The 227,212-nt window shown below is 39.3% G+C and overlaps 3 protein-coding genes and 1 pseudogene across 10 annotated transcripts; 2 read left to right on the plus strand and 2 right to left on the minus strand.

The window, feature by feature from the left end:
- The first annotated feature begins 51,026 nt into the window (after positions 1-51,026).
- On the plus strand, positions 51,027-72,125 carry TMEM263 (transmembrane protein 263). The gene is made up of 3 exons (XM_065938427.1): positions 51,027-51,405; positions 64,757-64,826; positions 67,752-72,125. Exons 2-3 carry the CDS (start codon positions 64,763-64,765, stop codon positions 68,036-68,038), a joined length of 351 nt encoding a protein of 116 aa, XP_065794499.1. The 5' UTR covers positions 51,027-51,405; positions 64,757-64,762; the 3' UTR covers positions 68,039-72,125.
- On the minus strand, positions 69,614-81,123 carry MTERF2 (mitochondrial transcription termination factor 2). 6 transcript variants are annotated; one of them, XR_010663621.1, is made up of 6 exons: positions 80,171-81,121; positions 78,105-78,210; positions 74,675-76,075; positions 74,064-74,215; positions 73,058-73,164; positions 69,614-70,240 (listed from the first exon to the last, which is right to left on the minus strand). XR_010663621.1 is itself a non-coding variant. In XM_065938425.1 (3 exons), exon 3 carries the CDS (start codon positions 76,015-76,017, stop codon positions 74,860-74,862), a length of 1,158 nt encoding a protein of 385 aa, XP_065794497.1. In that variant the 5' UTR covers positions 76,018-76,075; positions 78,105-78,210; positions 80,171-81,121; the 3' UTR covers positions 74,527-74,859. The 6 variants fall into 6 exon arrangements, 1 of the variants encoding a protein (XP_065794497.1); XR_010663622.1 differs by lacking the exon at positions 73,058-73,164 and having other exon boundaries at positions 78,105-78,200; XR_010663620.1 differs by lacking the exon at positions 73,058-73,164.
- A 1,481-nt stretch (positions 81,124-82,604) lies between these two features.
- Positions 82,605-169,859, minus strand: CRY1 (cryptochrome circadian regulator 1). Of its 3 annotated transcripts, none has more exons than XM_065938443.1 (13): positions 168,819-169,853; positions 112,746-112,854; positions 94,913-95,055; positions 92,409-92,593; positions 92,006-92,094; positions 91,335-91,475; positions 90,942-91,253; positions 89,665-89,816; positions 89,227-89,429; positions 89,028-89,123; positions 84,575-84,646; positions 84,389-84,492; positions 82,605-82,740 (listed from the first exon to the last, which is right to left on the minus strand). In XM_065938443.1, the coding sequence occupies exons 1-12, from the start codon at positions 168,974-168,976 to the stop codon at positions 84,389-84,391; spliced, it is 1,764 nt and encodes a 587-aa protein (XP_065794515.1). In that variant the 5' UTR covers positions 168,977-169,853; the 3' UTR covers positions 82,605-82,740. The 3 variants fall into 3 exon arrangements, with proteins under 3 accessions (XP_065794515.1, XP_065794525.1, XP_065794507.1); XM_065938453.1 differs by lacking the exon at positions 82,605-82,740 and adding an exon at positions 82,793-83,446 and having other exon boundaries at positions 84,389-84,488; positions 168,819-169,859; XM_065938435.1 differs by lacking the exon at positions 82,605-82,740 and adding an exon at positions 83,310-83,446 and having other exon boundaries at positions 168,819-169,850.
- LOC136176561 (small ribosomal subunit protein eS8-like) lies at positions 121,620-125,087 on the plus strand (annotated as a pseudogene).
- Positions 169,860-227,212: the final 57,353 nt, after the last annotated feature.

The following is a 227,212-nucleotide window of genomic DNA, read 5'->3' on the forward strand; positions in this document are numbered from 1 at the left end:
GGTATGTGATGAACACAATATGGAGAAGGAACAAGTGAATGCTGTTCTAGGGACAAGTTATATGCGTGAGGGAGGCAGGAGGGAGAGATTTCTGACAACTTCCCTAAGTGAGAAGATTCAAGGAAACAGGTTTCTAGAGAGGGTGTGACTGACACACTGCTGAGTCCCAGCACCCAGTCTCCAAGAAGACTCAGAACAGCCTTTTCTGCAGGGAGGGAGGGGAGATGAAGCCTCAGTTCCTGAACCATGCATTGTACACAGTGAACCAACATTCCTGTGCATCTAGAATGGCGTTAGCTACATAGCATCCTTGACAGAGAGGAAAAAACTGTCATTCCAGTCCAGAGTTCAGTGGTTCAGAGGAACCCTGGTTGAGAGAGGCTGTCTTAAAAGATCAAAATAATTCTCTGAGGCTTCTGGAGTCCAATTTGTGTTTTCTTTTAATGTAACACAGGGAAGATCCTGGGCACTAATCTCCAGCTCTACTGGATCCAGGTCTCACAGACTTGTACCTTTTCTGCACTGAACACAATTATAGCTGTAATACTTCCTGAATAATCACTGTGCCAGTTCAGTTCAGTCGCTCAGTCATGTCCAACTCTTGGCGACCCCATGAATCGCAGCACACCAGGCCTCCCTGTCCATCACCAACTCCCAGAGTTTACTCAAACTCATATCCATCGAGTGGGTGATGCCATCCAGCCATCTCATCCTCTGTCGTCCCCTTCTCCTCCTGCCCCCAATCCCTCTCAGCATCAGGGTTTTTTCCAATGAGTCGACTCCACATGAGGTGGCCAAAGTTTCAGCTTCAGCATCAATGAACACCCAGGACTGATCTTCAGGATGGACTGGTTGGATCTCCTTGCAGTCCAAGGGACTCTCAAGAGTCTTCTCCAACACCTCAGTTCAAAAGCATCAATTTTTCAGCGCTTAGCTTTTTTCACAGTCCAACTATCACATCCATACATGACCACCGGAAAAACCATAGCCTTGACTATACGGACTGTGCCAGACACTGTGCTAAATACTTTATGTGCACTTCCTAATTTCATCTTCATGACCATCTTGTGAGGTAAGTACTATTAGAATAATTCCCACTTTCTAGGTGAGAATAATAAGGCATAAAGATGTTAGGTACTATGTGCAAGGCACACAGACAATAAGTAGCAAAATTTGAACTCAAACCTACATGATAGCTGTGTAAATACTATGCTATATGTTGCTTCTGCAATCAGAAAAAATGCAATGAAGTCTTATTTGAGAGAAATAAATTTCAGAAGAGATTGAAGTAGGAAAAACAATTGGAAAATAACACATTTTTCCTCACTCCATTTCCAGATCCCCCCACTGCATACAATATCATAGCCCTACTAGTCTCAAAGAAAGGCCCATGCTCAGAAGCACACCAATCCACATCGGTGTGTCCAGTAAACTTTCACTGAGCATTTGCCATGTACCAGGCATGAGTGAAGTGACTTAGCACGCACAGGCACTGTTCAAGGTGCTTGGGGACCCAAACACAACTGAAAGTCCCTGTCCCCAAAGTGCCCGTAGTGTGAGAAGTCCATAAGCAAAGCCTGGACAAAGTGCTCCAGGATGCCAGCAGGAATGTGGGGTTGAGTAACAGTTTCATAAGTGACATGTGAGCTAAGCACAAGTTCGTCATGTGGAGGAGAGAAAAAAACTGTTCCCACCAAAAGAACTGGCCCCAACAAAAGCTCGTGTGTTTGATGTGTTTACAGAACACAAGCAGCTGAGTAGGACTGAAGTAAAGGCGTCCCACATCTCAAGACGGCACACGTGAGTAGCAGCATTTCAGGTGAGGAAAGGACAAATGAGAAGGATCATGCTGGCCTCCGTATGAAAACGAGTGGAGAAGGGACAGGAAGTAAGAAAAGAGACCAGATAGAAGGCTGCTGCGGCTATTCATAACAGGTAAGCAGGGCCTGAACTGGAGTAGTGGCAGGTATGAAAAAGAGGGGATGGAGTCAAGAAATACCTAGACATTGGAATAAACACAATTTGGCACTGTGGAAAGGCAAGAAAGAGCTCATTTAAACTCAGGTGGGAATGACTTTGGGAAAAGAACAGTCTAAAACACTGGCTTGACCAACCTGTGAGCTAAGCAACTTTGGGTTTGGGAACAGGAGGGTGGCACTAAGAAGTATTTCAAGGAATTTGCAGATCTGTAGGGTCTCTGAGCCGGAGAAGCCAATGGCACTCCACTCCAGTACTCTTGCCTGGAAAATCCCATGGGCGGAGTAGCCTGGTAGGCCGCAGTCCATGGGGTCGCTAAGTCAGACACGACTGAGTGACTTCACTTTCACTTTTCACTTTCATGCATTGGAGAAGGACATGGCAACCCACCCCAGTGTTCTTGCCTGGAGAATCCCAGGGACGGGGGAGCCTGGTGGGCTGCCGTCTATGGGGTCACACAGAGTCGGACACGACTGAAGTGACTTAGCAGCAGCAGCAGCAGGGTCTCCGAGCATCATTTACACATTGAATGAAAAATGTTTTGGATATCAAGTACAGCTATTTTACTAATACTATGTTACATGTTGATGTGATAAGAGTTCATTGATAAGCATTACTCAATTTATAACATCCTTTTGACCATCTGTATTTCGGTCAAAATATATTAATGATAAGTAGCTATCATGTGTGGAAAGAAGATCCACAAAGTTCAGGTTTTAAAAAAAGAACAGCAAAAACCTCGAAATTGGAAAGACTTAGCTCTTGGTAACAAGTATCAGAAACTCAAATTGAACTATCCCGGTCACGAAAGCATACCAAGATCTCTCTTGTAAGGGAAGGAGATGAACAACCGAGTTGTGCAAAGATGGAGACATCACGGGGGGCGCAGCTACAACCAAAACCCAAGTCTTGCTGTATTACAGGGGGAAGATAAAGGAACTTATAGAATCCTTTTATCCACAATGAGTTATGACTTTCAAAACTTTTATTTTGTCTTTAAAGTTAAAAAAAAAAACTAAACCATTTTTCTTGCTTTTTTCTTTTCTGCTCTAATGATTCCCTCCTCCTCCACCCTTCTATCTCAAGACAGATGATAAGCTCACCAGAAATAAAGTCATGTACTCAGTAAACAGAAATACATGTTGATAGATGTAGAACACTACTATTTCATTCTACCCAAAACGAACATTCCTGAAACTAAAAATTTTTACTGTTTCAATGTCTGTGGTTTTTAATGTCTGTGGTTATAAGAGTTACTATCATGGTATTAAGTGAATCTATTTTCATACCAAAGGTACATTAAGCAATAGAAATTAATGAAGTAAATTTTATACTAAAATTTTATGTGAACCATAAAAGGTCACCAATAGTAAAAATGAAAAAAAAGGAAAAGGAAAAAAAAGCAACAGAGAAAACCTATATAAGTCATATGGTCATATCATACATTTTCTAGCATGTATATGCAAGAAGAAATTAAAAGTAATTCCAAATAAAGACACTTCTGGTTAAACAAAGCAGTCTGAACACATGCATTTACCTTGACAACCTCCTAAACCTATTAAAATAGCAGTAAATTGGATGTTTTGGAGTAAAGCTTAACCTCAGTAAGACAATGAAAATGAGAAGATGACAGCTGAAAAGAGCCATCAACAAAATTTTGGAAACTAAAAACTTTGGAAATTTTAGATGAGCAAGAAATATTTGATGTAGGAAGAAGATAGATGCGGAAAGATTAAAGCCTACAACAGGCAAGGGAAGCCAAAAGCAAGATGACACAGCTTATACCAGCTGATAAGAGCAGACTGTTAAATGCTTAGGAATTTTTACAAGCTGATTAAAATTGTTCATTATTTAAAATTATATAAATTTTAATTAAATAAGTTATATTAAGAACAAAGTTAATAAATGCTCAGAACTCCAGATACATGGATGGGGTTTGAAACAGGCAACCAGGTTCCTCTCCCCCAGCTGCCTTGGCACACATAACCAGGTGATTCCCGTTTTACCTCCCCAAGATACACCAGGAATTTTCCCTCAGAAGAAGTTATTTCAAAGGGCTCTGCACCTAAGGACTCAAGCACAGAAGATAACTGAGTACCTTACTGAAAACAGAAGGATCAGGTAGAAGATCTCCTTCCCCCAGTCAACTCCAAGAACACTCGAAGCTAGTACCCTTATGGCTGGGAAAATGGCCCAAAAGAAGCATCTGAAGAGAATGAAAGACAGGGATCTTCCAACACAATGGCCAGATACTGGTCTTCTCACACTCAGGGAGGCCACCATTCACTCAGTCATTCACGAGATATGCACTGAATACATGCTAATGTCCCAGGCCTGCTTCAGGTACACATAAGTGAACAAAATAAAGACCCTGATCTTAAGGCGTTTTAATTCTGGATAAAGACAGACAATAAATATAGTGTATCAGTGAACCTAATAAAGCACACAATCCCTGATGCCACGTCAGGTGGCAATAATACCTATGGAAACTGAAGCAGAGTTAGGTCCAGATAGAAGTTTTATTAAAAGGTGTCAGTGAACGCATGTCTGATAAAGTGTTATTTAAGCAGAGACCTGAAAGTAGTGAAGAAATAAGCAATGTGAACATCTAGCAGATATTCTCTCTAGGCATTGGGAACAGCAAGTGCAAAGACCTCAGAGCAATAATACCGATATGACTGGGGAACTACAAGTGCAACTGTAGGAAGAAATGTAAAGAGCAGTCAGAGATTCCTGGGGTCGGGAAGATCCCCTGGAGAGGGAATGGCTTCCCACTCCAGATTATCAATATTTAAAAGATCCACCCCCTAACCAATTTCTACCCTCTTGGGGGCACGCTTACCCGTGTTAAGAATGCACAGGAGACATCATAGCAACTCATTTTTTGAGCCACCTTACATACAGCATCCCAACGTCCAGTGAAATAGTACTAGTCCCTGCTGAAGTACTCTGCTGAAGACTGAACTGAGGCTGGCTTCCCTGATAGCTCAGTTGGTAAAGAATCTGCCTGCAATGCAGGAGACCCCGGTTTGATTCCTGGGTGGGGAAGATCCCCTGGAGAAGGGATAGGCTACCCACTCCAGTATTCTTGGTCTTCCCCTTGTGGCTCAGCTGGTAAAGAATCCACCTGCAAAGTGGGAGACCTGGATTCGATCCCTGGGTTGGGAAAATCCCCTGAAGAAGGGAAAGGCTACCCACTCCAGTATTTGGGCCTGGAGAAGTCAGTCCATGGGATCACAGAGTCAGACACAACTAAGCGACTTTCACTCTCATATGAAAAATAGAGACCTTGGCTCTCTATTCTGTTTCATTAATCTATGGGTCTGTTTTTGTACCAATAACACTGCAGCTTTGTAATATAGTCTGAAGTCTGGGAGGGTTATAGCTCCAGCTTTGTTCTTTTTGTCTCAGGACTACTTTGACAATTTGGGGTCTTTGGCAATTCCATATAAATTTTAGGATTATTTGTTCCAGTTCTGTGGAAAATGGCATGATTATTTTAATAGAAAGTGCATTAAATCTGTATATTGTTTGGGGTAATATGGCCATTTTCATAATTCTTTCAATCTAAGAACACAGGATATCTTTCCATTTCTTTGAATTTCCTTCATCAATCTTTTTATAGTTTTCAGCATATAGGTCTTTAGCCTCCTTGGTTAAGATTACTCCTAGTTTTTTGGTTTGTTTTGTTGCAGCTTTAAACAGGATTGTTTTCTTCCTCTTTTTGATATTTCATTATTAGCATATAGGGCTTCCCTGGTGGCTCAGATGGTAAAGAATATGCTTGCAATGCAGGAGACCTTGGTTTGATCCCTGGGTTAGGAAGATCCCCCGGAGAAAGGAATGGCCACCCATTCCAGTATTCTTACCTGGAGAATTCCATGGACAGAGGAGCCTGGCAGGCGATAGTCCATAGGGTCACAAAGAATCAGACATGACTGAGCCACTAACACTTCCACTTCAGTTTTTCACTTTATTAGTATATAGAAATGCAATACATTTCTGTACATTAATCTTGAATCCTGAAACCTTGCTGAATTTGTTATTAGTTCCAACAGCTTTGGACGGTGACTTTAGGGTCTCTATATACAGTACCATTGTCATCTGCAAAGAGTGACAGTTTTCCCTCTTTCCTTCCAATTTGGATATCTTTTCTTTTTCTTGTTTGATTGCTGTGACTAGGACTTCCAATACTATGTTGAATAGAAATGGTGACGGTGGGCATCCTTGTCTGGTTCCTGAATTTAAAGGGAGGGCTTGGGTTTTCAGGGAAGCCTCGTGACACAGGTGTGATTGATTACTTCATTGGCCATCGGTGATTGATTCAACCTGACCCTCTCCCTGGAGATCAGGGAGTGTGATTCTAAGTTCCACCCCTCTAATCACCTGGTTGATTCCCCCAGCAAACTAGCCCTTATCCATAGGCTGTTTCCAAAAGTCACCTTATTAACGGAACAAAAGACACATTTTTGGCTCTCATCACTGAGGAAATTCCAAGGGTTTTAGGACCCCTAGACCAGGAACCGGAAGAAGACCAAATGCAGATTTCTTGTTATAAATTGGGATATCTCAGCTTGCTTTTATCATCATCATCATCATCATGATCAAGCAAAGTGGTAACAGTAGGACACAAACTGAGAGGACAGTGAAGGTAAAACTCAGGACAGCATTGTAAGTACTTGACAGAAGCTTCTCTCCCCTGGAAAAGCTTTCAGAGTTAAACACTAGAGATCCTCATTTATATATTCTGAAAAGAGTCTCAACTCCATTTTCATTATCCCATATCGATATTCTATTATATTGCACACTCCTGCTCTTTCCAGTGCAAAACAGAAGATAGGCAGACTCTTAGGAAAGAACAGAGGTAAAAATTACATACATTATCTCAGTCAGTATGCACATCAACAAACAAGGATTCCTATACCTTTTAACTGAGGAGAAAACTGAGGCTCAGAAAGATAACTTGTTTGAAGTCACAAAGTTGGAGCTGGCAGAGCAAGAATTTCATGCCTAGCTGTAATGACCCTGAAATTATGTTTTACCTTACTATACCACACCAACTAACAAAATGATGTACTGTCAATTCTGAAAAACCAGTCCTAAATAACTGCTCTCTTCCTTGTAAAGCAGCCAGACAGGCTGAAAGAAAAGGAAAGAAGGGAGGATATCATCAACCAGCCTCTTTTTCCTCACCTCTGAGTTCTCAGGAATAATAAGAGCTAGAGGAACTAAGTAACTAAGACACTAAGGGCTTTGTATGATTAATCTCATTTAGTCCTCACAACAAGCTGAAAGCATAGCCACTGTTGTGTTCCTAACTTACAGATGGAAAAGGCAGGCCAAAAGATTAGATCATTTAACTAGCTAGCAATCAAGCTGGGCTCAAGAAGGAAAAAGGAAATCAAGTATACCTGAGGACAAATGAAAACAAAAATACAGTGATCAAAAAACTATGGGGTACAGCCAAAGCAGCTCTCACAGGGAAGTTTGTAGCAATGCAAACTTACCTCAGGAAACAAGAAAAACTGCTAATAAACAATGTAACCTTACACCTAAAGGAATTAGAGAAAGAAGAACAGAACCCAAAGTTAGTAGAAGGAAAGAAATCATAAAGATCAGAACAGAAACTAATGAAATGGAGATAAAAAAAAATAGAAAAGATCGATGAAATTAAAAGCTGATTCTTTGAAAAGATAAATGAAACTGATAAACCTTTAGCCAGACTCATCAAGAAGAAAAGGACCCAAATCAATAAAATCAGAAATAAAAAATGAGTTACAACTGACACCACAGAAATACAAAGGACTGTAAGAAACTACTATGAACAACTATATGCCAATAAAATGGACAAATTTTTAGAAAGGTAAAATCTCCCAAGACTGAACCAAGAATAAATATAAAACTGAACAGACCAATTATCAGTAACAAAATTGAATCAGTAATTTTAAAACTCCTAATAAACTGAAGTCCAGAACCAGATGGTTCACAGATGAATTCTACCAGACATTTAAAGAAGAGTTAACACCTCTTCTTCTCAAACTATTCTAAAAATTGCAGAGGAAGGAACACTTCTGAACTCATTCTATGAGGCCAGCATCACTCTGATACCAAAACCAGACACATATTACAAAAAAAGAAAATTACAGACTAATACCACTGATGAACATAGATGCAAAAATCCTCAAAATATTAGCAAACCAAATCTAGCAATACATTAAAAGAATCATACACCATGATCAAGGCCGATGTATCCTAGGGATGCAAGTATTTCTCAATATTGGCAAATCAATCAACATGATACATCAACATTACAAATTGAAGAATAAAAACCATATGATCATCTCAACAGAGGCAGAAAAAGCTTCTGACAAAATTCAACATCCATTTATGATTAAAAAAACTCTGCAGGAAGTGGGTATGGGGGAACATATCTCAACATAATAAAGTCCACAGCTAACATCATACTCAATGGTGAAAAGCTGGACGCATTTCCTCCAAGATCAGGAATAAGACCAGGATACCCACTCTCACCACTTTCAATTAACATAGTATTAGAAGTCCTACCACAGTGATCAGAGAAGAAAAAGAAATCAAATGAAACCAAATTGGAAAAGAAGAAGTAAAACTGTCACTATCTGCAGATGACATGATACTATACATAGAAAATCCTAAAGATACCACCAGAAAACTACTAGAGCTCATCAATGAATCTGGTAAGACTGCAGGATAGAAAATTAATACACAAAAATCTTTGCATTTCTACAACAAAATAGCAGGAAGAGAAATATAGGAAATTTACTGTTGCATCAAAAAGAATAAAATACCTAGGAATAAACTTACCTAAGGAGGTAAAAGACCTGTACCTGGGGAATGTAGTCTTAAGGAGTCAGTCTGGACTTTTCTTATCAGCACCAATGAGGTTATCAGACACATAGCCCCCTTCTCTCCCCACAGGTAGGTTACAAGCCTGAAACAATTCAGTCTTTCCCCCTTCTGCCTGTAAGAGCCTTCTATTCTGTTCAACTTCTCAAAGCTCCTTTCTACTTGCCAGATCATCTGTCAAATGAGTCAATTTGATCTTTAAACTTCACTCAGTTGAAGTTTGTTTTTTAACAGCCCTCATTCCAGTGTCATTACAAAACCCGGTCCTATTTCCTATGGTCCAACTGTCAGCCCCAAACCCAAATCATAAGAAAAGGGAGCTTCCTGGGGGTGGATGTCAAGCAGACACGACTTGGCCATCTCCCCTGAAGGCTGTGTGTCTCATTTCTCTACCTCTGGTCTCTCTCGTCGTCATCCTAACACGCTTCCGTCAATATCCCAATTTTACGATTGCAGACTGGGTGCAGCCCTAAGACGAGCAACTACTCCACTGCCTACCCTCCTCTGCACACTCCCCTCCTGCCCCTGTGCTCTCTCCTTCACCTGGGCAGACACACACAGGCAGCCTTTGGGCAGCCCTCCGTCTTTGAAACCCTCCAGCAAACACATTAAGAGTTTCCTCTTCACCAGAGCTGAGAAAATTATCCCATCTTAAAGGACCAGGCCGTAAGCCTCCTGATCTTAATGCTTTCTGCGTGCATGCATGCTAAGTCACTTCTGTCCTGTTCGACTCTTTGCGACCCCATGGACTGTAGCTCGCCAGGCTCCTCTGTCCATGACATTCTCCAGGCAAGAATACTGGAGTGGGTTGCCATGCCCTCCTCCAGGGGATCTTCCCAATCCAGGGATCAAACCCACATCTCCTGCACTGCAGGTAGATTCTCTACCACTGAGCCACCAGGGAAGCCCCAACTCTTTCTGAAACAGAAGCAAAAAGTAAAAAGTCCTGCTGATCTGGAGGTCACCATTCCAGACCCAGTAAACTTATTTTATGTGCTCTTTAAGGAGAAGAGGGAGTTGGAGACAACGGAAGGCCCGGGTTAGCTGGAGATACCTATCCCTGTTTTTCTTGGTGTCAATTAGCATAATTTAAAAGACAAGGGTGGGGGAACTGGGTATCTGTGTGCCTGCTTTCACGCTTTGAACTTTTCTGTCCTTTGGGGCTGATTATGGCCAAGTGACCCATATTTTAAAAGCATTTACAATAAAATGATGCACTTTCTTTTGTGGCACCGGCTTTCCCAAAGAAAGGCAAAAATGTTTTTAAATTGTCCCTTTTTGTCAGCGGTAATGGCTGTGCTATATTTCAGCTCGTCCCCCTTGCGGGCATAGAAAGGGATGGGTAATAAAGGCACAGCTGTAGACACTTTATGGCCTGCTTGGGGGGTAGAGGGGGAGGAGGGGAGTGGAGGCAAGAAACAGATTGAGTGTGTGTCAACAAATGCAGCTGGGGAAAGAGAAAGCTCTAAAGAGCTCTGCAACTTAAAGTCCAAGATAAATGATGTTCCTATTTGGAAAGGGGAAAAAAAAAATGGAGGTGAAATTCAATAAAGCCTGGTTCAAAAGAAAAGGTTTCCAAAGGCTTTTTTTTTTTGCAGCTAGGCAGCTCCCAAGAGAAATGAGCAAGGGTAGCCATAGGCAAGGGGGCTGTGCAGCCCAAAGAGACAACAAAAACCCGTCCAGGCTGATGCATTACGACCCAGGCCTGGCAAAGCTGGGCTCAATGGGGCACCACCAGGCGGGGCAGGCGGGGGCGGCGGGGAGGATCTGCTTCACAGAAATGGCCCCAGGAAGCTGACACAGTCCTGTTTCAGGGCCCGGTCAGGCCTCGAAATGGAGAAAGGGCAGAAAAGAATGAGATGACCCCCTAGGTGGTGAGGCTGAGTCATGTTGTGATAGAGATCATGTGGCATTGGAGGTCAGGAGATCAGATCAAGCCCCCACTCTACACCAGCTGGCTCTGAGAGGACAGCGTGTCTATGAGGGGTGCTGGCCCTGACATCTCTGCAGCCTGTGATGGATTATGAAAACTTTCTCCTTCTGACACCTCATTTGAATCTCACAAACATCCTGTGAGGTCAGTTGAGATCCTTGGCCCCCAAGTAACAGATGAGAAAACTGAGGTTCAAGGAGATGAAGCACTTGTTGAGGGTCACACTCTACACACTGTAGCAAGTGCAAGAGCCAGGACTTGTCTCCCAAAGCACCTGCCTCTGGAGTCATGCTCTTCCTTTTCTATCCCTTGGGCCTCAGTGAACGGAGACAAGGGGCTTTCCTTCACCAGAAGCCCATAGGGAAGACCACCAGGAAGAAGCAGCTGAGTTTTCTTCCCACAGACATTGGTGGGCACCAACTTTAAAGAAAAAGTTGTATCCATTAGGATGCAAGAAACAGAAACCTCAATCTGGTTTAAACAGAAGGGAACAAATTATCTCACAAAAACTAGAAGTCCAAGTCCAAGCTGCTTGATTCAGCAGCTCTTAAGGTTAAAGAGAACACTGCTTCACCCCAAAGCTAGCAGCAAGATGAAAGAAATCCCAATCATGACATCACATCTGGACATGATAATATCTAAGAAGATCACCTTTTCCTGTGGTTCCCTCTTAAGACTAAGGAAATGTTACCCAAATCCTCCCAACAGACTTCCTGAAGATTCTTCAGACAGGGTGGTGTTACCTGCCCATTCTCAAACTGATTATTGCTAAGGAGAGTAGGATTACCCTCAGTTAAATAAAGCCCAGACATGGAAACAAGGCCAATGCCAGCTTCTGCCAAAGCCCATGGAAAGGGATGGAGACAAAAGAAAAGAAAGGTGGATACTGAATTCTGGCAATTCTTAGGCAACCATTAGTGGCCACTAAACCAAAAGCACCCACTGAAGAGGTGTAAGATATACACAGGCTTTGTCTACATACCCACCAGAATGGCGAAAATGAAAAAGATAGAATGTCTCAAAAGATTAAACATGTTGGCAACCCGGATCTCTTAGATACAGCTGATAGGAGTGTGAATAGTACACCCACTTCAGCATCGAATAATGCTGAATATACATGTACTCTATGACCCAGCAATTCTACTCCTAGGATTGACCTAGAAAGAAACCCATCCTTATGTTTACCATAAGATATGTATAGAGTGTTAATATATTCATAAGAGCCTAAAACTGGGAAGTAACCCAAATGTCCATCAGTAGTAGATCAGGTAAATACACTGAGGCAGATTCACATAAGAATGAGAATAAACAATCTACATCACATGCATATGAACAAATTGAAAGATAAAAACCATATGACAATCTCAACAGATGCAGAAAAACTTTTGACAAAATTCAACATCCATTTATGATCAAAAATAGGTCCCAGAAAATAGGTATAGAAGGAACCTACTTCAACATAATAAAGGCCATACACAACAAACCTATACCACGTGCAAACAGTATGCATGAATCTCACAATGTTGAACAAAAGATGCCAGAGAATGTGTTTCCTCACAAAAACTGGAAGTCCAAGGTGGTTTATAGGTAGCTCCATGATGACAAAATAAGTATCCTGTCGCATGCCATTTATACAAAGTAAAAAAACAGGCAAACAATCTAAACAGGTAGAAGTCAGGGGAGAAACTATCCTTGGAAGGTTAGTACCTCGAAGGGAGCAGGAAGAGGGCTTGAGAGGCATCCACACAGTTATGACATGTGACTGTGTATGTATCTCAATATTTTAAAATACAGACTCCAGAGTCATACAAGTTGGATTTGAATCCTTGATGCATCAGTTTTTTTCAGTGTGATTTTGGGCAAGTGACTTCACCTCATTTTTTCATCTATTATATGGTGACAATTATAATATGCAATAGAATATTGTGAGCAAGAAATGAGACAATACATATAAAGTGCTTAACATAATATCAATAGCATAGTAAATAATCAATAAACAGTATCTATTATTTTATTATTACTACTGATAACAACAATAACAGTGCCTTCTCAGGCATTGAGGGTACAGGTTCTGAAAAGCCTCAGGAGTAGTTAGCGATTTTAGGGTCAGTGGAGACAGGAGGCCTCAATGCAATAAGCTAAAGAAGACCAGGAAGAAAGTGGCAGACTCCACAGGCAACCCAGACCAGAGCTTCTCAAACTTTACTGGACATAAAAATGTACCAGGACCTGACCAAAATTCAGATTCTACATTTTTAACAAAGTCCAAGGTGAAGTTGATGATGCTTTGAATAGCACAGACCACACTTTGAATAGCAAGGCTCTAGGTCTTGAAGAACACGAGTCAGAGGAATCTGGAGTGAGGGAGGATAATCTTCCCACTCATGGTGGAGACAGATCTAGAGATATAACCTGTGAAGCTCCCATAATGAATCCTGTCTCCCATAACATGCATGGTGACTCTGCTCTCTGATTCAACCATGACTGCTATACCTGTTATGAGGAAGTGATTTTTTTTTAAATTGAAAATATGAGACAGGTAAATTGTATAAGAAAAAGAAAGTTAATTAAAAACTCCAGGAGATAAAAAGCACTGTCCAAAAGGAAATGTAATAAAAGGCAACAACTTGACTATGCAATGAAAAATAGCTCTTGATTCAAAGTATTTAGAATCAATGAATACACAAAGTAAGGAAGGGTTAAGTATCACTACCCAACCCAACAGAATTTAAAAGTATGAATCCTGACAACACAAAAATAAAAGTTTATAAAGTGAAATCGAGGAGAAAAGAGCTGAAGGGAAAGCAGGGGCACTTAAAAACTCATTACAGGAAATGATGAGCCTAAACAACAGTGCTAAAACTCTCTTACAGTTTATAGAAGGGGGCAGCCCTTTGTCTTGTTTTCCTATTTATTCCCAATGTCTGGAATACTGTCTGGTACAGAGGTGTTCAACAATACTGGTCAAACAAAAGGAAAATGTTAAAGTCCAAAGGCACTTCAGAGGTCATCTCAGTCCACTCCCCTTACTTTACCAATGAGGAACTCAAGGTGCAGAGTACAGGTGAGACAAAAGTCTCACCACTCTTTTGTGGCCAAGTCAGGATTTAAATATAGATTCTCTGGCTCCCAAGTCTTGTGCCCCCTCCTCCATGCTGCCTTCTTTGAGTTCACTCATGGGTGGAAGAGTCATACTGAGGTTTGGCAGCAGACCCTTCCCGTCTCAAGAGTGCATCTAAGTGCTAACACTCTGGTGTCCTTGTGGAGTTCGCAGAGCAGAATGGCCACTGTGGTTGAGCTTCACCAGCAGCTAAGACCAGTGATGGGAATGGAACATCAGTGGGTAGACCAATGTGCCATTCACCCACCGACCAAAGATAATCACGCGCGTGCATGTTCAGTTATGTCCAGCTCTTTGCAACTCCATGGGCTGTAGCCCACCAGGCTCCTCTGTCCATGAAGTTGTCCAGGCAAGAATACTAGACAGGGTTGCCATTTCCTCCTCCCAGAAATCTTCCTCACCCAGAGATCAAACCCAACCCTTTTGCATCTCCTGCATTACAGGTGGATTTTTTATCCCTGTTACCACCTGGGAAGACCAACAGAAAATAGATTTTTAGGTTTTTTTAAAAATATATATTCACGATTGTGATCATATCATATAGAATTTTATAAACTGTTTCATTTGTTACTGTAACACATTTCTCCCTATGAAATTATGTACTGAACCATTTTAGTTTTGTTTGCTTTTTTGTTTTTGACCAAGAAGCTTGCAGGATCTTAGTTCCCTGACCTCAGCAATGAAAGCATGTAGTCCTAACCACTGGATCACCAGGGAATTCCCAGAAACACTTGGTTGTTTTTGTAACTTGAATAGCATTGCTTCACTGGCCATGCTATCCTTAGCTTAAGCAAGTTCCCTACTATTGGCAGATTAGGTTGCTTATTATTTAAGGTTTTTATTATTTTGGGCTTTACCATAATGGCATCAGTCAATAGCTCTGTAAGACTTTTAATCTCATTGCTTGCTTAAGTAGAGACTCCAAGAAGTAGAATAATGGAATAACAAGAAATAAACATTCATAAGGGGCTTCACTGGTGGCAGAGTGGTAAAGAATCTGCCTGCTGATGCAGGAGATGTGGGGTTCGATCACTGGGTTGGAAAGATCCCCTGGAGGAGGAAATGGCTACCGACTCCAGTATTCTTGCCTGGCAAATCCCATGGACAGAGGAGCCTGGCAGGCTACAGACAGGGTCACAAAGAGACGGACACAACTGAGCACGCATGCAACAAAATACCACTGACTAGGTGGCTTATAAACAACAGACATTTACCTCTCACGGTTCTGGAGGCTGGAAGTCAAGATCAGGGTGCCAGCATGGGCAGGTGAGGGTCCTCTTTTTGGTTGCAGACTTATGTCTTCACCTGGAGGAAGAGGCAAGGGAGCTCACTGAGGCTTTTTCTATAAGGGCACTAATTGCATTTGTGAGAGTTCCACCTTTATGATCTTACCCCCAAAGGTCCCACCACCTAATGCCATCACCATCAAATTGCATGAGGATTTCAGTATATGAATTTCTGAGGGGACACAAACATTCAGACCACAGCAGAGGGGACACAGACTGGAGCTGCATAAATAAACAGATGCCAAGCTCCCATCTTTCTAGACTTCCTAGACTTTCTAAAGCCAGCTTACACAAGGCTTTAGAGTCAAGCCTCATTTCTGACCCAAGATTCTATGGCCCAGCTTGACCACCTACTTTGTCCAGGACACCCAGTTTGTAAGTGGCAGTGCCAGGATTCAGGTTTACAACTGACCAAGAAGCTTCCAGAGGGAAGTTTATCCTCGCCCCCAGGAGACTCACAGAGTCCCCTGTATTTTTCTTTCACAACTCTTCTCACAATTTGTAATTACATAATTATACATTTGTGAGTATGTGTTTACTGTCCGTCTCCCCAACTGGACTGTCAGCATTTTGCTTACCACTGTATTTTCAGGGCCAGGCGCTCAGGAAAGGTTCAGCAAATGCTTGCTCTTGGGTTTCCTGGGGCCAGGACACCCCAAACCCAGGCCCGGTCCCTCCACACAACCCCCTCCACCCTCGCGGGGCCCAGCCCTTCCCCCACGTGCCCCAAGCAGCCAGCCAGATGTCACCTCGCCTCAGCGCGGCTCAGCCTTGCCCCCCCAGGCCTGCCTGTCGTCCCTGGCCCCTCTGCCACCTGCCCACCGCTGTCTGGGAAGAGCTGGAGATCCAGAACGCCCGGTACCTCATCACTCCCCGAAACTTCTGACCCCAGGCAGTTCCCCTGGACTCAACCTGCAGGGCTGCAGGAGAACCCCAATCCTAGCCACTGAAAGAAGACGGCCGCCAGAGCGGCTCCCATGCAGAGGGGTCGCAGCAGCGGCAGGAAGGAGGCCTTGGGAGTTGCCGAGGGAGCGAAGGGGAGCGCCGGCGACTGAGCTTAGAGGCTTTCTTAACTACCGGGGTCTCATGACTTCCCCAAAATGCTTCAATTTTGGTGGGCTGAGGCCTACTCAGGAGAGCCTAGCCCTGGCTGAGGCTAGGTGGGGCGGGGCCTGAGGGGGCGGGGCCCTGGGCAAGCAGGCCGGATCTGGAGCAGGAGGGGAGGAGCCTAACGGCAGGAGGGTAGATGGTAGGGGACGGCACCTTGGCCAGGGGGCGGCACCTCAGTTCAGTTCAGTTTGTCAACCCTGTCTGACTCTTTGCGACCTATGGGCTGCAGCAAGCCAGGCCTCCCTGTCCATCACCAACTCCCGGAGCTGGACACAGACTCGTGTCCATTGAGTCGGTGATGCCATCCAACCATCTCATCCTCTGTCGTCCCCTTCTCCTCCTGCCCTCAATCTTTCCCAGCATCGGGTTTTTTCTAAGGAGTCAGTTCTTCCCATCAGGTGGCCACAGTATTGGACCTTCAGCTTCAGCATCAGTCCTTCCAATGAATACTCAGGACTGATTCCCTTTAGGATGGACTGGTTGGATCTCTTTGCAGTCCAAGGGACTCTCAAGAGTTCTTCAACACCACAGTGCAAAACATCAATTCTTTGGCGCTCAGCTTTCGTTATAGTCCTACTCTCACATCCATAAATGACTACTTGAAAAACTATAGCTTAGACTAGACGGACCTTTGTTGGCAAAATAATGTCTCTGCTTTTTAATATGCTGTCTAGGTTGGTCATAGCTTTTCTTCCAAGGAGCAAGCATCTTTTAATTTTATAGCTGTAGGCACCATCTGCAGTGATTTTGGAGCCCAAAATAATAAAGTCTCTCACTGTTTCCATTGTTTCCCATCTATCTGCCATGAAGTGGTAGGACCGGATGCCATGATCTTAGTATTCTGAATGTTGAGCTTTAAGCCAACTTTTTCACTCTCCTCTTTCACTTTCATCAAGAGGCTTTTTAGTTCTTCTTCGCTTTCTGCCATAAGGGTGGTGTCATATGCATGTCTGAAGTTATTGATATTTCTCCCGGCAATCTTGATTCCAGCTTGTGCTTCTGCCAGCCCAGCATTTCTCATGATGTATTCTGCATGTAACTTAAATAAGCAAGGTGAAAATATACAAGCTTGACGTACTCTTTTCCTATTTGGAACCAGTCTGTTGTTCCATATCCAGTTCTAACTGTTGCTTCCTGATCTGCATACAAATTTCTCAGGAGGCAGGTCAGGTGGTCTGGTATTCCCATCTCTTAAAGAATTTTCCACAGTTTATTGTGATCCACACAGTCAAAGGCTTTCGCATAGTCAATAAAGCAGAAATAGATGTTTTTCTGGAATTTGCTTGCTTTTTTGATGATCCAGTGGATGTTGGCAATTTGATCTCTGGTTCCTCTGCCTTTTCTAAAACCAGCTTGAACATCTGGAAGTTCACAGTTCATGTACTGTTGAAGCCTGGCTTGGAGAATTTTAAGCATTACTTTACTAGTGTATGAGATGAGCGTAACTGTGCGGTAGTTTGTGCATTCTTTGGCATTGCCTTTCTCTGGGATTGTAATGAAAACTGACCTTTTCCAGTCCTGTGGCCACTGCTGAGTTTTCCAAATTTGCTGGCATATTGAGTGCAGCACTTTCACAGCATCATCTTTCAGGATTTGAAGTAGCTCAACTGGAATTCCATCACCTCCACTAGCTTTGTTCGTAGTGATGCTTCCTAAGGCCCACTTGACTTCACATTCCAGGATGTTTGCTTCTAGGTGAGTGATCACACCATCATGATTATGTGGGTCATTAAGATCTTTTTTGCACAGTTCTTCTGTGTATTCTTGCCACCTCTTCTTAATATCTTCTGCTTCTGTTAAGTCCACACAGTTTTTGTCCTTTATTGTACCCATCTTTGCATGAAATATTCCCTTGGTATCTCTAATTTTCTTGAAGAGATCTCTAGTCTTTCCCATTCTGTTGTTTTCCTCTATTTCTTTGCACTGATCACTGAGGAAGGCTTTCTTATCTCTCCTTGATATTCTTTGGAATTCTGCATTCAAATGGGAATATCTTTCTTTTTGTCCTTTGCTTTTCACTTCTCTTCTTTTCACAGCTATTTGTAAGGCCTCCTCAGACAGCCATTTTGCTTTTTTGCATTTCTTTTTCTTGGGGATGGTCCTGATCCCTATCTCCTGAACAGTGTCATGAATCTCTGTCCATAGTTCATCAGACACTCTATCAGATTTAGTTCCTTAAATCTATTTCTCACTTCCACTGTATAATTGTAAGGGATATGATTTAGGTCATACCTGAATGGTCTAGTGGTTTTCCCTACTTTCTTCAATTTCAGTCTGAATTTGGCAATAAGGAGTTCATGATCTGAGCCACAGTCAGCTCCCTGTCTTGTTTTTGCTGACTGTATAGAGCTTCTCCATCTGTAGGTGCAAAGAATATATCTGCATATCTGAGGTTATTGATATTTCTCCTGGCAATCTTGATTCCAGCTTGTGCTTCATCCAGTCCTGCATTTCACATGATGTACTCTGCATATAAGTTAAATAAACGGGTGAAAATATACAGACTTGAGGTACTCCTTTCCTACTTTGGAACCAGTCCATTGTTCCATGTCCAGTTCTAACTGTTGCTTCTTGACCTGCACACAGATTTCTCACGAAGCAGGTAAACTGGTCTGATAGTCTCTTCTCTTTAAGAATTTTCCACAGTTTGTGGTGATCCACACAGTCAGAGGCTTTGGCATAGTCAATGAAGCAGATGTTTTTATGGAATTCTCTTTTCTATGATCCAGTGGATGTTGGTTCCTCTGCCTTTTCTAAAACCAGCTTGAACATCTGGAAGTTCTCAGTTCATGTACTATTGAAGCCTTGCTTGGGGAATTTTGGGCATTATTTTGCTAGTGTGTGAGACAAGTGCGATTGTGCGGTAATTTGAGCATTCTTTGGTATTGCCTTTCTTTGGGATTGGAATGAAAACAGACCTTTTCCAGTCCTGTGGCCACTGCTGTGTTTTCCAAATTTGCTGGTATATTGAGTGCAGCACTTTCACAGCATCATCTTTTAGTATTGAAATAGCTCAGCTGGAATTCCATCACCTCCACTAGCTTTTTCATAGTGATGCTTCCTAAGACCCACTTAATTTCACGCTCCATGATGTCTGACTAGGTTAGTGATCACACCATTGTGGTTATATGGGCCATTAAGATCTTTTTTGTATAGTTCTTCTGTGTTTTCTTGCCACCTCTTCTTAATATCTTCTGCTTGTTAGGTCCATACCATTTCTATCCTTTATTGTGCCCATCTTTGCATAAAATGTTCCCTTGGTATCTCTAATTTTCTTGAAAAGATCTGTAGTCTTTCCCATTCTATTGTTTTCCTCTGTTTCTTCGCATTGATCACTTAGGAAGGCTTTCTCATCTCTCCTTGCTATTCTTTGGAACTCTGCAATCAGATGAGTTTATCTTTCCTTTTCTTCTTTGTGTTTTGCTTCTCTTTTCAGCTATTTGCAAGGTCTCCTCAGACAACTAATTCTGCCTTTTTGCATTTCTTTTTCTTGGAAATGGTTTGGATCACTGCCTCTTCTACAGTATTACAAACCTCCATCCATAGTTCTTCAGGCACTCTATCAGATCTACTCCCTTGAATCCTTTTTTTTTTTTTTTCATTTATTTTTATTAGTTGGAGGCTAATTAGTTTACAATATTGTAGTGGTTTTTGCCATACATTGACATGAGTCAGTCATGGATTTACATATGTTCCCCATCCTGATCCCCCCTCCTACTCCCTTGAATCTATTTGTCACTTCCACTCTATAATCGTAAGGGATTTAAGTCATACCTGAATGGCCTAGTGTCTTTCCCTACTTTCTTCAATTTAAGTCTGAATTTGCAGTAAGTAGTTCATGATCTGAGCCACAGTCAGCTGTGGCTCAAATCCAATTGTAAATCACCCCATTTCCACCCTCTATGAAACATAATCACTTTTACCATAATCATTTCCATGTTTTTCTTTATAATTTTATAATCACAGTGTTCATCCCTAAACACATGCTTATTAATGAACTTCATGTAAATGGAAGGCTACAATAGGAAATATTTGGGCTCTGGCTTCTTTCCTTTAACATTGTATTGTGAGACTGATCCGTGTTGTTGCATGTATCTGTGATGTGTTCATTTCCATTACTGTGTAGTATTCCACTCCATGACAACCACAATTCAATGATCTCTTCCATAGTTGGACATTTCAATTGTTTCTATATCGGGGTTATTACAGATAATGCTCTTATGAGCATTCTTGTACATGTTTCCTGTTGGTTTGAGGCTCACTTTGTAGGCTATACACGTTAGTGGAAATGCTGTACCATAGCATATGGAATTTCCAACAGAGCAAATAACGGTAAGTGGTTTTTCAAAGTGAAAGTATCGAATTATACTCTCTACAGCAGTGTGTGCAAGTTCTTGTTGTTCTCATCCTCTCTGTCTCCCTAGTCTGTTTTCCAAAGGCTTCCCATTTTGGTCATTGAGGTACCTGGACCCCGTCCCAGGTGAAACAGAGACCAGAGTTTTTGGGGGCAGTTCTTGGGCTCCTAATGTCACCTGTAGTGCCCACAGGGCAGGAACTCCAGCTCCTAACTCACATTAGACCTTTCCTGAGGACTGACCAGGGGCTTCCCAGATGATGCCTGGGTAAAGAGTCCACCTGCTAATGCAGGAGACACAGCTTCAATCCGTGGGTCGGGAAGATTCCCTGGAGGAGGAAATGGCAACCCACCGCAGCATTCTTGCTGAGACAGTCCTATGGATAGAGGAGCCTGGGGTTGCAGGGGGTCAGACATGACTGAGCAACTGAGCACTGGGACTGAAAGTGAAAGAAAACTCCCTGGACGGCCCAGGCTGACTCACTTGTGGAGGGAGCAAGCACAGGCAAAGTCAGGATTGGCAAACTTGGAAACTGGACCAGCGTTTAGACATCTGTATCTTCTCTCTACATGGCCATTAATTAGCTCTGTTTTGGGCACACCCATTCACCTCTCTGTGCACCATTAGCTGCTTCTGGGAATGAGAAGAACCACTGATACCTGCCTACCTCCTAGGTGGGGCTCATCTGGGCATCACAAGATGACAGATAAGAAGGCCTCCAGAAAAGAATTCTAAAATGTGGGTCACATTGTGGTTTTTGCATTGCTTCCTGATTTTACCAATTAGAGTAATATACAAAACCACTTCTTCCCTTTATTTCCTCCTATCTATAAAATTTGTATGATGGATGCTTTACTTAGTTTTCCCAAAAGCCCAGCCAGAGCCTCTGGGGCTTCAAGCGGAGGAAGATAGCCATTCTGGTGAAGAGAAGACAGTACGGCTTCCTATCCGAGGCAAGTGTTACTTCCCAAAGAGTAGTTCACATCCCAATTCCCAGTGACAGTGGCAATCCCCTAGTTCCAGCTGTGGGGTGCCCTGTCATGCCAGACAGTGAGAACTCCTGGCTGATGATAGCCTCACAGGGGTTTCTATGCCACCTCTATCTCAGGAAGTGACGGGAGGAGGAAGCTAAGTACATTGGACCCCAAGTGGTGGGAACTGTGCTCTTGAAACAGGCTTTCTTATCCTTATTTTCCATTGGGGGAAACTGAGTCTCTGAGCAACAAAGCTCTCCCAAGATAATTTAGCTAATAAGAGCTGCAGAGTCTGCCAACACACCTAAGTCTATCCTGGTTCCAGAAGCCAGAGGCCTTTTGCTCTAGTTCTGTTTTAGAATTTTACTCTCCTGATTCCATATTGTTAGACTAGGAGTCTTTATGAATGGAATATTTCACAAAGTCCCTCAGTCAATAGCAAATTGGAGAATCTCCCCATAAAAGCTCTGAGCATCTATCAATTCAGGGTGAAAGTGGCTCAGTCGTGTCTGACTGTTTGCAACCCCGTGGACTGTAGCCCAACAGGCTCCTCTGACCATGGAATTCTCCAGGCCAGAATACTGGAGTAGGTAGCTGTTCCCTTCTCCAGGAGCTCTTCGCAACCCAGGGAATGAACCCAGGTCTCCCGTATTGCAGGCAGATTCTTTTATCGTACTGAGCCACCAAGGAAGCCCAATGCAGGGTGGGAGAGGGGCTAACAGAGTTTCTATTTCTGCCCTTTTCTGAGGCTTGACCATATCTCCTGTCATTGGAGGCCATGAGATGCCCCCATATTTTCCCACCCCTTTTATTTTTTTTTTAATTATTTTTATTTTTGGCTGTACTGGGTCTTAGTTGCTGCCCGTGGGCTTTCCCTAGTTTCAGCAAGTGGGGGCTTCTCTTTGTGCAGTGGTTTCTCTTGTTATGGAGCATGGGCTCCCGGGTGCACAGGCTTCAGTAGTTGTGGCCCATGGGCTTAGTTGCCAGCGGCATTTGGGATCTTCCCAGACCAGGGATCAAACCCGTGTCCCCTGCATTGGCAGGCAAATTCTCTACCACTGGACCACACAGGAAGACCCCACCCCTCTTTTGACTAAGCAGGGAGACTAGGTTTTTGTTTCTAGCAGTCACATGAACCCTGATTAAGATAGAAATGAACTGATCCAGTTCTTTAATCTCTTACTTTTCCAAACCCTTCCTGGATGCCTCAACGATGACATTTATGAAGTCTCAGACAACAAAAATGTCTCTATGGCTGGTCAAATCGAGGAGCACAAACAAGTTCCCCCAGCCTTGTCTCCTCTCGGCTCTGCTGTATGCATAATCTCTCCCAGCTGCCTCCCAGATTTGCAGGAAGCACAGCCTGGTGGGAGAGGCTTGGGTTTAGGTATGAGAGTGGAGTTTGAATCAGGGATCCACAGACGTGAGCGAGCAGCTTCATGTCATTGAATCTCAGTGTCTCCCCAGTGTACAATGGGAATAATAATATCTCCATCTGTAACAGTTTGTTAGGGCTGTCCTGATAAATACCATACAGTGGGTAGACAAGTCACAAAAATCTGTTTTCTCATAGCTCTGGAGGCTAGAAGTCAAAGATGAAGGTGTTAGCAGGGTTGGTTTCTCCCGAGGCTCTCTCTGACTCATAGATGGCTGTGTCTTCACAAGGCTGTCCCTCTGTCCTTTGTCTATGTCCTAATTGCCTCACCTTATAAGGACACAAGTCATATTGGGTTAGAGCTCATGCTAATGGCCTCATTTTAACTCAGTTACCTCTTCAAGGCCCCTATCTCCAAGCACAATCTCATTCTGAGATATTGGGGATTAGGATTTGTACATAAAATTTGGGGTGGAGGGGACATAATTCAGCCCAAAACACCATTGCAGGTTGTTTTTAAGGCTTTTAGAAGATGAACTAGCACAGAGGAGGTATAAATAAGGATGAAGACCTAGAGGTTCAACCCAGCCTCATTTACCCACCCTGGGAGCCCAGAACCCACTGGGTGGAGCAATTGCCTGGGAGCCAGGGTGGAGGAGATCAAGGCCTCAGGCAGAACTGATTGCAGAAGCCCCGCAAGGGTGCCCTGCTGGTCCAGGTTCCAGGGGAAACTGGCCCCTTCTGGAGCCCACAACTTGGGCTTTGCTCTGAAGATGGTGGGGAAGAATTCACTGAGGAATATGTTCAAGCTCAAAGTGATGAATGACTGTCTCCACAAATTAAAAACAATGCTTTTCTCTAGCCCAGTCACTTTTAGATATTTCAGATCTTTTCTGTGGCCTGGCACTATAGCCAAAATCCTATAGAACTTGATGAATCATTCAAATACAGAACCTGGGTGAAGGAGTAAATTTTTAAATAATCATCACCTGGTGCTTTTGGTGAACTGCCTTATACTTAAGGCAAACCAAATCATTATCATGAAATATATCAAAATACATCTCTTTCATGAGTGAATTACTGGTGTTTGTGTACCTGGAATAACATATATATTTTGCTTATTGAATGTTTACATTATAAGGAAAACATTTTTAAAATATTGAATGTCTGTAATCAGTTACTCCTAAGTTTTTTATACTATATCATAAATTTGTTCTTTTCCTGTGAATTTACAATTTCTAAATGGGGACCAGCAAGTGTAATACCAGGGGAAGAATAGATTTTACTAATCAAATGATGTCTTTGCTTTTGTAAATGAGAAGATTGTCTTATTTTTAACTAAATCTGGCAAATATTTCTTAGAAAACGTGTTCGGAAAGATTAATGCTGTGTTGTATATTAGATTTCCCCATCTGACTTATGAAATAGATTTGATCTTTGTCTCCTTAATTTCCTCTACTTTATGATTGTGGTTGTACTCTTTAAAAATACTGTATTATTTCATGCCTTTAAAAAAATGTTTAAAATAAGACCTGCAAAACATTGCAAATGGTTAAAAAAAGTAATGTGAAAATTTTACCTCAAAGAATTCTTAATGTTACAAGCGTTTAAGTTTGATGATGTCATTTTAACATGCACACTTTTAAAAGGATAGTTTATGTTTATCATAAACGTTGAAGAGCTTAGAAATAAAATTTCTGCTTAATTCATGAAAAAGAGTGGTAAATATTACTTTAATGTGAACCTCAGATTTCCAGAGACAACCTTCATTAAAATAGTATTTATTCACTCCTATTGTTCATGTAAAATGCAGAGTTTTCCTGGACATTCCAATATTTTGGTATCCAATCTCCAAAACTGAAACAGCATGTTCCAGTCTTGGGTGGGAATCTGTGGTCCTTGCCCTCGAGACTTGGGCTCCAGGAGGCGTGGACGGTGGCAGAAGGAACTCACTGGTCTCTAACAGAAGGACTTCACCCCTTCCAGGCTTGAGAATCCTGTTCTGTGCTGACAGCATTGTTCCAGCTGCCCCCACAGAGCCGCAATTCAGGCCCCAGGCTTGGCCCTGCCAAGTTCCCGGAGAGCCCTGGATCCTACGGAGTGGTCACTGGCCCCCAGTGCCAACCATGTGAAAAGAGGCCACTTTACATTTGATACAAAGCATCAGCCGGTCTCATTCACGGTGCCCGGAACATGCTAAGCTCCGGACGTGGAGCTGGAAAGTGGCACTTCAACACAAACTCCCTTTCCTGCCAACCCCACCCGCAAGGATTTCACAGGCGGAGAGGAACACGCGGAGGCTTGTCTTTTCCACCCCTTCTCTCCCCAGATGTCAGGAGAGGTTGTTCTGGGGAACAGCCCAAGAAAAGCCCTATTCTGCTCGCTCCTCCTCACCTGCCAAGCAGCCGTGGCCTGCAGGTGCCTGACCGAACCGCAGAGCTGCCAGGAAGTGTCCGGCCATTCACTCTGATTGAGAAGCCGCCTCCCCTGTGCCAAGTCCCAACTTTGGCAGCTCCATCCGTGGCGCCGGGTTTTCATGAGCAGCACCTGTCTGCCTCGCCTCCAAACCCCAGCTCCCACCCGCCGCTTCACACAAATGCAGGTGACCCCATGGCCGGGAGGGCCTCCCTCGGAGCCATGGTGCCTTCTCTTACAAAGCCCAGGCTTGTTTGAATCACTGCGCCTCAGAGAGGTCTGAGTCCCCGAAATAAGAGAAGCCAGCAGACGGATGATGATATTGCCCCAAATACTCCGTTTTTGTTTTTTTTTTAACAGATGGAGAAATTCAGGTGGAGCAAGAAGAAGAACCTGGGAGAGCATCATCAGGTGTAGGGGTTCTCAACTCTGGATGCAATTAGAATCAGCTGGAGGAACTTTAAAACATGAGATGTAGTCTGGTGTGGAGGAAAGGCATGACCCCTCAGTGGAGCCCATGCTGAGAATCCCTGATCTGGTTCAGCCCACTGGTTTTACAGAGGAGAAAAACTGAGGTCCTGACAGGAGGGACTTTTGAGATCCTTTTGTTGTTGTTCACTTGCTAAGTTGCGTCCGGCTCTTTGACACCCCGTGGACTGCCACACCCCAAGCTCCCCTGTCCTTCACTACCTCCCGAAGTTTGCTTGAACTTATGTCCACTGAGTCTGTGATGCCATCCAACCCTCTCACACTCTGTCACTCAGGCTGTTAATCTTGTCCAATTCCCCGGTTTTACAGGTGGGGAACTGAGGCCCAGAGAAGTTAAGCAGAGTCACCTGAGCCTCCATAGCAAGTGGGATGTATCTTAGTACTTCGGGCAGTTTGACTTCTGTCTTAGAATGGTTCTGCTTCTATCATATCTAGTTTTATTACCATAAAACTCTGCTTTAAACCCATCATGCTTCTCTACTGCTCAAGAAATAAAGTCTACATTCCATAACATGTCAAAGCCCTGTCACAACCTGGCCCCACTTACTTTTCTAAGAAAAGTATTAATACTCCCTTCATACACAGGCGAGTGGGTGGGGTCTATGCCCTGGTCGCCTCACTTTACAGGCTCCACTCTTGCCCTTTTCTATCTGTATCACACCTCACGGGACAGAGTCCACAGGCTTAAGGAGTCATGCTCAATGGTGTACTCTCGACCTTGGAATATCTCAAATTTACCTACAGCGCCTGTTAAGAAGACCTCTTCCTGATAAACGCAATAGTACTGCTAGGCCTGAGGGACAGCCGCACGGCATCTGTCCAGTGAGAGGTGAGAGAGGAGCTTTGGCTCCTCCTGGCCTGATGTTGGAGCTGGGCATGCAGGATGGATGTCGTCAGGTATGTACCCAAGTCTCCTCCCAGTGCAGGCTAGTCTAGAGTGGGAAAAGCAGAGAAGCAGGCTGCAGGCTGGGAGCTGGCTCCTCTATGTTCCAGAGAATCCAAGAATTCTAAATTCAAATGTTACCTTCTTGTCATGAAGGTGTATTTGTCAAGACAGGTGGATAAAACATATCTGACTGTTTTCTTTATAATTTTTATTTATTTTTGGCTGCAATGGGTCTTCATTGTAGCACGCAGGCCTCCTCTAGTTGTGGAAATCAGAGGCGACTCTTCAGTTGCAGTGCATGGGTTTCTGGTTGTGGTAGCTTCTCTCGTTGCAGAGCACAGGCTTGAGGCACATGAGCTTCAGTAATTGAGGCATGAGGGCTCAGTAGGGGTTGGCTGGCTCTAGGATGCATGGGCTTCAGCACTTGCGGTGCAGGGGCTTAGTTGCTCCGAGGCATGTGGAATCTACCCAGACCAGGGATCAAACCCGTGTCCCTTGGATTGGCAAGCACATTCTTATCCACTGTGCCACCAAGGAAGTCCTTCCTTATAAACTTTAAAGATTTACATATGGTATGTAGGCCTGATATTGAAGCTGAAGCTCCAATACTTTGGCCACCTGATGTGAAGAGCTGCTTCATTGGAAAAGACCCTGATGCTGGGGAAGATTGAGGGAAGGAGAAGGGGGTGATGGATGATGAGATGGTTGGATGGCATCATTGACTCAATGGACATGAGTTGGAGCAAACTCTGGGAAGATAGTGAAGAACAGGGAAGCCTGGCATACTGCAGTCCACAGGGTCACAAAGAGTCAGACCCAACTCAGCAGCTGAACAACAGCAAAGGCCTCCATTTGCATACTTGCCTTGACCCTGTGCAGGCTGGGGAGGTGGGTTGACCCTTGAGGGAATCAGGGAGAGAGGGATGGTAGTCAGTCTTGCTGTTGGAAGGTGAGTGGTGCAGCCCTCCAGTATGAATGAGATCTACACTGGCAATTCCTGGAAGGATCACAAGTGTACTTATGGTTAAAAAAAAATAAAATTATATATATATAGTGTTGATGTGATATGAAACCAGGATGTGGTTTCATTCAGGTCCTGGCTGGTGAGCACTTCCTTCCTTTCTCCCTGCAACACAATTCTTACAAACTCATGTTTTTAAATTCTGGTGAGGGCTTTCTTCTGTGTTGCAGATGGCTGTTTTCTCATTGTATCTCCCCATGGTGGAGACAGCAGAAAGCTCTCTGGGGTCCCTTTTATAAGGGCACTAATCCCATTCATGAGGGCTCTATCCTCATGACCTAATTACTTCTCAAAGGACACACCTCTTAATATTATCACACTGGGGATTAAGATTTCAACCTATGAATTTTAGTGTGTTGGGGGGGTGGACATATTCAGTCCATACAATGACTAATGATTTTCAGCAGCTCAAATCTAATTTTTTTTCAAACTGAAATAACTATAATCAGTTCCAGATCCTACTGGCCAGCCCGCCTTTCTCTACTGTTGTCTGCAAGGATAACTCAAGAGACCAGGAATCAGCCTGCAATCTAGATTCACTATGACACTGAATAGTGGAGATACTCAATGATGGTACAGCATTTGCCATTTCTGTTTATTCTCATCTTTTGGGAAATTCATCTCCTGCCTTCTTGCCACCCCTCTAGTCCCTTCTTCTCCAGTTGCACAGGCCATGAACATGCAAAGCCATCCCCACACCCTAGGAACTTTGACTCCCTGTTTCCCCTGCCAGGACCACTGACATTCTAAAGATATGTTCCTTCCCTCGCTTGAGTTTCTGTTCAAATGTTGTCTCATTGGTGATACTTCCTCTTTCCTTTGTAACTAAAGTAGCTCTTTGTCTACTTTCTCCCCTTAAGTTTTCTTCTTAACACCCCTCACTAACTGGCATTTCCACTGTCTGTAATTTACTAGTCTATTTAGTGTCTGTGTCCCAAGTGCCACAATAGCAAAGACTGTATCACTTCTATATCCCAAGTGCATGGAGGGTGCCTGGTAGACACTCAATAATCACTTATTAAATTTAATAAATTCTTATTGGTTACTCCCAGGGCTTCCCAGGCAGCAGTGGTAAAGAATTTGCCTACCAATGCAAGAGATGTGGGTTCGACCTCTGGGTCGAGAAGATCCCCTTTAGCGGAAATGACAACCCACTCCAGTATTCTTGCCTGGGAAATTCCACGGACAGAGGAGCCTGGTGAGCTACAGGCCATGGGGATGCAAAGGGCCAGACACGGCCGAACACATGCACATTGGTTAATCCTATCTAGACACATTGGCACAGCATAATTGCAAACATTTAGACATTTATTAATTTTCACAGGGTAGTTTTTAGATCATTAAATAAATGGTAGTTTTTACATCGTTTAGAGGCATCACAAAATGACACCCCACAAATAGGCGAATAAATCATAGACTGAGTGGATTTCATTATCTCCCCCAGGATCTCTAGTGCCTTCCCCAAACTGACCAAAGATACCTTTTCAGATCTGGCTTTGAAAAAAATCCAGGCTTCTCCTAAATGTGAGATGATTTCCTAAAGTTCACATAGCACACATTATTTTGGTTGTGTTGTATCAGTGAGACGAGTTCAGTTACAAGTGATCAGTTTTTAGCTTGAAATTTTAGTCCAAAACAACGATGAATAATAAGAAAAGCACCTTGTCGAAGTTGCACAAATGCTTTCTAAATAATTCCACTTGCTTTCTCGGAAACTTCGGGGAAAGAAGTGATTAGGAAACACTAGGGCTAGAATTCAGCCACAGCCCTGTCTTTCTTTAAAAAAAAAAGAAAAGTCAGTTGGAGTACCAGCTGTATAGGGCTGTCCATTGTCTGAGAAAAAAAAGTTTTAACCCCGGGGAGGAAAAACTAACACTGTCACTAGGATATGAAGAAACCATGGTGAAGAACTAGCCACAGCCAGGCCCCACAGAATGGCCGGCGGCATCTGCTCCGAGGGCCTTTATCAGCAGCCTTGTATGTTCTATTCAAGACTCTCAGAACGATTGTTGGCATGATGTAGACAAATTGACGCAAATTAGTTTAGCATGGGCTATGCAAAGTTTAAGCTTGTTGGGCGATGCACGTGGACCACATAGCAACAGCTCCCAACACTATGCAAAAGGTGTTGGAGGCAAAGCACTAACTACCCAGACTCTCCTCTTCCAGATTGGAAGCAGGATTTGCAAATCATTGGTAGAGGATGGGGGAGGCATTGGGGAGTCAGGAAGCTGGTAACAGAGAGTGGATCCCCTATACTGACCCTGAAGGCCAGTGAGGGCTGTGAAAAATATCTCCTGAAAGGGCCGCTTTCCCCATCGAAAACCGACTGCCTGTTATTTCATGGCCACAAATCCTCAAAGGATTGGCCCCCAAAGATTAAGGGGATTCCGCCACTTTGCTCTTTACTTTGGCTCAAATATCTCAAGACAATGCCTTTGGGGCTGGTGTCACACAGACCACCTAGAGGGGCCTTCTAATTGTATTTACAGTAATTTAATTACACCAGGGAGAGCTTCAGAAGGCAGGATTTACCACGATCGATACTATAGGTGTCGCTGGCAGTTTTAATCTGTTAAACCAACAGAGAAATGGTAAAAATAAAGCCACTCCAGAGTATAGAAACCACTTCATAAACTTTCTTTTTCTCTTATTTTTTCTTTTTCAAGAAGAATGGGAGGGTGAAGGAGACATTTTCCTGGGGTCCACAGCTTTCCCACTTTTGTTCATATTATTTTGTAGTCCATGCACACATTAAATCCATGTGAACACACACAGGAGTCTGGATATTATAAATGCACCACAGCCACGTACGTGTGTGTCTGCGTGTTTAATCAAATATATCTCGGAGAGTTATTTAAGAACTTGGTGGCAGTGGGGTTTCTGGGGAAGACACCTATGGGAATACTGGGTTGGGATGGGAGACAGACTTGCTTTTAATCTCATTCCCATTTGTTTGTTCTGCTGCTTTAAAAAAGTTTTTTACACCAAATATTTAAAATAGTTTTCAAATGAATCCATAAGGAAGCTTTTGACAAATATTAAATCACAAAATTCAGCAATCTGTATAAAATTTAGATTGTTTGGCTAACTACCTAGCATTGGTTGGTAACTTTCCCTTGGAGCTTTAGCTTTCCTACCGGTAAAGTGTTTGGGAATGAACCAATTACCCCGGAAAGCCTCTTCCCCTCTGTGAGATTAACTGGAGTCTAAAAACAGCATGTGCTGTTACTGCCATCTAGCAGTTCAACTGGGACCATGTGGGTCCAGCTTTTCCTAGGCCTTTAAAAGAAGTCTGGGGCTATTATTCAATACACAAAGACATCATTGGCTATGCAGACATCCTGCAGTCCCTAAGTGCCTTCTGGAGCAGCAGAGATTTTAAACATATAAATAAATCCTTAGATACTTAAAAAATAGTTCTCTATCTAAAAACTGTTAGAACAAATTAATTCAGTAAAGTTGAAGGATATAAAATCAATATACAAAATCAGTTGTTTTCCTTTACACAAATAACTATCGGAGAAATTAAGAAAACAATCCTATTTACAATTGCATTATAAAAAATAAGATACCTGGGATACCAAGGAGGTGAAAGACCTTCATATTGAAAACTACAACACATTAACAAAAGAAATTGAGTGGACACAATTAAGTGGAAAGATAGTGCACTCATGGATTAGAAAATTAATACTGTTAAAATGGCCACACTACCCAACAATCTACAGATGCAGTGCAATCTGTATTCAAATTCCAATGGTATTTTTCACATAAATAGAACAAACTATCCTCAAATTTGTATGGAACCATAAAAGACCCGAAATAGCCAATGCAATCTTGAGAAAGAAAAACAAGCCTGGAGGCATCATGATCCCTGATTTGAAACTAAATAACAAAGCTACAGTAATTTAAAAAGTATGGTATTGGCATAAGAACTAACTCAGAGATAATGGAGCAGAAGAGAGAGCCCAGAAATAAACCCAAGCATATATAGTAAATTAACTTACAGCAAACGAGCTAAGAATATACAATAAGGGAGGGTCTCGTCAATAAATACATTGGGAAAACTGGACAGCTACACACAAAAGAATAAAACAATCCCTGTCTTATATCACACACTGTCTTACATTGTACATAAAAATTAACTCAAAGTGGATTAACAACTTAAATGTAAGATATGAAACCATAAAAATTCCAGAAGGAAACACAGGCTACAAACTCTTGATACAGGTCTTGGAAATAATTTTTTGAATCTGATACCAAAAGCAAAGAAAACAAAAACAAAAATAAACAAGTGGGACTACATCCAACTAAAAAGCTTTTGCATAGCAAAAGAGAAGATCCACAAAATGAAAAAGCAGTTTACTAAATGGAAGAAAATAATTCCAAATCATACATATGATAAGGGGTTAATATCCAAAATACAAAGAACTCAAGCTGCTCAATAGAGAAAACAAAACCCAAGCAATCTGATTTTAAAATGAGCAGAAGATATGAATATACATTTTTCCAAAGATGATCTACAGATAGCCAATGGGCACCTGAAAGACGCTCAACATTATTAATCATTGTTGTTACTGGCCAACTAAGTCATGTCCAACTCTTTTGCAACCCCATGGACTATGGCATACAATGCTTCTCTGTTCATGGGATTTCCCAGGCAAGAATACTGGAGTGGGTTACCATCTCCTTCTCCAGGGAATATTCCTGACCCAGGAATTGAACCCATGTCTCCTGCTTGGCAGGCAGATTCTTTACCACTGATCCACCTATGAAGCTCTATTAATCATTAGGGAAGTGTTAAGTCAAAATACAATGAACTGTCTACTCCACACAAGTTAGAAAGGCTATTATCAAAAAGACAAGGACTGACAAATGTTGGTAAGTGTGTGGAGAAAAGGGAACCCTATGCACTGTTGATGGAAATGTAAATTGGAACAACCACCATGGAAAATGGTAGGAAGTTTCCTCAAAAAATTAAAAACAGAACTACCATACAATCCATTTCTGGGTATTTATCTGAAGAAATTTAAAAACTAATTTGAAAAGATAGATGCATTTCCATGTTCACTGAAGCTTTATTTACAATAGCCAAGATGTGAAAACAACCTAAGTGTCCATGAGTGAATGAATGGTTAAAGAACTTGTGAATATATATACACATGCATGTATGTATATTCATAAAAAGGAAATCTTCCCATCTGTGATAATATGATAATTGAGGGCACTATGCTAAGTGAGATAAGTCAGACAGAGACAGACAAATAACATATGATCTTTCACATGTACAATCTAAAAAACAAAAACAAACCGAGAAACCCCACCAAAACCCAACCATATAGATACAGAGAATAGATTGGTGGCCAGAGGTGGGGAGCTGGAGGAGGAGGGTTGTAGGAGAAATGGGTGAAATGTGGGATTTTTTTTTTTTTTTATAAATTGAATTTAAAAAAAATTTAGATAGTTTTGAGCCTATAATATTTGACTAACTATTAAACCCTCACTGCAATTTACTAGCCTCAAGGGCCTCTGTTAACAAGTATTTGTTGGGTATCAACTATGTGTGGAGGGCAACATACAGATGTGCATGTGGTAAGAAGAGGCAGAAATCTGGTATCCTGGAGCTCAGACACTGCAGCCCTCTAAGGACAGTCTCAGACCTTCTGGAGGTATATTCCCAGTTAGCCCACGCCTCTCCAGAAGCTAGCATGGTACTGGCATAAATCAGGAACTTAACAAATTCTTGTTTCCAGTGAATGAATGAGCTAGATTTGAATTCATATTTTCTGCTTATGAGAGCATTTTTTTCTCTGAGCCTCCATTTCCTGGCCTGCAAAACAGAAGTAATCCTTGCCCCTAATTGTGAAGGTCCAGTGATTAACAAAGGGCAATGCCTCTGTCAAATGGAAAACATTTTTTAAAGGAGATGGGGTAGGGGACTCTCCATAATTTGAGACTCATCGGAACATTTATTTTGCGTGACTATAGACATATATTCTTTACTCCCAAGGCTGGTATTTCCATCTGAGAATTAGAAAATGTTTTCCACCATGTATTCTAAGTTTACTTGATTAGCTAAAGGAGATACTGTGGAAATAGCCCACAGAGGTTGTTCTCACCATCTTTTCCCTTGACTTGCCCTTTAAGCAAATGAATACGTTGTGTTCTTTGTTTATACTGCATCTCCAGGTTTCCATATAGATAAACTGGAGGAGTAAAATTAAACTCAGCAGTCTCTTACTTTTAACACAGATTCTAACAAGTAAAATTGTCCAGCACAGACACAAGGACAGGTCTAATGCGGTGAAGAAACCATGATATGCTGCCACCTGTCGGTGATGCATTAAATTATCTTAAATTTTAAACAAAGCTGAAGTCAAGTATTAAAATAATGTTAACTACAACCTAAAGGACTTGCATACATATTTACAGTTAGAAATTCATTACAGTGCCAAGGGGAAAGAGATCTTTTCTCCCAAAGTAATAACAGTTGACTCTTAAGCATTTATTACCAAATGCTTACATGTATTCTCCAAATTAAATCCTCACATCCAACTTAAGCCAAGCTTCTTTGATGATCCCACGCCTGCCCCCCTTTATAGATGAGGAAACTTATAATCATGGAGGTAATGACCTGGGTCACATGGCTGGGAAGTAACAGAGGCAGAACTCAAGTCCGGTCCTTTCTGACTCCAGGGCCTAAACATTGACAGTGACATGTACCCTCTGCTGGTGTATTCTTTGCTTAATTTCCTTGTTTCTGGTTAGAAAAGTACTTAACACCTTTGTCGAAATTGTTTAAATTTAAAAAAAAAAGAAGTTGTTTAAATTATAATGGAAATAAAAATAACTTGAGACCCTACAACTTAAAATCAATGGTAACATTTTGTACATATCTATCAAGTATTTCTAATGCTTATATTGTATACATATTTGTACTTTTATGTATAAATTTTGTCAAAACAATAGATCTCCTTTCCAGTTATTTATTTTTTTCCTTTACTTTTAAAATTCATTCATCTATTCAATTAAACTTAGCAAATACTTACTTTGTGTCAGGTAGAGATATAGTGGATGAGACTAAAAAACAAAAACGACATGATCACCACGCTTGTGAAGCTAATAAGCTAGAAGAAATATACAAATAATCACAAAGAGATTAAATGCTCTAGAGAAAAACTGTTTCAGGAGACTAGGTGACAAGCGACACTAGCCTACACTGTGCAACCACAGAAGGTTTCCTTGGGGAAGAGATGCTTAGAAAGAAAGGTATGGACAATTCATGCACCTCATTCCCCTACCCCCACAACCAACGTTAAGAGCAATCGGCTTCACGGAGGGGAAAACCTGCCCTCTCCATTCCCCTCCCCGTAGACAAAAGAGTAAGAATTAGATGTTATTTTTTTCTTATTGCCGGCACCTTGATATTTGCGACCATCCTTCTCTCGTCCTTAGGAAAAACGTCTTCCCCATAAACATTGCATTTCCACTCCTACTGCTAAAGGGATCTAGAGGTCTATCCCCAGCTGTTGGGACCTCTACTGGCGGAGATCTAGAATCTACAGTTTTCAGCTGAGGACCTAGCGTCAGTTCCTGGGTGACAGAAAAAGACCTGCCTAACAATTAATTGCATGATTGGTTCTCAATCCTAACAGTATATTCAAATCAGCAGAGCTGTGGCCCTCGGCCTCAGCAGTTGTGATTTAAGCGGTCTGGGAAAGTGCCTGGGTCTCGGGTTTTGTTTTGTTTTGTTTTTAAGCTACCAATGTGAAAAGGAAGCTGACAACACAACTTCATTTTTTATATTTCTGTAGCATTTAAAGCTGTTATCTTCTTCCTTCTCCCACGCTCTTATAACTTCTTTCTTTCCTTGGTTTCTGATGCTTCGTAGAATGTTTAATACTTGAGAGGACTTTAGTTTCCTCTCATTGTTTCCTTTTTCAGTTTTCTTGGCAACTTTTCTTTGTTTTTTATATTAATTTCAGATTCAAGTTGTATAGATTTTTTTTTTAAATGGTTGATATTTTCATTGGAATCAGGTTACGTGAATAGGTGAACAGTTATAATCTTTCTGATGTTCAAATTGTCCTATCTTTTCCATTGAAAATCACTTTAAATTGGTTTGAATTCTTTCTAAATTAAAAGAATGGTTATAAAATATTTCAGACATACACAAAAGTGAAGAGACTACAACAACACATTACTCTCACGTACACGACATCCAACTTTAATGATTCTCAACTAATCATCGCTCTTAATATCAATAAGAAGTGCTGGGGAGGATACAGAGAAAAAAGAACCATCATATACTCTTGGTAGTAATGTAAATTAGTGCAGCCACTGTGGAACACTTTTCAGGTTTCTCAAAAAGCTAAAAATAGAGTTACCATATGATCCAGTAATTCCACTCCTGGGCATATATCCAAAAAACAGAAAATAAAAATTCAAAAAGATATCTGCACTCCCATGTTCAATCAGCATTTACAATAGACAAAACATGGAAACAATTGAAACGTTCACCAATGAATGAAGGATAAAGAAAATGTGGTATTCTAAATGTGAGACCAGGCACTATAAAACACTTAGAGGAAAATACAGGCAGAAAATTCTCTGACATAAATTGCAGCAATATTTTTTTGATTTGTTTCCCAAAATAATGAAAATAAAAACAAAAATAAACAAATGGGACCTACTTAAACTCAAAAGCTTTTGCACAGCAAAGTAAATAGTAAACAAGATGAAAAGACAACCCATAGCTTGGGAGAAAATATTTGCAAGTGATGTGACTGATAATGGATTAGTCTCCAAAATTTATAAACAGTTCATGATGCATCAAAACAAAAAATCCACTCAAAAAATGGGCAGAAGACCTAAATAGACATTTCTCCAAAGAAGACATATAGATGGTCAAAAGGCACATGAAAAGATGTTCAACACTGCTAATTATGAAAGAAATACAAACTAAAACTACAATGAGATATTACTCACACCAGTCAAAATGGCTATCATCAAAACTGTAAGTTCAGTTCAGTTCAGTTCAGTTGCTCAGTTGTGTCTGACTCTTTGCCACCCCATGAACTGCAGCACGCCAGGCCTCCCTGTCCATCACCAGCTCCTGGAGTTTACCCAAACTCATCTCCATTGAGTTGGTGATGCCATCCAACCATCTCATCCTCTGTCGTCCCCTTCTCCTCTTGCCCTCAACCCTTCCCAACATCAGGGTCTTTTCAAATGAATCAGCTCTTTGCATCAGGTGGCCAAAATATTGGAGTTTCAGCTTCAACATCAGTCCTTCCAATGAACACCCAGGATTGATTTCCTTTAGGATGGACTGATTGGATCTCCTTGCAGTCCAAGGGAGTCTCAAGAGTCTTCTCCAACACCACAGTTCAAAAGCATCAATTCTTCAGTGCTCAGCTTTCTTTATAGTCCAACTCTTTCATCCATACATGACTACTGGAAAAACCATAGCCTTGACTAGACAGAACTTTGTTGACAAATAAGGAAAGCTAAGTGCCAAAAAATTGATGCTTTTGAACTGTGGTGTTGGAGAAGACTCTTGAGAGTCCCTTGGACTGTAAGGAGAGCAAATCGGTCAATTGTAAAGGAAATCAGTCCTGAATATTCATTGGAAGGACTGATGCTGAAGCTGAAACTCCAATACTTTGGCCACCTAATGCAAAGAACGGACTCATTGGAAAAGGCCCTGATGCCGGGAAAGATTGAAGGCAGGAGGAGAAGGGGATGATAAAGGATGAGATGGTTGGATGGCATCACTGACTTGATGGACATGAGTTTGAGTAAGCTCTGGGAGTTGGAGATGGACAGGGAAGCCTGGAGTACTGCAGTTCCTGGGGCTCGCAAAGAGTCGGACACAACTGAGTGACTGAACTGGCTGAAAAAATCCTCAAACCGTAAATGCTGGAGAGAGTGTGGAGAGAAGGGAAGTCTCCCACACTTTTGGTGGGAGTGTAAACTGGTATAGTCACTATGGAGAACAGTATGGAGGTTCCTAAAAAAATTAAAACTAGAGCTACCACGTGTCCCTGCAATCCTACTCCTGGGCGTATATCCTTTCAAACCTTTCAACATGGCTTGAACCCCAATGTTCATTGCGGCACTGTTTATAATAGGCAAGACATAGAGGTGACCTAAACATCCACTGACAGAGGAACGGATAAAGAAGGTGTGGTACATATATGCGATGGAATATTTATTACTCAGCCGTTAAAAAGAGTGAAACAATGCCCTTTGCAGCAACATGGATGGGCCTGGATAGTGTCACAGTGAGTGAAGTAAGTCAGACAGAGAAGGAGAAATATCGTATGACATTCCTTATTTATGAAATCTAAAAAGAAATGATACAAATGATCTTACTTACAAAACAGAGACGCACAGACTTAGAGAACAAACTTACGGTTGTCAGGGGGAATGGATAGTTAGGGAGTTTGGGATGGACATGTACACACTGCTATATTTAAAATGGATAACCAACAAGGACCTTCTATATAGCACATGGAACTCTGCTAAAGGTTAGGTGGCAATCTGGAGGGGAGGGAGGTTTGGGAGAGAATGGATATATGTATATATATATAGCTGAGTCCCTTCATTGTTCACCTGAAATGATCACAACATTGTTAATTGACTATACCCCAATACAAAATAAGAAGTTAAAAAAAAAAAAAGAAAATGTGGTATACATATATAATAGAATACTATTCAGTCAGGAAAAAAGCCATTTGCAACAGCATGGACGGACCTTAAGAACATTATGCTTAGTGAAATAGGCCAGAGAGGGAAAGACAAATACTGGATTTCATTTATATGTGCAATCTTAAAAAAAAATCCTGAACTCATAGATATTGAGAATAGATTGGGATGGGTAGATAAAATGGGTGAAGGTGGTCAAAAGGTACAAATTTCCAGTTACAAGATAAACAAGTGCTGAAGATGTAATGCATCATATGACAACTGTAGTTAACAATAGTATGCTGTATATTGAAAAACTGCTAAGAGTAGATCTTAAAAGTTCTAATTATAAGAAAAAAATGTAATTATGTGTAACGAATGTTAACTAAACTTATTGGGGTGATCATTTTGCAATACAATATACATGTCAAATCAATATGTTGTAAATCTAAAACTAATGCAGTACTATATGTCAATTATAAGTGAAAGAAAGTGAAGTCGCTCAGTTGTGTCCGACTCTTTGTGACCCCATGGACTGTAGCCCACCAGGCTCCTCCATCCATGGAATTTTCTAAGCAAGAGTACTGGAGTGGGTTGCTATTCCCTCCTCCAGAGGATCTTCCCAACCCAGGGATCGAACCGGGTCTCCTGCATTGCGGGAAGATGCTTTACTGTCTGAGCCACCAGGGAATCAATTATAAATCAACTTAAAAATATTTGCCTTTTCTGGAAGTTTCACATAAATGAAATCATATGGTATGTAATCTTTTCCATCTGGCTTCTTTCACAGGTGGGAAACATTACTGAAGGATGTCAAAGCATGTCACTAATCATACCTCCTAGATTCACTGGCAGAGGCAAATAGGAAGTATTGACAAAGAATTATCAGAATATTGGAGTAAGGCTGATAACTTTTGAAAATAGGGACATCAGAGTAAACTTGAAAAAGATTTATGAAAAAGACGATATGAGTAAGCTCGATATAACTGACATGAGTTGAAAAATTGCTTCTGTTTATTAACATTTAGATGAGGTGTAACAACTGTATCTTTAATTCTAGACTAAGTAATTTCCAGAATTGAAAATCCATTATAGATATATGGTCACTTTTGAGTAAATTTCATGCATTGTGATATTTTTTTGCTCAATAATAAAATGATATAATTCTATATTTATTAATTAGCATGCTCCTTTGGGTCTCAAGTTCTCATTTCTACACACACAGCAACAATGGAAACAGTGATAGACTTTATTTTTGGGGGTTCCAAAATCACTACAGATGGTGACCACAGCCATGAAATTAAAAGACGTTTGCTCCTTGGAAGAAAAGTTATGACCAGCCTAGACAACATATTAAAAAGCAGAGACATTACTTTGCCCACAAAGGTCCATATAGTTAAAGCTTTGGTTTTTCCAGTCATGTATGGATGTAAGTAGTCATGTGAGAGTTGGACTATAAAGAAAGCTGAGCGCTGAAGAATTGATGCTTCTGAACTGTGGTGTTGGAGAAGACTCTTGAGACTCCCTTGGACAGCAAGGCAATCCAACCAGTCCATCCTAAAGGAGATCAGCCCTGAATATTCATTGGAAGGACTGATGTTGAAGCTGAAACTCCAATACTTTGGCCACCTGATTCGAAGAACTGACTCATTGCAAAAGACCCTGATGCTGAGATTGATTGAAGGCAGGAGGAGAAGGGGATGACAGGGGATAAGATGGTTAGATGGCATCACCAACTCAATGGACGTCAGTTTGAGTAAGCTCCGGGAGTTGGTGATGGACAGGGAGGCCTGGTGTACTGCAGTCCACGGGGTCACAAAGAGTCAGACATGACTGGGCCACTGAACTGAACTGAACTGAAGATATACAGTCTATTCTCATTATTCCTGGTAGTTATGTTCTATAAAGTTGCTTCAAAACACTGAATTAGTGAGTTCTGAATTACTGTCCCTAAAGGAAATATAGGATTAGGTTCTTGCAAAATGTTATTTTCATCAACTAATCAATACATAATCTTGCTTTTTGTGTGTGTGAGTTTGTTTAAAGATGCCTTATTTAAAATATATTGTTGATTCATTAAGACTGAACTCATGGCAAACAGCACTATAATTTATGCCTGAATGAAGCTTATCTAATATATGTATTTTCTCCATAAAGTACATCACAACCTTCTCATGTTTAGGAACAGTAGATAACATCCTAGTCCTATGCTTGATGCTATTTTAAACAAAATCATGAACAAAAAGCACAAAACAGTGAAAACTATGGCAAAAAGGACACTTGTGTACAGCAAAAGTGCTGAAACAAGAAGGCAGAGTGTCGCCTTGTTTGACCTCAGCTGGGAACATGTTTGTTGGGTGACTCAAGTTTTTTGCTTTTCTGCACATGTACATGTCTTTCATGACCAAGGAGTCACTGTCTTGATCTGGAGTTACAAATAAGTTTCAGCAAGTAAGCAAATATGGAAAATGTGGAATCCATGAATAATAAGAATTAACTATACTGTGTTTTATTTATTCATCAACTGATGGACAGCACCTAGACTTTGATTCACCATGTCATATTGTCTGGTCACATCATCTTGAAATTCAGGTTTAATGTACTCAAGGCTCAGAACTCTTGAAGGAAGAGGGGAGGGGTATAATTAAGGTACCCTAACAGAGACCACCTGAGTCAAGAGGATTGGAGGTTGCAATTTTCACAAGTATAGATGCACTGAAAGGGTTATCTTGCTCAATCCTGTCACTGCTATAATCGATTCTCCTAAGAAGCAATGGGCGGTGGGACTAGTGGTCTATTTTGGGACTATTTAAGTAGCACGAAGGCTCTGAAAGGCTAATTAATCTCTTGGCAAATAAATGATTAGACCCTATGTAAGAATGTGCCCTCAAATCAAGGATGGAAAGTAGGTCAAGCAGTTACAAATGAGAAGTTTTTTCTTGGCAGTTTTAGATCTAGGAAGTGATTAATGTTGGCTCCTCTACACTTTGGTGAAAGATGTGTGGCTATTGCTCTCACATTCAAGGTGAGTATAAAGGACAGATTTTTCAGCCCAGGCTGGATGCACAAGACAAGTGCTCGGGCCTGGTGCACTGGGAAGACCCAGAGGAATTGGGTGGAGAGGGAGGTGGGATGGGGGATCGGAATGGGGAATACATGTAAATCCATGGCTGATTCATGTCAATGTATGACAAAAACCACTACAATATTGTAAAGTAATTAGCCTCCAACTAATAAAAATAAATGGAAAAAAAAAAGGACAGATTTTTAAAGTTGCCCTAAAACAGGATTTTCTCTCTGAGAACTCATTTGCCTTTGCATATTGTTTGGTATCAGAATTTTATGTAAAGAGAAATCCACCTACCTGGATTACAGAGAATTTGATTTAGCATGCTACTAATAAATACCCTCAGGCTTTTCATTTACCTCAGTAAAAGGGATCATACACCTTAGAATGCATACAGCACTGCCTAAACCATAGTTGCGCAACTGTTCCCAAAGACCAAAATGAGAGGTTCTCTGATTGTAGTGCACACAAATCCCAGGCAAACTGTACTGTGTTCTGGGGTCACGTGAACAAAGTTGACATGGAAGTCTCCCATCTCATGGTAAATATACATGCTGTTTCATTCTGACTATTCTAGACAATAAAGACCCTATGGTTCAACTTTGGATTCTTTTTGTTTTTTTAAAGCTCCACTTTGCCCATCTCTCTTTATTTTTTGCCCATGCCACACCAAACCAAAGGTTGAACCCAGGTGATGGCAGTGAAAGCACTGAGTCCTAACCACTGGACCACCAGGGAATTTCCCATTAAGTCTTTACCATTGAAAGGCTTATGCTTGGTGAGCTATGCTATCATTCTACGCTTTTTATTAGTCCCTTCCATGGATCTACCACCTATACTAGATATACATGGAAAACAGTAATCATTCTACTCTGCCTATGTATAAGTATCCAACTCAAGTTCTAATAAAAGTAGGTACTTAATAATTATTTAAAAGATAACTTCCTCTCTCTTTCCTGTCCCAAAAGGTTTCTGCAGCCCACTTTCATATTTATCTTTTCTGCATTCATTCAGTACTCATTTTATGGCCACTCATAGGGGCTTCCCAGGGGCTTCCTTGATGGCTCAGAAGGTAAAGAATCTGCCTGCAGTGTGGGAGACCTGGGTACGATTCCTGGGTCGGGAAGATCCCCTGGAGAATGAACTGGCAACCGACTCCAGTATACTCGCCTGGAGAATCCCATGGACAGAGGACCCTGGTGGACCATAGGGTCTCAAAGAGTTGGACACAATTCTCTGGAGAGAATTGAAGAGCTGGGAAACAGAACTAATGCCAAAGAGGAACTTGAGTGACTAGATGACATGATATATACTATCCTTCAATGATAGATAAATGCTTAATGTCCATGTCTTTCTCAATAGTGTAAACCCCTTAAAGAATAAGATTTATATCATCTATCTTCTAGTGTTAGACACATGGAAAGTGTGTGAGAAATGCTCAGTGTTTTGCTTAGATTCTCCTGGCTACAAGGAATAAAGGCTACGTTCCCTCAAGTAGTGCGGGAGACTACTGAAACAGAAGCCAGACAGGCAAATAGCCCACAGGCTGAGCAGGGCCTGTAGCAGAATCAGGCGTTTGGATATTTAGTATTCTACCACTCTAGAATAGAGAACCAGGGGTAGAAGCCAGATTCAAACTGGGCTATTTAGGTTATTCTCCCCAGGCATATAGACTTGAGTCCCAATCATTTTAGCAGGAAAGATGGTACGAAGCTGATCTGGTAAGGGATATGGAAAGATGAGAGTAGGAATGACAGAGAATTCTCAAAAGAGCTAGAAGTGAGACTGAGAAAAACAGAGGGTAGTTTCCTTGATCATGAAACGCCTACCATTTCAAGGTTATAGGCTCTCGTGAGGCCTTATTGCACTGTGCCCTTGTCTTCAGTGAGCTGTCTCTAGTTATCCTCCCAATTTCACCTCTTTTTTGACTCTAGCTTAAATGGGTTGCTCCATTTTACAATAATATCATCCTTTTCTATAAGCCAATTGCCTCCTATAAAATGGTTCCTCATTAAGATCACAAGATAGCAGTAGTCTGTTAAAGCACCCATATTATTCCATGAATAATGGGATTTTCCATTATTCAAATCATGAATTTTATTAAAATTGGTTGTATACCTTTCATAACTGAAGTCCCTCCTTTTGGGAACTACTGGAAAGAGAGAATATCACCCTCAGTGTACACACTGTAGCCTGTACTGTCTCTTTTGACCACTGAGGGCTTAGGGGAGGAAATGCAAAAATGCAGACCATACTGGGCCTGAGAAAACTCTAAGTCACAAGGAGAGATGAACCAGACAAATCTTCAATGGCTGAAAGAAGAAAAGGAGACTTAGCAATTGACAGAAAGGATAAGAGAGAATCTTTCAACAGTTACAGACTCTGTCACAGGTACAGGTTAAAAGACTTGGAAAGAATTGCAGAGTTGGAAGCAGAACTAATGCCAAAGATGAACTTGAACTCAAGGTTAAAAAACGGGGGAGAGGAGGGAAGCCACTGTGGCTGAGCAGGAGAAAGAGATTCTAGGGAAGTCTAGCATCTAGTCTAGATGTTAGCTAAATTAAAGATGGCTGTGTGAAAAATATGGAAGTGCAACTGATTGACCCCAAAGACATTCTATACCCCAAAACTTTACTTCATCAGGGAAAAATTACCTTGGAAAAGTCATAAGAAGTTTCAGGAAAACAAAGACAGCAGTAGCTGCTGATGCTGGAAGAGTTGGTAGATAAACCAACCTGGGTTTATCATTGAGATCCTTTAAGTAGAGAGACACTTCTGTGGTATGTCTGATAAAATTTTGTACTCACCCAGGGAACATGGGTTTGATCCCTGGGTTGGGAAGACTCCTTGCAGTAGGAAATGGCAACCCACCATAGTATTCTTGCCTGGAAAATTCCATAGACAGAGAAGCCTGGTGGGCTACAGTCCATGGGATCGCAGAGTCAGACACGATGGAGCACACACGCAGCAGCAGAGAACAATGAGTAAGATTGAACTCTCTAAGTGAAACTGGAAGGTTTCCAAGTACTATGCAGTCTTCACTAAGGGCCTCTTAGGAGCCTGGAGCACTTAAACAGAATGCAGACTCTGGCCACCACTGCCACTAGAGAAACAGGAAATTAGAAGTTCCATCAAAAGCAGGCCTTCTGAGAACTGATAGGTGAGCCCAGGGTGACTTTGTTTTTACTAGCCAGAGAGAAGTCTCTCTACTACGGCAGAGAGTTTTACAGACCCAGTAATTGAACCAAGATTAGCATGAACTATGAAATTAATCTCAAATTAATCCACCTGTAGCTCTGCTAGATCTCAAAATCACATGATGGGGTTACAAAGTGTATTTGCACATTTTAAATCATTCTAGTTTATTCCCTCTCATTCTCATCCCCCTTTCAGAGGCCTAAAGAAGAGCAGCTATTTATGTTCCTAAAGGGTAGCACTTCATGGTAATTTCAGTAATTATAACCTCAGTTTGAAGATGCTCAATTTGCTGTTACATTTTTGTCTAATTGCTCACCACTATTTACCCCTGTTGGTTACTTCCTGCTCTCAAATGCCCTTGCCTTTACAGTAGAGTACAGGAACCTCATTTGTACAATAAACATGTTCCTGAAAAACTGTAAATCAGAGTTTTTGAAAGGCAATTTTATTTTCCCACAGTCCCAGAGATGCTTTATACTCATCTATGATTGATCATCAGTTGGCAGTGATTTTCAACTTCAGTTTTGTTATTCCACTATAAATCAAGTAGTTCCTCAATTGTAAAAAAAAAAAAAAAAAAAAATCAGTGTACTATGAACTCTGTTACTATACAAAAAAGAACAGTTTTTTAATAAGGTAGATTACCTATTAATAATTTATATTATTTAGAATTTAATATCTGGTGAGATACTCTGTTAGTGTCTTCATATTCATGGTACTGGGCAGCCCTGCCTCATCCCAACTGTTTCTCCCTTTCAACATCTTTCCTTTTTAAAGTCAAGTTTACTGAAATATAATTTACATAGAATAAAACTGCTCTTTTTAGTATATGGTTTTGTGAGTTTTGAAAAATGCACACATTGTGTAACCCACATCACACTTCGAGACATGGAACTGTTCTATCACCCCACAAAATTCCAAGCCCCTCTGCAATCAACCCCTCCCAGCTCACAGGCAATGACAGACATGTTTATCCCCCAATAATTTTGGCTTTTCCAGAATTTCATATAAATGGAAGCAATATGTAGACTTTTTTGAGTTTATATCTCTCACTTAGAATAACACACCTAAGCTCATTTAGGTTGTGTTATCAATAGTTGGTTCCTTTTATTGCTGAGTAGTTTCCATTGTATATATGTACCACAATTTGCTTATCTAGTCACCAACTAAAGGGCACTTAAGATTGTTTCCAGTTTGGGGCTATTATATAGCATGTGTCCAGGTTTTTGTATGAACATGTTTTTATTTCCCTTGGGTAAATATCTAGGCATGGGATTGCTGGGTCACATGGTAATGTATATTTAACTCTGTAAGAAACTGCCAAACTGTTTTCCCAAGTGTCTCTATCACTCTGCATTCCCACCAACAAAGTCTGGGAATTCTAGTTGCTCTACATGCTCAACAGCACTTGGAATTATTTTTAAGTAAGTAGTGATACTTCATTATGGTTTTGATATGCATTTCTCCAATGACTAACAATGTTAAGTATCAATTCTTGTTGATTGTTCAGTTATACTAATATTTTGAAAATTGACTTCTTGCCTTTTACCAAATTGTAGTTCTTCATACAGTCTGAATACAGTCATTTGTCAGATACATGTTTTGCAAATATTTTATCCTGGTTTGCTGCTTGTCCTTGCATTTTATTAAGTGTTGGTGAAAGAACAGAAGCTTTCATAAATTAAAAAATTTTTTTTTCTTTTATGGATTGTGCTTTGGGTGCTGTAGCTGGGAAATTTTTTGCCTAGCCAGAGATGGCAGACTTTCTGTTTTCCTCTAAGAATTTTATAATTTTACACTCAAATTTATAATCTATTTTGAGTTATTTTGCATGTGGTGCAAGGCATAGGTTGACAGGTTGAAATTCCTTTCTTGCAAAATGATGTCCAGTTATCCCAGTACCATTTGTCTCTTTTGACTATCTTTTGATAAGGTTCTATTAGCATAGAATCTCTGTAGAATCTACTAAAAGCAAGATAATCCTCTGGCTTTGGCGTGACAGTCCTATGGCTGGAGATGGGAGGGCAGTTCCCAATTTCTTTGACTGGTGAGAAAGAGCAAGGCAGTATGCCTTCCACTCCATATATTATACATGCATGGTATATGACAATCCAGAAAGAACTGTCAAAGCTCTCTAGCAAAAGATCACCATGAACACACATGTGGCTGAGCAAGCTAAGTTTATTACTCACTGCAACAAGGGAGCACACACACTATGGTAATCATGAGGTATCTCAATAAGAGTGTTAGAAATGACCTATGTTAAGATTTGGGTTTGTTGGGTGATTTGAGGAACTCTTCTCTAAATTGGATGCTGTCAGGAAGCAGGGCTAATTCTATAATTGGGTATCTTAATAAATCTTATGTAGAAAAATGAAGACTAGAATGAGGATAAAGCTGATAAAGAATAGTCACTTATACTAATCTGTTTTCAGTTTGTGTCTTCCATTTGATGGCTTAGATAAGGTTCATGTTTTTGTCTGTGTTCAGACATGATTACGGAGTAGTCTTATTTTTGTCCTGATCCATCACACTCATGAAATGGACTTTTCTGATGTTGATGTTCTCTGAAACAGTTTATGTCCAACAGAATATACCGGAGCCCAGTTGTGCCAGGCCAATTGCTAGCAACTCCAAGACCTAGGTGACAAAATCAGACCAGCTACTTGACATCAGGAACTGTCTTTGTCTTTCATGGTTAAGAACTTAGGTCCTAGAGTCAGAAAAAATCATGTTTGATTCGAGTCTGCCTTTCACTAGCTGTGGGCCCTTAGGTAAATTATCTAACTTCTTTATGCCTCAGTTTCCTAATATGAACATGGGAATAATAATAGTACTTGCCTCATTGGAATGTTGGGGGTGCATGTCAGAAATTACGTTAAATAAGTCTTGAAAGTGAAGTGAAAGTGTTTGTCACTCAGTCACGTCCAACTCTTTGCGACCCCATGGACTGTAGCCCATCCATAGAATTCTCCAGGCAACAATACTAGAACAGATCGTCAGTTCCTCCTCTAGGAGATCTTCCCAACCCAGGGATTGAACCTGGGTCCCCTGCATTGTAGGCAGATTTTTCACCGTCTCAGCCACCATGGAAGCCTAAAATAAGTCTCAGTTGTCATTATTATACCAGAGAAAAGCTTAAGAAGGATTGGGGCAGAAAACCAAGAATAGTCCAGGTTATTGTGCCAGGAAAGTCTGCCTGGCATTCACACTGGAAAGGTCACATATTAAGTGGTTTCTGTCATAACAAGAAAACAGAGTTGCTTTGTATCTTGTCACATGATGGGTAAACACAACAATGCAAAGATCCTGCTAACCATCCAGATCATGTTTTAAAATGGTCAGATTATCTTGTTTCTCCTTTAACATCTGGAAAACTAAAATATCTTGATAGTGTCACAACAATGGTCTAACTGGATCTAAGTCACTGCTTTGAAAAAAAAAAATCAATGATTAGGCTGAAACCATAAGTTATACTCGATCCACTCTTTTCAAAGACATGGCTCAAAGGTAGCTTCTTCCAGGATGCTTTCCTATGTTAGCATGTCCTTTTCTGGGCCTTGTCAATAGCTATCATTCAGTCACACCACCCTGATTATTTTGTATTCGAAAAAACACTTTGTGAGGTTAATCAGTTCAGTTCAGTTGCTCAATAGGGTCTGACTCTTTGCGACCCCATGGACTGCAGCATGCCAGGTCTCTCCATCACCAACTCTTGGAGTCCACCCAACCCACGTCCACTGAGTCGGTGATGCCATCCAACCATCTCATCCTCTGTCGTCCCCTTCTCCTGCCTTCAATCTTTCCCAGTATCAGGGTCTTTTCCAATGAGTCAGCTCTTCGCATCAGGTGGCCAAAGTATTGGAGTTTCAGCTTCAACATTAGTCCTTCCAATGAACACCCAGGACTGATCTCCTTTAGGATGGACTGGTTGGATCTCCTTGCAGTCCAAGGGACTCTTAAGAGTCTTCTCCAACACCACAGTTCAAAAGCATCAATTCTTTGGCATTCAGCTTTCTTTATAGACCAACTCTCACATCCATACATGACCACTGGAAAAACCATAGCCTTGACTAGATGGACCTTTGTTGACAAAGTAATGTCTCTGCTTTTTAATATGCTGCCTAGATTGGTCATAACTCTCCTTCCAAGGAGTAAGTATCTTTTTATTTCCTAACATAGGAAAGCCCAATCCTGGTGATTGGGCTGCAATCACCATCTGCAGTTATTTTGGAGCCCAGAAAAATAAAGTCAGCCACTGTTTTCACTGTTTCCTCATCTATTTGCCATGAAGTGATGGGACCAGATGCCATGATCTTAGTTTTCTGAATGTTGAGTTTTAAGCCAACTTTTTCACTCTCCTCTTTCACTTTCATCAAGAGGCTCTTTAGTTCTTCTTCACTTTCTGCCATAAGGTTGGTGTCATCTGCATATCTGAGGTTATTGATATTTCTCCCAGCAATCTTGATCCCAGCTTGTGCTTCTTCCAGCCCAGCGTTTCTCATGATGTACTCTGCATATAAGTTAAATAAGCAGGGTGACAATACACAGGCTTGACGTACTCCTTTTTCTACTTGGAACCAGTCTGTTATTCCATGTCCAGTTCTAACTTTTGCTTCCTAACCTGCATACAGGTTTCTCAAGAGGCAAGTCAGGTGGTCTGGTATTCCCATATCTTTCAGAATTTTCCACAGCTTATCATTATCCACACAGTCAAAGGCTTTGGCATAGTCAATAAAGCAGAAAAAGATGTTTTCTGGAACTCTCTTGCTTTTTTGATGATCCAGGTGATTATTTTGTATTTGAAAAACACTTTGTGAGGTTATTAGGTATTTCTTAAACACACACATTGATGCTTTCAAATCGTGGTGCTGGAGAAGACTCTTGAGAGCTTGGACTGCAAGGAGATTACACCAGTCAATCCTAAAGGAAATCAATCCTGAATTTCATTGGAAGGACTGATGCTGAAGCTGAAGCTCCAATACTTTGGCGACCTGATGCAAAGAACTGACTCACTGGAAAAGATCCTGATGCTGGGAAAGATTGAAGGTAGGAGAAGTGGACGACAGAGGATGAGATGGTTGGATGGCATCACTCACTCAATGGACATGAGTCTGAGCAAGCTCCGGGAGTTGATGATGGACAGGGAAGCCTGGTGTGCGGCAGTCCACGGGGTCGCAAAGTGTCAGACGCGACTGAGTGACTGAACTGAAAGACACATTAGTGTATTTTTTTGTCTTGCTAACCAAACTGAAAGATTTCATACCTAGACAGGAATTCTAGGTATGAAATGTACCCCTTTTACACCCACCATCTCTTTTCTCTCTCGAAAACCCCCCGATGGACTTACTGTCATCTTTATTTCATAGAGGTGGAAAGAGGCAAGGAAAAGTTAATAGATACCGTTTATCCAGCTCGGTACCCTTTCCTCCTGATAACCACCCTTGCGGTGGATGTCACGACTCTCACTGTGCAGCGCAGAGACGCCTCACCTGACCAGGAGCAGACTGTGTTTTCTCACTGCTACCCTCAACACCTTCCAGAACAGCGAGCAGGGCCTCGGCCAGAGCCGGGAGACCTCAATGGGCGCCGTGCCAGGCGGCAGGTGGCGAGAGAAGAGCGCGAAGCCGGGTGTTCTAATTTTCAACTCACTTCTCTGCTCATTACTGAACACCCACTCTCTCCTGCCAATTTCCAGCTTCTGGCGAGCACTCGGCAATGCGGTAAGCGGTGGATGACCGCGGCGAAGCCGAGTTCTCCCAAGATCAATTCTAGGGGCAGAGGAGATTTCAAATAAAAATAACAAAAACAGTGACAATAATAAATGAGCAATGTCCCTCAACAACAAAAAATAATAAATGAGCAGCGTCTCCGTCGTCACCCCTGTCACCTGGAGAGTGACAGGGAGCCCCAAAGTGAAGGGCTGAGAGCAGGCCCAGCTCATTCACTCTCCTGAGGTAAGGGGACGTCGAGGACTCAGGCGAAGGACTGGAGAAACTGACAACCGTCTCATACTCCTTAGGGCGAAGGTTCGGAATTCAGAGCGACCGTTATCCCGGGCGCAACTGAGGCGTTGGCGCTAGGGCCGCAGGGCAGCGGACTACGCGTTCCTAGGGCTCCGCGCCCTTCGCCCGATCTGATTGGACGGCAGCGGGAAAGGGGGCGGGAGGCCCGGGCGGGGGGAGCGCGCTCAGGCCAGCCAGGGGTTCTCGCGGTAGCACCCAGCGGGCGAAGGGGCTGGAGTAGGCCTGAAGCTGGGGAGCGGCGCGCGTGCGCACGTCGGGAGGCGACCGGCTGGGGGCTGCTGGGAGGGCCGGGCAGTTCGAGAAACGGGTGGGCGTGTGCCCGGTGGGCGCGGGAGAGGCCCCGGGTGCGCGTGCGCATTGGAGCGCGAGCCGTAGGAGGAGGTGGGAGCTGAGGAGGCGGTGGAGGGGGCGGGTCGCGTCCGGCGCCACGTCCGCAGCCAGAGGCCGCCGTCGCAAACCGTGTCTTCTGGCTCCGTAGCCGGAGGAGGCGTCTCCGGAGCCCGCGACTGCCTGAGGCTGTGCCCGCCGCTCAGGCCGCCTCGCCCTTCCTCGGTGCTGGCCGCTCCTCTGCCCGGCCCCGGCGCCGGCCCCCGACCCGGCGGTAAGTCGGTCAGGGAGGGTAGGGGGCGCCGTCCCGGCTTCCTGCCCTCCCCTCTTTTGCGTTTTTCCGTTAGCTTTTCTGCACCTCACTGCCTCCCTGCCCAGGCTTGGCTGCCCGGAGCCTTTTTTGGTGGTGATGGTGGCGGGGGGTTGCTGAACGGGGAAGGGGGAGGGGCGGGATCGTGTTGCGGGCGGGTGGAGGTTAGCTGGCGGGGTTACCCTCCCCCCGCCACCTCTTTACTCGTTTCTGACTCCCCCGCCGGGGTTTGAGATTGGGACCCTCACTGGACGCTTCCTCCTGACTTCTTACCTCCTGGGGTGTCAGGCCGGAAAAATGGGGGTTGGGAGGATGTCAGCAGCCTGGGAGAGGAGAGGGATGCGGCAGAGGGGCTGCTTGCGTCCCCGCCCCACTCACTCCTAACCTGTTGATAAACTGTTCTCTTGGGTTCAGCCACACGAGCCTTGGTCCCCAGTGGACATTCCCGGTGCTCTTCCCAGGTAGCTCTGCCCCCACGCCTAACCTGAGCTTGAAAGTGAAGCGATGGACGGAGGTGTGACGGCCCCGGGGGGTGACTGGGGACCGCTGGAGCACCCCTGAGTGCCGTCAGCGCCTCCTAAGCCTAAATAAAAACCGTGCCTGCTATGCACACGCACCTCAAGACGGATCCCCAAGCTCCCACCTATGATCAGATCCTCTCTCCTAAACAGACCGCCTCTTGTATGTTAGAAGACAGAAATTCTGGAACTCTGTGGGAGTGGGGTTTGCTGGGTATACAACGTGGAGCAGAGGGAGGAGGTGCTGAGCTCAGCCTCAGCCAGTGCTCCTTCAGGGTCATTTTCTGCCTCTCCTGCCACGTCACTCCCTCTGCTAAAGAAAAAAAAAAGGACTTGCTAGTGCCCAAAGGGATGGGGGGTGGGGGGGTGGGCGGGGGAAGGGGCCACTGGGAAAGGTTTAGAAACACCTAGGGAAGGAGGAGAGTTTATTTGATTTATTCTGCCCTTGTGAACACTTATGCTAATTCCAAATGAAAACACTTTATTTACTGTCTGTGATTATTTGCTGATGTTGTTTAACCTTTAAAACGTCCACTGGTGTGGGTGCTCTAAAGAGTTCCCCGGCAATATTGATATAACATGAACAGGTATATGTCTGAGTGTATGTACTCATGTCTGTTTTCTTAAAGCAAGAAGGAAGTAACTTTTAATAAACTTATATGCATCCTGTTTTGATTTTTTTCGCTTTCATTTCTTTAGTCTTTGTTATAATGTACACTAGAAAGCAAGTGCAGTAAAAATATGCCATTATGTAGAGAATATTGTTAGATCTTGTGTGTGGTTCTTTTTTAACTCCAGGAAAATCTTTAGCTTTTTCTTGTTTCAGTCATTGAACTGTTGTTGTTATGCTACTTCCTGAAGGTCCCTTGCTGGATTATATATAAACCCCGTGCAAGGAGGGCCTTGACATGCTTGTTCAGAATGAACCTTCAGTGTCTAACAGTGTCTGACACATAGTAGGGACACAGCTATCTGTTGAACTAATGAAGTATAATTTAGTGAAAATGACTGGTGTGCTGGTTACTTGGTTTGATAGGTTAGTGTAACTCTGGTTAATGTTTCGTTTCAGAGCAACACTTAGAAACTGCCATTTCCATACTGGCGGTTGTTACTTATCACTAGCTCTAAGTTTTACTGGCAGATTACTTTTTCTTTCCTGACACATTCAGTGCATTTCTTGCAGTTCACTTGCTGTTGATTTAATGGGCAGGGACCAATTTTAAAAGGAGCCTCTTGAGGAGAGCTGGTTAACTAGAGAAGCCTAAAAACAGTAAGCTGGTGTTTGAATAATATACACTGTTTGTTGGTGTATGTGGGCTAAAGCTCTGTATAAATATATATTTTAAACTCCTTGTAGTTATTTGGCAAAGAAGCTAAAGCATAGGAATGAGAACGTGGCAAAGTTTCTACATATTTTAAAATATGTAGAATAATTTAGCTAATTGTCTTTTTTAGCTAATAATTTAGCTAGTTGTCTTTTCTTATAGGGAAATTGGCACTTACTGTTTAGTAAGAAATTTTTGAAGTGTCTTTGAAGGTAGCCTGTCGTGCACTGCATTTTGTAGTTATGCTTCATATACAGTGTGTTAGTGCTTTTTAACTTCCCTTGGTACACAGGGGTCTTGAGCCATAGGCACATTTGAGTACTATTTTCAGATTTTCTTTTCATTATTAACAAAAATTTTATATAACAGATATCTGTAAACAACACTGATTCATTTGTTTTCTTTTAAAAAAGGGAGGGGGTTCATAGAGGCATTTGTTTACTTATTTCTATTATTGGAAGAAATTACCCTCTAGAGAATAGTGTTGTTATAAATCCTTGCTCAATATATTTGCCAGCTGTTACATCTATGATATTGTTGTACTGGACACGAATTGTCTCTCCCTGGCCTAAAATGCTTAAAGGAACTGCTGATGAATTGCAGTCTACAGTAAAGAACTCTTTCACATTTCAGAGTTTCTTAAAGAAACATGACCAGTTTTAGTTAGTACTGTAATCGTTTATTCACATGTCAGGACCACATGGTAAAACTGATTATGTCCTTAGAGTTAAGTTAAATTATTTGTCCTGATCTAAAGGCTGTTTTCTGTCTTTATTGCCTTTCTTAGGAAAGTACATTTTTTTTCTCCACAAATGAATTTATTTATTGAGTTCTAAAGTCCCAAGTTAAAAAAAAAAAAGTCCCAATTTGTCTGGACAGTTCTCCAATCGTGTGTGATGTCCCTCCAAATTTAATTTCTTATTTCTTTTTTTTTCTAGCTTTTACTTATTTATTTTTCCTTTATTTTTATTAGTTGGAGGCTAATTACTTTACACTATTGTAGTGGGCTTTGTCATACATTGACATGAATCAGCCATGGAATTACATGTATTCCCCATCCCGATCCCCCCTCCCACTTCCCTCTCCACCCGATTCCTCTGGGTCTTCCCAGTGCACCAGCCCCGAGCACTTGTCTCATGCATCCCACCTGGGCTGGTGATCTGTTTCACCCTTGATAATATACACGTTTCGATGCTGTTCTCTAAACATCTCACCCTCACCTTCTCCCACAGAGTCCAAAAGTCTGTTCTGTACATCTGTGTCTCTTTTTCTGTTTTGCATATAGGGTTATCATTACCATCTTTCTAAATTCCATATATATGTGTTAGTATGCTGTAATGTTCTTTATCTTTCTGGCTTACTTCACTGTGTATAACGGGCTCCAGTTTCATCCATCTCATTAGAACTGATTCAAATGAATTTTTTTTAATGGCTGAGTACTATTCCATTGTGTATATGTACCACAGCTTCCTTATCCATTCATCTGCTGATGGGCATCTAGGTTGCTTCCATGTCCTGGCTATTATAAACAGTGCTGCGATGAACACTGGGGTGCACATGTCTCTCTCAGATCTGGTTTCCTCAGTGTGTATGCCCAGAAGTGGTATTGCTGGGTCATACGGCAGTTCTATTTCCAGTTTTTAAAGGAATCTCCACACTGTTCTCCATAACGGCTGTACCAGTTTGCATTCCCACCAACAGTGTAAGAGGGTTCCCTTTTCTCCACACCCTCTCCAGCATTTATTGCTTGTAGACTTTTGGATAGCAGCCATCCTGACTGGCGTGTAATGGTACCTCATTGTGGTTTTGATTTGCATTTCTCTGATAATGAGTGATGTTGAGCATCTTTTCATGTGTTTGTTAGCCATCTGTATGTCTTCTCTGGAGAAATGTCTGTTTAGTTCTTTGGCCCATTTTTTGATTGGGTCATTTATTTTTCTGGAATTGAGCTGCAGGAGTTGCTTGTATATTTTTGAGATTAAAGTACATTTTTAAAAAAGAAATTTGTGTGCATTGTGAGTTCCTATAGAGCAGCGTTCTTTTGGTTTTTGAATGAAACTAAATGATGGTAAAGTATATAACCACTGGATTGTAAACTCTGACTTATAGTCCTCTATGTGTTTAATCACAGTCACACTGAAACCTGGTTTCTCAATGAAACCAGGGTACCTGGCACATAGCAGGGACCCAAGTATATGTTAAATTTATGCTGATGGTTTGCATAGAATTTAATAATGTTGTTTAAAGGTAACATTTTAAAATGGTCTTTTCGATATTTTCATTGTCAGTTGTTTTTTGTCTTCATGTGTATACTTTAAAATTTTACTAAGTAGATTATTTACCTCTTCCAGTTTTAGAATATTAGGGGTGTATTTGTCTTCACAATTCCATATTTAAGAGATAAAAGTGTAATGATGATAATGACCAGGATGGTAATATAAAAAGTATTTCTCCTAGTGATGAAGTGATAATATCCATGAAGAGGTAATACCACCAGAAGTTTGGCACATATATGTGTGTAGAAGTTGGGAATGGTTTATGTGAGTAAAAAGTAAAGATGGTATTACAGATAGTTAAGGATTATAGCAAAAATACCTTTATAAGTGGTGTCTTGAATTCAGAAAAATATATTCCATATACTTAAAAAGCTTTTACACAATTTTTATTACCCTAAAGTGTTCTGTAGGAATTTTAATACTACATACTTGCTGTTAATATGAGTGACGTACAAGAAATGTAGACATTTAAAATATATATATATATATATATACAAAACAAAAATCAATCTTTATGGCCTCTTAGGGCTTTCAAGATCAAGTTGTTTCAGTCTAGATAGCCAGGTTCTGGCCTGCACAACTCTAGACTTTGTATTATTTATTGGTAATCCTGTTTGTAACTATTGATAATATTAGTAAATGTAAATGTAATTTAAGAATGGGGTAAACTCAGGGGAGGTGGAGTGTGGTTGGGCAGGGAAAAGAGCTGGTAAATCATACTCTGAAATTCCTGATGCTGGGAAAGAGTGAAGGCAAGAGGAGAAGGGGGCAGCAGAGGGTGAGCTGGACATGACTTACTGACTGAACACCATACCCTAAAAGAAGTTACAGGCAAGAAGGACATTTATTGGAAGTCTATTTGTCTTAAAAAATTCCCAAGCACTTTTCATTTAGCATTTTAGTTAGTGTATATTTAAAAATAAAACTATTTTGAATTACTTTGTAGTAGAATTTATGTGTTATGTCTCTCCTATGGTTCTTGAATCCCCTGGCAGACCACTGCCTATTCTTCAAGAGGTACATTTGAAGAGCATGAATCCAGCTGAAAGTTTTTTTTTTTAAACCAGAAATTTGGATCATGTATTGGTTTGCATATTTTCTTGTGATGCTTAAAGGTAGTGTGGATACAAATTATATTTTTATTCCATTTATTCCACAAATACTGTGTTTCAGCTTACAACCAAAATATGTACTATAAAATGGTAAGAATTATAAATAAGATTTTCAAATTGCAAATCAGGGAAAAGAGCTATAAGAGAGGAGGTCTTGGTGTGCTGTCAGGACTGGGGTGGGGGGGGAACATAACCATGAATAAAACTCAGTGATGTCATTTTCTTCAAGTCAGCATTTTGTGATTCAGGAACACTGCTTTTTAGATGATCAACTTGATTTAAGGATAAAAACCCTATTAGTTACAATTACTATATAGATGAACTGTGTCATCTTTAAAAATATCTTTTGTGAATATCACTGATTTCTAAGATTTAAAAATATAATTTTCTTTAATTACAAAATCAATACATGTTTATGGTAAAAAATTAAAATATATGTGGTAAGTATATATATTTCTCTCTATATAGAAATACTATGTATCTCTTCCTCCTCACCATATATATAATTTCTGTCCTGTAGTGGCAATCTTTGTTAGCACTTTGGGGCTTCCCAGGTGGCGCTAGTGGTAAAGAACCCTCCTGTCAATGCACGAGATGCAAGAAATGCAGGTTTGATTGCTGTCAGGAAGCTCCCCTGTAGGAGGAAATGACAACCCCATTCTAGTATTCTTGCCTGGAGAATCCCATGGACAGAAGAAGCTGGCAGGCTACAGTCCATAGGGTTGCAAAGAGTCGGACATGACTGAAGCAACTTAGCGTGCATATTTACCTTCAGTCTTTTATGTGCACTTGAAAAAAATAGTATCATGTGATATATGCCTTTTTTATCCTCTAAACAGAACATTAATGGTTCCCCGTAGTATTTAATCTTCATAAATGATTTTAATGTCTGTGTTGTATGTATCTTTAGGAAGCTTACAAATTCATCTCTTGCTATCCATGAGACTACTCATTTGACTATCTTTAGGTATATTTTGTTTCTGCTGGTTTCTCTTTTGCTCACTTCTTAAATATGAACAGTCCAATTAAGCTTATCAATCTATTCTCTTACTGCACTTTTCCTTGATCATACCACTTACCCCATGCAACTTCAGCTGTCACTTCAGACCATTCTTAGGACCTCAGTTCTAACTCAGACTTCATGCTAAGTTTCAGGCCCTTTAAGTCCAATTGACTGCTAAATGTCTCCTGTGGATGCTCTGAAGGTATCTCAAATAGCTTTTCAGGAACAGGTCATAGTCAACAGTCAGTGTACACTTATTTGTTAAAGGGGAGATCTCGTGGTTAAGTGTTCTTATTGCAATAAAGTAAACATTAAAAAAAAAAGTCCATCTCTCTCAGCATTCGTTTCCTCTCTCCTGCCCCCCGTCTTCATCATTTCTATTTCTCACACTAGAAATTTTATATCCTATATTCTCCTTCTATCTCACATTAATACCCAAGTTATGCTACTTCACACAAAAAATTCAAGTATTTGAGTATCCACTTAATCAGCATTGATTAAGGCTCTGGGAATGAAGGGAATGAAGCAGCGACAAAACCAAGCTTTGTTACAATAGAGCTTTCATTCTAATTGGGAGAGAGAATAAACATGTATATCAAGTGACAGTAAAAGCAATGAAGAAAATAGAGCAGTGTTAGATGAAAATGGTAGGGAAAGGAGTTAGGAAGGTGCTAATCTGTCTTAGGGTAGTCAGGCAAGACCTCTGAGAAGGGGACATTTGCACAGACCTGAAGGAAGTAAGGAATCAAGCCATGTACATGTATTGGGGAAGAGCCTTTCAGGAAAAGATGAGCAAAGAAGCCTATGTTGTCAGGCTGGAGTGAGCAAGAAACAGAATGGTAGAAGATGCTATCAGGGTATTAGATGTTGACCCTCAAAGGCCAAGGAAAGGACTCTGGATTTTATTCTGAGCAAACTAGGAAGCAGCTGGAGGGTTTTAAGCAGAGTATGACATGGCTAGACTGAAGGAAGAGCAAAGATGGAAGCTCAGAGGCTGGTTAAGAGACTTTGTAGCTGTCCAAATTAGAGATGGTGACGGCTTAGTCAAAAGAGGGAGCAGAAGAGGTGATGTGTAGTAGTTGTATCTTGGACTTATTCAGGCAACAGAACTTACCAACGATTTGATGGGAATGTTAAAGGAAATCAAGGGTGACTCCTAGGGTTTTGGTCTAAACATTTATTTAGACAAGAACAATTGACAAGAGTTCAGACTACTGTTCTATCTCATTAAAGTAGCCACTTGCTGTATTTAATCTCTGTCCTTCCACCTGATCTTGCTTTAGTTAGCTTCTTAAAATACAGATCTGACAGTATTAATTGGCTGATGGCTCCTCATTGCCTGTTGGCAGGAGAGTAGCCACTTCATAGTATTTAGATGAATTTGCATATGTCTTTTATGCTATCATAGAATAAAACCGCTCTGATCTTTTAAAATGATGGTCTTTTTCTTTTTTAAACTACAAGGTAGATAAATGTGAAGAAATTACGTTTTGTTTGTTTTTTTAAAAGGAATTCTGTATTAGGAGGAAAAGGCAAGACTTTTGGTAGGAATTTGTGGGATATATACAGAAAAGCAGTTTTAAAATGTATGTAGTTACTACCATGTCTGTTTTATAACTCCAGCTAAAATATGAAAGGTGTATGTGTATATAATATCCCTGTATTTCTGTACAGAATATTGTGACATCTATTAATTACTTGATCACCCAAATAATCTCCTGGTATACAGATACTTGGTTTAGTGCTGAGTAAGGCAAAGTGTCTCTCCTTTTGAATTAACAGTTCAGTGGGGAAGAAAGTAGGTATCCCAGGTACGTCAGTGGTAAAGAATCCACCTGGAATGCAGGAGATATGGGTTCAAGTCCAAGATCCCCGGGAGGAGGAAATGGCAACCCAATCCAGTATTCTTGCCTGGGAAATTCCATGGACAGAGGAGAGCCTGGCGGGCTACAGTCCATGGAGTCACAAAGAGTCGGACAGGACTGAAGCGACTACAACAATGGGGAAGAAAGTGGCTCCAAAATAGTTATCCTCAAGAAGGGGCACACACACTCCTAGCCATTCTGCCAGGAGTTTCTGCATGTTTTTGTTTTCAATTGTTAAGTAGAGTGAGGGCTACTCTACTCAATTGTTCAGAGTGAGGGCTAGAATATCTTTAATTTCTGTTTCCTGAACTGCAAGGATCTGGTGAAGTTATTTGTCCTCAGCCATATAGTTTATATAGTCAAGTTGGGATTCAAATGCAGGGTCTCTGATCTCAAAACTTTAAACACTGTGCTGTATAATTCTCATGATCTTAACGTGACGATAAGTTAAAGAAATATAAAAATGAGAATGAAAATAAATTTAACTTTCTGGCTTAAGAGAGTTTCAAAATTAAAGCAAATCAGGAACTCCTAGTAATGCATCAGCTGGTACTCTTTCAGATATTTAATTGTTGTTGTTGTCAGAAATTACATATCTCCAGTGTTACTTTTAAAATCTTAAGTGTGTATGAAACACATTAAAGTGACAAGGAGACCAGCATAAGATGAGGTGCGCTTGATCTGTGGTCTGAGCCAGGCTTTTCATTAGAGCAACTGAAAATCACTTATTTAAGCACATGGTGTGTGCTGCTGAGTGCTGAGGCTGCAGTCACACACCCTTTAAGTTTTAAAGATAGTTCAAATGAATTCTTTTTAACGGCTGAGTAATATTCCATGGTGTATATGTACCACAGCTTCCTTATCCATTCATCTGTTGATGGGCATCTGGGTTGCTTCCATGTCCTGGCTATTATAAACAGTGCTGCGATGAACATTGGGGTGCACGTGTTTGAATCAGTTCTAATGAGATGGATGAAACTGGAGCCCATTATACAGAGTGAAGTAAGCCAGAAAGATAAAGAACATTACAGTATACTAACACATATATACGGAATTTAGATAGATGGTGGCGATAACCCTATATGCAAAACAGAAAAAGAGACACAGAAGTACAGAACAGACTTTTGAACTCTGGGGGAGAACGTGAGGGTGGGATGTTTTGAAAGAACAGCATGTATACTATCTATGGTGAAACGGACCACCAGCCCAGGTGGGATACATGAGTCAGGTGCTCGGGCCTGGTGCACTGGGAGGACCCTGAGGAGTCGGGTGGGGAGGGAGGTGGGAGGGGGGATCGGGATGGGGAATACGTGTAACTATATGGCTGATTCATGCCAATGTATGACAAAACCCACTGAAATGTTGTAAAGTGATTGGCCTCCAACTAATAAAATAATATTAAAAAAAAAAAAAAAAATAAAGATAGTTCAAGTTGAATTAATGAAGTTAAATTACCTTTGAAGAGTCTCACTTCTCAGACTGCTACCTCTAGCACCCTCATTTGCCACCAGTGTGTTTTGCCTGGCTTACTGACATATAGAAGGAAATGTGAATGACTTTTTATTTGATCAGCTGATGCTTAAAAGCAATAGGAGTCATAAAGGAAAAGGGAACTTCCCTGACCCTCCTCTGATCCCTTAACATTAGTCCTGATAAACACTGCAGTACGTGTAAACCCTGAAAACCCTAGGTTGAGACTAACAGGTTTTTCTGTTCTTGTTTCTGATTGCTTGTTCTCCCCACACAGCCAGAATGATTTTTAAAAAGGGTAACTCAGAACACATGACCCCTCTGGTCAGCGCCTTTCACTGGCTCCCCATCTCAGAGTTACAAGATAATTGCCTCTCTGGCCTGTAAGGGACTGTGTCACCCACACCTCACTCTTTGACCTCCTTTCCTACTGCCCTTTGCTGCAGCCCCCACCACATTTTTCTGGCTGTTCCTTCCTGTTTGTGGTAAGCTCCTACTTCAGGACCTTTGCTTTTATTGTTTTTTTCTGCCTTGAGGGCACTTGACTGAAGTACCTTGTGTCCTTAACTCGTTTGGGATGTCACCACAACGAGGCCTTCAAAGACTCTCCCACTTAAAATATTACATCCTCTCCCCTTCATCTTTTTTTCCCACAGCAGGTAACATTATCTGATACACAATATGAAACTTAAAGTTGCTCAGTCATGTCTGACTCTTTGCCATCCCATGGACTGTAGCCCCTCCAGGCTCCTCTGTCCATGGAATTCTCCAAGCAGGAATACTGGAGTGGGTAGTTACTTCCTTCTCCAGGGGATCTTCCTAATCCAGGGATTCAACCTGGTTCTCCTGCATTGCAGGCAGATTCTTCACCGTTTGAGCCACCAGCGAAGCCCCAGTATACAGTATATTCTTTGCATATTTATTGTCTTTCCCACTAGACAATATGGGGTGTTCATGATGGCGGAGTTTTGGTCTGTACTGATCACAGCTATATCCCATGCATAAAACATGACACATAGTAGGTACTCAATCTGTCAATTAATCAGCATATTAAAGTATACTGTTTTCACAATATTCTTTTTTCCTAGCTTTCTTGAGATATAATTGACATACAGCATTGTGTAAGTCTAAGGTGTATAATGTGATGGTTTGATACACATATATTGTGAAATGTTTACCAGATTAAGGTTAGTTAACACATCCTTAACTCATAATTACCTTTGTTGTTGTTATTATGGTGAGAACTTTAAAAAATCTGTTAGCAACTTTCAAGCATACAATATAGTATTTTTAACTGTAGTTATCATGCTGTACATTAGATCCTCAGAACTTATTCCTCTTATAATGGAAAGTTTGTACCCTTTGACCAGCATTATTTCCCCAACTCTACACCCCCAGCCCCTTGTAACTACCTTATCTTTAGTTTGGCTTTTTTAGATTTCATATGTAATTGAGATTATATACTATTTGTCTTTCTCTGACTTATTTCACTTAAAATACTATCCTCAAGGTTCATCCATGTTGTTTTGCAGATGGCAGGATTTTATAATAATCTTTAAAATCTCTATTGTATATTTACAGATTTAATAATTTAGGCTCTGTGGTTTTATGATTAGTAAATATTTATTTGACTACTGAGGTCACAACCCTAGTTTTCTGGCCAAGCAAGAAAGCTTTTAGACCAGTCTTGACTTTTTGAAATCTTTACTTATTCAAGTGAATATTAAAGCAAATATTTTAAGATAGTAAAGAAAATTGGGCAAAGAAAGTTTATGTTTTTCATCCCAGCATAGCTTATTTTATTTCTTACTTTCTCTTATTACTTGTACTTAGACATAATCATAGTATAATGTATTTTTTAATAGTAGATTTTGTATTAGTTTGCTAGTGAACACTTCTGTTTATAAGAGCTCTGATAACAATACAATCAAAATCCTTCTCTAAGTGATTCAGATTGATGCAGTCATCTCTATAGAAGAATGTTTTTATGAAAATTTTCAGATAGAATTTTTTTCTTTTAGTTCATAGTATAGTTTTTCTTTAAGTCTCTTGTGAAATAAATGATAGTTAACCAGTAGTCTGTAGAGAATACTAGATGTACTTCCAGAGGTATAAGCTGGATTTAGAAAAGGCAGAGGAACCAGAGATCAAATTGCCAACATGTGTTGGATCACAGAGACAGCAAAGGAATTGCAGAAAAACATCTACTTCTGCTTCATTGACTACTTTAAACCTTTGACTGTGTGGATCACTACAAACTGGAAAATTCTTAAAGAGATGGGAATACCAGACCACCTTACCAGTCTCCTGAGAAAACTCTATGTAGGTCAAGAAGCAACAGTTAAAACTCACGTGGAACAACAGACTGGTACAAAATTGGGAAAGGAATCAAGGCTGTATATTGTAACCCTGCTTATTTAACTTATATGCAGAGTATATGATGTGAAATGCCAGGCTGGATGAATCACAGGCTGGAATCAAGAGTGCTGGGAGAAATATAAATAACCCCAGATATGCAGAAAGTGAAGAGGAACTAAAGAGCCTCTTGATGAGGGTGAATGAGGACAGTGAAAAAGCTGGCTTAAAACACAACACTCAAAAAACTAAGATCATGTCATCCGCTCCCATTACTTCATGGCAAACAGATGGGGAAACAATGGAAACAGTGACAGACTTTATTTTCTTGGACTCCAAAATCACTGTAGATAGTGACTGCAGGCATGAAATTAAAAGATACTTGCTCCTTGAAAGAAAAGCTATGACAAACCTAGACAGCATATTGAAAAATAGAGACATCACTTTGTTGACAAATATTTGTCTAGTTAAGGCTATAGTTTTTCTACTAGACATGTATGGATATGAGAATTGAACCATAAAGAAGGCTGAGAGCTGAAGGATGATGGATGCTTTTGAACTGTGGTGTTGGAGGAGACTCTTGAGAGTCCCTTGGACATCAAAGAGACCAAACTAGTCAATCCTAAAAAAATCAACCCTGAATATTCACTGGGACGACTGATGCTGAAGCTGAAGCTCCAATACTTTGGCCCCTTGATGGGAAGAGCTGACTCACTGGAAAAGACTTTGATACTGGGAAAGACTGAGGGCAGGAGGAGTAGGGGGAACCAGAGAATGAGATGATTAGATGGCATCATCAACTCAATGGACATGGGTTTGAGCAAACTCCGGGAGATAGTGAGGAACTGGGAAGCCTGGCATGCGGCAGCCCATGGTGTCGCAGAGTCAGACACAACTTGGCGACTAAACAGGTTTTTCTTTAGGTCTGTTGTGAAATAAAATATTCTGTAGGAGGAAGCACTTAACATTTTTGTCTGCTGACTCCCACCTTTCAACTTTATTTCAGTTAGTAATTTTCAATTTAAGTTGAAGCTGTAGTAACAACATAGAGCCTGTATCATGCCTGCCAGTCTTTGCTTGATTTAAAATTTATGTTTTCAACTAGTAATTTTAAGTATTTCTCAACACCACAAAGTAGGAGACAGACAAGGTGAAGTAGTCTTGTTATGGGTGTTTTAAAATGTTGTTTATCAGGAGTTCCCTGGTTGGTGGTTAGGATTCTGTGCTTTCATTGTCATGGTCTCAGTTTAATGCCTGGCTGCATAGCTTGGCCAAAATAATAATAAATAAGTAAAATGTTGTTTATCAACTTAATAAAGTTGATTAAGTGTTAATAAGCATATGATAAGAGTAGTTTCAGAGGTTGAAATTGAAATGTGTGTGTTTTTTAGGTGATCATGAATCAGACAGATAAAAATCAACAAGAAATCCCATCATACCTTAGCGATGAGCCACCAGAAGGTAAGTACGCATCTGTAACAGTAAGAATGAAAAAACATTCTAGTGAATTAAAGTTCAGATTGTCTTTATTAAAGTAACAACCTGTTTTGTCAGCACATGTGTTCCAAAAATACTTAAACACTTTAGCTTTTAATAAGAAAGCATAGATATTATGAATAGGGACACTATGTAACTGTTTTACTGTTTAAGATCTATTTTTCTGCTACTCTTTTCTTCTTCTAAGACCATTTCACAAGTAGAGCATCCTTTCATATGTAAAGAATTGGGTGGGGTGCAGAGTAAGGAGGGACTGCAAAATCTTAATTCAGGAGGCACTTGAGATTTGTTAAACTCCTGTTATTGACTATGTTATAATAGGTAACTTCCTTTTTTAATATATGGTCTTGGGGTTTGCTTAATTTATTTTTTAGTTTGAAAATCGTGACATCAGGAATCATTTTATTCTCATCTTTCCTTCAGAAATCTGTGGAAACACTAAACGCACACCTGAATGTCTCGACTATACACAGAAACAACTAGCTGTTTTCTTGGCTTTATTTTTTAGGGACTAGAACTCTGTAGTATTGAAGAGAAAAGTTAGGGCTCAATGAGGAAGTAAATAAGGACTTGTGAGAAAGATGTCAGGAAAGAGATAAAGGCTGTCCAGGAGCATGACTGTTAAGGAAGACAACAGCCTCAGCAGTGTCTTTACATTGGCAACCTGTTAAACAAAAGTAGTCTGCAAAGTGAATAATTTATATGGTGGTAATTAAGAGCACAGTGATAACAGTATTAAAATTTGTCTGATTTGACGGAGAAAAATTGTCTTCATTAAATGTACACCAAATTTAGCATAGAAGGATAATACTAATGAGGTATTCAGCATGAGGTTTTTATGTTTTATCCTCAAGTCAAGATCCCCCCACCCCTTTTCCTAGTGTTACTAACCCTGATTACAGAAGAATTACCACTTATGTAATTCTTTCCATCATAATTTTATAATATATTCAAATGTTTATGTGTCTTAAGTCTCTTATTTCAGCTATTTTAAAATTTATATTAACTATGCTTATTACTCAAAGTTTCAATTAAAAAATTGGTTTTATAAATTTAACTATTGCTGTATCTTTATAAGTGAGCTATTTTGACTAAGCAGTGAGGCTTTCTTCCTTGTAAAATGATGTAAACTCTCCAAACAATGAGAAGAAAATGTTACTCAAGGTAAATTTGTGCCTTGTGTATTTAAAGAAACTCTATTTTCAGAATTTTTTCTCTTTTAAATATTGTTGGTTTCCCAGAGTTATCTGATAGCCACGATTTAGTAGCTTTGGTAGTCTTAGTTGAACCTATTTATCCAAGAATTTACCTTTCTTGTGTGAGATTATACCTTTTTAGTGGTTATAGCCTGACTTTATATAGTTACCAAGTATTTTTTCATGAAGTTAAAAAAAAATAAAAACACCATTGCTCATGTGTTTTTGCTGCCTGAGTCACTAGATTATGAAGGAGAAAAGATCTCTGTGTATTTGAGGGTGGCAGAAACAAATTTTTATGATGTCTTCCTGCTAGTCATTTTATGCTGGAGTTTGGGTTACATGCCAGTTTGAGTGCCTCTATTAAACAAACAAAAAACTCATGACAGTAAATCTGAATTTCTCATATTGATGCTCCTTTTCTGGGAGTATATGAAGAGTTTTTACAAACTAGATGCTTAAATCACATATTCTATTCTATAAAAATTACTGAGGCTGTGGAAGTATTAACCATAGCTATGGTTTTCTCATTACAAAAAAGATTTTATGTAGGTGATGAATAATTTTCCTGTTTTTACATATAGTATTAGCTCTTAAAATACATTATGAAGGAGCGCATAGAATAGAAACCCAAATATACTTAAATATACTTAAATAAGTGGTTCTCCAATTATTTCATCTTGGGATGCTTTCTACTTTCAAAACTTGAGGATTCCAAAGAGCTTGTGTCTTTGTTGGTACTTGCCATATTAACAATAAAAACAGAAACTTAAGTATTTTACTATGAAGAGAATTCAACAGGCCCATATAAATATAACACATTTTTTGAAAAATATACAACTATTTTTCAAAAAAAAAAAGAAAAATAACATTGTGAGCAGAGTGACATTTTGTTTGTGGCAGTGCCATGGCTTGCAGGATTTTAGTTCCCCAACGAGGGAATGAACCGAGGCCCTCGGCATTGAAAGGGTGGGGTCCTAACCACTGAACCAGCAGGGAATTCCTCACATTGTTTTAAAATTTTTGCAGATCTCTTTAATATTTGGATTAATAGAAGAGAGCTAGATTCTCATAGTTGCTTCTGTGTTTAGTCTGTTGTGTTACTGCACATCATTAAGCTTTTGGAAAATCCTGTTGTAGACTGGTGACAGAATGAAAGTGAAAAGACATGTTAACATTGATGTGTTAGTATTACTATGAAAGCAGTTTGTAACCCCTTAAATAGTCCTGGGGATACTCAGGGGTTCCAGACCACACCTTGAGAACCAGTGCTTTAAATGAGGAAGCTTTTTTCAATAATGACTGAATTCTATCAAGGAAATAAGGGCTAAATATATTTATCTTTTTTTCATGCTCCTTTTAGGTTATAAAACAAAGCTTTTTAAAAAATGAACAGCAACAAAACTGTAAATCAAGGAAACACTTAAAATAGTTTTCTATTTTATGAAAGTTGTCAAGTCTTTAAAGCATTTCTTCTCATAGATACTAAGACTTAGCCTTGGACCAAGATGTTTTAAAAACATGGACAGTTACACCCTTGAGGGAATAGCTCTTCCTGTCTTGATGAGATTTGTGTTTATTTGGTTGACCTTATCAGTACAATCTCCTGATTGTGAGGAAGTCAGGCTACTCAGTGATTTGTACTGTTTTTATAAAGACTTACATGTGACTGTCTTGTATTTTCTCTCATTAGGTTCAATGAAAGATCACCCACAACAGCAACCAGGCATGCTGTCCCGTGTGACTGGGGGTATCTTCAGTGTTACAAAGGGAGCTGTTGGTGCCACCATTGGTGGCGTGGCTTGGATTGGTGGAAAGAGTCTGGAGGTGACCAAAACAGCTGTTACAACTGTGCCTTCCATGGGAATAGGGCTGGTGAAAGGGGGCGTGTCTGCTGTGGCTGGAGGTGTTACAGCTGTTGGGTCTGCTGTTGTAAACAAAGTGCCCTTAACAGGAAAGAAAAAAGACAAATCTGACTAAAATATGGAGATACAGTTGTTCTCCACAGCATTATGATGCCAGTGGCATTGAATTGCTAAATTATGGACTACAACCGAGTCACCTGTTTTGGACGTTTATCTTCTAACTGCTGTGTTGAAAGTATTGATGACTGACTGACTGGCTTTTGTCTAAAAAGAAGAGACCAATACTAGCACAGTGTATGAAGGTTTCTCATACTTAAATTCCAGCTTTTTATCTGGTAAAATGTTACACTTATTCAGTTGTAACTGAAGATATGGTGTATTTGAATATTTACTATATAAGTCTTTCAGTTTAACTAAAAATGTGAAAGTTGAATTTAGTGGATGATCTTTATAGTTCCATATGTATAATGTGCCAGGTAACTCATCTGCCCCTTAAGAAGGGAACCTTGAACTACATAAACTGTACCTTTGATGTGCCTAATAGTTTCAGATGTTTTAATTAGTTTTTTTAAATAACCATAGTTGATTAGACCAAGAGGCATTCTTTTATTATTTAAGGTGGTAAAAGTAGCAGGAACTAGAGAAGATTAAAAGAAAAGATTCATGGTTTTGTGAGTATTAACCTTCTTGTATTAGACATGCATTATATTAATTTAATCATTGATGCCTTACAAAAGAAAACATCTTTTCTAATACCCTGAATATGTGCAGTTCTTAGGATTATTATTATATATGGATTCTTTAAAAAGTTGTTTGTGAAACTAGTTTTCCCTCAAGAATCTCAGGATTAGTGGGGTAAAGGCATTTCTTGCTCTCAGCAGATATAGTGCTTGTTAACTGTCAGTAGTTATACCAAATTGTACACTTCAACCTGGGTTCATGCTCCGTCATTAATAAACCTTACAGTGCCTAAGGAACATTTCTTTGCTGGTCAGAAGCTATGTTAAAAGAGTTTCATATTAAGGAGGAACACATAAATCATTTTAAGTTCTTAAGAATTATCTGAAGCATTCAAGATATAAAAAGAATTCTTCACATCTATTTTGTCTCACATGCTTACATACTCAGTTGTGCCCGACTCTTTGTGACTCCACGGACTATAACCCATCAAGTTCCTTTGTCCATGGAATTTTTCAGGCAAGAATACTGAAGTGGGCTGTGATCTCCTATTCCAGGGGATCTTCCCCACGCAGGGAGCAAACCCATGTCTCCTGCTTAGCAGATGGATTCTTAACCACTTGTGCCACCTGGCACAAGGATGGCTTAAATTATTAGCAGTACCCCTTTTAAAAAACACAGTAAAAGCAACTATGGATATGTGACCTAAATTGAATGGAATGGGCTCCACAGATTAATGCTGAAGATTAAGTATATTGATAAGTGCTATCAATGTTTGACAGGCTTTTAAAATGTTATCTTACAGTCCTTTAAAGCAGCAGTAGACTTTGTATCATTTTCCACATAAACTTCAGGCAGGGAATTGAATTTTTTGGTTACGGATAATAAGCGTGTCATATCTTAATAACATCTCATCATGCCTCGTTCATTCTAAAAGAGTATGACTTAGCTGGAATTCATCTTTGTTTCATGTTCAGTTCATAAAAATTTTTAAAGTGGAATATATATTCGGCATATCTCTTAACCAAGGCTTTAATCCAAGTTTGAAAAATTTTAATTTTTTTTAAGTTTGGAAATTTGCTACCATTCTGCACTTTTTTTTTTAATGAGCAAGGGGAAGAAAGGAGGTGATACTCTTTAGTCAGTAAGTCAAAATAGCACTCCTGAGAACTTAAATCACTCCAACACCCAAAACTTAAGTGTTGTTTGCAAACCCTTAAAAGTTTTACATTAATAATGTGGATCAACAAACGGATAAGAACAAAACTTAACTTTTAAACGCTTTTATAAATACCAGCAGGGATTTATGCAAATCCAGTTTCCTGAACCTTTCTACCATATACAAATCTTGAACGTCATTAAGGAGTTAATCAGCAATTAAATTGCCATTTATTTCATCCAGTATGATTTATCTGTTGGTATAAAGAAAGAAAGTGAAGTCGCTCAGTCGTGTCCGACTCTTTGTGACCCCATGGACTGTAGCCTACCAGGCTCCTCCGTTGATTTGGGTTTTCCAGGCAAGAATACTGGGAGTGGGTTGCCATTACCTTCTCCAGGAGATCTTCCTGATCCAGGGATTGAACCCAGGTCTCCTGCATTGTAGGCAGATGCTTTACTCTCTGAGCCACCAGGGAAGTATCTGTTGGTATATTGTGATCAAATATAATTAGAAACAGGATTTTAAAAGAACTCTGAAATTAATAAACACTAAATGATCTCAATAATGGTATTGGAGAACTTTTTCCTGTTATTTGAAAGAAATTATTGCTTTGTTGCTAGTTTATATTTCTAAATTATCTTCATAGGCTCTGCTGTGCTTTGTACCTGAATTTCTACATATAGACTTTAGTTTACTGTGTGCTTGAATATTTATTTTCAACTTGGCTTGTCTTTAAAATTGCTTGAGAAAAAATGGTTGTAATTAATTTCTGCTACAGAAAAGCCACCTGGTACATTTTATCTCATCAAGCTTGTTTTAAATTTTAAACTTATAACTTTGTTCAGGAGAGGCTTTGCAATGATAGCAGAGAACTTGTACAAATGAACAGTTAGTTGTAGAGGTTCTTGTTGAAATGAACTTGCCATTTGATATGTAAAGCTGTACACTTCAGTCTTTTCCAGTTTATTTTTGTAGACTAGCAATCTGACCTGTTGAACAGTACTAGCTAACTTCAAGAAATGAGGTTGTTGTATACACCTGGAGGCATCTGTTATTCAGCTTATCTTTTAAGTGGGTATTTGGCACAATGAGAATAAACTTGTGTGACCCACTAGAATGACTGATCTAATAATGTTGACATCATGAATCCTGTACTTAGTGAAATGTCAGATGAAAATTACTGATGATTGAGTAAATTTTTTGTGTTAAAAGAAATGGGAAAAGAATACATGAATATGTTTAATAAAGAACTATGATCTGCAAAAGATGAACTGTTTCATAAAGATCTAAGGAAATAAAGGGAATTTTAAAACAGGGTATTCTTAAAATTTTAGTTATATAGCAAATCAGAAAGCACTGTAGTCAGTTTTTAAATTTTTTGGTACTAATGCACAAACATGACAGAACATCTCCAAATATGAATTATGATGCCAACAATCAAGTCCACATATATTTTAAACAACTCTAATAAATATCAAACATGCAGATTTCTAGGTTTGACAGCAACTTGCTGAATCTCTGCAGGGTGGAATTCAAGACTGCAGTTTAACAACCTCTGCAGGTGGTTCTTGTGCACTCTTAAACTTCGGGAATTGATGGAGGAATTATAAAGTAGGGAGGGCACTTCTGTGTCCTAGGCCGATGTGGAACCAACTTAAGACTGCTTACTGCCCAAAAATGATTCAAAGGGAAGGGAACCAACTGGAAGAAGGAAGAAAATTGATACTTACTGGGCACCTACTTACCTATCGGGCATGGTCCATAAATTCTCTTATTTAATCAGTATGAGGCCCTTAGGAAGAAAGTATCTGTATTCCCTTTGTACAAATATGGAACAAGCTAACCTCCAATGTTAGTTGAGTTTCCCATAATACTTGAATTAGTGTCAGTCACAACCTCTCCAGCGAATGCTTGAATTAGTGTCAGTCACAACCTCTCCGGCCTATGTCCAGAAACAAAGGGGACTACTCAATAATTAGTCCTTCATTCTGCTGCTGTAATGCTGCCTGTATGCTTGATTTACCAAGCTGTGTGATTTGAGCTCACTTCAAGTCTTCGGCGTGATCATATTTATTTGGCAGCTACTTGCATTCTGCCACAGAAATGAGTTTATACATAAATTGTTTAAAGGAAATAATGTAACTTGTTGTTAGAGTCTTTTTTTCCACAGAGGAAATGAAATTTGACTCTACTGTTTTATGTAAGGGTATCTCCCCCTGCTACGTTGTTGATTTTGAGTATCTAAAATTTTACTTGTAGGATGATCTGGGTTAAGAATGCAAGAATGGAAAAAAGCAGAGTTTCATGGGCTAAAAAGTAATGGACTAGGATTTGGTTTAAACGAAAATAAAGCTGGTATACTGCATGTTTGACCATGAATGTGGATTTTTTTAGTTTAAACTTTTCTAGTTAGACTAAGCTACAAATGTATTTCTATAACCACAACTGCCTCTGGTTTGCTAGTGTACTGACAAAAGTTTTTATTTATTTAATTGAAGGATAGTTGTTTTACAATATTGGCTTTTACACAAAGCATTTTACACTAATGGCCACAAAGCACAAATGGCTACTCAACTCTGCTCAACTTCCTTACACACTTTCTTGTTTGTTCCCTTCCCTACTCTTCAAAATTAGTTTCACTGCCCCGCTTCCTACCCCTCTGTTGTACTCCCTTTCTCCCATTCTAAATCTCTCTGTAAAAAGAGGCAACCAGACAGCAACTCTTCTGCCTCTCTCAAGGCGCACTCCTCCAACCTGCCTGCATGTGTTCCCATGCTCTGTGGGCCAGGCATGGGCCAGAACTATTGTCTCTGCTCTTATCCAAAGCAAAGCCCACTTAAACTTCCTCAAGGATTTTAATCCTTAGTATTAATTAGTTTTCCACCTATCACCCATCTCTTTCTCCTTGGATCATACCCACTGGCATATAAACATGTTCCAGTATTTCCTTTCTTTAAAGAAAAATTACTTGATTTCATTACCTCCATTTTATGCTTCCATTTGCAGCAAAATTTCTTGAAAAACAATATAGTCCCTGACTCTTTCTCATCTCCTATTCTCTCAGCCCACTCCAGTTGCCTTCTTACCTGTCTCATTCTACCAGAATCACTCTTGACAGGATCAACCAATGATTCCCTTTTGCCAGATCCACTGGTCATTTCTTATCTTAGCTGACCTCCTCATGGCATTCAATATTATTGAAAATGTCCTTTTCTCTTGGCAGACTTACCCTGGTCACCCCATTCCAGACCTGGTCTGTCGCTACTACAAAGTTATCCTCTTTCTGGGCAGTCTCACCTAGAGCTGTAGCAGATAAGCAGATGATCTCTAGGTATCTTATCTCCAGTCCTGATTTCTCACAACTCCAGGCACTCCAGGCTTCACTGTTTTTCTGTTTGAAAACTCTGCTCAAGTTAGGCATATCAAGATTGACATCAGTAATAGAATTACCAAGGTGACCATATAATGAATAATGCATTTCAAACTGAGACACTTTTGAGGGTGAAAGAGAACACTGCTGGTAATTTTGTCAGGGCAGCAAGCATAAACAAAACTCTGCCAAAGGATTTCCCATCACATCTGGAATGAGATCCTGCTCCTTAGACTTGTGCTGCTCACCTTGTCACTCTTGCCATCACTTAACTCTGCCCTGACTGTACTGACTGCCACGCTCCCCTTGAACAAACATTTCTGTGTGACTTTAAGTGAGTGACTGAGCCTCTCTGTGCTTAAGGGTCCTCATCTGCTAGAACAATAAACAACGGTACTCTCAGCTCTTAGGAGTTGTAAAGCACAACATGCATAGCACTTAGTAGATGCTGCAGAGAGATATACCTATCTCTGCAGAGAGAGAACCCTGCAGAGTCTCCTAACTAAGGAACTGAACAGATATGGACAGTAAGGGTTACTTGCATTTGCTGAAGGAAGGAATAAAGTGAAGATGTGGTCTCCATTTTTCATAAATTTTTCATTACTTAAGGGCCTTGCACATAGTGCACATATGTTTGAGTGTCAAGAGTCAACTGTTTCTATATTTGTTACATAGTTCAAACTCCACTGCTGAAAGTGAGCCAGTCTTTATCTGGGTCTTACTTATCTTGAAACAAAACTTAGAAACTTAAAACTTAACTAAAATCAGTACCAACCATCACACACTTAATCTTTCATATATTACAGTCAGACCTGGATTCTCGGTTTCCTTAAAAACTGTACTTCAAATGAATATGAATTAGATCATTTTAAATTTAAGGAATTTTACAGAGACATTTTCATAAAAACTCCTGAATTTGTAGTTGGTACTCACTCTTTTAGCATGTCAGGTAGGGGTGACTTTTTCTTATGCCAGCTCATAAGCAATCCTTTTTCTGTTCACAAGGTTTGAACAGAAGAGAGATCTCAGTAAATCTGGGCTCTGGCACTTAGCAGCTGGATGGCTCTTTAAGCTTGATTCCTCATCTGTAAAAAAGGGAGAGTAATACATGCACACGGAAGTGTTTTATGAAATAAAGCCGTCAATTTTAAACTGACCACACAAATAAGTTCTAATTATTCCTTATGATGGGTAATACTTGGTTCTCAAAGATACCTATTCCAACCTGGAGATAAAATCAACTTTCTCCACCAAAATGTTTTAGAAATTTGCTAATGTTTCACTGAACACTAACTACAGGATTCAGACCATAGTGGAGTGATGTTTCAGAGCTGGTGGTGAGAAAGAAGGCTGGGTCTGCATCCCAGATGAAATGTGCTGTATCAAAAATGTACCCATAATTTGAATGAAGGGAGTGCACTTGTCAGTTTCTAAAACTATTCACTTACAAAATATCACACTTGTGCCATTTAATAGTAGTTTGTTTGTTTTTTTAATAGCTCAAGGACAAAATTACAAACTTTATTAAAATAAATGCAACTTACATTTTCAAGTATAGCAGCTGACTCACAGATCATCTACTTAGAGGTAATTTAAACACAACTCAGAAGCTAGGTAGGTTCTTAAAATTACTGGTACCCACAGTATTCCTGAATCACTTAAGTTTTTGCTACTTGGTTTCACTCTGCACTGGTTAAAAAAAAAAAAAAAAGCAACATCAGTCAGCAAGTTACTCTTCAACATTTAATGGTGCCACAGGGTTAAATAATGGCCTTCTTTTTTTGGCCTGAATTTTACCAAAGTTAGCCTCAAATTCTTTTTTTGTTCCATTTATATTTGCTAGATGTCCATTCTTTATTGCATAGCCTAAGGAATTCAGTTTCCTTATCCTGTATTGTACTATTTGTGGAGTTAATTCAAGAACCATTGGTGTCTCTCTTATCTGAGCTATGGAAATTCCTTCTTTCAATAATCCCTGAATTCTCTCCTCCAAAACTGAAACAGAGTAATATAAAAGGGCAGGACATTTCAAAACCAACTGCTTCAGGTCATGATCAGTACATTTAAAAGCATTTTTAGAGAAAGTCATACTGTTCTGTATACTTCTTGGGCAAAGTTGAAAAAGAAATCCTTTGAGCTTGGAGAGAAGCTGGAGAATTTCAAAGTTTGCAAAACCCTGCTCCTGGAAAAATTCTAGTGTTTCCTTTATAGCTGCAGAAGAATTTAACAGAATAAATGGGTTTTGGCTTAACAGTTTTAGAAGCCAAACTTTCATGTTGGCCTCGGAGCCACCTAAATTTAGATAACTCTCTTGAATAATCTTTATCATTTGCTTATTCTTCTCAATAGGATTATGAAATATATTAGATGCAGTTGTCAAAAATCTGCTAATGACCACATTTTTGAGTCCCAACTCTTGAAAGAACTGAATATTCAGCTTCCAGTTTTCCTGGTCTTTAACAGTAAAGAAAGATTCTGGAAACTGTTCTATTAACTTGACTAACTCTTCCTCGTTTTTACAGACCAATTGCCAGAGTTCTCTTTGGGTGTTAACAGCAGTTGGACTGCAGATAATTGCTTCTGGGCAGCGTTCCAAGATACTGGCTACAGCAGTCTCATTGGCACCCAGCTGTTGTAGAATATTTGCAATTTCTTCAACATAGGTTTCATCCTCCAGAAGTACCCAGCCTTTTAATCTTCGAATTTTCCTGATGTCAACTGACAATTTAAAGAGCTTTTCTACTGTCTTTTTATTTTCTTTCTTTGACTGACTATCAGTTGTATAGGTGAAGGATGCTAGAAAAGGTCCGTATTTTGGAGCTGATTGCATTTTTCGGAAAGAACAGAGTCTGCAGGGCTGGGATCTCATCAGCAACTTCCACAACATGCCTGCAATCCACTGGCTAATTCCCACCGTCCTGAGACTCAAAATGTACAAATCATACCTGTAAGAAAGAAAATACAGGTTCTCTTAGAATACAAACACAAATCTGAGCTACAAATAGTAAGCATGGAAATAAAATGGACAAATTAGGTAAACTACTCATGTGGAGTAGTAAATAGAGCTGTTTAAATAATTGATGAAGTAACTGTCATATACTGTTTCCCATCTTAAACTTAATAAATACCCTCTTTGAGCTTTGCAACAACTTGTGAAATAGTTAGTTCCATTTAACACATCAGTAGCAAAACCACAGGGAGTTCCAAGATTCACAAACCTCAAATGTTATTTTGACATAAATTTTGTTTCTTACAACTCTGTTTCTGTTTAGGGCATATACATTTATACACATACCCATTTTTTTAAAATGTTTTTTATATTTTAAAGTTGATGTTTAGGTAAAGCAAATACTTTTTAAGGAGGAGAGTCAATTTTAATTTTATATTGTATTTTTTGCTGAATAGCTATTCTCCAAAATAAGCCACTGAATTTGTTTTGTTTAAAAATGAGTTAATAAATTAATACTATTTTATGAGAATTTGTAAAAATCTTCTTTTATAAATCCAGAATTAAAATAAGTCTCAGCCAGGTAAAACAAGAAATGCCATGTGACTGCCTGGTGGAGTCATGGGAAATCATGTTAGCTGTGGAATGTCATGGTGACCATGGCTTATTTCACTTAGTGTAGTATAGCATGTGTTAGGACAAATCAGTTAATTTTAATTGGTCAAAGAATCAGGGAAGTTTCCCTTTCCTTTAGGATTCCTACTGCTTTTATGCATCAGATGAGAAGATAAAAATCCATCCCTATTTCTGTCTATATTGTTTGAATCTTAAAAGCTAGCTCCTTTAATTCATTTGAAATTTCTGGTTGTGAGCGGAGAAGGTAAATAGACTTCATCAATAGTTTAGCTATCTCTAAGCACCATTTTTGAACAATCCTTTCCTCCCCCACGATTTGTGATGTCTCCTTTGTTATGTCATATTAAACGTAGCTTCTGTTTCTAGCTAGCCTCCATCCTTGTGCGTGCGTGCCAAGTCACTTCAGTCGTGTTGACTCTTCGTGACCCCATGGACTGTAGCCCGCCAGGCTCCTCTGTCCATAGGATTCTCCAGGCAAGTATACTGGAGTGGGTTGCCATGCCGTCCTCCAGGGGATCTTCCCCACTCAAGAGATCGAACCTGTGTCTCTTACATCTCCTGCACTGGCAGGTGGGTTCATCACTAGTGCCACTTGGCAAAAATAGTAGGGGAATCCTCACTCCCCTACTATTTTTGCAATTCCCCAAAGGAGCCAGGTGGCTAATTTCCGGCCTTTGCTTCATACTTGGCTCCCTCTGCTAGACCATCCTAAAACAATCTCTGGTCAGCTCATTCTTTCACACCCCTCACAACGATGTCAAATCTCAACTCAGACCTCCAGCTTCCCCCAACACCCATTCTCTCATTCACTCTCAACCCAAATACCCTTGCATCTAACTAGTACAAAGAAAGGAGTGCAATTCACCACACCAAACATAAACCTTCTGCTGTTTCCCCTTCCCTAGAGTTATTCCATTCATCTTCCAGGTAATTTTTGCTCTTGTGCTCATCCCAGCCACTCTAGCCTGAGATCTCTAGAGCCCTTCTTTCTCATGTATTCACTCTTCAGTTGAATCCTCCTCTCTGAGGTTCCCACCCTTCACCTCAATGGCTCCTTTTCTCACTGCCCCTCCAGCTAAAATTATTTTTCTCTCCCCCTGAATTAATTCTTGCACAGCCTCTTTTCTCTCCATTTCCTCTCTTGCCATTTACATAACTTCCCATAAAGACAACTTTCATGTGATTAAAGCCAATGAGTAGTTTTAGTTCCTCTTTTGACATCTGCAGCTTTCAGCACAGGTGACCACTTTCTTTGGGAAATAACTCACACCTGACTTTCAAGACTTCCCACTCCCCTGGTCCTCCTTCCTTCCTCTGCTTCTGACCACCCTTTATCTGTCTCCTCTGCAGGCTCATCTTCAAGGCTTGGTTCTAGGCTCTCCTCTTCTTACCTTAGTGTTTCTCCTCAGAGATCCTGTCTTTATCCAGGGCTTGTTAATCCACGGAAACTTCATTCCAGCTTCTCAAAATGTCATCTTGTCACTTCCCTGCAATAAACTTTTCAATTGCACTTTAGGATAGAGACATAAAGTAAATATCTACTTTACCATGGCCTTTAAGGCTTCTTTGTCTTAGGCCCTGTCATCACCCAAATCTCCTGTCCCCCTCTGCCTACACTTAACTGTACCAACTTCCTTCCAGCCCTTGGCGCTCTACCTGTTCCCATCACAGGGTCTCTAAAGACTGAGGGCTGTTCCCCATGCCCACAATCCTCCTAAGTCTAAGTGTCACTTTCTCAGGGAAGGCTTCCTGCCCTTCGTGAATAGATGAGGCCTCTTGTCCCCCAGACAGGCTGTCTTGGCCTGTTCCTCTGTGTGCTTAGTCACTCAGTTGTGTCCAACTCTTTGCAACTCCATGGACTGTGGCCTGCCAGGGTCCTCTGTACATGGGGATTCTCTAGGCAAGAATACTGGAGTGAGTTGCCATACCCTCCTCCAGTGGATCTTCCCAATCCAGGGATCACATCAAGTTCTCTACATTGCAGGTGGATTCTTTACCATTGGAGCCACCAAGGAATGCCACTTGTCATAGCTGCAGTTGTTCATGTGTGATTTCTGTCTCACTCTCCATGAGAGTAGAGATGGTTTACTGCCCTATTCCTGTGATAAAATGTTTCTCTACCTTTCACCTGACTGGCACTGCTGACTCTAGGAGCTGTGCCTGCGCAGATGACTTTCATGTATGCTCTTCCCCAGCACCCTGCTCTTGACCCTACTGTGGCACTTACACTCCCGTACGTTCTTCATTCTTTCAACCAGTTTTTGGGGGTTTGTTTGTTTAGGTCATTCTCTGTGACAGACATTACACTAGGCACTAGCTCTTCTGCTAAAACATTTCTTCATACCTTTGGATCACAGACCCATCACAGAATATGGTGTGAATCAGAGGCTCTCTTTCAAAAAAAAAAAAAAAACAAAACAAGGGCCTATGCCCACAACCTTTTGGAAACAACTCCAGCAGGATTTGTCAGCACCCTGCAGTCTAACTGTGAATAGCCTGCACCGGGTTGCAAGCACCTGGAAGACAGGGTCTGAGTGCAGCTCTACTGTATCCCCTGTACCCAGCAAAGAACTTGGTCCATAGAGAAACAAAGTATCTGTCAATGGAAATGCAGCCACAAACCAAGTGCACTACAACTTAAAGTAGTGGTTAAAGCTGTGGGCTGCCTCGGCCTAGTTCTGGATCATTAGTTGTGTTATGACTTGGGGAAGTCACTTCTCTGTGCCTCAGTTTGAGCATCAGGAAAGTGGCAACATTCGATGTTTGTCAAGGTTACAAACTGGGTGATTGTGAAGATTAACACCATGAATCAGAATATTCAGAAACTCATTAAGTTATCATAACAACCTATATTAGAGATGAGTTAACAGGTGAAAGTAAAGTACCCCAAGGTTGCTCAGCTAAAAAATGACCAGATATCGCATTCAAACCCAAAAGCTTAGCTCAACCCTGCTCCTGGCCCCGTGCTCTGTCCATAGTAATAATCCAGGTAAATATTTGTTAAATCACAAAGTGGTCTATTTTTGTGATGCTTCATTTTTCTTAAGCATTTTTTGGGGGCGTGAAACCCACTTCTGTAATATGCACAATTTTCATAAAAACGGCCCACTCGACGAACACTAGTAATTCAATTAAGTTCGACTGTGGTAACACATATGATCTGCTCAGTTTCAACCCCAGTGTTTGTAAAAAAGAAAAAACGAGGTCCCAAGGAAGACTGTTGGGGAGAGACCGAAAACCACACGGCCGTCATGTGGGGCATGCGCATTCTAAGAGAAACTTCCGGCCCGCAGCGCCCCGGCGTCCGCCCCGCACCCAGGCCAGCCAGGCGGAGCTGAGGCAGCTGACGGGGAGTTTGTCTTCATGGTGGACAACTCCCAACTCCAGACTGCAGACTCTAGGCCGCTGCATGCCTGGTGACGAACACCCACAGGTGTGCAGGACCCGGACAACTCACCTGTCAGTGTCCGCTCTGTACTCGGCACGAGTTCCGGGTCTCTAGCCGCCGGCCAATTCCCCTCAGCAGCACTGACCCGGCCACTTGTGAACCCGCAGACACGCCCGCCCCCAGCGCAGCCAATCAGGACGCGAGGCGCAGGCTACGTGACCCCTCTGACGCAGCGCGGAGGGGCGGGGCGGCGGAGTTCAACCTGACCGGCTTGGTATCAGCTGTCAACGGAACAGCACCTCTGGCCAGCAATTATTGCCGCTGGCATTCTCACGCCTTTGCCCTCTGTGTATTTTAGAGAACTTGGAGTTTCAGTCTTTTTGTCCCTTGGGGAATGTCACAGCCCGCGAGAAGAAAAAAAAGGCAGAAATAACTCAGAAAACCGCTATATGTTTAAGCGTAGCCATTCAGAATTCCCAAAATAGGCCTACAGATAAAGAACTAATTTATAAAAGAAATTTAGTTAAAAAAAATCCCGAAACTTCTTTGGTACATATCTAGCCTTCCTGTCCCCCGTCCCCTGCCAACCCAGCAGCCAGCTACAGTGCCTGATTCTTCTTTAATGAAGAACTAAAGAACTTTAAAGAATTAAACTGCCTCCTGACACTTTAACCCAAATACTAGCCTTTTCAGATAAATTGCTAGGTGGTGATTATTACCGGTGATTCCAATCTCATAAACAAATCTCTCCCTAAAGCCAGGCTCAACGTCAGTCCCATTTACTCTCATATTTATCCATACACATATTTATGGCATGCCTATTAACTGTCAAGCATTTGCAGCAGCAATGACAATACAGAAGTGCACAAGACAAGGGGGAATGTGGAGTTCACATTCTGGTGGAGGACAAAAATATTAACAACTAATGACAGTATTAATAGCAACTATAATAGGGTTCAATGTAAAGGACAAGGTGCCAGAGCTGGGCCAGCTGTGCTATGCTGGGTGTGGAGCTGGGAGGAGGAGAGCGGCGATCTACCCAGGCTCTAGGTCCCTCATTTTGTATTTCATAGTATGCTGTGCATACTTCTAAAAACAGCCTTAACACAAAGGACTGTATTTCTTCTAGATTACCCTCTCTCCGTGTGGAGTGGACTCATTGTGGACACTGATGAATTGATTATCCTATGAACAATGCTTGGCACATGATGGGAACTTGGGAAATGCTAACCAAATCTTTGAGTCTAGCCTTATTATCCAGTTTGTGCTCAATAGCCTTTGTTGAGAGGGTGACAAGTTGTACTTTAATTCCACAGAGTAGCAGCAAGAATCCTGGCTCCTTGTCTCTAGATCAACTTTGATCTCCAGGATATTCTAGAATTAACTGAATGGCTAACCGTATGTGAGGTGCGGGAGTGTTTGTCCAGTACCTCTTCTCCCTCTGAGTTACCCCACACAAGACCCCCGTTATTTGGGGCCTTATTGCACTCTTTTTCCTGAAATACTAGTATTTGGGGTCCAGACTAATCGAAGTGTGCCACCTGCATCTGGGTCTGACCCCTGGGTCAGGAAGGTCCCCTGGAGAAGGAAATGGCAACCCACTCCAGTATTCTTGCCTGGGAAATCCCATGGACAGAGAAGCCTGGCGGGTTACAGTCCATGGGGTTGCAAGAGTCAGACACAACTTACCAACTAAACTACCACCACAGAAAAGAGAAGGAAGTTAAGGAAGGTAAAGTCGGGCCTTAGAACTGCATGCCACAGTCACTGGTCAGGAGGGAGGGAGCAGGGATGTGTGTTAAGGAGCTGGCAGCTAGTACCAGGGCTCCACATAATTGTATGAGGAATAACAACACAACCTGTACACTGTAATCAACACTTGAAACTGACCAATTTAGCTATGTCAGTTGTCTTAAATAAATGCCACCCGAAGTTTTTTCCATCCTAAATATTTAAAGAATTCACTTCTAGGACCACTTGGATAGCAAAATGGAATTATCAGATTAATAATAGTTATGAGAACAATTATTGGCAGCTAACTAGAGCTGCAGCATGCAGTTATGCAGACTATGCACTGCACATTTCAGGGGGTTACACAGCACGACCACCCTATAGCTAACATTTATTGACCATCTTACCACATGCCAGGCACTCGAGTTGGTGATGGACAGGAAAGCCTGGCATGCTGCAGTCCATGGGGTCGCAAAGAGTCGGACACAACTGAGCGACTGAATTCAATGAACTGATGAAGCAGATACTACGCTCATCCTCATTTTATAGATGAGGAAAAAGAAGGCACAAAAGGTTAATAACTGCCCAAGATCTCACAGCCAATGAATGGCAGAACCAGGCATTTGATTCCAGAGCCCACACTCTTAACTATTACCCCATACTAATTCACAGTTGTAAGCCCAATTATTTGAAGAAAAAATCTCTTTGGTTTTAAATCTTTCTTATAGATACCTTTATTTTTAAAAGTACCAAGTATTTAGAAGATAGTACTCTTACTTAGAATAATTTTGCAAAGTATGTTACTAAATTATAGTAGCTGTTTCTTCTTTCAGAATGGTGACATGTAGTTTACAGAATCTGTTTCTAGTCTGTGATCACATCTCACATACCAAAGCTCTCCTCCTTACCTAAAACAAGCAAAAAAATTTTTTAAAAGAAAAAAAAATCAAGTACACAAGATTCCATATATGCATATACTTTAATAACATAGTCACTTCAGCTGTAATTGAACAAAGAAAAGGAGAACAAAAAGAACTTAACACATGATACTTCCACAACTTTGGGTCAAAATAGGCATACATGAAGCTTTAAAACATATATTGTCTATGTTAACAGAGGCTATAACTACTAATTTTGATTATGCACATTTTAAAAACATTATTATCAAAGAGTGCAAAGTTAGACCAAACAATGATGTCAAGAAAAATTCTGTCTTAAAATTTTAACAAAGTCTTTTAAGAAAGTCTAAAAACCTCCTATTTTCCCACACTGACTCTCAAAACTTTGATTTTTTTATCAGCATATCAGTTAGCCACTTTAATTTTTACCATACATGAAAAATTATCAAAAATATATTGATGGGTCTATACTAATTGTGACTATTTATATTTACATTAAGCAAATTCTTTTACCAAGTTCTTTATATACAAATTACCATTTGTCCTATGTCAAATTTATTTAAAAAGTTAAAAACCACAGAAATGTTATTAGAAATAATGCATTTCAATATGTAACTGCCTTCCATCAATGAGGAACATTTTAAAATAATTTAACTGAAAAAGTATTGAACTCCCCACCAATTTCAGCTGCAACAGTATTCCTTCTGAATGTTTTCTGTGATGTAAGAAAAAAAAAAAACTGCGTAAAGTTTGATTGCAAGGAATGATAAAAATCTGATGAGAGTTTACTAATCATCAAGAAATTTACAGACTAATTAGGTTCACATTAAAAAAAACAGCAATGATTTTAAAAATGTGAACAGTTCAAGATAACTGAAGAAACAGAAGTCTTTCTGGCAAATACACTGTATGAAATCTTTTCATATAAATTTAAATCATAAGACAGTATCCCAAAACCAATTGAATAGAATACAGGCATGGATTTTTGACATTTTTAAAAAGGACCAACATCAAAAAAAACTTAAGCTACCTATCAAACTGGAAATAATTTAGATTTCAGATCTATCACAATAGATAAATTTATAAACACAAGATATGAGGAAAAGTTCATAAAGGGATATTATTAATATCACTAAAAGTTAAAAATCACTTTAATTGTTTTAGACTTTTGGTCACATAGGAGGAAATGAAAAGGATGGTTTTCTCTGAGAAAAAATCTGAGCAGAACACCATAAGCTTTTCAGATTTGAAGATCATCAGTTCAGAGGATGTAAAACAGAGTATAGCACTGTGCCCAGTACAGGTGCATTTCTCCTGTCCCAGAACTGATTTTGTAACAATCACTGAAAAATTTATGCCTGGGACTTCCCTCGTGGTCCAGTGGTTAGAGCTCCACACTCCCAATGCAGGAAGCCCAGGTTTGATCCTTGGCCAGGGATCTAAATCCCACAGCCACAGCTAAGAGTGAGCATGCCACAACTCAAGATCCTGCATGCTGCAACTAAGACCCAGAGCAGTCAAATAAGTATGTTTTAAAAATTTATGCCCCAGATTCTCTGGTTTGAAAATAGAGATAAGCTCCATTTCGGAAATTATCTTAATTTATGTTGATTACACACTCTGGCTTAAGCAAGAAATAAAACTGTAAAATATTTACCTAATTAGTGCTTTGTCGCTGGACTTTAGGACCAATACTCTGCGTGTCCTCTTCCTGACTAGGACGTTTCCCACTGCCAAGACCAGTGCCTGTGGAGCTTCTTCCTACACATTAAAAAAAAAAAAAAAAGTATGTTTAAGATAGGAAAGGTGAAAAGAACAGTATGCTTGAATGCTTCATTCTTACCTTGCTTTAATAGATGAGTTTGCTGACTGTCTCCATGAGCATAATGCAAAATACCACTCCCTTGAGTACAACCTGTTAGTATTTAAAAGACAGTTTTAAAAGACAGTAAAATCATTTAAGTAAATTCCAAGTTGTATATATTAAGATTACAAATCTAATTTTTAGTATTTGTATTATGTTTTTTAGAATTAATCCACAATGCTTCATAAGAACCAAAAATCATATGCCCAAATCAGGAAAACTTAACTTGTCCTTAAATTCAGGGACACAGAAATGCTGACTATTCCAAGGAAAAATCACTGATAATCATTTTCTAAAAAACATTTCTTTGCTGGATAACAATGATTAGACACATGATCATGAAGGCAAAACATAGGGCATCAGTATGATATACATCCTTTCTTCACGTCCCCCTTTCTCAGAACCTATGTAAAACATACGTCCTTGGAGATAAGAGAATAAGCATCTGTCAGATGACAGCTAAACAGTTCACACAAGGAGGAGACACAGACGAAGGGTGCTACCCACCCCACCATCTTCCAAGTAAAGTTTCCTAGTTCCTTTAGCTCTCAATGTTCTTCCCCTTGTTTCCTACTGCATGGGGAGGCAGCATCTTAAAAATTTACCACTTACTTCATTTATTTTTCTCCCTTTCCACACCCCCATTTAGACTCCAAGCTCTTCGTGGCTTTTATATCTTCTGTTTTTTGAAAGCCTCACAGTACCTAGCTACAAAGTATGTTATTGGCAAATATTTACATATTTAGACTACTTTCAAATTTATTAATCCTACCATAAAACATCATGTGTATAAATTTGTGAAGCTAAAACATTCCAATTTAACTTGCTAAAATGATTAGTTTTGCAGATAACTTCAAATATTGAATACAGATCTGAACTAAGAAAGAATATGTACCACCATCCCCCAGTAGCCAGGTAACTGGAGTGTGTTGCTTCCTACCCCTCTGCTGCCTGCCTGTTAGCTCAGCATTTCACAGAACTTCTGTCCCTAAAACTCAAGTGTGGAGACAAAAGGCAGTCTGTGAACTGCATAAGAAATGTGATAGAACTTTTGAAATGATTCCTTCTTAAAGTTTATTTTAAATTGTAGGAGACTTTGAGAAAGAACATTTCTGAAGTACACTACCATCAACAGCAATAATTTGAATGTAGGCCAAACACATAATAAAATCTTTAGTTTTATAAACACCACACTTGGCATTACATTTACAGGGGAGGCCCGGTGATACAGGAAAGAGTATGAACTTTAAGACAAGTTAGACTTGGATCTGAATCTTAGCTCAGCTACTTACTAACTGTGGGATCGTGGTTAAGTTACCTAACTCTTCTAGGCTTATTTCTCCAATCACAAAATGAGAATCCTACCACCACTTCTCCAGGATATTGTGAGTATGTGGCAAAAATTCCTCATACACAAAAGTAGGCAGGTAAGATATGAGTGTTTTCATTCCTTTCACCCTAAGCTAACTGTTGATGCTCTCAAAAGTATGCAAAATATTTCTGAATTCAGAAGAGTTCAATTTGCTAAAAGATTTTATTCTTAATATCAAATTTTGAGTATCTGACATAAAAAAAAAAGACCTGGAGCTGACTGTGACTCAGATCATGAACTCCTTATTGCCAAATTCAGACTGAAATTGAAGAAAGTAGGGAAAACCACTAGACCATTCAGGTATGACCTAAATCAAATTCCTTGTGATTAAATAGTGGAAGTGACAAATAGATTCAAGGGATTAGATCTGATAGACAGAGTGCCTGAAGAACTATGGACAGAGGTTTGTGACATTGTACAGGAGGCAGGGATCAAGACCATCCCCAAGAAAAAGAAATGCAAAAAGGCAAAATGGTTGTCTGAGGAGGCCTTACAAATAGCTGAGAAAAGAAGAGAAGCAAAAGGTAGAGAACAGGAAAGATACATCCATCTGAATGAAGAGTTCCAAAGAACAGCAAGGAGAGATAAGAAAGCTTTCCTCAGTGATCAGTGCAAAGAAATAGAGGAAAACAATAGAATGGGAAAAACTAAAGATCTTTTCAAGAAAATTAGAGATACCAAAGGAACATTTCATGTAAAGATGGGCACAATAAAGGACAGAAATGGTATGGACCCAACAGAAGCAGAAGATAATAGGAAGAGGTAGCAAGAATACACAGAAGAACCATACAAAAAAGATGCTCATGACCCAGATAACCATGATGATGTGCTCACTCACCTAGAGTCACACATCCTGGAATGTGAAGTCAAGTGGGCCTTAGGAAGCAACACTACAAACAAAGCTAGTGGAGGTGATGGAATTTCAGTTGAGCTATTTCAAATCCTAAAGATGATGCTGTTAAAACGTGCTGCACTCAATATGCCAGAAAATCTGGAAAACTCAGCAGTGGCCACAAGACTGGAAAAGGTCTGTTTTCATTCCAATCCCAAAGAAAGGCAATGCCAAAGAATGCTCAAATTACCGCACAATTGAACTCATCTCAATTGCTCAAAATTGAGCAAAGTAATGCTCAAAATTCTCCAAGCCAGGCTTCAACAGTACGTGAACCATGAACTTCCAGATGTTCAAGCTGGTTTTAGAAAAGGCAGAGGAACCAGAGATCAAATTGCTAGTATCCGCTGGATCATTGAAAAAGCAAGAGAATTCCAGACAAACATCTACTTCTGCTTTACTGACTACGCCAAAGCCTTTGACTGTGTGGATCACAACAAACTGTGGAAAATTCTAAAAGAGATGGGAATACCAGACCACCTGTCTTGCCTCCTGAGAAATTTGTATGCAGGTTAAAACTGGACATGGAACAACAGACTGATTCCAAATCAGAAAAGGAGTACGTCAAGGCTGTATATTGTCACTCCACTTATTTAATTTATATGCAGAGTATATCATGAGAAATGTGAGACTGAATGAAGCACAAGCTAGAATCAAGCTGCCAGGAGAAATATCAATAACCTCAGATATGCAGTGATACCACCCTTTATGGCAGAAAACGAAGAAGAAATAAAGAGCCTCTTGATGAAAGTCAAAGAGGAGAGTGAAAAAGTTGGCTTAAAACTCAACATTCAGAAAACTAACATCATGGCATCTGGTCCTGTCACTTCATGGCAAATAGATGGGGAAACAATAGAAACAGTGAGAGACTTTATTTTGGGGGGGCTCCAAAATCACTGCAGATGGTGACTGTAACCATGAAATTAATAGACGTTTGCTCATTGGAAGAAAAGCTATGACCAACCTAGACAGCATATTAAAAGCAGAGACATTACTTTGCAATAAAGACCATCTAGTCGAAGCTATGGTTTATCCAGTGGTCACGTATGGATGTGAGAGCTGGGCCATAAAGAAAGCTGAGCGCTGAAGAATTGATGCTTTTGAACTGTGGTGTTGGAGAAGACTCTTGAGAGTCCCTTGGACAGCAAGGAGATCCAACCAGTCCATCCTAAAGGAAATCAGCCCTGAATATTCACTGGAAGGACTGATGCTGAAGCTGAAACTCCAATATTTGGCCACCTGATGTGAAGAACGGACTCATTTGAAGAGACCCTGATGCTGGAAATGACTGAAGGTGGGAGGAGAAGGGGACGGCAGAGGATGAGATGGTTGGATGGCATCACCGACTCAATGGACAAGAGTTTGAGTAAGCTCTGGGAGTTGGTGGTGGACAGGGAAGCTTGGCATGCTGCAGTCCATGGGGTTGCAAAGAGTCGGACACGACTGAGCGATTGAACTGATATTTGGTTAGAACATTTGAAAATTGAGATGATTCAAATGTCCAATACATTCTGACTTCTTCACATGTATTAAGAACACGTGTGGCAAATAACTATATATATATATATATATCACAAAGAAAACCATTACAGACTAGGCTTTGTAAGGAAAAAACTCATGTGCAAAATGACTAGCGTCACTATGCATGTGTATGATAAATCTTTTGGCCACATTCACAGGGCCTCTGACCCTCTTAATTAATTACCTTATAGTTAATAAATACTTAAAGAGAATAAAAAATAATGGGCACTCTGAAAATATGACATCTGAGTTTCATTTTATCGTTAATATTGCTCTCCTCATTCAGTTTGCAAGAACGTTTACCCAAATTCCACTATACGTAATGATATTTTCCATCTCCATTGTTTTTCAGTCGCTAAGTCACGTCTGACCCTTTTGCAACCCCATGGACTGTAGCCCCCTAGGCTCCTCTGTCCATATGATTTTCAGGGCAAGAATACTGAGTGTGTTGCCATTTCCATCTCTAAAATGTCACTAATGGAGTAAGGGAGTGTGTATGTGTGTACATGTACGCATATATACAAGGAACCTATTACACAAATTTTAGATAGAATTTTTAAAACATATTATAGTGAGGTACAATAAACAATATATTTTATTATTAATCTCTCTATGTTACTAAGTACAGAAATTTCCTTTTTACTTACTTGCATTGCTGCTACAACCTGGGATATTTTCTCCAGGAGAATATCCCATGAGACCTCCATTCCCATTAGGATTAGATGGCACTGAAGCAAGAAGACCTAAAGGGAAAAAATTTCCTATTAAGTTATGATCAAGATGAAATTCAAGGAGGGGGACATAAACAGCTGCCTTAGAAACAATCAAAGGCATTTCCTGACATACCGAGTCCTCTGTATCGTGAAAGCTGCTGATAGATCTGTTTCATCCTCTCAATATTCAAACGGCTTGCCTCAGCATGGTTCACCATTGGTTTAGGATAATTAACTCCTATCAAACATTTGGCTACCTTTTGAATACCTTCTGGTGCATTCCAGGGATCATAGATATATTTTGCAGGGAAGCCTCTTAGAACAGGCAAATAACGCCTTTTAGGAAAAGGAAGAAAAATTATTAATAAAATGAACTGCAAGCAAATTATAATACACTATTTATTAACTATGAATGACCCAAAACAAATCAATACCATTTAAATGATTTGTTACCCTTTTCCTCATCTCTGCTGCCCATCAGGAGTGGGGAATACCTTAAGCGTTGTTTAAGTATGACAAGCTCTTCCTGGATTAGCTATTCCAAACTGAATAATAATCATCCTTGATTTACCTGATATAGTCTCCATTGGGATCTGTTCTCCTACCAAAACCAACAGGGCAATAGCAGTGAAAAAACTGTTGGAAAAAGGAACTACAAGACAGCCACATCCAACTTCCAGCATTTATGCTCCAATCTGCATCAAGCAGTAATTCTTCAAATACCTTCAGAAGTAACGGTAATCAATTAGTTTGCACACACATATTTCTCAAAGCAAGCATTTTCCAGGTCTCTGTAGATCAAAAGTCAAGGTAAAGAAAATCTAGTTCCAAAGTTAGTTTTCTTATCTATGTTCTATCTTATAATGAGTTATTTCAGGGAAAGAAACATATTAGTACTATACAGATTTCTGAATAGAATTTGCCATTGTAAGCTTGGCAGTGTTATTGGAAAGGGGAGGGTAAAAATTATTCAAGTCATTGATTTAAAAGGGTAAGTTATGATATGGGAAGATTTTTTTTAAAAAAGGAAAAAAAAAGTAGTAAACACTTTCAAGAAAGCAAAAATACTACCAAATAAACCACCAAAAAAAACTTGGAAGCTTCGTACATTGGTCTACATAATGGGAACAATCAAATACAAATGACCTTTAAGATTTAATTAGAATTATGGAATCTAAATTTAGGATTCCTTGATCCAAAAGGGAAACCGAATTAAATTATTTTTATAAATTCATTAAGTGTGTGCTATGCATCTATCTCATGTATGACTTGGTGCTAGGAAATGGAGATGTAAAAAAACAGGATCAGAAATGATCTTTGGAAAGGGGAAATTTATGATATAGATAGGAAGGTAAAACATATTTAAGTCCTCTTATATATACCCATAAGATGATGTCACAGAATGTAGTATGCATCACATTACATAATAAGACTAAAAAGCTATGGTGTTGAAGTGAGGCAAAATGATTTACACTTTAAAATTTATAACACAAAGATTGCTATTTCTAAGACTCTTCGGTAAATCCTTTATGTGACGGAAATGATCACCTATAAATATACATCAATCCACTAAGTCCAGAGTATTAAATTTTAGAGTCCCCTTGATAGGTAGGCTGATTTAGCCACTGAAATGACTTCAGGTTAACTGACTTCAGGTTGATGCAGTCTAATTATGCCCAAAAGTTGCCTCTATGGTTAAGAATTAAATGCTTTTCTATTGAAAAAAAGAAACAAGACTATAAACGAATCTATACAACTTTTAGGAACTGTTTATATATATAAGGTATAGAAAAAGTTATAGAGTTCTTCAAAATAAAGCCATGCTACATTAGTTGGAAGAACACTTACCTTCATTCCTTCTTCCCAACTAATCCACAGGTCACCTCGTGTCAGGAAACAAGCAACTGCATGTCTGGCTAAATGATGAATCCAACCCTCCTGACGAAGCTGCGTCATGATGGCATCAATCCATGGAAAGCCCGTCCGTCCTTCTGCCCATTTTGCTAAAGCCTCAGGATTCTTATCCCATGGAATCTGAACACAAATGGGGTTTCCTTCCATTTTGTCAAAGCGTGGATTATTTGTTGCTGCTGTATAGAAAAATTCACGCCATAATAGTTGCCCATAAAGAGAAAGGGGAGGGGAACTGTTCTTCTTCACCTAAGATTAAAAAGCAAAGAAGTATTATCAGCAATTTTTTAAAAGTATTTTTTAAAAATAAGCTCCAGTTCTAGATAATACCTTTTTGTAGAGATCTGTCAGTTTGAAATAAAAGAGTCGACATGACAAACAACCAAATCGGAGATAAGGACTGAGTCCAGTAGGGCTAGCAAGCAGGGAATTTGCATTCATTCGAGGTCTTTCAAAGTTTGCCACCCAAGCCTGAAAAAAACACAGAGAAAATTATGCTAACTGCCTTTTCCATTTTAAAAGACTGTTTGAAATTGAGCTTTTCAAGAACGTTACATAATCCCTGGGGAATAAAACCTCATTTTTTCAGCCACAAATGACAAGTTTTAATAAAAAACAAGATAAAAGTGAGCATTATTTTGTTTTAGTCATCCTCATGCGGCAAATTCCTAACACAAGGTTGAGAGCACCTTCAACCTGTCTTTCTGACACTGAGATAAATGTGAAACAGAAGAACTCTATCCTAGCTTTAAAGCCATCAGATACCAGCTTACACAGAAAGCATAGAGGGGTAGTACTGATAGTAGCTAAAGAGGGAATAATCAGAAGAGGAGGGAGAAGGGTATTTAAATGAAGACAGTTAATCTTCAATTACATTTGTGCTATTTTAATTATTTCTCTTAATCCTTTTTCAACAGCCTATTTTTTTTGTTTTTAAAAAAGAGTGAAGTTATTTTTAAAATGACAGTTTCACAATATAAATATCATCTGTATTATCATACTTTTCTTTCCAAATGCCTTTCCAAACGTGTAAGTGCTTCAGTTTCTCCACCTGGCCACACTGCAGAGGGTAACCCATCTGTATCAAAACCTAAAAAAAAAAAAGGAAATGGAAAAAGATGTGACAGCATAAAAATGAAATGACAGCTCTGGGTAGGTCCTCACAGATAGATGATATATAACATGGTCTCTATCCTTTAAGACATATATCTTAAGGTGATAACAGATAGATCATGAATTAATAGCATACATAAATAATACACAGATTTATCACTTTTTAGTCTAAGCTTTCTTATTTCTCCTTTCTTTTCCTTTTAGTGCAAAATACATATCAAATTAGAAGTGGGATTTTTCTTAATGGTTTATTAACTCTTAAGCTCCACATGTATTATTACTTACACCTACCTAGTTCTTCCAGTGACGGGACTCCGTATTTCTCATCATGGTCATCAGACAGAGGAGTTGTGCACTTTTTTATCACTTCTGAAGTAATTGTCTCTACTGGTATTTCTAGTGGTTCCATTTTGCTGATGAGAGTCTGGAATCTTTTATAGGTAAGAGGTGGTTGACCACCATTTAGTTCTATGATCCTATTACAAAAGTTAGTAAAATCTTGTTAGTATTTTAAAAAGGACAATATAATGTGATAAACTTTGGAAAGTCTTAAAATCAGAAAATTAAATGAAGATAGTAAAAATGTAAACAAAAATGAAAAATCACTTCTATTTTCTATTGTGTATGTTTTTGTTAAATGTCAACATGTATCTTACGTATATCTTTTATATTTAATTCTGATCACTAATTTCTCAATTAAGTAATACTAAAAGGAAAGAGCCTTGCCAATGGTAATCTGAATTAGATACAATTTGGGAGCAACCCATTATTCTTTTTCATGATAGCCATCTGCACTTAAGACTTCGAGGAGAATGTTAGTTTCTTATAGGACCAAGAAACTTGTTAAAACAACTAACAGATCTAAAAATCATTCTCTTCATTTTATAGACATCTATTATTTGTTAAAAATATACAGCATGCAAATATCAAAACTTTTGTGACAAAGAAAATTAAGCATATATGAGTGGAAAAAACAAGTGGGCAATAAGCCTAAAGGCAAAAACAAAAAATAATATATATGGAAATGTAAAAATATTTTGCAACACAGCTCAAAGAACCTTGTAATCATCAATAAAAACTAAACCAGGCCAATATTATATCAAGGAGTAATTAGCAAGTTTTATTAATTAGGATCCTATATTAATTACTATAGTGATAATTACTTGGTATTTTCTATTATGCATGTTTCTGTTAAATGTTAGCATATGTATCTTACATATATATATTTTTTTCTTATGTATATATTTTATATTTAATTCTGATCACTAATTTCTCAATTAAGTAATACTAGAAACAAAAAGCCTTGCCAATGGCATTTATTGCCAAATTAGATACAATTTGGGAATAACCAAATTGTTAACTTAGCCATTTGCATACTAGCATTTAGGCTTCATAAAAAATTATTGGTAAAATTACACTTATCATTTTATGGATCAGAAACTGAAGCCTCAAGAGACTAGTCAAGGTCACGTAACAAATAAATAGCAAATCAAGATTTTCTTAATCCAAATAGAATAAAGTTTTCCCTATAACACATATAATGGTGAACCAATTATATGTATGGAAAGTAACCACCATAAAAACTATGCTCTGCTTTTAGAAATTTTGCTTTGATGTAATTCTTTGAGTTTATACCTAGGATCATAATGAAATCTGTCCACTATAATGATCTACAATCATACTACTGAGGACATTATATAACAGAAGCAAAATAAAAATCTTAGAAAAGATATTTACTATATGCTACATTTTTATATGATAGATTTATATAGTAAATGTTCACATTCAGTCTAACAAACAATCCAATTTTATACATAACACGGAGCTTTCCACTTTAAGCAACTGCCCTTATTTTGTTTTGCCTCCTTGCTATCAGCTCTCTAAGGTTAAGAAATATGGTAAATGAGCAGACAAGTTTATTATCAAAGGATATATGACTTCTGGCTTAATAGGAAGTAAGACACTTGCCTCAGTCAAACCACAATTTTTTGTACAACTGGAAAAGTGAAATAAAATAGCTTGTCATGTTACAGAATCAGCTTTATTATTTTGATAAATGTGAAAATAACTAAAAAAAGTAAAATAAAAGGTACATAAATTATGAGATTTCAGCACTTGTAAGGATGACAGTATGCCAAAGGTTAATGTTAACAAATCTTATGAATCCTCAAATCTTACAGCACATATTAATAAAACTTCCTAAATTTAACCTAGACCACAGAATCTCTGTTGGATAAAGCATCATAAAAGACTGATATTTCATGAAGTATGCTTTGAGAAATAAGATATCATACCATTGTTCAGAGGACTACCTAATGTTACATATAATTTGCATATGAGCTCAAAATTCAAACAGACTAGATATACACACATAAAATAACCTATGACAAGCATGTAAAATATACCAAGGCACTTGATGGCTATGTATCATATAAACTATAAAATTAATATTGCTGAGAGCCCAGAATGGCAAGTTAGTAGGCTGAGCTAGAATAGTCAAAGATAATTTTGTGACTCTTTTAATTAGTTTTGGAACTGAAATTCTGAGTATTTTTATCTTATGCACTTACGTCTGTAATTCTGGCGTCTGTCTTTGGGTAAACAAAAACTACAGAAGTTAAATAAAATGCTACAGGTTTGAATTAATTTAATTCTCCACAATTCTATTATGCATGTTTTTATTTTCACTTTTGAACTTAAGTCCCACAGTACATTGTCTTTGTACTTAATACCACTTAAATGTACACTTCAAAATGGTTAAAATGACAAATACTATGTGTATTAAAAAATCTTACTTGTCTAGATCATATAATGTGTGTGATATTCGTACAATTACTTCTACTCCAGCTTCAGTAGCCAGTTTCTTAATAGCTGCATCTCGTTCCTTTCCAAAGGGCTCAGAATCATATTCAATTGAAAGTTTAGTAATGTTCCATTCCTAAAGTAAGAGAAAGGAGCAAAAACATACATATATTTTAATAATTATTTTTTCTACTATAACAACACAGGCTGGAAAAAAATGAAAAGCGCCAACTCTACATATCAAATGATTATACTACTTTGAATATATAGACAGAAAATGCACAATTTATAAATTCAAAATCATGTAAATCAGAAATATGTACTCACTAAATTTCAGGCATTATGCTAGGCATTATACAAACTAGCAACATGCTTAACCTAAGCTTCCTACATTAAATGTGTTTGCATGGCACTTTACATGTTCAAATAATTTACACTTACATTATCTCATTTGTTACTCAAAATAATCCTCAGAGCTTGGCATTTTGGTTGCTAACTCCATTTTGCAGATAAGATTATGTTGAAAATTCAAGAATTTGTTCAAGTTCAGAGAGAGCCATAATACCTGAATTTATGTCTATTGATTCTAAGACTTGGTTCTTTTTTTTTTTTTAAATTGGAGTATAATTGCTTTACAGTGTTGTGTTATTTTCTGCAGTACAACCACATGAATCAGCTATACTCCCTCCTTCTTGTGTCTCCGTTCCACCCACTCCCTTATCCTTCCAGTCTAGGTCATCACAGAGGACTGAGCAGACCTGCCTGTATGCGGCAGCTTCCCATTAGCTACTTGCTTTACACATGGCAGTGTACACATGTTGATGCTACTCTCACAATTCATTCCACTCTCTCCTCCCCACCTTCTGTCTGAAAGTCCATTCTCCATGTCCGTGTCTCTATTCCTGCCCTGCAAATAGGTTCATCAGTAACATTTTTCTAGATTCCACATATATGGATTAATATACGATATTTGGTTTACTCTTTCTGACTTAACTTCACTCCATGACATTCTAGGTCACCACATATGACCCAATTTTGTTCTTTTCTATGGCTGAGCAATATTCCATTGTATATATGTACCACATTTTCTTTATCCATTTATCTGTTGATGGACATTTAAGTTGCTTCCATGTCCTAACTACTATTAATATAAACCTTTGACAGTTAATGTGGCACAAGCTGCTCTGCTGCGGTATTGTTTAACAATGTTTTACTTCTGATTATCAAGAAGTGTTAACTATGGAAAATACAAACACACTTATAACAAGAGCAGATACTGAGTGCCAGGTGCTGTATTAATAACTGTAAACCTTCTTACAATCACTTTCAGTGAAGAGACTGTGACTTAATGGAATTAAGTGATTTCCCAGGGGGGTAGTAAAGTTTTATTGTTTTTTTTAATTCTAAAATCTACTCTGATATACCTTACAAATAAAAAAAAATTCACCTGTCATTCTACCATTATTTAACTGATTATATAGTTAACAAGTTGTACTTCTTCAAACCTGTATAGATTAGACAAGGGCTATTTCCAATAGTGAGTTTTTTTTTTTTAATTGCTATTATAAACCTTTCAGTATATACCTTTATACATAAATCTTAAACATTTTGGGACATTTGTCTCATTTTTTTCTAGAAATAATTTCTTGAAACACAACTAATGGATACAATAAATTACATTTAAAATTTTGACAGATACTGGCAAATTTTCCACCAGATATCCTGCACCAATTTACACTCTCAGTAGTAGTATACCAGTATTTTAAAAACCACTAATATAAACACACAGCATACACAGGAAAATAATATCTCATTAAAAATTTTTTCATTTCTTGAAAGTCTTGGAGAATGCATACAAAGTTGTCAATAGCTGTTATCTTTGCAGAGTAGAATTTAGGAATATAAATAATTATTTTACACCATATTGTATTGTTCATATTTGTTAAGTACAATCATGTACTGTTTTTGAAATTTAAAAATGAAATTAAAATGAGAATAGGAAAGAAAGCGTTTTATTTCTTTGTTTTATAGTGAGAGGCAGTATAGAGTAGTAGTTAAAAAACAAAGGATCTAAAGTCAAACTTCTCAAGTTCAAAGACTGGTTCAACTACCTGTGCAAATTTCTAAACCTTCCATGCCTGTTTCCTTATCTTAAGATGGGTAGCATGTAAGTAGAGTGCTTAGAGAGTACCTAGTATATAACAAACATTATGTGTTTATTAGAGTAAAATGAAAAAAATAACATTTTTTTTGTTGTTGTGAAAAGATTAAACTGAGAAAAGATTAAATGAGACAATGTATGTAAATTATTTTAAGAGAAAAGACGATGATGCTGGGAAAGACCGAGGGCAGGAGAAGAGGGCACCAAAGGATGAGACGGTTGGATGGCACCACCAGCTCTGTGGACATGAGTTTGAGCAAGCTCTGGGAGGTAAGTCAAAGACGGGGAAGGCTGGCGAGCTGCAGTTCACTGGGTCATACAGTTGGACACGACTTAGCAACTGAACAACAGCAATGTAAGCTGTTGAGTACATAGTTAAGTCCTCAATGAAAGACAGCTGTTATTACTGTTGTTACTAACCATTTGTGTATTTTTTTCTTTATGAATTGCAGCTTATGTTTGCTTAGGTTTCTATTGCAATTAATTCTCTTATGGATTTGTACACTCCTTATTTTTAATGACAAACTTTGTCACATATGTCACTTCCTAAATAGTCTGTAATTCTATGATTTTTTTTTGACAAATAATTTTTTAGTTTTTGGTTAGTAAATGTTGGAGCTTAAAACAAGTCAGTAACAGTCCCTCCCCTTTTCCCTTTTTGAAGAGGAAGGGAAATATAAGTCAGAAAACTAAACGTAAGAATATAACCCACCCAGTCTTCCCAGGCAATTGAAAAAAAAAACAAAAGTAAACCAATGGGACCTAATCAAACTTACAATCTTTTGCACAGCAAAGGAGACCATAAACAAAATGGAGACAGCCTACAGAGCGGGGGAAAATTTTGCAAATGTTACAATCGACAAGGGCATAATTTCCAAAGTATACAAACAGTTCATATAACTCAATATAAGAAAAAACAAACAACGCAATTAAAAAATTGGCAGAAGACCTAAACAGACATTTTTCCAAACAAGTAATACAAATGGCCAATAGGTACATGAAAAGAGGCTCAACATTGTTAATAGAGAAATACAAATCTAAACCTAAACTGCAATGAGGTACCACCTCACACTGATTTTGCTGGTTAAAATGGCCATCATTAAAATGTCTACAAATAAATACCACCAAGGATATGGTTTTTCCAGTAGTCATGTATGGATGTGAGAGTTGGACTATAAAGAAAGCTGAGCGCCGAAGAATTGATGCTCTTGGACTATGGTGACGGAGAAGACACTTGAGAGTCCCTTGGACAGCAAGGAGATCCAACCAATCCATCCTGAAGGAAATCTGTTCTGAATATCCATTGGAAGGACTGATGCTGAAGCTGAAACTCCAATACTTTGACCACCTGATGAGAAGAACTGACTCATTGGAAAAGACGCTAATGCTGAGAAAGACTGAAGGCGGAAGGAGAAGGGGACAACAGAGGATGAGATGGTTGAATGGCATCACCGACCGATGGACATGAGTCTGAGTAAGCTCCAGGAGTTGGTGAAGGACAGGGAAGCCTGGCGTGCTGCAGTCCATGGGGTCGCAAAGTGTCGGACATGACTGAGCAACTGAACTGAACTGAACTGGAGAGAATATGGAGAAAAGGGAACCCTCTTACACTGTTGGTGGGAATGTAATTTGGGATAGCCACTATGGAAAAGAGTATGGAAGTTCCTCAGGAAACTGAAAATAGAATCACCATATGATCCAGTGATGCCTCTCCTGAGCATACATCCAGACAAAACTCTACTGAAAAAGACAGACCCACTGTTCACAGCAGCACTACTGAGAACAGCCAACACACAGAGACAACCTAACCGCCCACCGATAAATGGGTGGGTGAAGATGTGGTGCATATATACAATGGAATACCCCTCAGTCACAAAAACAACAAAATAATGCCATTCGCCCCAGTATGGACACAACTAGAGATTATCACACTAAGTGAAGCAAGTCAGAAAGAGAAAGACAGACACCATACTTATCACTTATGTGTGGAATCTAAAATATGATAAAATGAATCTATCTACAAAGCATAAACATACTCATGAGCACAGAGAACATACTTGTGGTTGCCAAGGGGGACGAGGTTAAGGGAAGGATGGAGTGGGAGACTGGGGTCAGCAGCTGTCAGCTATTATATCAGAATGGATGAACAACCAGGTCCTACTGTATAGCACAGAGAACTATATTCAGTATTCTATGATAAACCATAATGAAAAAGAATATATAAAGAAGAATGTATATAACTGAATCATTTTATGGTATAGCAAAAATTAATACAACACTGTAAATCATATATATATGTATACACACCACATTACTACTAAAGCTGAACTGGAAGAAATATATTAGGTTTAAATACAGGTAAGCTTACAGATTTTTCACCACTGAATTAAACAGATTTAGCTACCCAAGGCTAAACAGCACGTTCCTTTCAGTGTGGGTTGCCCGTATAAAATTTATCACATGGAAGAAAGGAATAGGACAGGACATGTACTCTCTGCAACTGAAGAGGTAAAAAGGTATGATCTGACCAATACTCACCTAACTCCTTCTATTAAACTCATCAGTGAGATCATTCACTTCTTCCCTGGGGATAAATTAGTGGACATCTCCCCACAAGAAAAATGAAAAGCTAGGGAAGAGAAGGCCCCCCAAATATTAAATGTATTCATTCATATTCCAAGTATTTATTAAAATTCTTAGCTCCTATTGTAGGTCCCTCCATCCTAGCACTTACTGAAGATTGGCAACACAGAGAGAAATAAATAATTAAATATATATACTATTGGGAAAAAAAGGATGTTATGACAGATAACATGGGGGTGAGGCTAAGCTAGTAAGTTAGTTATCTACTCTTAATTACACTAGCTAGACTTTCAGTAAAGTGGTGAAAAGTGAATATCCCTGCTTTGTTCTCTATCTCAGGTGTAAAGCGTGTTTCACCATTAAGTATGCCATCAGCTATGTTTCTGTGGATAGCCTTTACCAAGTTGATATCAGCAATTTTCTATTGCTAGTTTGCATAAAGGTTTCTAAAAAATTACAAATGGGTGTTGACTACTGTCAAATGCTTTTCTTTATCACTAAAATAATAACACCTTTTCCTTTACTAATAGGGTATATTAATTTATTATTTTATAATGTTGAACCAACTTTGTATTCCAGAAATAAACTCCACTGGTCATGCTGCTGCTGCTGCTAAGTTGCTTCAGTGTCCGACTCTGTGCGACCCCATAGACGGCAGCCCACCTGGCTCCCCTGTCCCTGGGATTCTCCAGGCAAGAACACTGGAGTGGGTTGCCATTTCCTTCTCCAATGCATGAAAAGTGAAAAGTGAAAGTGAAGTCGCTCAGTCGTGTCCGACTCTTTGCGACCCCATGGACTGCAGCCTACCAGGCTCCTCCGTCCATGGGATTTTCCAGGCAAGAGTACTGGAGTGGGGTGCCAGTGCCTTCGCCATGATGCCGTATTATTTTAAAATATTGTTAAATTCTCTTTGTTAATATATTAAGAATATCTGAGTTTGTGTTTATGGGGGACACCTGGTTATACTTTTCTTCTTTCTTGAAAGTTCTTCATCAGATTTTGGTATCAGAGTTATGCTGCCTTCATAAACAAGTTCAGTGTTCCCAATATTATCCTGTTTCCTTGAAGAGTGTTATAAGACTGGTATTATTTCTTTCTTAAATATGTGATAGAATTAATAAGTAAAGCCATCTGGGACCTGGAGTTTTATTTATTGGAAGGTTTTTTATTATAAATTCAGTTTTATAAAGAGAGGGCTATTCAATTTTTCTTTTTTTTCTTCTGAAATTTTAAGAAGCTGCACTTTTCAAGAGTATTTTCATTTCATCTTAGTTGTATAATATATTGACATTCAGTTCACTTCAGTCGCTCAGTCGTGTCTGACTCTTTGCGACCCCAGGGACTGCAGCATGCCAGGCTTCCCTGTCCATCACCAACTCCTGGAGATTACTCAAACTCATGTCCATAGCTTCAACTAGACAGACCTTTGTTGGCATAATAATGTGTCTGCTTTTTAATATGCTGTCTAGGTTGGTCATAGCTTTTCTTTCAAGGAGCAAGCGTCTTTTAATTTCATGGCTGCAGTCACCACCTGCAGTGATTTTGGAGTCCAAAAAAACAAAGTCTGTCACAGTTTTCTTTGTTTCCCCATCTATTTGCCATGAAATGATGGGACTGGATGCCATGATCTTAGTTTTCTGAATGTTGAGTTTTAAGCCAACTTTTTCTCTCTCCTCTTTCACTTTCATCAAGAGGCTCTTTAGTTCTTTTGTTCATATTGACACTATGTACTTTAGTTTATATTGACATTATGACATTTATAATATCCTTTATGTTTTTAAAGTTTAGAGACAATCTAGTGATGTCCCCTTTTTCATTCTTGTTAAAGGTAATTGGTGTTTTCTCCCTTTTGGGCCCTGATCAGTATTGATAACAGTTTATCAATTTTATTAATCTTTTCAAAAGAAAACTGAACTCTGACTCAGAGTTCAATCAGGTGACAGAAACCACATTAGTAATTTGAACAGGGAAAATTTAATCTGAAGAACTGTCAGCAAGTAAAAGGTGGTTGACAATGGTAAGGAGTAGAAGAGGAGTTAAGGCTATACTGTCCAATACGGTAGATAACTACTAGCCACAGAAGCAGCTTCTGAGCATTTGCAATGTGGTTAGTTGGAATAGAGACATCCTATAAGCATAAAATATACTCTGGATTTCAAAGACTTCATAAAAAAGGTTAAAACAGTATAGTTGTTTTATATTGATTTTATATTGAAAAGATAGTATTTTAGATATACTATGTTAAATAAAATATATCTTAATTAACTTCATGTTTTTCTTCTTACTTTTTAAAATATAGATGTTAGAAAATTTTAAATTACACGTCTGTTGGATAGTACTGTTCTAAGCAGCTATCACCTCTAAATGAAGGGAAAATAATTAAGCAATGGATTAAGAAAGTTTTCTTTCTTCCCTGGCTGAGATTCACACTTCATTATGAACAAGGTGTGCTGCCTCAGGTACAACCATCCCTATAGAGAAGAAGCCTGCCAAGGGGCTAAGACCACCAGGGAAGTCTCTGATAAACTCTTTAAATGAAGAGTTTAATATAGACTATTTACACTTAATATAATTACTGATAGAGCTGTGCTTACTTTTACCATGTTGGTAAGCTGTTCTTTGGTCCATCTTTTCATTTACTCCCCTGAGCTCCCTTGTGCTCGGTCGCCCAGTCAGGTCAGATTCTGTAGCCCTATGGATTATAGTCCTCCAGGTTCCTCTGTCCATGGGGTTTTGTAGCAAGAATACTGGATTGGTGTACCATTTCCTACTCAAGAGGATTTTCCAAACCTAGGGACCGAACCCTTGTCTCCTGAGTCTCCTGCATTGGCAGGCAGATTCTTTACCACTAGCACTACCTGGAAAGCCCTCTGTGCCCCTAGCTACCTTTATTTGAATGAGAGATATTTTTAGAATTCCATCTAAAATTCCTCTATTAACTTTTTAGAAATAGCACTTTGTATACTGTTATTTTAGTCTACCTTCAAATAATATATTACAATTGAATGCTGTTAAGAATTTACATGTACTTTCATTTATCTTTTTCCTACCTTATGTGATCTTGCAATAAATTTTATTTCATATGTGTGTCAAGTCCCAAGATACTGGTATTACTCCCTACAATTTATCAATATTAGTTGGTTTTAATCTGTCAATGGTCTCCCAAAAATAGGACATGTGAATGTACATAACTAAAAATAATGAAAAAAGAGGTCTTTTATATTCACCCATGTATTTAGTGCTCTTTCTTCTTTCCTGAAGATCCTGTCTTTAGCCTAGAATTATTTTCTTTCGCCTAGCAGAATTTCCTTTAATATTAGTATTTTTTATAGTATAGATATGATGGGAAAAATTATTTCTTCTTTTTTGTGCCTAAAAATGCCTTCATTGTGCCTTCTCTTTTTAAAAAAATGAATGTTTTTGCTAAGTAAACAGGGCTATTTCTAGTTTTTTAAAGCTGCCACTCCATTCTGTAAGAAAATACTGAACACTATTATCATGGTTCCCTGAATATATCTTTTATCCTCTAGCTGTTTATAAAATTTTCCATCTTTGGTTTTCAGTTAATCGATTATGATGTGACAAGATGTGATTTCTTTTACATTTATGGTGTTTGGGGTCTGTTGAGCTTCTTGGCACTGTAGGTTGATACCTTCCATCAATTTTGGAAACTCAATTATCTCTTCAAATATTTTTTTTTTCTGTCCCAATCTCTCTTTCCCTCTTTTCTTTAGGTCTATAAGTACAGATATCTTAGGCCATTTACTATTGTTCCAGAGATCTCAAACACCCTATTCCCCTTTTAAAAAAATCTTCCTTCTCTTTGTGCTTCAGTTGGGATACTGACTGTCTTCAAGTTTATTGATCTTTTTTACTGCTCTGTTCAATCCAGATACCCAATTAATGAATCAAATTAATGAATTCTTCATTTTGATAGTATGTTTCAGTTCTAAGATTTTATTTGATCCTTTTAAATATTTTCCATTTCTGCATTAAATTACCATCTCTTCACATCGTTTTCCACCTCTTGACTAGATTCTCTACTATCCTTGTTGTTGTTCAGTAGCTCGGACATGTCCAATTCTTTGCGACCCATGAACTGCAGCATGCCAAGTTTCCCTGTCCTTCACCATGTCCCGGAGTTTGCTCAAACTCATGTCCATTGAGTCAGTTATGCCATCCAAGCAGCTCATCCTCTATCATCCCCTTCTCCTCCTGCCTTCAATCTTTCTTAGTACCAGGGTCTTTTCTAATGAGTCGGTTCTTCATATCAGGTGGCCAAAGTATTGGAACTTCAGCATCAGTCCTTCTAATGAATATTCAGAGTTGATTTCCTTTAGGATTGACTGGTTTGATCTCCTTGCAGTCCAAGGGACTCTCAAAAATCTTCTCCAACACCACAGTTCAAAAGCATCAATTCTTCGGCGCTCAGCCTTCTTTATGGTCCAACTCTCACACCTGTACATGACTACTGGAAAAACCATAGCTTTGACTATACAGACCTTTGTCAGACCTCCACTATCTGTAGAATAACAATTGTAAAATCCTTTTTTATCCTAATCCCAAGATCCGCATGAACTGTGGGACTGTTTCTGTTTCCTTTTACTTGATTGCAAGTTATATATACTTGCTTCTTCATGTGTCTCATAATTTGTGATCATATGACAGACAATGGTATAAAAGATTAGAGACAGTAAACAATATTTATCTCTAGAAAAGTACATAGTCTTTGCTCTGACTGATAGAAGTCAAATTGATGGAGTCTGTAATTAAGCTGGGTCTGGCTGGGCCTTGTTGCTGCTTTACTTAAATTTCATTCACCACTGGCTTCAAATATTTTGAAGGCAGGCAGGATTCAGATTTTCCTTCAACAGGGCTTAAGATCTGAATAGTAACAAGACTCCAGCTGTCTCTCTCTGCTTTACAGCTCGGCACTAGCTTTACAAACTATATGACATTTCTCTTTGCTTTGCTGTCTACCCAGCAGCTTTGCTTGCTGAGGATTTCTCTTTGTTTTCCAACCCTGTCCCCTAATTTTCTGCACCTTTGGAGGCATCTTTCTACACTGATGTCCTGTCGCCAGCTTCAGAGAACAGCTCCTTTGCACTAAGTGAATTCCTAGTGCACTTAAGAGGGATCCCTCTCAACCCTTCTGCTTCACCCCAGGCTTTGGCATGCTGCCACTGGTTCTCCATGAATGCACTTAAGAAAAGTACTGGAAAGTGGGTACAAACTTGCTCTGTGACTAGGGCTTCTTGGAATTCTAATCTGCCACGTCAGCACACATATTACCACAAAGACTTTGGTAAAATTTCGAGTTTCTCTTTACTCTGAACTATGGTAAATTCCCTTCTCTTCTTGCTGTGATGCCAGGGTGCAGCCATGTGTATCTTCTTTCCCATGAAAGGCCCATCCTCTAATGGAACTTAATTTATTAGGTTTATTTGTGTCATCAACTCTCTAATAGGTTAAAAACAAACAAAAACTCTATGATACTATGGCATATTTACTTTCCTCACATTATTAAGACAGGAGTGAATGGTCTACTGCAACTCTGCACATCTTAATCAGAAGTGGAAGCCTCTATCTACTCTTCACAGGTTTTATTTTTTATTATTTATTTATTTATTTGTCTGCACTGTGACTTAGTTATGGCAAGCGGGATCTTTGGATGCAGCATGTGGGATCTAGTTCCATTACCAGGGATTGAACCCAGGCCCCCTGCATTGTGAGTGTGGAGCCTTAGTCCCTGGACCAACAGGTAAGTTCCAGCATAGGTTTTATTTCAAGCAACACATGGTTAACCTTCACGTTTCAGCAGTAAATATAACAATAAGATTGTTGTAGTATTAAAATATTTTCAAGTGAAATAAGTATACATTTCACAATTTTAAGCACAAAGATTCCTATCTGTTTTTATGTATCAAAATTATTTGTTTAACCACTCAGAAGGCATAATATGAACCATTAAATGGATATAAAGTTCTTACACAGTCACAAGTAATATTGTGAAAATAAGAAACATAAAATTTTAAGCAAAACAAAGTTATAAATCACAAACTTCCTTGGAGAAAGCATTTAAAGTAGTATAATTACATTAAAAAATGTTAACTCACAAAATAACCAAAATATAATGAAGGTAAAGGTCTAAAAATTTCTGCCCATCCATCCATTACCCCTTCCTTTATTAAATAAATCTAGTTTCAGGGTTTTAAACAGAATTTATATTTAAGGTTGCTAAATTTACTGCAGACTTCTCCCCTGAGCTCTGGAGTTGAATGACACTCAACAAACACATTCATATGTCTAAAAAGCATCTCAAACTTAAAATGTTAAAAATAATAAACTCCTAATTTTTCCCATGGAAAAGAAATGCAAAAAGGCAAAAGGTTGTCTGAGGAGGCCTTACAAATAGCTGTGAAAACAAGAGAAGCGAAAAGCAAAGGAGAAAAGGAAAGATATACCCATTTGAATGCAGAGTTCCAAAGAATAGCAAGGAGACATAAGAAAGCCTTCCTCAGTGATCAATGCAAAGAAATAGAGGAAAATGACAGAATGGGAAAGACTAGAAATCTCTTCAAGAAAATTAGAGATACCAAGGGAACATTTCATGCAAAGATGGGTTCAATAAAGGACAGAAATGGTATGGACCTAACAGAAGCAGAAGATAATAAGAAGAGGTGGCAAGAATACACGGAAGAATTGTACAAAAAAGATCTTCATGACCCAGATAATCACGATGGTGTGATCACTCACCTAGAGCCAGACATCCTAGAATGTGAAGTCAGGTGGGCCTTAGAAAGCATCACTATGAATAAAGATAGTGGAGGTGATGGAATTCCAGTTGAGCTATTTCAAATCCTAAAAGATGATGCTGTGAAAGTGCTGTACTCAATAAGACAGCAAATTTGGAAAACTCAGCAGTGGCCACAGGACTGGAAAAGGTCAGTTTTCATTCCAATCCCAAAGAAAGGCAATGCCAAAGAATGCTCAAACGACTGCACAATTGCACTCATCTCACATGCTAGTAAAGTAATGCTCAAAATTCTCCAAGCAAGGCTTCAGCAATACGTGAACCGTGAACTTCCAGATGTTCAAGCTGGTTTTAGAAAAGGCAGAGGAACCAGAGACCAAATTGCCAACATCCAATGGATCATTGGAAAGCAACAGAGTTCCAGAAAAACATCTATTTCTGCTTTATTGACAATGCCAAAGCCTTTCACTGTGTGAATCACAATAAACTGTGGAAAATTCTCCAAGAGATGGGAATACCAGACCACCTGACCCACCTCTTGAGAAACCTATATGCAGGTCAGGAAGCAAGAGTTAGAACTGTACATGGACCAACAGACTGGTTCCAAATAGGAAAAGGAGTACGTCAAGGCTGTATATTGTCACCCTGCTTATTCAACTTATAGAGTACATCATGAGAAACGCTGGGCTGGAAGAAGCACAGGCTGGAATCAAGATTGCTGGGAGAAATATCAATAAGCTCAGTTATGCAGATGATACCACCCTTATGGCAGAAAGTGAACAGGAACTAAAAAGCCTCTTGATGAAAGTGAAAGAGGAGAGTGGAAAAGCTGGCTTAAAGCTCAATATTCAGAAAACTAAGATCATGGCATCTGGTCCCATCACTTCATGGGAAATAGATGGGGAAACAGTGGAAGCAGTGTCAGACTTTGCTTTTTGGGGCTCAAAAATCACTGCAGATGGTGTGCAGCCATGAAATTAAAAGACGCTTACTCCTTGGAAGGAAAGTTATGACCAACCTAGATAGCACATTAAAAAGCAGAGACACTACTTTGCTAACAAAGGTCTGTCTAGTCAAGGCTATGGTTTTTCCAGTGGTCATGTATGGATGTGAGAGTTGGACTGTGAAGAAAGCTGAGTGTGAAAAATTGATGCTTTTGAACTGTGGTGTTGGAGAAGACTCTTGAGAGTCCCTTGGACTGCAAGGAGATCCAACCAGTCCATCCTGAAGGAGATCAGTCCTGGGTGTTCATTGGAAGGACTGATGCTGAAGCTGAAACTCCAGTACTTTGGCCACCTCATGGGAAGAGTTGACTCATTGGAAAAGACCCTGATGCTAAGAGAGATTGGGGGCAGGAGGAGAAGGGGATGACAGAGGATGAGATGGCTAGATGGCACCACCGACTCAATGGGCATGAGTTTGAGTAATCTCCGGGAGTTGGTGATGGACAGGGAGGCCTGGTATGCTGCGATTCATGGGGTCGCAAAAAGTCGGACACAACTGAGCAACTGAACCGAACGGAACTGAATTTTTCCCTCAAGTTGTTCCTCGTAGAGTCTTCCTCATCTCACTGAATGGCAAACCACTGGGTCACTTGCCCAGGCTAAAAACCTAGAAGCTATCCTTGACTCTCAAATACCACATATAAATAAACTCTATAGCCTCTATTTAAAAATGTATTTAAAACCCTACCATTTCTCAACACCCCTACTGCTATTCTAGTCCTAGTCACCATCATCATGTTTCTGTATAATTGCCTTGGCCTCCTAATTGACCCTTCTGCTTAACTCTTTACAGCATTTCCATCTAATTTCTATTCTCTACAGCCAGAGTGATTCTTTCAAAATATAAGTGAAATCATGTCATTCCTCTACTCAGTGATCTCCCGTGGCATCCCATTTCACTCAGAGTAAAAGCCATAAAACATGGTAAAACCCTATGATCTGGCTCCTGCAATCTCTCTGACCCCATCTCTTACTTTTGCTCACTGTGCTCCTAGAGCACACTGGCCTCCTTGCTGTTCCTAAACAAGTCATGGGCCACATCTACACCAGGGCCTCTGTAACTGTGGCTCCCTCTGCCTGCGACACTCTTTCCCCGTGTTGCAGTTACTCAGTAGCTTAAAACAACGGATTAATTCTCCAAAACTCTCAGTTAACTAGATGGTTCTTCTGTTGGTCTCACCTAGGCTCACTCATGTGCCTGCAATCAGTGGGCAGCTTGGCTGGTACCAGATGACCTAAATGACCTCTATCATACATTTCAGGCCTTGGGGCTGGCTGCTGGTTGGCCCATTCTCTCTGTAAGTGCGTGCATGCTCAGTTGCTCAGTTGTGCCTGACTCTTTGCAATCCCATGAACTGTAGCTTGCTAGGTTCCTCTCTCCATGGGACTTCCAAGGCAAGAATACTGGAGGAGGTTGTAATTTCCTACTCCAGGATATCTTCCTGACCCAGGGATTGAACCTGCATCTCTTGCATCTCCTGCATTGGCAGGAGGATTCTTTACTACTGAGTCACCTGGGAAGCCCCTCTCTACAGGTGGTCTCCCACAATTTGACATTCTAGCCCAGTCCTTACCCAGTACAAGGAGCATTCCAGTGGGCAAAGGTAGAAGCTGCAAGGTCGCTTGAGGCCTAGGATTTGGACTCCTTTGGCACTTAGTCAAAACAACATGTAAGGTCAACCCAGATTTAAGGGAGTAGGGGGGAAAAGTCTACCCTTTGATGAACAACTTGCAAAATTTTGTGGATTCAATATATCACACCCCAGATACCTGCATGGCTCAGTCTCTTCATATACTTGCTCAAATGTCACCACATCAGTGAGGCCTTCTATGACTCCATATAAATTAATTATCTTCCCCTCACCTTGGGACTTTCTTTCCCACATTTTATTTTAGCATCTACCATCACCTGACATCACATATTTATTTTATCATGGGTCTCTTCCCCAGCACAGTGTAAGCTCTGTGAAGGCAGGACATCCCTCTTCGGCTCACCATCATGCCCCCAGCACCCTGAACACTGTCGTGTACACACAGCAGGCACCAAGCAGTACCTGACAAATGAACTCTCTTATTCAAATGAGCATGTACCACGAAACAATAAAGAATCCAAAGAATCCAAAGTGACTCAAAAAGCATCATATAAATTTAGGCATGTGAAATGTTAGTGGCAGAGGATGAGATGGTTAGATAGCATCACTGACTCAATGGACATGAATTTGAGCAAACTCCAGGAGACAGTGAAGGACAGGAATGCCTAGTGTGCTACCCTAGCCCTAACCCTAATACAGTCCACGGGGTTGCAAACAGTCGGACATGACTTAGTGACTGAACAACATTAGTGGCTTTATATGTTCTTCTTTGATTTATTCTGTGATTTTGAACAAAACATTTTATTATGCTTCAATGTTTCCATCTATAAAGATTTAGACACATGTCTCTTGTTTCTTGGGTATAATGAGAATTTTTTACACCAATACTTTAAACTCTTCATAAAAAAATTCTGCAGGCCCTAGAACATGCACTGCCTTAACAGCTTATCAATCTGGCACCAAATGTAGACAATATAAGATTTAACTGCATAGTAATAATAATTTACATAAGACACCTATGCTTAATAGTGTCATTCAAGTTTTGCCTAGGCTAATATCTGCTAAGTTTATCATTCCCTCAGTAGAACATGAAAAAACTACAAGAAGTTTTAGAAAAGCCATCTTGTCAGCTTACATTAAGTAGAATTTAACAGAAAAATTCTAAGTAGAAAACACATAAGAAAAAACAAGTTTACCAGATACAGGTGTGTGTAAATATATGTTTTTAAAAATGCTCTGGCCCCATTCCTAAATCTATTCAGTACAAACAGAATAAAACAAATGAATGCTATAGAGAGGGTGTACACTAGAGGAGACATCAGTACTAAAATCACTGTCACTATCCCATTAAATTAAAGGCACTGTTATCAGGTCTAAATCAGTTTTATCTCCAATGTGGGAAGAAGTTGAATTACTTACCCATTAAAAGTTCTCATTATTTGCTATACTAGAATAATAAAACCAGAGACAATAATGTAAATGAGTCAGCAAGTTACTGACAAAAGAATCTTCCTCCTCAGAAAAACTGGGGGTGTAAGGGTCAGGGATAAGGAGACCTCCTTTTTATTGTACACACGCTTGGGCTCATTTCTGAAATACATGTATACACTACCTCTAAACAAAAACAGTAAAAATAAAAACAGTATAATAAAAAGAAGAATTAACTCCCTCTATGATTCTGACATATTAAATAAATCTGAAAGTTTTCATAAAATATATTTTATATGGGCTATATCAGAATCAAATAATAAGCACTCTAGGTATAGTAATATATATTCATGTATCTGTATTTTATGGCCTTTGTAGAAACCACTGCCTCTCTGTCAAAGTGACAAGACAGGAAGCGTAGCATCTAAATTCAGAAGATAGTCTGATCCAATAATATGCTATTTCAGACAGAAGCAAGCTCAAAATAAAGAACACAAAAGACTCGCTTACTTAAACCATTTTTTTCAAAGCAGGTAAATAAATGTTTTGTTATTTTAAAGGTACTTAAAAATCCTCAAGATTTAATTTACTTATAATACATGGATTTAGATAGCGATGAAGCAGTTATTCACATATACTTTATACATATGAGCTGCTGATCAACTATTACCATTGTTCCTGATATACTTTCTTCTTAGAGCTCTTGCATGTACCTAAGTTAAATTCTGACTAAGCAGCTATAGTAGTAAGAAAACTTAGTAAAATAAATTTTCACTAGCCACAACTGTTGCATTAGTCATGTCCTAAACGTTAAAAATTTCTTTCATGCTGATGAAAAAAGGCAAGGTAGCGTTAATTGAATACCCAGAATTGGGGATATTTCCACTCAGGTAAAGGAACTGTTCTCTTCTGCATTCGAAATAGAAACAATGCTATTACTAAAATTTGATGAATCAAACTGCTGTAAGAAAAAGACAGATATGCATTAGGAATTCTAACTGCAGTAAATAGGAAGGGATGAACTAAGCCAGGAAACTCAGCCTGAGCACTTCCATGAGCTACTTTTATGACCTTAGTCAGCTCATTTAATCTCCTTAGGACTAAATTTCTCATATGGACAAAAGGAAGGAAAATAAGATTAGGAGATCTTTAAGATTCTACCAAGTTAAAAAAATTACAGTTTTGTAGCATGTCAATTGTTATAGTCCTTTGACTCAGAAAGTCTTACAAGAGTTATCCCACAAATGTATTAGCAAATGTGAGCAAAGACATGTATATCTGAACAAGGACATTCACTGACAGCATAACTTGAATTAGCACAAGGCCTGTGGGAAAACAACTAAGTGTTCACTAGAAAGCTAGTGAAAGAAATGATACCCTCAAAAAATAAAAAATAGAACACAGATCATATGCTAATATAATCCAACAACTCTACTCCCAGTATTTATCTGAAGAAAACAAAGACACTAATTCAAAAAGATGTATGTACCTCAATGTTCACATCAGCATTATTTACAATAGCCAATATATGGAAGCAACCTAAGTGCCTGCCAACAGATGAATAACAATTTACACACACACACACACACACACACACACACAGAAATATTACTCAGCCATAAAAAGAAAGAATGAAATCTTGCCATTTGCAATAGCATTGCAAATGGCAAGATCTTGAGGACATTTATGCTAAGTGATAATAACTTTGCATGGGGTATAATCAATAAAAATATTGAATCACTATGTTGTATACCTGAAATATAAATTACAAGTCAATAATAAATTTTTTAAAAAGAAACTATAGCATATCTACACAATGGAATACTACGAAGCCATTTAAAAGACTGAGAAAGTAACATGGAATAATATCCAAAATATATGATTATGTGAATAAAGCACGGCATAGAACGGTATAACAGCATGTTCTCATCTTGGTTTTAAAAACAGAGGATAGTAACACACACATAAACCACACACATATATGTATATAAATACACATACATATATGCATTCTTCTTTATGCAAGGAATATTTCTAACACATACATAAGAAAGTGGTAGTAGCTGTTGCTTCTGAGAGGGGAACTAGCAGTTTAAAGTAGAAGAAAGATTTAACTTTTCAATGTAAATCATTTTTTCCACAGTCTGATTTCACACTGTCTGTGTAACATTTTCATTTAGAAAAAAATCCATATATATTTTATTTAAAAATTTTACATTTCCCATACTAAAATTTAAATTACCCCCCAAAAAGTGTCTTCTCTGACAAAAGACTTTTCTTCTATGCAAAGATTTTTTCAATTACCTTGAAAAGCCGGGGAAACACATCTGCTGGTTGTCCACGAATCACAAATAGACGAGAGTTTAATTTTCGCAGATTGGCATCAAGGTCTTCAAGACATTGAAGTAAAAATCTAGAGAGGAAAATATTATATAAATTCTTCAAAATATATATTTAGAAGATTTAAAGTAATAAAAAGTCATGTTATTCTAAAATCTGAAATGCCATCTCATCACCTTTTTTACCTCTTTATCATCTTCTAATTTCTAGCTGATATATAAATTACTGCTTCCAGAAATCATTCTTATAAGTTTTAAAAATTATGGGACAAAAAAAAAATTATGGGACAAAAAAAAAAATTATGGGACAAGTTTCTCAGTATTTTTAAATGAAGTTCCTAAATTAAATCACTAACTGCCATTAAATAATAGTGACTGTTAGCAAAGTTTAATTTGTAAACATAAAAATCATATAAAGAAATAAAATAATTAAATGAATCGATCACATTGTTTAAACTTGGTGAAATAAATCCAAGTTAATATAGAAAAGCCACCTTGAAAAACCTAGGACATCTTTGGGAAAAAAAGAACACTTTTAACATCGTATTTAATCACTCTGAACAAGTGAACGAGAATGTGAGCCCCTTATTAGGGGATGTTGCAATCATCTAAGAGAGAGAAGGAGTAAAGTCCATTTTCAAATTTCTAATATAAAGAATCTGATAATAAATAGATGTTAAATTATGTGGCATTAACTCTCCAAGTGTAGAGAATACCAAATTAATTTTTTCATAAAAGGTTTCTGAGGAAGGTGGGGCTGTACATTTTTTCCAATGAAATTAGCATCAATAAGTCCTATGCCTAATAGATATCTCGGGAAATTCTGCGGTGGAGGCAGAAGACTGCTTACTTTGCATCTTCCATTGTGAAGAAATGGGGCAGTCCACAAGAGCAAATCCAAAATAGATGTCACCCCTGGAAGGTTCAACCTCCTTTGCCTCATGTTAATTTTCTCTCTAAGATTTCATGTATATTCTCTTCCTCTCAACTCTGCTTCTTTTATGTTTTTCATTTTAAATATCTATCCATCTTTTCCACAGGCCTTGTGATCTTCCAGAATAATGACTATGCCTTACTTTTGAGCAGGAGTGGTTAAAATGAAAAGAAAGGCATATTTCAGAATCGCACTGATCAACATTGTAGCCACTAGGCATGTGTAGCCATTTAAACTAGTTAAAATTAAAATTTCAGTTCCTCAATCTCACTTGCCATACATCAAGGCCTCTCAATAGCCACATGTGTGACTAGTAGTGACCATATTGGACAGCACACGTGAAGAATGCTTCCATTATTACAGAAATTTCTATTGAACAGCACTGTTCTAGAAGATTATTCAGAATAGATCATTTTGTTCTCTTTGCCCATTCCAATCCCATCATTTCACCAAGAAAGCCTTGTTAATTTTCTACAGATGTAGTGATTAAGTGACATCAATATAACTAATCAAATCTGATATTCTTTCCCCTTACGAGTCATCATCTCTATGGGCTTAAGGAGTCAAGAGTGCTATATTCACAAGGGTGTTAAAGACATCCCATCATTTTACCTTAGGAAGTCTAACAGTTGTCCTTCAAGAAATAGGAAATAAACATTTATATACTCACATTTATATTACACCAAACCTTCTTTTTGTCTTGGTTTACAGTCACCTCCCTAATACACCATCCTTAACGCTCAAACTACCACACAATTGCACTCATCTCACATGCTAGCCAAGTAACGTTCAAAATTCTCCAAGCCAGGCTTCAACAGTACATGAACCATGAACTTCCAGATGTTCAAGCTGGATTTAGAAAAGGCAGAGGAACCAGAGATCAAATTGCCAACATCCACTGGATCATCAAAAAAGCGAGACAGTTCCGAGACAAACATCTACTTCTGTTTTATTGACTACGTCAAAGCCTTTGACTGTGTGGATCACAATAAATTGTGGTAAATTCTTAGAGAGATGAGAATACCAGACCACCTGACCCGCCTCCTGAGAAATCTGTACGCAGGTCAAGAAGCAACAGTTAAAACTGGACATGGACCAACAGACTGGTTCCAAATAGGAAAAGGAGTACGTCAAGGCTGTATATTGTCACCTTGCTTATTTAACTTATATGCAGAGTACATTACGAGAAACACTGAGCTGGATGAAGCACAAGCTGGAATCAAGATTGCTGGGAGAAATATCAATAGCCTCAGATATGCAGATGATACCACTCTTATGGCAGAAAGCGAAGAAGAACTAAAGAGCCTCTTGATGAAAGTGAAAGAGGAGAGTGAAAAAGTTGGCTTAAAGCTCACCATTCAGAAAACTAAGATCATGGCATCTGGTTCTATCACTTCATGGCAAACAGATAGGGAAACAATGGCAACAATGAGAGACTTTACTTTTGGGGGGCTCCAAAATCACTGCAGATGGTGACTGCAGCCATGAAATAAAAAGATGCTGGCTCCTTGGAAGAAAAGTTATGACCAACCTAGACAGCATATTAAAAAGCAGAGACATTACTTTGCCAACAAAGGTTTGTCTAGTTGAAGCTATGGTTTTTCCAGTAGTCATGGATGGATGTGAAATTTGGACTATAAAGAAAGTTGAGTGCCAAAGAATTGATACTTTTGAACTGTAGTGTTGGAGAAGACTCTTGAGAGTCCCTTGGACAGCAAGGAGGTCCAACCAGTCCATCCTGAAGGAAATCAGCCCGGAATATTCATTGGAAGGACTGATGCTGAAACTCCAATACTTTGGCCACCTGATGTGAAGAACTGACTCATTTGAAAAGACCTTGATACCGGGAAAGATTGAAGGCAGGAGGAGAAGGGGACATTAGAGAATGAGATGGTTGGATGGCATCACCGACTCAATGGACATGAGTTTGAGTAAGCTCCCGGAGTTGGTGATGGACAGGGAGACCTGGCGCGCTGCAGTCCATGGGGTCGCAAAGAGTCAGACATGACTGAGCAACTGAACTGAACTGATCCCAACCCACCACTACCAATGCATAAATCCTTTGGGGAGAATATTGTTGCTGACTATTGTTGCTAAAACAATATAAGTGCATCTAACTTTTATAAAATTATCCATAACTATGAATAACATGTTTGGTGATAAATGTTTACTGGGAAGCAGATAATTTTCTGTATTTGCTTGGCAAAATAATTTTTAGACCCTGAGGTACTCAGATCAAAAATTAGTAAGTTGAATGAACTAGCAATTTTAAAGTTTTCTTAAATTCAAACAGTACAAAACTAAAATGTCCTGGAAAGATAATCCATGGAAGAGATAATCCTCAAATCTCTTTTGTAGTGTGAGTTTCAGTATCTTCTCTACCACACCAGATAGTAAGTTTTAGAGTTCTCCACATTCTACATTTTGGGTAGAAAGGTTTTCATGTAGTACAAGTAGGTCAATGACAGATAATAAGATGGGAAAAGGCAAAAAAAAGGACCTGATCAATTTATAAAATGAACCAGTAAGCCTCAATTAGTTAATAATTAGCCCTTTATTTTTCCCTTTCTTGTTCACAGTTGAATAAGCATTCTGAACGCTTTTCAATAAACACTCTATGAACCAAACAAACATTGTACAGGATGATGTGGACTAAAGCAATGGAAAAAGTTTTGCAACCAAAATTAACTTTGTTTTGGCGTTTCATAAAACAAAGGAACAGAAATTGTATTCCAGTATACTGTTTTTCTCCAGTAGGTGTTATTGATGGCTCTTTTCTTCCATAGTATGTTTTCCTTCCATGGCTATTATTGTTTATATCACTGTAATTTAACATAAAAATTGCAGAGATACAGTAGATTCAAATATGTATTTCAGAAAATAATTGTGAAGGAAAGAAAAAGAGCAGTGAGGAGAACACATGGTGCTGCTTTTCTCTGTTATAAGCCTTTCTATGCTATGACTTTTAAAACTACTGCATATATTATTTTGATAAAATAAAATTTACTTTGCATACATCTACTTGTTACATGTGTATAAGAAAATAACTGCAACGATAGTCATCATCCTATTAATTATAGCTACCCTGAGGACCAAAGAATTCATGTTTTCAAACTGTGGTGTTGGAGAAGACTCTTGAGAGTCCCTTGGACTGCAGGAGATCAAACTAGTCAATCCTAAAGGAAATCAACCCTGAATACTCATTGGAAGGACTTATGTTGAAGCTGAAGCTCCAATATTTTGGTCACCTGATGCTAAGAGGCTACTCATTAGAAAACACCCTGATGCTGGGAAAGAGTGAAGGCAGAAGAAGGGTATGACAGAGGATGAGATGGTTGGATGCATCACTGACTCAACGGACATGAGTTTGAGCAAACTTTGGGAGATGGTGAAGGACAGGAAACCCTCAAAAGTTGCATCCATAGGGTCACAAAGAGTCGGACACAATTGAGCAACTGAACAACTATTAGGAAGAGGAAGTTTGGGGTGGGGGTAAAGAGAGAACATACTTTTTTAAACTTCATAAAAGGTATAAAATCGATAATTAGCATATATTCCTTCAAAGTAGAACAAAACTGAAAAATATTATATATGATGGAAACCTGGTTTAACACATAATGCCTGTTCAAAGCAACAGGCATACTTCTATGGCATCAATTTTCACAGTTTATGGTATCTCATTGCATAGATGTCCCATAATTTAATAATTAATAGCAACAAATCACTATCCCTCAACCAATCCTGGAAAGTTCTAATTTCCTCATGTGTTAAACTGGGATGGTAATAGGGCACATATCATAGTATTGTTGTGAGAATTAAATAAGTTAATGTGCGTGAAGCTCTTAAAACAGTGCCTGATCCACGGTAGGCATGATTATATGTCTCATCATTCCTACAATAATTTTAGTCCCCTCCTTCCTACAATAATTCTACTTCTTGTTATCTCATGCTAGTATTATTTGCTCAATGCCTTAACATAGTTCTGCCTACCAATACCAAATTTTCCTGAGGCACACTTTCCTGTAAAAAGGTCTTCAAAGGTTCATTCACCTATAGAATAAAGAACAAATTATTTTGTTTGACTAACTTAGGATTCCAGGTTCATTTTTCTGCCACTCCTCTTTCCCTTCTGCCAAACCAAACTACTTCCCCCCCCACACATTCAATCTCCTGGAATTTGCTCCATGCTCTTCCTTTGGCCTGGAGCACCTTTCTAATTCCCATGTCTATTTTCTGCTAATTTTCAGTCTTCCATATGAAAGTAATTTCTCCATCCCGTATACTGTCAAGGGACATAATGTACCTCATCATAGAGAAACTTTCAGATTGTATGCTACATGATAGCTATCATATAGATCACCTTCTCCTCCTGAAGGATTTCAAATTAAGTATCTGTGTCTCATGCCTAACTACACAGTTAACTTAATCTGTGTTTTGATTTCTGCCTTTGGCAAACAAATTTCAATATGTGCCTTATACAGTTTGCTGAAAAGATCAGAAATAGGAGGAAATGATCTATAGAAATGTCTGTAACATCTGTTGAAAGGATTTGTTCTTGTTCATTTTCTAAGTCACATCCAACTCTGTGACCTCATGGACAGTAGCATGCAAGGCTCTTCAGTCCACTATATCCTGGAGTTTGACCAAATTCATGAAAGGATTAGAAAAAGTATAAAATCACTAATACTTGGTAGATATTCATTAAACAGAAGTTACAATTATTCTCCCTTGGGAAAAATTTATAGTTTTGAAAAAATAACATGTATTTTTATATATAAATAACTGGGCATGACAATAGAAGACAATGAATTAGTTGGATGCCTACAACTATATACATAATCACCTCGACTCTTAACCTTCCCTGAATGTGACTTTGAACAAAGGTTTGATGAAAATCTTTTCCACAAGGCAAGCAAATGTGAATATGAATATATATACATACAGATACAGTGCAATTAAGACCCTGAACCAACTACTCTCTAAGCATATAATTCTTCCTTGATAACACCAAAAAATCTCCAACACACTAAGTTCAAAGTATCAACTCATTGACAGGTAAGATTTCTTTTTAGTACTGAAGGAATAATGTTACTTCAAAGAGTACTATATATATAAAGTCTAATCTTTCATCCTTGACCCTCATCAGGGAAGAGAGTGAGTTCTGCTAGAGTTCAGATTCAATGTGTTCCAGATCCTATCAATTTCAACCTTTATATATTACAAATGTATGTACCTAAGTACAGGAATCCTGCGCTGAATGGACTGATTTAATACACTGAAATTATACACGACTTGTAGGATTTCAGATCCTGGATCAGGGATTGAACTTGGGCCATGATAGTGAAAGCCTGGACTCCTAACCACCAGGCCAACAGGGAACTCCCCATAAGGTACAGTTTAAATAGGAACATATTTTCAGGCCTTATTCAATTTGGCATGTTTACTGTTTTCTTGAAACCATATTCATTTGAAGGCTCAGTTAATAATGCTATTAACTACCGATACAGGCACTGGGTTGATTTTTAAACAGGACAAATGTTAGTAAAACTCACTACACCCTTTTGCATAATTGTACTGCCTAACAGAAGAATAGTTCTGTTGATATTTAATTATTGAATACAATATGAATTGCAGCACTTCACAATAAATTGAAGTGATGTTAGGTTAAGAAAATATATTTCTTCACTTTAAATATTTTAAGGATTTTTTAAAAACCTCCAGTGATCACTACCTTATTGCTATTAGAAAAAATTACATGTGGTGAGTTTCCTTATACCGGTTCCAAAAGATGATTTCAACATGAATCAACAGAAATAGTTTCTTAAAGTAGGTCATTGCTATAGCAACCAGTGGGCAGTTTGGTATACTCCCCATAACAATGACCTACTTTCCAGCCTGTGCTAGAACAGCTTTATATAACTTGAATTTCTAGTTCTGTCTATAAAATAGCCTAAAAAAGGCAATAGTAAGATATAACATAATCCCATTCCTGCTAAAAACAAGGCATTATGAATTAACATGTACCATACCAAAATAAAGCCATCTGGTTCTGTACTTTGGTTTATAAAACATATCTTTTCACATGCTCAACGATGAAAACTACACTTTGAATATCTCAACCAAAACAATTCACTGCTGACCCTAGAGAAATGATTTACAGAATATAAATTAAGATCATTAAAACCACATGCAAAGTATCTTCTCTTTCTACTCTTCCTCCTCATGAAACAACAGTTAGATTTTTAAAAATAAAAAGTCTGGATATGTTAACTATAATAAAAGAAAAAATGGAGAGTCTCAGTCATTAAGCAGTCTATGGTGTTTCATTAGAAATTCAAAAATTATCAATATAAATAGTAATTTGTCTCTCCATAAATTGACTAAAGTTTACATATGCTTTTTTTCTGGTTTGTGACAAAATTTTAGTGTTCTTATCTAACTTAACTCAAATTATCAGAGTATTTGTGATATATACTTTCCCTGAAGAAAATAGTTTAATATTGAAAAAGGATTAAACATATACTTTAAAAGCAAATTTCATATTTTTCCAGGCTGTAATGGTTCGTAAGTCCATGGTCTGATACCATGACACAATGTCACTTTTTATAACAAATATTTTTCACTGCCTCTTTTAAATTCTGAAATTCATAGATAATAACATCCTTATATACAATTTAAAAGCATTAATATACTGCTCCAATGTAACACATGAAGGAAGTTTAAGGAAAGTCATGTATATTTTAAACAGAAGTAACATTTACTTCCCATAAGTACATATCTGGGGATGAAACAAAAAGACAGTGAATTAACTGGATGCCTACATACAGAATCATTTAAAATTCAACAGCTACAAAAACAGAATGACACAGCTGTATTACTGGTGACTAAAATACCATGAATAGTACTGCCTTTGGTAGCATGCTTTTCTGTAATGTTAAGCAAGCTTTAGTAAAGTTCTTGACAAAGTTCAGTCTTCCCTGATTCACATGGGTGATAAATATATTTTAGGAGCACTCAATGTATATTAAAATTGTATAAAAAATAACTAAGGTTTACACATAAAAATGAATTTAGGCTCTAGATTTTGAAGATCATGAATAAGTTTTTCACTTATATGAAACATCTAGTAGACTATTTGAAAGTTATGTGGGACTCAGAACAACTATTTATTTTGAGAGATTGTCCTGAGCATTCCAAGAAGTGTTCCATTCTTGGCCTCTCCTCATTAATTCTACTAGGACCTTGCAAACACTGTGATCCCCCAAAATGCTCCAACAAACTCCTAAAAGATCTTCTAAGCAGTGACATAATTAATTATTCACATAATTTTATTGATTTGAGGAACACATGATAAATGATATGAAATGCCAACACTTATGGGGCTAAAAATCTAGAAAAGAAACCTGAAAATGTACACAATACATATGAATATAACAGAACCTGTTATGGTATAATGCAATATTATGAGAGACACATATGAATATCATTAATTTGCTTTGAAAAATCAGGAGGGAGAAATCACTTCTGGATTTTTTTTTTTTTTTTGAGATGGGGAGAAATTGAGGCAAAAAATTCCAAGGTGATGGTAGAAAGAGGCCTTGCAGTATCAATTTGATTGTAATAGATGAAGACAGGAAGGAAGAATTGGCTACAGAATTGTAACCTTCTTAAAGACCAGGACTAGGCCTTTCTTATCAGTTTTAATTAGTCAGAGAAGGTCCCAAGGCCAAGCCAAACTTCAAGAAGATAGAAGCATAAATTTTCTGTAAGTTAACAATAGTATCTACCACAGCATTCAAACCAACACTGATATATATGTATTCATATTTTTTAATGAAGGGTATATTATAGCCACACAGAAGAAATCAAACTGTGTATGGGGGCAGAGGAAAGGAGACAGGAGACATGAGCAAGAAAACATTCAAAGAGAGTTTGGAATCAATAGGTGTTGATCATGAGGATCAAGTAGCAAAGGGCATTCAAAGCAGAGAAAACAGTATCCTTAAGTCAAGAACTTCAAAAGAGGACTTACCTGGTAGTCCAGTGGCTAAGATTCTATGTTCCCAATGCAAGGAACCTGGGTTACATCTCTGGTTGGGGAACTATATCCCACATGCAGCAACTAAGACCCAGTACAGCCAAATAAATAAATAAATATTAAAAAGAAAGAAAGAAATTCAAAAGAACTGTGTGTGTTTGGGTGAGGGATGGATGGGTAGTGAGCAACTGGGAGAATGTATCATACTTTCTAACACTAAACTATTTCCCCCCAACACAAGTGTTAACATTTCAAAAAATATTCAAAATCAATGTCAAAAGAAACCTACAAATTTCTGTTGTTGACAGGACACTGGATTAAGATACTCACTAACAACAAGTTAACAAAAATAAATAAATAAGTAAAACTTTTAAACATAATTCACTGGACTGCCCCAAAAAGTAAGGAGTCATAAAGAGGATAAGCAGAGTGCTAAGGACAGCTTTAACCTTGAGGATTTCTACAGATTCCTGGAAACCTTGAACATAATCCAGGTTGAGGAGGACAGGAGATAAAGCCCAGGCCCATTCAACTGAAAAAACTAACAAAAGACCCTCAGTATTATGCCTGAGCTTTAAAGAGCTCCATGCACAGCTCAACTATGCATTAGATATAAACCTTAATAAGGCAGACTAGGACAGGGAGGAAACTTGCTGGTCTCTACTCAGTTAGAGTTGAAAGAAAATAAAATCTCCCATTCCTGAATGGAAAGGTTAAACATAGTGACTTTACAGTGGAGAAAACTGGCAAACACTTCCTTAACCATATGATCAGAGCAAACATCACCAGTGATAAGTCAGTCAGGTATTAGGTACATCTTTTTTTTTTTTTTTAGGTACATCTTTTTATTTATTTATTTATTTTTTAGGTACATCTTGACCTAATACGATGAGATATTTTTTTTGTGATATTTTTCACAAAGCAATAATCCCACTCTAAAGAAGAGAAAAAATCAGACAAAACTAAACTGACGCTGGCTATTCTATAAGACAGATGACTAAATCAAAAATGTCATAAAAAGCAAGGGATGCCTGAGGAACTGGCACAGAACAGAGGAGCCTAAGTGCAATGTGGTATTTTGGATGGAATCCTGGAACAGAAAAAGAACATTAGAGGAAATATGAATATAGTCCAGAATTTAGCTAGTGCTATGATTTGTTAGTTTTGACAAAAATGTGGTGTTAATGTTAAGATGTTAATATCGGGGAAAACTGGGTACAGAGTAATCAGGAACTCTCTATATTATATTTTCACATTTTCTACAAACCTAAAATTATTTATTTTGTTTAAAAATTCTAGTGCATCCCCCCCAAAGCATAATCTCAATGCAAATTCATGGAATTTAAATGGTACCAAATACCTCAAGCATATCATTGCATTTAATGTGGTCCCAGGTTGGTTATGATCTGAGATAATTGCTAAAACAAAGTATAAATACTCTTTGGATTCTCAACTTCAACCAACACTTCATTTTCTACAGAAAAAGTTCTACCAAAAATCAATCAACCCACCAACCAACAAATCAATCATAAAATACATAAGGAAACAAGAATTTATTCTACAAGTTGCAGAATGAGAGGCCTAAAATTTACTGAGAATTTTCCAGAACCACCAAAAGATAGCAATTCAAGAAGTTCATGAATCTCATGCAGGGTAAAAAGAGAGGGATGTGGAGCTGGAGATGGGAGGTGTGATGGAAAGAAGGGAAAATAAAAATAGAAAAAAGAACAGATAAAAATGAGCAGAAATACACAGATGTGGAGGTGAGACATGGGGAGAAAGATCCACATCTAGATATATCATATTGAAACTACACAAAACAAAAGAAAAAGACATAAGACATAAGGCAGTCAGAGAACACTATACCCAATAAACAGAGAACATTTATTCAAGTATAAATGGAATACTCATGAAAATTGACCTGTACTAGGTCATAACACTATCAACAAATTTAAAGGAACTGGTATCTAGCATACATTCTGAAATTAAAAAACACTTCTTCAAACAATTTATAGGACAAAGAGCATCACAATGGATTTCAGGAAAAACCTAGAACTGACTGATAATGAGGAAAATATATCGAAAATGTACAGAATACAAAACAATAAAAAAAATGGTATATAAAGGCTTAAATGCTTACATTAGAAAAAGACTTTATTGAGTTAGGAAAACAGCAGAATAAATAAGTCCTAAAAAATATTAACATAAAGAAGGAAATGATCTCTTTCCAGCCAGCACTGAGCAACAGGCATTTTTCTGGACAACTGGCACAAGCGCCACAAGACCAGGAGCAAGAAAGCCCTACCATAGGAAGCAGAAGTATGAGCTGAGAATCCCCGCTGCCAACACTAAGACTGATGCTGGCCTCTAACACACAGTCCATGTTCAGGGAGGCAACAAGAAATACCATATCTTGAGGCTGGACATGGGGAAATTTTACTGAGGCTTGGAGTGTTATATGTGCAAACGAGGATTAAAGATGTTCACAGTGCATCCAACGATGAACACCCCCAAAATCTGATTTCTGGGGATAAGATTTCTCAGGATAGCTCTAAAGAGCCAACACAGCTTGGTAGGGACTGTACTCCAAAACAGGCAGGAGATAAATCTTCTGATCCCTGAACAAGGAAGGACTTGAGCCATCCTGGCAATGGGAATTTCCCTGGTGGCTTGGAGGTTAAAGTGTCTGCCCGCAATGAGGGAGACCTGGGTTTGATCCCGGGTCGGGAAGATCCCTTGGAGAAGGAAATGGCAACCCACTCCAGTATTCTTGGCTGGAGAATCCCATGGATGGAGGGGCGTGATGGGCTACAGTCCATGGAGTCACAAAGAGTCGGACACGACTGAGCACACACACACTTTCACTTTTCACAGTGCATCCAACAATGAGCTGGTCAGTAACAAGACCCTAGTGAAGAACTGCATCTTGCTCACTGACAGCACACTATTCTGACAGAAGTAGGGGTCCCACTATGCACTGCCTCTGGGCTGCAAGAATAGAGCCAAGCTGACTCTCAAGGAAGAAGGGATTTTAAACAACAACAATAAAAAATGATTTAAGAAAATTCAGAAGAAATATGATGAAAAGAAGAATGCCCAAATCAGCAGTCTTCTGGAGGAGCAGTTCCAGGAAGGAAAGCTTCTTGCATGCAGTTTCAAGACCAGGCCAGTGTGGCCAAGCAGATGACTATGTGCTAAACAGCAAGGAGCTGAACTTCCATCTGAGGAAAATCAAGGCCTGGAAAGGCAAACAAATCCTCCTCCCTCATACCTTAGCTCAAGTAATAAAGGTGTTTATTGTTCTAAAACAGAAGAAAAAGGAAAGAAGGAAATGATCAAAGAAAAACGAAAAGCAGGAATTAGTGAAAAGACAATATATATATAACAGAAACAAGCCAAAATTTATTGCTTGAAGAAACAATATTATAAATATCTGACAAGGTAAATGAAGGGAAAAATTGAGAGAAGGCGAAATAAACAATATTAAGAATAAAAAAGAAGAGGGACTTACCTGGTGACCCAGTGGTTAAGACTGCACTCCCAATTCAGGGACCACAGGTTAAAAAAAAATTAAAATGAGGATATAATCTCAAATACTGCAGGGGTTAAGTGGAAAATGAGACAGTATGAACAATTTTAAGGAAATAAATTTGAAAACTTTGATAAGGTGGATAAATTCCTTATCAAAAGTTACTCAGGAAGAAATTTAAAACTCACCAGAACAGACTCAAGAGCAAAAAAAGAACATGAAATGATCTCACAGCTATTAAAGAGATTGAATTCATGGTTAAAAATCTTACATGGAAATCATAAGAGTGAGTCAGTTATACAGATGAATTGTACCAAACATTCATAAAACAGACAGTTTTAATTTTATAGAAGATTCTAACCTCATACTGAGTATAGACAAAAAGGAACACTCCTCAACTGACTTTATGAGATGTTATTACCTGGATGTCAAAATCAGAACAGATGCAGAAAGAGTAACTATTAAAATTCAATTTCCATTTTGCCTCAACAAACCAGGACTAGAAGGCAACCTCCTTAATGGTGAAAAGGGCATTTACAAAAAGTATAGAAAACATTCTATTTAATGGCAAAATGTTTGAAGTATTTCTTTCAGGACTAGGAAGAAGACAAGGATGCCTGCCACTGTTTCTATTTAACTTGGTACTAGCAGGAATAACAAATATAGTAATAAGATCAAGAGATAAAAGAAAATGAAGAAACAAAAGCACAGTTATTTACAGATGGCATGAGAGTTGACACTATCAATATACAGAAAATTATTAAAATTAATACTTAAGAGTTTAAATGGGTCAGGATCACTCAATCTCTGGAATCAATTTATACTAATACAACCTATGTAACTTAAGCCTCCCTGATCTCAAAAATCACACAAAGCTATTTATAATCTAGAACTCTTACTCCTTGTCTATTTTTAGAAACCACAGCATTATGACTCTACCAGGTTAGGCCAAAATCAAGTATAAGATGTACTTCTAGGCTTTAAAGGATTTACATACAACTAAATAAAATCTAACACGTGTTCTAAAGCATGCTTTTCCAGATCTACGTGTAATGCGTCTCAGTAGTCTGTCTTGTTTGAAATTTCTCTCTCTCCGAAAAAGACTAGTTACATGTAAATTATATCTCAATAAAGCTGGGGAAAAAAGATATAATAAGATTTTTATTTTTGTCTGCGGAAAATAAGGTTCGTGGTTACCAGAGAGGACAGAGCACAAAAAAGGCAAACGGGGTCAACTGTATGGTGACTGTTTTAGTGATAAGCATGCTACAGTATACACATAAACTGAATCATAACATACAAATGAAACTTCTGTGTTATAAACCAGTTTACCTCAATAATAATTTTAAAAGATAGGAATCCTTTAAAAGGTTTTGTGCAAAGATTGGGACACAATATGATAACTTCTAGAATAATCTCTTGGACTGATGGGTGGAAAATGAGTATCAGCAAAGGGTAGAAATAGGATAACTACTGAGGAGACTACTATACTATTCTAGAGAAGAGATGATGGTGCCGTGAATAGGAGTGGTAATAGTGAAAATGGTAAGAGCAGCTGGCATCTGGGTAGATATTCAAGAAGTAATGCAAAGGAAGTGGGATTGTTAAATCTGGAATCTAAGACAGAAGTGTGATTGCAAGGTACAATACTGTAATTCATCAGCACATATATGGCAGTCATAAGGAGAAAGAAAAAGAAATGATGGAAGAAAAGGACCTTCACTTTGAATGGACAGAAGGAATGACAGGACAGAAAGAAGGCTGGAGGGACAGAAGAAAAAGAAGAGAAAGGATGGAATGAGGTCTGGATATACAGAAGCAGAGGATAAATATGTGTATTTCTAGAAGGAAATATGGGAAGGAAGACTGATGGAAGAAAGGGAGGGAGAGAAGACAGATAAATGGGATAAAGATGTAATAACATAGAAGAGAAGTAAGGATACATGACAGAAAGAAGCAAGAGTATATGGGACAGAGAAGTAAAGACTGACGGGATAAAGAAGAAAGAATCAACAAAGGAGGATAGAGAAGAGGGTGAGATGGTAAAGGGTTAAAAAAAAGGGAGAAAAGATAACATGGAAATCAAACTGAAATTTGAGAATCCTAAGTCTGATGCAATTCTCAGGAACAAAAGGGGTTACTTTTATGTAATTACTAATAAAAGTGAGTTATGAATCAGTCATAGACCTCAACCACATCCCATTAATTTCATGGTTGAAAATAAGAAACATCTCATCTTTATAGATGTTATATAACTACTTACAGAAGTTGTTCTATGCTTAGAGAGAGAACTATAAGTGAAACTAAATGAACCCAAAGTATTATCCTGTCACTTATTTGGTAAACAGACTCATCTGGGTTCACATTAACTTTTATTCTCTTTAGAGATATTTGAGTCAATTACTATTAGTAATAAATGTGAAGTTGTATTCTGAGGTACTTTCTTTCATTCATACAACCAACATCTGGGTATCTACACAGGAAACAAAAAAATAAATCCAGGATTCCAGTTCTTGGAGCCTCCAAGTTCAATGAGGGAGTATATTCAATAAGATATACACATTTATTATTCTATTAATACATCATATTATTAAATTCCCTAATGTTAAAGGACATATAAAAGAAATGCATTATGCTGAGGAAGATCTTTACAAAGATATAACTGATCTGGATCTACAGTATCTATCACAGTACTCTGTGACAGCAGTTTAACTCAGTCTTTCTTGAAATATATTTTAACTTCTGAGGTTAATTTAAACTAGTATGGTTATGTAATATGTCTCCCTAATCCCCAAATCACAAAGGTACTTGAAATCTAAGACTTTTACTATTCCATGTGTATTTTTAGAAACCAGCGCATTCTAACCCTATGATGATAGGCCAAAACTCATATTGAAAATCTACTTCTAGGCTTTAGAGGATTAAAACAGAACTAAATAAAATTTGTGTAACACATGTACAAAAGCAAATGACAGCATTACATGTATTGGTTTTCTGATATCCCTATCAGAAAATTCTCTTCTAATAATGCTAGTTTCCTCTAGACATTAAGTCAAGATTTTTAGAGGTTTTCATGCTGGTAGTACTATGAAAAAGAAGAGGGAAAAAAGTGCCAGCGAAGAAAAAAACACTATAAAACACGAAACAAGTACCCAATGTTGCTTTCCAAATACCCTTCTCCAATAAGAAGAACCAGGATTCCACAGAGTGGTGCCTGATTTCAGAGCAGAGCAAAAAATATATATATACATATATATAAGATGAGCTGGAGCATCTCATGGTGCCAGAAAGTAAGGAAGTGCTAAAGAGAAATAAGATGAGTGCATATCTAAAAATAAGATGGATATCAAAGGTAGACCAATTTAAACAAAACAAACAGCAATGGTGATAGATTATAACCCAAAGAACAAAACAAACATAAATCCACAAATTTATAAATTATTTAATAATGAAATATGTGGAGGGAGAAGGAACAAGTTTTCAATTACAGAAGAAATCCAACTAATAAATATAGAAGGGATGAAAAAAATCATGATGGGAATAGCACTTAATAATTGCTTCAATCAAGCAAGAGCCACCGATGAATATAAAAATTAGTATCTGAAATTATAAGAAGAAAAAGAATATTAATATAACCTCTGGTGGCTCAGATGATAAAGAAATCTGCCTGCAATGTGGGAGATCTGGGTTTGATCCCTGAGTCAGAAGATCTTCTGGAGAAGGGAATAGTACCCACTCCAGTATTCTTGCCTGGAGAATTCCATGGACAGAGGAGCCTGGCAGGCTATAGTCCACGGGGTCACAAAGAGTTGCACACAACTGAGCAACGAACACTTTCACTTTTCATATAACCTCAAAATATCTCTCCCAAAATATTTATTAATTACAAAGGAAAAAAAATAGTAATCTTACAATGGAGAAACCCAGAAGACACTGTGTTAGCCAATGATCAATGGTAATATCACCAATAATAATGTGTACATTGATACCATGTCTCCCCTTATATGAGAAAGCCACATCACTTGTGGTATTTTTAAAAAATGCAAAGCCTCAAGCACAAGAAAACATCAGATAAGTCCAAATTGAGGGACATCCTACAAAATGCCTAATTAGTACTTTGAAAATTCTTAAGATCATGAAAGACAAGGAAAGACCAAGATATTGTCACCAGCCAGAAGAAAATAAGGAGAAATGCAATGGAAACTTCTAGACTGGATACTGAAACAGAAAAAGATGTTAGTGTAAAAACTGTGAAATTCAAATAAAGTCTGTAGTTTCATTAACAGCACCGTAAAAATGCTAATTTCTTACTTCTGATAACTATACTATGACTATATAAGATATTAACATTAAGAGATGCTAGGTGAAGGGTATACAATAACTATTATTTCTGCAATTCTTCAATAAGCCTAAATTATTTCAAAATAAAACAAAAAAACAGATGACTGAGAGCACTGCACCCTGAAATAAACAGGTTTGGAAAGTTCCTTCCTACATGGATATTACTTTCACATCTCTACCAGTGGTGGTTGGATGGCATCACCAACTGAATGGGCATAAGTTTGAGTAAACTCCAGGAGACAGTGAAGGATAGGGAAGCCTGGCATGCTGCAGTCCATGGGGTCACAAAGAGTTGGACAAGACTTAGCAACTGAACAACAAAAACAGGTAGTAACCACTTACAGTAGGGAATGCCAAGTATGGGGGAAAAGATAGATGTTTTATGGGCTAATTGAGAAGGTTTCATTAATCAGGTGATACTCAGCAAAGTTCTGAAACAAGGCTACACTAAAGCCTTTGACTGTGTGGATCACAACAAACTGTGGAAAATTCAAAGAGATGGGAATACCAGACCACCTCACCTGCCTCCTGAGAAATGTGTATGCAGGTCAACAAGCAACAGTTAGAACCAGACATGGAACAATGGACTGGTTCAAAATTGGGAAAGGAGTTCGTCAAGACTGTATGTTGCCACCTTGCTTATTTAACTTCTATGCAGAGTACATCATGGGAAATGTCAGGCTGGATGAAGCACAAACTGGAATCAAGATTGCCAGGAGAAATATCAATAACCTCAGATACTCAGATGACACCAACCTTATGGCAGAAAGCAAAAAGAAACCAAAGAACTTCTTGATGAAGCTGAAAGAGGAGAGTGAAAAAGCTGGCTTAAAACTCAATATTCAAAAAACAAAGATCATGGCATCTGGTCCCATCACTTCATGGCAAATAGATGGGGAAACAATGGAAACAGTGAGAGACTTATTTTCTTGGGCTCCAAAATCACTGCAGATGGTGACTGCAGCCATGAAATTAAAAGATGCTTGCTCCTTGGAAGAAAAAGTTATGACCAACCTAGACAGCATATTAAAAAGCAGAGACATTACTTTGTCAACAAAGGTCTGTCTAGTCAAGGCTGTAAGTTTTTCCAGTAGTCATGTATGGCTGTGATAGCTGGACCATAAAGAAGGCTGAATGCCGAAGAACTGATGCTTTTGAGCTGTGGTGTTGGAGAAGATGCTTGAGAGTCCCTTGGACTGCAAAGAGATCAAACCAGTTAATCCTAAAGGAAATCAACCCTGAATATTCATTGAAAGGACTGATGCTGAAGCTGAAGCTCCAAAACTTCAGCCACCTGATGCGAAGAGCCAACTCATTAGAAAAGATCCTGATGCTGAGAGAGATTGAAGGAAGGATAAGGGGGTGACAGAGGATGAGATGGTTGGATGGCAACACTGACTCAATGGATATGAGTTTGAGCAAACTCCGGGAGATGGTGAACGACAGGGAAGCCTGGCCTGCTGCAGTCCATGGGGTTGCAAAGAGTTGGACATGACTGAACAACAACAGCAAAGCCAAGAGGGTATTGGGGAAGAGTAACAGCCTAGAGATTCAACAGCATGTTTGAGGAATAGCAAGATGGTCAGTATGGTTGCCGCTCAGGGAGGAATAGGAAGAAGGCAAAGAAGAGATAAGGTGAGCAAACTATTTAAGGTCTCATTGGCCATTGTAAGAGTTTTCTTTGCCTTTTGCACCAAGAGAAATGGAAAGGGACTGGAAAGTTAAGAGAATAATAGCAACACAAAGGTTTTACAGGGTAATTCTGACTATCAGATGGAGACCTGGGCTAAGAGATCAATTAAGAAATTAAAGCAGTTATCCAGGTAAGAGATAATGAGGCCTTAGGTCAAGCTGTAATAATGACGGGAATGAGAAATGACTAGATTCTGGATATATTTTTAAGGTATAACCTATAGGATCACATGAAAAATATAAGATATGAGACAGAGATCAAAGTTGATTTCAAATTCAGGGCACATGACAGGATAAAATTTCTACTTATTAAGATGGGAGAACACAGGACAAAGTGCTTTGGGGATTTTGTTTTATTCTGTTTGTTTAAAAAGTTGGAAATAAACTTTCCAGTTTTAATTTGTGTTCATATTATTTTCTTCCTTTCACCTTCTTGTAGTTTGTTTTATCTGAATTTTTTTTTCAACTTCTTGGAAGGAATGCTTCTGTCTCAGATTTTTAAGTCTTCCTTCTTTTCAACCTTATGTTTTTGGGGACATAAATGTCTTTAGCTGTATTTCACAAATTTTTATATGTCATTGTCATTTAGTTCAAAATATTTTAAAATTTCCACTGTAATTTCTATTTTATTATTTGTAAGAATATTGCTTAACTGTTGGCATTTGGGGATTTTTTTGTTAGTAATTCTGAACTAATGTCATGGTGATTAAAGAACATACCCTCTGTTATTTCAATGTTGTGAAATATTAGACTTGCTTTATGACCCAGGATACAATTAATTTTGTTCATCTCGCAAGTGTAGTCTTGAAAAGAATATGTATACTGCAGGTGTTGGATAAAATGCTCTACTTATGTGAATTAAGTCAAAGTTGTTAATCATATTGTTCCAATCCTTTAAACTACTGATTTCTGGTCTGCCTATTGCACTAGTTACTGAAAGAAGTATGTATTTCTCTCTGTGACTCTAAATTTTTCTATTTCTCCTTTCAGTTCTATCAATATTGGCTTTTTGTATTTTGAAACTATATTATACACATACAAATTTAGAATTGCTGTATCATTCTGAAGGGCTATACATTTTAAAGATTTTGATACTTCCTTCTTTATCTTTAATAATGCTTCTTGCTTTAAACTCAATCTGATATTACTAAAGTGATACTAGCTTTCTATTAGCATTTGCATGGTGTATCTTTTCCCAAAGTTTTACTTCAGCTCATCTTTCAGTTCAGTTCAGTTCAGTCGCTCAGTCATGTCCAACTTTTTGTGATAGCATGGAGTGCAGCATGCCAGGCTTCCCTGTCCATCATCAACTCCCAGAGTTTACTCAAACTCAAGTCCATTGAGTCAGTGATGCCATCCAACCATCTCATCCTCTGTCGTCCCCTTCTCCTCCTGCCCTCAATCCTTCCCAGCATCAGGGTCTTTTCTTTTTTCTTTCTTTTTTTATTTTTTCCCCAATTTTTTTATTAGTTGAAAGCTAATTACTTTACAATATTGTAGTGGTTTTTGCCATACACTGACATGAATCAGCCATGGATTTACATGTGTTCCCCATCCTGAACCCCCCTCCCACGCCCCTCCCCATCCCATCCCTCTGGGTCATCCCAGTGCACCAGCCCTGAGCACTTGTCTCATGCAGCCAACCTGGACTGGTGATCTGTTTCACACTTGATAATATACATGTTTTGATGCTGTTCTGTCAGATCATCCCACCCTCGCCTTCTCCCATAGAGTCCAAAAGTCTGTTCTACACATCTGTGTCTCTTTTTCTGTCTTGCATATAGGGTTATCGCTACCATCTTTCTAAATTCCATATATATGTGTTAGTATACTATATTGGTGTTTTTCTTTCTGGCTTACTTCACTCTGTATAATGGAAAGTTGTGGTACATATATACAATGGAATATTACTCAGCCATTAAAAAGAATTCATTTGAATCAGTTCTAATGAGGTGGATCAGGGTCTTTTCAAATGAGTCAGCTCTTCACATCAGGTGGCCAAAGTATTGCAGTTTCAGCTTCAACATCAGTCCCTCCAATGAACACCCAGGACTGATCTCCTTTAGGGTGGACTGGTTGGATCTCCTTGCTGTCCAAGGGACTCTCAACAGTCTCCTCCAACACCACAGTTCAAAAGCATCAACTCTGGCGCTCAGCTTTCTTTATAGTCCAACTCTCACATCCATACGTGACTACTGGAAAAACCATAGCCTTGACTAGACAGACCTTTGTCGGCAAAGTAATGTTTCTGCTTTTTAATATGCTGTCTAGGTTGGTCATAACTTTCCTTCCAAGGAGTAAGCGTCTTTTAATTTCATGGCTGCAGTCACCATCTGCAGTGATTTTGGAGTCCAAAAAAAAAATAAAGTCTGCCACTTTTTCCACTGTTTCCCCATCTATTTCCCATGAAGTGATGGGACTGGATACCATGAACTTTGTTTTTTGAATGTTGAGCTTTAAGCCAACTTTTTCACTCTCCTCTATCACTTCCATCAAGAGGCTCTTTAGTTCTTCTTCACTTTCTGCCATAAGGTTGGTGTCATCTGCATATCTGAGGTTATTGACATTTCTTCCGGCAGTCTTGATTCCAGCTTGTGCTTTCTCCAGCCCAGCGTTTCTCATGATGTACTCTGCATATAAGTTAAATAAGCAAGGTGACAGTATACAGCCTTGATGTACTCCTTTTCCTATTTGGAACCAGTCTTTTGTTCCATGTACAGTTCTAACTGCTGCTTCCTGACCTGCATACAGGTTTCTCAAGAGGCAGGTCAGGTGGTCTGGTATTCCCATCTCTTTCAGAATTTTCCACAGTTTACTGTGATCCACACAGTCAAAGGCTTTGGCATAGTCAATAAAGCAGAAATAGATGTTTTTCTGGAACTCTTGCCTTTTTGATGATCCGGCGGATACTGGCAATTTGATCTCTGTCTTTTCGAAAACCAGCTTGAACATCTGGAAGTTCACGGTTCACGTATTGTTGAAGCCTGGCTTGGAGAATTTTGAGCATTACTTTACTAGCGTGTGAGATGAGTACAACGGTGCGGTAGTTTGAGCCCTCCTTGGCATTGCCTTTCTTAGGGACTGGAACGAAAACTGCCCTTTTCCAGTCCTGTGGCCACTGCTGAGTTTTCCAAATTTGCTGGCATATTATGTGCAGCACTTGCATAGCCTCATCTTTTAGGATTTGAAATAGCTCCACTGGAAGCTATTTCTTAATCTTAATCAGTTCATCAGCTCATCTTAATCTTGTTTTAAAAATTTATTTTATGAAATTTATAGATTTTTAATATTTTATTTATATTTTGTTTAAATAAATATATAAAATAAACATAATTTTATTTTTTGTTATTATATGTACAACATATAATATTATATATTAATCTGTGTTAATTATATATTAACACAATGGAAAAATGGACAAGAGACCTGAACAAGCACTTTCCCAAAGAAAGTATCCAATGACTACTAACAACATGAAAAAACACTCAACTTCTTTGGTAATCACAAAGTGAAAATTAAAGCTATAATGAAATAACACTACACATCTATCAGAATGATTGAAAAGAAAAAGACTAAGACAACAATAAAAGACAACAATAACAAGTGTCGATAAGAGGATAGGTCATCTCAGACTCCCATGAACTGCCGGCAGGAATGTGAATGATATAACCACTTTGGAAAACTGGCACTGTCTACTGACAGTGAAGGAATGCCTACCCTATGACTCAGCAGTGCCACTCTTATGCATACATCCTCCTAGAATGTGTAGACATATTTACTGGGAGATGTACAAAAATGTTGTCTGTAGCTTTGTTCATAATGGTCCATCTGGAGAAAAATGGATGAGTTATGATGTTCATAAAAGGAACTTGATGGAATTCAAAAACTAATCTATGAAAAAAAACAGTGATTAAAAGAAACAGTTGGATCCTTCATACTTACCTTCCATTATCATATTTTTTAATGGCTAGGAAGCTCTTATTGAAAGTTTAGGGTAGTGGTAGGAAATGACACTACAAGACAGGTAACAACTAAGTTGAATATAGTAAGTCCCCTACATACCAAACAACTTCCATTCTGAGTACATGTTCATAAGTACAAGTTGTTCATCCAATCTGTTCATAAGTTCCACAAAATTAGCCTACGTAACCAACTAATGGGGTTTCCCAGGTGGCACTAGTGGAAAAGAACCTGCCTGCCTTTGCAGGAGATGCAAGAGATGTGGGTTTGATCCCTGGGTTGGGGAAAATCCACTGGAGGAGGACATGACAACCCACTCCAATATTCTTGACTGGAGAATCCCATGGACAGAGGAGCCTGGTGGGCTACAGTCATTATGGATGCAAAGAGTTGGACATGAATGAAGCAACTGAGCACACATGCACCCAACTAATACAATCAGCTATATAGTATTGTAATATAATACTTTTTACATTAATAATGCACTAAAACAAATATAAAAAATAAAATGTTTTTAATTTTATGATACAATATCTTGAAAAGTACAATAGAACCAGCTACATCACTGCTGCTTTTATGCTTGCTTCCAGACATCCTGGGCTTGAAAGAACCATACTGTACTACTGCACTCTATACAGTACTATAAAGTACACAAAAACACAACCACTTGTAGAGGACGCATGCACATGATAATGGGCATCAGACATGTGAACTAACTTACATAACTAGACACACAAATACACATTCACATCTGTGAAAGTCTGCAACTTGAAGGTCTGTATATAAGAGGCTTACTATATTAGACAACTTTACCCTGCATGTCTTCTTTGGAAAAATTTCTATTTGAGTTTTTTACCTACTTTTTGACTGTATTGTTTACTTCTTCAATATTGAGTTGTACAATGTGTTTTTATATTTTAGATGTTAACGACTCACCAGTCATATCATTTGACATATTTTCTCCATCTATAATCTGTCTTCTCATTTTGTCAATGGTTTCCTTTGCTGTGCAAAAGCTTTTAAGTTTGATTAAGCCTCGTTTGTTTATTTTTGCTTTATTTCTTTTACTTTGGGAGACTGATTTTTAAAAATATTTTAATGATTTATGTCAGAAAATGTTTTCCCTATATTCTCTTCTAGGAGTTTTATGGTGTCATATCTTATATTTAGGTCTTTAAACCATTTTGACTTTATTTTTGTATATGGTATGAGGGAATGTTCTAATTTCATTGATTTACACGCAGTTGTCCAGCTTTCCCAATACCATTTACTGAAGAGACTGTCTTTTCTCCATTGAATATCTTGACTCCTTTGTCATAGGTTAATTGACTGTAGGTGTATGGGTTTATTTCGGAGCTCTCTATTCTAGCCTGTTGAACCATATATCTGTTTTTGTACCAATATCATACTGTTTTGATCGCTGCTGTTTTGTAGTGTAGTCAGAACTCTGGGAGGATTATGCCTCCAACTTTGTTCTTTTTCCTCAGGATTGCTTTGACAATTTTAGGTCATTTAGGTTCCATTTAGGTCATTTGTGGTACCATATAAATTTTAGGATCATTTGTTCTAGTTGTGAAAAATGTCATGGGTATTCTGATAGAGCTTGCATTAAATCTATAGATTGCTTTGGGTGGTATGACCATTTTAACAATACTAATTCTTTCAAGAGGATGGGATATCTTTCCATTTCTTTGAATCATCTTCAATTTCCTTTATCAATGTTTTAACAGTTTTCAGTGTATAGATCTTTCGCCTCCTTGGTTAAATTTATTCCTAGGAATTTTAAATTTTTGATGTGATTTTATATCTTTTACATTCTTTTTCTGATATTCATTGCCAGTGTAAAAAGAAATAAAATGGATTTCTGTATATTAATATTATATATTGCTATCTTGGTGAATTCATTTATTAGTTCTAATAGATTCTGTGTGGAGACTTTATGGCTTTCCATATTATGTACCATGTCATCCACAGATGCTGACAGTTTCACCTCTTCCCTTCCAATCTTGAGTATCTTTTATATCTTTTTCTTGTTCACTTGTGGCTAGGATTTCCAATATTACGTGGAGTAAAAGTGGTGAGGGTGGGCATCCTTCATCTTATTCCTAAAGTTAGTGGGAAGTCTTTCAGTTTTTCACCACTGAGAATTATGTTCCATTCAATTCAGTTGCTCAGTCATGTCCGACTCTGTGACCCCATGGACTGCAGCACACCAGGCTTCCCTGTCCATCACCAGCTCCTAGAGCTTACTCAAACTCATGTCCATCAAGTCGGTGATGCCATCCAACCATCTCAACCTTTGTCGTCCCCTTCTCCTCCTGCCTTCAATCTTTCCAGCATCAGGGTCTTTTCCAATGAGTTAGTCCTTCGGATCTGATGGCCAAAGTATTGGAGTTTCAGCTTCAGCATCAGTCCTTCCAATAAATATTCAGGACTGATTTCCTTTACAATTGACTGGTTGGATCTCCTTGCAGTCCAAGAGACTCTCAAGAGTCTTTTCCAACACCACAGTTCAAAAGCATCAATTCTTTGGCACTCAGCTTTTTTTATAGTCCAACTCTCACATCCATACATGACTACTGGAATTATGAATTGAGAATTATGTTAACTATGGATTTGTCATGAATGGCTTTTATCATGTTGAGATAAGTTCCCTCTATAACCACTCTGGTGACAATTTTTATAAGTGGACACTGAACTTGGTCAAATGCTTCTTCTGCACCTATTAAGATGATCATGTGGTTTTTTATCTTTCCTTTTGTTAATGTGGTATATCACACTGATTGATTTGGATATACAGAACTATTCTTGTGCAAATGGAATGAATCCAACTTGACCATATTGTTGGACTCAGTCTGCAAATATTTTGTTGAGAGTTTTCTCATCTGTATTCATCAAAGACATTGATCTGTAATTTTCTCTTTTTTAAAATAATTTTATTTATTTATTTTTGAGTGTGCTGTGTCTTCATTGCTGCATGGGATTTACCTAGTTGCAGTGAGTGGAGGCTACTCTCTAGTTATGATGGGTGGGCTTCTCATTGCAGTGGCTTTTCTTATTGCAGAGCACAGGCTCTAGGGCCACAGACTTCAGCAGTTGTGGCACATGAGGTCAATAGTTGTGGCTTCCAAGCTCTAAGGCACAGGCTCAATAGTTGTGGCTCACGGGTGTAGCTGCTCCGTGGCATGTGGAATCGTCTTAGAACAGGGATTGAACCCATGTCTCCTGCACTGGTAGGTGGATTCTTTACCACTGAGCCACCAAGGAAGCCTCTGTAATTTTCTCTCTTTTTTTGTAGTGCTGTGTCTTGTTTTAGTAGGCTCCTGGTGGCTTTGGGAGTGTTCCCTCCTCCTCAATTTTCTGTAATAATTTGAGCAGGATAGGTCTAAGTTCCTCTTTGTCTGATAAAAGTTCTCCAGTGAAGCTGTCTGGACCTGGACTTTTATTTGGGAGGACTTTTAAAAATTATAGACTCTATTTCACTTTTAATGATTGTCTGTTCAACTCATCTATCTCTTATTGAATCAATTTTGGCAGGCTATATGTTTCTAGAAACTTCTCCATTTCATTTTGGTTGTCCAATTTGTTTGCATGTATCTTTTCATAGTACTCTCCTATGATTTTTTTTCTATTTCTGTGGTATCTGTTATTTCTTTCTTTCATTTCTTATTTTATTTGGGTCTCTCTTCTCCTTGGTGCACATACCTAGAGGTTTGACAATTTTGTTATCTTTCCAAAAAGAGAGCTCTTGACTTTACTGCTATTTTCTACTTTTTAGGTTTATTTTATTTGTTTCTTCTCTGATTCTTCTCTCATCTTTATTTCTTTCCTTCTGCTGACTTTGGGTTTTGTCTGTTCATTTACTTTAGGTGGTAGGTTAGGTTGTTTATTTAAGAATTTCTTGATTCCTGAAGAAGGTCTGTACTGCTATGAACTTCCCTCTTAAAAGAGCTTTTGATGTATCCCATAGATTTTTTTTAAGATTGTATTTTCATTTTCACTTGTCTTAATGTATTTTCTGATTTCTTTTTTGATGACATCATTGACCCATTGGTTTTTTAGTAGCATGTTGTTTAGTCTCCATGTGTTCATTCTTTTCCTGTTTTTATTTCTGTGGTTGCTTTCAAGTTTCATAAAATTGTAGTCAGAAAAGATTCTTGAAATAATTTCTATCCTCTTAAATTTGCTGAAGCTTGTTTTGTGACCTAGTATGCTTCCCTGGAGGCTCAGAGGATAAAGCGTCTGCCTGCAATGCAGGAGACCCGGGTTCGATCCCTGGGTTGGGAAGATCCCCTGGAGAAGGAAATGGCAACCCACTCCAGTATTCTTGCCTGGAGGATCCCATGGACAGAGGAGCCTGGCGGGCTACAGTCCACAGGGTCGCAAAGAGTTGGACACGACTGAGCGACTTCACTCACTTTATGCTGTCTATACTAGAGAACATTCCATGAGTGCTTGAAAAGAATGTGTATTCTGGGTTTTTTTTTGGATGAAGTGTCCTGTAGATATCAATTAAGTCCAAATAATCTATTATCTCATGCAGTTTCCAAAGACAGAGGAAGACAGAAACATTTCTTAAATTCCAAACAAGAGGGCCTGGACCTGTCATGGACCACAAACAAATTCTAATTGCATGTGCTTGCACATGTGAAAAAAAAATGTTCCCTGACCGTCAGATGTTACATAATTATATAAAAAACATAATCTAATTAAAGAAAAAAGCAACAATAGAAGTGTACTTAATGAACTAACTGTGTGAACTACATTATCTTACTTAGGTTAAAAAGTCATATTTAGAACTGGATTAACTTTTACTATCTTTAGGGTCCACCAGTGGAATGGTCCACCAATGGAATGGTCCACACCATTTATATATATATATATATATATATTTTAATATTAATAACCAGTGACACAATGTAGAAAAGTATATCTGAAACATTTCATTCATTCATTCTTTAAATAAACATTTTGGCATTTTCCTGATAGAACTCCCATCTATCAGGCCTCCCTAGTTTAATGAACATAAGCTATAAAAAACTATTACATTTCTTAGTAAGTGGTATTATTAAAATTTATAGTACTAAGAAAACACAGAGGAATTAACTCTGTCAAGGGAGGATCATAAAGTTTCACAAAGATGATGTTTGATATGAGTCTTTAACTATCACAGCATTTCATTTTATGACAGTAGCGGAAAATGATCTTTAATACAAGTATCATATATCTTTTGGAATTGAATTATACTAGTACAACTATATGTTAACTTATGCTGTCCTCATTTCAAAAATCACTTTGAAATACTTGTAATCTAGGCCTCCTACTAATCTTTGTCTATTTTTAGGGAGTATTGCATTGTAACCTCCAAAGGATAGGCAAAATCAGGTAGGAGATCTATTTTGGGGCTCTAGAGGACTTACATGGAATTAAATAAAATTTGTTAAACATTTGTAAAAAGCAAACTGTCTTAGAGAACTATAAATAATGGGTTTTGTTGTCAAATAGCCTAAAAGAAATTTCTTTTCTGAAAATATTTATTCAAAAATGCTGAAAGTTATACTGATTTTGCTTATCCATGACCTAAATTAAACACAAGCAATTCAAGTTTTCCAGCTTTCTCCAATAGTAACCAAGTAAGTACACCAAGACTAACAATAATAATAAGAGAACTCTAGAAGGTCATAGAAGGTGAACCACAGTATTCTAATGTAATATGATTTGTGACTTTCCTAAAATGTCAGTACCTACTCACCATACTGACAATGCCTTGAACAATCCTATGTAACCATTTATTTATTCAATAAGTATTTATTGAGAACCTATTAGGAACTGGGACTATACTAAATATTAGGGACACAACTGTGACATTAAAAAAAAAAGACATTCTTACTATTATATAGCTATAGCTTACCTTCTAGTAGGGGATGGATGGTGACAGAATAATAAAAAAGAATCAGTCAAATGGTAATAAGTGAAGAATAAAAGGTTAAAGGGGGAATAAAGGAATGGAGATTGCTATTTTATGTAAGGCTGACAAGTAAATCCTCAGTGATAATGGAATATTCATGCAGAGATTGGAAGGGAACTGAGAGAACAAGTCACACTAACAGAAAAACATTCTCCACAGAGGGAACAGCAAATGTACAGCCCAGACTGGGAATATGTATAACACTGTAAAAACAACGCTCAAAAGGCTACGATGGCTGCAGCACAGAGACTGAAAGACAAAGTGGTAAGAAATCAGGTTAGAAAGCTATCAAATTCCCATTCACACAGTATCTGATAAACCATTGTAAGGATTATGCCTTTTACTCCTGAGATATAAGTCATCAGAAGATTGATCTTATGTCTACAAAGAATCGTTAATAGGTTGAATTGGAGGAAAGGCAGAGCCAGGGAATTCTAAAAGGGAACTATTGCAATATTCTATGTAGTGGCTTGGGCCAAGGTAGTTAATTTGGGGGTATGAGACATGGTCTGAGTTTGGATACTTCTTGAAAGCAGATCCAATACAATTTAATTATGTTTAAGCAAAAAGGTATAAATAAAAGCAGGCAAACAAGCAAAAAACAAGACAAAAAGTTTAAGAAGAAATGGCACGTTTGAAAAGGGACCAAAGAAAACTTCTACTTAAAAATAACTGAAATGAAATGTAATGATGAAGTTTAAAAGAGAACTCATGAAACGGAAAGCGGACATAAACAAATTTTACAAAACAAAATAATGAGAGACAAAGAGATGGAAAATAAGAAGACCTTAAGAATGCAGTGAAAACATCTAACATGTACAAATAGTGTTCCGAAAGAAGGAAGAGGTGAGGGCAATATTTGAAAAGGAAACAACTGAAAAATTTTCAGAACTCATGAAAGATACCAACTCTCAGATTCAAGGAGCCTTACAAATCTAAGAGGAAGAAATGTAAAGAAACTTACACAACACTCATCACTGAAAAACTGAAGAATATATAAGAGAAAGAGAAGATATAAAATTAGACAAAAAGGAACAACATAATACCCTCAAAAAAGTAACAGTGGGAATGGTAGCTGACTATAACTATTATCTCCAGAATGCTGGGAGAAATACTGTCAATTTAGAATTTTGAACCCAGTGTAAGGACAGAAATACAATACTCAGACAAACAAAACTTGAGAGTCTCCCACTAGCACCATAGACAATGTGATTTCAAGTGGAATATCTGAGATTCTAGGAAGAAAAAAGAATACAGAAGGTAATATATATGTATATAAAGAAACACTGGCTTTATAAAACAATAAAAAAGAATGCATTTTGGCTTTTTAAAAAGCAAATAAACACACAAAAACAAGAAAGACAGATTTAGAATATACAAGTCAGGAGGAGACTAAGTGGAGTTTAAAAGTTTTAGTGTTTTAAGGTATGATCCAATATACGAAGTCACTGATTAACTTTAGACACTCATCAGTATGGCTGCAGTAATTTCTAGGGTAAACACTAGAAGAATAGTTAAAATAATGTATGATTACCAAGCTTGTACAAAGAAATGAACAAAACATAAAATAATTAAGTTTAGAAGAGGACGATAAAAAATAAAACAAGCAGAACAAAAAGTAAACACAAAATAAGATGGCAGACATAAATCCAACACAAAGGCAATTATAACAAACGTAAATAGGCTTCAATTAAAAACTATAAACTGTCAGACCAACTAATCAAAATGCCAAAGATATGCTACTTATAAGAGATATCTAAAACAAAGTTTCCAGAAAAAGTAAAACAAAAGGATACCAAAAGTTCACCATAAAATTATCAAAGAAAGCTGCTATATCAGTTACAAACTAATTAACTAAAAAATACTTAGCACCATTCACGACAAACACTCCAATTAACCAGAAAAATAAATATATTTAAATATAACACATATACCCATCACACTTCATAATGATATAAACCGTAGAATAATCCATTAATCAGGAAGATATGTATTACAATAATCTTACAAAGTAAAAAGATACAGAACTTCAAAGAGAAACTCATGACTAAATTGGGGGAGATTTTAACACTCTTCTGATAACAAGAGATATACAAGCAGACCAAAAATAGTCATAGAAGATTTGGAGAGCACATTAACAACTTTGACCTGATGAGGGAAAAAAAAGTACTTCACACAATCACAGTAGTAGACTATGGCTAGAAGAATAGTATTAATATGAAATTAAAAAAAAAAGAAAAGAAAATTGACTAGGACATTAATAAAGTCTAAACAGATTTCGTGGAATTAAAATACTGCAGAGCATATTCTTTGACCTTTATGTATTTAAGCTAAAAATTAATACCAAAAAGATAATTAGAAAAACTTTATGTTTGAAATATAATAAATATTATAAATAAATTACTATAGTAATACTAAAGTATATTTAACATCTAAATGCCTATATTAGGGGAAAAAAGGCGGCTAAATATTATCAGCCTAAACATGCATCTCAAGAAGTCAGAGTAAGAAAAAGATATCAGAAGGAAAAAATAAAAGTAACAGGAGCTATTAATGAAATTGAAAACAAATCTACAATAGAGAAAGATGATCAGTAAGGACAAAAGTTGGTTCTCTGAAGATAATCAACATCTGACAAACTCATCACAACAGAAAGAGAGGACAAATAAGCAATATCTAAGACTGAAAAGGGAAAATAATAACGTTACTTACATTTGGATCATACACAAAAATAAGTGGGTTTCAATTTCAAGTAATGGCCTAATTATTTAGATCAATATTCCCACTAAAAACAAACAAAAAGTATTTTTTTAACATATAAAAATACATCTTATTAAAGCAGCTAAGATCTGTCAAGACAATAAGGAATTAATAAACTAAAAGCTAAGTAGAACACATAATCAGCTTTTGCCCTAAGAGCATTTGCTAACCCTAAAGCATCTGAAGAGCGGTTTTAATCATCTCATGACACAAGGGAAATAGAAGACAAAGCCTAGGATCTGTCCAAGATAGAAGGTTTAAAAGAAGATACCTCAAAACAGTGGCCAGGATGCCAAAACACTACACAAACTCTCAGGAAACGAGTAAACATATAAAGTCCTCCTTCACACCACACAGTGGTGAGGTTGCCCATGGCATTCAGCAGAAAAAAAGGGAAGAAAATCAACAAAAAGAAATGAACCTTCATAAGCACTGACCAGCCCTGGGGCAGATATGCAGCCCAAATTCAAATCATCAGGGTAGTACAAGAAACTTCAAACCAAAATATTAAAGTGTCCCTCAAGTTGCAGTGATGGATGACACTAAGAAGTAAGTTCAAATTCTCTCCGAAGAAAGGTACCCTCAGGAGTTCCCCACCAATAATTTTCAAAGGCAATGAGAAAAGTCCTCAAAGCAGCTTGAGCATAGGGATAGATGACAGATTACCTTTAAAGGAAAAACAGTTCTCAATAGCAACAGTGGAAACCAGAAAGCAGGAGTATATTTTCAATAAGTTGGAAAAATAAAAACAACCCAAAACACAGCAGTCTAAAATTCTATATGCATGAAAATATTTTTAGCATTGAGATGAACATACAGACATACTATAATAAAAGATTAAAAGATCTGTCTATAAAAGATCTCACTAAATGAAACTCTAAATATATTTCAGACAGAAGTAAAGTGATTTCAGATGACTGCCTACTATGTAAGAAAAATAAAAAAGAAAGTAGTAAATATATGGGTAAATCTAAATGAATTCTGACTTTACAAAATAATTATGCAATAATTACTAAAGGAATTTTTTAAAAAGGACAGAATTAAAACACAGAGCAAATGTTAACATATGGGACAGGGTAAATGAGATTTCAGACTCCCTCTACTATGCAGAAGGAAGTCAAAAGTTCTACTTTCAGTTCAGTTCAGTCGCTCAGTCGTGTCCAACTCTTTGCGACCCCATGAACTGCAGCACACCAGGCCTCCCTATCCATCACCAACTGCCCGAGTCTACCCAAACCCATGTCCACTGAGTCGGTGATGCCATCCAAACATCTCATCCTCTGTCGTCCCCTTCTCCTCCTGCCCTCAATCTTTCCCAGCATCAGGGTCTTTTCAAATGAGTCAGCTCTTCGCATTAGGTAGCCAAAGTACTGCAGTTTCATCTTCAACATCAGACCTTTCAATGAACACCCAGGACTGATCTCCTTAGGATGGACTGGTTGGATCTCCTTGCAGTCCAAGGGACTCTCAAGAGTCTTCGCTAACACCACAGTTCAAAAGCATCAATTCATTGGCACTCAGCTTTCTTTATAGTCCAACTCTCACATCATACGTGACTACTGGAAAAACCACAGCCTTGACTAGACAGACCTTTGTTGGCAAAGTAATGTCTCTACTTTTTAATATGCTGTCTAGATTGGTCACAGCTTTTCTTCCAAGGAGCAAGCATCTTTTTATTTCATGGCTGCAGTCACCATCTGCAGTGATTTTGGAGCCCAGAAAAATAAAATCTCTCACTGCTTCCACTGTTTCCCCATCTACTGCCATGAAGTGATGGGACCAGATGCCATGATCTTAGTTTTCTGAATGTTGAGCTTTAAGCCAACTTTTTCACTCTCCTCTTTCACTTTCATCAAGAGGCTCTTTAGTTCCTCTTCACTTTCTGCCAGAAGGTTGGTGTCACCTGCATATCTGAGGTTATTAATATTTCTCCCAGCAATCTTGATTCCAGCTTGTGCTTCACCCAGTCCAGTGTTTCTCATGATGTACTCTGCATATAAGTTAAACAATCAGGGTGACAATATACAGCCTTGACATACTCCTTTCCTGATTTGGACCCAGTCTGTTGTTCCATGTCCAGCTCTAACTGTTGCTTCCTGACCTGCGTACAGATTTCTCAGGAGGCAGGTCAGGTGGTCTGGTATTCCCATCTCCTTCAGAATTTTCCAGTTTACTGTGATCCACACAATCAAAGGCTTTGGCATAGTCAATAAAGCAGAAATAGATGTTTTTCTGGAACTCTCTTGCTTTCTGATGATCCAGCGGATACTGGGATTTGATCTCTGGTTCGTTTGCCTTTTCTAAAACCAGCTTGAACATCTGGAAGTTCACGGTTCAAGTACTGTTGAAGCCTGGCTTGGAGAATTTTGAGCATTACTGTACTAGCATGTAGGATGAGTGCAATTGTGCCATAGTTTGAGCATTCTTTGGCATTGCCTTTCTTAGGGATTGGAATGAAAACTGAACTTTTCCAGTCCTGTGGCCACTGAGTTTTTCAAATTTGCTGACATATTGAGTGCAGCACTTTCAGAGCAACATCTTTTATGATTTGAAATAGCTCAACTGGAATTCCATCACCTCCACTAGCTTTGTTTGTAGTGTTGCTTCCTAAGGCCCACTTGACTTCACATTCCAAGATGTTTGGCTTTAGGTGAGTGTGAGTGATCACATCATTGTGATTATTTGGGTCGTGAAGATCTTTTTTGTACAGTTCTGCTGTGTACTCTTGCCACCTCTTCCTAATATCTTCTGCTTGTTAGGTCCATACCATTTCTGTCCTTTATTGAGCCCATCTTTGCATGAAATGTTACCTTGGTACCTCTAATTTTCTTCAAGAGATCTCTAGTCTTTCTCAGTCTATTGTTTTCCTCTATTTTTTTGCACTAACCACTGAGGAAGGCTTTCTTATCTGTCCTTGCTATTCTTTGGAACTCTGCATTCAAATGGGTATATGTCTCATTTTCTCCTTTGCTTTTCACTTCTCTTCTTTTCACAGCTACTTGTAAGGCCTCCTCAGACAGCCATATTGCTTTTTTGCGTTTCTTTTTCTTGGAGATGGTCTTGATTGCTGTCTCCTATACAATGTCATGGACCTCCATCCATAGTTCATCAGGCACTCTATCTATCAGATCGAGTCCCTTAAATCTATTTCTCAGTTCTACTGTATAGTCATAAGGGATTTGATTTAGGTCATATCTGAATGGCCTAGTGGTTTTCCCCACTTTCTTCAACTTTAAGTCTGAATTTGGCAATAAGGAGTTCATGATCTGAGCCACAGTCAGCTCCTGGTCTTGTTTTTTCTGACTGGTATAGAGCTTCTCCACCTTTGGCTGCAAAGAATATAATCAATCTGACTTCGGTGTTGACCATCTGGTGATGTCCATGTATAGAATCTTCTCTTGTGTTGTTGGAAGAGGCTGTTTGCTACGACCAGTGCATTCTCTTGGCAGAACTCTATTAGCCTTTACCCTGCTTCATTCTGTACTCCAAGGCCAAATTTGCCTGTTAGTCCAGGTGTTTCTTGACTTCCCACTTTTGCATTCCAGTCCCTTATAATGAAAAGGACATCTTTCAGGGGTTTTAGTTCCAGAAGGTCTCGTAGGTCTTCATAGAACTATTCAACTTCAGCTTCTTCAGCGTTACTGGTCGGGGCATAGACTTGGATTACCATAATATTGAATGGTTTGTCGTGGAAATGAAAAGAGACCATTCTATCGTTTTTGAGATTGCATCCAAGTACTGCATTTCAGACTCTTCTCTTGACTATGATGGCTACTCCATTTCTTCTAAGGGATTCCTGCCCACAATAGTAGATATAATGGTCATTTGAATTAAATTCACCCATTCCAGTCCATCTTAGTTCGCTGATTCCTAGAATGTCAATGTTCACTCCTGCCATGTCCTGTTTGACCACTTCCAATTTGCCTTGATTTATGGACCTAACCTTCCAGGTTCCTATGCAATATTGCTCTTTACAGCATCAGACCTTGCTTCTCTCACCAGTCCCATCCACAACTGGGTATTGTTTTTGCTTTGGCTCCATCCTTTCATTCTTTCTGGAGTTATTAGGCACTGAGAAAGGGCATCAGAGGGCACAAAGACTGAAACCACAATCACAGACAACTAGCCAGTCTGATCACACAGACCACAGCCTTGTCTAACTCAATGAAATTAAGCCATGCCATGTGGGGGCACCCAAGACGGATGGGTCATGGTGGAGAGGTCTGACAGAATGTGGTCCACTGGAGAAGGGAATGGCAAACCACTTCAGGATTCTTGCCTTGAGAACCCCATGAATAGTATGAAAAGGCAAAAAGATAGGACACTGAAAGATGAACTCCCCAGGTCAGTAGGTGCCCAATATGCTACTGGAGATCAGTGGAGAAATAACTCCAGAAAGTTCTACTTTAGGCTTTGAAAAATTAAATATATTATATTTTATCCTTTTCAAAATAAAATCCTAAAAGTATAGAATATATTTGTGGTATTTGATTAAATTTTTATATGAAAATATTCTTAGAAACTTAGAAATAATTTTTCTTAACTGGTTTACTCTGATAAAAAACTACTAATGAAAAATCTAAGCAAAATGCATACTCAATGGAGAAATATTAAAAGATTCCCTTTAAATAGTGGGCTAAGACAAGAAAACCTACTACTCTCTGGCCACTTCTACACTTCTTAGAGATCCTAGTTAGTGCAGTCAAACAAACACCAATCAGTTAAACAAATAAATACCAAATAAACAGAAGGTAGATAGATGGATTGTAAGGGAAGAAACAAAATTACCATTATTCTGATGATATGAGGTATACTTAGTAAATCTGAGACACTCTATAGGTAAATAAGAAGGAAACATTAATGGATATAAATCATCTCTGTATTCTCCTAACAAATAAATTGTTATTTTTAAAGTAATAAAGTTTGGATTAAAGTTTGAGCCTATATCCAACAGCATTAGAAAACATGGAGAATCTAGGAATAAATGTAATAAAAGTACAAAAGATTTTAATGGAGAAAAATATCTTTCAATAAAATTTTAGCTATAAACAAAGTAAATGAAGAAATATACTATAGAATGAAATGAAAGATGCCATGAGGCAAAGACATCAATTCTTCTTAATTCATATATAGATTTAATACACTGCAATTCAAATAAAAATTCCAACAGGTGTTTGTGGGAGGTGAGAAGAGGATGACTGGAGAGAAGCGTCAACAATGAGTATGTTCTGCTTTTTTCTAAAGAGCCTTAGCATTTTTTGACAGTTCAAACTGTAAGAATATTTAATTTTGAGAAATATAAACATAGCAAGGAAAAAATATGAATGAAAATGTGCCAAAATGTAAGCAACTGTTGATTTTGGATGAAGGGATTCAGAGGGTCTCACCTTGACTCTTAAAAAAATTTTTTTCCCATTCTTTCCAATCTTTCTTCAATGAATTCTACTCTTTATTCCCCTCAAACTGCTTCTTTTTGCCTGGGGAGAAACAAATACCCCTGGGGAAAGAGGTAAGTAACTTTGTTTAAAGAATTAAAGAACCATGGCAGACTTCAAATGTTGAAAACAGTTTGAGGGCCCCAAATTGAGGAAGATTCACAATTCAAAACCTGACAGTATGCCCCCATGAGAAAAGGAATTTCCTAATCTAGATAGAAAAGACTCCAGTATAGAATTTTAACACCAGTTAACACACAGCTGAACTCAGCTCTAAAGCAAAAGGTTTAGTCTAATGGAGCTGTCCTTTAAACAAAACAGACACACACACACACACACACACACACACCAGTGCCACCAAGTAAAGAGAAGTAGATTAAACGCAATGTTTAAGCTCCAAGTATAGCTGTCCTTTAAACAAAACAGAGACACACACACACACACACACACACACACACACACACACACACACACACACACACACACACACACCCCCAATGCCACCTAGATTAAACGCAATGTTTAAGCTCCAAGTATAGTTTCCAGGAAAGGTCTCAAATAAATAGGGAAGGAGTTAGAACACACACGTACTTTAACAAAACAGAAGGCTTCAGAACAGTTCCCAGAGTTTACATGCTGAAACTACAAGACACATGAAGGAAAAAAAAAAAGGACCTAAAGAGATGGAGAGATATACTATGTTTATAGACTGAAAGACTCAATATTGTTAAGATGTCAATTCTTTGCAAATTGAGCTATAGACTCAGTGCACTTTCAATCAAAATCCCAGCAGGATTTTTTGTAATATTTACCAATTAATTGTAAAATTTATAAAACAAAGGAAAAAGAATAGACAAAAAATTTTTTTTAAAAAGAACAAATTTGGAGAAATCACACTATGTGATTTCAAGATAGTATGGTTTTTAGTGAAAGGACAGATACATACATCAATGGAACAGAAGACAGAGACCAAAAATAAATTCATTTATATATGAATACACATACACTCATTGATTTTTGACAAAGATAAAAAACAATTCAATGTAGAAAGGACAGTCTTATCAACAAATGGTACTGGAACCAATTGAGAACCATATGCAACAAAATAAACTTTGATACACACCACCACCGTACATAAAAATTAACTAAAAACAAATCAAAGACCTAAATATAAAATGTAAAACTATGAAAGTTTTAAAAGAAAACACAGGAGAAATCCTTGCATCTTTGGATTAGACAAAGACAACACATCTGACATGGCATTAAAACCATAGCCCATATAAGAAAAAATTAAACAGAATTTTACTTAAAAATTTTAAACGAATGGATAAGGAAGCTGTGGTACCATGGAATATTACTCAGCCATTAAAAAGAATTCATTTGAATCAGTTCTAATGAGATGGATGAAACTGGAGCCCATTATACAGGGTGAAGTAAGCCAGAAAGATAAAGACCAATACAGTATACTAATGCATATATATGGAATTTAGAAAGATGGTAACGATAACCCTATACGCAAAACAGAAAGAGACAAAGATGTACAGAACAGACTTTTGGACTCTGTGGGAGAAGGTGAGGGTGGGATGTTTCGAGAGAACAGCATTGAAACATGTATATTATCAACGGTGGCACAGATCACCAGCCCAGGTTGGATGCATGAGACAAGTGCTCGTGACTGGTGCACTGGGAAGACCCAGAGGGTTCGGGTCGAGAGGGAGGTGGGAGGGGGGTTCGGGATGGGGAATACATGTAAATCCATGGCTGATTCATGTCAATGTATGGCAAAAACCACTATAACATTATAAAGTAATTAGCCTCCAACTAATAAAAATAAATGGAAAAAAAATTTTTTAACTGTTCTTTGAAAGGCATTGTTAAAAGAATGAAAAGATAATCTACTGATAGGGGGAAAATATTTGCAAATCATTTATCATATATCTGGCAACTTGGATCCAGAATATGTAAAGAACTCTTTAAACTCAACAATAAAAAATAACCCAATTAAACAAAAAACCAAAAGATTAGAACATACAGTTCACTAAAGATTATATGGATATGAGAAATAAGTACATAAAGATGCAAACTGAAACCATAATGGGATGCCATTACATCTTATCAGAATGTGGTGGGGGGAAGCCTGATAATACCAAAAGGTGACAAGGATAAGGAGCAACTTGAATGCTCATGCATAGCGAGTGGAAATGCAAAATGGTACAATTTGCATTTGCAAATGGTATAAAAACAATTTGGCAGTTTTTAATAAAGGTAAAGTTAAACACTTACTACAAGACCCAGCAATCTCACCCCTAGATATGTGCTCAAACAAAATGAAAACCATGTTCACACAAAAAAGCCTGTGTGTGAATGTTTATAGTGGTTATGCTAGAGGTCCCCAAGACAATGCCCAGGTTCAGTGATTCACTTGAAGAACTCACAGGACTTAGCATATAATTAGTTATACTTAGGATTAAGATTTAATGCAGAGAAAGGAAACAAAGCAAAACCAGCAAAAGAAAAAGGCACATGGGGTAAAATTGGAAACCTGATGAAAACTTCCAGGAGCCCTCTCCCAGCAGGATGCATGCACTTAATCCTTCCATCTATGAATTTATGACAGTGTATGTGAAGTACTATCTACCAGTGAAACTTCCCTGACACAGGAGTACAAGGTTTTATTGGAGGCTGGTCATACAGTCACAGTAGCTTATAGCATGTACCAAAATTCCACACTTCTGTAAGGAAAGAAGGTGTTCAGCATACAGTTTAGGCATATAAATCACCCTTATCAGTTAGAGAATGGTGGGAACACTCTCAAAATCTGAGTTCCAGACAATAGCCAAGAGCCAACCTTGCAAACAGGCTTCCTAGCAACAGCAATCTTAGGCCTGTTATGTTAACTCTTCGCTACACAGTGGCTTTATTTGTAACTGCCAAAGTTGGAAACAATCCAAATAATCAATGAACTGGAGAATGGATAAACAAACTGTAGTATATTTATACAATGGAATATTACTGAACAATGAAAAGAAATGAACTAATGCTACCTACAACAACATGGATGAATATCAAATGCATGTTTGATATTAAGTAAAAGAAGCCAAGGGGCTTCCCAGGTGACTGAGTGGTAAAGAATCCGCCTGCCAATGAAGGAGACGCAGGAGACATGGGTTCAATCCTTGGGTCAGGAAGACCCCCTAGAGGAGGAAATGGCAATCCACTCCAGTTAATTCTTGCCTGGAAAATTCCCATGGACAGAGGAGCCTGGGGGGTTATGATCTATGGGGTCACAAAGAGTCGGACATGACTGAGTGACTGAGCACGTGCACACACGTAAAAGAAGCCAAATTCAAAAGGCAACATGCTATGACATTCTAGAAAACACAGAACAGATCAGTGGCTGCTAAAGGGCTAAGAATCTGGGGGAGTTTGAATACAAAGGGTAGCATGACGGAATTTTTCTGGAATGATGGAAACATTCTGGATCTTGATTTTGGTGATGGTTGTAATGATCTGTGCATTAAAACTCAGAGATGTATAAAAGTGATTTTACCAACTTTTTTGGGTAAAAAGTGATTTTTACTACATTTTAATTTAAATGTTTATAAAAGTAAAATATGGTTCCCCATATTAAACATGAATAAAATCAAAAGAAGAAACATAACAATGTTAATGTAAATAACACAAAAATAATTCCAGAGCAGGCAAAAAACTACAAAACCCAGCATATTAATATAAAAACAGAACACAAGAAACAAGAAGAAAAATCTGCCAAAAAGATCTGCATTTCAGATGAACTTAAAAAGAACATCAAATTAATTTATCAAATGCTTAGAGACAAAATGATAGAACAGAAGAAGGAGATAAAAAGACCGAAGAGCTATGCAAGAAAAATAAAAGCTAAGATCCAATACCAATCTCTTTGTATCTGAATTCAAGTTATCACTTGAATTGTTCATCTCTCTTTGTTGCTGTTAAAAATAGGATTTTTCTTACTATGATACTTTCTAACTGGCTCTGTATATGTAGCAGAGGCACAGCAAAGTAAGGCCATGGGTCAATCCAGCTAACTGCCTGCTTTGTAAATAAAGTTTTTTTGGAACACAGACATGTTCGTTTCATTTGCATATTTTCTATGGCAGCTTTCATGCTACAGCAGGAGATTTGGGTAGCTATAACAGAAGTTGTAAGATTCTAAAATATTTATCATCTGGCCCTTATACAAAAAGTTAGCCAATCTCTAATATGTAAGAAAGCTATTTGTAATTTTGTGAGGTAAAATACACATCACATAATTTTACCCATTTGAAAGTGCACAATTTAGTGGCATTTAGTTCGATTCATAATGTTGCATAATCATTATCTTTCTTCTAGTTTCAAAGTGTTTTTGTCACCCCAAAGGGAACATTGTACCCATTAAGCAATCACTCTCCATTTCTCCCTTCCCCAATCCCTGGCTACCACTCATTTGCTTTCTGTCTCTATGGATTTATCTATTTTGAATACTGTATACGAATGAAATCATTTAATCTATGATCTTTTGTGTCTGACTTCTTTCATTTAGCATAATGTTTTAGACATTCATCCAGGTCATAGTTCCTTTTTATCCACTGAATAACATTCAATTGTATCGATATACCACATTTTGTTTACCCATTCATTAGTTGATAAGACATTCTGGTGACTGTGCACTGAGCTGCTATGGACATTCATAAAAATTTTTTGTTTAAATACCTGTTTTCAATTCTCCTGGTAGTCTAACAGTGAAACTGCTTGGTCACATGGTATGACTCATAACACAGCCACGAGAAATTCTGCTTACAACTTTCTATGGAAATAACAAACAATTTTTACAGTGACCGTACCATTTTACACTTCCAACCAGCAATGTACGATGATGGTTCAGATTTCTTCACATCCTCACTCATACTTATTTTCCTTTAAAAGTTTTACGATAACTATCCTAGTGGGTATAACGTAGATTCACACTGTGGCTCTGTTTTGCATCCCCTAATGACTAAAAGTGTTAGTCACTCAGTCGTGTCTTTGCAACCCCAGATTGTAGCCTGCCAGGCTCCTCTGACCATTGAATTCTCCAGGGAAGAATACTGGAGTGAGTTGCCTATCCCTTCACCAAGGGATCTTCCTGACCCAGGAATCAAACCCAGGTCTCCTTCATTGCACATAGATTCTTTGCTGTGTGAGCCACCAGAGAGCAAACTGCCAACATCCGTTGGATCATAGAAAAAGCAAGAGAATTCCAGAAAAACATCTGCTTCAGCTTCATTGACTATGCTAAAGCCATGACTGTGTGGATCACAACAAATTGTGGAAAATTCTTAAAGAGATGGGAATACCAGAACACCTTACCTGACTCCTGAGAAACCTGTATGCATGCAGGTCAAGAAGCAAAAGTTAGAACTGGAAATGGAACAATGGACTGGTTCCAAATTGGGAAAGGAGTACATCAAGGCTGCATATTGTCACTCGGCTTATTAAATTTCTATGCAGAGTACATCATGTGAAATGCTGGGCTGGATGAATCACAAGCTGGAATCAAGATTGCCAGGAGAAATATCAATAACCTCAGATATGCAGATGATACCACCCTTATGGCAGAAAGTAAAGAGGAACTAAAGAGCCTCTTGATGAAGGTGAAAGAGGAGAATGAAAAAGCTGGCTTAAACTATTTACAACAGCTAGGACTTGGAAGCAACCTAGATGTCCATTGGCAGATGAATGAATAGGCAAGCTATGGTGTATATACACAATGGAAAATTACTCAGCTATAAAAAAGAATGCATTTGAGTCAGTTCTAATAAGATGGATGAAACTGGAGCCTATTATATACAGTGAAGTAAGTCAGAAAAATAAACACCAATACTGTATATTAACACATATATATGGGATTTAGAAAGACGGTAATGACGACCCTATATGCAAGACAGCAAAAGAGACAGAGATGTAAAGAACAGACTTTTGGACTGTGTGGGAGAAGGAGAGGGTGGGATAACACAAAAGAACAGCAGTGAAACATGTGTATTACCATAAGTAAAACAGATGACCGCTGCAAATTTGATCCATGAAGCAGGGCACACAAAGCTGGTGCTCTGGGACAACCCAGAGAGATGGGGTGGGGAGGGAGGTGGGCGGGGGGGTTCTGAATGGTGCGACTCATGTACACACATGGTCGATTCATATCAGTGTGTGGCAAAAACCACCGCAATATTGTAAAGTGATTTGCCTTCAATTAAAATAAATTAATTTTTTAAAAAAAAAAACTGGCAGGTGGGTTATAGAGGATCCTGCTGTGATTTATGTCGGAGAGTGTTTTGCCTATGTTCTCCTCTAGGAGTTTTATAGTCTCTGGTCTTACATTTAATCTTTAATCCATTTTGAGTTTATTTTTGTGTGTGGTGTTAGAAAGTGTTCTAGTTTCATTCTTTTACAAGTGGTTGACCAGTTTTCCCAGCACCACTTGTTAAAGAGGTTGTCTTTTTTCCACTGTATATTCTTGCCTCCTTTGTCGAAGATAAGGTGTCCATAGGTTCGTGGATTTCTCTCTGGGCTTTCTATTCTGTTCCACTGATCTATATTTCTGTCTTTGTGCCAGTACCATACTGTCTTGATGACTGTGGCTTTGTAGTATAGTCTGAAGTCAGGCAGGTTGATTCTTCCAATTCCATTCTTCTTTCTCAAGATTACTTTGGCTATTCGAGGTTTTTTGTATTTCCACAGAAATTGTGAAATTATTTGTTCTACATCTGTGAAAAATACCGTTGGTAGCTTGATAGGGATTGCATTGAATCTATAGTTGGATGGCATCACCGGATATGAGTTTGAGCAAGCTTTGAGAGCAGGTGATGGACAGGGAAGCCTGGTGTGCCACAGTCCATGGGGTTGCAAAGAGTTGGACATGACTGATTGATTGAACTGAACTGATAAGTAACTCTCTCAGATGATTTTTCAAAATGACTGTTTAATTTTGAACTGACAGTAGCAATAAATGTTCTTATTGTCTTAGGCCTTCATGATCATTTGGTTTTGTCAGTATTTCTTATTTGAGACACTTTAATAGCATTAGTAATGTGGTTTAATTTGTATTTCTCTAATGATTAAAAATATTGTGTATATTTTCAGGTGTTTATTTTCCATCCTCTATCTTATTCTGTGAAACATTTGTTCTTATAGCTTGATCATTTTAAAATTTGAGAAGTCTGTTTTCTCATTGTTGAATTTAAATAGTTCTTTGTATATTCTGGAAGTAAATCTTTTATTAACTTTGTGATTTAAAAAAAAAAACTGGCTTCAAACTCAACATTCAAAAAACTAAGATCATGGCATCCAGTCCTATCACTACGTGGCAAATAGATGGGGAAACTCTGGGAGATAGTGAAGGACAGGGAAGCCTGGCATGCTGCAGTCCAGTGAGCTGCAAAGAGTCAGACATGACTTAGTGACTGAAAGAGAAGTGAAAATGTTAATACCCTGGAAGTCAACTGGAGGCTTTAGAGCATAGGAATGACCTAATCTGATCAAGGTTTTTTAAAACTACTACTCTGGCTTCCACTTAGAACAGACTGAAAAAGAAGGTATAAAGATGGAAGTAGAGAAGTTAGGAGGTTACTGCAGTAATCCTGCAGAAATGTCGGTGACCTGGATCGTATGATGGCAGTGGAAGTGTGAAATTTGAATGAATATGGAATTTTGGAGGAAAAGTCATAATAATTTCTGAAGGACTAGAGACAGGGCTGTGAGCGGGAAAAAACTAATGAATGTAAGATGGTTCCTAGGTTTTTGCAGTGCAATGAGGTGAATGTTGCCATAAGTGACACAGAGAAACCATGGGAGTGGGGAGACAGAGAGGCAAAGTTAAGTTTAAGATGCTTATTTGAAATCTGAGTAAAACTACTGGATACCTAGGTCTATAATTCAAGATAGAGGTCAGGGTAGGACATGCATGAAGTATTCAAGTATGTGACTAGGTTAAATCACCTAAGGAGCAAATGTAGATAAAGAAGAGACAGAGAATTGAGACCTAGAATTTCACTCCACATCAAAAACTGTCAAAATAATGTATATTTATGCTATTTTTTATACTTGTCTTTTTCAAATAACTAACTGCTAGTCCCAGTGATATCAGATAAGAGGGCTTTTATTTTTTTAGTACCTCCCTCTTCATATTAGAATAATCTTAGCACAGGAGAGAGACAACCCTGGTAGAGGAGAGGAGGGATTAGGAGAGAGGTGGTGAAGTGGGGTATGTGCAAGGGAGGAGGAAGGGAAATATTGGTTTGAGAGAGGAGGAGTTCCAGATGTTTCAGAATATTTCTACAGAAGTTCTATTTAACATCCTATATTCTAATGATTTGTCCTTGAGTGGTATGAAAGTTTCTTTATGGGCAAGAATTATGACCTTCATCTTTGTGCCCTGCCAAGTGCCTGGCAAATAACAATCTTTTAATGAACATTACTGAATGACTATAAAGGAGTGACTTACTCACAGTCAGTCCAAATGCTACTTAATAGGAAAGCAGGGACTAGTATCTAGGTTTTAGGACAGCCAGATGTTTGTTCTAAACTCAATTCAGCCTGTCATTCAAAGGACTACACATTCAGACAGTCCACTACTCACCCTATCTATATATTTTATTTTCTCTTTATCATCCTGTCTGGACTATAAGTCTGGTGATTTCATTGCTTTGACTGTAAATCTAATGATCTACCCAAAGTTCACTTTGCCTCAGCCTATCCAGAACCTGTGCATCCAGTTTGTCTTACTTCTCCCATAAAAACTCTCTCCACCAGTCCCTCAAATATCACCATCCTCCCATACACCAGCCAGACACACACATACACACTTTCTGTAACATCCTACACAGTCTGATACCTGACCTTATAACTACATTAGAGCTGCTTTCTCCAAGTTTACCAAAGGCCTTTGTAACAGTTAAAGTATAATTTGCAAAATGGTCAAATTGTGACTCTTATTATTCAGTCACTCAGTTGTGTCTGACTCTTTGCAACCCCATGGACTGTAGCACGCCAGGCTTCCTTCTCCTTCACCATCTCCCAGAGCTTGCACAAACTCGTGACCCTCCCTTGAGCCAGTGATGCCATCCAACCATCTCATCCTCGTCGTCCCCTTCTCCTCCTGCCCTCAATCTTTCCCAGCATCAGGGTCTTTTCTAATGAGTCAGCTCTTTGCATCAGGTGGCTAAAGTATTGGGGCTTCAGCTTCAGCTTCAGCATCAGTTCTTCCAATGAATATCCAGGATTCATTTCCATTAGGATTGACTGGTTTGATCTTCTTGCAGTAGATTCTCATACAGACATGAAATGAATATGAGAAAGGTTTTACTTAACTCATTAATAAATGAAGCAACCAGTAAGATGTTAAATCTGGTTCAAATGAGAATCTGACACTCAGAGGTTTTATTGTCCAGTCTATGAAATTCATTTGCATGGCATGAACAGGAATAACTGCACTGGTACGGTAGGGAACGTTTGTTCCATTATTGGTTTTCTACAACTTAACTTTTGCCCCTTTTTGCAGAGTTGTAAAACAGTCTAGTCAACCAAGGACAAAAATACATATCTCTAAATCAAAGTAATATAATTCTTAGAGGGCCCTCTAGGTCCTAGAGAGTCCAATGCCATTCAGATACACAGTATCTAGGGCATTCAGATATACATAATTTCTTCTGCCCATTTTCAAGTCTTTGACAAATTTTTCTTGCATAACTGTCAAAACTCATTTTAACCTGCCTTCTTTAGCACAATGAAGGAAAATTCTTAGCACCTTTGGTTTCCATGATACATCATTCTCCTGACTCCTCTGATTTTCTTCAGTCTCACCAGTTCCTATTCATCTTAAAAACAGTATTCTTCAAGGTACTGACGGGTCTGATTCCATCCAGTATCATCAGTTATGCTTAACCTATTAATTGTATAGGAATTACTTCCATGACCACAGCTCTAACGACTATGATCCCTAAACTTGAACTTCTATTTTCTCCATTTCCCATGCTGGTAATCTTAGCAGCACATCAAATTCATCATGAGCTTAGGTGATACATATTTAGACAGCTCATCTAAGTATGACATATGCCTGTGTTCTCTAACTTAATTAATGTCTAATTGTCATAGAGGCATGTAACATGAGAATCTTATATTCTACTCTCTCCCTCACACTCCACTATGAAAACTGCCTTTTACAGTCACCTAAACTACCTAGTGCACCTCTACAGTTACTCTCTTGCAACCTTCCCCTTCCTTACAGCGCTTTCCCTAATTCAAGTCTGTATTATCTTTCAACTGAACTGCTGATAAAGCTTCCACACTGTTATTGGGTCTCTTTCCTCCATCATTCACTCAGATGCCAAAGTTATATTTCCTTAAACAGAGTCAAAGTTTTCCTGACTTGGTCCTACTTTCTGATCCAAGTTTTCATATAATAGACCTCTGTTGTTTTCGGGCATCCACCTACTTCCTATTTATTCTACTTCAGCTCAGTTAAGCTGAGGCATACAACTTCAGCTCAGATATCAGGTTCACAATGATTGATTCAGAATTGGCCCAAACAGAGCCACTGAAGTGTCACAGATTTTGCTGCTACTTCCGGGACAGAAGCAAATGCTTTTTTCTCTATATCTGCTATTGTTATTGCTATATTTTACCACCAGAGGACAGACTGCCTGAAAAGCCAGTGTAGAAAAGTAAAGTTTGGAGATGCTGAGACTTCAGCCCTTCTGAGCCCTAGCATCAAGCTATGTCTGAAGCCAATTTCCCTTGGATCATTCAATTACACTTGGCAATAAACCCTCTTTCTGCTTAAGCCCATCTGAGTAAGGCAACCATCTAAAGCACTGAACCAAAAGAATACTAAATAACACCTATATTTTTATGCACCCATATGATTCAGTTACATCAACCTCCTCACCAGTATCGAAATATAGAACCTTCCCTTATGTTATTTCCTCAGTCTGGAATTCCCTTCCCTCTTTCCGCTATTTAATAAGATCCATCTCCTACTTCAAAGCTTCAAATGCCTCAGTGAAGCAAGAGGCTGGGAAAAGCAGAAGACCAGATTACACAGAGATTTTAAACCATGCTATGGCTTTTTCAACCTTTGTGTGTGCTTAGTCGCTTAGTCGTGTCTGACTCTTTGCGACCCCGTGGACTGTAGCCCACCAGGCTCCTCTGTCCATGGGGATTTTCCAGGAAAGAATACTGGAGTGGGTTGCCATGCCCTCCTCCAGGGGATCTTCCCAACCCAGGGATTAAACCCAGGTCTCCCGCATTGTAGGCAGATTCTTCACCAGTGGAGCTACCAGGGAAAACCCCATTTGAACCTTTATGTAAGGGTAAATAAATGCCATCAAAGGTTTAAAATTAGTAAAGGACATAATCATATTAGCAATTTTAAAAGTTTACTCTGGTTGTTGTGTAAAGGAGGAATCAGAGAAGAGCAAACAATAATTTGTAAACTATGAAAAATTTATGCAAAAAGATAGCAGTATAGGCTGAAGTGGCAATGGAGACAGAAAAATGTATTTCTGTGATTATTTCTGAATATATCCCTCCTATGTTGTAAACGCCCTGAGGACAGAGAATGTATCTGTTGACTACCATTTTATCCAGATAAATTAGCAAAATGATTGGCATACAGTGAAAGTGAAAGTCACTCAGTCGTGTCCGACTCTGCAACTCCATGGACTATACAGTCCATAGAATTCTCCAGGCCAAAATACTGGAGTGGGTAGCCATTCCCTTCTCCAGGGGATCTTCCCAACACAGGGACTGAACCCAGGTCTCCCGCACTGCAGGCAGATCTCTTTACCAGCTGAGCCAGATAAGCGCAAGAATACTGGAGTGGGGAGCCTATCCCTTCTCTAGCAGATCTTCCCAACCCAGGAATCAAACCGGGTTCTTCTGCTTTGTAGGCAGGTTCTTTACCAACTGAGCTACCAGGGAAGCCTGGCACACAGCAGGAGCACACATCTATTTGTTGAATAAATTAATACACAATTAACAACCTAATATGTAAACTGTATGAGCAACTAAGCAAATGCCAATGTTATTTATGAAGATAGGAAACACAAGAAGTCAGTTTGAGGGGTTTTTTTGTTTTTGAGAAAGAGGTAAGGGAAAAGATGAACTTGGTTTTGAGCAAACTGAGTTTAAGGTAATAAACCCTCCATAAGATTCAAATATGGAGGGAATATTATAGTGGACACATATCTGGGGATCAGGTGAGAGATCTGGGCTGAGGATACTAATTTGTGAATTCTGAGCATATAGATGGTAACTGACTTTATGAAGAGAGAAGATTACCTCGAAATGATGAAAAGAGGGTAGAGACTACAGATTTAAGGAGCACTTAAGGGTTGAACAGAGAGAAATAGAAGTAAAGGAAGGTTCCTAACAACTCTGGCAGAAAAACAAACACAGGAGAGTCCTCTAACCAAGGGAGAGGGAAGAACAGGATGGTATGATCAAATGTGTCAAAAAGTAAAAAGTACAGGAATGAAAAGTTTTAAAGCATCCTTTGATTGAAAACAGTTTTGGTGGAGAAGGTGAGGGTGAAACCAAGTTTAGAGTGGGTTCAAGGTTGAGTAGGAGATAAAGATATGGAGTCAGCCAGTATTAGACCCATGTTTGTGTAAGACATTCTTGTTCAGGAAGTGTGGCTATAAAGGAATTGAGAAATAAAGCTTCAGGAGAGGAATGTCAAGGGTAGGTTTTGTTCCTGTTTGGTTTTTTGTTGTTGTTGTTATTTCTTTATGTCTTTGTAGAATTTGGTTTTAAGCATGTTTAAATGTTGTTTGGAAGCAACTTAAAAAGAGAACATGGTTAAATAAAAGGTGAAACAGAATAATAAAAAATGAGCTTCATGATGTATGCATATATCAAAATATAATATTGTATATCTTAAATATATACAGTTTCAAATTTGTCAATTATACTGAGTTGGCCAAAAAGTTCATTTGGGTTCTTCTGCATGTCAATAATATGGCTAAAAAAATAACAGCGAAATTTATAAAATAGAGTACAGATAAAGAAATTGGGATTTTTAAGGCATTTACTTTATTTTATACAATTTTTAAAGGTTACACTCCATTTATAATCTATTTTCTCTATGTTGTACAATACATCCTCACAATGTATCTTACACTCAATAGTTGTTACCTCCTCCTCTCCCTTCCTACTAGTAAACACTACTTTGTTATCTATATCTGTGATTCTGTTTCTTTTTTGTTATATTCACTACTCTGTTGTATTTTTTAGATTCCATATATAACCGATATACAGCATTTCTTTCTCTGACATTTCATTTAATGTAATACCCTCCAAGTCTATCTATGTTACTGCAAACACCATATTTTCTGGATTTTTAATGGCTGAATAGTATTTAATTGTGTGTGTGTGTGTGTATATACACACCACATTCCACATCTTCTTTATCCATTTTTATTTATTCAGCTTCTGAGGAACACTTAGGTTGCTCCCATGTTTTGGAAACTGTAAACAACGTTGCTATGACCACTAGATTCATGTACCTTTTCAAATTAGAAAATTCTAAAGACACTACCAGAAAACTGTTAGAGTTGATCAATGAATAGGATAAAACTTGCAGGATACAAAATTCATGCACAGAAATCTGTTGCGTTTTCATATACTAACAACCAATAGCAGAAAGAAAAATTAAGAAAGCAATCAAATTTACTATTGCATCAAAAAGAATAAAATACCTAGGAATAAACTGACCTAAGGGGGCAAAAGACATGTACTCCAAAAACTATAAGATGCTGATGAAAGAAATCAAAGATGACACAAACAGATGGAAAGATGTACTGTATTCTTTGGTTGAAAGAATCAACACTGTCAAAACAACTATATTACCCAAGGCACTCTACAGATTCAGTGCAATCCCTATCAAATTACTAATAGCATTTATCACAGAACTAGAATAAACATTTTTACATTTGTATGGAAACAAAAAGACTGTGAAGTACATCTTTCCATCCATTTGTGTCATCAAACTATGCTGAATAAAGGTGGTGAGGGTGGACATACTTGTTTTGTTCCTAATCTCAGAGGAAAAGCAGCTTTTTACCATTGAGTATGCTAGAGGGACAGGGCGGCCTGGCCTGCTGCAGTCCATGGGGTCACAAAGAATCAGACACGACTGGGCAACTGAACAACAACAACATGCTAGCTGTGAGTTTGTTATATATGGCCTTTAGTATGTTGAGGTATGTTCCTTCTATGCCCACTTTCTGGGGGATTTTATTATAAATGGATGTTGAATTTTATCAAAAGTTTTTTCTGCATCTTCTGAGATGATCATATAGTTTTTATTCTTCAATTTGTTGATGTGGTGTATCATACTGATTGATTTGTGGATATTGAAACACCCATGCATCCCTGGATAAATTCCACTTGATCATGGCATATGATCCTTTTAATGTTGTGTTGGATTCAGTTTGATAGTCTTTTGTTGAGGATTTTTCCATCTATGTTTATCAGTGATATTGACCTGTAATTTTCTTTTCTTTTTTTTTTTTTTGTGGTGCCTTTTTCTGATTGGTATTACAGTGATGGTGCCCTCACAGAATGAGTTTGGAAGTGTTTCTTCCAGATTTTTGGATTTGTTTCAGAAAGATAACTGTTAACTCTTCTCTGAATGTTGGATAAAATTTGCATGTGAAGCCATCTGGTCCTGGACTTTTGTTTATTGGGAGTTATTTAATCAATGACTAAATTTCAGTACTTATAACTTGTCTGCTTGTACTTTCTATTTCTTCCTGGTTCAGTCTTGGGAGATTCACACCTTACTAAGAATTTGCCAATTTCTTCTAGGCTGTTCATTTTATTCGCATATAGTTGCTTGTAGTAATCTCTTACGGTCTTTCGTACTTTTGTGGTGTAATGTCTCCTTTTTCATTTCTAACTTTACTGATTTAAGCCCTCTCCCTTTTTTTCTTGATGAGTCTGGTTTGTTGTTGCTGTTTAGTCACTCAGTCATGTCCAACTCTTTGCAACCCATGGACTGCAGCACACCAGGCTTGCTCAAACTCAAGTCCACTGAGTTGGTGATACCACCAACCATCTCATCGTCTGTCACTCCTTTCTCCTCCAGCCCCCAAGCTTTCCCAGCATCAAGGTCAGCTCTTCACATCATACAGCTAAAATATTGGAGGTTTGGCTTCAGCATCAGTCCTTCTAATGAATAGTCAGGGTTGATTTCCTTTAGGATTGAGTGCTTGATCTCCTTGCAGTCCAAGGGATTCTGAAGAGTCTTCTCCAGCACCACAATTCGAAAGCATCAATTCTTCAGCACTCAGCCTTCTTTATGGTCCAAATCTCACATCTGTACATGACTACTGGAAGACGCATAGCTTTGACTATATGGACTTCTGTCAGCAAAGTGATGTCTCTGCTTTTTAATATACTGTGAGTCTGGCTAAATGTTCGCTAATTTCATTTATCTTTTCAAAGAACTACCTTTTAGCTTCATTGATCTTTTCTGTTGCTTTCTTAGTCTATTTCATTTATTTCTGGTCTTTATGATTTTATTCGTTCTGCTAACTTTGGGTTTTGCTTGTTCTTCTTTCTCTAGTTGCTTTAGAAAGTACCCTTTTAAAATGAAATTACAGCAACATCAAAAGATAATTTTGTTAATTTTCTTATGCAAAAAAGATTTTTAAAATTTGTTTTTCTGTTAAATCCAAAAATCTAGGAAATTTTGTTAATTAAAGGAAATGGTACAAAGGAAAGAAGACCAAAACCCACAGGATAGCTTAAATGCCAAGTTAAGGAGTTCGCACCTTATTCTATGGTCAATAAGTAAGGTAGCAAAGTTGTTTAAACATAAAACTATTGACTCCAGGATGTTATTTCATTAACAAACAGTAACTGAGTTACCACTATATGAAAGCACTGAATCTGATGCTGAAAGAAAAGTCTAAAACTCTGTCCCTCCTTTTTATATAGCCATCAGTGGAAGAAAGTCTGTCTCTATTCATTATTTACACCTTTACCTAACAATTACTCATCAAGGACAATATTTAGTTGTAAAAAAAAATTCCTTTTTAAAAAGGAAAATATGGGATTCCTATTAGTTCAGTTCAGTCGCTCAGTCGTGTCCAACTCTTTGCGACCCCCATCGACTGCAGCATGCCAGGCCTCCCTGTCCATCACCAACTCGCAGAGCTTACTCAAACTCATGTCCATTGAGCCAGTGATGCCATCCAACCATCTCATCCTCTGCCTTCAATCTCTTCTCCTCCTGCCTTCAATCTTTCCCAGCATCAGAGTCTTTTCAGATGAGTCAGTTCTTCACATCAGGTGTCCAAAGTATTGGAGTTTCAGCTTCAGCATCAGTCCTTCCAATGAATATTCAGGACTGATTTCCTTTAAGATGGACTGGTTGGATCTCCTTGCTGTCCAAGGGATTCCTATACTTATCAGTTTTATTGCAGTCACTATTTAGCAATGTGTGTTGTTGGGTGTACGAAGTTAAGCAATACACAACCCCTAATTTACAGGACTCAATAGTCTAGATGTCATAAACGTATGAATTACTCTAGAAGAAACTGACTGTATGCATTTAAGTAGATACTATTTACGTAGGACTTTCAATTTAAGAGCAAACAGCAAATAAGCACTTCCTGGTACCACTCACATTTTAAGCATTTTACAACTTTTAACTGATTTAATTCTCCTAACAATATTATGAAGAGAGACTTATTACTATGTTATTGTTAAGACAGGAATAGATTAGAATATATAACATGTATTATCTTTTTCCAGAATCAATGATGACACCAATTCTGCTAACGAAAATGTTTTATATACAGTTGCTGTATTATTCCCATGAGCACACAAATATCCTGTAATTTCTCTCATCTTAAAAGAAAAAAATCTTGAGTTCACCTTCTTCTACACCATTTCTCTGATCCCCCCAATGGAAAACTTAAAAGAGCTATCTGTGTGAGTTATACCCACCTTCTCTCCTCTCAGCCTCTCTCAAGCCAGTTCAAAATGGCTTTTGCCCCTGACACTACTGATACCACTTTAGTCAAGATTATGATCTCAAAATGCTAAATATGATTTTTAATTTTCAGTCCTCATCTCACATGACGAGCAACTTGACAAAGGTCAAACATTTTCTTTGAGCCACTCTCCTTCTCTACTTGGCTTCTATGACACCATTATCTTTAGGTTTTCTTATCTTACCAGATGTTCTTTCTCAGACTCCTATGCTACTTCTTCCACAGGTCCACAATTTAAACACATTCAAGTACCCAGGGCTCAGTTCTTTTCTATCTACACAAATTTTCATAATGTTTTCATATAGTCTCATGGCTCTACTAGAAACTTCAAAACAGCAGAGATTTTTTAGCTATTCTGTTTAAATGCCCTGCACCTAAAAGTGTCTAGCACATAGTAGATGCATACAATATATTTGATCAATAAATGAATGGATTAATAATTTTAAATGTTATCTATAAAGTGATGATTCTCCAATGTATACCTCCTGCCAGGATCTCTAACCTTAACTCTAGACCTATCTATCTGCTATCTCCACTTGGATGTGTAATAAACATCTCATACTAACCAAGTTCAAGAGAAAACTCAAATCATCCTCTCAATGGTTTCTTCAACTGACCACTTAGCAAAAATCAGTTCCACCCTTCTAGTTTCTCAAATCAAATTTTGAAATTATTCCTAATGCCTTCTCTTTCTCTCACACCAGACCTGTCAATAAATACTGTGAATTCTGCCTTCAAAATATACTCAGCACTTGACTTCTTCTCCCTAAGTCCACCACAATCACTATGGTCCAAGCCATTATCATATCTCAACTGGATGAATGCAATTGACTCCTAACCTGTCTTATTGCTTCTTGTCCACCTCCACCCCCACAATTTGGGCCTGTTCTCAGAACCACAGCCAGAGAAGTTAAAAAAAAAAAAAAAAAAACTTCAGTCAAACCACACCACTTTTCTGCTCATAATCTTACAATTATTCCCACTTTCGTCTGAGTAAAGGCCCAAATCTTGACAACTGCCTATAAAGCTCTACTCAGTCTGGCCCTATTACATCTCTGACCTCATACACTACTAATCCTCTCACTGTGTTCCAGTCACATTGGTTTCTTCTGCTGTTCCTTCCAAAGGTTAAGCATATTCCACCTCAGGCCCTTTTTCTTACAGTTCCTTCTCCCTGGAATGCTTTTCCCTAGATATCTGTAATCTACTACTTGTTCCATCATCTTGCTCAACTGTCACTTTCTCTGAGTTTTTCCCTATCACCATATTTTAAACTCCCGATTCCAATCCCACTCTCTTGTACACATAAAAGCTGTATTTCCACACATCATTTATCATCACTACATACTTTCTGGCACATGTGCTAGAAAAGGACAAGAATTTCTTTTTGTTTCATTCACTACTGTATCCCTGGTGTTTAAAGCTGTGGCTGGTATACAGTGAGTGAAATTGCTCAGTCGTGTCAGACTCTTTGCGACCCCAAAGACTATACAGTCCATGGATTTCTCCAGGCCATTATACTGGAGTGGGTAGCCTTTCCCCTTGCCAGGGGATCTTCCCAACCCAGGGACAGAACCCAGGTCTCCCGGTTTGCAGAGGGATTGTTTACCAGCTGAGCCACAAGGGAAGCCCTGGTATACAGTAGGTGAGCAATACTCTGTTGAAAGAATGCTTTCATTTCCACCACGGGGCCTAATAACCATCTGGCCTGGCATTTCAGGAAAAGATCATAAAGCTCTAAGATTTCTTTCAGTGCTCTAAATCCTGGAAGGATTATACTTTGCCTAGAAAGAAAAACTGTGCTTTGTGTAGTCAACCACAAGGAGGAGCTGAGAGGAAGAGCTGAGCAAAGAACTGTTTCCTTTGCTTTTCCTCTGGCAACCTCAAGGTGGAAGAAAACCAGATTTGGAGGGGACTCTACTGAATGAACGATTTTCTCCATACTATGAGTTAACACACAAACGTAAACACTAAAGACCGCAATCCCAAATGCCACAGAGGCCAAAGAAACAACACACGGGCCACTGAGAACTGGAAGAGTGTTTCTTTAACTCCACCACTAAGGATTCTCCATAAATCCAGGGGAAGGATTCCTACGAGCGCAGAGACACGTAACTCACACCTGAAGGCCAAGGTATTTCAGGCTGCCGGAACTCTCTCGCCTCAGGGCTATTACGTCCGTTCTATTTAATACTTAAAGCACCTGCAATAATTAACAGTACGGGCAAGGCGGTGCAAGATTTCAATTCTCAGTCTGGCTGATGGCATGTAAAGTCTTGATTCATTAAACAGCGAAATCAATTTCCTACAGGATTTTGACTCACCGCCACCTGTTGATCCCCACGTTGGAGGAGCCGGCGAACCAGGGGTCGAGGATGTAGACGCAGCGGATGGTGTCGGCGCCCTGGATGCACTCCTTCAGGGCGGGGTTGTCGTGAAGCCTGAGCCCCTTTCGGAACCAGTGCACGGCGTTCACCCCCATCCCGGGGGCGGGGATGGGAGAGGGGCGCGGTGCGGCGCCGCCGAGCTCCTCCGCGGAGAAATTCAGGGTAGGAGGGTCCGGCTCATAACCGACACCTCCGATCGCAGGAGAATCGCCGCACCCAAGGAGTGAGAAAGCAGAGGAGGGGAAGGAAAAGATGAGTCCGAGGAGGGGACTAGAGAGGGAGAGGGCGCTGGCGGCGCAGCTGGAAGATGAATGGAGGTTGCCCAGTCAGCGGAGTCCTGGTGTGACGCCCTTTAGGAGCCGGCACCCGCCGCCACCGACTGGAGAGGACGCATAACTTCGAGGTCCCCGGATCTCCGGAGGCTGACCAAGTTCCACAAGCCCGAGACTCCACCACGGCCCGCGCGGGCGCGGGGAGCCCCAAGAGGTTCTCTGCACGGAAACCTCGCCCACCGAGACGGCCCCTGAGGAGCAGACGGCCCCGCGTGAGGCAAGCCACCGACAGGGATGAGAGAGAATTCAGTCACTGTCGGCCACACTGCCTCTCGGCCCGGGTAAGAGAAGCGAGGACAGAGCACGCAAGGCTGTGGTCGAGGCCGCTGGACGGCTGCCGGCCGGTGACCCGTCCCGAGGCTGCCCGGGTGACTCCGCCGCCACCGCCGCGTCAGCGGCTTCAGCCCCGCCCTCGGCTCCTCATTGGAGGGCGCATTCCCCACGTGACCACCGGCACCTCACGTTTCTGAAGTGTGTTTACTACAGCGGCCCCGACTGGGGAATCAGCTTGCACTTCAGTCGCTTCTAGGGGGAGGCAGCTGCTCCATATCAAAACCATCGATCTTCTCCCAAACGCTAGACACTTTGCTTCTGTCCCTTTTCTCGGCCGACAAATCGCGGATGCCTGAAAGCGCGCAGAGTGAGCCGAGGCCCCATGTGAGGAAGGCTTAGCCCCGCCCTCGGGGGCTGTGAACGTCCACCATTGGCTGAGACTCGCGGAGACCCGGATGAGCACGGGGCTACGGGGAGCTTGCGACCGCGCGCTCTGCCTGTGAGGGCGCGCGTGCGCTCTCACTGCGTTTCGGAGTCAAGGAGGGCGGGGCCGGCGAGCGCTCGGGCATTCCTCCCGCGGGGTTCGCGGAAGCCGTGGAGACACCACGGTGTCTTCCAGGAGTCGGAGCGGGGATCCGGCGGGGAATGAGTGAGGGCAGGGTGGAGTGGAAAGAGCAGAGTAGGAGGCTCCGCATCGACGAGCCCAAAGGATGTGTTTCCATCCAGCTTTAACTGGAGAACCCAACCCTATTTTGAAGTGTATAGAGCTGGCTGCCTTCCCATTCTTGTGGCCCTAGCGGTGCTGGATCCTTGTACGAGCTCTGGGGAAGAGGATTAATTGGCAGGGTGGTGCCAGGCAACCCTGGAATTCCTTAATACTATCTGTGTGTCGTCAACATGTCAGCCTTCCTTTCTTACACCTAGTGCGGTTTACAGGACTCTTTGCGATGGGGACTTTGCCTACCCCTCTAAGGACAATGAACTTCAGGCTTTTCTGTTCCTTGGTTTAGTCGCTAAGTCGTGCCCGACTCTTGCGACCCATGGACTGTAGTCTGCCAGGCTCCTCTGTTCATGGGATTCTCCAGGCAAGAATGCTGGAGTGGGGTGCTGTTTCCTTCTCCAGGGGATCTTTCCCAGGAATCGAACCTGGGTCTCCTGCATTGCAGGCAGATTCTTTAGGGACTGAGCTACAAGGGAAACACTGTTCCTTAGGCATGCAATAACTTTATGTTCATTCAGCAATCACTTATTGAATGAAACTGACACTATTCAAAGTACTGGAGGTACACAGAGAAAGAGAGGAAGAGAAAAGCCCTTTTGGAGTTCACGATGTGTCTCCTAACCTTTATACGTGCTATTTTTCGCTCTATAAATGCTGTTTAGAATCTGCTGCTCACTACAACACCTTTGAGCTAGGGAATATATTTCTACACAGTCAAATGTTTATTGAATGAATGAGTGAATGAATGAATGCTGTTTGTCACCAGTGTATTTGACAAGGTTCAAAGGAGGAAAGACATGGCAATTATTACAAATCGAGTTGTGTACCTCTAAAAGTCATGTAACCCCTAGTACCTGTGAATTTGACCTTATTTGGAAATAAGATCTTTGCAGATGATGAAATTAAGATGAGGTCATTTGGAGACCAAATCCAATGACTAGTGTCCTTATAAGAGGGGAAATTTGGAAGCAGACGGCAGACTCATACTCAGGAGAGAAGGCCTTATGAAGATTGGACTTAGACTGCCATAAACTAAGGACCTACTCAAAGCTAGAAGAGTATCCTGGAACAGATCCTTCCCTAGTGTCTTCAGAGGGAGAATGGCCCTGCCAACGTTTTACTTTCAGACTTCCAGCCTCCAGAACTGTGAGGCAATAAATTCCTGTTGTTTTAAGCCACTCATTTTGTGGTACATTGCCACAGCAGCTCTAGCAAACTAATACAGCTGCAAAATAAATTTCATCATCCAGTGAGCCAGTATGTCTGGATGTCTTTCCTAACCCTGCTTTTGTAGCCATAGGAAGGACATAGCATCCTCTCTTCAATTGGCTAAGAACATTTAAAATTATATAGTATGTGAAAGCCTGTTGTTCACTATGAAATATTAAAGTTATTTTTAGCAATGAGGATGAACCTTGATTAATTACCACTCCAAGGGGCCAATCACTTTTGTAAAGGATGTGGCAGACAGAGCTATGCCTTCACTTGGATTGTCTCATACTCCAGGGCCTAACATGCTTTTAAAAATACAGTGTTTCATGTTTCATTTTAGGCAGTTTGAAAATAAGCCGAGTATGTCTAAAGACATAAGCATTATTTTCAAGCAGTCAAATGAAACAGTGGGAGGTATTTGTGTGGAGTTGGTTTATGTTTGCCAATTGTCCATTCAATAAAGATGGATTTTTTAAAGCAGACAGCTATATGTGGAGCTGTACTTTCATTTATACATGAAAGTACTAAATTATGAAAATGTCAGTACTGTCAACCATGCATTCCTCAAAGAGTGAGGGGTTTTTATGGCATGACATCTGGTCACTTCTATTTTCATGGAAAATAGAAGAGGAAAAACTGGAAGCAGTGACATTTTTTTTTCTTGGGCTCCAAAATTGCTGCAGATGGTGACTGCAACCATGAAATTAAAAGACGTTTGCTCCTTGGAAGAAAAGCTATGACAAACCTAGACAATATATTAAAAAGCAGAGACATCAGTTTGCTGACAAAAAGCCATATAGTCAAAACTCTGGTTTTTCCAGTAGTCATGTACAAATGTGAGAGTTAGACCATAAAGAAGGCTGAGCACCAAAGAATTGATGTCTTTGAATTGTGGTGCTGGAGAAGACGCTCAAGACGCCCTTGGGCTACAAGGAGCTTGGTCAACCCTAAAGGAAATCAACCCTGAATATTCATTGGAAGGACTGATGCTGAAGCTGAAACTCCAATACTTTGGCCACCTGATGTGAAAAGCTGACTCATTGGAAAAGACCTTGATGCTGGCAAAGATTGAGGGCAATAGGAGAAGGGGGCTGCAGAGGATGAGATGGTTAGATAGTATCACCAACTCAATGGACATGAGTTTGAGCAAACTCTGGGAGATAGTGAAGGACAGGGAAGCCTGGCATGCTGCAGTCCATGAGGTTACAAAGAATTGGACACGACTTAGCAGCTGAACAACAAGATTATTACTTTAATATATTTTTGCAACAATTTAATAAAAGCCGTGATTTTGAGGTGGAGAGTTGTGGGTGGGAGGGGGGTTCAAGAGGGAGATTATATATATATATATATATATATATATGTATATATATGTATGTATATATGTATATATGTATATATATACATATATATACAGCTGACTCACTTTGTTGTACTTCAGAAACTAACACAACATTGTAAAGCAATTATACTTCAATGAAATAAAGCTGTGACTTATTGAACATCTACTGTACACCAGGTACTTTATACAGGTTATTGTTAATCCAATAAGGCCACTTATTATTACTTAATAATAGTTTATGCTAACTGTGCAGATGAAGAAGCTAAAGCTCATATACAAATAAGTAGTAAAACCAGATGAAAAACCACGACTATTTCTGAACCCAAAGCTCTTTCCTTATCACATAGTATCCCTCAGTGACACCACCTCTCCCTTTCTTTTTCAGAGTGTTTATGTGTGAAGAAGGAAAGAAGGTATGGGTAACATTTTCAGGAATCTCTTGTGAAGTTCTGGTTGCTTCCAGCTTCCTGGTGGTTGAACAAGTATGGGACTAAGAAGGAAAATGCTGGGTTATATCTCAGCTTGCAGTTAATTAGTTATTGATCTTGAGTGAGTCATTAGGGCTTTCCTGACCAGCTTAACTCATATGTTAAATGGGGGTTTCAACTAGATGATTTCTAAGTTTTCTATACTGTTTTAAAATGCTAAGATTCTATAAGCACAACCCTACCTTGGGCTCAAAAATATCTATCAAGAGTCCTATTAAATGTTCTTTTAACTGCCAACAGTGTTAGAAAAATCAGTATCTCTTTGACTTCATGAGCAGTCTTGATAAAACTGCATCAGCCTCTAAACTGAAAGCCTGTGTTCTTCTTTGACCCCATCTTGTAGCTGTGATTCTGGGCATGTGTTATCAACACACAAATAATGAAGTAGTAGAGAGTGTGATCAGATCATTCAGTTTTGATGTGTTGTGAATATTAGGCTGGTGGCCCCGGGCTGAGTGAAACCCAGTGCTAGACTCTTTGGATTTAAATGTATTAAAGGATCTTTTTCTTAAAAACAGAAGTATCATTGTTTTATAACATGATATAAGTGTCAGGTGTACAACGTCATATTTTGACTTCTTTATGCATTATAGCATGCTCACCGCTAAGTTTCCACCCATCATCATACAGTTGACCCCCTTTACTCATTTTGCCTTCCCCCCAAAATTGTCATTTTATAAAGGTAAATTATGACTCCCATACGAATGTAAAATGAATCCATGTCAAAGATTTCACTTAACTTGTTAATTAATGAGAGAACCAGTAAGATGTTACAATGAAATAAAAAAAGATTCCAAAGAGCAGTTACATATATAGGGCATCAGAAATGCTAAAAGTAAATTTGCTTAATATATGCAAAACACTGTTACAGAGGCTGGGTGGAGGGAAATCAATTTCACTTTCACAGAACAAAATCCTGTGAAATTCATATGCATATTTATAGTGAACATTCATTTGTGTTGCATTGATTATCTACAATTTACAGAGTTGTTAGATAGTTTAAAGATAATAACAGGCAGAGAATAACTTGAAGGGTGCTCCAGACAAGAGACCTTTGCCTATTTTAAAAATTATTAATAATGTTTGTCACCTCCTCAGAGAGGTCTTCCCTGTCAGCCCTTTCTAAAAAGGACCCCGTCTTAGTTTTCATTATAGCCCTCTGTTTACTTCCATTATAGAACCAATTGTTATCTGCATTTTTAAATTGTTTACTTATTTAACTTCAGGCAACCTATGTCTGTCCCCATCGCATATGCAAACTTCAGGAGGGCAGATATTTTGGTTTGTCTTGTTCCTCATTACCCATTAGCACATGCCACAGTGCCCGGTACCCAACAGACTCTCAATCACTGCTCTTCTACAGGCCACTATAAACACCCAGTGATCACATGAATGCGGTACCTCACTCACATGTTAGTATCAACATACTGCCTCTCAACTCCAAATTCACCTTTCATGCCTCCTCGGTGTTAGTGGAACTATATGCTCTTTTAAGGATTGCTCCTTCACCACTGGTGCCATGTAAAACACTGTCAGTAGAGGGCGCTGGAGGAAAACTGAGGGTCTTCTCTTCCTGTTTTGGTATATTGGTTCCTTCTGTTCCTACTGTAGTTCTTCCATTGATACCACAGGTGCTTGGGGGAGGAACATACATTAGGCTCCCTGGATCCAAGGGTTCCACATCCACAGATTCAACCAACTGCAGATGAAAAATATTAAAAAATCAAAAAGATTCCAAAAAGCTAAACTTGAATTTACAGTACACAGGCAACTATTTACATATCGTTTACATTGTATTTACTTCTATTGGCACAGCATTTACATTGAATTGTAAGTAATCTAGAGATAGTTTAAAGTATACAGGAGGATGTGTGGACATTATATGCAGATACTGTGCCATTTTATACAAGGGACTTAAGCATCTCCAAATTTTGGTATCTTGGCAGGGAGAGGTGAGCAGAGGGGTCCCAGGGGAAATCCTCCAGGATACTAAGGGATGACTATACTGTGGAGTTCACGTCTATCAAGTTTTGGTAGCATCAATCCAGATGGATTCCCAGTTACTCTTGTAGGCATCTCAGCCAGCAGCTACACTGCCTCAGCCCCTACATTCTGGCCTTGTGTTTCCTGTGGGCACTCCCAAATGCTACCCATTCCAAGCTCACTCTGCTCACCACACAACAGACCAATGAATATGAGAGATGAGGTTCTGAGGCCAGGAATATGACTTTATTTGGAAAGCCAGAAGACCAAGAACATCACAGACTAATGTCTCAAAATAACTCTCTTATTGGGGTCTGGATGCCAGGTCCTTTTATAGAACAGATATGGGGAGAAGTGAGGAAACAAAGTAAAAAAGCCATCAATCTTCCAAATTTCTCCTAGAATGGCAAGCCTGGGGCAAGAGATATGTTGATTTATTCTTTTCTGCCACCCACTGGTGGACAGGGTGCTGAACATAAGCACTGTAACAGTCAGGCAGAGGAGCAGGATTCTCTGAGACAGACCACTATGTATGATTATAACAAAAGCAATGAAAAGCAAGTCAATGAGGTCTGAATCCCACCTTTGAAAGTAGCTCCTGGCACTTTCCCTTCCAAATTTGTCCTTCCTTGGTAACCCTCCCTAAATCCTGGGGTTTTCCTGCTAGTTCCTTATCTCCCTTTATTATCAATCACCTGTCATTGTTGGGGCTTCCCAGGTGGCGCTAGTGGTAAAGAACCCACCTGTCAATGCAGAAGACTTGAGAGACATGGGTTCAATCCTTGAGTCCAGAAGATCTCCTGAGGGAGGGCATGACAACCCAATCCAGTATTCTTGCCTAGAGAATCCCATGGACTGAAGAGCCTGGTGGGCTACAGTGGATAGGATCTCAAAGAGTCAGACATGACTAAAGTAGCTTAGCATGCACTCATGTAATAGTTAATAATTCTTTTTATGAAACATTCCCTGTTGGGCTTACTGTGTGGTTTCTGTCTCCTCATCAGACACTCACTGATACAGTCCGTTAACTGATGGAATCCACAGAGACATACTTGTAAAGCTTTCTTGCTTGTGCTCCTTTTTCTTGATCAAGTGCATTTAGAAAGTCAGTAGTTACAAGTGTGGTAATATATATTGTGACATATTAGTTTTTACCCCCACAGTTTTTTTTCTCTTTTTTTTGTCCTATGATCATCTCTATTCAGGTATTTGGGTCTAAGTCCTCTGTTGCCTCAGAATGGCACAATTAGACTAAGGTGGCCCAATGATTTTGTTCTAAATACAAGAGCCTTGATCCAGATGTAAATTGGGAAAGATTTGATGTTCCCCACCCCTCCCCTCATCATTATCTAACAGTTCTCTCAGCTGGGGTGGAATAGGAATGCCATTTGAGGGAAATGAGGTAGATAAGTATCTTTTTCTAAAATAAGAAGATAGTGTCAAACCTACACTTTTTGGATTAACTCCAGATTTCCAGATAAGTTTAGGGTGATCTAAGAGTAGAAGAGATCTTGTGCTAACTTTCCATCTGAAATTTGGAGGCTGACCCCCTCATGAAAGTTCCGTTACCACTTTACTGTGACTCAGCACAAAAACTTAAGAGGGATGCCACTGGACAGAGAGGGGGCAGCGAAGCCATACCATGCATTCTGCCATCCAAGAGAAGAGCTGGATTTCTTTCCTTATGGGGCTGTCAAAGTTAGCCGAAAGAGAAAACCAGTTAGCCAAGCAGTTTTGCCAAAGAGTATCACGTGGGCAAAATGTCACGAGAGATTGTGACCAAGGAATAGATGGGGATGTGAGCATCTCAACAGATGCCATCCAGAGAGATGACAACCTCTGAGAAACAGACAGAATCAGATATTCTGCCGATGTCAGTGCTGGCAATTGAGGAATGACAAGTTAGATCAGCACCCCTCCTTCCCCAAGAGGCACTGTCTTTTAAATATCTGGAAACTTAAATGATTCATTGCTACTATGGAGAGAAGCAGGAGTTTTTGTTGTTGTTTTTTTTTTTTTAAGAATTGATTGGTTTTAAACTTGGGATGACAGGAAAATCCAGAAATGATCAAGTAAACCTGAAACTGATTGGACCAGTTTTTAACCAGTGAGCACCAAACTGAGATAAAGTTTAATAAGATAGAAAAATAAAGACTTTTGGACTAGAAATAGTTACTTTTGGATTATGTTTTGCAGACTATACAAAATTACACTTGGCACAAAATCCAGTCAGTTATTGTAGAAACTCCAGAGACCTTTCACAAGCTATCTGGCCCTGAGATCTGCTCTGCACCCCTACTAGTCTCACGCTGCTTCCTACTCTCTCCTTGCTGTTCCTCAAGCAGTCCAGGAGTTCATCAAGGACTTTGCACTTGCTGTGTTCCCTTCTTGAAACATTCTGGCCCAAGATATTCTCGTAGCTCCTTCCTCATTCCCTTCAGTGGTCTGCCTCAGTGTCGCCTGCTTAGGGTGGCCTTTCCTGTCCACTGAATCTATACTTATCCTAAAATCCACTCGCCCAGTTGTGTTTTTCTTCTCACACTCACCTGTACCTGAACAATATATCTTTTTGGTTATATGTGCATATTAGTTGGCACTAGTGGTGAAGAACCCACCTGCCAATGCAGGTTAGACGTAGGAGATGCAGGTTCGATCCCTGGGTCAGAAAGATCCCCCAGAGGAGGGCATGGCAACCCACTCCAGTATTCTTGCCTCGAGAATCCTGTGGACAGTGGAGCCTCGCAGGCTGCAGTCCTTAGGCTCACACAGAGTTGGACATGACTGAAGCCATGTAACATGCAAGCATGCATACATATTAGTCATCTTGGGCTGCTGCAACAAAATATCATAGATTGGTGGCTTAAACAGTGTATTTTCTCATGATTCTAGAGGCTGGAAGTCCAAGCTCAGTCTAAGTCCAGTGCTAGTATGGTCGGGTTTTGGTGAGAATGCTACTCCTGGCTTGTAGACTACTTTCTTATGTCCTCACGTGGCAGAGAGAAAGAGAGAGAGAGAGAGAGAGGTGGGGAGAGAGAACTGCCTGGTGTCTCTTATAAGGACACTAATCCTATTGGTTAAGGGTCCCATATTTATGACCACATTTAACCTTAATTATTTCCAATAAGGCCCTACCCCTATCTCCAAATGAAGACACATCGGAGTTTAAGGCTTCAACCTATGAATTTTGGGGGAATACAATTCAGTCCATAGCAATATGCCTCTCCCTACTCTGGTGGGTCAGTTAGTAAAGAATCTGCCTGCAATGCAAGAGACTGCCTGCAGGAGACCTGAATTTGATCCTGGGTTCAATCCCCGGGAAGATCCTCTGGAGAAGGAAATGGCAACCCACGCCAGTAATCTTGCTTCGGAAACCCCATGGACAAAGCAGCCTGGCAGGCTAACAGTCCATGGTGTCACAAGAGTCAGACATGACTTTGTGACTAAACTACCGTCACCGCTCTATAGAGTAAGCCTCATGCTACGGAACATTTGTGTGCCCTTCCCCCCTCCCCTAAATTCATCTGTCGAAATCCTAATCCTCTTCATGAATGGAACTAGTGACTTATAAAGGAGGCTCCAAGGAGCTCCTAACCTCTCCTATCATGTGAGGACACCGTGAGAGGTCAGCAGTCTGCTACTGGGAAGAGGGCCCTTCCCAGAGCCTTACTGTGCGGGCACCCTGACCTTGGTGAGGTTTCACAGACTTCCAGCCTCTAGAACTGTAAGGGATAAGTGTTTGATGTTTATAACCTATTTAGTCCATGGCTTTATGTTCTAGTAACCCAAATAAATTAAGACACTCCACATCATTTTTAAAGTAAATGAATAGATAAATATCCTAAATACTATTAATAATATCCAAGATCAATTCAAGTTCTTAATATGTGCCAGACACAGAACCACTGTAGAAGGTAGTGTGCTAAGATCCTTAGATACACAATTTAATTTTTACAATGCCATATGAGATAGGTATCACTGTTCCTGTTTAACAGATGAGACAACTGGTGCCCCGAGTAGTTTAGGCTTCATATTGTTGCTGTTCAGTTGCTAAGTTATGTCCTCATGTCTGACTCTTTTATGACCCTGTAAACTGTGGCCCACCAGGCTCCTCTCTCCTTGGGATTTCCCAGGCGAGGTTACTGGAGAGGGTTGCCATGCCCTTCTCCAGGGGATCTTCCCCACCCAGGAATCAAACCTGTGTCTCCTGCCTTGGCAAGTGGATTCTTTACCTCTGAGCCACCAGGTAAGCTTAAGGCTTCATAACTTGCCCTCAAAAGTGGAAAAGACAGGAAGCAAACCCAAGTTCTCCCAAATGCAGAGACTGTGGGTTGCTCGGGACACACTTCTGCCCTGGCGACAGGTGCTTTTATATAGATACGTCTTTCAGACTGAGTAGAGAGGCTGAGTAATTACTCAGAGAAGTCTGAGTAATTCTGGTTAGGATGAATCTGGGTAGGCTTTTTGTAGAAAGTAGTATTTGAACTGGGGGAAAAAACAAATGAAGAAAGGATGTAGATGATAATGCAATATAAGGCAATATACTTATTTAAAATATTCATGTGGTACAGTAAGTATATAGAGGAGAAATAGTTATCAAGTATAAACTGAAAACCCAGTGAACAGTAGCAGAAACCTGGAGGATATTTGCTATAACTGCAGCATCAATATCAACAGGAAGGAGAATGGAGATGGAAAGAAAGGGCGGAAAGGCGGCACTGAACTATGCTGCATATTGTGAGCTATCGATGGGCTTTTAAAGGGCTCATCTCCACAGTTCTTGAGCATTTGATGAGGATTAAACCAGCCTGGATTGCCATGATAGCACTTCAAGAAGGGTCAGGATAGAAAAGTGGATTTAGGAGTTGGTTCATAAGTTAATCAAGGCCAAAAAGATCGGCCAGGAACTCTATAAAGAAAATACCCCAAAAATGACAAGTATTATGAACTCAAAGGAAAAGAGTGAAGAGCAATTCTTCTGTCCTTAACGTTAGATTTTTAAGTAAGAGTAGTTAGCAGGCAAGACTCGGACAAGTTGGAAGAGGCGAGGCGTGGAAACAGGAATACCTGCTCCTTTCCTGACCCTCGGCGCTCAGAATTCCTGGAAAGCAAAGTTGCCTGGGGCAGCCACCTAGTGATGCCACCTGGTGGCTGGTGCAAGAACACTACAAGCAGTGCCACGAGAATCCGAGAAACATATTCAGAAAAGACTCCATTCTGCAAAAAAGCACAGTTAAAACAAGGCTTAGAGAAAATGGTTGGGACAGACCACTTAAAATGTATGCAACTTAATAACCACAGTACTAACAACGACAAACCTGATTCTAATAAAAATACAAAAAAAGACAAGTTTAACCCCTATTGTGATAGTCGCTCAGTCGTGTCCGACTCTTTGTGACCCCGTGGACTATACAGTCCATGGAATCCTCTGGGCCAGGCTACTGGAGTGGGTAGCCTTTCCCTTCTCCAGAGGATCTTCCTAGCCCAGGGTTTGAACCCAGGTCTCCTTCATTGTAGGCAGATTCTTTACCAGTTGAGCCACAAGGGAAGCCCAAGAATACTGGAGTGGGTAGCCCATCCCTTGTCCAGAGATCTTCCTGACCCAGGAATTGAACTGGGGTCTCCTGCATTGCAGGGGGATTCTTTACCAACTGAGCTATCAGGGAAGCCCCAACCCCTATTATAAGAAATTGTATATTGGGCTTTACTTTATTTATTCATTTTTTGGGGGGGAGGGCTTTACTTTAAAAAAGTGAAGCTAGCTTGATGTAAAGGGTATAAGAACAGGTTGAATACACACACTACTATATATAAAACAGATAACTAATAAGGACCTTCTGTACTGTACTGCACTGTCTGTAATGACCTATATGGGAAAAGAGTCTTAAAGAGTTGATTTATGTGTATGTATAACTTATTCACTTGACTGCACACCTGAAACTAACACAGCATTGTCAATCAGCTAGACTCCAATTAAAAAAAAACAACAAGTTGGAGCTGTTGATTCATGGAGACAAGAATTCAATATACAAAAATCAGGGAGAATTCCATCTCTTAGACTGAAGACATGGCTAAATCAAGGCAAGAGAAAAACATTGGATGAATCATGGCTATTCTATACAGTACTGTATTCCTCTGTGGCTTAGTATATTTAGCTATGTGCATCTACGTTGCCATTGTCTATGTTACCTAGTGGAACAAAGTGGAGTAAATTTTGTGGAGTAAAACATTAACCTATTGGGTAAAATTTCATGAGTCAAAATACCTTTTACTGTTATCATTTCTCTATTAGGCAATCACATATAGACTAATTTGCATATTCAGAAACACTTGTGGTTTTCTGTAGTGGAGAAAGGTTGTTGTGGAAGAGCTTGTAAATTACTTTCCCTTCCCCAACCCTCAAGGGGAGCTTCACCTACTGAGCATTCTGCATCCAATCCCTACCAATCAATCTCCCACACTCTGCTCACATTCCCTCCAGTATTCAAAACTCAAGTCCTCAGGCACACTCTTTATCACTCTTGTTTAGCTGATAGGAATCCCAGTCCACAAAGCCAGGTGTACTGAAAAATGATTTTCTACATATCAACTTGAGTTTTCATGTCACGTTCCTACTCTGCCAGGTTGGCAGGAAACTGATCACGGTCATTCTTGGAGCTTTCCTTTCCTTTCCCTTCCTGGGAGTCAAGCCAAAGTTATGTGGCCTCATGCAGGACCCACATTTTGGAAGCCCTCAGTCAACTCTCTACACTGACCTCTGTGGAGATGGCTATTGTCTCTCCCTCTAGTCCATTCAGATCTGGATGCCGTCTACTGATTTTTGTGCCTCACTTACGGAATGATGGTTTGACTTTTGCTGCTGGAATCTCCCCCAACCTCAGCCAGGCAGCCACCTCCCTTGGTCACCACTCCATCCCTCTGAAGCCTTTCCATCTCCTCAGGGCACTGCCACCAAAGGCATGTGGGATCCATCCCTGCTTCTCCTCCATCACTAGGGACATCTCTTCGTAGTCTCTGGTCATCTGAATCCCTCTTCTTTCTTCTCAGAGATGCTTTATTCTCTCTTTACACCCTGGTCTCTCTCTTATCCATTAAGAATCTTATAGTTGTAAGCCACAGAAAATACAGTTCCAACTGGCTTAAAAGTAAATATATTGGCTCAGATGACTGAAAATCCAAATTCAGGTCTGGTTTCAGGTTGGGATTGATCCAGTCAGCCAAAAAAATTGATTGAAACAGATTCTTAGTTCCAAGTCCAGTTAGAACTAGTGATATAGGGGTGAGCATGTATTTTTCTTTGCCTCTAGTCATATGCCACATGGAACACAGACAGCTGTCCCTCTAAGCCCTTCTCAAATTGTGTACTTGTTAGCAAATTAGTGAGTATTGCTGTTTTAAGCCACCAAGTTTTGGAGTAATGAAGTGACTTCAGGTTTTTTCCTAATCAAATTTGAGTAAATGTGGAAGCCACTGTTAGGGGACACACGAGGGTCTTCTGAGGTGCTGGGAATGTTCTGTTTGATCTGGAACTAGTTACATGAACGCTCATCAAGCTGTACACTGACTTGGGCACTTCTCTGTATATTAATTTCAGTATAACGTTTCTCTCTATATATGTCAAATTTGAAACAGTCAGAAATCTTTTTCTTATGATTCCATTTTTCCTTTATTATTTTTATATTTGATACACTAGCTACAACATATCTAATACAAATAGAATTCTGTAATAGATATTAGGTATAAAGCATAATGGTCTTCCCTGGTGGCTCAATGGCGAAGAATTTGCCTACAATGCTGGAGATGCAGGAGAAGTAGGTTTGATCCCTGAGTCGGGAGATCCCCTGAAGGAGGGCATGGTAACCCACTCCAGTATTCTTGCCTGGAGAACCCCATGGACAGAGGAGCCTGGAGGGCTATGGTCCATAGGATTGCAAAGAGTTGGACCTGACTGAAGTGACTTAGCATGCACGCATAAAGCATAGTATAATAAGCAATCATAAACATCACTAATAACCTGCATCTACCTATGTGTCCCTCCACTATCCACTCCCTCTGTGAAATCTGCAGAAATCTCTAATTCCTTATTAAACCCGTTTCTCTCAAATGCTAAATTTCAAGATACAGTATTTCTTCTTTTTTAGAAATTAGAGTTTCAATTGAAATTCAAATCTACATTATAAGTAGTTTTGTGGAACAGTTAGTTGTATGGCAGACATGTGCTAGGCTCTGAGAATAAAAATCAAGCACAAACACAGTCCTCGCCCTAGTGGAGCCCGTGGGACAGACCACCCTGAAAAGGCATCACAGCCCAGATGGGGGTCATTCCCAATAGGGACTTCATTAGAATGTGCGCGCTCATAAAGAAAGAAGTTAATGCAAGTGAAATTGAAACCAAGACCTGAAGATTAAAGGTGAGGGGAGGGAGAGGGAGCTGGGCAGAAGGAATGCCAAGGGTAAAGGTCCTGCATGGAGACCAAGCATAAGTGAAAGCCTGCTGAGCAGTGGAGAGAGCAAGGTAGGGAATGGTAGGAAAGGAGGTTAGGGGCATAAAGAGATAAAGCCAGTCAACAAAAGCCACAGTTCAAGGAAGAATTTTCTGAGGACTTCACTGGTAGTCCAGTGGCTACACTACACTCCCAGTGCAGGGGGGCCTGGGTTTGATCCCTGGTCAGGAATTAGATCCAACGTGGCACAACTAAAAACACAACTAAGATCTGGTGCAAATAAATTAAAACAAATTTTAATACATTCTTAAAAAAAAAAAAGAATGAATTTTCTGGGGGCAAAAGTTTATCAGTGGTTATCAGTAGCTCCCAGACCCGCTTGCAAAGAAGTACTGGGGAACAAAATCTGTATTCAGATGTTTCCCTTGGGACATCAGGATGTCAGAAATAATCTCCATAGAGCAGTGAGATGTGCATGTGCTGCATGCTAAGTCATTGCAGTCGTGTCTGACTCTTTGCAGCCCCATGGACTGTATCCTGCCCTGTTCCTCTGTCCATGGGATTTCCCCAGGCAAGAATACTGGAGTGGGTTGCCATGCCCTCCTTCCTCCAGGGGGTCTTCCCAACCCAGAGATGAACAAACAGCAAAGGGGCAAAAAGTTGATAAGACTTAGAGATTGGACAGATAACAGACAAAGACAAAAATTTGAAAATAATGCTCGGTTCAATCAAGTAGTAGAAAGACTAGTTGAATCCATGTAAAGAGGTGAAGCAGCTTAAGGGATGGAGTGGGTTGGAAATTCAAAGAATTAGATAATGATGTAATTAACACACAGAAGATGGGTTCAGCAAAACTATTTCCCTTGGAAAGACGTGGATCATTATCCCCAGTTGGAATAAGTGACTAACTTAAAAAAGGCAAGTGCATCTATTTTTGGTGCTAGAAAAATAACCCTGGAATTCATGTCCTGCCCTGGGCCAAAAAATCTCTGCCAAGAAGTCAATGCAACTTGCTTGGGATGGGAGCATCAACTCATTTTGAGATGCTGTAACTGTTTCCTTAATTGTAGTGTGTTCATGTATTTTTGCCTTGGGAAAATTTAGAATTAAATATAGAAAAGAGACCAAATGCCCAGTATTAACACTTTTGCATTAAATTTAGGAACAACAATCTGTGTATATTTGGTATTCACAGTATATATAGTGTCAAAAATAATTGGGTGTAGGAGAATGGCTGAGAGATTAGCCTTCCGATTCCAACTTGAAATGTGTAATGGGGTAATTGACTTTAGATTTGTAATTTATTGCTGAAAGGTGTAAGAGGATTTTATGGTTTGCAAGCAATACAGTATTGGAATGTTTAAGAGATTTGTTATATTTATAAATTTAATTTAGTCTGTAAGTATTGAGAATGTTTTGCTTGTCAGGATAGGTGATAAATGTACTTAAAAAAGAAAATTGAATATGTTGAATTTATTAATGCAGTTTAGAACGTTTAGGGAAAATTTAATTAAACTAAGCTTGTAAACATAACAGGTTGGAAGTAGTTTAGCTTGTTCAACTTGAGAATATTAATCAGAGCCCCCTTATTAAAATGTACTAGATTTATTAATAGAATAATGAGATTTGTATGTTGAATTTAAAAGCTTGAGAAAAATGGCTTTAAATTTTATCATTAAAAAGTTTGAATATGTTTAAAAATCATATTTTCTGTACATGTCACCAACCTTCTACCTACCTTCCAATGGAGGTCTCCTCCATTGACCTCAAGCTAAAAGAGCAGTCTTTTCATTTTTTTCCTAAAAGTTCTTACTATTTGAAAGATTGATGAAAAGGGATGATAGAGGACTGTGATGAACTCCCAAGCGTTCAGAAGAAGAAAACTGGGAGAGTGGAGAGTTAAGGAGAGTTTCTGAGACCATGAAGCCAATCATGGTCTTCAGTAAAAGACCTTTTACTGCTGGGCTATTTATACATTAAAAAAACACACATGTGTTGTATCTTTTTATGCTCAGAGCTATTTAAATAATGTAACAGTATTGTTTTCTACAATTTTCAGTTCAAATGTAATTGATTTCTGCTACAAGAGGAATGAAATAGGCTTGGGGAATTAGTCTGAAAACTGAACTAATTGACAAAATTGTTTTGATTGGAATGGAATTACAGAACATTTTAGAACTTTTAAAATGTAAAACATTTATAAGTTTGAAGTCAAATGCTGACTCACAAATGGGAGAAAAATGTGGGAATATCTAGGCAGAATATTGTGAATTAGCTATATGACTTTCCCTGAAAACTAATGATGCATCCTTTTGTAAATGGCCCAGTTTAGAGCCTATGAGAGTGAGTGTATGTTACTGTTGCTGCTCTCACTAAAGCTTTTAAAGGACTATAATTACAGACTAATAACTAATAAAGGACTATAACTTTATTAATGAGTATGGCAAGGTGATATTGTAAAGTAATTAATAAAGTGTTCTCTCTCCTCAACCCCTACAAAAAAATTCAATCCTGGATTGGACTCTTGAACAATAAAGGAACATTAGGTAAAAACGAAGGAAATCTGAATAAACTTTGACTTATTTGATAATAATTTATCAATATTGATTCATTAACTGTAACTACTATACCAGTTGATGAAAGATGCTAATAATAGGGAAAACTGGGTATGTTTGTGGAGGCACAAGGAAACTCTCAGTACCATCTGCTCATTTTTTCTGTAAATCTACAACTGTTTTAAAAATAATGTCTATAAATTTTAAAAAGTCAGGAAACTGATAATGCATGGATGGTAGGACTGGGCTGAAATTAGGCCAAGACACACCAGGAGACTTCTGAGGTAGCCTGAAAACTTCTATTTCTTAACTTGGTTAGTTGTGACACAGATGTTTTTGCTGTTCAGTTGCTCAGTCATGTCTGACTCTTTGTGACCCCATGGACTGCAGCACGCCAGGCTTCCCTGTCCATCACCAACTCCCAGAGCTCAGTCAAACTCATGTCCATCGTGTCGGTGATGCCATCCAACCATCTCATCATCTGTTGTCTCCTTCTTCTGCCCTCAGTCTATCCCAGCATCAGGGCCTTTTCCAATGAGTTGGCTCCTCACATCAGGTGGCCAAAGTATTGGAGCTTCAGCTTTAGTATCAGTCATTCCAATGAATATTCATGGATAATTTCCTTTAGGTTTGACTGGTTTGATCTCCTTGCAGTCCAAAGGACTCTCAAGCATCTTCTCCAGCACCACAGTTTGAAAGCATCAATTCTTTGGCGCTCAGTCTTGCTCACCTTATAAAGACTCATTAAGTTATACTTGTTATATAACTCATTAAGTTATATTTGTTCTGTGACATTTCAGTGTCTATGGTCTCACTGTTTCTTATAAAAACCAAAACCAAATAAACCAACAATGAACTTCACCTGTTCTTTTTACCTGTTTTTTTTAAAAATGTGGCTACTTTAAATTACATGTACAATCAACACTTTACGTATGTGACTCACATAATGTTTTTATTGGAGAGCTCTGCCTTCAAGCTTCCAGTGTCAGAATACTGTTACACTTTGCCTTTGTGTGTTTCATGTAAGATGCTTGTAGGACTCTAAAAGGGCAGAGAGGAATCTCACTGAAATCACTGTGACTGCTCACATGATTTTTTGTGGCTGTTGGCTGATACATATTGTTTCCATTATACGATATCATCTGTTATTGTGCAGAGAGACACATCAGTGCCTCTACTCATGGGACACTCTCAATGCTTACTAATGGAACCTGCCAATTATAGAACAATAGATACATTAACTTCAGACAGTTTGAAAGGCAGAACAAGCACAATTTACAAAGTCTTCATGAAAGGTTTAAAAATGAGCAAAGAGAGAGAGGGAAAGAGAATTACAGAACAATTCTCAGTTCCAGGGAGGCACTGCTTCAGGAAGCAAGAAAGCAGCATAGATGATGCACCACTTGGGGCATGGCTACCTCCATAGAAACCAAGAGAAAATAATACCCATGCCCTAAGTTCATTTTAACCAACTGAAACAGGAGGAAAGGGGCAGGGCACAAACTTTAAAAGAATGACATAGCCATAGACATGACAGACACTGGTTAGAACCAACTAGGTCCAAGATGGCAGATTTGACTTCTAGTGAACTCTGTCAGGATATCAGTCCTGAATATTCATTGGAAGGACTGATTGATGCTGAAGCCAAAACTCCAGTACTTTGGCCATCTGATGCGAAGAACTGACTCCTTGGAAAAGACCCTAAGGCTGGGAAAGATTGAAGGCAGGAGGAGAAGAGGATGACAGAGGATGAGATGGCTGGATGGCATCACCGACTCGATGAACATGTGTTTGAGCAAGCTTGGGGAGTTGGTGACAGACAGGGAAGTTTGGCGTGCTGCGGTCCATGGGGTCACAAAGAGTTGGACGTGACTGAGCAACTGAACTGAAGTGAACTGAACCCTCTGTTCAGTTGCTTGGTCATGTTGGACTCTGTGACTCCATGGACTGTAGCATGCTTTGAGCCTCATTATACACTCATCGAAATACATTGCATGTGTGCTCAGTTGCTCAGTCATGTCCAGCACTTTGTGACTCCATGGACTCCATGGACAGGTTCCTCTGTCCATGGAATCTTCCAGGCAAGAATACTGGTGGGTTGCCATTTCCTTCTTCAGGGAATCTTCCTGACCCAGGGATCAAACCCTCATCTCCTGTGTCTCCTGCATCGGCAGGCAGATTCTTTACCACTGCATCACCTGGGAAGCCCTGCAAGACATAGTATAAGCTAAGTGACACACCCACCAGTGCCCGACCATCAAGGATCAAATCCAATTCCTGAAAATCCTCACCCCTTCCCCAAAATAGTTGGAAAAAATCCTCCCACTCAAAGGCTTACGAAATTACCCAGTCCATAAAACACCATATTTGGGGGCTGCTCTCACCTTCTAAGATGACCCCATTCTGTCTATGGAATGTATTTCTCTCTAAATAAATCCACTTCTCACCTATCACTTTGTCTGTCACTGAACTTTTTCTGCTATGAAACATCAAGAACCTGAGCTTCATTAAGTCCTGAGACCAGGTATGATCTCAGTTTAAAGACCAGGGGTTCAAGACCCACTCTGAGTTACACAGTTTCACAATGAACCATTGATTTCAATGAGATTTACCCTTTTAACCAATGTCAGCGTAGGACCGAGGACAACTGCAAGTCAGATATTTTCTTGCCTTGCTTCCAAGTTGCCTGGAATGGAGATCATTGTCAAACACAAGCCCCTGTGCCTGAATCACAGTGAAGCCAAACAAACTTAAATGTTGGAGTTTAGAGCAGAGAAATGGTTATTGCAGAGTTAAGCAAGAAGTTAACCTCAGATATGCAGATGATACCACCCTTATGACAGAAAGTGAAGAACTAAAGAGCCTCTTGATGAAAGTGAAAGAGGAGAATGAAAAAGTTGTCTTAAAGCTCAACATTCAGAAAACTAAGATCATGGCATCCGGTCCCATCACTTCATGGGAAATAGACGGGGAAACAGTGGCCGACTTTATTTTTGGGGGCTCCAAAATCACTGCAGATGGTGATTGCTGCCATGAAATTAAAAGACGCTTACTCCTTGGAAGAAAAGTTATGACCAACTTAGACAGCAGATTAAAAAGCAGAGACATTACTTTGCCAACAGAGGTCTGTCTCGTCAAGGCTATGATTTCCAGGGGCCATGTATGGATGTGAGAGTTGGACTATAAAGAAAGCTGAGCACCGAATAATTGATGCTTTCAAACTGTGGTGCTGGGGAAGACTTTTGAGAGTCCCTTGGACTGCAAGGAGATCCAACCAGTCCATCCTAAAGGAAATCAGCCCTGAATATTCATTGGAAGGACTGATGCTGGAGCTGAAACTCCAATACTTTGGTAACCTGATGCGAAGAACTGACTCATTGGAAAAGACGTTTATGCTGGGAATGATAGAAGGCGGGAGGAGAAGGAGACGACAGAGGATGAGATGGTTGGATGGCAACACTGACTCAATGGACATGAGTTTGAGTAAGCTCTGGGAGTTGGTGATGGACAGGGAGGCCTGGTGTGCTGCAGTCCATGAGGTTGCAAAGAGTCGGACACAACTGAGCGACTGAACTGAACTGGCTTATTTACAGATAAGAAACACTTGCTATCTTCAGAAACAATGCTTTGTCTATTTCTTTGGCAGTTTCTGGCACAGGAGCCACGTTCTCTGCAGGCAACCACTGGTGGTTTGTAAGCCCTGCTATATTGCTATTTTAATCTGCAAAGTATTGCATTAAAGTCTTTCATTCAAGCAGCCTTTTAAGAATGTAATTGCAGCTATTTTATCTTGTTTGAACATCCTATATATAAGTACACGACAAAGCAATTCTGAAATTCTTTGTCTTCCTTTCTATGCATGAAGAAAAATGATGAAAGTATCCTTGTTATCTCTCCGTTTACAGTTGGTAATTCTGCTTCATTAGGCTGCATGGTAATTATTTTCAGAAAACACAACTGAAGATTCATGGCCTAATGGAACTAAATAACTAAAATCCAAAGGCAGTTTTAGAGGTTAAGGTTATTTTATTTAATGTTGTGAATCTTAGAACACTATACAGTTCTACAAAGATTAGAATTATGATAATCTCCATTGTTTTGCCTTGTTATCTAAATTTTAATAAAGACTGTTGATTCAAAAAAGATGACAATCTTCCTAAAATTTTCTAGTGAATGCTATCTCTCTATTCTCTCTTTATTAGAAGTTTCTTAATTTTTCCCATAACATTTAGAGCTTTCAAAATCTTCATTAACATTTTACTCTACAAACTAAAAATATACATTGAGACTTCAACTGAGTGACAGGAATTAAAAATCCAAAGCATACACTATTTTTCTTATGCTCTGAGTTACGTTCAAAAGCTTACCTATGTGAAAATACATGTGCATGCTTGTGTACTCAGTCATTCAGTCGCATCCAATTCTTTGTGATCCTATGGACTGTAGCCTGCCAGGCTCCTCTGTCCATGGAATTTTCCAGGCAAGAATACTGGAGTGGGGTGCCATTTCCTTCTCCAGGGGATCTTCCCAACCCAGGGATTGAACCCATGTCTCCTGCATTAGCAAATGGATTCTTTACCAGTGGGCCACCTAGGAAACAATTCAGATATTAATTATGATCCTGAATGATATGTCATTCTTTTAATGACATAGTTAAGCTGAGTAGATTTGATCGTTAACTCTGAAGTTACTTGCAAATTGGTCAAATGCAAGTTCAGGAGGCTAGAAATGACATTAAAGTTGGCATTCTTTCACTCAGAATGCCAGAAGGCATTTGAACTTTCAAAGATCAAATCTGATGCCAAAAACAGATTTCAGGGAAATATTGTGACTGAGGTCAAGTGTGATTGAAGGACAAGGCATTTAGGAAGGAAGAAAGGGGGTACCTATCATAGGCAGCTACAATAGACAGAAATAAATTTTTGCTCAAATTAACAGGGAATCTAGAACTAGGCCAGGAATAGAATTTGATAATCAGGACTATAACACATTCTTATCTATTAAGGGGAAGCTTAAGGGAGAATCAGCCTTTATGAAAAGTCTACTAAATATCATACCTATGGTACTTATTTTCCACATGCAGCCTAGATGTCTGCTAGTCTGATGGGCCCTGCTAATTAGCCATTGTCCCACAACCTGCCCCACTTCCATCAGTGGCCCCAGTTATTTGCAGAAGACACCCAAAGGTGTGAGTCCCATCTTCCTTCTGTTGGTTGGTAGCTTGTGCCCATGGGCATTGCATGGGAGAAGACTCACTACCCAGCATGGGATTGCCCAAGGTTCTGCCAAGGACACTGCTTGGGTTCAGTCAGATTCCAACTAAGTGGTGTTTGCTAAGGGTTTGCCAAAAGCAGCCTTCCATATGTTTGAAAGCCTCTCAAATCCCCCTTGAACTCTCAACTTTTAGGCTCCTAAGAGACTGAAAACTAATCTGAAAACTAGTCACTATCACCTTTCAACCTCCTGGGTTTTTTTCTCCCATTACTCAGCCCTTCTCATAAAAACATTTGTCCACCTTCTTTCAGTTTAAAAAACAAAAAAAAAACCAAAAAACCCTTCACATGCAGACAGAGATAAATCAGTGCTAGTGTGCATAGAGGATAGAGGAGTGAGAATAGGATATTATTTCTAGCTGTTCCCAAGTTTGAATATTGTTCTGATTTTCTATGGCTGCATAACAAGTTGCCACAAGTTTAGTGGCTTCAAACAATCCCCATTTTATTACCTCATAGTTCCATAGGTCAAAAGTTCAGGTGAGCTCCACTGAGCTCTCTCCTTAGGGTTTCACATATTTTCTCTTCTGCTATCTGCTGGAGAAAACTCTGCTTTTAAAGTGCTCATGTGATGAGATGAAACTCACACAGATAATCTCTTCCTGGGCAAATGATATCTCATCATAATCACAGATTTCATCCCTACTCAAAAGGGATGGGATTATGCAAGAGTGAGGTCATTGGGGATCATTCTTAGAATGGTGCCTACCACATATGTGTGTCAGAATTATCACTTTGATCAGAATTAAATGTAAAGATTCTCAGACATCCCCCATCTTCTCTGAGATTCTGGTTTAGCAAAGCTGAGCAGAGCTCAGAATTTTTTTGCTTCACAGGTAGTCTTTTCTGGGAAAGAGAAAGGATATTAGTAAGTAGCCTCAAAGGGTCTGCAACATGTATACCATCTTTTGTCCTCTCTATAGCTCTTTCAGATAAGTCTTATTGTTCCTCCATTTTAGAGGAGAGGAAACTGAGATACAAAAAGTCTAAGTAACTTGTTCAAGATCTCAGAGTAAGTGAAGAGCTCAGGATGTATAGTTTACAAAATTGCATGGTTCCTCATTCTTTTAGAAATGGATTGGTACCTTGGAGTCTTCTGAGAGCCAGGCATGTAGATAAATTTAGAATAACCTGGATAGGATGTTGGGCAGGAATCCTAAATTAATGGAACTAACAGATATAATCAATACTTGATAGATTTAACTTCTAGACCATGCAGGGAGACCACGCTAGAAAGGTAAAATAATGATTCCTATGGGATAGAAGATAGAGAAAAAGGAGGAGATTTGAAAAACAATGGAAATGTGGGACCCTCTTCTCCCACCAAAGGCAACCCTTCAGAGCCAGGGCGGAGATCATGGGAATTACGAAGTGATTAGATCTGGAGCCTACTGTGCCAAGTTAATAGATGAGGGTTTTGTAATGCAACCCAGGATCTTTATCATAAGATCAAAGTAAGGCTGAGATGGGGGTAGTGAGAGACAGTGGCGGGGGGTGGGGTGAATGTCACACGCAGACAGGATGCAAGCCACTAGAGGGGATTTACTGTTGCTTTCTCGATGAGTCTGATGAACTTTAGATACTCTGGGACAAAGGTCAATTTATCTTTTTCCTCTCCATTCTATCCTTTGGTTCCAGAAGCTTCTCGCATATAGCCACATGGCTTGTTTTCTCGTACAGTTCAGGTTCCTGCTGAAGATCAGGAGAAAAAAAATTGCTGTTGAAAAAAAAAACTGGTTGAAAAAATAAACCCAAGTTGCTCTTTTGTCTAGGTTTTTGGGAAACAAGGAAAAGGGATTTAAATCGCTCTTATTTTCAAATTTTAAACTTTTATTATTTCTACTATTGCACACTCTTCATTCACTATATTCCATGCATTTATAAAGACTTTAATTTTCTTATTATTTTTATTGCATACTGCATATATGTAAAGTAATAATTATAACATATGTGGAAGGCTTAAAGAATAGCAATACCATGAACACCCATGAATTCAGTAACTGGTTTAAAAATGGACAATTACAATATCTTTGTAGCCAAGCCCACTCTGTGTCTCCTTGTTCTCATCCCTCTCTCTTCCCAGAGGTAACCACAATCCTGAATTTTATATTTATTATTCTCTTATTTTTCTTTATGATCTTATCACATATCAGTCTCCAACCAATATGTTGTTTGGTTTTCTATATTTTTGAACCTTATGTAAGTAGAATTATACTGAGTCTAGTCTTCTGTGACTTTTTTTGGCTTACCTTGTGCTTTTTTTCTCACCTTGAAAGGCAGCCAACTTCATACCTAATATTCCATTTAAAGAACAAGTCATTCTCTTATCAACCGATTTAGGTAAATTTCATTTTTTTTAATTATTGCAAACATTGCTCCTATAAACACTTTGCCTTCTGATATATATTTTCAAGAGTTCTTCAGCAAATACATCTGGAAGTAGAATTGCTGGATTATAGGTTAGGTGCTTCTTTGAAATTATTCATGTCAAATTGTTTTCCAAATAGGTGGTATCTAATTCTACTTCCATTTAGAAGAGCACATGAGTATCCCTTGTTCCTCATCTGCAATCAAAACAAAGTTCTAAAATATTTATTTATTTGTCTGCCCCGGGTCCTTAGTTTTAGCATGTGGAATCCTTAGTTGCTCTTAAGTTGCAGCATGAAGGATATTTAGTTATGGTGTGCGAATTCTTCGTTGTGGGAATGTGGGACTTAAACCCCTGCCCTGGGATGGAACCGGGACACCTGGCATTGGGAGTTGGGAGTCTCAGCCACTGGATCACCAGGGAAGTCCCTCTGGCTGCCTTAAGTGAATATGCTTTACCTGACTTTGGTTAACAGCTGCAGATATTTTTAGAAAGTACAACAAAAATTATATTAAAATTTTTAAATGAGTGCATAGAGGATTTATAAATTAGTCCTATACTCTTAGAATATGAAAAGTATTTTCCTATGTAAACCATGTCAAACATGGTGATTAGTTTCTCTGCCATTGAAGTCCTTAACCCACAATGTAGCTGAAATTCACTCATAAGTCTCCCTTGACTCTTGATGTCTCACTTCAGAAATCCTTTTGTTAGGGGAAGCACACTGATTGAAACCGCCCACCCTGGCCAGGCACCATAGTAACCATTTGCATGAGTTGTTTTATGACAGGAGATCCTGATAAGGAATACGGAACTAATAAGCCACCACCAGCCAGAAGAGTTCGGGAAAGGTCTAGAGGAGACACCACATGTCTGTCCACTCCCCAGAATCCCTCCCGCTAGCATCCATCTTGGCTGAGCGATGCTGCGCCACCAGGAAAGACTCTGAATTAGAATGACTGGCCAAAGACCACCCGGAAACTAATCCCATCACCATAAAACCCAAGACTGCGAGCCACGCGGCGGAGCAGTTCTCCTGGGTTCCCTTACCTACTGCTCTCCACCCGGGTGCCCTTTCCAATAAAATCTCTTGCTTTGTCAGCATGTGTCTCCTCGGACAATTCATTTCCGAGTGTTAGACAAGAGCCCAGTTTCGGGCCCTGGAAGGGGTCCCCCTTCCTGCAACACTTTCCTCTTCCAATTCGTAAACATATTCTCCTGTTTGTTTTATCAAAATTTTATAGTTTTACTTTCTACATTTTAGCTTTAATCTGTCTGGAATTTGTCTTCGTGTATGGTGTGAGCTGAGGCTTGCCTGGTGGCTCAGTGGTAAAGCATCCACCTGCCAAGCAGGATACGCAATTTTGATTCCTGGATAGGAAAGATGCCCTGGAGAAGGAAATGGCAACCCAGTATTCTTGCCTGGGAAAGTACATGGATAGAGGAGCCTGATGGGCTATAGTCCATGGGGTCTCAAAGAGTCAGATAAGACTTAGCGACTAAACAACAACAACGTGAGGTAGGGTCCAATTTTTTTTTTTTTTTTTTTTTTTTGGGACAAGAAACATTTAATTAGGGGTCTGGGGGCTCAGCAATGCCCCAGCAGACTCCTCATGCAGCCTCATGTACAGTGGGCATTGGGCCCGCCCCTGGGATATTGCTGGGGGGGGCCTCATGGCAGCAAACAGGGCAGTGTGGCTTGAGTTCCTCCCCCCTCTTAGAGGGAGAGGTAGGGCAGGGGCCAGTGGGTAGGAGGATGTGTCCCTCCCACCACATGGGAGGGTGTGACTGTGCCCAGGATGGGGGTGGCATTGGCTGGCACGATCAAGGGCACAAGAGGTGGCTCTGAGCTTGGAGGAGGGGGGGGGCGGGAAGGGAGGTTGGCACCAGAGAAAAGCAACCTGCAAGGGAGGGGTCCTCTTTGCGTGTCCCCACACACCCCCTCCCCTAGCGTGCCTACCCCCTCCCCTTTCTGGTGGTCAAACAGAATTCATTGTCTGGCTCCCACTCCCACTTCCTCCCAGGGCTCTGTGTCCTGGAAAAGGGACCAGATGCAGCCAGAAAAAGGGCCCCCTGTCCCCCACAGAACCCCAAGAGAGGGGGTGAGGGAGGGCTATTGCAGAGTCAGTCCTGAGGGTGGGGTTCCTGGGGCAGGTCTGGCAAGGCCTGGGACAGGAACTGAGCGTTCAGAGTCCCGACAGTGAAATGGGGATTGTTTTGATCAGGTGTGGGCCAGGGTCCAATTTTTTATTCAGTGTGGATAACCTATTTGATAGGTCCTCCATTTCTCACTAGCCTGTAAGTCCAGCTGTGTTAGATAAGCTCCAAAGACAGCTATGATCAATTCCTTCCCTCCTGGTATATATATACTAGTCCATCCATTAGGAAGTAGGTTTATTTTCCTTTTCCTTGAATCTAAGTCCATCCTGCTACTGGCTTTAACAAATAGTGAGAGCTCACCTGGAAGAGAATTGAACCCCAGCCAACAGTCATCACTAAGGTCCCAGCCAGGTGAGAGCAGTCTTTGGACTTGCCAGCCCAGTACAGAACTATTGCTGTTTTAAGATCTGAAGTGTTGGGGTAGTTTACAACATAGCAACAGGTAATTGCTCTGTAACAAATTCGGTTTCTATATATGTTAGAGTCTGTTTCAGGATATAGGTCAGTTAGTCTCAATTACTATATAATAGAGCAAGTATTGCCATTTTGTTCTTCTTTTTCACATTTTCATACAACTTTCATATAATAGAATTGGGCTTCCCTGCTGGCTCAGATGGTAAAGAATCTTCCTACAAGACAGGAGACTCAGGTTTGATCCCTGGGTTGGGAAGATCTGGAGAAGGGAATGGCAACCCACTCCAGTATTCTTGCCTGGAGAATTTTATGGACAGAAGAGCCTGGTGGTCTACAAAGACCCCTTTGTGGGGTCACAAAGAGTCAGACATGACTGAGTGACTAACACACACGTGTACTATTAGTTTACACATACACATATGCACTCTTTCTCCATTTATATGATCTTGTAAACTGAGGCATATTAAAGATTTTGAGAATTTATTTGAGCAAACATAGATATGAATGGAGCAGCATTAAACCTGAAGTGGTTAAAATCTGCACTCCGCCAACAGGAGCTAGGGGAAAAGACTTTTTTTGCCGGGGGGGGGGGGGGGTGGGTGAAGACTTATACATCAGAGGTGGAAGCAAAGCAAGGAAATTATTTGATTGGCTATAGCTTAAGTGGCCGCATTATTTTGAGGAGTCTAGTTGGCTGTTTGCAATTGGAAGTCCTAAGGTTTCAATTTCTTAACCTTGAGGCATTACAGACTCAGGTTCTAGTTTGCTTACATAAGCTACTAAGGCACGAAAGTCACCTTTGTATGATGTCCTCCTTGTTTAAGTCTTCCTTAATATTTAGTTCAGTTCAGTCACTCAGTCCGACTCTCTGCAACCCCATGGACTGCAGCATGCCAGGCTTCCCTGTGCATCACCAACTGCTGGAGCCTACTCAAACTCATGTCCATCACGTTGGTGATGCCATCCACCCATCTCATCATCTGTCATCCCCTTCTCCTCCCACCTTCAATCTTTCCCAGCATCAGGGTCTTTTCAAATGAGTCTGTTCTTCACATTAGGTGATCAAAGCATTGGAGTTTCAGCTTCAGTATCAGTTCTTCCAATGAATATTCAGGACTGATTTCTTTTAGGAAGGACTGGTTGGATCTTCTTGCAGTCCAAGGGACTCTCAAGAGTCTTCTCCAACACCACAGTTCAAAAGCATCAATTCTTCAGTGCTCAGCTTTCTTTATAGTCCAACTCTCACATCCATCCATGACCACTGGAAAAACCATAGCTTTGATTAGATAGACCTTTGTTGGCAAAGTAACGTCTCTGCTTTTTAATCTGCTGTCTAGGTTGGTCATAACTTTTCTTCCAAGGAGCAAGCGTCTTTTTATTTCATGGCTGCAGTTACCATCTGCAGCACACCCCAAAATTTAGAGCTGATTTTGGAGCCCCCCAAAATTTAGTCTCTCACTGTTTCCACTGTTTTCCCATCCACTTGCCATGAAGTGATGGGACCAGATGGCATAATCTTAGTTTTCTGAATGTTGAATTTTAAGCCAACTTTTTCACTCTCCTCTTTCACTTTCATCAAGAGGCTCTTTAGTTCTTCTTCACTTTCTGCCGTAAGGGTGATGTCATCTGTATATCTGAGATTATTGGTATTTCTCCTGGCAATCTTTATTCCAGCTTGTGCTTCATCCAGCCCAGCATTTCTCATGATGTACTCTGCATATAATTTAAATAATCAGGGTGACAATATACAGCCTTGATATACTCCTTTCCCTATTTGGAACCAGTCTGTTCCATGTCCAACTCTAACTGTTGCTTCTTGACCTGCATACAGATTTCTCAGGAGGCAGGTCAGGTGGTCTGGTATTCCCATCTCTTTGATTTAATCTAATATTTAATATTATATTTATATATTCTCCATAGAGATTTTACATGTTTTTTTAATTAGATTTATCTCTTTTTTAAAGTTTAAAAAATTTTATATATGACTTGGTATTTGTGAATATATCTGATGTTCTGAGAATTTCAAACAAAATAATGAATACACAATGTAAAGAACAGATAAACAGAACAAATAATTATTTTTGTAACATTCTACTAATACACATGTCAAAATATTCACTCTTTTCCTTCCTTTGCCTCTTTTTTTTTTTTTAAACATAGCCATTATTTTCAGAAGCAGCTCTGTTGAACTCTGCCTAATCCTTTCTCAGTTCTCTGCTGTGGAGGAAATCTGTCTTTGAGGATGCTGACTTTCTTTAATTACCCTGCTTCTTTATACTGTCCTCTTCTTAAGGAACTACTCTCTCAAAAACCACACTTATAGATGAGATTGGTATTAGATCTATTTCTAAGTAATTTTGTTGCTGTCATTATATATCTTCTTTGTTCATTATATATAAAAGCAATTTGCTATTGTGTACTGATTTCATAACTAGAAATTTTGCTGATTTTTATTAATTTCTAAACTTTAATATCTTTATTTCTTTTCTTCCTTAATTTGCTTCTTTGTTTACTTGACTATAGACTATTTTTATTATGTTTATTTAATTTCTTATCTTGCTCTAGAAAGTAGTGTCTATTCTATATTGGCTCTGTATTTCCTTTTGAGCCTCTGTTTGAATCCCATTGAGTGTCTGAAACTTGGTAATCTTGTCTACTCTTGCTAGTTTATGTGAAATAACAAATAACCACCAAGTCCCAGTGACTTACAGCCACAAAGATTTATTTCTTATTCATCTTATGTGTTATTCACTGGTCAGCTCTGCTATAGATGTTCTTTATTCTGGGACTAGGTTGGAGAAAGAGCCCATTCCTGGAACAGAGCAATACATAGCTACTAGAAATCTCTTCAAGCTTCTGCTTGGATAGTGCATAGAACACCCCCAAGTACATTGCTTTAGGCAAAGCTGGCCATGTGGCCAAGTCTGATGTGTGTGTTTGGGGAGGAGGGTTGTGGTGGAGAAGTATAATCAAATCACAGGGAGAGAAGAGAGAATGATGCTGAACAATGGTATAATCTTCATCACCTGTTTTTTGTTGTTGTTGTTCTCTTTGAATAGTCTCCACATAGATTTTCTAAACAAGAGCCTTTGGTAACTAATTCAGAGCTGCCCTGCCTGTCCCCAGTTATATAGTACATCCAGTTCAAAACAGCTAAGCTGGTGACTGGTTTATGCTTTGGTTATACATGCTGTTGTGCATTTTGCGTGTAGTTTTGTCTCACCTCAACTATTAGACTGAAGATGATTAAGAATTTGCTGAAAACAATGAAAATCACACATAAACACATACATCCAGTTGTGTTTACCATTTAAGGGATTTAAAACAAACAAAAAGAAACCCTCCCTGAATTTTGTTCATGAGCTGTAGATCCCTGCTATTTTTGCAATTGCCTATTAACACATCTATATTCTCAACCAGACTACATTGTGAGGTCAGGTAGCATCTGTATTGTTCACTGTTATGTCCCAGTAACTAGCGCAACATTTGGTGTATAATAACCTTCAAAAAAAAAAAAAAAAAAATGTGTGAGATGAACAAACTAAACCAGAATTAGAATACAAGGCTAGGGTCCCAAATTAAATGAATAAGGTCAAGTTAGCAAAGCTATAGTCATTAGAAGCCCAGGATAAATTAGAAATAATATTTATACTAAATCAATAGCCTTTAGCGATTGTCTGCTTTTTTTGTGTAAAGCCAATTGAACAACAAAAAGTCTGAATAGATTGAAGCTAGCTTCTAAGTCAGTGTAAGTGATCTGTTTTTCATTTTTTCCTTCAAGGGTTTTGCAGACAGAACTTGTCAGGCTGGTAATGACTTTATGCCATGCCCCTCTGAGAACAGCACCATGTGAGAGTCCCCTAAAGGTAGACAGCCTGAATGAATGAATAAATGAATGAATGAATGGGTGCTGGCAGCAAGAAAGAATTGTTAATGTCAAAGATTTTTGAAAACCTCACGGCACTTCCAGCCGGGTCCCAGGGTCGGGCAGTCCAGCCAGTCCTCAGTCACGGGGACCACGAGAAGCAGCAGCGGCCAGCTCGGTTCCCGACCGCGACCTTCCACAGTTCTAGGTCCGCGGACCCAAGGCCAGGATCCCGCCTGTGGCCCCTGCCTTCTCCAGCTCCTCTTCCTCCTCCGCAGCCGCTTCCCTTTTAAGAACCAGACTCTCCTGTATACTCTGAACCATCAGCAGAGGGCAGGCCTGCCTGATGTCTGTGATGATCGGTTCATCTACTTACAGTTGTGTTTTCATAACAACGTTTTTCCACACGTAGCATGCTTCCTTTATGTAGGCTACGTTTTCTCTATCACCTCCCCGTGATCAACGAAACAGCTATGTTGTCCTTACTTATTTATTCATACAATAAAGATTTATTATGTGTCTAATCTCTGCCCTGTACTAAGACTACAGTGGACGCAAAACATAGACCCTACCTTCTGAAAGAATTCTGCTAGGGAAGATGGTTAATTCAATGAGTAATTTTCAAAAATTATGATTTAGGTTATACTGGTTGAAATAGGTGGTACTAGGAGGGTAAGTGTAAGAGAATGGACCAAAAGTAGCCTAAGGAACTAGGGAAATTCTTTTAGGTAAGCAAGGTTTCTAGTGAGTTCTGAAAGGTATCCAAGTAGACCAGGAACCATAGAGAGAGCATGTAATTTATTTTGAGCAAGTCTTTGTTCTTGTAATGAGAGGAGAGTAGAGTGAGGGTCTTGTTAAACTGAAGACTCAGGGCTATACTATCGGGAAAGTAACAGTTCTTGGACTTCCCTGGTGATCCAGTGGCTAAGACTTCATGCTCCTAATGCAGGGGACCTGGGTTAAATCCCTGGTCAGGTAACTGGATACCGCATGCCACAACTGAAAGATCCTGCATGCTGCAATGAAGACCCAGTACAGCCAAATCAATAAATATTTTAAAAAAGGAAAGGAACAGTTCTTGATTCACGGGCCTATTGTGAACTCATGATAGTGTCTGGCATAAAGTAAGCATTCATGTTGGCCCCGATTGTTATTCACTGGAATATTCAGCAATATCCTTTGCCCCTAAATTATTTTTCAGATTCAAAAATTCTCTGTGAATCAGAAATGTACTAACCTAATGGACTTCAATCTGCTAAATTTTGTTTCGGAAACACAGCCACTTTTTGGCTTTGATTGTTGTTTATGGGTCTTATGTAGACAGCAGAGGAGGATCTGGCTGAATTTCCCATGACAATGTGAGATGTACAGCTCCAAGGCACATAATGTAGTTATAAGTTATATAATGTAATTTTTTCCTAATCCCATAAGAAATTCCATAGATAACATGACTACATGGATAGAAATAGAGTCCTTGGATCTTAAGATAGCAAATCACAGACTTATTTCAAAGTTATTGATGCACAGCACTTTGTAGTGTCTTATATTCAATCAGTTTTAATAGCATTTTCATCTCACTTGACAATGTAATCCCATCAGTCTCAGAGCTGCACAGTATCTTAAGCCACATAACTTTCTTTGACTGTTTAATGAAGATCTTTGTGGCTAAATTTTGGGGAGTGCTTTGAAGTCTCTTCCCAATAAAGAGAGCAGTAAAAAACGATGCTAAACTGAATGGTCTTAGGAAGCAAAAAACTGCAAAATAAACAAATAGGCCTGACAGGAAATACACACACACACACACACATATGTCAGAAAAGAAGAGGACACCTTTAGATTACAAATTATTTTTGTTTTCTGAAATTATACTCTGTTCCAGAATATCAGTCAAATGCCCTCCTGTATTTTTAATGTTTCAAGTTTTAGTTTTCTAACTTGCCCATTATCTACTCCTTGTCAATTTTTTGATTTTCAAAGTATATCAGAACATTTTTTGGTCAGAACTTTCTCTAGAGCTGTTAAAAAATAAAGTCATAGATTTTATACTAATTTTATTTATATCTACATACAGCTACATAGAAAAATACTGTAAGACATTACTCATGGGTCTCATTGGGTTCTGGCATTAAGGAAAGCTTTTTTTGTTGTTTTGTAATTTTTCTATTTATAATACTAGTTTTGGATAAAATAAAAATGTGTGGTGTTGGTTTTCTAAGTGGACCTAGACAATAGTTCCCAGTCCTAAGCAATTCCATTTGAACATAATCCACTTATTTTAAAACAAAACAAAGTCAATTAAAAAAAAGTTATCTGGCAAAAGAAATATTATATTTTGGAAAATTCCCCAGTTCCAGAATGCTTTGCTGCTCAAGGGTTAGTATATGAGATCTACAACTTGCCTTTATGTGATCCTTAAGGGTCTTATCCTTGGATTGATTCATAATTGAGACCAAGTTAAATTTTCTGGAAAAAAGAATTCCACAGCTCAGCAGGCTAGCTGCCTTCAGACTGGCTACATTAACTCTGCCTATCCCCAATCTAGCCAGAGAATCAATAAAAGCTGGTGGAATAAGACAGGTCATAAATTCGATTTCTATATCCCAAATCACTTCCATTCTGGGCTGACCTCATATTGGCAGTCTGGTTTGATTACAAGGTCATTTTCCCACAGGCTGTTGAGCAGTTTGAAAGGTACAACATGTTGGTTCAAATCTGATCCTTGGGGAGCACTTACTCCTTTTACTAGCAGCTCCTCTATCTGACATAATTCAATCCAATGGTCGGTTGTCCCCCAGGGAACCTGAGGTGCTAAACCTCGGGGTTGTCCCAGCTGGGTCTCTAGGTGCCCTGCAAAAGGCTACCCTGAGCTCTGCTCAGCCAGGCCAGAGTTGCTCAGACCCTGCTCCCCCTCCCCCTAGTTTCAACAATCAACAAGGACTTCTTTGTGCTCCAAAATGTTCTCTTATTTATGATAGCTCTAGTGGAGGGTCGGGGTGGGCAGACTCAACTTAAAGAGTTGAATGAAAAGTTTCTTCTTGGCCCCAGAAGAGTCATTTTCATAATAATAACATTCTTGCCTTTACTCAGAACTTTAAAACTTACTACTTTAAAAGCAACAGATTTCATTTATTTTAATTTCAGAACTGAAAAAGACCAGGCACACTAGTGATTTTATCTAGCAAGTGAAGAAATTGAGGCCCTCAAGAAAACCAAGTGGACTGGTCTCGTTATATGAGTCAGTCTTATTGGAGCTGGGATAAAAACCCGATTTCCAATCCAATGCTCTTTCCACTGCCTCATTCTGCCCTTCTAATCCTCTAATCAGTGCTGGCTAAGGGACTATTTTATAGGTAAAATCATTATTAATAATGATCACTACCATTTATAGAGACATTTTTAGGTGGCTGGTGCTGTGTATCAATCTTGAAAATAGCCCAGTGAGATATGTCTTCTTATCCCATTTTATAGTTGAGAGAATTGAGTCCCAGAGAGGCTAAGTAACTTACCCAGCCTTTTAAATGATAGTGAGTAAAAGTCAGGACTGAGATATAAATCTGGTCCTTTCTGACCTCAGAATCAAAGCTGTGAACTATTTAGCACTATGGCTGGATTTCTCAGAATCTTCTTTTCTTACCAAAAGATTTAAAACTATTTTTTAAAGGCTCTTGGCCTTGAAGGCTTAAATTATCCCACCCGATGTATCAGCATCATTCTCAGGCCCTAGGGTCTCATCCTAATGCTCTGTCCCTTCCCTGCCCACAAGTCAGAATATAATTCTTTTAAAATAGGCTCCTTTTGTTGGAAGATAACTAACCTCTCTTCAGTCTGTCGTACACTGCTGAAGTCTGTTCTTTGGGGGATGGGCTAGTAACAAAACCACATCAGAATCCCCACAAAGATTTCAAGCACCCTCGAGTGGTAGTTGCTAAAGACAAATTTTAAAAAGCCAGGGATGGCTGAGCAGAGGCCTCTTGCTTGGGAAAGACAAGAGTGTGGGGCCCATCTGGGCCGCCCACCGGATCCAGGCAGGCATAGCACGTCATAAATAACCTCTTACTCAAGCCTCCCTGCCAGCTCAAAATGGGTTTTGAAGGTATTTGGTTTGTTTTTAAAGAGAGTGTGAGCTAAAGGCTGTCATTTAAAACTGCCCTGATCTCACATCCCAAGAACAGGTGGGCCCAGATTGAAAACAAAATAAATGAAAGTCTGAATTTACCAAAGCAAACATTATGGACTGATTATTTTGCTTACGAACAGTATTACCCCTGGGACTATTGAAAGCGGAGATTCCCCCGACTGCAATTAAAAAGGAAATTTCTCTATTCAAATCTGGTTAACACGCCTGACCTTTCAGGAAAATGTGCATTTTGTTAGGCAAAGGATCCCTTGTGCGGAAGAACAAATTAAAGGTTTAATCCTTTCTTAGAAATAGTAAAGAAAGTCTGCAAAGCTTTATTTCCTCTTCCTTTCTGAATGTTAATGGTATTATAGAAGTCCCATTATGGAAGCATTTTTGTTTTTAAATATTACCTGACACTCTTTCCCAAAACATACTTATTAAAGCCCAAGATGAGCAAGAGGTAACAAGTCTTTTTGAGATCACATTTTATCTGCTGCTTGAAAAGTCCTTTATCAGTAGGTGGCACTCTAAGAATGAGATTAGTATATTGTGGGGCCAATGAAGTCAGTCTAGAAAGCAAAATGCCACCCTTTCTGAAGCATCTTTCTGAAGAAAACAGTTTTGTCCTACCCTCTGAGAGAGCCCCTCTTCCTCAGCTGTCCATCTTTGCATCTGCTGTTCACATAAAAGGATGCCCACACTGTACCCATCTTAGCATTGCAGAGTATGAAGGCTAGAAAGGACCTCTTATGTAATGGCTTAGCTTGAAGCTTTTTTGGTCCTGGGAGAACAGGATCTGTAAAGCTTGGAGGAAATTTAGAAGTCTTCAACTCTCATTTTTTTGACAAGGAAGTTGAGACCTGATATGAAAGACTGATCACCCAGCTAGTTCTTGCTCATGTGTCCAGTCATTCAAGTCATGTCCAACTCTTTGAGATCCCATGGACTATAGCCCGCCAGGTTACTCTGTCCATGGGATTCTCCAGGCAATAATACTGGAGTGGCTTACCATTTCCTTCTCCAGGGGATCTTCCCGACCCAGGGATCAAACCTGCATCTTTTACATCTCCTGTATTGGCAGGCAGGTTCTTTACCACTAGAGCCACTTGGGAAGCCCCTGAGGTCATCTAGCTACTTCTTAGCTGAGCCAGGACAAAAGCCCTAATGGGCTGGCTCTGTGTCCAGTGATTTTGGCTTATTGGTGAACCTTATGGGGGCATGGTGGAGGATGAAGAGATACCAGCCTCTATGCTTTACTTTCATGACGGCCACTCTGTGTGTGTATGCGTGCACTTGTGCGTGCTCAGTCCCTCAGTCATGCCCAACTCTTTGCGACCCCATGGACTGTAGCCCACTAGTAGTCCATGGGAGTCTCCAGGCAAGAATACTGGAGCAACTTGCCATGCCCTCCTCCGGGGGATCTTCCTGACCCAGGGATCGAACCTGCATCTCCTGCATCGAAGGTGAATTCTTTACTGCTAAGCCACCGGGGGAGCCCCAGTCACTCTACCAGGACTCATTACAAATGTCAGGTACTGAGTCTTTCTCTCCAAGCCGAATTTCTCAGATATCATATTTCTGCCAACCAAATCAGCATTTCCCCCATCACCCATATTTGAAACTCTAGGGTCCCTGTTGGCTAGTCCCTGGATTCAATGTGTGCTTGGAGATGTCTGGGCTCCAGCATAAAGATGTGAACAAAGCAGACAAAATCTCTACCCTCAGGAAGGAAACAGAAAATAAAGAGAATAGATTAGTCAGTTATATATAGCATGTTAGTAATGAATGGTAAAGACTGGGGAAAAAAGCAGAAAAGGGGAATATAAAGTTTTAGGGAGGGAAAGGAAATTGGGTCAGGGGAAGCTTCACTGAGAAAATCACTTTTGAGCTAAGACTGAAGGAAGAGATGGAGCTAGTTGTAAAGCTAGGGAGAAGAAAAGTATTTTAGGGAAGGGGAATAGCAGGTATGAAGGCTCTGAGTCAGGAGCAGTCTTGGAATTTTTAGAAGCAGTAAGGAGACCAATAGTGTATTTATAAATTCTTACCAAGTATAGATTTTTTTCTTTATCGAGGTAACCCATCCCCTCCCTGTTGTCATCTCTTTAGCCTAGATTCCTGAACCTGGATTCTTACAATTCTTATCTAGTTGGTCTCTTCACTCTGAGTCTTTCCTAGGATGCAAGATCTTTAACTCAATGTAATGTGGCATCCTGGGCCTCCTTTTGATTGTGTATTTACCACTTCCATCTGATGATTGAGTGCTGCTGTGAACACTTGACTTTATGGCTCCTTGGGTCAGATTACACCGAGTTCATAATGAACAGTTTGGGTCACTGGCAACTTTGAGAACCACCGTTAAGCTATTCAGTCTCCCCTAGGCCCAGTAGTAGGCAGAGAGCTGTTTTTCACAAGGAGAGAAGCTATCCACTGATGATTGCAGAGCTTTGCTTCAAAATCCTAAGTCTGTTCTGTGATTTATCTACAGGGGCTGCCAAAGGCTCCAAAAAGCATTCCTGTTTGCCACTGACGCTCCATGCACCATCGGATCTGCTGGATCTTCTAAACCAAGCGGCAGAGTCTTCTCTACAAGACCGTCTCTTGTTCTGTGCTCCACTCAAAACTGGCACCTTTTGCTCCACAGTGCCTTACTAAGGCATTTCTTTCCTCTTAAATTATTTTTCCTTCCTTCTCTATTTTTCCATATTAGCTTTAAAGGCTTAAGAGAAATTAAATTTAAATAAATAAATAATGAGTTTTGCAGAAGGAACTTGGAACTGGTTCATTCAACTCCAAAGACTATATACTTAAGCTCTATACTATATGCAAGTTTGTAAACTGCTACTCCCCCATTTAATACACATCAAACATTTTCCTTATAATATTATGTTTCTCATAAAACGTATGTTTCTTATAACATAAAAACTCCTCATAAACATAATTTCTATGACTATTTAACAGTCAGTTGTATGACCTTTTAACTATTGACAGCGGCACATTGTCAACATCTTTTTGCATGTATTCTTCTCTGGCTTTCCAATTGTTTACCTAGCATATTCTTGGAGTGAAATTGCTAGGTTAAAGGTATGAACATTTCTTAAGCTCTTCATACATAATGTCAGATTTCTTTCCCCAGGGTTCTCAAATTCTTTTGTTTTGGGCACCTGTTGCCATAGAGACTATATGATCTGTAAGATCAGCCATCATTTCTAAATACACAGGACCTTTTGCAGCACAGGGCATAGTTCTGCATGCATATTAGGAATGTGATAAATAGTTGACTTGATTGGAATGGTTGGAATTGAGTAACTTGGGTGCCTTATCTTTGTTTTTAATATTCTTTAATTTATGTCTGTACGCATTGGGTTTTAGTTGTGGCTTGTTGCGGTACGCAGGCTTAGTTACCCCACCATATGTGGGATCTTATTTCCCTGACCAGGGTTTGAACCCAGTTCCCTGTATTAGAAGACAGATTCTTAACCACCGGACCACTAGGGAAGTCCCTGGGTGCATTGTCTTGTGTGGGGAATCGAGATCCAGGTGGATACTGTCTGGATAAGAAGTCACACTGTTCAGTTCAACTAGCTTATCTAGGGGAAAAGTGGACATGAAAACAAATATGAGTCAAAATGAAAAGACAGTCTGCTGAATGGAAGAAAATATTTGCAAATGATAGGACTGATAAGGGCTTAATATCCAACATATATAAACAGCTCATAACATGAAAAAAATAAAGAACCTAATTAGAAAGTGTGCAGAAGACCTGAATAGACATTTTTCCAAAGAGGACCTGCAGATGGCCAACAAGCACATGCAAAGACCCCAGCATCACCAGCCGCAGGGAAATGTGAATCACAGCCAGAGTGAGACTCCACCATGCACTGTCAGAACGGCTACTACTAAAGAGAACACCCACAACAAACGTTGGTGAGGGCGTGGAGAAAAGGGCACTCTTCTACCCCGTTGGTGGGAATGTAAACTGATACGGCCACTCTGGAAAACAGTATAAAGGGTTCTCAAAGAACTACCATATGAAATAGCAATTCTACTCCTGGATATATGTCCCCCCCAAAACCCCGTTGCATACTCCCCAGTGTTTATAGCAGCATCATTTACAATTGTCAACAAATGGAAACAACCTAAGTATTCAACAACTGAATAGATAAAGAAGATGTACACATACACACACACACAATGGAATACTACTCAGCCATAAAAAGAATGAAAATTTTGACATTAGCAACAACATAGATGGACTTGCAGGGTGTTATACTAAGTGAAATGTCAGACAAAGAAAATCAAATACTGTATGATATCACTTAATGTGTAATCTAAAAAAAATACATCAACTAGTGAATATAAGAAAAAAAAAACCAGATTCACAAACATAGAGAACAAAGTAGTGGTTACCAGTGCAGAGATGGGAGAAGAGGGGATAATATAGGGGTAGAGAACTAAAAGGTACAAACAATTGTGTATAAAATAAGCTACAAAGATATGTTATACAATACAGGGAATGTAGCCAATATTTTATAATAACTGTATATAACCTTTAAAAATTGTGAATCACTATACTGTACACTTGTAACATATAATATTATTCATCAAATATACTTCAATAAAAGTTATAAAAGCAAAACAGGTATGGATCAAATATTAACAACAGACTTCCCTGGTGGCTCAGTGGCAAAGAATCTGCCTGCCAATGTAGGGGACAGGGGTTAAATCCCTGGTCTCGGAAGATCTCACATCTTGGAAGATCCACATGTCATGGAGCAACTAAGCCTGTGTTCCAACAACAAGCGCAATAAGAAGCCCACACACCACATCTAGAGTGTATCCCCCACTCTGAAACTAGAGAAAAGCCCATGCAACAATGAAGACCCAGTACAGCCAAAAACAAGTAAATAAATAAAAATTTTAAAAAACATATATTAAGAGCCACAGCAGACACTGTTGGTTGCCTATAATCCAGTATCCAATCTCCTTTCATGATCTCCTTAACTCATCTACAATCTCATTCTCCACTACTTTCCAGCCAGGTATGGCCACAGGACACAGCTCTGTCCAGTACGATGGGAGCAAATTCTGCTGGGCAGGACTCTCAGAGGAGTTTTTGTGCTCTTGATTTTAAAAGGGTCAGATTTAGCTGGTATGCCATTTTTATTTAAAAAAAAAATTTTAATTGGAGGATAATTGCTTTATGATGTTGTGTGGGTTTCTGTTAAAGGATAATGTCAATCAGTTATAATTTTATATACATATATATATATATATATTCCCTCCTTTTTGAACCTCTGTTCCCCCTCCGATCTCACTTCTCTAGGTCATCATAGAGTGCCAGGCTGCGCTCCCTGTGTTATATAGCAGCTTCCCACTAGTTATTTTACACATGATAGTGTATATATGTCAATGCTACCTTCTCAGTTCCTTCCACTGTCTCCTTCTCCTGCTGTGTTCACAAGTCTGTTCTCTACCTCTGTCTCCATTTTTTTCCCCCTAAAAACAGGATCATCAGTACTTTTAAACATTTTTTTTTCTGGATTCCACATATAAGTGTTAATATACAATATTTTTTTTTTACTTACTTCACTCTGTATAACAGGCTTTAGGTTCATTCACCTCACTAAAACTGACTCAAATTCATTCTTTTTTATGGCTGAGTAATATTTCATTGCATATATACACCACATCTTCTCTATCCATTCATCTGTTATTCTTTCCCCTTCTTCCTATCCAGAATACTGTATGCCTGAGGATGCAGCAGCCTTCTTGAGATCATGAGAGGCCAGAGCATAAGGACAAACTCCAATGTGAGTATTAACAACTGCAATAACATGTACACATTACCTATTTCACTATTTCAGCAGTTTGCACATAATAAACTATTAATCCTTTCAATACGCCTAGGAGGTAAAGGCTATTATTCAATACACAATTTTTTAAAGGCAAGTTTTAGGTTCACAGCAAAATTGAGGGGGGAGGTGCAAAGACTACCCCACGTGTCCTCCTCACACAGCCTCCCCCATTATCAACATTACCCACTAGAGTGGTTCATTTGTTACAATTGATGAACCTACCTTGACTCATCATAATCACCCCCAAATTGATAGTTTACATTAAGGTCCACTCTTGTATGTTCTATGAGTTTGACATATGTGTAGTGAAACGTATCCAATATTATAATATCATGCATGGTAATTTCACTGCCCTAAATGCCTCTGTGCTCTGCCTAGTCATCCCTTTCCTTAGCCCAGGGCAACCACTGCCTCCAAAGTTTTGCATTTTCCAGAATGTCTTATGGAACCATATAGTATATAGCCTCTCAGATTGGCTTCTTCCATTTAGTGAGGCACATTCAAGATTTCTCCATGTGTTCCCATGGTTTGACAGTTCATTTCTTTTTTAAAAAATTTATTTATTTTTTTGATTGATGTTTGATTGATAATTGCTTTACAGAATTTCGTTGTTTTCTGTCAAACATCAACATGACCCAGCCACAGGTATGCATATGTCCCCTGATAACCCATTTCTTTTGCACTGAAAAATATTCCAGTATCTGTATATACCACAATTTATTCATCCATTCACCTATGGAAAGATATCTTGGTTGCTTCCAAGTTTTGACAATTATGAATAAAGCTGCCACAAACATCTGTGTGTAGGTTTTTGTGTGGATGTAAGCCTTCAGTTCCTTTGGGTAGATACCAAGGAGCTTGATTATTGGATCGTATGGTAAGAGTATGTTTACTTTGATCAAAAAAACTGCCAAGAAGTCTTCCCAAGTGTCTTTACTATTCTTGTTTCCACATCTTCGCCAGTATTTAGTGCATCAGTGTTCTGGGTTTTGGCCATTCTAAAAGGTGTGTAGTGGTATCTTATGGTTCTAGTTTGCATTTTCCTCATGAGCCCTGATGTAAAGCATCTTTTAATGTGCTTATGCTTATTTGCAATCTGTATATCTTTTTTGGTGAGCTGTCAAGATCTTTGTCCTGTTTTATAATTGTTTGTGTTCTTTGTACATATATTTTGGATAATGGTTCTTTATCAGATGTGTCTATTGCAAATATCTTCTCCCAGTCTATGCCTTGTTTTCTCATTTCCTTGACATTGTTTTTTGCAGAGTTCAAGTTTTTAATTTTAATGATGTCCAACTTATCAGTTATTTCTTCCATGGATTGTGTCTTTCATATTGTATCTAAAAAAGCATCATTATATCCAAGGTCATTTAGTTTTTCTCCTATGTTATTTTGTAGAAATTTTATAGTTTTGCATCTTATACTTATGTCTGTACTCCATTTCAGTTAATTTTTGTGACAGTATAAAGTATATATCTAATTCACTTTTTCACATGTGGATGTCCAGTTATTCCAGAACCATTTGTTGAAAAGACTCCTTTTGCTGCATCACATTGCTTTTGCTTTCTTATCAATGATCAATTGACTTTATTTATGTGGGGGGGCTATTGTTTTCATCACTGCTTTACAGACAAGAAAACTGAAAAACTAGAAGGAGGTTAAGTAACTTTGTCAGTCTATGGACAATAAGTAGCAGAACCAAGATTTAATAATGAGTTAACAAGCATCCTTGGCGGCTCAGTGGTAAAGAATCTGTCTGCCAATGCAGAAGACGCGGGTTCAATCCCTGGTCTGGAAAGATCCCCTGGAGAAGGAAAGGGCAATCTGATCCAATATTCTTGCCTAGGAAATGCCATGGACAGAGGAGCCTGGCAGGCTACAGTCACAAAGAGTTGGACACAACTTAGAGACTGAAGAACAACCACCACCACAATAGGTAACAGTCTGATGCCAACAGTCCTAGATTTAACCACTGCCACACTCCTTGTCTAGAAAACAGACCCGGTTTGGATCCTGGGGTCTTGCTTGAGCAGTTGCAGCTTTGGACAGCCTGTGTTTATATTTCTATGTGCAAAAAGGATATTTTTATCTACCTGTATTTCTTAGTGTGAAAAAATAAATCTCTAATTGTTTAATCCACTATTACTTAGAGTTTCTGCTATATGTAGTAGAATACAGTCCTGATATGCAAGCCATCAGAAGCTAATACCCCAAATCACTTCTATGTGTCTTGGTAGTACATCACTCCCCCCACCCTAACTCCTTTAGAGTATTAGCTCAATGAAGACAGGGGCCACAGCAATCTTGTGTATTTTTGTGCTTTACTACAGTGCCTGTTACATATTAGATGCTCATTATATATGTTTGAATAACTGAATAAATCAACAAATGATTGAAAGCTAAAACTTCAATAAATTGATCTCCTGTTCATGCTTTACTTAACATCACACTGATTTTTAAACATTTAATTTATTTATTCATTTTTATTTTTTGGCTGTGCTGGGTCTTCATTGGTGTACGGGATCTTCTCTAGCTATGGCCAGCAGGGGCTGCTCTTCATGATGGTGCACAGGTTTTTCATTGCAGTGGCTCCTCTTGCTTCAGAGCAGGGGCTCTAGGGTATGTGGGTGTAGTTGGGGTGCATAGGGTCAGTAGTTGTGGTTCCCAGGCTCTAGAGAACAGGCTCAAGAGTTGTGGTGCATGAGCTTAATTGCTCTGCAGCATGTAGGATCTTCCCAGATCAGGGATTGAACCCGTGTCTCCTGCACTGGCAGGCAGATTCATTACTGCTGAGCCACCAGGAAAGCCCCCAGCATCACACTAATTTGCATTCTCTGTGCATTGGCTGGCTAGCCAAGAGAGAGGATGGTAGTTCTGTACCTCATGGGTACAGTCTAAACTGGCATTTTAAAAATGTACTATGAATAAATCATCAAGTCCATGAACTATTGAGAACTAAGTATATTTTTTGGCTTTTGTTTCCCTTGCAGTTTTTCTGTCCCCTTTCAGCTTCCTCTTTAGCCATCGGTTTCTGACTTACTTTTAATTCCAGGCTGCTTCTAACATCCATTTATCCTTTTGATTTGTGTATCTCATATATGCTCTTAATTTCTTCCTCGTCTCTCATTATTTCCCTGGACATGCTGCATGGATCCTCTCCACCTCTGATAGAGTGATTTCTCCAAGGCATAGAGAATTGTTTGCTACCCTATAATGTACCCTGCTTGTGCCATCCTCACCACTTGTTTCAATTTCCTGGTGTGATTTATCCTGCAATCAGACCATTGCCCAAAATTGACTTTGCAGAAAGACTTTAATACATTTGTCATACCCCTTCGGGGATCACTCCCGATTATCATCCAGGGACACTCAAGTCTCCATTTTGCTGATTTTTCACTTGAGCCAGATCAGCCACATGAGCCATTTTGTTTAGCACCAAATTATGCTATTAATTCTCAGAGTAACGTGCAATATGTGGAAGGAGTCGAGTGCCTCTGTTGGCAAGAAGGGAATTCTGCTTCTCTCTGGTAACACAGCTCATTTTTTCTCCCTGTGATGCAGCGGAGGGAGCACTGGGAGAGCAGGTGTGCTGGAGCAGAGGCTCGTCATGTCATGGATGTGATGGTCCTGAGCCATTGATCCTCTTGGGGCCTCACTTTTCCTCCCTACTCTCTAAGATATCATGCAGCCCTGCAATCTATGATTTTATAAATAAGAAATGGCAAAATAACTTGAAAAAAATTCATATTACCAAGACAATCTGCAATAAATGTTAGGGAAAAAGCTCAGACTTCCTCTATAGCATTTGTTATAAAATTAATCATATTCAATCTCATAGGTGGAGTTCAGAAAAATAGACTGTAAGAGTCAAGTAACAGGTTATGCCAGAATTCAGGACTCAAGGTTAGATTCATGACAGGAATGGAGAACAAAGGAATCAGGCACAACCAGTGACTTGGGCGAGGCCCAGGGGAAACAGCTTCTAAAAGGTGAACTGTGCCTGGTATCTTTTCTAGTCCTGCTGCTTGGGCACTCTTATTTCTGGACCCCTACACTCTGCTCTCCTGCCTCTCCTGTTAATAAGTATACAGTTCATATGTGTTGTTATTGTTATATTTGTTATATAAAAATGTATTTTGATCATTTTTGTGGGAAATTTATAAAATAAGAAAGTATGTATTTCTTCCTTGTTCCTGATGATCATAGTCAAGTGTGTTGGGCCTTTGTGCATTGTAGAATCTAATCGGTAGCTACAGTTGATGTGGTCCCCAATCAACAGGTGAATGAGCTCCTGACATTCCCCAGACATTCAAGGTTCCTTCTAGGCAGTGATGACAACAGGAGGAGTAGGTGGAAGATTTAAATATACAACCTCAAGATTTATCACCTACATGGACTCCATATGAATTGGTAGGAAAAAAATGAATACATCATTTAGAACCCAGAAGCTCTAAAATGTATTGGCTCAATTTAAGTCATTTTTACACTCGCTTCTTGGAAGAAAAGCTATGACAAACATAAAGAGTGTATTCAAAAGGAGAGATATCACTTTGCCAACAAAGGCCTGTATAATCAAACCTATGGTTTTTTTCAGTAGTCATGTACGGATGTGATAGTTGGACCATAAAGAAGGCTGAGAGTCGAAGAATTGAGGCTTTCAAACTGTGGTGTTGGAGAAGACTCTTAAGAGTCCCTTGGACAGCGAGGAAGTCAAACCAGTCAATTCTAAAGGAAATTAGTCCTGAATATTCATTGGAAGGACTGATGCTGAAGCTGAAGCTCCAATACTTTGGCCACCTGATGCGAAGAACTAACTCATTGGAAAAGACTGTGATGCTGGGAAAGATTGAAAACAGCATAAGGGAACAGTAGAGGATGAGATGGTTGGATGGCATCACCAAGTCAATGAACATAAGTTTGAACGAACTCTGGGAGTTGGTGATGGACAGGGATGCTTGGCATGCTGCAGTCCATGTGCTGCAAAGAGTCAGACACATTGGAGCGACTGAACAACTTATGTGTTTCCTTTCCTTCACAAACCTCTCCCAGATCCCTTCTCTGATGTTGTCCCAAAGTGGTGCCAGTTAGACCATGATTTTTTTACTTCGCTTGCATGGAGTTGCCTCATATGAAGTCCCTTAGTTGTAGTGAGGCTGTTGTGATGGCTAATTTTATGTCTCAAAAATATTACTATGTTTTAAAATGTGCCCAGATTTTGGTCAAACATTATTCTGGATGTTTCTGTGAAGGTGCTTTTTTGGATATTAACATTTAAATTGGTGAACTTTGACTAAACCAGACTATCTTCCACAATATGGGTGGACTTCATTCAATCAAGTGAAGGCCTGTCTAGAACACTTTGCCCCCCTTGCCCCCACAAAGAGAAATTCCTGCCAGCATGAAACTCTTCTGTGAGTCTCCAGTCTCCAATGAGAACCAATTCCTTAACATCAGTTTGTCTATACATACACACATCCTGTTAGTTCTGTTTCTCTGCAGAACACTAACTAGTACAGATTTCCATGGCTAGTCATGTACATAGAAAGCTCCTAGGAAGAGAGAAACAAAAACCTCCTGTCCTTGAAGTGCAGGTGCAGATAATGGAAGATTACCCTCATGCAAAATTTCAAGTCTTGGAACCAGAACCATCAGCTTAGATGACCCAACTGGCTGAGAAGCACTGTTGCTGCCTTATATGGTAATATTAGTTGTTTCTAACCACTGCCTTGGGGTGTAGAATGCATTGAGTCTGTGATTCTATGCTCCTCTGACCTGGCAGAGACTCACTCAGCATGGGCTAAGTTTAGGTGCAGTTCTTTGAGATAATATGCCAGCAAATTTGGAAAACTCAGCAGTGGCCACAGGACTGGAAAAGATCAGCTTTCATTCCAATCCCAAAGAAAGGCAATGCCAAAGAATGCTCAAACTACCACACAGTTGCACTCATCTCACAAATTAGCAAAGTAATGCTCAAAATTCTTCAAGCCAGGCTTCAACAGTATGTGAACTGTGAACTTTCATGTTCAAGTTGGATTTAGAAAAGGCAGAGGAACCAGAGATCAAATTGCCAACATCTGTTGGATCATCGAAAAAGCAAGAGAGTTCCAGATAAACATCTACTTCTGCTTTATTGACTATGCCAAAGCCTTTGACTGTGTGGATCACAACAAACTGTGGAAAATTCTTCAAGAGATGGGAATCCCAGACTACCTGACCTGCCTCCTGAGAAATCTGTATGCAGGTCAGGAATCAACAGTTAGAGCTGGATATGGAACAACAGACTGGTTCCAAATCAGGAAAGGAGTATGTCAAGGCTGTATATTGTCACCCTGCTTATTTAACTTATATGAAGAGTACATCATGAGAAATGCTGGGCTGGAAGAGGCACAAGCTGGAATCAAGATTGCTGCGAGAAATATAAATAACCTCAAATATGCAGATGACACCAACCTTATGGCAGAAAGTAAAGAGGAACTAAAGAGCCTCTTGATGAAAGTGAAAGAGGAGAGTGAAAAAGTTGGCTTAAAACTCAACATTCAGAAAACTAAGATCATGGCATCTGGTCCCATCACTTCATGGCAATAGATGGGGAAACAGTGGAAGCAGTGAGAGACTTTATTTTTTTGGGCTCCAAAATCACTGCAGATGGTGACTGCAGCCATGAAATTAAAAGATGCCTGCACCTTGGAAGGAAAGCTATGACCAACCTAGACAGCATATTAAAAAGCAGAGACATTGCTTTGCCAACAAAGGTCTGTCTAGTCAAAGCTATGGTTTTCCCAGTAGTCATGTATGGATGTGAGAGTTGGACTATAAAGCAAGCTGAGAATGAAGAATTGTTGTTTTTGAACTGTGGTGTAGAGAAGACTCTTGAGAGTTCCTTGGACAGCAAGGAGATCCAACCAGTCAATCCCAAAGGAAATCAGCCCTGAATATTCATTGGAAGGAGTGATGCTGAAGCTGAAACTCCAATACTTTGGCCACCTGGTGTGAAGAATGGACTCATTTGAAAAGAGCCTAATGCTGGGAAAGATTGAAGGCAGGAGAAGGGGATGACAGAGGATGAGATGGTTGGATGGCATCACCAACTCAATGGACATGAGTTTGAGTAGGCTCCAGGAGTTGGTGATGGACAGGGAGGCCTGGCGTGCTGCAGTCCATGGGGTTGCAAAGAGTCGGACACGACTGAGCGACTGAACTGAACTGGTCTGAACTTTGAGATAAGAGAGAATGGGGACCAAGTTTACAATCTCACATCCTTGTCCTATTTATACTCTTTGTGATACTTCAGGAGTAATCCTAAGGAGAAGGAATTTTGAACTGAGTCTCAGGTGTCATTCTTTCCTAGTGTAGTGCCCATGCTCAGTTGCTTCAGTTGTGTCTGACTCTTTGTAATCCTATGGACTGCAGTCAACCAGTTCCTCTGTCCATGGGTTTCTCCAGGCAAAATTCCTGGAGTGGGTTGCCACGCCCTCCTGCAAGGATCTTCCCTACCTGGGGATTGAACACACGTCTGCCGTCTGCCTGCATCTTCTTCATTGCAGGTGAGTTCTTTATCTACTGTGTCACCTGGGAAGCCCTTCCTAGTCTAGAACTCAGACCAAACAGTATGGTCCAAGCACATGCAGTAATGCCAAGTCCTATAACTCTCCATCTCACAGGGACCTGCTGCTCCTTTTGGTCAAATTTCAGGTCCTCTTGGGTACCTTACCTTCTTATTCAAAAGGATGCAAAAATTTTGCAGTTTCCAGGTTCTACCTCCTTACCTCACCTGTTTTTTTTCTACCAGGTCTTTGCATTTTGTACCCATTGCCTTAAATTCAGAGTCCACATCTACACTTTATTCTTGAGTCCTTTCTCTTCTCTAATACGATTGGTTCTTCCTCTGATGTGTGCGGCTTATTTAACAGAAGATCCCCTGGAGGAGGGCATGGGAACCCACTCTAGCATTCTTGCCTGGAGAATTCCATGGACAGAGGATCCTTGTGGGCCTAGGGCACAGGCACAGTCCATAGGGTTGCAAAGAGTCAGACATGAACTGAAGCAATTTAACACACATACACATAAAGAAAAACAGAAAAATCACCTGTTATCTACTACCCAGCGCCTATTAATATACAGTCTTGGACAATAAGGTGAACGGAAGTGTCCATTTACTGGAAAAGCAAATTTTAGAAATGGATTTCAGGGTTTAGGGGAAATGAAGAATCCAGTTTTAGACAAGTTTGAGATACCTATTAGATATCCAAATACAGAAATAGAGTAAGCATTTTACCATAGGAATCTGGAGTTCAGGGGAGAAACCCAAGTTGGAGTTAGAACTTGGAAGTTATCAGCACATAGGTAAAAGTAAAGCAATGGGCAGAAGAGGTCATTAAGGGATTATAAAGGGAAAAGAGTAGAGATTTGAGGACTAAGTTCTGGGCTCTACAGCGTCTTGAAGTGGGGAGAAGGGGAAAGAACCAGTAAAAATGACTGAGAAAGAGTGAACAGGGAAGTGGGAGAATAAGAGAGTCAAATTTCAGAAACAAATGGAGGAAGAATTCCAGGAAGATGTAAGCCATTGATCTGTCAAATGCTGCTGATAAGCTCTAGAAAATGAGGACTGAGAATTGGCCAATGGAACTGGCAACATGATCATTAGTGACTTTGAGAACAGTTTTGGTGGAGCAAAGCCTGATTACAGGGAGATTCTGGGAAGGATGGTAGTAGAGACCAGTACAGTGAGTTTAGATAAATCTTCCTAGGAATTTTGCAAAAAGAGAAAAGATATGGGTTGTGGGATGGAGGATGACTTGGTGAATCCAGGGAGGATATCCTTTTTTTTTTTTTTTTTTTTTTTTTTTTTGAGGATATCTTTTTAAATGGAAGATATTACATATGTTTGAATGCTGATGGTTTGATCATAACACTGTACTTCATTTATCGATGTACCATAGTTTACTTGGTACATTTACTTGAGGACGAGATGATTGGATGGCATCACCGACTCAATGGACATGAGTTTGAGCAACTCTGGGAGTTGGTGATGGACAGGGAAGCCTGGTGTGCTGAAGTCCATGGGGTCACAAAGAGTCAGACACGACTGAATGACTGAACTGAACTGATGGTCTACTGAACCAGTTCTATATTAGAACACATTTAATGTCTCCAAGCTTTGCTATTAATAATGCTGCACTAAACATTTGCAATATTTCAAATGCAAGTGAGACACAACTTGAAAAATTACTGGTCATCCCCGGATCAATAAATGATGACTGATCAAAGAGGTGGTGTAGCCAGAAATTTGGCCTCTGTACCCGTGTACCAAGGGCTTCCCTGGTGACTCAGTGGTAGAGAATCTGCCTGGAACGCATGAGACACAGGAGATGTGAGTTTGATCCCTGGGTCAGGAAGATTCCCTGGAGTAGGAAATGGCAACCTGCTCCACTAATCTTGCCGAGAAAATCCCATGGACAGAGGGATTTGTGAGCCGGGGTCACAAAGAGGTGGCCATGACTGAGCGGCTACACACACATCAGCACGAACCACTGTACCAAATTAAATCTTGGAGACAGGGTTTTAGCCAAAGTAGAAAAGAATAGTTTTTAATTGCTTTGCCAGGCAAAGGAAACCACAGAGGGCAAATGCCCTCAGAACTATGTGTCTCGACCTGAAGGGGATGGTGAGGAGGTTTATAGTGAGATGGTTCAAAGAGGAGGGCATGATCAGCTCACAGGCATTCTTTTGACTGGGTGGTGAGGCAACTGGGAGTCAGCATCATCAGCCTTTTGATCAGCTGGTCTGGGGTCTACTGGTGTTTATGGGCGGCACACCATTAATTCCTCCCACCTGGTAGGGGTTTCAGTCTCTGCAAAACAGCTCAAAGATATTGTTATGTATATCCCTGAGGGGGAACCATTAAAGCAGGACTCTTCCCCAAGGCAGTACTACAGTTTCTTGATTGCTTCTCCTTTGTCTCCACATCCCTTCCCTTCCCAGATTAGCCTTGTTTGAGTCTGCCCTGTGGAACTCAGGTAAGACTAGGATGCTGAAAGAAGCCCATTTCCCTGCAAATAAGAATGGGGGTGGGGTGGGGGGCACAGAAAGGCTTTTGTGCCCAGGAGCCCCGCAGGGTCCTGCTGGGTTTCAGTAAGAATGCTCACTGATCCCATTTAGGTCAGGTGCCCTGTCCCACTTCCTCCAGTCAGTAGGGAGCTGAGACGAGTGATAAAATGGCACTTCTGCAGTAGTAGTGGCCACCCCAACCCCAACCCTCCTTCTTTTCCGCGAGCAGTACCCACCCCTGACCCCCAGCCCACCAGGCCAGCCGGCACTGGCCGCTCCGCTCCTGGAGTGCCAGCTCCTCGGTCACGAGTTGCTCATGGGCTGAGGCCACAGCACCCGCTGCTTCACTGGTCCTGGTTAATGCGCATATCAACTGCCTCTGCGTGGCCACTGTGATCTCCAACACCTGCATACCTCGCTTCAGCAAGGCCTGGAAGGTGAGACGTTACTGGAGCGGCTAGGAGTGGCCAGGTACTTCTTCATTCCCGTAGCTTCTTGGCGTCACACCTTTCTGCTGGCTGGGGGGCGGGTGGTGGGCTGGGGCAGGGGCAGGAGGCAGGCACGCATTATAGCAGCCCCGCTCAGCCATTGGTTGACGCCACAGTGGGCCCCTCCCCCAAGCAAGCGACCGTTAGTGAGCAACTGTCCACCAGAGACCGTTAGTGCAACCAGCCCAACCATTGGTCAGTGCCGCAGTGGTCTCCGCCCCCTCCCCCTCCTATATAAAAGGAGCCTGACGTTGCCTTGAAAGGAGATGGTTTTTGGAGGGGCTGCTGTGCCATTATATCCGTCTGCTAGCTTTCCAATTAAAATCGTTATTCCTTGTTCCAACAGTTCGTGTCTCCCGATTTACTGGCCTGTCGCGCAGTGAGCAGGATAAGTTTGGGCTCTGTAACATTTCCACCACAGGAGAAGGGGAATTTCCACAAAGGTGAGTGTGTGGTAGTTGCTCTGCAGTTTTCCAAAAACAGTGTTTATTACAGCATCCTTGAAAGCCATTGTTTGCAGTTCCAATTCTTAAGATAAATTCCAGAATGAAATTAATGGGTCCAAGAATATAAACTTTTTAAGGGCTATTGGCAAGCCCTTTTCCAATCTTCCTGCCCTCCTGCTGAAGCGGAGTGAAATAAAGTGAAAGTTGCTCGGTCCTGTCCGACTCTTTGTGACGCCATGGACTTATACAGTCCATAGAATTGTCCAGGCCAGGATACTGGAGTCGGTAGCCTTTCCTTTCTCCAGGCGATCTTCTCAACCCAGGGATTGAACCCAGGTCTCCCGCATTGCAGGTGGATTCTTTACCAACTAAGCCACAAGAGAAGTCCAAAAATACTGGAGTGGGTAACTTATCCCTTCTCCAGTGGATCTTCCCAACCCAGGAATCAAACCAGGGTCTCCTGCATTGCAGGCAGATTCTTCATCAGTTGAGTTCTCAGGGAAGTGTGTTAGACAATCATTCCATCTCCCTTCTCAGCAGTGACTACTGAAAAAAAAAAAAAACAAACAAACCCACAAAAACTCAAGTTTTTGAAAAGTGGAAAGCGGTTTCTTGTTGCCTCGATTTTACTAAGATTCACTTATCAACAAACTTGAATCCAACTGAAAATTTGCTTTAACCAGCACGAGCTCTAAGAGTCCACTCACGGGGCTGTTGAACATGGTGGAACTGAAAGATGCCTCCGTGGTTCTGCAGCTCTTTCCTTGCCGGGCGGCACTGCTGCCGAATGTTTCTAAACACAGCTCCAGAGACCTGTCTCCTTTTACAGACCTCAAGCTTGAATTGCTGGAGAGCACAGGCAGGGCAACTCTATCCATCCCCCTTAGGGTCCCAGCAAAGAGAAAAGACCAAGCAGATGCCTGGGGAGCCCACCTCAGTGCATCAGAAAGTAAATTTCAGCTTTGGCTTGGGATTTCTTTTGTGTCCTCCGTTCACCTCAGTGACTTTTCTTGTCAGCTGAAAGAACACACTGGAGGCCACGGAAAGCAGGAGCCGACAGTGGCTACACTGCAGGTCATCCCACCTCAGCCCCTTCTCCTTCCAAGGTGCTTGTTTGGATGTCAGTATGATCCATGAGGCATGTTTCCATTCCAGGCACCTCTAGCCCCAGCAGCCCCTGATTCCCTAATACACGAGCATTGTTCCCCGACTATTCGCTGCAGTGAGTGAATTCCTTAGGGTGAAAAATGGACCTTTATTCCAAAAAGGAGAGAGGAGGAAGGGGAATAGTTTCATCTTTAAAAGTCCCTCTTTAAGTCTGTGATCTATAAGACAAGTATCCTTGCCTGGGAAATCCTGTGGACAGAGGGTCCTGGTTGGCTACAGTCCATGGGATTGCAAGAGTTGGACATGACTTACTGACTAAACCACCACCACTATAGGACATTTACAAACTCAGAATTATGCAAAATTCCATCCTTCATCTCATGACTAAACTGCCAGAACTTGGATCCCGTGCTTTACATTCAGAGTGTATTTTGATTCCTTTATTGTGTTTGGGTAAGTCTCATGACCTCTTGGGCTTCCCTGATAGCTCAGTTGGTAAAGAATCCGCCCGCAATACAGGAGACCCCAGTTCGATTTCTGGGTCAGGAAGATCTGCTGGAGAAGGGATAGTCTACCCACTCTAGTATTCTTGGGCTTCCCTTGAGGCTCTGCTGGTAAAGAATCCGCCTACCATGTGGTAGACCTGGATTTGATCCCTGGGTTGGGAAGATCCCTGGAGAAGGGAAAGGCTACCCACTCCAGTATTCAGGCTTGGAGAATTATGAGAGAATTACTCCAGAATACTGGAGAATTCCATAGACTAATCCAAGGGGTCGCAAAGAATCAGACATGGCTGAGTGACTTTCGCTTTCACTTTCTTTTCACGACCTCTGCTTCCAAATGTATAAAATAAGGAGAATAATGGGTATCACTTTCCTGGCTGTTATGAATACCTCTATGAGTGGATTTATATAGTGTTTGCTTCTAATGGTGAATAGAGCTTTGGATAACTAAGGTGCAGTGTATGCTGTCATTTATTTTCTGGCTTTTTAGTCAATTACAAATTCAGGGGCCTTGAACAAGTTTAGAAAAAATAAACTCCCTCAATATTTACTAGTTCTGAGGTGAGCCAAACTTGGGTTCAAATCCCAGCTCTCCCACTTTCTAACTACGTGTACATACTAAATCCCTTTAGTCATGTCTGATTCTTTGTGACCCTGTGAACCATGTCAGGCTCCTCTGTCCATGGGATTCTCCAGGCAAGAATACTGGAGTGGGTTACCATTCCCTTCTCCTGACCCAGGGATCAAACCAGAGTCTCTCGCATCTCCTGCATTGGCAGGTGGGTTCTTTATCACTAGTGCCACCTGAGAAGCCCCTTCTAACTACATAGATCATGGGCAAATCTCCTAACCTCTCTTGGCCTCAGTTTCCTCATCTACAAAGTGGAGATACTGGTTGTGTTTACCTCATGAAGTTGTTGAAAGTTAATACATGTATTGGGTTGGCCAGAAAGATTTGTCCGGGTTTTTTCATTACAAGCAAAAACTTTGTTCGCTCATATGGAAAAACCTGAGTGGACCTTTTGGCCAACCTATTAAAATGTTTGGCACATGAAAAGTGCTTGATATTGGTTGGCTATTATTATTATTTTAAAAGTTATTGCTAGTTAGAGCTGAGGCTCTGGCATGAGATAGACCTTGGTTTAAATGTCAGGTCTCCTGTTTGTTTAATGTCTGTGTACCTCATTGTTCTCATCTGTAAAATGAGGTGATAACAATACCACCTAACCTCACAGAGATGTTGTAAGGAATAAATGAAATAATGTAAGTAAAGCGCATGGTACAGACTGTGTGCTCTGTAAACAGTGATTTTACTACTGCTCCTTCACCTGGGTCCACCCTAAGGCAAGCTTATGAAGCTTGGGAAATACATCATCTGGGCCTAGTACCAACCCATCTGCCCCTGCCATGATCTCCTCTACCTTTGAATATTCCCTCTTCATCAAGTGTTCATCTATATATTCTTCCCTTAGCCCCAGTCAAAACCTAGGACAAATTTAGAGAATAAATTTTAGTCCATGAGACATCTATCTCAAGGGCGTTTGCAACTTAAGCCCTATTTTGAGTGGTAAAGCAAGGCTATGGCCACTTCCAGGTAATTTTAACCATCAGTAACCAGCTGCTTCTTCTCAAGCAACTGGCTTTTTCAGGACTCTTAATATAGCAGTACTCTGGTGGCAGGTCTCAGAGAAGGCCAGACCTGAACAGAATAGGAATTCAAAGTTAGGTGTACTATAAGATGATGTATCATTTAGGAATTGTGTTCAGTTGCTAATACAAGAAGCCTGTAGGCAAAAATTTTAGAGAAGAGATGGGAGTCTTTACTTGTGGTCCAGTGGCTAAGACTCCCTACTCCCAAAGCTGGGGGCCCAGGTTTGATTCCTGGTCAGGGAACTAGATCCCACATGCCACAACTAAAGATTCTGCATGCTGCAACTAAAAAGATCCTATATGCCACAACTAAAGATCCTACATGCTTCAACTAAGATCGAAGATCTCACAGCCAAAATAAATAAGTAAATATTTTTTAAAAAAGAGAGAAGAGATGGTATCTCTGTGACAGCATTAGGGACCTGAGCATTAGGAACAGCATTATATATTTTCTGCTGTTTCATCCTCATCTGCATCTTCTATCTCCAAAGGGCTCTGTGGGCCCGATGTTGCTACTGGAGGTCCAACCATCACATCTTCTCTCCATAAAAGAAGAGAAAGAGCAAGGGTCAACAGAGAGGCCTTATCTTGCTAGTTCAGTTCAGTTCCTCAGTCATGTCCAACTCTTTGCAACCTCATGGACTGTAGCATGCCAGGCTTCCCTGTCTATCACCAACTCCTGGAGCCTATTCAAACTCATGTCCATCCAGTTGGTGATGCCATCCAACCATCTCATCATTTGTCGTCCCCTTCTCCTCTCGCCTTCAATCTTTCCCAGCATCAGGGTGTTTTCCAGTGAGTCTGTTCTTCACATCAGGTGGCCAAAGTATTGGAGTTTCAGTTTCAGCATCAGTCCTTCCAATGAATATTCAGGACTGATTTCCTTTAGGATGGACTGGTGGGATCTCCTTGCAGTCCAAGGGACTCTCAAGAGTCTTCTCTAACACCACAGTTCAAAAGCATCAATTCTTCATTCTCAGCTTTCTGTATAGTCCAACTCTCACATTCATACATGACTACTAGAAAAACCATAGCTTTGACTAGATGAACCTTTGTTGGCAAAGTAATATCTCTGCTTTTTAAAATGCTATCTAGGTTGGTCATAGCTTTTCTTCCAAGGAGCAAGCATATTTTAATTTCATGGCTGCAGTCACCATCTGCAGTGATTTTGGAGCCCAAAAAAATAAAGTCTCTCACTGTTTCCTCATCTATTTGCCATGAAGTGATGGGACCAGATGCCATGATCTTAGTTTTCTGAATGTTGAGCTTTAAGCCAACTTTTTCACTCTCCTCTTTCACTTTCATCAAGAGGCTCTTTGGTTCTTTGCTTTCTGCCATACGGTTGGTGTCATCTGCATATCTGAGGTTATTGATTATTCTCCTAGCAGTCTTGATTCCAGCTTGTGCTTCCTCCAGCCCAGTGTTTCTCATGATGTACTCTGCATATAAGTTAAATAATCAGGGTGACAATATACAGCCTTGACATACTCCTTTCCTGTTTTGGAACCAGTCTGTTGTTCCATATCCAGTTCTAACTGTTCCTTCCTGACCTGCATACAGATTTCTCAGGAGGCAGGTCAGGTAGTCTGGAATTCCCATCTCTTGAAGAATTTTCCACAGTTTGTTGTGATCCACACAGTCAAAGGCTTTGGCATAGTCAATAAAGCAGAAGTAGATGTTTATCTGGAACTCTCTTGCTTTTTCGATGATCCAATAGATGCTGGCAATTTGATCTCTGGTTCCTCTGCCTTGTCTAAATCCAGCTTGACCATCTGGAAGTTCACGGTTCATGTACTGTTGGAGCCTGACTTGGAAAATTTTGAGCATTACTTTGCTAGTGTGTGAGGTGAGTGCAGTTGTGTGATAGTTTGAGCATTGTTTGACACAGCCTTTCTTTGGGATTGGAATGAAAGCTGATCTTTTCCAGTCCTGTGGCCACTGCTGAGTTTTTCAGATTTGCTGGCTTATTGAGTACAGCAGTTTGACAGCATCATCTTTTAGGGTTTGAAATAGTTCAACTGGAATTCCATCACCTCTACTAGCTTTGTTTGTGGTGATGCTTCCTAAGGCCCACTTGACTTCACGTTCTAGGATGTCTGGCTCTAGGTGAGGGATCACATCATTGTGGTTATCTGGGTCATGTAGATCTTTTTCATATTATTCTTCTTGCTAAGTTGTCTTCTTTCAGCAGCTCTCCTGAAAGCTCCACTCAAAGATTTACACTTATATATCCCTAACTGCAAGGGAGGCTAGGAGAGGGAGACTTTTGGCTGAACATATTGGAGCTCTGAATAAAGTCACAATTCTCTTACTGATGAAGAAGATGATAAAGAATGATGGGTAGATGACTGCTGTCTCTAACACAGATAAAACCAGCTTCCCTCTGTATTTTGTTTTGTTTTCTTAGGGCTGAGTGGGTAGGCCTGCAAACGTACTTGGTAAAGTGAGATCATTACCAAAAATAAGTGGCTTATTCTTAGCTATGCCTTTTCTACTTCCTTCTTGGTAGTTTCATTGCAATTTGGTTTTTAAACCTGCAGTTGCTCCTTTTAAGATCTTTGATCTTCCCAATGTCTAGATTTAAAGGCTCTGCTTCAATACATATATTTCTTGAATTCCTATATCTTGATACCAGTGAACAAACACCCTTTGGTCTTAAAACCATTGACTCCCTCCTGCTTTTAGCTT

The sequence above is a fragment of the Muntiacus reevesi genome, chromosome 1 (genome assembly GCF_963930625.1).
Source record: "Muntiacus reevesi chromosome 1, mMunRee1.1, whole genome shotgun sequence".
Taxonomy (NCBI): domain Eukaryota; kingdom Metazoa; phylum Chordata; class Mammalia; order Artiodactyla; family Cervidae; genus Muntiacus; species Muntiacus reevesi.

Excerpts from the sequence above, each read along its gene's own strand:
- MTERF2 (XM_065938425.1), bottom strand. The coding sequence starts at position 76,017 with ATGTTGTGGAAGTTGCTGATGAGATCCCAGCCCTGCAGACTCTGTTCT.
- TMEM263 (XM_065938427.1), top strand. The coding sequence starts at position 64,763 with ATGAATCAGACAGATAAAAATCAACAAGAAATCCCATCATACCTTAGC. Across the intron at positions 64,827-67,751 it reads TAGCGATGAGCCACCAGAAG|GTTCAATGAAAGATCACCCA; the intron begins GTAAGTACGCAT and ends TTCTCTCATTAG.
- CRY1 (XM_065938453.1), bottom strand. The coding sequence starts at position 168,976 with ATGGGGGTGAACGCCGTGCACTGGTTCCGAAAGGGGCTCAGGCTTCAC. Across the intron at positions 92,095-92,408 it reads CCCGTCACTGGAAGAACTAG|GTTTTGATACAGATGGGTTA; the intron begins GTAGGTGTAAGT and ends TTTTTTTTTTAG. Across the intron at positions 91,476-92,005 it reads AAAGGCATTTGGAAAGAAAA|GCTTGGGTGGCAAACTTTGA; the intron begins GTATGATAATAC and ends TGTTTTTTTCAG.